A 288,358-nucleotide genomic window follows, 5' to 3' on the forward strand; every position below is an offset into this window, starting at 1 on the left:
AACTTGTTTGCTGCAAATAATCAATGAAATCAGGAAAAACAATGAAAAAGTCACATCTTCCTTCATCATTACAATGCCAGTGACCATACACGAAATGAAATGATAATGGAGGAAAAATAAATGTCTCATTGCCTGTATTCACCTGGTTTATCATCGAATGACTTTTCCCCCCCTTATTTCAAACAAAGAGTGTGTCGCCAGTGATATTCATTTACAGAGGCAGTATAAGCCTGATTATCAGTATGAAGCTGCACCCCATCTGGCCTGGTTGCATGCAATGGTTACCAGTATGAAGCTGCACCCCATCTGGCCTGGTTGTATGTATTGATTTGCTTTAGAGAAGTATAGTAAAGCTGTTGTATTCTCTCCTGAGGCAAGCTGGCCCACAACTATTGTAGCTGGTTCCTGATATCCTGGACAGAAGCACTGACAAAAATGATTTATGAGCTAGTCCCACACATGTTCCATTGGGGCAGATCTGGGAACATTGCTGGTCAAGGGGTACCTCAGCATTATGCAATCAGTTCATAGGCTTACTTGTCATATGTGAATGAGCATTGTCCTGTTGAAAAATGGCGTCACAATACTGGTGCATGAGAGATAACATGTGTGGATGCAGGATGTCTATGATGAGCCACTGTGTTGTCAGTGTTCCCTCTACAACTGCCAGCCATGACCTGAAGCCATATGCAATAGTTCCCTACATCATGACCCAAGGAGCTGTGTCACTGCAAAACCTTTGAATGAGACCTTTCCCCCCATAGTCATCATACTTGCCTTTTATGATCACCCAGAGTAGAGTAGAACTGCAATTCCTATCTGAACACAATGCGATGCCTTTCGTCAGCTGTCCATACTTCCCAACACAGAACCATTTCAAATGCAGCCATTTGTGCTGTGGCGTTAACAGCAGCCAAAGCAAAGGATGGTAATTCTCTAGTCTGGCAACTGCTAGTCTCCGATCGATGATACTGGATGACACAGAATGTAGGAAGGAGTCTATTACACGCCTTCGGATAGCATGCACTGGTGAGAATGGCTTACTATGTGATTGGTGGACAATATCATGATCCTCCCTTGTGGTGGTCAGACATGGTCGACCAGAACCTTGACGTTCCTATGCAGACGAAGATCGGGCAGTTGCCACATCTGAAGGACACTGAAATCTGGGTACTACGTGATCCAACCAGTAGGCCAAATTGTGGTTTCGCTGGCACACACGCATACACAGCATCTATGAGTCATTCACAGTGATCATTCAACATAGGACGCTTCAGCAAGCGTTTCATACGACATGTGTGAGTTGTAAGCAGTGTAAAAGTTGAACAAAGTGTCAGGAAATTACTGTAAACTTATCAACACAGAATATGATGTTAATGGTTTACTTCTATCTGTGGAAATTTTTAAAATCTTTAAGTATTGTCTAGAGAACAAAACAAACGAACAGTCCTAATAGAACGCGAAGACATTGTATCCCTGTATCCCCAGTTACTCATGCAAATGGAAGGGTCTCACAAAGCAGTCAAAAAATGTGCCCACATAGTTGAGTTTGCTACATGAAATGAATGTATACAGACTAGATATAGTCTAAATTTTTAATGTGATTTCATGAACTGAGAATAGCACACTGGACACTTTTGAGGGAGTATTTGTAATGTGTCCACTGGAATTCGTGTACTCCTATAGGAAATTCGCCCACATACCAAAACAGCGTTGCAGAAGCTTAGAGGAATTCCAAAGGAACCATCGTGGGGTTAGCCTTAAGTCATTAGGGAAATAATCGGAAACCTTAATCTTGGTGCCCTTCTGGGGATTTAAGCCACTGTCCTCCTGAAATCGAGTCCACATTTTCACCACAGCATCATCTTTCTTGGTCCTAGCAACTTAATATTCAAGTGATTGGTATTCCATACAATTTTGTGCTTGAGGCTATTGTCCTTGGTCAGCTGTCTGTGTGATAACGTTTTACTGCACTTGCACTCATTGAATGAAGTATACCTGTAGTTGTGAAGCCATTTTCAAATGTGCATACATGTGTAACCCATGAAAAAGAGCATACTGGGGTCCAAGGGCAAGAACTTTTACAATGACATATTGTATATTATGTCAGTCTTACGAGTTTCATCATATTAACAGATTTCACAATGAATGACGTGGTATCAAGTGTACTTAATATGGCATTAATCGAGTACACCACTTCTGAACAGCATACTAACCTAGAATTCTCCCGCACTCGCTCCACCCCCATTTGATGATGAACGAAATTGTCTCAGTCAGTACAGATACCTTTACCTAAGAATTGTATGTGTGATTAAATATTTCATATATCTGTATTATTTAATTCTAGAAAAAACCTGAAGGTAGAGTCCGTACAGAATACCATGGCTGCTAGATATGCAGTCGGCAGGGCATGTTTAGGGAGAGTGGTAGTGGTAGTGGTTATGGGCACGCACTGTAGGAGAAATGCCAAGGGCTGCAGGGGAAGTGTCGCTCTAAACTAAAGGCTACACTCAAATGTTTTGTAATTATTAAGTGCCCACACTTACATTATGACCATTGAAGAAACTCTACTCCCACCTCTGTTTTGATTAGTATCGAAAAAGAATTCAGATATTTATTTTCACTTGGCTTTTTAACCATTTGTAACTCTCAGAAAAGCGTCGTAAATTGTGAATTCTGAGTAAAACATGCACATTTCTCTTGTTGCCATGTTAAGATTTGCTTCTTTTGCAAAAACACAGCGGGTTTTACACAGTGTCACCTCTCTGAAATGTTTTCCAGATGCAACTGCGAGAGAAATCTGAAACAATGATTTATTAAGTGAGGAACTGAGGAAAAGTAAGGTCAGTAGCTTATTAAGAAAGCACATCCTCGGTGCAAAACCAACGTTTAATGTCTTCACTTACATTTTTCCAAAACCCAACGTATTTCTCCTTTCACTGGCCCTTAAAACTTAAAGTCTTTCTCCGAAAAAGTCTGTAATTAGTGAAATAACACAGTAGCTAGTGAAGTTTTATGTAATAACCATATGGTAAAATACTCTCCTCTTTGTGTGCAGCCATTCAGCAAAATCTCATTTCCATATATCAGACCATTTATGAAATATGAAGAATGTTGTGGATATCTCATTGCGGATTTATCGCTGGTGTAGCGCGATCGCAAACGCTACATCAGTTCAATTTTCTTGAGACTGGTAATAGATAGAGACCTCCACCCAAGTCTAAAGAAAAATTCGATATGTTAGCTAAATTTCAGAAGCAGCAATGTATTATGCAATTTGCACCAAACGCATAACTATAGAGACCCCCATTTTTCTTTGCAAACCATTTCGAATTTCGGACAGAGTGTTACTTCTCTGTAGGCATCACAGTAACTATTAAGGAAATGATGGGCGCATCATCATGAACCTGACATATAATGGTATAAGTGACATAAAAATGATTTTTTGATCATATAGTTTCTGGGAAATCGTTTGAGAAAGACTGTAGGGCGTGCGCATAGATTCTGTCATCGTCGACCAGCCAAAACATGGTAAAGAGTTCCAGCCTCCTCTTCTGAGCAATCGAGTGGACTCGCCTAGCACATTGGATGAAAATTGATCACTGCACATTGGTCACTGTATCCTGTATGGACTTTTAACTAGGATTACCTTATTATACTGCATCCCATACAAATCATACAAGTTGACTGAGGTTTTGAGAGGAACATCATACTTCAGTGATCTGGCACACTCAAAACTTTAACAGCAATGCTGTTAATTTTTTATATCTTACATCACTTTAATTCCGTTTAATAATTTAATTAGAAAGAGAGATCACAGGTAACCTTGAATACACTCACACATGAGGATCATATTCACATAAATCACGTTTCTTCAGTATTTAATGAAAATGTAAAGTCAATTCTATAACTGCTCATTTGCTCTGATTTTCTTATGTCTTTACTGACAGTAAACTTTGTAGCATACTTTTTCCCTGTATGTTGGCTCTAAAATACATATTTATGATTTGAAGATAAATTAAACAATAAACATTTTCTATTAATTTGCTGATTTTCGTAAATTTGTTAGTTACCAGTAACAACATGCTTACAAACTGATAAAAATTGTGTTTTATACTTTAATTAGGTTAGTTCGCACAATATTGTTTTATGTGAAGCTATATTTTGTTCTACACTTTAATTAGGCTAGTTTACATATATATTGTGTTAAATCTAGCTAATTTTGTAAGTCACTGTGCTTACATGCTATCTGGTTCTGTTACGTAAGCTGGACTCAAGAAATATGGGGCAATCCATCACTAAAAGAACAGAAGGTCATCTATGTGACATATGTGGTCAGGCTGATTTCTGCAATGTTAATGTGTTGGAAGTACCTAGATCACTGGGTATACCAGGCTTATGTAAGTGAAAGTCGAGATATTAAATTTTTGCTTATTACTTACATGCAAAATTCCTAAATGTTGAAATTAACTTAAAATAAAAATTTGGATAAAGCAGATTTTATTGCAGATCAAAAGGTTTTAGATGCAATGATATGCCTTTCTTAACTTCTTGCTAAATATAAGGCTGTCCTACAAATTTCAAAATATAAACATGAATGCTTTTTCTTATAGGCTAAGAACTGTTCATGGCATGTGTAAATGACCTGATAGATTGCTTTGGAAGCTCTACAAATCTACTGGCGGAAGGTCGGAAGGTAAGTTGCAACACTAGAAACATGTGTCTAACTACAGAAAGATGTGCTGAAAGCACTGGAAGCTAATTACCAAATATATCATTGTAAAATACACAGTAGCTGTACAAGGAGTTCCAAATCACTGGGTGTCACAGTTAAGAAATTGACAGAAACACTGCAATCTTCCATTTTTAACATATCTACCGTGATGTACACTGATCAGCCAGAACATTATGACCATAGACCTACTAATGATATAAACCCGCCCAGGCGATAGCAATGTCACCTGGTGAGAAGTGACTGCTAGTCATAAACATGAATGGTGCACATAGTATCACTAAATGTGGTGTTGGTGTGTACAATTCGGAAGACGCTTGATCTATCTGAGTTTGACTGAGAGCAGATTGTGAGGGCCCAGAGGCTTGGCATGAGCATTTCCGAAACTGCATGACTAGTCGGATATTCAAGGAGTGCTGTGGTGAATGTCTTCAACATGTGGTGAAACCACATCCAGACGTTATGAGGTTGGGCAGCCGCCCCTGATTGCAGACGTTAGATGTCATAGGCTGCACAGACTAGTAAAACAGAATAAGTGGCTAACTGTGTCTGAACTAGTATCAGACTTTAATGCTGGGCAGAGTACAAGTGTGTCTGAACACACTACAGACCAAATACTCCTAGCGATGGACATCTGCTGCTGACAATCCATGCATGTGTCAATGTTAACACCATGACATTGGCAACTACGACTGAAATGGGCATGTGACCATCTGCTGTGGATGTTGGTGCAGTGGCAGACCATTGCATGGTCTGATAATACCGATACCTTCCTCACCATGACGATGGAAGTGCGTGAATCCGTCGTCTTCCAGGGGAACAGTTCCTTGGCACCTGAACTGTGGGATGGAAACGAGCTGGCAGCGACACCATTATGCTCTGGGAAACATTCACATGCACATCCATGGGTCCAATGGAGCTCGGGCAAGGCACCATGATTCCCAAGGAATATCATACACTGGTTGCAGGCTACATACACCCCCTTCTGATGATCATGTTTCCCGACAGCAGTTGCATTTTTCACAAGCTCAGAAGCGTGATGGAGTGATTCCAAAAACACAGTGGCGTGTTCCAATTTATGTGCTGGCCCCAACTGAACCCGGATCAACACATTTGCGATGTGACTGAACTTGACATCAGAGCTCATCGCCTCCTTCCATTGGATTTATGTGAATTAGATGACTTGTGTGTACAGATGTTGTGCCACCTCACACTAGCGACCTACCAGGAGCTCATTGCTTCCATGCCATGGCGCATCCCCGGTGTTATGCCTGCCACAGGTGGACATGGTGGGCATATAGGTTATTAGGTAGGTGGTCATAATGTTCTACCTCATCAATGTATGATTTTTAATCAGAAGTAAAAGCGAACCACAGAGACTGGCATAGCGTAGTTCTCGAGACATCTACTATTTCTTCAAACTTTAAGTTACAGAAGTTCTCTACCACTGAAATGAGTAGGGTCCCTATGGCCACTCTATCAGTTTGCTTATAAAATCTGTTGTCCCATTCAAAGCAGGCTGATGTGAGGTAACGTTTAAAGAGATCTTCCATATTGTTTATGAAAATACCTTCCAACTGTGGCAGCCCTACAAGCTCCATACCACACGTCGGTGCAACTCCACAATTTTTAGCAGCATTGCAATCACATCATGGCCTGACTGTTGGCACAGAAACGTTCCTTGGCTCATGGCCTCATACACATAAAAAAAATTCACCAAGAACGTAAATATGGAGCCATTCCTAATGGAGATTTTTATCTTCAGAAAGGAGTATATGAACAGATTTTATTAGAGAGACAGACATAATGTCCATTCATGATTAGCCTAATATTGAGCTATAATATCAATACACCACTATCTTTTTGCAAGTATTTTTGGGATACACTAAAATGGAGGGGCAACACATTTAGAGTGGACTAAGCCTTGTGAGTGGTTGGACTCACACAAGATGTAAATGGAAGAGAATGGAAAATGACCTCACTATCAAATGGTAATATACTCACAGTAGATGGTATATCAACTCAGCACCACTTTCCTTAGTCAAGTACCAAACTCATGAGTGACTAAAATTAGGAAGAGCTATGTTGTGAGGCTGGCATGTGACAGAAGTTGGGACTTGCTTGCATAACATCACTCACTCACTAATTTTGTGATGCCTCATTATGTTCATCACATTTGGGTTCTTCTCATACTATAAATTGCATTTATGACACTGTACCATTACAAGGCAACGGCATGTTGAAGATTTGTCACAAGCACGTCACTTTAGGTACGATTTATTATACACTGAAGCACCAAAGAAACTGGTATAGGCATGCATATTCAAATACAGAGATATGTGAAAAGGCAGAATATGGCGCCACTGTCAGCAACGCCTATAGAAGACAACCACCGTCTGGCGCAGTTGTTAGGTCGTTTACTGCTGCTACAATGACCAGTTATCAAGATTGAACTGAGTTTGCACGTGGTATTATAGTCGACCCACGAGCGATGGGACACAGCATCTCTGAGGTAGAATATCAGGAATTCAGTCAAAAATCAGATCTCCAACATTGCTGCGGCCGTCAATAGATCCTGTAAGAACAGGACCAATGACGACTGAAGAGAATCGTTCAGTCTGCCAGAGGATAACAATTATGCAAATTGCTGCAGATTTCAATGCTGGCCCATCAACATGCGAACCATTCAACGTAACGTCATCAATTTGTGCTTTCAGAGCCGAAGGCCCACTTGTGTGCCCTTGATGACTGCATGATACAAAGCTTTACGGCTCACCTGGGCCCATCAACATAGAAATTCGACTGTTGATGGCTGGAAACATGTTTGGCTGGTTGGACAAGTCTTGTTTCAAATTGTATTGAGCAGATGGATGTGTACGGGTGTGGAGACAACCCCTGAATCTGTGGATCCTGGATGGCAGCAGAGGACTGTACAAGGTGGTGGAGGCTCCGTAATGGTGTGGGGTGTGTGCAGTTGGAGTGATATGGGACCCCTGGTATGTCTAGATATGACTCTGACAGGTGTCTGATCACCTGCATCCATTCATGTCCATTGTGCATTCCTACGGACTTGCGCAATTCCAGCAGGACAATGGGTCACCCCCCACGTCCAGAATTGAGACAGAGCGGCTCTAGAAACACTCTACTGCGTTTCAATGCTTCCCCTGCCCACAAAATTCCCCAGACATGAACAATGAGCATATACAGGATGCCTTGCAACATACTGTTCAGAAGAGATCTCCACCACCTCTCACTCTTACGAATTTATGGGCAGTGCTGTCGGATTCATGGTGTCAATTCCCTCATGCACTACTTCAGCCATTAATCGAGTCCATGCCACGTTGTGTTGCGGCACTTCTGCATGATCGCAAGGGTCCTACACCAAATTAGGCACGTGTACCAGTTTCTTTGGCTCTTCAGAGTAATTAAATGTTAGTGACACACTCATTACAACATTTTGAGCTGAACAGTAATAATGTTCAAAGTTGTGTGCGACTGTTATGTTCATGTGGTTAGAAATGTGCAAGTATGGGGTGGAAGGAAGTAGGTTCATGTCGAGGTATATACTAACATATCTTTTCATCTTCATATTTCTAACACATTCTATGGATTTCTTAATCATGTAATATGGGTATGTTCTGCAGGTTCTCGGTAATTGGTTCCTTCAATTTCGTGACATCAGTCTGATTAAAAAAAATTGGATGAATTTGCTCCAAGTGAAACAACCTGCAGTGACATATATATTCTTCCTTTCCAAAAATATTCTGCCATCTTTTCTGAATACATCATGATTACCGAAAGTCTGGTAAGACAGGAGACCTACAGGTTAAAATCCTGCGAGTGTCATGAGCAGCAATCATAGTCTTGCTTATCACCAATGTGTTTTGCTTTTTATTCATAATGGGTTGAGATTTTCGAGTGTGTGATTAGGCAGGAACCTAAGAGCACAGTATAAACTGCAGAAAAAGAAACGAGTAGCAATCGTATTTATAGTCTTGTACGTCACAAATATTTAGCTACAGCCGGGTCTTTAACAGCCCTTTCATAAATTTTGATGGTCAAGACAAAGATTGCACTACATAGCGAATGAGAGTCTTCATGTGACCGGTTTCTGATTTATGCTGAACGCATGGATGTCAAGTGACTGATTTCCGATTTCAGTAGACTATCAGACATGTTCTACAGTACTTCAGAATTTTAGTCACTTGTGTACCAAAGAGTGAAACTGATGTTATAAAATACCATTTATGACAGAAAAAGTGAGAAAAATTGACAAACTCTCTATGGTAAACTACTGAGAATAGGAACATTTCAAAACATCAACATTTATATGCTAGAGAAAATATATACTTAGAAACTCTTTAAGCAAGCAGTATACAGAAGGTAAAATATAGAACCTTGCCTCCTCAATGGTGTTGATACTTGAAAAACTTCAAACTAACAGTATAGAGAAAGTAAGATATAGAGATTTCCTACCTTACCTCATCAATTGTGCCGTTTTTTTCTTTCTAGGTAACAAATCACATCAACAACAACTATATTTTTCTTCTTGGCTAGAACTCACTTCTTCGATGTTATTTATTGAAAATGTTTCCTGAAGTCATTTCCTTTTTACTTATGGTGATGGTTTGTCTTTGCATAGGCAACAAAAAACTTAAATTTTTTCCCTCTCAGATATCTGGTCTCTTTTGAGGAAGAGAACTCTTGAAAAAATATCCCAGTTTTCATGTAAATTTACAATGTGTCACGTAAACAAAGCAAAAAATAAAATAAAGTTTTAAAAGGTACAAACCCACGAAGTCCACTAATGTACATAAGTATACACAGAGAGAATATGTTAACTTTCGATGTGGAAACATCTACATCTACATGACTACTCCACAATTCACACATAAGTGCCTGACACACAGTTCATCGAACCACCTTCCAACTATTTCTCTACCGTTTCGTTCTGTACCAGCATGTGCGAAAAGTGAACACATATCTTTCTGTGTAAGCTCTGATTTCTCTTGTTTTATTACAGTGATCATTTCTACCTATGTGCAGTGGCGACAATAACATATTTCCGCTTTCATAGGAGAAAGTTGGTAATCGAAATTTGTGAAAAGATCTCGCCACAAAAAAGTCTGTGTTTTAATGACTGTGCCTTACTCTATTATCTGTGACACTCCCTCTCCTATTTCGCGACAATACGAAACGAGCTGCTGTCCTTTGGACTTTTTCGATGTCCCCCATCAAATATCTCTGGTAAAGATCCTATACTGCACAGCAGTGTCCTAGAAGAAGACAGGCAAGTGTAATACAGACAGTCTCCTCAGTAGACCTATTGCATCTTCTAAGTGTTCTGCCAGTCAGACACAGTCTTTGGCTTTCTTCACTACAACGTTATCTATGTGGTCGTTCCTATTTGAGTTGTTCATAGTTCCAATTCCTAGGTATTTAGTTGAACTGTCAGCTTTTAAATTTTTGTGATTTATCGTGTGACCAAAATTTAACTGATTTCTTTTCTTTATTTGTTTATTAATTTGTGTTACATTGATCCAGTATACAAGAGAATTGCATGCATATAGAGCGAGTCATAATTTTTCATGACAACTGTACTTATAGACACTAATAGATACATATTATAATATGTGTACAGAAACAAAATATGCTAATAATTACAAGCTTAGCGGTTTCTGATAGTGAACAGAGGTATAAAAAATCAAATGATAATTTAGAGTTAGTCCACATTGCAAGTTACAAATTTTATAGAATTGAAGTACATCATTAACCTGAGCAAAAATTTCTTGCTAACAAGTAGGCTGTCTTGTTTCATTACAAAGTGGTAATAGTAAACATTACAAGTATAGTGTGTCATATATAAGTTACAATGAAAAATGTTTACATTAAGGAATTCATTAAGAGAGTAAAAAGCTCATGTAGATACATCACACTCTTTTCTGAATCAAGTCAGTTGTCACATTTTGCACCATCCAGATATCATGTCTGGGTCATTTGCAGCTGGTTTTGAGCCTCTGATGATTTTAGTAGATGGTAAAACACAGTATCATAAGAGTGATGCTCGGAGCTTCTCCTAAATCGTTCATATAAATTAGGATCAGCAGAGGGCCTATAACACTTCCTTGGGGAACGCCCATATCATTTCTGTTTTACTCTATGAGTTTCCATAATTTACTATGTACTTTGAGATTTCTGACAGAAAATCACGAATCCGGTCATATGACTGATGAAATACTCCATAGGTAAACAATTTGATTAGAAGTGTTTTGTGGCGAATGGAGTCAAAAGACTTCTGGAAACCTAGAAATATGGAATCGATTTGAGTTCACTTCCTGATAGCATCATAACTTCATGCGAATAGAGAGCTAGTAGTGTTTCACAAGAACGATATTTTTCTGAATCTATGCTATGTGTTAATAGCCCATTACCTTCAAGATAATTAACAATATGTGAACACAGTATATGATCCAAAATCCTACTAAAAATCCATGTCGGTCAAAGGGACCTGTAAGTCATTGAATTACTTCTATTTCATTTCTTGAGTACTGGTGTGATCTGTGCAACTTTCCAGTCTTATGGTATCAGTCTTTCATTGAGCGAGCAGTTGTGTATGATGGGTGATTATGGGGCTATTTTATCAGCTTACTCTGAAAGGCACCTAATTGGTATACTATATAGACCAGAAGACTTGACTTCATTAACTGATTTAATTTGCTTTGCTACACCAAAGATATCTGCTTCTAAGTTACTCATGTAGGAAGCTGCTGTTGGTTCGACTACTTGAATATTTACTTCATCTCTTCGCTTAAGAAATTTCGAAGACTAAATTCAATAACGTCGCTTTAGAGACCAGCAATATTACCATTGATGTAATTCATTGAAGGTATTGATAGTGTCTTGCTGCAGGTGTACTTTACATTGGACCAGAATACCTTTGGATTTCATGCCAGTTTTCGAGACAGAGGTTCGTTGTGGAAACTATTAAAGACATCTCACATTGAAATTCACACTAAATTTCGACCTTCTGTAGAAATTTGCCAGTCTTGGAGACTTTGCTTTCTTGTCAATTTGGCATGCTTTTTTCGTTGCTTCTGCAGAGTTCCTGTAAGTTAATATGGGTAGAGATTATGTTTGACAATCGAAATATATTAAAGTTTGGTTCCTTTTACTGACCTCCAACTCAGGTGATATGGCTGCTGTAAGGTTCAAGTAAAACCAGAGTCATGCCAAACAGGTATCCCACTCATACAGATGGTTGGTAGTGACTTCAATATACCACCAATATATTGAAAATACTTGCTCGTAGCTGTTAGCAGGTATGAAACATTGTCAAAAATTGTAATAAATGCTTTCTCTGAAAATCATTTTGAGCAGTTACTTCAGGAACCCTCTCGAAGTGTAAATGGTTGCAAAAGTACATTTGACCTCTTAGCAACAAATCCTGAACAAACAGGGGGCATCAGGAATTAGTGACCACAAGGTCGTTGTAGCAAGACTAAATACTGTAAAACCTAAATCCACAAATAATGCACACAAAATACTCCTGTATAAAAAAGTAGATGAAAATTCGCTTGACACCTAACTAAGAAACATTCTCTACTCCTGCCAACTAACTACGACAGTGTAGACCAGATGTGGCTGAAATTCAAAGAAAAATTCAAAGTAACAGTATCGACAGAAATTGAGAGATTTACACCTAACAAATTAATGAGAGACAGAACTGAACACCCATTAAACGCAAAACAAGTCTGAACTCTGTTGCAGAAGCCCCCACCAACGCCTGGTGTATGAATTGGATACCTGTTTGGAATGCTACTCAAGTTTTCTTTGATCTTTTCAGCAACTATGTCATGTGAGATGGGAGGTCGCTACAAGGAATCCATTATTAATTTATTATGGTTGTCAAGCATTACCTCTACCCATACAAACTCTTAGGAACTCTCTAACTCAGTTTTGAAACTAGAGAAACCACTTCTAACACTAACAAACATGCTGTCACCAATTGTATTTAATCCATCATTTCTGAACATCATTAGGTTATTTTTAAAAATTTCGGCTGAACATATCTCCAGCTTTAGCCAGCTTTTGTTACCTATAACGATTTGAGCTCCAGTGCTTTCTATTAGCACTTGAAGCGCTGATTCTTTCCCAGAAAGTTTATGAAACTTTACAACTACAATATTGATTGTTGCTATGTCTACCCTCTTCCTCTGTTTACTCTGCATTCTTTGATGTGTAAGTCCATTCTGTACCTTCCTGTGGACTTCTAACCCAAAAAAAACCCTGTCCATTACCCTGCTTCCTGTGTAACCATCTCCTGTATGTAGTGGACCTCTGACCTATGAAGCAGAACCCCAAAACTCCACCACCCTATGTGCATGTTGAGAAATCTGAACCTATTGGTTGTGGAACTGTCTGAGTCTCTGATTCATAATATTTGCTCAGTTCTGTACCAAATGTCTGCTATCAGTACTGTTGACAGTGCTACAGGTGGCGAGCTCTGCCTCCATGTCTCAATCGAAACTGGCAGGCTACGCAATTTGAGCTAGCTGCCTGAAATCAGAGAGACTTTTTTCTGATCAATAGCAACACACAATTGTTAGTAGAATGATGAGCCACCAGCTGTAGCTGGCTGCAGAAAGTGCACTTTGTGACAACTGGAAGCACCTGTTGCACATTTGGAGTGTCTCCTCCCAGTATGCACACTGAGTGCACACTGGATTTCTTTCCCTCGTTGGCAACCATATCCCTAATGGGCCCCATTACATCCCTGACATTGGAGCTCCCAACTACTAGTAATCCCATCCATTGTGATAGATTCTGATGTTGTTGCAGGCAGAGAAACTTCCTATGGAACAAGGCAAGCGACTCCACCTGGCTGAGGATCTTCCCCTGGAAAACTTTTCACTACCTTCCACACCTTGAAACGATCTCTGCGTCGAGGCGTCATCCTCATTGTGGACAGTAACTGGGGTGGTCACACTAATGGAAAATCAAGGAACATAAGGGGTATGTGCAGGACGTAGCTTCCATCCCCCGTCTGGCTCCTCATAGTGATAATTATTGGCAATAGCCTGAAGTTCTGTGATCAATTCCAAACCATCTTGAACTGTCATCAACTCAGCTTGCATCTTAATACAGCAATCACAGCTCCTATCCTATCGTCGCTGAACATGATGGAATGAATACTAAACAGTTGCTGAAGCTTGGAACTGTGAGTACAAATACCCTGCTGCTGCAGAGAGGTGAACAGCCATTCATATAAAGTGTTCTACAATTGTAATTGGCCTTAAGCCTATTCACATTTGCCCTCAAATCACATCATGTCATTTCATGTCACATCAGGTCACTTAGACCATTACTGAACCATAAAAGTGAGGTTATGAGTTACCATCTGTGATACAAAAAGTAGGAATATAGTACTGTAATTGAGAAATAAATGAATTGATTAATCAAGTTTAATTTGCAACTTTGATTAATTACTTAATTTATTAATGGCCAAAGAAAACTTCATAATATATGTTCTTGATCAGTTTTGTGTGGTAAATGCTAGGAAGTGAAACAACATTTAATTGCTAAGAAAATATATACTTACATACACATCATGCAGTATTTATTAGGAAATGAATAGAGCCTATTTACTTTATCCATTATGTTTGTCTCTTACATAACCAATAAAGTCAAAAGAATTATTTTTCTCTTACATTAGATATGACTTTTTCATTTAAATGTTTATTTAATGAAAATTGCTTCAACAACTTAGGTTTTTATTAATATACTACCCCACTGTCAGGTCTGTTTTGTTACTGTAAAATCTAAATATTTTTCACTTTTAGCTATCTGATCTCGCTTATGGAAGAACACGCTATAGAAAAAAATCCAAGTTGCCATAGAACATTTGTAATTTGTCACGAAGACAGAGCGTAATAATAAAAATGAAGATTAAGAATATACAAAAGCACAAAATCCACTAATGTGATACAAGTGTGCACAGCGAAATCAGGTGAAATTCCGATGTTAGCAGACGACGACACCGTCAGACGTGACGTGACGTATGATCCTTTGACGGCCTGCATGAATCCCACCATTTTAAATGCATTTGAAATATTTTGAAGAGACGTGACGTGAGTGCCAGTGAGAATTAGCCTTTATCAGACGCCAGCAACACAGATTCCCTGTCCCTACGCACATCTGAGCGTTATAGTTTGTTCCCGAGAACCCATGACGTTAACGTCGCGTTCCGTTCCAATTCTTTGATGGCTGTCTGACTCCCACCATTTGAAGTGCATTTTGTAATGTCTTGACGTTCTGTTCCATCAGGTGTGAATCGACCTCGGTGATGATCTATAAAAGTTGTAGGAGTTATTTATTTTTTGTCTACATCTACATCCATACTCCTCAAGCAACCTGACGGTGTGTGGCAGACGGTACGTTGAGTACCGCTATCGGTTCCCTTGTCAATGTATAAAGGCCAATTCACGTACACACACATAAAAAATGGTGCACTGAAAATGTCAAAACTATCTCAGATCTGCATTCAAATAATACAAGGGTTGAATGGAAAGTAATGCCACCACCTTCGTTAATTGGATTTGGAGGCGAATATTTTAATACATCAAATGCAGAAATAATCCTTCGAATGTGTTCTTTAATTACAAATATTCACTCTTCCACATAATCATCCGCCAACTGGATACATTTCTGCCAACGACGAACAAGTTTTCTAAAGCCTTCATGGAAGAAGTTGACAGTCTGTTCCCACAACCACAGTCTCACAGTTCTCTCAACATCTTCATCAGAAGCATAATGATGTCCCCACAGATCGTCTTTCATTATCAAGAACAAATGAAAGTCAGACAGTGCTAAATCTGGACTGTATGGAGAATGGGGTACGGTGGTGAGATTCAGCCTCTGAATTTCTGCTGGGGTGCCACGTGAAGTGTGTGGTTTGGCATTGTCATGCTGCAGGAAAACATTTCCCTTTTCCTTTCGGGACCTTGTTAGCCATCGTTTCAGAGTTCGCAGCATTGTGAAGTAACGCTCTGAATTTATTGGTATTCCACGATCAAGCAAATCAACATCGATAGAACCATCTGCGTCCCAGAACACTATGGCCATGATTTTTCCAGCTGAGGGCTGCGTCTTGAATTTATTTTTTGGGGCGAGTCTTTGTGTCGATTTTCCATACACAGACGTTTCGTCTTTGGGTCGTAATATTATAACCACGCTTCGCCTCCTGTCCAATAGAATTGATTAATTACATAAAAGATATTTTTCATGGATTACTTCGTCAAGATTTAAATTAAAAAACGCATTTAGGTGTAACACTTCTCTTCAAAATTTTAATTCGGATCATAGCAAATAGTTCCTGGCAAATTTCAGGTCTGTGCGCTTTCATTTCAGGAGTCAGCATCTGGGGTACCCATCGTGCACAGATCTCTGGATAGCCAAGCAAAGCAATAATGTAACTCACACGTTCTTGTGAAATGCCGATTGAGCAGTTTCTCTCTGTGTGATACGACGATCGTCAACATTTTGCTTGTGAAACTGGGTGGCTGCTGTCACAGGACGTCCAACTCCTTGTTTGACACGTTGGTCAGATGTCCCCACCTCAACATCTTTAAACTTATCGCCCAACGACGCACAGTACCCACATCAACACGATCACCATAAACTGCTTTCATTCTCTGATGCATCTCCTTTGGGGTGACACCTTCTGGAGTCAAGAATTCAATGACTGCACGTTGCTTAAATCGCATTGACCGACCATCTGCGCAGGGTTCGATATTTTACACTGTAACAACACAGCCGTTCAATGCTAAGGCTTCCTGTCAACTGGAGCTCTAGGGAAGAGGCTATGGAACAAGCCAGTACCTGCTGCGTACTAATGCTGCCAACTGTTGAAGAGTTACGAAGGTGGAGGCATTACTTTTCAATCCACCCTTGTACAAGAATGTGCAATGATATCGATGTAAAACGAATAAACAAGGCTATATCATAGAAACAGACAAACATTCAAGGTACAAAATTGTAGAATAATCTTCCAGTGCATATAACAGAAATGGGAAAAAAGTCTACATTTAACGAAACAATATTCATGTTTTTAATGACAAGGTGCTATTACAGTGTAAACAAATACCTTCAGCAACATAGAAGCAAGTTATTATATTCATGCTCTATGTCGATACTATGTGCCACAGTCAATGTCAGTAGCATTTTGAGTCAAATGTTTGCTATGATCCGAATTAATATTTTGAAGAGAAGTGTTACACGTAAATGTGTTTTTTATTTAAATCTTAATGAAGTAACCCATAAAAAAACTTTTATGTAATTAATCAACATTCAAAGTTTACAGTTTTTTAATGTAAGTTTGTGTGTGTTGGTGTACACCCTTTTGTTTTTAGGATACTGTTCATCCTTAAATGTCTAAGCATGTGTGTGTGTGTGTGTGTGTGTGTGTGTGTGTGTGTGTGTGTGTGTGTGTGTGTGTGTGTGTGTGTGTGTGTGTGTGTGTATTTATTTGTATACACTACGTATTTTAGTCTTGACTCTTCATGTATAAACTACTACTACTAATACTATTACTACTACTACTACTACTTGTCGTCATGTCATGCTACCTCTATGTCAATGTGTGTTCGTATTGTCCATCAAGCCACGTGACGTGCCATCAAGGCAATTCAAGTCACGTGATCTTAACTCACATGGCTGTCTTTAACTATGTTCAAACAATAAGGCTCGATTCACACGGTGGGCAACGTCACGTCAACGTCAGTGATGTCACACGCCATCAAAACTCCACTTGCATTCACACTTGACGGAACCGTCAAGCAACGGCAAAACTACAACCACGTTATGGCGCGTTGTTGGAAACTCGCAGAAGTGTTCACGAGAGAGGATGGTGGACACTAAATTTAGTCTTGATGAATTTGCTACGATTGCAATTGCTTTAGATGATGAGGAAAGAGAGCGGAAATTGGCAAGGCAATCAAAACGAACGTGGGTGAAGAAAGTGATTTTGAAGAGAATGTGTGAAGGCGAAAATCACATTGTGTATATTGAGCTGGAAGAAGAGGAGACATCATTTTATAAATATTTACAAATGTCGAGACAGGATTCTTTTAAATTTGCTGTCTTTGATAAGCAGCAGCATCAAGAAAGCTGTGCAATTTCTCCACGAGAAAAACTAATGGTTTGTTTGAGGTGAGTCTGATGTTTCAGCTTTACCAATTCCTTTGAGGGTTTCTGTTCTGTACCTTTACGTATTTTATAGAACAGAATATTTATTCTATTACTGCACACTATCAACAAATTGATCTATATGCTAAACATTCACAATTTATGGCCCCTTGTTATGTAGATCTAAATCTGCTACAGTTCGTCCTGCATAAACTCGTTTCTACTATAATGATACAGTTTCCAATAGTTTTCGAAGTTTGAGTTGCATCACTTACTTTTGCAGTACATGAGCATGTATGAAATCGAGTACTTTCAAGAACTTTATGATGGCCTATATGAGCAGGTTGACTGCATCATTTTACTTTAGTGTGGATCATATGCTAGTCACAGGAAGCAGACTTCAGGAAAAGTAGTGTCCCTTGGCTTAATATATTTTATTAGCGGATATACAAGGCTTGTGAACAATATTGACACTTCTTAGTCCCAGAGTTACTAAGATGCTTCTTTCTGTAGTGGAAATGCTTGGTAGTACTTTGTGTCACACTCGAAGTACTCATTTCACAATCTATTACAAAGTCTTATTTATGCTAAAACTAACAATATTTACAAATTATGCAGTAGCAAACTCTACAGTTTATTTATTGGCCTAAAATTTTGGTGTACAATTTGCAATTTTGTGCATTTTATTTTCAAAATAATTCAGAAACTGTGAGTGAATCTTACTAATGTATTGCTATCGGTTGTGTCAATGTATTTTACATGACATGAAATATAGTCAACACAAGAACAGCATCAAACACTGTATTAATCCTTCTTTTCAAGAAGACAGGCCAGTACACATGGTGCATCATGATATATTTGAGTTCTGTCCTACAGGCTTAAAATTAAAGCATGGATGTCACTTGTGTTAAACTTCTTTTTCTGTAAATAATATATGTCATTTATTACTTTTTGTTAATTTCCTTTTTTTCCTCCCAGGTTCTTGGCTTCAGGGGACTCCTTACAGACGACAGCATTCAGCTTTCGATTAGGACATTCCACAGTGCACAGTATTGTGTATGAAGTATGCCAGGCAATTATTGAAGTCATGCTCAATGTTCTAATGCCTCCACCTACAACAGAGCAGTGGCTCACAATTGCTGATGAATATTGGGAAGTGTGGAATTTTCCCCATTATGCAAATTATAAATTTGCAGCGGTGGATGTAGGAGCATATGGAAAAAACAGTGATGGTGGTATTTATGCTCAGTCCAATCTCACCAAAGCTTTGGAAAGCAACAATTTAAGTGTGCCCTCTGACTGAAACCTGCCTGGTACACACACACACACACACACACACACACACACACACACACACACACACACACACACACACACACACCTGTACCCTTTGTGATGGATGGACGATGAGGCTTTCCCGCTTAAGACATATTTAATGAGGCTGTATCCTCGAGTTCAACTGAGTGACGGCCCAAAGTTTTAGAAAGTGCATTTGGGCAGTTAGCACAGAAGTTTCGGATATATTTCAGGAAAGTAAATGCACTTCTTGAAAATGTAGATAGGATAATTTTAACTGCAAGTATCCTTCATAACTATATTTAAGACATACAGATGCACAAAGCAGAGAGTTAATATTGCATCAACTTGGAAGGCAGGGAGAAAATGCTTGTAATGCAGCATTTGGGGTATGTCAAGGATTCACAGATTTCTTTAATTCCCCAAATGCCTCAGTTCCATGAAAGTAATTCATAATTATTTTGTAATAACAAAGACAATAAAGCATGAAATAACGCAACATATTTTTAAATTCATTTATCTATCCAGTACAGCATACTTCCACCCTTCCTCCATATTTCTCTTCAGTCTGTATCATTGAATTTATGGTTAATTGCTCATTTCATTATATACTGCTATTGTGCCAAAAAAATTTGATGAAAGTGTAACGGATTTGTGTTGTACATGAAAAGTGGAGAACCATTTACTGCTGTTTCAACGTACAATCCGACAAATAATTTGAAATGAAATGTTCATGTAGCTTTCAATCATTTTGCAGACTAGCAGTCTGTTAGTTTCATGTTCCATGGATCATTTTGCATGATAAATCGAATGATGTGGAACAAGTCATTTAACATGAAAAGTAGTTTATAAATGCAGCTACATATTTAACATTTCAAAGTCTTTTTTAATGTTTTTCCCTTTTTTGGTGATGCTTTCTTTAATGACCCAAGAGATGAATTTCACATTGCTCAGCATTACCCATGTTCAGAATACCATTCCCCCCCCCCCCAAAAAAAATACTAAGTCTTCACAGCTAATTTTCGCCACATTTGCACACATTCAAATATAAGTAAAAACAGTAACAATCTTAACACTTTCAGTAGTAATATAAATTGGCTAATAGCCTATGACTAAATTTGAAAATGCCTCGAAGCACTGTAGCACAAATAATTTCCTGAAACCTTAGTGTGACAATGTGGAAATATATTTTATAAGAAACACACATTGAGAGATTATAATTAATTTACTTTAGCTGTGTAATAGTGATCGAAGTTATTAGACACATTTAGCTGTTCCCTCACTTCTTGTGTTTCCAGTTCACTTATTATTTGAAACACTATTTTTCGCTTCTATTTGTCACAAAGGTGAAAATTTTGCAGCTGTCTCTGCCATGCTAAAAAATTGTTTTATTCCACTGTTATCACTACCCTCCTTTTGTTTTATTAAATTCTGCATAAGCGTGTTTGATGCACTTTCGTCACATATGTCCACTTTTTTCCTATGAGTGGGAGTCTACACAACTGTCTCCACAGTGTTACAACTTGACTATTTCCTTCTATTATACAGATGTTGTCATCTTCTAAAGTCTCTGTTTCTTCCACAGATAGCACAATTAAATGTGACGCGCGCTCTCTGAAAAGTGGCTTCAGAAAGCTTATCTGTTTCTCGTACTGCCACTCCTTCGTTTAAGTAGCAGCCTGCACACTCTTCGTCTTATTCCGAATGACTTTTCGGAACTGGTCACGAAGTGACACCCAACGAAGTCTACAGTCGCTTCCTGTAACCACAAATAAAATGTAACTTCGATATAATTAAGCAGAATAGATGAACTTTCGTTTACAACCACTAATAGCAGAATAAAGGAACAGCTCATGCCTGTTACAAGATTCTACAGATGTATGTCATATAATATTGCTAAGCACAAGTTTTACATTTGTTTTCAAATAAGTAAGTCAAATTTTACTTTCATTAGAATACTCCTTTCATCTTCAGGCTAGGACATAATAAACAATTCAAGTAATTATTAAACTGGACAGACAGTGTTTCATATAGTGTTACATTACAACTGGAAAGCTATTTTTGCTTTAATATAGCTGGGCCACTAAGGTGAAAACTGGTGATAAACAAACAGTAGATATAATTTCTTATAGATGAAATAGACTAGCTGCGGTGGTAGCATTTGCACTACAAACTCTCTCGGCAAAGTACATGTAGCTTTTGCAGTGCAGAGAATCAACTGCACTCTGTATATGAATGTGGAACATCGAACTTTTTACTGCAATTCTACTTAAATAAGCTGTGTCCATACGAAATTTTGAGTGAGACTCAGTACCTGAAAGTATGTAAAGAAATACTATACATAAGTAAACTACTAGCAAAATGACTAGGTGGCGTAGAATACTCATATTTGCTTCGGAATGATAAGTATTACATATAAAAATGGTCGAAATAAACTTTCATGACTCGCAAATAATTGTGAATTTGGAACGCAGGAAGGCTCTAACCTCTGTTAAGCGTCTTCACCTCCTAATCATGAGTACATACATACATAAATACATGCAGGTGCGATGTTATACATCTAAATACATTACATACAAAATAAATATAATCTGCAGTAGGCCTACAATATTCGTACAGTTATTTACCTGGGCGACCGATAACCAATCCATTTTTCTTTCATATCTCTTCTTTAAACAAAGTGTCACTGTATTTTTTGCAGCTCATGTCATACAACTCCACATTTTGGCGAACAAGTTCGATTAACTTCTCGTCGTTCATGTTTATATTAAAACATTTTATAACTAAAAACAAAGTAGATATTTTCGATGTGGAGAACACTGCTAGCGGAATCAAACTCGTGCCATGTGAGCAGTGGCATAACAGAAGTAAAAGTAACAGCCAATCGTAAGCAGTTCGCCCACGTGACCCCCCCCCCCCCCCCCCCCCGTCAACGTCAAACTATTCAAAATATACCGGCCGGCATGCAAACTGACGTTGACGTGACGTTGCTCACCGAGCGAACCTCGCCATTTGAAAGCTTTGAACGAGTATTTTGACGTCACGTGACCCACGTTGACGTGTCGTTGCCCACCGTGTGAATGGAGCCTAACAAATCACAAAAAATAATAGAGAACGATTGACGAAGAACAAATAACAAAGAGGTAGATTAAGAACTGATATCAACCACGACAAAGAGGATCTAACGAAAGCATGACAAAATGAAGTATGGAAGAGGAGAGTATGGCTCTGTATCGAGAGGAAATGAGATATGGTGTAATGTAATCAAGTGAGATCGCTGACGTTAACTGTCAAAACTTTTGCTGCTGAGTAACATTGACGGTGGCGTGAATGCCACCATTTGAAATGCGTTGTGGAACGTTTGAACGTGCTGCGACGTTAAGGCTAGTGTGAGTTATCCTTAATTTACTCATCCGAAATTCCTGATAGTTCTTCTTGTTTTTCCTGAAAAGCAATATGAAACACATGAATGAATGGAAACCAAAGAAATGCAATATGCAATCAAACATTCAGGGTGAAGACAGCTTTAATTATTATTACTGCTCCACTAAGAATGCTGTTTGGACAAGTGTCTGGCGAGAAATAGAATCGAACTGACGGACGGATCGAGGTGGTGTTGGGTTGATTACGCTACATCGAAACGCGCAATCTTTGCAGTAACATCTTTGTTATAGCGTTGTTATGTTTTAGTTAAATTCTTTGGCGTACAGTGTGGCCGAGAAGTAGATGTACAGTAATTAGTTTTTTGTCACCTGTATGTTATTTATTATTCTGGTACACTCCTCTTGTAATTCTGAACTGGTTGATCCGTATTCAACAAATGCTACCTCTGAATTAACGAACAGCTTGCAGACATATTTTTTCAAAGTTCCGCGGAGAGTAACCACTCACTGTAATGTTTACTTGATATAGTCTGCTGTCACAGACGGGAATAGGAAAATTTTTCCTGCCTGTACGAGAGAAGTACAGGATTACCAAATGTCTGCTAAATGCCGTCAAATGATATTGCGTACCTGGTACAGGAGATCGCACCCTGTTACCTTCAAGGGTGTATAGCATACCTACTATGGGCTCATGCCTTTGTAAAGATCAAGATTCACGAACTGAAGAAAGAACACAGAATGGCTCAGCAGTTCAGTCCGCTCCCGTACATATTCCAGCTGGAGATTGCAGGGAATGCCATACATCAGAAGAAAATTGCGGATTTTCACAAAGGTTTCGTTCATCAGCGACAGTTGACAGACTTGTTTTGGAAACGCTCAGCGTCATTGGCTCTATGGTCGAGAAGTAAGTGAAAGTTTTATCTAACAGCCTTTATCGTTATTAACCGGTGACATAATTACAAAGTTATTTTGTCACCCTATTGGTCCACGAATGCTGATTTAAATTTGTAATGATATCCTTGTGTTGATTTGAAATCTGTTGTAATAAACATTGTCCACACAGCAAAAGCAAAGTTCATGATTAACCTGAGTGATAGGCACTTGCTTCACTCCTTCACGTATCCAAACAATATAAAATAATTTTCTTACACCGACCTTTCTCTCTCAACGGCTAAGGAAAGATTAAAGTTACAGACAGATCGATACTTTCATGTTGTTGGTTAGTTTAATTGTTGACAGTTACAATATGGAAAACCTTACTGTGCAACTGTGACATCCTTTCTCGGGAAAGTACTTATATTTTCAATTTATTAATGTTAAGCATGTAGTCATATTTACAAATTAATTTGCTTTGTGAATGTTAAATGACACGTTCCACATGATTACGATTTATTTGCCAAAGATCCGTGGATCTTGAGAGACTGACTAACCTGTTCGTTGTTTCCTAGCCAGTTCATGTTGTATGACGATATACCTAATGTTATTTCATGCCTCGTCATTGCCGGGAAGTTGACATCCAGAAATTGTAGGCACCATAGAAACTGTTCACGTTTACTTTCTCTAACAATGTGGCGTATATACACACCAGCAGTTTTATGTGCCTTCCCTGTCAAATTTCTAGCAGTTATGAATACTATGGTTTTTTCAAAAAGTCATTCAGAACACTCATACATTTGAAAATGCCAAATATAAAGAGTATAACTTGTTTTGGAATTACATTGACTGACTGCGGTCATGAAACAAAGCAGTGTAGTGACAGTTAGTCAACACTGTAAACGAACCCCTGCTGTATGACACAACCAAAGTGATCACAGAGGGTACCATTATTTTCCTTTGCGCATTGTAGAGTACTTGATTTCGATAAATTTTGTTTGAATGTTATGTTGGGAGTTAATAGTTTTATGAGTATTACAGTAATCTTTTTAAAATGGGACCCATATAAATGTAGATTCTTGATTGCAAAAATTGAGGAGTTAGGCCTATCCTGCACCTTTTTGTCTGTGATTTTTTGCATTCTTTTCTCCAGAATAAAATCAATACCTCAGTGTAAGTGACTGTCATATGAAGAATGTATTTATGATATTATTCAGTGTTATCAGTACTTGATGATACATCAGTCATAAATTGTATTATGAAACTAGATCATAGTGCTCATACATTATTATCTTTTGGTACCCAGAGCATCAGTTTATTTCATAAAGTTGTGTTTGATGTGGGTCTCTTGTTAAAACATTTTCTAGTTAAAGTGTGTGTCATTCTTGTATCCTCTTATAGGAAGGAAATGGTTACACAGTCATGAAAACCTTTGTTCACCTCTGTAGCAAAATAACAATGATAAACTGTCTTAAAATATTTTGAAGTCATACGAAGGGGCATTTTTACTTCGACAGAACAGTATATGAATAGAAGCTATAAGAAGGAGTTTATTTTGTCCTACATGCCTTATGAATGACTGGATTCACACAGGCTGTCATCCTCTCCCTTCAGGTTCTGAGATTCCCAGGTTGGTCTTCACTGATGCAAAAAGTTAGTTTTTACTGATTGTGCCCTGTCTTCCAGTTAAGAAAAATGCTACTTTCTTATCTGTATTCCGCAAACCACTCAGAATTGCATCGCAGAGGGTACTTCCTGTTGTGGCAATTATTAGGGCTTCTTTCTGTTCCATTCACATATGGAACAGGGGAAGATTGATTGGTTCAATACCTCTACGCATACTGAAATTAGTCTAATCTTGTCTTTTTGGTCTCTATGGAAGTTATATGTGGAAATCATAGTACATTGCCAGAGTTATTGTTTGAAGCTGGTGCTTGAAACTTTGTAAATAGACTTTCACTGATTAGTTTGCATCTATTTCCAAGTGTTTACCAGTTCAGTTTTTTCAGAAATTCTGAGACACACTCCCATTTGTCAGAGAAACCTGTGACCATTTGTGCTGCCATTCTTTGTAAGCACCTAATTTGGTACAGTACCACACACTTGAGAAATATTAGAGGATGAGTCATAGAGATGTTTTATAAGTGATCTCCTTTGTAGAACAATTGCATTTTCGTGGTATTCTACTGATGAAGCAATCTGTTTTACCTGCAACCAGACCTCGTTTAAAGTCAAAGTGACACAAGCCACCGCTCTGCTAGCACATTGGACTCACATTTGGGAGGACGTCGGTTCAATCCTGTCTCCAGCCATCTTGATTTAGGTTTTCCGTGATCTCCCTAAATCGTTTCAGGCAAATGCCGGGATGGTTCCTTTGAAAGGGCATGGCCGATTTCCTTCCCTAACCCGAGCTCGCGCTCGGTCTCTAATGACCTCATTGTTGACGGGACGTTAAACAACACTAACCTAACCTAACCCCACTGCTCTGCGCACCAGGCCAGATTTGAATACAGTTCGTATCACACTTAGTAACAAAAACTGGAACTGTTAAAGTGTACAAGGGAAAAGGAGAGGAGGGCAGTGAATTATTAGTCATTTGTGTAGCAAAATGTGCTCAGACCAGTCCGGTGCATGGCTAAACCTATGTCAGTGTTTCATTTTATTTACGTACACGTTGTTACACCAAAGCATTTGTATGAGTTGACCGTTCTCTTGGCGGGGGTGATAGCAGCCACACAGTTTCAGATGATAAGCTATGTCAATAATATGATCATGAAAGGGCTACATATTATTGTTAATTTGTCACTAAATATGTACTGTACCAGCTGCATCAATTGACTTGGCAGTGAAAGGAATTAGCCTCTATCACTCGTGCTAGGACCACACTCAAACATAACACAGTGTTTACAGATTCAATGAATTCTGCAGTCTTTTGAAGCGGCTGATCAATAAGGTTAGGTTGTTTAGTTATGCCATGACAAATACAAGCAACCTGTAAGTGATTGAGCAAAGAACACACTGGATAAATTGTGAAATCTTTACCAAAACGGTGTATAATAATTAAACAGGCATAACTAATTCTTGACACAAACAAGAAAAAGAAAAAAATGCTAGTGCTGTTGTTTGCAAATGAATCTGAAAATATGGCCCTCAGTTTTGCTTCTGAGTGTAGTTTCATTGTGCGGTCAGAATAGTAATACTTTGTGGTTGTGTGCATTGTTGGTTATGATGAAGCAGGTTAGTTGCAGCTTGATAAATACTGTTGCACACGTGCTTTCTCTGCGTTTTGTGGAATTATACCTGGTGTGTGGTGATTTGTACTTCCAACTAGAAACTGAATGCTATCCCTGTTGCAACACTCAGCAACGATCTTCCCTTATTTGGAGAAATAGTTTGAGGAGTATAAAATGCAACAGTATCAGTGAAGGTGGCACTCATAATTCCTCACTGCAGATGTAAACTAGTCTGAATAAAACAACAATGTCATGAAAAGGGTAGATTGCTACTCACCAGATACAGGAGGCATTGAGTAACAGATGGGCACAGAGAGAGAGAGAGAGAGAGAGAGAGAGAGAGAGAGAGAGAGAGAGAGTGTGTGTGTGTATATTGTTGATGAAGGCCTTAATAGCAGAAGGCCTTAATAGCAGAAAGCTTTATTTTGTGACAGTCTTTTTGTTGTGCCTATCTGCTACTCAGCATATGGTGAGTGCCAACTTTCCTTCTCATAATATTGTTAAATTATTAATACGTATGTACAATAACTGCAATTGAAGTCAGTAATGGGTGGGACTTGTGTGAAGTAGAATCTGAGTTTTAATTTAAAATTAATTGTATTACATCAATTATTTTTGAGTCAGTAGCTAACATAATGTAGATGGCACTTTCACTTTTAATAACCTTGTAGAACAGTTTTGTTGCCTATAAATAACATGAAATTTCAGTACAGTATAACTTTAAAGCCTTGCTACTGAGTACTTACTTATTTCACTTGAAAAATGTACCTCTTAGAAAAAATGTAACATTGATTTCCCAGCATGATTGACGTTTGGATTTGGGAGAATAGCAATAACTTGTTGAAACTCTATATAGGAGACATCCTTCTTCTTAACTCTGAATACCTTGTCAAGTTCTCTGCAGATCTCATACACATTATATGAATTTCCTCATTGTCTTCAACACTTCTCTGTGCAATCCGAGCATATCTGCATGTAGTAGATTTCTTTCTGGCAGTTTAGAAATCCACTGAAATAAATGTTTCTGCCCTTATTTTTTCCACAGTTGGTTCTGAACATGTAACTTCTTGGGAACTGTTTGTCAACAAGACATTCAGGATATGATTCATGATCACTCATCTCAGGATCTGTGTAGAGGAGAGAATATATGATAGATGACTGTAGAAAAACCTGCACTTTCTCTAAATCTAACTTTAGAAACCTTCTACCACATATTGGCTTACATATATTATAATCATTGAAGTAATGCTTGCTGTGAATATCTTTTACCTTTTTCACAGATTTCCAGCATCCATCCAGAGGGTCTCTGTTTTCATCACTATGATCTCTTGTCAGGAGAAGAAAGTTTATTCCCAGAACAACTGATTTAGCACACACTAAAAACTCCTGCACGTTGCTGATGACTTTTCTGTGCTTAACTTCGTTCCAAAACGCCCACTTTGTTACAGCTCTGATGCCATCCACTGAATCCTTCTCGTGAGATGTTGCAGAGAAAAACCATTCTCCAGACATTCCAAAGTCTTAAATTATGTAGCAGAGGTTAGAAATGGTAAATTTGTTTTTAAATTGATATGTGAAACCATCAGAAAAATTCTAATCAAGGTCAAGTTTGGAAGCTCTTGTTTGAGCTTACTTATTACCTACCATAAATTGAGTATGTGTCATGGCACAGTTCATTGCTCACAACTGCAAATTACTGTAATCTGTGTATGACTCCAGTAGGCACTTTGTACCGGTATCTCATCTTGTGTCTGTGCTACATAGTTTTTTGCAAAATCTGTCTGCAATATAACTTCATCTTCACTATCTGATGCTTTCGTAGTATTGAAAGCTGCAGATTGTATCGACAAAGGAGCACTCTTTGAATTTTTTTACATGAGACTGAAGTTCAGAGTGAGCTTCATCAAGACTTCTCCACTAGCAGTAATCTGTTTAGGGTGACACTCATGGTCAGTCCATTGTCTCCAAGATATTATTTCGCATTAAGCAAACTTTCTATCAATTAGTGTGTGTAAATTTATATGCCCTTCTTGCATTCACTTGTCATGCGTATTCCACTTTCTGTGTTGCAGCAAATAAGATTCAAAAGGTCAGTGTTAGTTGCAGGGAAAAAGTTAAGTATGCGTGATATTTGCATGCACATACGTTGTGAGACATTTCAGAAGTTAGAACAACGTTGTTAGGCCACAACTCATAAAATTTTGAAATCTTGATATCAGTATCTGTATTCTCTTGCTTAAAAAACACCTTCCATAAGTGTCGTATTCACATGATGTTTTTGTAAGCTAACTCTTTTCCCAATTTCATGGTCTCCCGTAGACATTGCATCCTTTTAGCAGGTGTTTGCCTGCTGATTTCATCCTTCATGAAAAAGATGTGTATTTTGAGCAGAGAATCACATGTAAGTTTGAGATGTTTTCTTCTCTATTGAGAAAATCTGCATTACTACCTTTTTAGGTAAACTTTCACTCACAAGATTTTTCGTTTTTGCTGATTTTTTGAGGGGCTTGAAATAAAGCGCCTTCTTTACTTGAGAAACAGTTTTGCTGAGGACACTTGTAAGATCTTAACTGGGTGGCACAGGTCTCTAGCTGATCTTAGATATGTACAGATTTTAATTGAAGTCTGTACTTCCTTTTTCTTTTAGCTTCCTCCTTGCAATGTTCCAATGAAGATTTTTCACCAGAGAATGCCTTCATCTTCCAATTTTCTTTTGTACCGCTCTTTTTCATTATGGGGTTGTAGACATCTTTCTTCAACTCTTCTTTTAAAGTTTTCTCATATGCTCTGCTGATGTTGTTTGCCCCATTTTCTGAATAAATAATAAGTTTTTATTTAGTGCAAACCATCAAGGCACTTGGTACACCAACCAACATAACTTAAAAATGACAAGAAGGGTTAATCAAACAATTGAAAATCCAGGATGGAATGTAACAATGTTATGAAAAGGAAAGTTGCCACTCACCAGATATAGCGGAGATGCTGAGTCACAGATGCACAACAAAAAGACTGTCACAAATAAAGCCTTTGTCACACACACTCTCATGCAAATGCAACTCACACACACACGACTGTAGTCTCAGGCAGCTGTAGCCACACTGTGAGCGCAGCACCAGTGCATGATCAATGGTCGATTAGCTCGAGCACTAAAGAAAGAAGTAGGATGAACACGTGGAGAAGATTTGAGAGGGAAGAATTTTCCAAATACAAAATTCCTGATGATGTTGTCAACATGGTAATGGACTATATTAAATGGTTCCCATCTTACGACAGTCACTACACTAGGGCGCACAACCCTAATAGAAAAGACTACATTGAGAAACAAGTTCCAGTGTAGTGAAGGAGTGTTTCTACAGATGTTTTCAATGAGAGATTCAACTTATCGTTCCATGCCCCAGTGAAGTAGTCTTGTGCTACATGTGATTCCTTGAAGTGGAAAATTTTGACTACAGAAGAACCACTAAGTCAGCATTAGTGCAAAAGCAGAATGAACATTGGAGAACAGAAGTAGTAGCATGGTAGTGTTTGGCTGAGGACACACAACTCGGTCAAAGGAATTTGAGTATCATAACTATAACTTTTGATGTTCAGAAAGCTTTGCCTTTCCCTAAGGTTTCAACCTCAAAAACTTATTATTTGAGGAGCTTGGATGTCTACATCTGTTGCATTTATGATCTCAAAATGGACATCCCCCTGTGAGTCTGGGTTTAGAATAGGCCCAAGGTATTCTTTCCTATCGCAAGAGGTGACTAAAAGGAGTCGCTCACATTTTTTCCTTTATGTGATGGTGCCCTATAGGGTTTGACATCCAATTTTCAAAATTTTCTCGAAGAGCGAGCCAATTGCAGAAGAGTGCAATACATAGTGCATCGTGTCAATTGTGCACTGAGGTCTTTAGCCCACTTTCTCATTGTCGCATTGCAGTCCCGCTCATTCTCCATCTCTTGGGCGAGGACACCTTCCTGGGCGCATTTTCCACCATGCTCTATGCAGTGTTGCTTTCTGCGCCGACGATGACCATGGGCTTATTAGCAACTCATATCCAGCATGGTAGCCAGTCCATTGTGGTGGGGCCACCATCTACCCTGTTGGTTGTAGCCCCCTGACAACACAGGGATTGCTCTGCTGATGCCTGCACTGTTAACTCCCCACATACACCATAGAGTAGATGCCCATTTCCTTGGGGCGTCGGGACTCCCGGCAATGGCCATCCTGCCAGGTGCCCCTTGCTGAGGCTAGGTGGTGCCCGTGGGGTGGGCCCCTGGTTGGAGTGGGTAGCATCAGGGCAGATGACACACCATGAAGAGTAGTACTTCTTCTCTTGGTGCTGCCATCAGTCTCTAAACGAACAAAGTCTAACTTCAATGCTAAGAAATATGACCCCAAGTCGTTGCCCTCCCTGGCCACACCATGGAAGGAACACCAGGCTAAGGATGGCAGTGAAGCTTATTCAACCCGGTACATCGTATGTATGAGAGTTGATGGGGAATCTTTCATAACCGTAGTTTTTTGTGGAGCATTTGGAGGACAAGTTTGGGGAGGTGGAGGGCTTGTCCAAAATGCGCTCTGGGTAAGTTTTGATAAAAACAGCATCGTCTGCCCAGTCACGGGCATTACTCGCTTGTGGCAATTTGGGGGATGTTGCTGTTACCATCGCGCCTCCTCATAAGAGCTTAAACATGGTCCAGGGTATTATAGTCCTCAGGGACCTTCTTTTGTAGTCTGACGATGAGCTGTGTGCCAGTTTAAAGTGGTGAAGTGTTCATTTCATCTGGCACATCCATTTGGGTCTGAGAGATAACCAGGTTGCCACCAGTGCCTTCATCTTAGCCTTCGAGGGTGACACGTTGCCTGAGAAGGTCAAGGTGATGGTCTACTACTGTGATGTCAAGCCTTATATCCCTACCCCGATGCAGTGCTTTAAGTGCTGCAAGTTTAGCCCTATGTCTTCCCACTGTACTTCCAGCCCCCACCTGTCGAGATTGTGGATGTCTACCGCATCCCAATACTCCATTTGCCCCACCTCCCATCTGTGTCAACTATGGAGAGCATCGTTCACCTTGTTCACCAGACTGAAGGATTTTACAGAAAGAGAGGAAAATCATGGAATATAAGACCCTGGACCGAGTGACCTACAATGAGGCTAAGAAAATTTGAGTGCCTACATCCTGTGGCTATGACCACCTCATATACCGCTGCTACAAGAACACTTGTTGCCCCATCAGTTCCTCAAATTCCTGTCGCCCCTCAGAACTAGGAGATTACACTTGCCCCCTTGATGGTGGGGTGCATATCCCTCCCTGTTGCTCCCGCACCACCTACTTCGGGAGCAACACTCCCCCTCCCAACTACCGTATTTACTTGAATCTAAGCTGCACTTTTTTTCGGTTTTTGTAATCCAAAAAACTGCCTGCGGCTTAGAATCGAGTGCAAAGTAAGCGGAAGTTCTGAAAAATGTTGGTGGGTGCCGTTACAACTACCTTCTGCCATCGAATATATGTAGTGCTACACAGGCACGCTTTGCAGGCACAAAGATAAATACTGGTGCCAATACCTCTCCGTCAGTAAATAAATAAAATAAAAAAAAGGTGGGTGATGAGCTTTTTTTCTCCGCCCGGGTTTCGATCACTGTATTTTCAGACATTATCCAACGAAGTAAATACAAATTCTGTATTGTTCATCTTCAAATGTAGCAGCATTTCAATGTACTACAAAAATCCGACTGGCAAGACTTTGGGATGTTTGTCAATATGGCCAACTCTACGTTCTGAATTTTTTCCTGCCTGTGAGAAGAGATGGTTGCTAATATGAACTTTTATGAATTGTGAATCACATGCAGTATTCTCTTCACCATAAGAATAATATGAATATAAACATTTTGCCATGTATTCTTTTGTGTTTGCTGCTGTCTCATTTAAATCCTTTCTGGCTAATAAACTACGAAACTAGAGTGAGACGACAGCAAACGCGGAAGAATATACATATAATGTCATGTTTATATTCGTATTATTCTTATGCCTAATAGTGATACAGTCACAAATGAAGCACAGCAATTAACTAGATTTTTAAATCTAAGATGACTAATTTCTGTGCAGAATGTAATGTACTAAAGAGGCGTCTGCAAAGATTTTCAAATGGAGAAAATTTTTCGCTAAACTCTCGTTCAGAACATCTTCTATCATATGCAGTCTATTATTTGGTTCTTGTTGATCATTATGAAAGAAAGCAGCAATGTAAGCAACAACAAACAGTAGTCTCTTGCCATTATGTCGCTTATGAGACAATTCCTCTCTTTTTTTAATAGTAAGCGGTGGTAGCGCGCACAAAAGCAAGCCATGCCGCGAGCGGCGACAGGCTGTTAACACTCATTATAAGAATGCGACAAACAATGCATGACACAGTACAGTAATGCATTTTCAGCTTAGAGTGACGTAAACACCTATAACAAAGAGAACAGCACTTATCAGATCAAAGAAAAATAAGCAATCTATTCAAACACGACGAAGCACATGGAAAAGGAAGGGTACCCGTATAAATACTGACAGAGCGCCTGACGCATAGCAATGGCTACCTGGTAAAGCTTAACTGCTAAGCTTACGACTGGAATCAAACCACTGTAGCTGTACCGCCATTCATTCGACCTAAATTGTGTCTCATATTACAATGGACCAACTTTGTTTCGGTTTGGAGGTGGTGGCCTAAAACTTTTTTCTCCCCTTGAATTTCGAGTCTCAAATTTCAGGTACGGCTGAGATTCGGGAAAATTTTTTTTCCTTGATTTCGAGTCTCATTTTTCAGGTGCGGCTTAGATTTGAGTAAATACGGTATTGGGAATTTCAGTCCCCACTTCTGAGCCAGAGAAGTGTAAGGCTTCTTTGGCTCCTCTCACTAGGAACAGGTCCCTTGCGTCACTCCCTTCCCAGGTTTCTGCTAGTGGGAAAGATGACACCCACCAGTGGCTGAAAAGCCCAAAAGCAGCTGGTTGTAGGGCTTCACACTCATCCTCAGTCCTGGAGACTGATTCAGTGAAGTCGTCCCAGCCAGGGAAACCCAAGGAACAGCACAAGAAATCGGAAAAGAAGACCCCCCCCAAGAACAAGGAACTTGCGGTGGCACCCACACCACCGTTACCTAAAAGCTCTGCCTCTGAGGATGGTGTGGAGATTCAGGCATCCGCTGAGGACCTGGATCTCGCTGGACCCTCCTTCACAATGGATATAGACTGCTTAGGCAAAAAGTCAGTGGCAGCAGGTGACTGAGGTGTGAACTGCCTCATTGAATGTTCCATGCCTTCCCAGTCTCACGATGATGTCATCCTCCAGTGGAATTGTGGCAGTTTTTTTCCACTGCCTGGCTGAGCTATGGCAACTGTAAAGCTTTACACATGTTTTCTGGATTGTCCTCCAGGAAACCTGGTTCCTGGCAATGCGGACAGGACAGGGCAGAAACCGTAGCGACTATAATCGAGTGTCAGGTGGAGTTTGCATTTATGTCCTAAACTCAGTCTGTAGTGAAACTGTGTCCCTTCAAACCCTTCTTGAAGCTGTGGCTGGCAGAATACAGGCGACGCAGGAAATAATTGTCTGCAGCGTATATCTTCCTCGAGATGTTGCAGTACCCCTGATTGTATTAGCTGCACTGATTGATCAACTCCCTAAACCTCTCCTACTTTTGGGAGATATTAATGGCCATAACCCCTCGTGGAGTGACACCGTGCTTACTGGCAAAGGCAGAGATGTTGAAACTTTACTGTCTCAGATCGACCTCTGCATCTTAAATACTGGGGCTGCCACACATTTCATTGGGACTGGAGGTAGTTGCTTGGCCATTGATTTATCAATTTACAGCCCAGGACTTCTCCCACATATCTACTGGAGGGCTCATGATGATCTCTGTGGTAGTGACCATTTCCCCATCGTCCTGCCACTGCCCTGGTGTCAGGCCCACGAATCCCTGCCCAGATCAGCTTTAAACAAGCCGGACTGGAAAACTTTCACCTCTGATGTCACTGTTGACTCTCCCCCACATGGTAACATCAATGTAAGGGTTGAGCAGGAGACTACCACAATCATTTCTGCGGCAGAAAACACAATCCCTTGCTTTTTAGGGTGCCCCTGGCAAAAGACAGTCCCTTGGTGGTTGCCGGAAGCTGCTGAGGCAATTACAGATCATATGTGAGCTCTACAGGGACATAAACGGCACCCTTCCCTAGAACATCTGATAGCCCTTTAAGTGGCTGTGTGTCTGTGTATGCCAGCTTATAAAATGACAGAAACAGGAGTGTTGGGAGAGGTACGTGTCAACCATTGGGTGCCATATGTCACCTTCCCAAGTCTGGACCAAGACCGGTCGTCTATGTGGATACCAGCCCCCAACAGGTGTCCCTGGCGTTACCATCAATGGCATGCTATGTACGAGTACCTACGCGAACACAATTGCCGAGCACTTTGCTGAGCACTATGCTCGAGTCTCTGCGTTGTAGAACTACCCCCAGCCTTTCGCACCCTCAAACAGCGGATGGAAAGGAAAGTCCTCTCGTTCACTACATGCCACAGTGAACCTTATAACCCCTTTTACAGAGTGGGAGCTCCTCAATGCACTTGCACATTGCCCTGACACAGCTCCTGGTCTAGATCAGATCCACAGTCAGATGATTAAACATCTCCTGTCTGACTACAAGTGCCACCTCCTCGTCATCTTCAGTCAGATCTGGTGCGATGGCATCTTTCATCCCAATGGCGGGAGAGCACCATCATTCCCATAAAAACCCACTTGATGTGGATAACTATCGGCCCATCAGCCTCGCCCACGTTGTTTGTAATGTATGGTGTGTCGGCATTTGGGTTGGGTCCTGGAGTCACGTGGCCTACTGGCTCCATGTCAGGGTGCCTTCCGCCAGGGGCGCTCTACCACTGATAATTTTGTGTCTCTTGAGTCTGCCATCCAAACAGCCTTTTCCTCTGGCAACAGCTTGTTGCCGTCTTTTTTGATCTACGCAAAGTGTATGACACCACCTGGCGATATCATATCTTTGCCACATTATATGGGTGGGGTCTCAGAGGCCTGCTCCAGATTTTTATCCAGAAGTTACTGTCACTCTATACTTTCAGTGTCAAAGTTGGTGCCTCCCATAGTTCCCCCATATCCAGGAGAATGGGGTCCCACAGGGCTATGTATTGAGTGTATAACTCTTTTTAGTGGCCATTAACAGTCTAGCAGCACCTATAGGGCCATCCGTCTCACCCTCTATGTATGCAGATGACTTACGCATTTCGTACTGCTCCACCAGTACTGGTATTGCTGAGCGGTGCCTACAGGGAGCCATCCACTAGGCGCATTCATGGGCTGTCGCCAACAGCTTCCAGTTTTCGGTCACTTAAGTTATGTGTCATGCACTTCTGCCTGCGTTGTACCGTTCATCAGGAACCAAAACTTTACCTTCCTGACTATCCATTCACTGTAGTGGAGACGTATGATTCTTAGGACTGCTTTTTAATGCCCCATTGACTTGGCCTCCCCACCTCTGTAAGCTTAAGCAGAAGCACTGGCATCACCGCAATGCCCTCTGCTGCCTGAGCAACACCAACTGGGGTACAGATTGCTCTACACTGCTGCAGCTTTACAAAGCCATTATTCAATCCTGCCTTGACTATGAGAGTCTGTTTTATGGTTCGGCAGTACCCTCAGTGTTGCGTGTACTCGACCCAGTGCACCACTGTGGTGTTCGCCTAGTGATGGGAGCTTTTAAAACGAGTCCGGTGACCAGTGTCCTGGTGGAGGCCAGAGTCCCTCCATTGCAGATCCAACATGCACAGCTGCTCGCCAGTTACGTTGCACACATTCGTAGTTCTCCTGAGCAACCAAATTACCGTCTCCTTTTTCCACGCGCAGCAGTTCATCTCCTGCATCGGCGGCCCAGGTCAGGGCTAATGATTGTGGTTCTCGTGCGATCCCTTCCATCTGAACTGGAGTCCTTCCCTTTACCACCTCCCATCCAGGTCCGTCCACATACACCTCCATGATGTACATCTAGGCCGCAGATTCGTCTGGACCTTTTGGATGACCCTAAGGACTCAGTTACTCCTGCTGCTCCCCGCTGTCACTTTCTCTGGATTCTTGACGTGTTCCAGGGCTCTGAAGTGGTTTGCACTGACGGCTCAATGACTGATAGTCATGTTGGCTCCGTCTACATCCACAGAGGCCATTTCGAACAGCATTCCTTGCCCTATGGCTGCAGTTTATTTACTGCAGAGCTGGTGGCCATCTCTTGTGCACATCAGTATATCCGGTCATGCCACAGAGAATCGTTTCTTCTGTGTACTGACTTCTTGGGCAGCCTACAAGCTATCAACCAGTGCTACCCTTGCCATCCTTTGATAGCGTCCATCCAAGAGTCCATCTATGCCCTGGACCGGTCCTGTCATTCAATGGTGTCTGTGTGGACCTGAGGACACGTTGGAATCCCAGGCAACGAACTTGCCGACAGGCTGGCTAACAGGTTACGCAGAAACCACTTCTGGAGAGTGGCATCTCTGAATCTGACCTGTGTTCTGACTTGTGCCATAGAGTTTTTCGGCTTTGGGGAACGGAATAGGCGTAATAGTACACTCAACAAACTGCATGTCATTAAGGAGACTACGAATGTGTGGAAGACTTCCATGCGGGCCTCTTGCAGGGAATCAGTTGTCCTCTGCCAGCTCCGCATTGGCCATGCTTGGGCAAACCATGGTTACCTCCTGGACTGTGAAGACCCGCCTGAGTGTCGGTGCGGCGCCTGGTTGTTAGTGGACCATATTCTGATGCACTGTCCCCCTTTGACTGCTCAGTGACAAAATCTTGGGTTACCGGACTCGTTGCTGCCAATTTTATCTGACAATGCCTCATTGGCTGATTTAGTTTTACATTTGTTTGTGATGGTGGGTTTTATCATTTGATCTAAGTTTTAGTGCATGTCCTTTGTCCCCTAGTGCTTCTATAGTGGAGGTTTTAATGTGATGCAGAGTGGCTGACTTCTCCTTTTTTATTCTCATGGTAAGCCAGCCATGGTAACCTGCTTTGTTGTTTTAATCACTTCATCCCATTTCTTGCATTTCTGTGATTTTCTTGTTCCCTTTTGTTCATTTACATGTTTGTTGCCCTTCATCGTTCTTGTGGTTATTCCTTTCACTCTGCTTTGTGTTGTCAGTCTCATTTGTTTCATTCTCACACTTGTGGCATTGTTTTATTCAGAACAAGGGACTGTTGACCTCGTAGTTTGGTCCCTTTCCCCCTCTTTTAATCCAACCAACCAAAATGGACGCTGGCTTTATGCACATTTGAAGTGACATTCTGGCATTAAAAGGCTCTTAAGAAGTGGGTTCTTGAAAGCTTATAGAACTCCATGCCCATGATGCTCATGATGTAATAGGATACAGTGATGTAGCATCTGGTCAAAATCAGAATTCAAAACTTACGCTAATTTGGATAGAAATGGTAAAGAACTCAATACATTCCATATGGCTGACTATAATTTATGTTATCGGAACACTCCTTTCTGCCAAACGATTGGAATTTCATAGTTATTAAGACAAAATCAAGAACTGCCCAAATTTTCTCTCTGGATGATTGGTGTAATGTCATTCAGAAGGCAAGGAGAAAACAACCTCGTACCACTTGTAAAATGGCCCATAACGATATTGTATCAACAAAGTATGTAGAGAAAAATGTGACATTTAGAAAGAATAACACACACAATGAAAAGTTCAGTTGGCTTCACATTTGATGGCTTTGTTTCCACAAAGACTGCGCACATCTTGTTTTATACAAAGAATCTCTTGATGTAGGAACCTCTTTCAAAATTTTGGATATTTCAACTTCACATCATACCATCTTCGGCAGTGTAGTGTTAAACTCATTCCTCTCAACAATGCTGTGAGAGCTGTCGCTGAGGCAAAAGGGAGAGACATGATGACACTTCTCCCATACATCCCTTTGGTGCACCATTCTCATTCTTTCTTCAACCAACTGACAACTGGAAGTTCAGTCAGGAATCTGCACCTGGACATGTTGACTCTTCAGGAGAGGAAGGTAAAATGGGCAGTGAAATAAAGTAAACAGACGTGTTCCATTATAAAGCCTCTTGAAGTATCAACGTGACGAGAATTACACTTAAACAAATCTCGACATTGAGAAACATTTATTTGGAATCCATAGATGAACACACTGGTGAGCTATTAGACTAGACTAACTCAGTAGGTAGCATTCTAGTAATTACAAATAATAATGCAATTATTTTAACTCAATTTGTGAGAGAAAAATACATAATAGGAGCTATAAGTGCAGACTCACATTTACTGTATCGCATTATGTTTATGTTTTATAAATAAATTGCAGTTATGGGGAGTAAAAGACAGCATATTCCTTCTCAGGTATTCAACTTCACTAAAATGTTTATAAGACGAGTGGTGCAACTCTTGATTTATACCCCTTTGTTTCACTGTGAGGAAATTGATGAGAGGAAAAGTGGTACTCCAACTTTTGAGGAACTATAAAAGGGAATTAAAGGTACAAATAACTAAAACATATGTAGAAAATATAATTACTGTCTAGTATTTCATTTTTACATTTCATCAAATGAATCACATATTATTGTGAAGCATGAATCTACAGCAAACAAAATGCAAAACCTTTAATTTCTCAGAATTAGAAAAAAATTGATATATATATATATATATATATATATATATATATATATATATATATATATATATATATATATATATATATATTTTAGAGGGAAACATTCCATGTGGGGAAAATATATCTAAAAACAAAGATGATGATTTGTGAAGTATACAGTACAGCTTTACTTAATCCACCTTACAGTTTTAATTATTTAGTATAAGAAGAGAAATAAATTTGGCTGAAACAGAGATGTTGTGTCCTCTACAGATGAAGTTTGTCTTGTCAAGTAGTAGGACTTGGATGCTTTAATAAAAAAGAAGCTACTGTGTTGACAGACTGATGACATTAATAAGGCAGTGATTAAGTCTCAAGGAATGATTTAAGTGTGAAGTTGGAAGCAGTACAATAACATAGCAAAACAAAAACTTACAAACTGACGACACCACTTTGGAAATATGGATGGATATTTTCTTCTTATTAACATTTGAAAATATCAGAGTACAATGGAAAAACAAAGGATGTAATTGTAACAATGGAATATGCACTCTATAACAAGATCTGTCATGACTCTTCCGTTGGGCTCACTAACTCACTGTCACCTTTCTGACTAACCTCAACTGCAGGCAACAGCATGTATCAATGTGTCACCACCCCCACCATTAAAAAAAAGAAAAAAAAATGCAAAGCAGAACAGCAGGAAGACAGTTTGCAATATCAATACAATTCCTATCTTCACTACACCTATTCGATCTGTATAGGTCTAGTGTACAGTCACTGTCAAGGTTACAACCTACAATAACTAAATGATGTAAAGAACATGAACGAAATTATGACTGGAAAATATATAGACGAAAACACCACAGATATCAACTGTGAAAGAACAATATAAACTGCATAAGAATGTCATTCTACTAAGGTGGCTTGTATTATTCACTAGATTTGCTTATCCTATCATATTTGGTTCATTGTATGTAATACTTCAGTAATGCTGTCTGTCTCTCTTTTCAAGCAACTAGACCACCACCAACAAACAGTGATGCTTAAGCTGCACAAATTCCAGTGTCTTCAGGAAGTCTGAGAATTTCTTGTCCCAATACCTTGAAACTTCCTTAAGGACGTAAAAAATTTTAGGGTGAAGAATACTTTTATCTTCTTTATGATCACTAACAAAATATTAAAATTTATATTCAGTTTCTTTGTGGGTGTCAGATTAAGAAGCAAGCTAATCGATGTGTAGCATGCCACAGGACTAAAAGCTGAATAGTCAAGTATTATCACCCACTCAGTAACTAGTCTTGCTTCATAATGTCTATTTTGCTTTTGATGCAGTATCCAGTGCCAAATTATAGGTGTTACTGTACATATTTTGGTAGTCATACAAGATTCAAGTTTTTAATTTTATTAGGGATTTGTATTCATTAGACATCGCTTTATGCTAGTTTTTATATTTCAGGCTTCTGAAATAAGTATCTTAAACTCCCATCACAACAAAGTTTGCATTATTGCTGTGTTGTAAAAATCAAATTCATAGTTTGTGACTGACTTATTGCTGTGTTGTAAAAATCAAATTCATAGTTTGTGACTGACAGTTTCATTAAGGTTTTTTTGATAAACATAGCTTTAGTTATGTAAAACACTCTCGCTTTTCTTGCTGCATCAATGTGAGATAAAATCTGAAGCTTTTGACGATAGTCCCCATCGTTGTCATCAGGAGCAACTATCTTCACTTCTGCTGTGGTGGCCTTATACAGCCCGCGAATGGCTTCTGATTGGTTGGCTTGTGATTGGTCAGCAATTAATTACTGCTGTTGCAGATGGCGTCAATGTCTGCACTGGCGGCACCACTGCTTCCATGCGAACGTAAACAATGCACTGAACGTCCATGCTGATTCTCTGCATCGGGCGCTTGTTTCCATACACTGCTCACATAATATCCGCTACCGTGGTTAAAATTATTCTCACAGAATCCCAGTATGTGGAGGCATGGGACAAAATTTTTGTTTCATCAGAAAGTATTTTATGTTTGTTAGTGATACTGTGCTCTGCAATTGCCAATTTCTCTAGTTCTCTATTTTTAATATGTCATTGGTGTTCTGCACAGCAGTCAAAAATGGTGCGAATGGTCTGACCTTTATAATTGCTTCCACACCCACAGGGGATATTATAAATTCCAGGGACCCTGAGGCCGAGACTGTCCTTAAGAGGGCGCAACATCTCCTTAATTTTCTTAGGAGGATGAAAAATCGGTCTTATACCCCTTCTACCGAAGTCTCGACCTATTTTACTGGAAAACCGAGAATGTTTTACATATCAGTGCCATCATGAAAGACTTCATTCTCATATAGTTTTAGTTGTGAGACTCTTGTTTTGAGTTATCAGTGCCTAATAAGACTATATGCTGCGATCTTCAGACACATTACGGAGTGAATCATTTGGCATCTGGTTTTTTCTTCACATACTCGAGTTAATTCTTCTTTTTCCCTCTTGCATTAAGTTGGTTGTTTTTCATCTGTGAGTTGTTTAATCAAAAATGGCGTGAGACGCAATGATTATTTCTTTCATCAGGTAGGATGAAGTCAATTCATATCCATCAAAGATTCCATTCATTGAGTTCTTTTCAAGCTTTCTTTGTTATCTTCAGTCAGAATATAACAATTATATCTAAAACTTCTCACATTAGTAAGGACTACTATTTTTTCTAACCACACTTCAGTGGAACTTTTTTTATGTACTTTGTTAGTTTTAGCAGAACACTTATTTACTTTCTCTGTGACATATGGGCGAACTCATGAATTCCAGGTGTTCATAGGAGTATGGAGATGACATGGCTCTGCTTCTTGTGTGATGAGGTGGTCTAAAATGATCCACTCTCTGTGGGAATTGTAATCAGCTCAGATGACAGCCCACTTTCCCCCTCCCCCCCCTTCTCCTGTGGTGTCAGGACTAGAATAGACCCCTGGCCTTTCCTTGCCTGTCATAAGAGGTGACTAATAGGAGTCTTATTTATTGGGTCAAGCTTTTTACCATGGTCTCGGGACTGTTCTGTGGACTTTTGAAGGTTTTTGCACTTTCCATTTTTGTTAGCACTTTTCCCTCATATATTTTGGCTTTTTAAATTCTGGTCCCCTTGTTGGGTTTGACCTCCAATTTTCAAATTTTACCAAAATGTAGGCCATTTGAGGAAGGCCACCTTACTGTAGTGCATTACCTCTCCACTGTGCATTGTTATCTTTTGCACCTAACAATCAATTTGATGTACCTCTGCACCCGATATCCAGTGTGGTAGCCAGCCTATCGTGGTGGGGTTGCTGTGTACCCTCTCAGTGGTAGCCCGCTGACAAAACAGGCATCGCATTGCTGATGCCTGAGCTGTAACCTCCCTATGTCAGCCAAAGAGTTGGTGCCTGTCCACTTTCCCTGTACTGGGACTCCGGACAATGGTGTCTGTACCAGGTGACCTTTGCCTTGGTGAAACGGTGCCCACGAGCAGAGCTTCCAATTGGAGTGACTGGCATCAGGGTGGATGATCCACAGTAAAATGGATCAAACTTACTGGTGGCTGTGTCAACACAGCCATTTTGTGTGTCGGGAACAGTGATTTTACTGCAGAAGTTTACAATCCTACAGCATTTTTGTCATTGGCAGTGTCTCAAGACGATAGCCAGTTAAGGAGAAATGGAAGTTCCCAGTTTGCTGAGTTCTTGGTGTGTTCCCGCACTGATGGCGGTGCCCCCAGCAGACGTGCCGTTCTTTGGCAAGTTCATGCTTGGCTAACTAGGGGCCCCAGCCTTTGCATCATCTTTTCCCTTCTGTGCTACATGTTGATCCTCTTGCTATTCATTTTCCCCTCCCTTGTGGAACATGGCTGGGATGTTGTTGGAAATGTGTTCTGCATATTCAGTCACTGATATCAGAACAGTCTCTCCACTGTCTTTCGTTCCTTCTTTCTTTTTTTGTTCCTCTTCTCCTATCCTTCCTCTGCTTTTGTGTTTGAAGTTCCTCTTTTTTCTTCTTCTTCTGAAGACCAGCACACATGTCTGATTTGTAAATGGTGACTGGGTAACGTGTAATTCCCAGCCCCAGATTGACAGGTAGGGTTGGTACATACCCAATGGTAAAGGCCAGGCCCAGGGAGGGATGATTACATGAGTTGCTACCTTCCTAAGTTGCTGATTGGTCCCTCTGTCAGGTGTTCGGGAGGTGTGACCTGAGGTGTGAACAGTCACCTAAGACAGGTGCCCCCTTCTGAGGATGGATCACAGTTAGGAGTAGTGCACCATTGGGGACACTGGCAGTCAAGGGGCATTTTCTTGCAATGAGCCAAACACCATTTCTCAGTCCACATCCGATAATTGTAAACGGAATGAGACTAATGATTGAAAGACCCTCCCAGCTGCACCATGGTTCCTCATGATTTCATATACTGAAGACGGTCAGTCCTTCTCTGCGTTAAATCTGTTTATTATTCAGAAAGGTGTTGATGCAGTTGCTGGCTCTGTGAAATCCTGTTTTTGTTTACGAAATGGCACTTTGCTTTTGGAGACTACTTCTGATTGTTGAGCCCAACTGTTAGCAGCTTTGCTCCTCCACAGCTATACTGTTCATGTCGAGGCATGTCAAATGCTGACTCCTTCCCATGGCGTTATTTACACTAGGCTGCTCAATGGTCTGGCTGAGGCAGAAATTCAAATGTACCTCTGATCAGGGTGTCAATGCAGTCCATCAGGTGATGAAAAAAGTAGAGGCATCCGTAGTGCCCAAATGCACCCTTTTTCTCACTTTTTGTAGAGTGGTTCTTCAGTCAAAGATCAAAGCAGGCTATGAAGTTATCCAGTACAATCGTACATTCCGAACCTGATGCACTGCTACCAGAGTCATCGTTACAACCACACTCATGAGTCCTGTCGACACCTGGCCGCATGTGTAACCTGTTACGATCACGAGGGCGATTATCCGCCTCCTCCTCCTCACTGTATCAACTGCAGTGGCGACCATGCTGCCTCCTCCTACGATTGTCCCAGGTATCCTAACGAGTGGGCTATCCAGGAGATCTGGGTGAAGAAAAAAGTGCCTTGCCTAGTCGCTCGCAAGTTGTTGGCTAGTCAGAAACCGTGTATTCTACAATCTGGCACTTACTGTACTGTTCATGCTACATCTCACTCCATGAAGGACATGGCCTTACAGACATGGGACTTCAAATTTAGCACCATGGTTGTGAAATCGCCCAGCATCATGGTTGTGTCCCTGTCTTCTTCTCCAGCTGTGCAAGAAGCCACCAAATTTTCACCTCAGGGGCAAAGTCACCTGCTAGACAACTGGCAGGCTGGAAAGGGCAGAAAGAATATTCCAGCCAACAAATATCTGAGTCTTCCTCTGTCAACCAGAAAGTCTCCAAGAAGTCAAACAAAGGGAAACAGTCTTCTCCTTCGCTGACTCGGAAATCCTCTTAGATGGTGCCGCCACATTATACCCTCGCCCGTTCGACCTATGTGTTGCCGGTCCGCACCAACAATTGTTTTTCTACCCTGGATTCTGCAGAATGATAGGAGGAGAGTGCTGACGCCTCTGTAGACCAGGATTCTCCTGCCTCTCTGCCCTGTATCAGCAAGTCTTTGAAGGTTGGCACTGTGCAGCTGCTGAGGTGACATCCCTTCACTTTTTCTTGGTCATGATTCTCCTGCAATGGAACATTCACAGTCTTTGATCTAACAAAGGCGGCTTCGGCTGCTCTTAGAATTGCAGCGTCCACTTGTACCTGCCTCCAGGAAACAAAATTGTGTCCTCACAACTGCTTCGAGCTCTCGCATTTCTTCCTGGTCTGCTTCAACCTGCCCCCTGAGGATGGCATTCCACCTCATGGGGGAGCCATGCTGCTCATCCAGGATTATGAGCATAGTCAACCGACCTCCTTGACTACCCAGTTCAAAGTTTTTGCCTCCTCACTTGACCCTTTTCCCTTTGTACCGTTTGCATCCCTCCATCATTCGGTATCTCCAGGGCAGACTTCTTCCAGCTTATTGGGCAATTCCCTCACCCCTTTCTGCTGCTCGGTGACTTTCATGTGCACCTCCCCTTTGGGGCTTTCTCAGAACCTATCAGAGAGGTGCCGTCTTTGCTGGTCTTCTCAGTGACCTTAACCTCATGTTCCTTAACACGGGAGCACCCATGTTCCTTTCAAACTCCACTCATACCATCCCATTTGGACCTCTCCTTCTGCACTGTCCAGCTTTCCCGTCCTCTCGAGTGGTCCGTTCCCTGTGACATGTACTCGAGCGACCATTTCCCATGTGCCATCCGATTGCTGACACCTACCCCACCTACATGCACACCCAAGTAGCAGCTTTCTAAGGCCAACTGGAGGCTTCACTGCTCCCTGGTGACCTTCGAAGAACATTTCCCCAGTTGCGATGACAGGAAGAGTATCTTACAAATATTATCCTTACCACTGCAGAACGTTCCATTTCTTCCACTTCTCTACCGTGCTGCTACACTGTTTGCGTGCAGAGACGTGCTCTCTGTGTTTTTGACCATCATCCTGTGATGGCACACTGCATTCATTATAAATGGTTGCGTGCATTGTGGTGTTGTATTCTTTGGGGTAGTAAAAAAGCCAGCTGGATTTCCTTTACTAGTTCTTTTAACAGTTCCAATCTCTCTTCTGTCTTGTGGTCCAACCTCCAATGACTCTCTGGGACCAAGGTCCATTCCTCATTTTCCGGCCTGACTGAAGCAGATGATGTTATAGTGGAATCTATAGCTGTCTCCAACACCTTGGGCTAATATTTTGCAGATATTTTGAGATCCTCCCACTATTGCCCTGCCTTCCTCCATTGGAAACGAGCAGAGGAGACCTGGGCAATACCCTTCTCTTCTCAGAATAGTGAGTGCTGCATTGCTGCTTGACTTGACCTGTAGAATGGATCGGTTGGTAGGACATTTCTGAGGCATCAAGGGATCACCAATTTAGTATTGGAGGGCAGCGTGGAGGGTAAAAATCGTAGAGGGAGACCAAGAGATGACTACACTAAGCAGATTCAGAAGGATGTAGGTTGCAGTAGATATTGGGAGATGAAGAAGCTTGCACAAGATAGAGTAGCATGGAGAGCTGCATCAAACCAGTCTCAGGACTGAAGACCACAACAACAACAACAACATTGCTGCCTTTACTATGAGGGAGGTAGATCATGCTCTCACTTCGTGATCCTCCTCCTCAGGGCCAGACAGTGTTAACATTCAGATGTTGCAGCATCTTTCTTTTGTGGGCAAGCACTTTGTCCTTCCTATGTACAATTGGGCAGAGAGCATGTTTCCCAGTCGCTGGCCTGAAGCCACTGTCATACCCATACCTAAGCCTGGTAAGGACAAACACCTTCCTTCTAGCTACTGCCCCATTTCTCTCACCACCTGTGTTTGCAAGGTGAGAGAATGTATGATTCATGCCCGACTCGCAATTTACTAACCACTGCACAGCGTAGATTTAGAGTGCACCATTCTGCAGTTGTCCATCTCATCAATTTGTCCAACCATGTCATGAATGGTTTTCTGCAGAAATTCCAGACTTTGGCCATGTTTATCAATTTGGAGAAAGCCTACGTTACTTGCTGGAGGACTGGTATCCTTCGTACTCCCCACATGTGGGGCTTCCGTGGACACATGCTCATTTCCTTCAGGAAGATTTAAAAGACTGAGTTGTCAAAGTACGTGTGGGTTCCGCCTTGTCGGACATCTTTATTCAGGAAAACTGTGTGCCTCAGGGTTCTGCCTTGAGCGTCATTAACCCTATAATGGCCTGTCTCCTGCTGGGCATCTCCGGCTCTCTTCTCGTTTATGGTTTTGCCGTTTATTGCATTTCTCCATGGACCTGTCTCATTGAACGGCATCTTCAGCGATGTCTTGATCGTCTTTACTCACGGAGCATCGATAATGGCTTTCATTTTTCCATTGACAAAACCATTTGTATTAATTTATGGCAGTGCAATTGGTTTCCTCCATCATCTTTACATCTTGGCATGTTGCTCTTCCATTTGTTGCGACTACAAAATTCCTGTGGCTCTTGTTCGACAGGAACCTTTCTTGGTCTTCCTACGTGTCTTACCTGGTGGCCCACTGTATGCGATCCCTCAGTGTCCTACTTGTCCTCAGTGGTACTTCCTCGGGAGCAGATCAAAGCACCCTCCTCTTTTTATACTGCTCCATTGCCCATTTGAAAGTAGACTGTGGGTGTTTCACTTACGCATCTGCACATCTGTCCGTCTTATGCCATCTCAATACTGTCAATCATCTTGGCATCTGTTTGGACACTGGCACCTTTTACACTAGTCCGGTTGAGTGTCTGTATGCAGAAGCTGCTGAACTGCTGCTGTCCTACCGCCGTGACTTTCTCCTCAACAACTATGCATGCCCTTGTGTGCCATGCTTGGCCACCTATCCTATGCCTTCTTCTTCGATGACTCCTTTGATTGCCAGTATGGAGCGCGTCCCTCTTCTCTGTTACCTCCTGGAGTTCGCTTTCAGCTCTTGCTCTGGCAGCAGGTTAGATTCACTTTACCTGCCACTTTGCTAATGGGTGTGAACCCTTCACTACATTGGCTTCATGCGGTGGCCTGTATTCACCTTGGCCTCTATTAGCTTCCTAAGGACATTGCTCTAGTATTGCTCTGCGTTATAAGTTTCATGGCCTTCACACACACTTTGTGATAGCACCTTTGTGTACACTGATAGCTCTCAGACTGTGGTGTTGGGTGTTAGCCTCCGGAAAACTGCTCAGTATTTACAGCAGAGCTCTTCGCCCTGTACAGGCCACACAATACATCCACCTACACAGGCTTTTTAATTGTCATGTGCTCTGACACACTCTCGGTGGCCTTCAAAGCCTCTGTGTGCTGTACACTGTCCATCCCTATTAGTGCAACGGGTCCACGAAAGCTGTCACTTGCTCACTCATGATGGAGCCACTGTGATGTTTATGTGGGTTCTTAGTCACATTGGTGTGATAGGAAACAAGGCTGCTGATGCTGCTGCCAAGGCTGCAGTCCTCGTACCTCAGCCCACTAGTTATTACATTCCCTTCGATGATATGTGTTACCTTCTGTCAACAGGTGATGTCTCTTTGGTGTCACCACTGGTGCTCCCTTCCTCGAAACAAGCTCTGTGTTATTAAGCCTCTTCCAGTCGTCTGGATGACCTCCTCTTGGCCTGAGATCATTTTAGCTAGGTTGCGTATTGGGCACTGTCTTTCTAGCCCCCGCCATTTGTTACATGGTGTCCCCCCACCACTTTGCGCTCATTGCCCTCGACCTTTGACGGTCCGCCGTTTCCTGACAGAATTCCCTCTTTGTAACCTCTTTACGTTCTCCTTTTGTGTTTGCCGTCTGAGTTACGGGCCATTTTAGCTAACGATGCCCAAAATGTCAACTGCGTTTTACTTTTTGTCCATTATAGCAACATGGCAAAGGACATATAATCACTAGTTCAGGACCTCTGTTTCTCTGTTGTGTACTTTATAAACCTTTCTCCGTGCCCGTTTTTGCCTGTCTCACTTCTGTCGATTGGTATTAATATGTAGTTGTTTTTAACTCCCCTCTTTGTCTTGGTGTTCTACAGTTTTGACATGGGTGCAAAAGCGTTCCAAAACAAAACAAAGACAAATTGATGGTACCTCTTTTGCTTGAACAAATTTAGTTTTTCATTGAAAATATTGAAGATCAGTTTGGAGACATTGCGGCAATAGAGGAGATCAGAAATGGATCTTTGCTCATCAGAACATCACATGCAAACTAATCACAGGCATTTCAAGCCTGCATCAAGATACAAGATATACTGGTCACCATTTCTCCTCATAACAATCTCAGTAGAATTAAAGGACCTAAAGCTACAAAGTGATGAAGAGCTGTGTACTAATCTGACACAACATGGGAGTCCATTTTATTTGCTGCAACCAGAAGTGACCTAACAATAATATAGTGTACATAGCCTTTGACAGCAACATTTTACCTGAAAAGATTAAGGTCTTGGTTTATAAGTGTGATGTCAGGCCTTACTTTTCTGATGAGGTGTTTGAAGTGCCAAAAGTGGGGACACACATTCTTCCACTGTTTTAATGAGGCTATCTGTAGGCCATGTTGAAGGGTGTCCCATGAGGACAGCCCTTGTAAACAACCCCCTTCATACTGTTGTCAACTGTCTGGAAACACACTGCCTATCCCCCCCTCCCCCCTCATTCAATGCGATGCCCAGTGGTCGAGAGGGAGAAGAAAATCCAAGAGTATAAAACAATTGATCGCTTGTCTTTCCAGGATGCAAAAAAGTTTGAAAGACTTCATCTGACTAAAATGGCCTCCAATTATCTGACTGTTACGTCAGTCCACACCTCACATGATAAGGTGGTCTTACACAACACCTTATGGGGCCTGCCTCAGAGTTTGGGGAGGGAACGTCAGTTCCCTCACCCCCTACACCTATAGCACTGGTGGCTCCCACACCACTGGTGCGGCCAGAGATGTCTAGTCATTCTCTGGCATCAGGAATGAGGAGATCTGTCAAGGTGCCCTCCTCTCAAAGCAAGAACCAACAGCTACAGGCTGTGGGGCTGAAGAAAAGTGCACTCCTCTTCCCTCCCATAAGACAAAATGGGGAAATCTTGACAAAAACTGAACCTCGGAAGGATAAGCAGAAAGATATGCTACTTTCTGAGGATGGATCACTCAGTCAGGTGAACCGTGACTTGGTAGCGAAGTAATCACACCTGTCTTTTCCATTCCCCACTTTGTAAGACCTTACTCAAATGCTCTTTCAATAGAACTGTAACATCTATTTGCCGAACTCCATCATTTAATGGCTCCTTCTTCGGTAATAGGCAAATCACTTCAGGAAACACAGATATGGCAACACACCTCCCTGCTGTGAAAGTTACCAACCCTACTGTACCAATCATGTTAATTTCGAGAGAGCGTCCAGTGGAGTCTGTACCCTCATACGCTCAGATATTTTCAATGAGCAGGTGCCCCTTACCACTGCACTATAGGCCTTGGCCATTAGTGTCTACCTGTCATTTCGGATCACAATATTTAATGTTTATCTACCCCTCACGTGGACCTTTCCATTATCATGAGCTGTTAGAGTTAGTGGCAAGTCTTCCTGCCCTCCCCTCCCTCCCCCCTTCCTATTACTGGGGGACTTCAGTGCCCATAGACCTCTGTTGTGTGGTGATATTATGTCTGAGAGGCCGAGTACTAGAACAACTCCTTTCAGAGTTGACATCTGCCTACTCAACACTGGAGCTACAGCCCATTTCGCAGTGGCCCATGGAAGGTGTTCAGTTGTTGATCTTGCAGTTTGCAGCTCAAATATCTTACCCCTGATTCAGTGGCGCATCCATGGTGACCGTTGCGACAGTGACCATTTTCCCATCATTCTCTCCCTCTCCACTCAGATATCTAGAGTGTGCTCTACGTTGGTCAGTCCGGAAACCAATTTGGCAGGCTTTCTCCTCTGTAGCCACTTTTTGCAGCCAGCCATGTGATGGATATTGACAAGTTGGTACAGGATACTGTTGATACTATTACTCATGCTGCAGCAGCAACAATACCTTACTTCTCCGGCTCATCCCAACGACTGCTGGTGCCATGGTGGTATGAAGATATAGGCATAGCTATCACGGAACACCACAGGGTGCTTCAACAGCACAAGTGCCATCCCTCTATGGGTATTTTAATAGCATCGGAAGTGCAATTTTTAATAAGAAAAGGAAGCAGGAGTGTTGGGAACAATATGTCTCAACTATGAAACCCAATAACATTTCATTCCAAGTATGGACTAAATTCCACCGCATTTGTGGCCTTCCATCACCCACAATTGTTCCTGGTAGTCTTGTCAATGGTAACATCTGAACTGACCGTGTGATACTTGCTGAATGTTTTGCAGCACAATTCACAGATGTCTGCTTGCAGTAATTACCATCCTCATTTCCTGACCCGGAAACACGCTGTTGAGTGACACCTCCTATCTTCCCAAGCACATGGCTCTCTGTCATACAACATCCCTTTTAGTGAATGGGAGCTTCACAATGCTTTGTCAATATGTCAGGATACGGTTTTTGGACCCGACAAAATCCACAACCAAATGTTCAAACATCTTTTTGCCAACTGCATGAAACATATCCTCAGGCTTTTTAATTGTATTTTGTGGGAATGGAGTATTTCTGTCTTGATGACGGGAACGTATTATTATTCCTCTCCTGAAACCAGGAGAGGACCCACTGGCCAGTCTCTCTGGTGAATGGGCTGTGTAAGCTATTCGAGCGAATGGTCAACTGCAGTCTTTGTTGGTGCCTTGAAGCCGGAGGGCATATACCACAATTCCAAAGTGGCTTTTGGGCTTTCCGGTCGACCACCATCACCTGGTTCATTTGGAATCTGCAGTGCACAATGCTTTGACCACAAGCTAACGTAGCTGCCGCATGTCCACCAGCTCATGGCAGTTTACATGGAGAAGCTGAATGCTCTCCATTTTCTTAATCACTCTTCGTGGTGCGTGGACCACAAAGTTCTGATGAGATTTTACAAAGCATTGTTTTTTATACCTCTTGGACTATGGTTGTGTTGCCTGTGGGTCGCCGGGTCAGTAGCACCATCTGTATTGAGCTTACTGGTCCCTGTAACCACACTGGTGTGTGGTTGACAATGAAGACCTTCAATATGAGCCTTGTTGACAGCTTCCTGGCAGAAGGCTGTGTTCCACTGTTGTGGGTTAGATGACAGCAGCTTGTAGCAAGTTACGCAGTCACAATCTGTCAAATGCCTACCCACTCATGTCACTCAACTCTGTCCCATAACAAGCAGTTCAGACTGTTTGTGCATCAGCCAAAACTGGGAAGACCAGCTGGGATCTGTGTTGATATAACACTGAAGGACCACCAACAGCCTCCGCTAGTCTGTGTTCCGAGAGCTCCCTCTCGACACCCACCTGTGGGCTGTATCCTGTCCTGTGATACGATGGACCTATTTCATGGCCCCAGGAACAATGCTGATCCTACCCTTCTCTGACAGCTGTTTCTTTCAGTCCTCCATGATCATTGTAATTCATTATGCATCTATACAGGTAGATCAAAAGTCAATAACAGGGTCAGTTACACTTTTGCATACGTGTGGTGACACAAGAAGCACTCTCTGTCAAGCACCTGCAGTGTATACACTACACAGTTGGTTGTCATCTCTCAGGCTTTGTGGTACATCGAATCCCAGGCTACAATGAACTTTTTGATCAGTAGCATTTCCATGTGTTGTTTAAAAGGCATAACCCTGTGCTGTTCCAAAAATCTTTTGGTTGCCAACATCCAGTACTTACTGGCTTACCTCTACAGCTCTGGAAAGACAGGGACCTTCATCTGGACACTGAGCCACATAGGCATTTCAGGAAATGAAATCGCCAACTGTCTAGCTAAAGACACAACTACAGGAGATCAACTTGACGTCAGGATACAGGGCACAGACTTAAGATTACAACTTTGACACAATATTTTGAGGCTCTGGATTTGGAATGGCAGGCTACTACAACTCAAAATAAGTTGAGAGCAATTAAAGGGTCCACTAAGGTGTCACATACATGCCTCCAGGCCTCTTGCAAGGATGCCATTCTGTTGTGCTGACAACACATCGCCCAGACAAGAGTCACTCATGAGTTCCTTCTGCATCAGGAGGCTCATTCTCACTGCATCTACGGCAGTCTACTGACAATAGCACATGTTCTTGTTGAGTGCACTTTGCTGGCCGACGTGCAGCGCACACTCTCAGCTCACGTACCTCACTAACTCAGATGCTTGTGGATGAGATGACAGCCACTACCGAAGTGTTGCATTTTCTGAGGGAGAGTGAATTTTCCTTTAACCTATTATACTCTTCACCTTCTAGTGTTTGAGGTGTTTGTAGGGGCGAGAGCTTCCCCCTGTGGTGGTTACCCCGGAAGCGACTGCAGGTTACTTTATTCCCCTCTCATCTTGTTGCGCCTATATACCCTCTTGTTCAAGGTGCTGCCTGGGTTATCTCTGTTTTCTTTTACCTATTGTTTTAAAACTACTGCCATGCCCTTTTAAACTCTTTGACTTGCTTACATAGTTTGAGCAACCAAGTCCCCCCCCGCCCCCCCTTTTTTTTTACATGTTTCTCTCATGATATGGAGGGACTAACGATACAGAAGTTTAGTCCTTTTAAACATTTAATAATAATAATAATAATAATAATAATAATAATAATCAGTTAGCAGCCAGATACACTGTTCCAGGATCACATCAGATTCATTACACCACAATCTGTCATCTGTGCCCTGGAGCTCCTATCTTGTTTGTCATATTTGGCTTGATGGACAGTACCCTGCCACTTGGAAGGAGGCTATATTAATTCCTTTAAGACAACCAGGCAAGGATTGTACCAACTCTTAATAGTTACTGGATTGTAGCCCTACCTGCTGTCGGGTAAAGCTCAAGCACACAGTCAACCACTGCCTCCACTGGCTTGTCGAATGACAGGTCCTGTGTGCCAGTCCCATTGTTCTTGGTTTCAGGCACTACTGTTCTGCCGTTGGTGACTACTTCCGTCAATTTTACTCATGCTTGTACTCCAGTTTGGTTTTACAAATTGGTTTTCTTCAGCTTTAAGTACAATCCTTGGTTTTATCATTGTGTGTACGGATGGCTTCCAGTAAGAGAAAGCATTTAGTTGTTCAGCTGTTTCTACTGATAGGATTTACCAAGTATACCTTTCGGAACATTTTACAAATGATGCAGAGTTATATGGCAGTATGATGGTGTTGGAGTGCATTCAAAGGTATCAAAATACAAAGTTTCTCAACTACTCTGACTTGCTAAGTGTGCTACAAGCATTCCATTGCATGTATCCAGTAGACAAACTGATTCAGATCATCCATGACACCTTACAGTGGATCTAAATCTGAGCCAAGTAGGTGGTGTTTTGTTGGGTACTTTGTACATCAGGATACAGAGAAATGCTACAGCTTTCAAAGCAGCCAAAGAGGTGTGCAGAAATGGTGGTGTGTATTGATGTGCCCTTCTCGTGTGTGCCATCATAGCGTGTTGTTGTTGTCTTCAGTCCTGAGACTGGTTTGATGCAGCTCTCCATGCTACTCTATCCTGTGCAACCTGCTTCATCTCCCAGTACCTACTGCAACCTACATCCTTCTGAATCTGCTTAGTGTACTCATCTCTCGGTCTCCCTCTACGATTTTTACCCTCCACCCTGCCCTCCAATGCTAAATTTGTGATCCCTTGATGCCTCAAAACATGTCCTACCAACCGATCCCTTCTTCTAGTCAAGTTGTGCCACAAACTTCTCTTCTCTCCAATCCTATTCAATACCTCCTCATTAGTTACGTGATCTATCCACCTTATCTTCAGTATTCTTCTGTAGCACCACATTTCGAAAGCTTCTATTCTCTTCTTGTCCAAACTAGTTATCGTCCATGTTTCACTTCCATACATGGCTACACTCCAAACAAATACTTTCAGAATCGACTTCCTGATACATAAATCTATATTCGATGTTAACAAATTTCTCTTCTTCAGAAACGCTTTCCTTGCCATTGCCAGTCTACATTTTATATCCTCTCTACTTCGACCATCATCAGTTATTTTACTTCCTAAATAGCAAAACTCCTTTACTACTTTAAGTGTCTCATTTCCTAATCTAATTCTCTCAGCATCACCCGATTTAATTTGACTACATTCCATTATCCTCGTTTTGCTTTTGTTAATGTTCATCTTATATCCTCCTTTCAAGACACTGTCCATTCCGTTCAACTGCTCTTCCAAGTCCTTTGCCGTCTCTGACAGAATTACAATGTCATCGGCGAACCTCAAAGTTTTTACTTCGTCTCCATGAATTTTAATACCTACTCCAAATTTTTCTTTTGTTTCCTTTACTGCTTGCTCAATATACAGATTGAATAACATCGGGGAGAGGCTACAACCCTGTCTCACTCCTTTCCCAACCACTGCTTCCCTTTCATGTCCCTCGACTCTTATGACTGCCATCTGGTTTCTGTACAAATTATAAATAGCCTTTCGCTCCCTGTATTTTACCCCTGCCACCTTTAGAATTTGAAAAAGAGTATTCCAGTCAGCATTGTCAAAAGCTTTCTCTAAGTCTACAAATGCTAGAAACGTAGGTTTGCCTTTTCTTAATGTTTCTTCTAAGATAAGTCGTAAGGTCAGTATTGCCTCATGTGTTCCAACATTTCGACGGAATCCAAACTGATCCTCCCCGAGGTCCGCATCTACCAGTTTTTCCATTCGTCTGTAAAGAATTCGCGTTAGTATTTTGCAGCCGTGGCTTATTAAACTGATAGTTCGGTAATTTTCACATCTGTCAGCACCTGCTTTCTTTGGGATTGGAATTATTATATTCTTCTTGAAGTCTGAGGGTATTTCGCCTGTCTCATACATCTTGCTTGCCAGGTGGTAGAGTTTTGTCAGGGATGGTTCTCCCAAGGCTGTCAGTAGTTCTAATGGAATGTTGTCTACTCCCGGGGCCTCATTTCTAGTTAGGTCTTTCAGTGCTCTGTCAAACTCTTCACACAGTATCATCTCCCATTTCATCTTCATCTAAATCCTCTTCCATTTCCATAATATTGCGCTCAAGTACATCACATCACCCTTCGATAGACCCTCTATATACTCCTTCCACCTTTCTGCTTTCTCTTCTTTGCTTAGAACTGGGTTTCCCTCTCAGCTCTTGATATTCATACAAGTGGTGCTCTTTTCTCCAAAGGTCTCTTTAATTTTCCTGTAAGCAGTATCTATCTTACCCCCTAGTGAGATATGCCTCTGCATCCTTACATTTGTCCTCTAGCCATCCCTGCTTAGCCATTTTGCACTTCCTGTCGATTTCGTTTTTGAGAAATTTGTATTTCTTTTTGTCTGCTTCATTTACTGCATTTTTATATTTTCTCCTTTAATAAGTTAAATTCAGTATATCTTCTGTTACCCAAGGATTTCTAGCAGCCCTCGTCTTTGTACCTACTTTATCCTCTGCTGCCTTCACTACTACATCCCTCAGAGCTACCCATTCTTCTTCTACTGTATTTCTTTCCCCTATTCCTGTCAATTGTTCCCTTATGCTCTCCCTGAAACTCTGTACAACCTCTGGTTCTTTCAGTTTATCCAGGTCCCATCTCCTTAATTTCCCACATTTTTGCAGTTTCTTCAGTTTTAATCTACAGGTCATAACCAATAGATTGTGGTCAGAGTCCACATCTGCCCCTGGAAATGTCTTACAACTTAAAACCTGGTTCCTAAATCTCTGTCTTACCATTATATAATCTATCTGATACCTTTTAGTATCTCCAGGGTTCTTCCACGTATACAACCTTCTTTCATGATTCTTAAACCAAGTGTTAGCTATGATTAAGTTGTGCTCTGTGCAAAATTCTACTAGGCGGCTTCCTCTTTCATTTCTTAGCCCCAATCCATATTCGCCTACTATGTTTCCTTCTCTCCCTTTTCCTACACTCGAATTCCAGTCACCCATTACTATTAAATTTTCGTCTCCCTTCACTATCTGAATAATTTCTTTTATTTCATCGTACATTTCTTCAATTTCTTCATCATCTGCAGAGCTAGTTGGCATATAAACTTGTACTACTGTAGTAGGTGTGGGCTTCGTATCTATCTTGGCCACAATAATGCGTTCACTATGCTGTTTGTAGTAGCTTACCCGCATTCCTATTTTCCTATTCATTATTAAACCTACTCCTGCATTACCCCTATTTGATTTTGTGTTTATAACCCTGTAGTCACCTGACCAGAAGTCTTGTTCCTCCTGCCACCGAACTTCACTAATTCCCACTATATCTAACTTTAACCTATCCATTTCCCTTTTTAAATTTTCTAACCTACCTGCCCGATTAAGGAATCTGACATTCCACGCTCCGATCTGTAGAACGCCAGTTTTCTTTCTCCTGATAATGACATCCTCCTGAGTAGTCCCTGCCCGGAGATCCGAATGGGGGACTATTTTACCTCCGGAATATTTTACCCAAGTGGATGCCATCATCATTTAATCATACAGTAAAGCTGCATGTCCTCGGGAAAAATTACGGCTGTAGTTTCCCCTTGCTTTCAGCCGTTCGCAGTACCAGCACAGCAAGGCCGTTTTGGTTAATGTTGCAAGGCCAGATCAGTCAATCATCCAGACTGTTGCCCCTGCAACTACTGAAAAGGCTGCTGCCCCTCTTCAGGAACCACACGTTTGTCTGGCCTCTCAACAGATACCCCTCCGTTGTGGTTGCACCTACGGTATGGCGATCTGTATTGCTGAGGCATGCAAGCCTCCCCACCAACGGCAAGGTCCATGGTTCATGGGGGGCATCATAGTGTCTGATAGGAAAATTGTGTATCAGTGGTAAACCGAATGGCTGGGAGTGGCAAACAGCAGCAATGACCATGCAAGTAAGGCGGACTTCATGCTAAACACACTGATTGAAGAACATGCTGCCCAGCAGACTGCAAATAGTGCCTACTAACATACAGTTTCCTCATCCTGCTTAAAGATCCATCACTCTCTGGAATTTCTGGTGTGCCACTTGAGGTTCAATATGTTTTGGCTATGTGTGTTTATATATAGACATAATGGCAATCCTTATTTTGGCTTGAGATCTATCCACAATTCTTGCAGACACTGGCACCATTGGAATAAAGAACATTAATTTTTAAATTTTGTGGACTGTTAAACTGTTGGTGAAGGGGAGATCAGCTTGCTCTGAATGGATAGCTTTTTGGGGCAGTTTTTTGTTAATCAATTTTATACTTCATAGTTTAGCGAATTATGACAGTGTTTTTAAGTGGTTGGTGGAATTTCATGTATTGTAAGCAACTCTGCCTGCTGGGACAGCCATCATTATGGCATGCTGATACTTTGTAAAGGTACTGATGACCATGCTGCTGGGCACCCCCCATATTGTCATCGTCAACTCGAGCAGGACCATAAAACACTGTGATGTTCTAACCAACCTTCTAATTGGTGATAGCTTTGCCTTTTTAGACTTGCTACAATTTTGGCGTATTCTTACATTTTCTGCTTTTTTTTTAAGAGTTATTGGCAGTAACAAATAGAAAATGAATGGATATGTAGTACAAAATTGAAAGCTATAATTCCAGTGTAGTTGATTGGTGTGAACACAAAATTTTAACTTCAAAATCCACAATTGTTAACCCAAAAGACTAAGAAGTAGTTGAAAGTTAGATTATTGCCTTTCTCATGAACCAGTTATTTCAGCAGACTGCGTAGGAATTGCTGAGAGTGAGAATCTCGTAACATTGCTTGTTAACTGCCAGTGTATTTGCAGTAACGTTCCAGATCTCTTGACTCTTCTAGAAAACAGTTGCCGCCACATCACACTAGGATCAATTCCTAGTATGATGATTGGGTGACTGCTTTTTACAAAGGACGTGAGCCCTGGCACTTTTCTTGACACCTGAAGTGCAAAGTAGGGCAATTTTCTACAACACATGGGATATGTATTAGACAGTTTAATTAAATTCTACACTAGGAAGAGTGTTTACAGTGACAAGCGGTATTCCGGATCCAGCAGTGTCTAAAATGAATCCCTGCAAAATATAGTAAAGAGTGTCAAGGATCAGTCTTGCCAGCAGATTTAGACACATCCATCATAGTCATTCGATAGTCGCTTAAACCTGGTAGCACAGAAAGACCTGGACTAGTAGTAGACGATGACTGCAGACTGCCCAGTATCAACTGAGAAAACTATCCTTATATTATTTGCAATAAAGGCGTACAGTATACTTTGTCTTACAACTGCCTTGAACAACTAGTCTGACAATTCGACTGTGAAAGAAATATTCTGGACCTTTTAGTTACAGAGACACCTAATCTTTTTCATTGTCACCAGTTGCGAGGGATTAGTGACCATGATGCTTTCTCACTGACAGCAATTGCCAAAGGCAACAAAAACGTTGACAGGAAAGTTAGGATAGTATTTGTTTTTGGTCAGTCTGTTAGTCATAGTCAACTTACTTTAAAAAATCAAATGCTAACATTTTGATCTGGCTTACAGTGAACAATTATAATTAAATCTGAAACATGTTATTAACTACCATCTGGATAAGTACATAACAAATCCATACTAATACTACAAATGCAGAAGTGACTATAAATAAAGGCCAAGAATAGACACTCAAATTTTCCAGTGTCCATTTGGAAAAATCGTATTTCTTGTAGGCAATTTTATGGTGCTCATGTGTGTTCACCTCATGAAATCCTTACATCCTTGCAAAAGAAGGGAAGAGCAAAAACATTATTTATGTCAATGTGTTAAGATGGTGTAATAAATAAATGATGAGGAAAAAAGTGTTTTTTTTTTTTTCATATTTGTAACTTTTAAGACCTAAGTCGAAACAAGGCCCCGGGGGTAGACAATATTCCATTAGAACTACTGACAGCCTTGGGAGAGCCAGTCCTGATAAAACTCTACCATTTGGTGAGCAAGATGTATGAGACAGGCGAAATACCCTCAGACTTCAAGAAGAATATAATAATTGCAATCCCAAAGAAAGCAGGTGTTGACAGATGTGAAACTTACTGAACTATCAGTTTAATAAGTCACAGCTGCAAAATACTAACGTGAATTCTTTACAGACAAATGGAAAAACTGGTAGAAGCGGGCCTTGGGGAAGATCAGTTTGGATTCCGTAGAAATGTTGGAACATGTGAGGCAATACTGACCCTATGACTTATCTTAGAAGAAAGATTAAGGAAAGGCAAACCTACATTTCTAGCATTTGTAGGCTTAGAGAAAGCTTTTGACAATGTCGACTGGAATACTCTCTTTCAAATTCTGAAGGTGGCAGGGGTAAAATACAGGAAGCGAAAGGCTGTTTACAATTTGTACAGAAACCAGATGGCAGTTACAAGAGTTGAGGGACATGAAAGGGAGGCAGTGGTTGGGAAGGGAGTGAGACAGGGTTGTAGCCTCTCCCCAATGCTATTCAATCTATATATTGAGCAAGCAGGAAAGGAGACAAATGAAAAGTTCGGAGTAGGTATTAAAATCCATGGAGAAGAAATCAAAACTTTGAGGTTTGCCGATGACATTGTAATTCTGTCAGAGACAGCAAAGGACTTGGAAGAGCAGATGAACGGAATGGACAGTGTCTTGAAATGAGGAGATAAGATGAACATCAACAAAAGCAAAACGGGGATCATGGAATGTAGTCGAATTAAGTCAGGTGATGCTGAGGGAATTAGATTAGGAAATGAGACACTTAAAGTAGTAAAGGGGTTTTGCTATTTGGGTAGCAAAATTACTTCGACCATCATCAGTTGAGAGGATATAAAATGTAGACTGGCAATGGCAAGGAAAGCGTTTCTGAAGAAGAGAAATTTGTTAATGCTGAGTATTTATTTAAGTGTCAGGAAGTCGTTTCTGAAAGTATTTGTATGGAGTGTAGCCATGTATGGAAGTGAAACATTGGACAATAAATAGTTTAGACAAGAAGAGAATAGAAGCTTTTGAAATGTGGTGCTACAGAAGAATGCTGAAGATTAGATGGATAGATCACATAAGTAATGAGGAAGTATTGAATAGGATTAGGGAGAAGAGAAGTTTGTGGCACAACTTGACTAGAAGAAGGGATCGGTTGGTAGGACATGTTCTGAGGCATCAAGGGATCACCAGTTTAGTATTGGAGGGCAACGTGGAGGGTAAAAATCGTAGAGGGAGACCAAGAGATGAATATACCAAGCCGATTCAGAAGGATGTAGGTTGCAGTGGGTACTGGGAGATGAAGCAGCTTGCACAGGATAGAGTAGCACTCCAGCTGCATCAAACCAGTCTCAGGACTGAAGACCACAACAACAACACAACTTTTAAGGTGGCACATGGCCTGTGTTTAATGTTTAACTGCCAGAAGTTTTATGGTTGTATGTCTGTGTAAGTTATTATTCAGTGCTGCATTGAGAAGAACATTGTTGCACAGTTTTGAATTTCGAGATTGCTGAGTTAGAGGAGCTTTGCTTTAAATTTTGTGTGAAACTCAAGAAAACCTTCACAGAGAAACACCAAATGATGCAGGAAGCCTTCGGTGATGAGTGCTCAAGCTGTACTTGGTGTTATGAATGTTTCACATGGTTTAAAAAGACCAAAAGGAAGTTAAAGGTGAACCTAATTCAGGACACCTTTTGACATCTACCAACGATGCTCATGTTAAGAATTGCGATGAAATTGTGCGTGCCAATCGAAGACTGACTTTCTGAGAGATTCCAGAAGAATGTAACATTTCAGCTGGATCATGTCATGAAATCCTGACACAGCGTCTCAGAATAAATAATGTTGCCACCAAATTTGTCCCATGGCTCATGAGTCAAGACAAGAAAAACCTTCACCTCATAATCTGTGAAGAGCTTCTGGATTGGACAAATGGCAACGAGATGTTCCTTAAGAGAAACATTACTGGTGACGAGTAGCCATGCTGATAGTTTTCTTTGACTTTGAATGATTAGTTCATCATGAATTCGTGCCATAGGGACAAACTGTTAATTGACTATCAGAATGTGTTGTGACGCCTGCAAGAAAATTTGAGAAGGAAATGTCCTGAAATGCTGCGAGACAATTCATGGCTCTTGCATCACGATAACATACTTGCACATCCATTCCTGTTGGTGTGTGACTATTGCACAAGAAGCAGTATCACTGTGCTTCCTCATCCTCTGTACTCTCCAGACCTGGCTCTTGTGGATTTTATTTCCAAAGTTTAAAACCCTGTTGAAAGGACAAAGCCTTGCAATGATGAGATGAAAGAAAGCTCGCTTCGCATGACCCAGCTAGAGGCATACAAAGACTGCTTCAGGAAGTGGTGTATCAGTTGTGGAGGAGAGTATTTCGGAGGAGACCATGCACAATAAGTAAAAGGTAAGCAAAAAAAAAAAATTGTGGACCAAGTTCCGAAATGTTTTATACAGACGTCATATTGACACCACTGTGTACTCAGATATTTATAGATTACTGGTTACTTACTCATAATCGCGTATCATAACAAAGCTTCTGATATGCACGTGTAACTGCTGGTAACAGATGGTCAAATTATAGAAGAGGGCGGAGACCCATGACAGTTTAGCAGTATATTAATATTAGAATGTTAGGAAAATGGAGACCACTGCAGGGATCCTGATAGAGAAAAGCAACTCGTGCATCACAAGAAGGGCTGAAGCTGACAATAAGGGGTGAAGTTGACAGCATGTTTTGCTGTTAGATCCTGATGAAAGATTTATAAGAGAATTCTGGGAAGTTCTGGCCATAATTAAAGTATATGAATGCATCTAAAATGTGCATTATGTCTTTTTGTGGATCTTTCTGTTGTCAAAACTGAAGGCAGGAGACAGAAAAAAGGAATTCTATGCTTTACATTTGAAAAGGACTTCATATAAGGGAATACTACTTTACCAATATTTAATGCCACAGACACACACATGAGATGCATCAATGTTAGCACCCCTGGTGCCAATGACCTGCCATGTTGATTTGAGCACGGACACATGGATTGATACATGGATGTAAGGAATGCGGGTCACAACAAGGTACTGGCTGCTAAACACACCATATTGTGCATTAAAGGTTATTCACTGTGCACATTGTCAGCCATATTATGTATCTTCAACATGTACTCACATTCTGTAATATGGCAACTGTTCTGTAAGACAAGAAATACGTTTTTTTAGCAATGACATTTCACGCAGACAGGTCAGATATATTGTAACATTTCAGTGTGCACTTCAGAATGGCTGTAAAGCTGAAGTCGTGATAATGTGAAATAAATGAACAGTAATTTACCGTCAAGTGGTGGATTTAAAAAGAAAAAAAGAAAAAAAAGAAAAGATAAAAGGCCCCAGGTCCTTCAGGAATTCCAGTTTGATGTTATGTTGAATACACCACAGAATTATGTCTTTCTAGCTTATTTACTGAGAAGGTCTTTTGTAGTGGCTGGGGAAGATTAGAGATCACTTCTGTTTACAGAAATGGTAATGTATTGGATGTGCAAAACTATGGAATTATATCGCCGATATCTGTCTCTTGCATTGTTCTAGAGTGTAATGGAGACTCAAACGTTATGGTGCTGCTGGAAAAAAAAGCATCTTCTGTTAAAAAATAAGCATGTGTTGTTGTGATCTTCACTCCAAAGACTGGTTTGATGCAGCTCCCCATGCTACTCAATCCTGTGCAAGCCTCGTCACCCAGTAACTACAGCAACCTAAGCATAGGTTCAGAAAAGAAGAGTGCTTGTGTGAAATGTGTTTCTTCACACACAGTGTCCTCCAAACAGTAGATGTGTGAATTGGTAATTCCATTTTCCTAACTTTGCAAGAGGCATTTGACGCTGTACCATGTCATTGACTACTAACCAGGGTGCTGTCATATGCATTATCGTTAAAAATATATATAGTTGACTCTAGGAATGTTTGACTAATATATCACATTGTATTATACTGGTTGACGAATATTCAACACAAATGAAAGAAATTGTAATAGGACCTCTGTGTTCAGTGCATGTGAATGACTAATCAGATAAGATCAGCAACACTGTAATATTGTTCACCAATAGTGCTGTTGTGTTTATGAAAGTGTCATCATCAGGTGATCGCATAAGGAATTGTAGGAAGATCCACACAGAACTTCCTTTTGGTGCAATGAATGGCCACTCTTGAAAAGGTGAATGGATGTATAACAGTGGCTGTGACAAAGAGGAAGAAGCACATAGTACTTGATTCCCAGATAAGCACTGACCATATTGGGCAGATTATATTGGATTAAGTCTTTAGGAGTAATGCTGAAACGGAACCCCTTGAGTGTGAGGTCACGAATTCAATCTTTAGTAAGCTTCATTTGAAAGCGTTGTGTTCCACCCGAACAGGTCGTGAAGGCCCAATGGTACTGACCAGCGCCGTGTCATCCTCAGCCCACAGGTGTCACATGGCCTGTGGAGGGACATGAGGTCAGCATACTGCTCTCTTGGCCATACGTCGTTTATGAGACCAGAGCTACTGCTTCTCAATCAAGTAGCTCCTTAGATTTCCTCAGAAAGGTGATAGAAAATGAGTTTGTGGGAGGTGCAGAGATTGTGCTGCCGTCGGTGTATATCTGACATGGGGACCGTGAGACGAACTAAAAGAGATTACGGCTTGAGGTCACAAGTTAAGTCTTTAGTAATGCTCAATTGAAAGTATTGCATTGACAATTGTGACAAGAAAAATATTAGCTGGTAATGACACATGATATGTGTCAGGAGGGCGACAGAAAATGAGTGTCTGGGAGATAAGAGATTGTGCCGCCATCATGGCATATCTGACATAGGGATCATGAGATGACAGTGAGTGAGTGAAATAAGAGATAAAATAAATCATGTTGGCACAAAGTACCATCTGCCTTAACTAATCTTCAGTGAAGGGTAATTTAGAGAGATCTGCTTCAGTTGTACAGCTGTAGCTGATTTAGATTTTCCGTGATAGATTTTCCGTGATTTACCTAAATTGCTTAAGGCGAATGCTGGGATGGCTCCTTTGTAAGGGCATGGCTACTTTCCTTCACCACCCTACCACCCTTCCCTAATACAAGCTTGTGTTCCATCTCTAGTACACCTGAAGCAGATCTCTCTTCATTAATTATCATGCCTCTCAATTGCGGATGTCCTATGTACCTAACCTTGTGTAATCTTCAGTATCTTAACATGTAAAAGACTGGACTGGAGTCATAGTTTACATATTCGCTCCAGTAAGCCTTGGAAAGAATTTCATGAGATGACAAGTGGTATCTTGCCATTTTACCAACAATCATAAGAAACTGTAATTTGTGTAAAGAAAGTTAGTCTACATCTGTATTAAATGTTTTGTGACAGTTACACTTGTAAAAATAACTATTTTCTGAAATTTATTTGCAAGTTGAGAAGGAAATCAAGGCGAAATTATGAATATTCATGGAAAAGAAGTTATAAATTTTAGATTTTTCAGTGGCATTAATTCCATCAGAGGTGGCAAAGAATTTGGAAGAGCAGTTGAAAGTTATGGGTTTGGTCTTGAAAAGAGGTTTTAAGATGAATGTTGACAAAAGTAAAACGAGGCTAATGGAACATAGTCAAATGAAATTAAATGATGTTGAGGGAATTAGATAAGTGATGATGGCAGAAGTGTGAGGAATATAAAATGCAGATTGCAAGTAGCCAGAAAAGCATTTGTGACCTAGAGAAATTTTTATTATTATATATAACTTTAAATGTTAAGACTTCGTTTTGGTAGGAATTTGTCTTATATGGCAGAGAGACTGACAATAAACTGTTCAGACAAGAAGAGGAGTAGGAGATTAATGTTTAACATCCTGTCGAAATGAGGTCACTTGAGATGGCGCACAAGCTCATATTAGGGAGGGGTGGTGAAGGAAAGCAGCCATGCCTTACAAAGGAACCATCCCAGCATTTGCCTTAAGCAATTTAGGTAAATTACAGAAAATCTAAATCAGGATGGCTGGATGTCGGTTTGAAGTGTTGTCCTCCCAAATGCAAGTCCAATGTGCGAACCACTGTGCTACCCTACTCAGTGGCAAGAAGATAACTGGAACTTTTGTAATGTGGTACTCCAGAAGAATGCTGATGATTAAATGGTTAAAATGAATAATTTATAAGGAGGAACTGAACTGAACTGTGGAAGAAAGAAATTTATGGCACTGCTTGATTAAAAGAAGGGCTTGGTTGATGGGACACATCCTGAGGCATTAAAAAATGGTCAGTTTGGTAGTGCAAGGAAATGGGTGGAGGGCTAAAAATTGTACCAAGAGACAAAGGTTTAACTATGGTAAGTGGGTTGAAATAGATGTAGGTTGAAGTAGTTGTGCAAAAATTGACACATGCCCAGGACAGATTAGTGTGGAGAGCTGCATCAAATTGGTTTTTAGACTGGAGTCAACATCATCATTCAATGTTATGTCACACATCTTTATGCCTTGTAACCATTTTTTTAGACACACTGAGACAAATGAAATTACAAGGATAGTATTTTTTGCTTGAAACGATAAAATTTTTCTGTCTGAATTGTTATTACATTCATTTATTTATGAGTACCGTTTTGGCCGTTATGTCTTTCTCATGTAATAGCTGTAACAATGTATAGTGGCTGAAGAGCCAGTTCAATTTTACTTGTGCTTTTTATGAAAGCCAGATTATGTCCTCATATTTCATGTCGTGCCCATAGAAAACAGGTTTCCTCATTATCTTTATAAAATGATGTAGGGCTTCATGAAAACAAAAACATTGCCAGCTAGGTGTTTAAGGTTGAAGTTAATTAATACAAACACTTTGTTTACTGTAGTAATTTTTATTGATTTTTATGTCAATACTTCACTTGTATTTATCCCAGTATGAGCACTGGATATGACATTTGACAGCTAAACCTCTGTAAAAGTATTTTGTACTGCTACCCAAAGATCATGCCTGTAGTGCAGATAAACATATTTACCCAAGTTCTACCATGTTTTATGCTATCTAATTTTAAAGCAGAAAATCCTTTAAAACTGTCCTATTTGTATGAGAGAGGAAGGAGAAGAATTTTAATTTATTTCAGAGTTTAGAAGAAATGTACACTGAAGGGCCAAAGAAACTGGTACACCTGTCTAATGTCATGTAGGGCCACCACGAGCATGCAGAAGTACCACAACACAACTTTGCATGGACTCAACTAATGTCAGAAGTAGTGCTGTAGGGAAGTGATACATGAAACCTGCAGGGCTGTCCATAGATCCGTAAGAGTATGAGGGGATTGAGATCTCTTCTGAACAGCATGTTGCAAGGTGTCCTAGATACGCTCAATGTTCACATCTGGGGAGTCTGGTGGCCAGCGGAAGTGTTTCAAATCAAGAAGAATGTTCCTTGAGCCACTCGGTGCAATTCTGGATGTGTGGAGTGTCGCAGTGTCGTGCTGGAATTGCCGAAGTCCGATTGACTGACTGACTCACTCACTCACTCACTCACTCACTCACTCACTCACTCCAACTCACTGTTGTTCTTTGTGTCTCATCTGTCATTGTCTCCTCTGTCTCACCCACAGTCCTCATTGTTCTGTCAGACTACTAGTCTCCTCTCACTGTTGCTGCTCTCTTCATGCTAAGATCTCCTTCCTTCCTTCCTTCCTTCCTCCTTCCTTCCTTCCTTCCTAACACTGCTCTTTTCTCAGCGTCACTGTCTCTCTCTTCCTTGTTGTCATTTTCATGTACACTGAGATGACAAAGGTTATGGGATACTTCCTAATATTGTGTCAGACCTCCTTTTGCACGTCATAGTGCAGCAACTCGACAAGGCATGGACTCAACAAGTTGTTGGAAGTGTCTTTCAGAAATATTGAGCCATGCTGTCTCATAACTTTCCACAGTTGTGAAAGTTTTGTCAGCACAGGATTTTGTGCACGAACTGATCTCTCGATTATGCCCCATAAATGTTTGATAGGATTTATGTCAGACAATCTGGGTGGCTAAATCATTCTCTCGAACTGTCCAGAATGTTCTTCAAACCAATCCCAAACAATTGTGATCCAGTAAAATGGCTCAAACATCCCATCGTTGTTTGGGAACATGGAGTCTATGAATAGCTGCAAATGGTCTCCAAGTAGCAAAACATAACCATTTTCAGTCAATCGTCAATGCAAACATAGCCCACATCACTATAAAGCCACCAACAGCTTGCTCTGTACCGTGTTGACAACCTTGGTCCACGGCTTCCTGAAGTCTGCTCCACATTTGAACCCCATCATTGGCATTTACCAATTGAAATTGGGATTCATCTGACCAGACCACGGTTTTTCAGTCATCTGGGGTCCAAGCAATATGGTCATGAGCTCAGGAGACACACTGTAGGCGATATCATGCTGTTAGTGAAGGCACTTGGATTGGTTGTCTGCTGCCATAGCACAGTAATGCCAAATTTCACAGCACTGCCATGATGGATACATTCGTCTTACATCCCACTTTCATTTCTGTTGTTATTTCACACAGTGTTACTTGTCTGTTAGCATTGACAGCTCTATGAAACCGCTGCTGCTCTGTCATTAAGTAAAGGCCATCGGCCACTGCATTGTCCGTGGTGAGAGGTAATTCTTGGTCCACTCGTGACACTGGGTCTCAGAATATTGAATTTCCAAATGATTTCCAAAATGAATGTCCCACGTGTCTAGCTACAACTATCATTCTGCATTCAAAGTCTGTTAATTCCTGATGTGTGGCCATAATGTGTGGAGTGTCGCACTGTCGTGCTGGAATTGCCGAAGTCCGTTGGATTGCACAATGGACATGAATGAATGCAGGTGATAGGACAGGATGCTTATGTGTGTTTTACCTGTCAGAGTCATATCTAAACTTATCAGTCGCCCCGATCACTCAAACTGCACATGCCCCACACCATTACAGAGCCTCCACCAGCTTGAACAGTCATCTGCTGACATACAGGGTCCATGGATTCATGAGGTTGTCTCCATACCTATCCACTTCCGTCCACTCGATACAATTTGAAACGAGACACACCCTATTGGGCAACATGTTTCCAGTCGTCAACAGTCCAATGTTGGTGTTGATGGGCCCATGGGAGGCAAACAGCTTTGTGTCATGCAGTCATCAAGGTTACACGAGTGGGCCTTCGGCTCTGAAAGCCCATATCGATGATGTTTCGTTGAATGGTTTACTCGCTGACACTTGCTGATTGCCCAGCTTTGAAATCTGCAGCAATTTATGGAAGGGTTGCACTTCTGTCATGTAAAATGATTGTCTTCAGTTGTTGTTGATCTTGTTCATGTAGGATCTTCTTCTGGCCTCAATGATGTCACTGATTTGGGATTTAACGGATTCCTGATATTGTTACCTTGGAGATGCTGTGTTCCATTGCTCCTGTGCCGTTTATAACACGACATTCAAACTCACTTAAATCTTGATAACCTGTCATTGTAGCGGCAGTAACAGATCTAACAACTGCACCAGATACTTTTTCTCTTACATAGGCGTTGCCGACTGTTGTGCTGTGTTCTGCTTCTTCACATATCTCTGTATTTGAATATGCATGCCTATACCAGTTTCTTTGGTGCTTCAGTGTAACCAAGAACACTAAATATGTTCACGATAGCAGCAGTATTTCACTTGTTCTTTATCTCTATCATGTCCCAACAACATGTTTGTCACTAAATTCTAACAGTCAAACCCAGATGATTCATTATTAAATAAAATCTGATATAGCATAATGAAACATTAATGGTAATGAGCTTTATATGGTGTACACTAAGGGTTTAGAAGAGCAGAGCGAATGCTGTAACTCCAACCCATCGGTTCACTCTGAAGATGGACGAGAAGTATATGGCCAAAGTATTAGGAGAAGAAATAGGGTGTTTCAAATTGCACATTCAAAGTTTAATGGATAAGTAACACTTACTTCTTCAGAATGGATGCGTGCAATGTAGCAGATTGTTTTTACACCAAAAAGTACGTTATACAACTGTGTGTTGTTATGTGGTTCAAATTTTCCTTTTTCAGTGAGCAGGAGCCACCACCTGCCATGTTGAGACTGCATTCTATAGCAGATAGAGAGGATGGCTGGATTCAGGTGGTGAGCTCAATGGTGCATGTGATTCCCATGAATGATCCTCTTGGACCAGCTGTTATCACATTGTTATTGGATGACTGTCCTCTTCCAACAAAGGTAAAATGCTGTGTAATATCAAAACTTCTAGATGCAAGCTAAAGATGACAGCACCATTTTGTATCTGTTGTTTTTTCAGCTGTACACTCGTCATCCTTTTATATTTAGATTGTTTTTGACATTTCTTTCAAAATTGGTTGTATTTTTGCAGTGTTTGTGACTCCTGTCTGTAACACCGTGTTATCTGGCCCCTGTTCTCATAACTGTCTCTTGTCACATTCCCCTACTTTCATTCAGTAAACTTGTATTATGGCAAATATTATACTTAGGGTTAGTAATCTTGGTCAATAATTTTTGTGAACTTAGTTATAAACAAATTATAGCTCTTATGCTTGATAACTTTCAACTAACTAAAAGGTACTTTAACACAGTCCATAATTTCTCTCTCTTTTACAAGTGCAATTCTTGATAAAACTGTCTATTGTGAATCTTATAAATCTAAAACAGTATCCATATTAAAGTAATTTGGTGAAAGACACTGCCACAATAAATCTGTCTTTCCAGCCTGAGGTTTCTAGCCCCAAATGCTAGAAAAATCTCCCCCCCCCCCCCCCCCCCGAACACACACACACACACACACACACACACACACACACACACACACACACACACACATTTCCACCTGAAAGGGGGGGGGGTTAGGTACTGAAACTTCATTCTGTCTATGTATAATTTAATAGTGTAATGGTGGTACATTAACTTAACATGTTTAAAGATGTAAATTAATTTTACAACTACTTGCTTTGCCTTTGTGTGCATTTAAAACTAGTTTCACTTCAGTATAATAAAAATCTTCTGTTCCAGGAGTCGGTGGTACGATTGTCAAACATGCTTTCACTGTCTGCAGCTGTTTCACATCGAGGGCGAGTGTCTCCAACAGAACAGAGGAATGTGTGTGTTGTATTAGGCTGCCTGGCAGAAAAACTTGCTGGCCCATCGAGTATTGCAATACTAACACCTGGCACTCTGGATTACCTCATTGCCAATTTGGTTAGATTTGTGTTTCTCTAAATATTCTTACAATTTTTATTATGCTGGACAATATCTTCATTTGTAGTGGAACCTTCAGATGTAAATAATGATCTCCCCCCCCCCCTCCTCCCTGTAAAAACTCCCGAGCAGGTGGAAATGTAGATCATCAACATGCTATATTAGATCAACAACATGCCATATATGAGAATGTGTTTTATTGCTGCATTCTTGGTTGTCTGCTCTGGTTTTTATAGACATCTCTCCTACCTGCAGACACCCTGAAAGTAGAATGCACGATTTAAAGAGATCATTGAAAAAAGCAAATAAATAAGTAATCTATAACTTAAGTTATAAAGGTAAAAAGTAACAGTGAAAAAATAAGGGAGAAAGGTTGGAGATGAATAACATTATAGGGAAAGGCTTTAACTTTTTAGTTATATCTTGCAACCTCAGGTCACACAATTGCTACAACATAATGTATAATGAAAAAATTTACAAAATTGTCATTGTGTTATGTGCTTGGTCAGAGTGGTTCAATTTGCGGAGCAAGAGAAACCAATTTGAACAGTGTTGACAAATGTACCAACAAACATCAGTTCTGCAATGTGTCCGTGTTTGTTTGCACATGTTTGTGCACATGTGTGAGCCTGTGTGCTCCACACAGAGCCACCGTTATGCTGGACCAGGTTTGATTGTCAGTTTCAAGTAATCGTTCATTGTAGACAAAGCATTAATTTTTTCAGTGTCTAAATTTATTACTTAACTGTTCTATAAGCAGTTAAACTATTTTACACAATTATTTGACTAATAACAGTATGCCACATAAGGATATTTCAGTAAGCTATGATATGGATCTTTTGTCCTGTGGCTTCCTGCTTTCACTTGCAGTAGCTACCCTTTCGTACTTCTGCACAGGAAAATCACATTCTACAACTGTTACATTCACAAGCAGCTCTTACCTCTGTGTGGGGAGGGGTTTTGTCGCTCAATGGTGTGTGAAACAGGTACCTCTCATGAGAATTCAGCCAGTTTGTGTGTCAACCTCAAGAGTGCAGTGGTAGTTCGAATCATGAAAGAAGCTAACTCTCTAATCAATTATTCCTACGTGAATACAATTAAAATATTTTAAGGACCCAGAAGGCCAAACGTCGTGGTACTTCAGCCTATCTGCCACATGTTGTCCATATTTCTGTGCCTTTCTTTGTTTTTCACCTCAGTTTTTCCCCTATTTGTCACACTGTTTTGTTTCACTTTCAGATGTATTTATTTTCTGCTATACATCTTCTTCTCCTACCATGTTCATGTCAGCACCACCTATCTTCAGCGGCCTTCAACTCTGCATGTCATCTTTTAACCACTGTTGGATACAATAGTGTGTTGTGGAGCTATGGCACTACAACTTAACCCAAACAGTGAGGATATTACAAACCGAAAAACATTTCCTCAAGATTGAGATGAAGAGCATGTCAATGAGATGAATGGAGCACGTAATACACCAAAGTTGTTTTAGGCTTGCCCAGACATTCAAAGCAGTTTTTGCATTTCGCGAGATGAACATGGATCCTAGTAATAAGACAGCTGAGCCCCAATGTTTTGCAAGAGCCTTCAAGAAGTTTTACTGCTAAAAATGCTCTCAGAATAGCTTAAGTGTGATAAAGCAGCACATCGGGACATTTGAAAAGGTGTCACCCTTTTATTCATGGGAAGGTTTAAGAGGACTGGCTGGAACTATAAAATCTGTAAATATTCTTTCTAATTGAAAACTTCTCATGAGAACTGCTAGCTTCAATCAAGCAACAAATTCTATGAAATGCAAATGTTTGAAACAGTACTAGATTACAGTGCACAAAACCATTTACAACCATAAGGGTTTTTTCACATACAGGAAATGTAAAACAGGAAAAAGTCTGTATATTATCATTATCATCAGCTTATGAATGTGGCAGATAGTCCATCTATTGTTTTTCCAGGAGCCCTCAATCACTGAAAACGAAATTGAGTCCATAATTTGAAGAGTTCCATTTTGGATGGTACAACCAGTGCTTGATTTGTGATGGTATGCGCTGATACCCCATAGCGGTACTTCGGAGGAAAAAAAAAATCAGAACTACAAACTTTGAAATGTGATATGATAGAACTTTATTTTTTACAACTACAGATGTTGCGTTCACACTTTTAAAATGCCCAGGAAAAGCATTAAAATAACGCTTTAAAAAGTCTAAATTTCAAAAACACCCCTCCAAGGTTACAGTGTTCGAACCTCGTTTTTTTCACATATCAAGCATTGGTTATACCCATTGCTTGTCTATTTAAAATGTGTGATATGAAATACTCAGTGTGATGAATTAGCTGTGGATGGTTTGTAGAACATAGTAATTGGGTGTAATATCAGTTTTATTCTGTTTATTTTATGGTAGTACTGGGGTTGCTACTCACCACATATTACAGATGCTGAGTCACAGATAGGCACAACAAAAAGACTGTCAGAAAATGAGCTTTAGGGCAACTAGGCCTTTGTCGGAGATAGCACGCACTTGAGCGTGCATGATAGAGCACGCCCGATTGTGTGTGGGTGTGCGCGCGCGCACACACACACACACACACACACACACACACACACACACACACATACACACACACACACACACACACACGGCCACATTCTGGCTGCTGAGGCCACACTGCGAGCAGCAGTGCATGATGAAAGACACAGCCGGGTGGTGGGGGTAAGGAGGATCTGCATTCATTCTCAGACATGTGGATAAGGCAAGCATATGGTGAAGATGTTAGTTTTTACGTGGTTCATAGAATTTTTAGTGTCAAGATTGGCTTAAAGTTTCAGCCTCTGAGATTTAATCAAACCTGAGCAACCTGTGGCTTTTGTTTGTATCATCCTGTTTAATTCTGAACGTAAGGCTGTGTGAATGGATTCGTGCAGTGAGTAACTACATTGCTCATATTATGGAGGGAATACTCATCACTAGTCAGCTGCATCATTCTGACACTAAGGAAGTCTATACACCACATTTTGAAATTGCTGTTGTCTTAAAAAAAAGTTATCAGTTGTGGTTTATCTGCAAGGAAGGTGCTGGTCTACCTTTGAATTCAAAGGAATGATTTACCAATATGCTTGTGTGGTTGTACTGTAATTTGTATTGGTCACACACATGAAGCATTTTACCAAGAAACAGGTTAGAAATAAATACACTGAATTAGATGGTGATTTCACTATGGTGTTGTATAACTTCACTATGGTGTTATATAAGTTCACCTTTCAAATTAAACTATTGAACATTACACAAAGGTAGTATAATCTGTGCGTGTGACTTCTGGCTCACAATCCAATTTTTTTCCCCTCTTCTTTAACTATCCTATGGCTGTCATTGGAGTAAAGTTATCGAGCACTTTTTGCCTGGCCCCCCCCCCCCCCCCCCCCCCCCCCTCTCTCTCTCTCTCTCTCTCTCTCTCTCTCTCTCTCTCTCTCTCTCTCTCTCTCTCTCTCTCTCAGAAATAACTGTTTCCATTTTTTCTTGAGGGATGAAATAATTAGATGTCATCCTAATGAAACATTAAAAGATATTAAAATGCAGAAAAATGTCAATTTTGGTCACCTTTTTTTTTTCAGAATGAAAATATCAACCCATCTGTAATACTATTTTCATTAATTGCACTGGAGAAGTTTGCACAAACAAGTGAGTATAAAAATTGATTGTTGTAAGATGTTCCATGTAAAATTTATTACAGAAAACTGATAAATTGGTTTTAGTATCTAACCATGTGATTTATCTCCAACAGGTGAAAACAAGGTGACTATAAAGAAACGTCTGAAGGCAGAAGTTAAAAATCCACTTACTTCTTTGGAAACTTGGGTAGGCTGTGAGCACTTTGTCAAGAGGCAAGTGGGCTTTTGTGCTCAGTGGTGTCTAGACAATCTTTGTAAGTTTTGTACCTAATCAAGTCACGTATAGCATGTTATACATAGACAGTAAGTCTTAAGTATCTTTTGTGCTGTACTGTCCAGAGAACATCATTGGAAGTGTGGTAGGTGGAGCAATGTAGCAGAAAAAATTATGTAAGCTCCTCCAATGTGTCCATCCTAAGTGTATATGCAGAAAACTTGTTAGTGTTGGACTTCAAGCATTTCAGCAGTGACTAATTAGATTTTGTGTGTGATATAATACAGGGTGTCCCACTCAAACCTCCCTGATTTCGAAAACCCGGGGGGGCAGGGGGGGGGGGGGGGGACAGAGTAGATACGACAATGAAAAATCTACCACACTGTAGAGCATCTCAAAGAATTTATTTATCATCAAGACACCTCTACATGTGAACCATTTGTAACACAAAGAATATTGAGTCTATATTCTATTTCTCGCTAAGTTCTTTTTAACATTTCCTGTGTTATTGTTGCAATCGCATTAGTGATACGATGTCACGGTGTAGGAATATCACCCACATACATGCAGTCCTTGACGACTCCCTACATGAAGAAATCGAGCGGCGTAATGTTGGGTGAACGTGGTGGCCAGACAATGGGTCCTCTGCGTCTGATCCAATGACTGGGAAATTTCCTATCTGGGAACTTGCGAACAGCTGTTGACCAATGTGGCTGAGCTCCATCTTGTTGAAAAATGATGTTGGATTGCAAGTCTTGTACCTGAGGGTACATAAACATGTCCATATACACTGACTCGTTCACTCTTTGTTCCCCAAAGAAGAATGGTCCAAAAATCCCGTCGTGCATTAGCGTGCCCCAGACATTTTGTTTAGGGCTATCACGAACACGTTCAATGACAATGTGCGGATTTTGCGAACCCCAAATCCGAACGTTATGCCTATTAACGTTATGCCTCATCTGAGAATAAACATCTTTCCAGGAAGCTGGCATCCATATCAATACACTGCAGCATATCTGCAGCAAATTGTTGTTGGTGTGGTTTGTCGTTCGGCGTCAGATGTTACAGAATTTGTACTTTGTAAGCACACACATGAAGACGCTGGTGAATTACACAATGCAATGTTGATAGAGGTACATCAGGTTGCCTAGATGCTTGACGAATGGACTTAAGTGGGCTTCTGAGAAACATTTGTCTGATGTCCTCCACTGTCTCTTCTGAAACTCTGTAACACGCCCCGGCAGAATGCTTCAGAACACTTCCTTGTGCCAGAAACTTAACTAACTTAATTGTTTTCACATCGGGTGGATCACATTTATACGCATGGCAGCAATTTCTTTGCCTAGTAATCGGCGATTTTGTTTCTGCAAACCACACTAGTGCTTGCGCGCGGTGCCGTGGACTTGCCACTTTCACTTCATGCAACCATGCTGCACTCTGGTGATGATACATGGCACTTCTGTCTTGGGAATATAAGTTGAGATCCTCTACAATGTGGTGCATTTTTCATTGTTGTATCTACTGTGGGTTTTCTCTCCTGGGTCCTTGAAATCAGGGAGGTTTGACTGGGACAACCTGTATTTTTATGAAAGCATCTTTCTTGTTTGGACTTTGACGCATCCTCTCTCCTTGGTATTAAAGTTCTATTCAGTTACAGAAAGCTATGGTTTTTATTTTACTGCATATCTTAATTATTTAACAGCATGAAAAATTATCTATTTTACTACATACATCAAAAAAAAGTTTTGCATCACCTCGGTTTAGAGAGTTCCGGAACCTGTACAGAAAACTGGAATAAAGATCAACATAAACATTATTCCTGCCCTTTCTATTGCTCATGGAAACCACACATTGCATGTTGTACCACCTTACAGTGAGACGTTCAGAGGTGGTGGTCCAGATTGCTGTGCACACCAGTACCTCTGATACCAATTAGCACATCGCCTTGCATTGGTGCATGCCTGTATTCATCATGGCATACTATCCACAAGTTCATCAAGGCACTGTTGGTGCAGATTGACCCACTTTTCAATGGCGATTTGCCGTAGATCCCTCAGAGTGGTTGGTGGGTCATGTCGTCCACAAACAGCCCTTTTCAATCTATACCAGGCATGTTCAATAGGGTTCTTGTATGGAGAACATGCTGGAGAGTCCAGTCGAGCGATGTCGTTATCCTGAAGGAAGTCATTCACAACATGTGCATGATGGGGATGTGAATTGTCATCCATGAAGATGAATGCCTTGCCAGTATGCTGCCGATATGGTTGCACTATAAGTCGGAGGATGCCATTCATGTATCGTACAGCCATTACGGTGTCTTCCATGACCACCAGCGGCGTATGTCGGCCCCACATAATTCTATCCCAAAACAGCAGCAAACTTCCACCTTGTTGCATTCGCTGGAAAGTATGTCTAAGGTGTTCAGCCTGACTGGGTTGCCTTCAAACACATCTCCAACAATTGTCTGGTTGAAGGCATATTCAACACTCATTGGTGAAGAGAACATGATGACTGACTGACTGACTGACTCACTCACTCACTCACTCGCTCACTCACTCACTCCAACTCACTGTTGTTCTTTGTGTCTCTCTGTCATTGTCTCCTCTGTCTCACCCACAGTCCTCATTGTTCTGTCAGACTACTAGTCTCCTCTCACTGTTGCTGCTCTCTTAATGCTAAGATCTCCTTCCTTCCTTCCTTCCTTCCTAACACTGCTCTTTTCTCAGCGTCACTGTCTCTCTCTTCCTTGTTGTCATTTTCATGTACACTGAGATGACAAAGGTTATGGGATACTTCCTAATATTGTGTCAGACCTCCTTTTGCACGTCATAGTGCAGCAACTCGACAAGGCATGGACTCAACAAGTTGTTGGAAGTGTCTTTCAGAAATATTGAGCCATGCTGTCTCATAACTTTCCACAGTTGTGAAAGTTTTGTCAGCACAGGATTTTGTGCACGAACTGATCTCTCGATTATGCCCCATAAATGTTTGATAGGATTTATGTCAGACAATCTGGGTGGCTAAATCATTCTCTCGAACTGTCCAGAATGTTCTTCAAACCAATCCCAAACAATTGTGATCCAGTAAAATGGCTCAAACATCCCATCGTTGTTTGGGAACATGGAGTCTATGAATAGCTGCAAATGGTCTCCAAGTAGCAAAACATAACCATTTTCAGTCAATCGTCAATGCAAACATAGCCCACATCACTATAAAGCCACCAACAGCTTGCTCTGTACCGTGTTGACAACCTTGGTCCACGGCTTCCTGAAGTCTGCTCCACATTTGAACCCCATCATTGGCATTTACCAATTGAAATTGGGATTCATCTGACCAGACCACGGTTTTTCAGTCATCTGGGGTCCAAGCAATGTGGTCATGAGCTCAGGAGACACACTGGGTCTCAGAATATTGAATTTCCAAATGATTTCCAAAATGAATGTCCCACGTGTCTAGCTACAACTATCCTTCTGCATTCCAAGTCTGTTAATTCTCGATGTGTGACCATAATTATGTCAGAAACCTTTTCAGATGAGTCACCTGAGTACAAATGACAGCTCTGCCAATTCACTGCCCTTATATACCTTGTATGCAATACTGCCAACATCCGTATATGTGCATATAACTGCCCCATGACTTGTCACATCAATGTTCTCTGTCTCATTATTGCTAGCTCTCGCCCACTTCCACTTTCTCATTCTCTTCATTCCTCCTCCCTGGCACAGCCACCTTCACTCTTTCCCTGGCACTGTCATGTTACTGTCAACTATGTTCCAGTGCCACTTGTGCGTCTCTTTATCTCACACTGCCATTGTTGTTTCTCTTTCTATAACACAAACACTGTCTCCTGTCTTCTAACGTATATTACTTTTCCGTCTCCCTCAGTGGAAAAACACAGGGATGTGTTTGAATGCCAAAATGTTTGGTAGAATTTTTAAAGGTGCTGAGGAAGGTAAAATGACGCAGTTGGTGCCCCCCCCCCCCCCCCCTTTTCAGTCAGTCTTTTAAGTAGACAGAAACAATTCACATTTTCTGGGCTCCAATAGTAGCATTTTTCTGCTGGTTTCCTTCTTTTCCCTGTTGCAGCAGGACATCTCGTATGAAAATAAATGTAGTAGTCAGTAAAATTTAGATAGGTTACTTATGTGAAACTGAAGTAACACAACACTAATGTTACACCTGGGACTAGATGTTATGTGCAAAATAAAAAATTTGATTCCCGAATGATAACGGAAACACTATAAAGTATATTTATCCATGCTAAATCACATTATAAACTACATTTTTGCCTGACACTGGATTTTACATGTACAAGTGGGGTAACTTTGAACCTCTGTAGCTCGGAAACAGATAAAGATATGAAGAAGAAAATTCTGAAAATTGTTCAAGATTGGGATCTTAGGAATGTATCGTAAAAATTATATGCATAGCCATCTTGGAATCTTCAGGTGGATTCTGGTCCATTGGTGATGGCGAAAATGTAGTAAAAGAAAAACACGTTTCTTGGAGTTTGCCAAGGCCTTGCCCTTGTGCCCTTGTGCCTCTGTAAGTCCCGTCAAGCCTACCATAGACCACGAGGAGGAAGTGTATAGTATTCACACTTTGACCCTGTACTGTAGGATAGAGACACTAAGATGATCCATCTGTTGGGTATACAAATGGTCTCTAGCCCAAGGGCTGTCCAAAACTTTTCACCCTACCTTTTTATCACCAGTAGAACCTGAGGTATGAGCACCAGAATATCCCACTTTTATATACAGCATTTTAGAACTTATTGGGTACACATGTTGTCGCGTGTATGCTGATTTCAATAATTCCATAATTAAGCCATCACTGAAATTACATGCTGCCACATTTGCTGCAAAGTCAACTATTTTTCCCACTATGAATGGTGTGTGAGATACTTTATCTCAAATTGCCTTTTCAGTTCGATAGTGGAGTTTCTGATGAACTTGGAATGACCACCACAATAAAGTAGACATCCCTGAGAAAATTTTAAGGAAAAAATGACTTCTTTAAATTTTCAAAGAGTACTAGGTCCCTTGAAAGTTTTGACACAGTAAGACAAGTACCACAGTTAGAAACAGTGTATGTATGTCTTGAGGCAGCATAACTCACCATGCACAAATACCTGGACTATATTCATCCAGTATTTGATTAGAGCATTGAGCAACTTCCACAGACTTTAAACATAATTTCAGTGCTTTACAAAATTTTTCTCACTTACACCGCCAGAACGTGATGAAAGGATAAACGTTTATCACTTACCACATTTTTCCCTGCTCGTACAGTAAAGTTGTTGGATTGGGCTTAAAGTTTTAGTTTATTATTTCTTGGCTACTAGTTGTATTAGAAACAGATTTTGCTGACACTGTCTACATATACGAATTTACCAGCAAAATATCATCGTATGACACATTGTTTAGGAGATATGATGCCATAAACATTGAAATGTGTGAAAAACTAGCTAGCTTTTGCTTAAAATGGGGTGCAAATTATCCAGACTATCACTTAGTGACTAATAACAAAAGTTTAAAGATAATTTCAAACCTTTTGTAAATTTATTTTCGATTACTTGCTTAACATCAAATATTTAATACATTGCATCATTTGTAAGTAATCAGAAGTTAGAATCCGTTTACTTAAGGAGATTTGATTCTTTAAGGATTCAGTGTTTACTGGGTGTACAGATTTCATATTCCTTCAAGACAACATAGATAGCTGAGACATGTTTTTCAGGCATTACTGTACTTTAAACTTATAAACTAAAAATAAAATATGCACTGCCTGACAAAAAAAAATAAAAAAAATTAATATGAAGCACCTACAAAAGAAAAAAAGAAAAAAAGCTTGATGAGTTGAGAGGGTGTATGATGTTATTTCAGTAATTGTAATATAGAGTCAAATTTACAGAGAACTCAGCAGTATGAAACCACTTAGAGTACAATGTTGCACCCCCCTGTGGTCTGGATGCATGTGCTGATTCACTGGGGAAGGATGTCATAAAGCTATGGTATCCTCCACCAAGGCATACTGTCCTATAACTGTTATAACTGGTCCTTGACACCCTAGATACTGGCATTGGGACATAATTGACATCTGAGCTGGTCCCACACAAGTTGTATTGGAGATGGGTCTAGGTGTCTTCCTGGCTATGTGATTGCCTCAGCTTCACATGATAGTTGCTCGAGACACATGCCTTATGTGGATGAGCATTGTCATATTGAAAAATGTCACCATGATGCTGTTGAATGAGATGGAACACATGTGGACGACAATCCCCCCCTCTGATCATCAGAGAAACTTTGGCAACATGTATGCTAGCCCAAATGTTCCCATGCTGTCCAACATCGGGCCACTGTAACATCTGTGTGCCCACAAATTTGGATATTGCACAATTTGACAAGCTAGACAAATGGAAACCTACAGTGTGACTCCTTTCAAACTCTGTCAGATGTTAACATGTTCTCACATGAGGACACAGCATCTCTGTATCCATGACAATGATCACTCCATATCTTAAACCGTTCACACACACACACACACACACACACACACACACACACACGTACACACAACTCTCATGCACATTATCACTGTCTCAGCCTGCCAAGGCTTTTTGGCAAAAAGCTTACTTGTTTAGTAGTCGTTTTGTTGTGCCTGTCTGTGACTCAATATTTCCACTGTATGGTGGATAGCAATATATCCTTTTCATAATATTGTTATTTTTCCATTCTGGATTTTCCATTGTTTGGTAGGTAAAAGGTTACAATGTGACAGGTGATACAATATGTGACAGACAAAGTAGCCAAGTTGTTGTTCTTTTCAGCTTATTGTGTTGACAAGTTAGTTTGGAAAACTGCTGACGGGCTGCCACTGACCCTGGTAGCTGAGACTGGCAGCGGTCCAGGTAGAGCAAGCATTTGGTGTGCTAGAGCTAGCCTCTTTGCCAGTTGGTAGTGAGTGTGCAAAGGGCTTTTCATGGCAAGTTTCATGAGACATCAACAGTTTGCAACAGTGTAGTGAAGTGAAATAAGAAATTCAAACAGGGTGGTTGTTTGTGCAACTCAAAACATTCAGGCCATCTGATTGTGTCTGAACAGACAGTGGAATATGTGAGGGAATTGATGTTGTGGAGTTGTACAAAGTGTGCTCATTGCACTAGTGCAGAGCTGAACATCCCTTTGCTGACAGTGGGAACAATTCTTATAAGTGATTAACAATGAAGCCATACAAATTGCAGCCCCTGAAAGACGTAAACCAATGCAGCAAATTGTGCCACCTGCAGTTGTGTATTGATATGCAGAACCATCCAGAAAATGACAACTTTGCAAGAAAATTAATCTTCAATGACAAAGCCACTTTTTTCAAGAAAGATCATCCATTACAACATACGCATATAGGAGACAGAGTGTGCAAATTTAACAGTCGAACACATCAGAGATAGATAACGAGTTGTACGCGGGATCAAGCAAGACAGTGTTTGGCTCCTCCGTGTTCGCTCAGAGAACTATCAGTGGTATCATCTGTTTCAACATGCTGCAGTTATGTGTCATGCCAAAAGTCTAAAGTGATAGCAGGGATTTCATTGTTACTGAGATGACACCCCTGAGTGAACCGTTGTCATTTCAATAGATAGGGCAAGTTGCGGCCACTGACCTGTTGCTATTGGAGTGACTACCATGGTCACTGGACTTAACATTTAGTGATTTTTTTTCTTGTAGGTTGATGTCAAGGATACCACTTGTGATCCTTCTACCACAGATCCTCAAAGACATGGAACACCACGTTGCAGCAGATTTTCTCAGAAACGACTGTCATTTTAAGTCAGATACAGGCAGAATTGGACTGACATTTAGATGTGTGCTGTGTGAAAAGGTGTACATGTAGGACATCTGTAAACATTATAGAAAGGCTTTGAGAGGTCTTTAAAGTACTGTACTGTTAGTTACACTGTTCTTGACCAGATGTCTGTACCAAGTTTTTCAAATGTTTCATGGACTATTTAATTACATTGTTTGGATTCCATCATATCACACAAAGCTATTACATTTCACTCTTTTGAACAGTTCTCTTTTTTCTGTGTGAATTCTTTTTCTTTCTGAGTCCCATTTGCCTCTGGTTTTACTGTGACTTTATTTCCCATCAGTACTTCCCATTCGCTAATTTTTTGTCTTTGAGTTTGTTGAAAGTATCTGGAGGACTGACATGAGTTTTTTTCTAAATCCAGTTTGATCTGCTGGAGACAGGATATGGTTTTGAGTTTTTCTATGTATGTCACCATTTTTTGAGTGAGCCTTGTTTTTGGGAGTCTGTGGATATGCCCATAAAATTTTAGTCTTTTTCTGATGTCCGCCGTGAGATTCAGTACTTTCTCAGTATCAGTATTGTCTACTATTGTAGGTGGTATCTATCTTCTGTTTTTTTTTTTCTCAAGTATCTTTTTTAACATATATTGGTATATGCCATCCTGGATTTTTCCATTGTTAGTTCATGTTGCATGGATCATTTGCATGATAAATCTTAGTAATACAGAAGGAGTCATTGAGGGGGATGGATAGCAGGGTGCAGTTAGGTGGAGACATACTCTTCTTTTCATAATAATGTCAGTATTCCAAACTGAACATTCCATTGCTTAAACTTCTTGAGGGAATGGATATACTATAAAGTGGTAGTCAGAAAGCCCAACTCCATAAACAGATGTCCACAAGGTCATCATGAGTGAACACCACTTGTTATTCTTACAGCATGTTTTCGAGCAGTGAAGAAATTATTTCTTAAAGACATGTAACTGCAGTACATTATTCATTATGAATGAAAAAAATGCAAAATATATTGACTTAACTGATTTGTCTCTCCCTAAGATCTACAATGATACTAATTGCAAATGTGACTGAAGTGGTTTTAAAAGTTCTAAAATGCACCTTTTCCTATTTCAGTTCTCATCAATATGGACATCTCAATATTCTGAAGCTTCCACCTGCTTATTATTTCATCTCCATGTGTTATTATTGGGGTAGTACCACTAGATGTGCAGAACTGAATGTCATGTCGTTTTAAAATTGAAAATGAGACCATTCACAGAAAACCAGTCAATGACACTGTTACGAACGTAGTTTACCATTTCTTCTGCTGCTGTATGTATGCTTGGATGAATTATAGTACTAGTGTCATCTGCAAAAGGAAATAATTCTGCTTCTTGTTTATTAGATGACAGTGTACATATATGAGAACCAAGTGTGGACCTAAAATTAATTCTTGGGGAACTTCATATGTTGTTTCTCCCCAGTCAGAGGTATAATTCCCTCTGCTTACACTGGTTGAATTACTCAGTACAACTTTGTGCATTATGTTGGTTAGGTATGACATTCACCATTAGTTGGGTTATGTCATCAGCTCCATAAAACCTCAATTTATCTAGGAGAATATTTTATTTCACACAATCAAATACCTTAGGCACATCACTGAAAATAAGAATTGGTGCTGCTTCATTATTTTATGGTTCTAGAATTTGGTTAGCAACTCTTCTGAAATCAAAACAGTGATTTACTGAGGGTGTTACTGTTGCTTAGGGGGAATACATGACTTCAAAAATTTTGGAACATGGTGTCAGTAGTGAAACAGGTTGGTAGCTATTGACATCACTCCTATCGGCTTTCTTATAGAAGTATAAAACAATGGCATGTTTCAATCTCTCTGGAAAAATGCCTTGAGAAGCAGTGCATTACAAATTCCAGATAAAACAGGGCTTATATGGGAACAAATATTTAGTATGTTAGAAACTCCGTCAAACCCATTTGAGCTTTTATTTTTGAGGGAATACATAATTTTATTAATCTCAGAGGGATAAGTTGGTGAGACATTCACATGATTGAATTTTAAAAGAGTTACTTTTTTGATTTTTTAGCATACTGCTCTGATTTTTCTCTTGAACTGTTTGCCCCTATATTTTCTAGTATATTTAAGAAAGGATTATTAAACACACTTGCTACCTGTAACTCACTATTTACATCCCTGCTATTTAAGTCAGCAGTGATCTTATCTTGTTCTTTGGCTAGTGTCCTCTCTCTTGTTTTGCTGCATTCCATGAAGCGTTAAGTCTGTTGTTGAAATTACTGATATCTGACGTACTATGCATGTTTCTTAATATTTGTAACAACTTTTCTCAGTAATTTTGGGTAGTTTGTTAGTGTGCAGCTACTGGTGAATCTTTACTTGTTCTTGCCAAAAGATATAATTCCCTTTGTAGACATGATAATTTCATACCTCTAATGATCCATGGTATTTTATGTGGCCATTCAATGTCCTTTTTGATTAACTTATATGGAAAGGTGTTTTCAAATAATAGGAGTTTATCATGGAATACATTAAATTTTATGTCAGCACTTTATTCGTTTCATCCCAGGTCATCTCTCGTAAACTCTCCTTAAAAACATTTGTTCTGGAGTCATTATTTATTCTAATTTCCACTGAGGAATATCTATACTGTAAGGCACTCTCTCAAAGAAAAAAAATATCTGTTAGGTTCCTAATGTCTTTATCAGGGTGTATGCGACCCGGGAGATCTGGGAAAACCAGGGAATTTTTTCATCTGGGAGAAAACCGGGAAAAATTTGGGAATTTTTTAGAATTCCGGGAATTTTTCATTGTTTTCAGTTAATTTTTTGTAATTTTGACTCGTAAGAACCGATACTCTAACAATAGATATTACTGTATCCCATTACTGCAGAATAATATTGCAGCAATAAAACATGAACTAGGGGGAAAAAAACTAAAATAAAACTTAAATTGCAAAGGAAATGCGCCTTACACAACAACAAAACACAATGTGCCTGTCAACAGCAAAATGTGTCAAAGGCTTTAGGGAAACTATGCAATGCTTCATAACAACAAATTGCCTCTGATGAGCATGACATCACAACTATTTACATTTAGATTCGTTTTAGCAGTTACGAACGGTCTCGTGATCATGTGCATGCGCAGTCGAGTCGCTGATGAGTAGTACCTTCTCCTGCTTCTGGCTACAGAAATTTGGTTGTTGGCTGTGTAAGCAGTTGCAGCAAGCAGCTAGATGCAACTGGGAAAAATTTTACTCCCACCCACAACCTGCCAGATTCATGCATGCGCATCAGGCCCGGATATATGGGATTAAGGGAAGGGGAGGGGCAGCGGCAGCAATTCATATTCTTGAGGGGGGGGGGGGGGGGGGGGGGACCTTGTTTCACAAAGCGCCTAGCATCCAGCGCACGTTATTCAATCGATTACTCATTATTTTGAAATTGCATCCCAGTTGGTTTGTGAATATATTCTAAGCTGATTACTGAATGAATCATAAGTTGATTTTTGAATGCGTGCATAGTGTACATGATATCTGTCAGGGGAATCCTCGTCGTATCTAGAAATAAACTTTCCTGCAGGCAAAAGGGGATGGGGCTACACGAGCTGAGTGGAGTAAAGCTGAATGGGTGGATGCCAATCGCTGTCTGATTACGTGGTTGATTGGGTTTGTGAATGACCAACGTTTTTATAATTACTAGTGAAATCCATAGATTCAGATTACCAGATTGGAAATATTCAACTAATATGAATAACAGGTAAGGATGATTACATATTATCTCCTCAGTGTATCCAAGAAAATGAAATTTTGACAGAAATTTTTGGTCAGATCGCTACACTAGGGCCAGTTGCACAGAGCCCGGTTAAGAGCCGCTTAAGTTCTATTCTGGAAGTAGCATGGAAGACGCGTTGTACGAACATGTAAAAACGCCTAACCTGAGAACAATCGCGCGATAACTAAACCAGTGATTCTGGCAGGGTTAGTGAAGTTATCTGATGTTTTGGAAATTAGTGATGACAAGATTGTTTGTTAGAATGAGGAAGGAGAAGAAACAGGTACATCACACAAGTTCTGGAAGAATTTGATGATTCCAAATTTATATAAGAATTTCATACTACTACGTTTCGATCTCGTGCTTGAGAAACTGGAGCGTATGAATGAAATGTGAAACTAACATAAAGCTTTTTGCTTGTAGTAGACCTAATAGGCATTTGATATTTGTACTTCGTGAATTATATTGTGTTGCGTTGTAAAAATGACCATTTGTTCAAAACAGCTTGGCTTATTTGGTGTGTGTTACATTTGGTGCAATATTAGAAAGACCCATTTTGCTTTATCTAGCAGATAGTGACAAAATAGAAGTAATCAGATTGGAAAGCCACACCAGTCTTGGGTACTATTTGTATTAACAGCTTCTGCAGTATTAGACAATGGCATTTCGATTTGTCATGTAGCAAAACGTTTGACGAATTTTGTTGAGGTAATAGATCCTTTCGCAGAAAGGAAAGCATGCCATGTAAAGCTGTAGCAAGATTAGAGAGAAAAAATGCTAGGAGTTAAGAATTGAAGAAAAGTGTACGGTCTTGCTTGTCTTTTGTCTTTACTGGTTTTATGTATCCTATATTTAGTTTTATGTCAAGCAAAAGAGAGTTATTGCCTAGTAGTCAATAAAGAGTGCATTTTCTCTGAGCTCTTGTTCTCCCGATTACAAATAACCCTATAAAGTATTAATTACAAGGTTTGCTAAGAGGTGCAGAATGTCAAATTGGCCGACTGGGAGCAGGAGAGGCACCACAGGACATTTCAATTTCCACTGTCCTGAATATAGTTTGATGGCATCCATTACAAAATACACACATTTCAATTCTGCAGAGCGAAATACAGTGACGTGCGATAGAATAATGCTGTATGGAGAGGCGTGACACTGCACTTTGGCACACTGAAGACCAAATAACATGTCCTACATTTCCTCGAGCACATATGTTTTATGTATCAGACTCTTCAAAATGAACATATTTTTGAAAACTTGATTTTTAAAATTTTTTTACATCCTATCTGAAATGCTTGATGGAGGCGGTGGGGCACTATCTAGTATTGCCCAGGTGTGGAAATACCGTAGATCCAGAGCTGATGCATAGAGCAGTCTGAGTTATAGTGGGGAAGTGTGTAATCTCCATGTGACCTGTGTTTACATTTAGCAATTTTGCTGTTTCCTCTTCTTTTACTGCTCTCTTGTCAAATGAAAACAAAACAGATTTCTGTGCCGGGAGCTGTCGAGTGAATTAAAATACATTCACATAATTACGGAAGGCAAAACTACATTATTAGTTTCCAGATTTTATTTTATTTCCACCTTTTCAACAATTGACCATTAATCTCCTCGCAGAACAATGAAGTTATTTTTGTCGGTTTTCTAAATAAATTTGGCTTTTATTGATCTTTCCCACTGAGGCAGTCAATGTATTTTAAATGAAGAATTGTTTAATTCCACACTATTGGCTAGTTTCAACTGCTCCCTGCTCAACTGCTCCCTGCTTTTCAAGTGCATGTTTTCATCTTCTAGCACATATGGCATTATGCCATAGTAAAGAACCAAACATGAGGCAATACAGTACTGGTACTCCAAGAAAATTTACATCCCGAAAACCACACTGAAAAGCTTAATGTTAGGTTGAGGCCTACTTCATTGGGAATCTGGACCTGCATCATCTTAGCTGCGCAAGCGCGGTGGCGCTTGTTATCTGGTGCTTTCTGGAAACTACTGAAATGAACCTGTTTCTAACATGTTGTGGGAAAATATTGCGGATGGTGGTTTGAAAAGCGTTAATTTCAAAGTAAATTTCCTTTTACAGAAGTTGGACAATGTGCGAGAATGTGCGATGAATTTCTTAAATCTCAGAACATTTGACTCTCATTTTAAATCAACTCTTTGGTGACGAGCCATTTAGTGGAATTTCGAGCCCAAAGATCAGACATCTGCGTCGTTATTATGAGCAAATTGATGTAGTACTACGGGAAGCCCTCTCTCCTCTCTGGTAACTAATTTATATGTGGAAAACTTTGAGGACAAGTTACTAGACTCAGCTAAAAATTTTGCTGGCACATTTGTGTGATATATCCTAAAGGGTAACATGCTCAAAAAGATCAGCATTATATATGAAAGCTTAATTTCTCTTGCAGTATGTGAAATCTTTGCTATTCTAGTTACAACACTTCGTATATTAGTTTAAAACATTAACCTTTCCAGTTTGTGTATTCGCACTACTTAACAGTAATGTTGCTATTGGCGGAGTTTATTGCATGCCCTAAGGTCTGAATATCTGCTGTCATCGGTTGGTGATATCACGTGACATGAGCTGTGACTGGCTTACAAAAACACATCCCAATCTTGATTTCAGTGGTTTGGAAAGTAACTTGGTGTTTAGTGGAATTCAAATTTATAATTTCGTAATATGAAAATTTGCAGAGTACATGTTGCTGCCTATAAAATATCTTTCCGAAACATGTTTTTTTTTTCTTTTCTGGGTTTCATTTTCTAAAGTGCCAGGAAATCCTACGCCCATGTATAAAAATATAACCATTCAAGGGATTGATAAGTTTCACAATTCCGATGGAAAATTGAACGTCATTTAACATGGAAAAATGTGTTTTCACCTGGGAGAAACTGTAATTTTAACCAGGAAACCAGGAAAAATAGAGGAATTTTTTTTCCTTGTCTGTGTATACACCCTGTTAATGTACCCTTGTTGGAAACTTAATTACTGAGAGTAAATTGTAGGATCCAAGTAAGGATTCTAGATCATTTTTCCTATCGCAGTCTTTTAGAAAAGCTGCACTGAAATCATCATAGACTATTAACCGCATCCTGCTGTATCTATTCTTCTTTTAGGACATCAGCCAGAATAACTGTTCTGTAGAGTGATAAGGGATCTTTCTTTCTATGTATTCGCAGCACATTGCACTTCACTACATTGAGATTCAATTGCCATTCCATGCACCATGCGTAAATTCACTGAACCTCTTGATATACCACAGCATCATCCGCAAAAAGCCTCAGTGAACTTTGGATGTCATCCACAAGGTCATTTATATATACTGTGAATAGCAACGGTCCTACGACACTCCCCTGTGGCACACCTGTAATCACTCTTACTTTGGAAGACTTCTCTCCATTGAGAATGACAAGCTGCATTCTGTTATCTAGGAACTCTTCAATCCAATCACACAATTGGTCTGATAGTCCATATGCTCTTACTCTGTTCATTAAACGACTGTGGGGAACTGTATCGAACGCATAGTGGAAGTGAAGAAACACGGCACCTACCTGACCTACCTGGGAACCCGTGTTTATGGCCCTCTGAGTCCTGTGAACGAATAGCGCAAGCTGGGTTTCACACGATCGTCTTTTTTGAAACCTATGCCGATTCCTACAGAATAAATTTCTAGTCTCCAGAAAAGTCATTATACTCAAACATAATACGTGTTCCAAAATTCTACAACTGATAGACATTAGAGATATAGGTCTATAGTCCTGCACATCTGTTCGATGTCCCTTCTTGAAACTGGGGATGATCTGTGCCCTTTTCCAATCCTTTGGAACGCTATGCTCTTCTAGATACCTGCGGTACACCGCTGGAAGAAGGGGGGGCAAGTTCCTTCGCGTACTCTGTGTAAAATCGAACTGGTATCCCATCAGGTCCAGCGCCCTTTCCTCTTTTGAGTGATTTTAATTGTTTCTCTATCCTTCTGTCGTCTATTTCGATATCTACCATTTTGTCATCTGTGCGACAACCTAGAGAAGGAACTACACTGCAGTCTTCCTCTGTGAAACAGCTTTGGAAAAGGACATTTAGTATTTCGGCCTTTAGTCTGTCATCCTCTGTTTCAGTACCATATTGGTCACAGTGTGTCTGGACATTTTGTTTTGATCCACCTGCCGCTTTGACATAAGACCAAAATTTCTTAGGATTTTCTGCCAAGCCATTACATAGAACTTTGCTTCGGAATTCATTGAACGCCTCTCACATAGCCCTCCTCACACTACATTTCACTTCACGCAATTTTTGTTGGTCTGCAAGGCTTTGGCTATGTTTATGTTTGCTGTGAAGTTCCCTTTCCTTACGCAGCAGTTTTCTAACTCGGTTGTTTTACCACGGTGGCTCTTTTCCTTCTCTTACGATCTTGCTTGGCACATAATCGTTGTTGTTGTTGTTGTTGTTGTGGTCTTCAGTCCTAAGACTGGTTTGATGCAGCTCTCAATGCTACTCTATCCTGTGCAAGCTTCTTCATCTCCCAGTACCTACTGCAACCTACATTTTTCTGAATCTGCTTGGTGTATTCATCTCTTGGTCTCCACCTATGATTTTTACCCCCCCCCCCCCCCCCCCCCCCACACTGCCCTCCAATTCTAAATTGGTGATCCCTTGATGCCTCGGAACATGGCCTACCAATCGATCCCTGCTTCTAGTCAAGTTGTGCCACAAACTCCTCTTCTCCCCAATTCTATTCAATACCTCCTAATTAGTTATGTGATCTACCCACCTAATTTTCAACATTCTTCTGTAGCACCACATTTCGAAAGCTTCTATTCTCTTGTCCAAACTATTTATTGTCCATGTTTCACTTCCATACATTGTTACACTCAACACAAATACAGGGTGATTCAAAAAGAATACTACAACTTTAAAAATGTGTATTTAATGAAAGAAACATAATATAACCTTCTGTTATACATCATTACAAAGAGTATTTAAAAAGTTTTTTTTTTCACTCAAAAACAAGTTCAGAGATGTTCAATATGACCCCCTCCAGACACTCGAGCAATATCAACCTGATACTCCAACTCGTTCCACACACTCTGTAGCATATCAGGTGTAACAGTTTGGATAGCTGCTGTTATTTCTTGTTTCAAATCATCAGTGGTGGCTGGGAGAGGTGGCCGAAACACCATATCCTTAACATACCCCCATAAGAAAAAATCGCAGGGGGTAAGATAAGGGCTTCTTGGAGGCCAGTGATGAAGTGCTCTGTCACAGGCTGCCTGGCGGCCGATCCATCGCCTCGGGTAGTTGACGTTCAGGTAGTTACGGACAGATAAGTGCCAATGTGGTGGCGTTCCATTGTGCTGAAATATGAATTGTTGTGCTTCTTGTTCGAGCTGAGGAAACAGCCAATTCTCTAACATCTCCAGATACTGTAGTCCAGTTACAGTAGCACCTTCGAAGAAAAAGGGACCAAAAACTTTATTGGCTGAAATGGCACAGAAAACGTTCACCTTAGGCGAGTCACGTTCATACTGAGTTGTTTCCCGCGGATTCTCAGTGCCCCATATACAGACATTGTGACGGTTGGCTTTCCCGTTAGTGTGGAAAGTTGCTTCATCACTAAACACAATCTTTGAAACGAAAGATTCATCTGTTTCCATTTGAGCAACGATAAAATCACAGAAATCGATTCTTTTAATCTTATCAGCTGCAGACAGTGCTTGAACCAATTTCAGACGATAAGGTTTCATAACTAACCTTTTTTGTAGGACTCTCCATACAGTTGATTGTGGAATTTGCAGCTCTCTGCGAGTCGATTTTCCTGGGCTGCGAACAAATGCTTTCTGGATGCTTGCTACATTTTCATCACTCATTCTCGGCCGTCCAGAACTTTTCCCTTTGCACAAACATCCATTCTCTGTAAACTGTTTGTACCAACGTTTAATACACCACCTATCAGGAGGTTTAACACCATACTTCGTTCGAAATGCACGCTCAACAACTGTCGTCGATTCACTTCTTCTGTACTCAATAACACAAAAAGCTTTCTGTTGAGCAGTCGCCATCTTAGCATCAACTGACACTGACGCCTAGTCAACAGCGCCTCAAGCGAACAAATGTACAACTAAATGAAACTTTATAGCTCCCTTAATTCACCGACAGATAGTGCTTAGCTCTGCCTTTTGTCGTTGCAGAGTTTTAAATTCCTAGAGTTGTGGTATTCTTTTTGAATCAACCTGTACTTTCAGAAATGACTTCCTGACACTTAATTCTATACTCGATGTTAACAAATTTCTGTTCTTCAGAAACGCTTTCCTTGCTATTGCCAGTCTAAATTTTATATCCTCTGTACTTTGACCACCATCAGTTATTTTGTTCCCCAAATAGCAATACTCCTTGTCTCATTTCCTAATCTAATACCCTCGGCATCTCCCGACTTAGTTCGACTACATTCCATTATCCTCGTTTTGCTTTTGTTGATGTTCATCTTATATCCTCCTTTCAAGACGCTGTCCATTCTGTTCTGCTGCTCTTCCAAGTCCTTTGCTGTCTCTGACAGAATTACAGTGTCATCGGTGAACCTCAAGGTTTTTATTTCTTCTCCATGGATTTTACTACCTACTCCAAATTATTTCTTTGTTTCCTTCACTGTTTGCTCAATATACAGATTGAATAACACCGGGGAGAGGCTACAACCCTGTCTCACTCCCTTCCCAACCACTGCTTCCCTTTCATGCCCCTCAACTCTTAGAACTGCCATCTGGTTTCTGTACAAATTGTAAATAGCCTTTCGCTCTCTGTATTTTACCCCTGCCACCTTCAGAACCTGAAAGAGAGTATTCCAGTCAACATTGTCAAAAGCTTTCTCTAAGTCTACAAATGCTAGAAATATAGGTTTGCCCTTCCTTAACCTTTCTTCTAAGATAAGTCTTAAGGTCAGTATTTCCTCAAGTGTTCCAATATTTCTATGGAATCCAAACTGATCTTCCCCGAAGTCGGCTTCTACCAGTTTTTCCATTCATCTGTAACAAGAATTCACATTAGTATTTAGCTAGCGTGACTTACACTAATAGTTCGGTAATTTTCATATCTGTCAACACCTGCTTTCTTTGGGATTGGAATTATTATATTCTTCTTGAAGTCTGATGGTATTTCGCCTGTCTCATACATCTTTCTCAACAGGTGGTAGAGTTTTGTCAGGACTGGCACCCCCAAGGCTGCCAGTAGTTCTAATAGAATGTTATCTACTCCCGGGGCCTTGTTTCGACTCAGGTCTTTCAGTGCTCTGTCAAACTCCCCACGCAGTATCATATCTCCCATTTCATCTTCATCTACATCCTCTTCCGTTTCCGTAATATTGTCCTCAAGTACATCACCCTTGTATAGACCCTTTTCTATACTCCCTCCACTATTCTGCTTTCCCTTCTTTGCTTAGAATTGGGTTTCCATCTGAGCTCTTGATATTCATACAACTGGTTCTCTTTTCTCCAAAGGTCTCATTAATTTTTATGTAGGCAGTATCTATCTTACCCCTAGTGAGATAAGCCTCTACATCCTCACATTTGTCCTCTAACCATCCCTGCTTAACCATTTTGCACTTCCTGTCGATCTCATTTTTGAGACGTTTGTATTCCTTATTGCCTGCTTCATTTACTGCATTTTTATATTTTCTCCTTTCATCAGTTAAAATCAATATTTCTTCTGTAACCGAAGGATTTCTACTAGCCCTTGTCTTTTTACCTACTTGATCCTCTGCTGCCTTCACTACTTCATCCCTCAAAGCTACGCATTCCTCTTCTACTGTATTTCTTTCCCCCATTCTTGTCAATTTTTCCTTACGCTCTCCCTGAAACTCTGTACAACCTCTGGTTTAGTCAGTTTATCCAGATCCCATCTCCTTCAATTCCCACTTTTTGCAGTTTCTTCATTTTTAATCTACAGGTCATAACCAACAGATTGTGGTCAGAGTCCACATCTGCCCTTGGAAATGTCTTACAATTTAAAACCTGGTTCCTAAATCTCTGTCTTGCCGTTATATAATCTATCTGATTTCTTTTAGTATCTCCAGGGTTCTTCCATGTATACAACCTTCTTTTATGATTCTTGAACCAAGTGTTAGCTATGATTAAGTTGTGCTCTGTGCAAAATTCTACGAGGCAGCTTCCTCTTTCATTTCTTCCCCCCCAATCCATATTCACCTACTATGTTTCCGTGTCTCCCTTCCTACTACCGAATTCCAGTCACCCGTGACTATTAAATTTTCATCTCCCTGCACTATCTGAATAATTTATTTTATTTCATCATACATTTCTTCAATACTCATCTAACGCGTATTGCATGATCCTCAACATTATCTGTACTCGAGACAAAACTTTTGTGTTGAGCCATCAGGTACTCTGAAATCTGCTTTTTGTCACTTTTGCTAAACAGAAAAATCTTCCTACCTTTTTTAATATTTCTATTTACGGCTGAAATCGATGCAATGACCGCTTTGATTGCTGATTCCCTGTTCTGCATTAACTGTTTCAAATAGTTCGGGTCTGTTTGTCACCAGAAGGTCTAATATGTTATTGCCACGAATTGGTTCTCGGTTTAACTGCTCAAGGTAGTTCTCAGATAAAGCACTTAAAAAAATTTCACTGGATTCTTTGTCCCTGCCACCCGTTATGAATGTTTGAGTCTCCCAGTCTATATCCGGCAAATTAAAATCTCCACTCAGAAATATAACCCTTCAGGTGCTGAGCCAGGGGGGAGGGGGGGGGGGGGGGCTATAGAGACATCCAATTACCTTGTCTGAACCTGCTTTAACCACGACCTTCACCCAAATTATTTCACATTTCGGATCTCCGTCAATTTCTTTTGATACTATTGCACTTCTTATCACTATAAACCCGCCTCCCCCTTCACTGCCCAGCCTGTCTCTGCGGTATACATTCCAATCTGAGTTTAGAATTTCATTAATGTTTACATCTGATTTCAGCCAACTTTCTGTCCTTAGTACTATGTGGGCATTGTGACCGTTTATTAATGAGAGCAGTTCTGGGACCTTTCTATAGAAGCTCCTGCAGTTTACTATTACCAGATTAATATTGTTATTCCCTGTTTCATTTTCCCTACTCCTACCTTGCCGCACCACAGGAGGCGTCTTGTCGGGCCTAGGGAGAGAATTCTCTAACCTAAAAAACCCACATGTGCACTCCACACGTACTCCACTACCATTGTAGCCACTTTCTGCGTGCAGCGCACGCCTGACCTATTCAGGGGGACCGTACATTTCTCCACCCAATAGCGGAGGTCGAGAAATTTGCACCCCAGATCTGCGCAGAATCGTCTGAGCCTTTGGTTTAAGCCTTCCACTTGGCTCCAAATTAGAGGACCGTGTTCGTTTCTGGGAACAATACTACAAATAGTTAGCTCAGATTCCACCCCACGAGCGAGGCTTTCCGCTTTCACCAACTCCGCCAACCGCCTGTATGAATTGAGGATGACCTCTGAACCCAGGTGGCAGGAGTCATTGGTGCCGACATGAGCAACAATATGCAGTCGGGTGCACCCAGTGCTCTCTATTGCCGCTGGCAGGTCCACCTCCACATCTCGGATGAGACCCCCCTGGCAAGCAGACAGAGTGAACCCTGGCCTTCTTCCCCGACCGCTATTTCCCTAACGGGCTCCATCACCCACCTAACGTTGGAGCTCCCAATCACTAATAAACCCCTCCCCCCATGTGCCTGCTCGGACCTTGCTGAAGGAGCGGCCACATGTCCACTCACAAGCAGAGCGGGCGATGCCACACGGCCAGCCTCCACATTGACCCTCCGCCTCATGCGCCACGATCGCTGCTGAACCCGCCACTTCCCGTGGGGAGAGGGTGGCCCAACCAGGCCCGGCACCCGCGAAGATGTCTCGACAACAGGGACAGTGGGTGAAGCATGTAACACCTGGGGTGTACCATGCGAGACTTCCCACTGCCGCTACACTCCGAGGCAGCAGCCTGACGACGACTGACTGCGGCCATCAACACGTTCAGCTGTTCGCGAACATTGGCCAGCTCCTTCTGCGTCCGTACACAGCAGTCACATATCCTATCCATCCTAAGAACTCAATTTACTGTAGAGAGTTAATCAACTTTTAACTAGACTGCTAATTCACTAAATGCGGCTGATAGTTGACTAAACTGTGGTTACTAGACACTACTTGAAGAAAAAAATGAAAATAGCACTACCTGTCTCTGGACTGTATTCAAAACAAACACTAGCACTACTGGCACTATGGCTGACTAAAGGGACTCTCTCTGACGATATTCAAAACAAACACAAAAAATGGGACAAACCTGAAATAAATGCAAGAATAGTTTTGCAAGAAGTGTTCAGTAAATTTGAAAGCAGAATCCTATCTACCAAATTCTCACAAAACTCTTAATTACTTTCATTTTGATATAAGCTCTACCAGTGCATGAAAATCAACCCAAGTTGTTATTTGTTCATGATACTGGTACTGAAGTAGAAAATAAAAAAGCTTTTCAAACGATTTGCCTGAAAGTTAGCAAAGTTTTTGCCCGCCCTTTTTTCCACTTTTACTCCTTTACTCCTAAATTATGTGTCATTAAATATGTTTGGTATTTTCTGCTGGTAACATAAGTTGTATATATTCATGTAGTTCTTTATTTTACAGTTCTGATAGAGGGACGTAAATTCTCTTATGAATGTGTTGATACTACTGGGATAAATGTCATGCTTAACACAAAGGATGTTAGTGAATACCTCAAGATCTCACCTGATGGACTGGAGGTAATAAAATCTTTCTCTAATTTATTGTCATACTATATTCACATAATGTTTTAACACCAAAGAATTTTACATGAAAGATAAAAATTTCAGTACAGTTGTATAAAACATGTGACATGTGACTTGAAAACTGGGTTGACATGACATTGGCTATTAAAGTGAAGAGTTCTGGATCAGAAACCAAGGTGGCAACAATTTTAATATGTAGAAAATAACAAAGGAAATGGTGCAGTATATTATGCATAGTTAAATAGCAAATTATTGTTCATGGATTCTTTAGTGTTGATTTTCTGTTGAAGTGAGCGTATTAAAAGCATAAGCATACAAGAGGAGGTCAGAGTAACAAACTTCCATTGTCTGCTTCTTTATAGGACATTCTTTCTTGATCACTTTAAATATAAAATCATTTGATATTGATTTGTAAATAAAACTGTCTTGTTCTTGCTGTACTATATGTAGCAATAAGGAGGAGGTTTTATTTACAAACTAAATATTATTGCTCTTGCTGGAGAGGATGACCATGCAAAAAAACTTGTCATTTAATATTGACTTAGCTGAATGTGATGGCTAAATGTTCATAGAAAAACTTAATAAAACATCTCATTTACTTACATTCATACAATAAAAGATGGCATTGCATGGTATAATGAAGAAAGCTGTAATGTTCTGAGAGTGTTTACAGGAAGAACTGTGGGAGTGGACCTGCGAAGTAAACAGAGTAAATGAGAATTTTTCCCCTATGGTGCTTTGAATTCTGTTTGGGGTGGAAGACTAAATTGAGCAGAAATATGGAGAAAAGGGAATACTATCTGGGATCAGATTACACTCATGAGAACACATCTACCTAGATGCATGTAGCACCCTCTTTCACCCTTATGCTGGTGTTGAAGCACTCTGAGGCATGACAACTGTTTTGGTGTAATCTTGATCCATGACGAATCTGTTGTGCACCGGATTGACCTCAGGTGGTGTGGGGGGAGGTACACGAGCCCTCTTGTCTGTGCATTGTTCCTCTGTCTGATATCACACAGTTTGTTAGCTATGGAGGTGGTGCAGTACCTTGCTGAAGGTACCAGTTATTTTTGCTGAGGGGAGCAGTAGACGAACAAATGGATGCATGTAATTGGGTAGTGGGCAAATATGTCATTCAGCGATGAGACATGATGGCAGGCACCTTGGGTTTTATTTCTTCTCTGTAAACATCCCTGTTACAGGAATACTGTACCTCCACCATCTGCCTCAATGTGCCTTATTAACAAGAAGGATCTATTGTCTCATGTGACTTACAAAATACTCATACTCTGTCATCAACTTGTATGAACATGTACCTTATCACACCAGTCCAGTGATTTCTAGTGTCCAACCTAATCTCTGTGCACTGTAACCTATGTTAGCTTCTTATGAAGCGAAGTCAACTCCATTTTCCACCCTATCTGTAGTTTCCATTGTTTGAACAATATGAAAATGATAGTTTGCTGCTCACCACAAAGGGGAGGCTTTGAGTTTGCAAACAGGCACAATAAAAAAGACTGCTAAATATATAAGCCTTCAGGCAAGAGACATCTTCACTGCCTCTCTTTTATGCTTCTGCAAAGGATTCTGACCATAAGACAAAAAATGGATTTTAAATATGTACCTTACTGGCAACTTCTCATATAAATTATCTGATTATATTACAGCACAAATGAAGTTCTGTCTGAAATAAACGATCAAGTCAGTGAGTTGTAACTGATTATTTCAGTTGCAGGTTGTATGATATGTAGTGTAAACTCCATAATCATAACATAGGACAGGAAAGCATGTTTATTTGTATCACTAATGTAGAAAGTAATTGGTTGTGTTGACAGTGCATGTATATATACACATGGCAACCATACTGCACACCAGCATCAGTTCTGTTCTGCCATCTGTTTTGACCCTTATTCTGGCTCTTTCTTAGACTGTCGTCTCAGCGTGGTACACGCTTACGGCTTGAATTTCCTCAGACATGAGATATCAAACCGCATTGAGTAACACGAAACTGATCTCCTCAGCCTCCATCTAGCAAGAGGAAATGAAATGAACCAAAGGAAATGGCAAGTCAGGTGCTTTTACCTCCCTACCTAATCGTTCACACATGGAAGGAGGTCAGAGTTTTAGTTAAGTAAATCCACTCGTCATTCAGCAAGGATTGAAAGAAACTTCCACATGGGAAAAATACATTAAAAACAGAGATTCCAAGACTTACCAAGCGGGAAAGCGCCGGTAGACCGGCACAATAAAACACACACACACACACACACACACACACACACACACACACACACACACAGAACTTCTAGCTATCGCAACCGACGGTTGCTTCTTCAGGAAAGAGGGAAGGAGAGGGAAAGACGAAAGGATGTGGATTTTAAGGGAGAGGGTACGGCTGTGGCTCCCCAGCAGGGATACGACTTCCTAAAATCCTGCCCCGAAAGGAGATCCATCCTTCATGAAATCTTCCCCACTCCACCAGGAGTGTCTTTCCGCCGTCCACCTAACCTTCGTAACCTCTTGGTTCATCCCTATGAAATCCCCAAACCACCTTCCCTAACCTCTGGCTCGTACCCTTGTAACTGCCCCCGGTGTAAAACCTGTCCTATGCACTCTCCCACCACCACCTACTCCAGTCCTGTAACCCGGAAGGTGTACACGATCAAAGGCAGAGCCACGTGTGAAAGCACCCACGTGATTTACCAACTGACCTGCCTACACTGTGACGCTTTCTATGTGGGAATGACCAGCAACAAACTGTCCATTCGCACGAATGGACACAGGCAGACAGTGTTTGTTAGTAATGAGGATCACTGTGTGGCTAAACATGCCTTGGTGCACGGCCAGCACATCTTGGCACAGTGTTACACCGTTCGGGTTATCTGGATACTTCCCACCAACACCAACTTATCCGAACTCCGGAGATGGATACTTGCCCTTCAGTATATCCTCTCTTCCTGTTATCCACCAGGCCTCAACCTCCACTAATTTCAAGTTGCCGCCACTCATACCTCACCTGTCATTCAACATCATCTTTGCCTCTGCACTTCCGCCTCGACTGGGGTCTCTGCCCAAACTCTTTGCCTTTAAATATGCCTGCTTGTGTCTGCATATGTATGGATGGGGGTGTGTGTGTGTGTGTGTGTGTGTGTGTGTGTGTGTGTGTGTGTGTGTGCGCGCATGCGAGTATACACCTATCCTTTTTCCCCCTAAGGTAAGTCTTTCCGCTCCCAGGATTGGAATGACTCCTTACCCTCTCCCTAAAAACCCACATCCTTTCATCTTTCCTTTTCCTTCCCTCTTTCCTGACGAAGCAACCGCCGGTTGCGAAACCTCGGAATTTTTTGTGTGTGTGTATATATATATAATGAAACCTTACCGTTTCAGCCACGAAAACGTAAAGTGTTATGCTCCTCCATGGACCCCCTATTCATGTAGAAGCCCATTACACACTGAATTGCTCTCATTGATTTATAACTGCTCAACTGCTTGCTGGTCTGACAAGAGGGAAATCCAAGCTAAGTTTTTCAATCAAGCTGTAGAAGCAGTCCATTAAGTTGTGAAGAAAACAGATAATGAATAAGCATCTACTTGTATTCTAATCCTTACATTTGATTGGATGGAGCTCCCATTGAAGTTCAGGGTGGACTGTGACTTCCATGTAAGAGACTACACACTGAACATGATGCATTACTCCCAGTGTCAACATTGTAATCATACCTGTATGTCCTGTAAAAATGCAGCAAAAAGCTTATCTTGTTCCAAAGACGTACAAGAGACTTCCACTGCCCCCCCCCCCCCCCCCCCAAATTCCTCCCCCACTACAACTATAATTGTACTGGCAACCATGCCTCTTAACCCCGAAAATTGTGTGTGTACCTCAGTTAGTAAGCTGTACATGAGATCTAGGTGAGGGAAAATGGTCTCACTGTTGCTTGGAAAATAGACTAACTGAAATGAAAAACATAAGTCTTGTGTAATTATACAGGGTGTTATGAAAAGGTACGGCCAAACTTTCAGGAAACATTCCTGACACACAAATAAAGAAAAGATGTTTTGTGGACATGTGTCAAGAAATGCTTAATTTCCATGTTAGAGCACATTTTAGTTTCATCAGTATGTACTGTACTTCCTCGATTCACCGCCAGTTGGCCCTATTGAAGGAAGGTAATGTTGACTTCGGTGCTTGTGTTGACATGCGACTCATTGCTCTACAGTACTAGCATCAAGCACATCAGTACGTAGCATCAACAGGTTAGTGTTCATCACGAATATGGTTTTGCAGTCAGTTTACAAATGCCGAGTTGGCAGATGCCCATTAGATGTATGGATTAGCACGGGGCAATAGCCGTGGCGCGGTACATTTGTATCAAGACAGATTTCCAGAACGAAGGTGTCCCAACAGGAAGACGTTCAAAGCAATTGATTGGCATCTTAGGGAGCACGGAACATTCCAGCCTATAACTCGCGACTGGGGAAGACCTAGAACGACGAGGACACCTGCAATGGACGAGGCAATTCTTCGTGCAGTTGACGATAACCGTAATGTCAGTGTCACAGAAGTTGCTGCTGTACAAGGTAACGTTGACCACGTCACTGTATGGAGAGTGCTACGGGAGAACCAGTTGTTTCCGTACCATATACAGCGTGTGCAGGCACTATCAGCAGCTGATTGGACTCCATGGGTACACTTCTGTGAATGGTTCACCCAACAATGTGTCAATCCTCATTTCAGTGCAAATGTTCTCTTTACGGATGAGGCTTCATTCCAACGTGATCAAATTGTAAATTTTTACAATCAACATGTGTGGGCTGACGAGAATCCGCACGCAATTGTGCAATCCCGTCATCAACACAGATTTTCTGTGAACGTTTGGGCAGGCATTGTTGGTGATGTCTTGATTGGGTCCCATGTTCTTCCACCTATGCTCAATGGAGCACGTTATCACGATTTCATAAGGGATACTCTACCTGTGCTGCTAGAACATGTGCCTTTGCAAGTACTACGCAACATGTGGCTCATGCACGATGGAGCTCCTACACATTTCAGTCGAAGTGTTCGTACGCTTCTCAACAACAGATTCGGTGACCGATGGATTGGTAGAGGCGGACCAATTCCATGGCCTTCACGCTCTCCTGACCTCAACCTTCTTGACTTTCATTTATGGGGGCATTTGATAGCTCTTGTCCATGCAACCCTGGTACCAAATGTAGAGACTCTTCGTACTTGTATTGTGGATGGCTGTGATACAATACGCCATTCTCCAGGGCTGCATCAGCACATCAGGGATTCCATGCAACAGAGGGTGGACGCATGTATCCTCGCTAATGGAGGACATTTTGAACATTTCCTGTAACAAAGTGTTTGAAGTCACACTGGTACGTTCTGTTGCTGTGTGTTTTCATTCCATGATTAATGTGATTTGAAGAGAAGTAATAAAATGAGCTCTAACATGGAAAGTAAGTGTTTCCGGACACATGTCCACATAACATATTTTCATTCTTTGTGTGTGAGGAATGTTTCCTGAAAGTTTGGCCATACCTTTTTATAACACCCTGCATATTTAATCAAAATGTAGCACTTTATCCTATATTTTTTATAGTTACTTTATTGGCATTGCTTTAAAAGCAAACAATGAAGCATGGAGAGTTTATTGTCCTTTCTCTGGATGTGAACAATAATAGTTTTCTACACTTTTGTAACACTTATTGTTGTATCTTGTACTGTTCTACTTTCAATGAAACTTGTTTATAGGAACTTCCTGTGATTATTGTACTCAGATTTCTGGAATAAACATGCTGTTAAGTCCTGAAGGTTCTGCAAAAGCTGTTGAGAACCATAAGAAACTGGAGGCTATGCAAGGAAACAGAGATCAAATCCTAGAAGAGCAATGGCAACAAGAGATGATCACTTCTTACAACTTAAAGTTCTCAGCAATCATCACACCATTGCCACGGAAGCATGAAATCAACTGTACAAAATTTGAGGGGTCACGGTTAGCATAAGTGTTAGTGAGAGAACCATCTGAAGAAGATTGGAAGAAAGCACTCTTCAATCCTTACAACCTGCTACAGGCCCAGAACTTGCCAGAGAACATTGCACAGCTGTGCTAAATTTCGCAAGTTAATATCATTGCTGGAGAGTGCAACAGTGAAAGCAAGTGTTGTTCACCAATAAGTAACGATTTGGCCTGTGATCATCTGATGGTAGAGAGGGCATCAGGAGCAGGCCAGGGGAAAGATATTTGCCTCGCACATACTCATCCAGGACATCTTTCCATGATGGTTCTCTGAAGGTTTGTGCATGAATCAGTGAGACTCCAAGTACAGATTGGATTTCCACGAAACATAGAGCCTTATATCACATCAATATGTGGAAGAGATCTTTTTGGAGAACGTGTTTTGCCTTTTTCTCCATTTATAGGTGATGGTTTTACACTGATGCATGACAGTGCACACCCACATGTTGTGAGAATTGCACAGAAGTTCTTATTTGGAATAGAAATTGATGCTTTGGCTTGGCCTACTCAAAGCCCTGATTTGTGTCCTGTTGAGTGTGTATAAGACAAGCAGGGGGAGAAAAGTATATCAGCACTATACAGAAATTCTGCAGGATATACAGGAGGCCATTCTGAAATAACGATAATTCCTCAAGAGGCTATTGCAACATTAATTAGGAGCATACCTGAAAGGTCACCCTATAAATGGTGAAGAGGAGATAACAAACTTTTTGAAAGTGCGTGGAATGGTCCGTGAAGTGAAGCGAAGTGTAGGAAAACGAAAACAAAGGTGCATTACCTTCATGAGCTTCCTCAAAAATTGCTTAAAGTGTGAATCTATTTGTGTTACTTCTGCAGCTTTTTTAAAAACATTTTTATAATCTTTCTTCATTTTCTTTTCATTGTTAGTCACATAGATGGAACTGTACCTGTACTATCATCTGGCTGTTGTTGCTATGCCAAAAGCATGAAGGATGTGTCCACATTTGCCATCCATCTCCAGTTTAGTGCCAGAATTGTAAAATCTCAGAAGGCTAAAGAAGTATCCTTGTCTATAGCTATTATGCTGTCTGCACAACATCCTATAAAACCTTCACCACTTCATTCACACGTTATTCTCTCATGTATCATACAGCAGAATGAAAATTTGAGGGGAATACTTGAGACTATTATTTGCTTACCTCTAGCCAGCAGATGTCCAGATCCTCATTCAACAAATGTAAAGGAAGTATGAAGATAAAAAATGTTATTTCTTTTTCTGAATGGATGGATGCTTCTCAACAGCAGCTGCACACAAAAGCATTACCTGGCCAGCCTCCATTTCATTAGTACAAATTGACAACCACTCTATTACCTTGAGAGACAGCTGATTGACCTGGAGAGGAAAACCATACCTCTCAAGAAATGTCGAAGTAAAATACTCCTGCTTCTGAACTCTGCGGTCTAAAGCACACAAGACCCGACCCTCCAAAGCAACTAATATAATAGAAATCTCCCTCTCTCTCTCTCTCTCCCTCTCCCCCTGGCATGCATCCACATCCTACTATGCCCTTCCCCAGGCGCTGTGGAGGTGTTTAAGCATGCCAGTTGGATTTTCCAACAGTGCTATGGGTGTCTGAATGTGTCCCGAGATGCAGACGTCTCACTGCTGTGGACAAGTTACTTCCATATCTTGATAAGTGAAAAACATATATGCCTCATTACATGCTATCATATGCGAGAAACTTAGTTTTAGTATCTTGAGTTGTTTCTGAGAAATGACTATTGTTATGACCACGTGATTCATGATGTGCAAGGATACAAAACCAAGTAACTCGAGACTGAAATATCAGTCTGCTCTTAATTTTAAATAAAATTTCGATGTCTGATCTACATTTCATTCACTGCAGTGTAAGAACTAAAACCAACCATATGCAAAGTTTATGCACCTCGTTTTTATCTCTGCGAGCTCTTTAAAATTTGTGCAATGTTTTACTTAACGGAATGTAATTGGAGAGATGAAAATCTATTCACGAAGCGGTGGCAGAAAGACACACACACATAAAAGGTTATACTAATTCAAGCTCTTGGAGCTAGTGGCTCCTCCTTCCATCATAAAGACTGAAAGGAAAGAAAGAGGAGTGAAGCTAAATGACTGGAAAAGTTTAGGAAATGAGGTAGATTCCGGAAAAGTCACACACAACTGTGGGTCAAGGGAGGCTTCCAGATGGGATGGGGGGGGAGAAGCCTGATTGTTGGGGACTGCACCGAACATGGTTTGAAAACCAGTATAATATTGCAGAGCGTGCTCTACAACATGAGTCATGACCTCAATACCTATTTTACCACTTGTGCCATCTGGATTATTCTCCCACTCATAAGTTTTTCGTAACTCCGCAGGTGAGAACTAACAGTACAGCATGTCCTTGGTTCTTGCCACCCACATGGCCTCAGTTTACATTAATTTCTTCCACCTCAGCATATCTTCACAGTAACTGCTCCTTTCTTCACTCCATTTTAGCTTTCTTTATCTTTCATTTTCTGACCTGTCTATTTTTTGCTGCCCTCCTCCCACCTCTGTTACGCACTTAGCTTTTCACTCTTATTACCTCGTGCATAACGGTTTTGCAGTAATCTCTTGTCTTGCGTATTATCCTGTCTCCCACCTTTAAGTTCTCAGGTTTTCAAATCTCATCTGGTGCAGTCTCCAACAATCAGTTTTCCACCTCATCCTGTCTGGTAAGCCTCCCCTGATCCACGGTTCTGTGTGACTTTTCCAAAGTGCACCCCATTTCCTAAACCTCTACAGTCCTTTTGCTTCAACCCACTTGCTTCCCCTTCAACCCTTCTGCAGGAAGGAAGAGCCACTGGCTCTGAAAGCTTGCAAAAGTATAACCTCCTTGTGTGTGTGTGTGTGTGTGTGTGTGTGTGTGTGTGTTTTCTGCTGTCAATTGGTGAGTAGATTTTTATCCATCTGATTACATTGTATTGTCAAAAATGTACTATTTTCATTTTTCTTAATTGGATGGAGTGCACTGAATGTGATGGATAATGAAAAGAAATTCAGTTCTTTATTAAATAAAGATATCAGACTGTAAGACGTACGAAATGCAAAGTTTTTCACCTAATAGTTGCCAAACGGTGCTTCGGGCGATTCTTATTTTCTGAATCCTTTGTGTACTCCAGGTTCCCTCAGTGCTCTCCAGAACACGTGCGTGTGGTACACATACCACTCTTTAGTACAGCAGATGCAGGATTGCCCCGATTGATGATGCTGGGACAAAAATGTTGCATGTATGGGTTCATTGGCAAGTCGTCATTTTGGAATGAGGCTGCTGATGTTGCTGCTAAGGCTGCAGTTCTTCTACCCAGACCTTTTAGCTATTTTGTCCTTTTAGATAATCTCAGTATTGCTATACATAGAAATATACTACTGTGCTGACATGAACAGCGTCATAGGAGCAAACTTATGGAGCGTAAACTTTGCCCTACAGCTTGGGCTAATAATTCTCATCAATCTCATCACAGAGAGAATTTTTGTTACACTGCATACGGGCACTGTCTTTTCAGGTAACATCCTCTGCTAAGCTATGACCCTGTGCCATTTTACGCTGATTGTAATGAAACACTGGTGGTATGCCACTTTCTAAACAGTTCTCCTCTGTTTGTTGGTTTTTAAGTAATGTATCAGCTTCACTGTCATAATCCTTACAATTTTACACACCTGCTAACATTGATCAGGCTCCTACGTGTTTCTTAATTTCAAGAACCATCAAGGGCTTTACTCAGAAGCAGATCCTTCTTAATTTATGGCTTGGGTGCTTAAGATTTCAGTCACTTCGCCTCCCCATCTGCCCCCCGGCTGGGTCTGTCTGTGTGTGGCATAATGCGGCGGATTTTCATGGTTTATCCATGGGCCCAGGACTGAGGTGCTCCTTGACAGGCCAGAGGCTATGGGAAATGGATTTCAGGAACTGCAACTGTCTCACTTCAAGTACATTGTAAAGTGCAGCATTTTATAGACGCTTTATTAATTCTAGTACATTTTGGCACTTCGATAGTAGTTTATATATTTGAAAGTATGGACAATAAGCAGAAGAAAATTGTGGCATCCCTTGTAAGGTGTCAGGCAAATCCAACACCTTCCATGAAAACCCTGACATGATAAGCAAATCCAGTAGTATGTCACATAGCTCCGAATAAATTGTGACATTAAATTAACCAAAGTAATACGAGTAACGAGTGAGAAAATGGAATACCACAGACTAAATGCATGTCATACCTTCCCACCGTGAGACAGACGCAGTTCCGAGGGGAGAAACGTGAACAGAAGCCGAGAGCAGAACCGTGTTAAGCTGTAAGGCCCTAATGGTAGGGCACAGACACCCACGTTGCCTGCTAACCGCTAGGACCACCCCAGCCGCAAGTTTTAGCGTGAGACTTTTTCGCGTCTGTTACACTGCAAAAAAAAAAAAAAAAAAAATAAAATAAAATTTTGCCCCACCACGAAAAGTATAATGTTTCTCATTGGATAGACAAAATTTTTGTAGGCGGAGCTTAAGGTTAACATTGAGACCCTGATTGATCAGATGAAAACACAGCCAGATAGTTTTTTTAAACCAACTTTGGTAAATGGTAGTAAGGAGAAGTTAGGAGAGAGTTGCTTCCGAGACGGCGAGGTGAGCGGAGCTGTGCTGCCCGCCGCCCCCTGACGAACACTGCCAAGGTAATGAACACACGCGATGCCGCAGAACAGCGCATAAAGCTTCACTCAGAACTGCAGAAGTCTCATCTGTTACACCCCCTTTTTGCGTACTAGTGTCGATCGTCAATTAAAGCTCATGTGTGTTCACATTTGCCACTTGAAGTAAAAATCTGAAACGCGATGATTTTTCTGTTATATAGTTATTGAGAAGCCACTGTAATTTATGACAAGTTAGATAAGTAATTAAAGATAATTGAGGGTTACTGAAGACCATTTTGATAGTTTTCTCTTTTGTGAAACTTAATTTAAACCTAGATTATAGATGTGATATGGAATAGGTCATCCTTCGATCCATTGTAGAACTTGGAAACCCATTCAGGGAATATTCGTTCACGTTTTTGTTGAACGCAGTTGGTTTTTACCATCCTGTATTAAAACATTTCCTTTTGTCAATAGTGCAATTTATAAACAATGTTTTGTGAGTAGAATAAAATTTCCAATGGTAAACTTAACTGCTTTTTCGACATTATTTTACCAGCTAACTAAAAATAGGAAAGCCTTGAACCCCTTCCACTAAATTTAGTTAGTCTCGCTGAACTCTTCTGAATTCTACATGGCGTGTGTGGTCTGGTGTCTCCTTACCAGCAACAGGTCCCAGGTTCAAAGTCGTCAATTCCTTAAAAAAACACGCTCAGAGCGTCATTGCGCGAAAGTGGTTGGGAGACACGATATAGAACAGACAGACACCACGCAGAATGTTAGACACTGGCAGTTTGTACATTGTGTACTCGTGTATTTCTTGAAGGAAAAATCACACAATACCTGTAGAATAATATACATAAGACATTGGGTAATGACCGAGAATAACACATGTAGTGGAAGCAACATTTTATTGGTGGTCACCTATAGTGTTGGTTTACACAACTCTTCCTCACCTTATACGTTTCTTTTAAGAGGCCTACTTTTTTCTGAGGTTAATATCAGGGAATTTCACTTTGGCAAACGTGGCAACCCTGAAACACCATGTGACACTATTCAAAATCAGTTCATGCTTCCCAATCACAGCTCCACATCAAATGCATCATTTGTGTTGCTGTGTTAATGGTTTTCTTCAGGTCAGTAGAAGCCATAGTCCATTACTGCTAGTCTACGCTTAATGGTGCGGGACAACACAGAATGTTGCAGAGTGTCCATTTTGTTCCCAGATGGTGCGCACAGATGTGATGTTACAATATGCCTGATGCACAATGTGGTGATCCTCTATTGTGGCGATCAGATGTGGTAGACATGGACTGTAACAGAAAAGAATATTCCTGCCCACATGTTTCATTGCAATCCAGCTTCAGGGCACTGTCACATCTGAGTACCCCACAAATCTGGATAATTGCATGATTCAACCAGCCAATTGGAGATCCACAATGAGGCAGTTTTCAAATTGGCTGGTGCTGACTATGCTGTCTCACACTAGTAAGCACCATCTCTCAGTTTTTCATGGTGGTCAATCAGCATCAGATGCTGCTCATGTCCCATATATACCCCACAAGTTACAGACCCATTAGTGTGTGTGTGTGTGTGTGTGTGTGTGTGTGTGTTTTAGAAGTCACATTGGCATGTAATTATGTCTTATGGGTGCTTGGTTTTTTTTTTCTCTCCAGGCAGTGTATATTGTCATTTTTTTGATTAGATTTTCCTTAAGGTTTGGAGAAATCACAAATTTAAAAGATTGCAAATTCATTTTAGACAAAAATATAGTCAGATCATTTGAATGATGCTTTTTACAGTTCATAAGTCTAGAAAGAGTGTTAATTTATTGTCAATTTATGCAGATCTGCCAGGTTCAGTATCTTATCCAGTTATCTGACTTAAACTGTTAATGTGTTGCAAATGTTTCAACAGGATCTTGTGTATTAACTGTTGACTTTCATAGTTCTTACTTTTTTCTACTGCTAGGCACGATGCGATGCTTACTCATTTGAGAGTGTTCGCTGTACATTCCAAGTTGATGAAGGTGTCTGGTATTATGAGACACAGGTAATCACACCTGGTGTGATGCAGATAGGATGGGCTACCAAAGATTCTACATTCCTTAACCATGTAAGTCTGTAATACATCTGATTTCTTGTACATATTTTAATTCGCATTACAAATTGTTGTGTCATATGGATAATTTTGTGCATTTACTTTCTCTATTGTCAAATGCTTCAACAAAAGTAACACAAATATAATTTAAATTTTTTCAATAAACTCTTGTGATGTTGCTGTAATTGTGATAGGAATTTTGCGCCTGTTTGAATCTTTCAGTGACAAGTGGAAATTTAAATTTCTATAATGGTGTGTTTCACATAACTGAAATGAATCATTTGTTTTTAAATGTGAGCTTATGGTGTAGAGGAATAGTGATAACGAGGATTTGATTACATGCCAGACAGTTGCAGATCCCCTGGAAGCTGCCAAGTGTGAACAACTGCAATTAAAAACAATTGCCACCTGTAGGGGTGCAACAACACTGAGGTGTTGTCGTAGAAACATTTGCGAAATTGTGTTAAGTAATAAGGTAAATGCAGGAAGCAGCCAAGCCAAGATCATTGCACCAGCCAGCGTTCTTCTTTCGCTGACTTTACTTTAGTGAAACTTTGAGTTTGAGGAGAATTTTACTTACTTAGTATAATTTATAGGGACATCTTGACTTGACCAACACACAATGGTGCATACCACATACTCCCTTAAAGTATCAATGGTTGGTACAAATGAAAAAAAAATTCCGTAGCTGGTATGACTTAAGACGGGCAGAAAGTCTGTTGCACTAGTACGTTTGACAGGTACAGGACTCAATATTATAACATAACATGTGATCAGTTTTCTAGTAAACCCACTACTGCCACCCCCTGTGGGTTCGGGGGTAAGAATAGGCCCATGGTATTCCTGCCTGTCGTAAGAGGTGACTAAAAGGTGCATTGTGTCCATCGTGCATTGAGACCTTTAGCCAGCTTATTCGTGGTTGCATTGCAGTCCCGCTCGCTCTCCATGTTTTGGGCGAGGATACATTCCTGGGTGCGATTTCCGCCATGCACTCAGCAGTGTCGCTTTCTGCGCTGGTGACGACCATGGACCACTTGCCACCTAATATCCAGCACGATAGCCAGTCCATTGTGGTGGGGCAACCATGTACCCTGTTGATTGTAGGCCCTGACAACACAGGGATCGCTCTACTGATGCCTTTAACTCCCCATGTATGCCAAGGAGTAGATGCCTATCTCCTTGGGGTATTGGGACTCCCGGCAATGGCCATCCTGCCAAGTGGCCCTTGCTGTGGCTGGGTGGCGCCCGTGGGGACGACCCTTGGTCACAGTAGGTTGCATCAGGATGGATGACATGCAATGAAGCGTGGCACATCTTCTCCCACCAGCAGTCTCTAAGCATTTGAGGGCTCACTTTAATGCAAACATGTATGACACCAAATCGTTCCTTCCCTGGCCACACCATGGGAGGAACAAAAGGCTATGAATGACAGTGAGGCATATTGGCCACAATATCTAGTCTGTACGAGAGCTGATGGGGAATCCTGTGTGTCCATGAAGCCTAAGTTCTTCGTAGAGCATTTAGAGGACAAGTTTGGGGAGGTGGAGGGCTTGTCTAAAAATGTGGTCCGGGTCAGTCTTCATAAAAACAGCATCCTCTGCCCAGTCACGGGCATTAATCACTTGTAAGAAGCTGGGGGATATTTCTGTTACTATCACGCCCCATGAAAGCTCAAATCTGGTCCAGGGCATTGTCTTCCACAGGGACCTTCTTTTACAGTCTGATGATGAGCTGTGCACCAACGTAGAGTGACAAGGTGTCCATTTCATCCAGTGCATCCACCAGGGTCCAAGGGATAATCAGGTTGCCACCAGGGCCTTCATCTTGGCCTTCGAGGGTGACACATTACCCAAGGAGGTGAAGGTGATGGTCTACCCCTGTGATGACAAGCCATATATTCCTCCCCTGATGCGGTGCTTCAAGTGTTGGAAGTTCAGCTATATGTCTTCCCACTATGCTTCCAGCCTCATATGTCGCAATTGTGGTCGTCCATACCATCCCAATACTCCATGTCCCCCGCCTCCCATCTGTGTCAACTGCTGAGAGCACCATCCCCCTTGCTTGTCGGACTGTAAGATTCTACAGAAGGAACAGAAAATAATGGAATACAAGACCCTGGACTGACTGACGTACACTGTGGCTAAATGGAAATCTGAATGGCTTCATCCCATGTGTATGACGCCATCTTATGCTGCCACTGTCACTCCTGTTACAGCTCCATCCATTGCATCACATACAGTCTGCTCACAGAGCGGAAGGACCACACCTGCCCCCTTGATGCTGGGGGGGCACTTCCCTCCCTGTTGATCCTGCACCACCTACCTCGAGAGCAGCACTTCTAAGCCGGAGAAGCATAAGTCTTTCAGCTTCTCTCACTAGGAAGGGATCTCTTAGGTCACTCCCTGCCCAGGTTCCTACCAGTGGCAAACCAGACACCCACCAGGGACTGAAGAAGCCCCAGGTAGCTGGTCGTAGGGCTTCGCAGTCCTCTTCAGTCCTGGAGACTGAATCAAAGAAGCCCTCCCAGTAAGGGCAACCAAAGGAACAGTGTGAGAAGTCGAAAACGAAGACCCCTAAGACCAAGGAAATTGCACCCACTCCACCACTACCTACAAGCTCTGTGTCTGAGGATGCGTTGGATATTCTGGCTTCCTCTGAGGACCTAGATCTCGCCGGTCACTTAGACATGATGGATGTCGCTCCCATCAGTACTCAATCGGTGGCAGCAGGTGACCCAGCGATGTAATCTGCCTCTTCGGTCCCTTCCCGCCTTTCTTGGCAATGGACAATGTCATCCTCTAGTGGAACTGCAGCAGTTTTTTCCATCATCTTGCTGAGCTCCAACAACTTCTCAGCCTTCACCCTTTTCTCTGCATTGCTCTTCAGGAAACTTGGTTTCCGGCAATGCGCCGCCCTCCATGGCTATCGCGGTTATTATAAGAACCGGGCAGCTTATGAGAGGGTATCTCATCTGTCTGCATCTATGTCCTCCACTCTCTTTACAGCGAGTCTGTCCCTCTACAAACACCTTTAAAGGCTGTCACTATTCAGGTGTGGACGCCTCAGGCTGTTACTGTCTGCAGTCTCTATCTTCCACCAGATGGTGATGTCCCGCAGCATGTCCTGGCTGAGCTGATAGCCCAATTGCCATGCGCTGATAGCCCAATTGCCACCACCTTTTCTGTTACTGTGTGGCTTCACCTCCCATAACCCTCTGTGGGGTGGATCAGTGGCAACAGGCCGAGGCAGCATCGTTGAGCAAGTATTGGCACAGCTCGACCTTTCTCTTTTAAATACTGGTGTCTTCACACATTTCAGTGTGGTGCATGGCATGTGCTCAGCCATCGACCTTTCGATCTGCAGCCCTAGCCTATTACCATCTGTCCAATGGAGTGTGCATGACTACTTGTGTGTTAGTGACCACTTTTCGATATTTCTGTCACTGCTACAGTGTCATTCTCCTGGGTGCCCCTGCTGGTGGGCTATGAATAAAGTTGACTGGGACTTGTTCACCTCCATTGCCACTATTGAGCCTCTTTCCAATGATGCCATTGATGTTGTGGTTCACTTGGTCACCACCGGCATCGTTACTGACACAGAATCTGCCATTCCCTGTTCTTCTGGGTCCCCTTGGTGGAGGACTGTGCCTTGGTGGTTGCCAGAGATAGCTGAGGCAATTAAAGATTGCAGGCAGGCACTCCAGTGACACAAGCGGCATCCCTCATTGACACACATCACTTTTAAACGGCTCCGTGCACGCGCCCGCCGCCTCATTCGCCAATGCAAGCAGGAGTGCTGGGAAAGATGTCTCCACCATTGGCCTCCGTACCTCTCCACCGCAGATTTGGGCCAAGATTAGGTGACTCTATGGCTATCAGACCCCCGTCAGCATACCTGCGCTTTCACTGAATGGAGCAGTCTGTACTGACTCCGACAGAATTGAAAACCACTTAGCGGAGCATTTTGCTCAGAGTTCCACTTCTGCGAATTACCGATTGGCCTTCCGCTCCCTGAAAGAGCAGTTGGAATGTCAGAGCCTTTCATTTCACACGTGCCACCCTGAATTGTACAATGCTCTGTTCAGTGAGTGGGAATTCTGAAGTGCCCTAGCCGCTTGCCCTGATAAGGCTCCCGGGCCAGGTCGCATCCACTGTCAGATGCTCAAACACCTCTCGGTGGACTGCCAGCGATGCCTCCTAGACCTTTTCAACCGTATCTGGGTTGAGGGTGAGTTTCCATTGAATGGCGGGAAAGCATCGTAATTCCCATGTTGAAACCTGGCAAGAACCCACTGGAGGTGGACAGCTACCGTCCCATTAGCCTCACTAATGTTCTTTGCAAGTCGCTCGAACACATGGTGAGCCGGAGGTTGAGTTGGCTGCTTGAGTCTCGGGGCCTTCTGGCTCCATCTCGGGCTGGTTTCCGTAAGAACTGCTCTGCTGCCAATAATCTGGTGTGCCTGGAGACTGCCATCCGTATGGCCTTTGCCCGCTGTCAGCATCTGGTCACAGTTTTTTTTTTACATGCGGAAGGCACACAATACGACATGGTGACATCACACCCTCTCTGCATTTCATGGTTGGGGTCTTCAGGATCCGCTCCTGATTTTCATACAAAATTTTCTGTCGCTTCATTCCCTCCACTTGCAAGTTGCAGCCTCCCATAGCTCCTCCCAAGTTCAGGGGAATGGGGTACCCCAAGGATCTATCTTAAGTGTCTGCCTCATTTTAATTGCAATTAATGGACTCGCTGCAGCAGTGGGAATGTTGGTCTCAGCTTCCTTGTATGCTGACGACCTCTGCCTATACTTTAGCTCCACTGCCATTGCAGCTGCTGGGCACTATCCGCAAGGTGCAGTCTTGGGCTGTAGTGCATGGCTTCCAGTTTTCGGATGCCAAGACCTGTGTTATGCATTTCTGCTGGTGACACACTGTTCACCCTGAGCCACAGCTTTATCACGATGGTGAACCTCTTGCTGTGGTGGAGCCACATCAGTTTTTGGGAATGGTTTTTGATACCCGGTTGACTTGGCTCTCTCATATTCGGCAGCTTAAACAGACATGCTGGCGGCATCTTAATGCTCACCAGCTGGGGTGCTAATTGCTATGGACAATCAACAGGTGACTATTATGTGCTTTCCGTATTTCAGCAAAGCTTTTGACACTGTTGACTTTGAAATTCTACTTGCTTGACTCACAAATAAATTTTTTTCTTAGCGTGCCTTACAATAGTTCTGCTCATAGCTTACATCCCAACAATATCGTTTAATGATAGTAACTAAAAGGTCACAATCCAGAAGTCCCACAAGAACGAGTATTGGGTCCATTACTTACCTCATTATGTGTTAATGATATCAACTTCTCTATCCCACTGCAAATATCACCTATATGATGACGACTTTCAGTTATATCTAAGTGCATGTCCTACAAACTTGGGCACAGCCATCTATCATGTAAATGGTGATTTAGTTGCCTTAGGTAAGTGGGCACAGAACATAGGTTTGAAAGTTGACTTATCTTTTAATGCAAGCAATCGGAAGTCATTCACAGAAACCTTAGTACCCTTCAGTTCACAGAATTTCTTTCACTCTTAATCCTAAATAGCACAGAAATTATCTTTTCTTTTTTTGCAAAGAACTAGGGGATAATTCTAGACCATCACTTAGACTGGACTGAACACACAACTGCAGTCTGTAAGAAGGTGTAGTGTCACTTCATTCACTATAGAAATATAAAACAGTATTTCCTTTCAAGCTTAAAAAGAAGCTTGTAGAGTCACTAATACTCCCCATACTGGACTGTGGTGATTCTGTTTTCCAAGGATTTTAGTACACTCACACAGGCTGGGATTGGCAATGAATGCTTGTGTGCGATGCAATACATTTATGACACATGCTATTTTGACTATATCACTCCTGCCTGTGAAAAATTGTCAGGGCTACTTGCCTATAGGCATAGATACTGTCATATTTTATGTTGCGCTATTGTCTTCCCAATCTTTGTGCTCCCTCTTACTCTTCTTCAACTTTTACACTACTGTCTGAATGGCATGGGAGAAATACTTGTTCTCAACAAAGTAAAATCCTCTCTGTACCGTTACATAACACTGCCATGTTCTCTAAACCTGACTTTGGAACAATCTTCCTCAAAATATTGCAGAAAATAAATTCCTTCCAAACTTCAAAAGACAGCTAATGGAGTACCTTCCACCACAATAACCATCTTTCCCATATTCTAATTTACAGATCACTTTTGTCAATCACCCCTCCACTATAACTTTTACCTCCTCTGTGTTGTCAGAGTCCTTTAGTTAAATTCCATTCTTTCCTTACAGTCACTGTCACTATTGTTTCAGTATTCTCCATTTTCTTATCCCTTCCACTTCTTTAATACTAAACATGGATTCAAATGTGCTAAACTAAGCTGTATCATTCTCAATACTCTTTAATATTATTAGTACTAAGTGTCATTATTATTATTATTATTATTATTATTATTATTATTATTATTAGTAGTAGTAGTAGTAGTAGTAGTAGTATTCCTGTGATTGTTTTTATAATATCTTTGGTGTGTGTTGCTTCCAGTCAGAGGTAAGAGAAGGCCTTAAGGTCCTAATGTGGTCAGGCTTAATAAGCAGTAAATAAATTGCCTGGAGTTGGTATCAGCAACCAAACTAAAATATCATACATATACGTGGATTTCATTACACCCGCAAAAGTTATTGCAGAAATTAAAAATATGTGTAATACAAATGGAGAAAATCTACTTACCAATCAGTAGCAAATGGAATGGACAAAGCATGTAAAATTGTTAGATTTCTGACAGTGTGTCTCCTTTTTCTAGCAAGAGTGCAGAAAGAATAGCATGAAAAGAAATTAATAGATGTAAGAAATTCTGCGAACCAGAGCAACCATGTGGAAGATAGGGTACCCAACTCCAGGGTGGGCAAGAGTGAGAGAAGTGGCCCTCTGAAGAATAGGAGGTTGGTTTATGGACTGACAATCCATACCTGTGAAAAAGTCATATTACAAAATCTGAAGAAAATACAGCCAGACGGACCCTAAGGCAAAGATTATTGCAAAGTAAAAAGAATATGAGAACTGGATCGTGGAATGTACAGACGTTATATAGTCTTGGAGCCCTTGGAAGCATTATAGGAATAGTGAAAATTGTACAAGGTGGACGTCGTGGCCCTGCAAGAGATAAGATGAACTGTACAGGATATGGTCCAGAAACAGCACTGTACTGTGTACTACTGTGGCCACTATAGTGAACACATGTTTGGTATGGGATTAATAGTCAATCAAAGCACTGAATGAATAGTGATACTATTTAAAGCAAAAAGTCCAAGGATATGATACATGTTAATAAAGGGGAAATTCTTTAACTACAGTCTCCTAAATGCTCATGCTACTACTGAGGAGAAGACAGCATAAGTGAAGGAGACCTTCTATGAGGAAATTGAGCAAGCTTATCAAAAGTGTTCAAAAGAGACATGAAAATAGTGATAGGGGGATAAGAATGCTAAGATAGGGCAGGAGCAGCCTTGTCCCCTATCATCAGTAAATACAGCCTCCGCAAAGAGAGTAATAACAATGGACACAGCCTGATAAATTTTCCAGCATCACTTAACATGACAGTTTCTAGCACATGGTTCCAGAATAAGATTATACATAAAATGATGTGTGTGTCACAAACAACAATACTAGGAACTGAATTGATCACATATTAATAGAGATGATGCATGGCTCTGATGTACTAGACGGCTGTAGTTTCAGAGGTGCTAATACGGGCTCTTATCATTACCTCTTCATAGCAAAAATTAAAATATACAATACAATATAGAAACTCATCATATATTTGTTGACTTTAAAGCAGCATATGACATCATAAAAAGAAATAAGCTTGTTGAAGCCATGAATAAACTGGGCATACCACAGCATTTAGTACACCTCATAAGTTTGCCTGTGGGAAAAGTAGTATATAAAGTACGGATATAAAGAAATTTAACACCAAATTTTGAAACTAACTGTGGCCTGAAGCAAGGAGGTTCATTTTCATGTGTGCTTTTTAACATAGCACTATAGAAGGTAAATAAAATAGAAAGAAACTTCCACATGGGAAAAATATATTAAAAACAAAGATTCCAAGACTTACCAAGCGGGAAAGCGCCGGCAGACAGGCACATGAACAAAACACACAAACACACACACAGAATTACTAGCTTTCGCAACCGATGGTTGCTTCTTCAGGAAGGAGAGGGAAAGACGAAAGGATGTGGGTTTTAAGGGAGAGGGTAAGGAGTCATTCCAATTCCGGGAGCGGAAAGACTTCCCTTAGGGGAAAAAAAGACAGGTGTACACTCGCGCACACACACACACACACACACACACACACACACACACACACACACACACATCCATCCGCACATACACAGACACAAGCAGACATATGCCTCTGTACTTCCGCCTCGACTGACATCTCTGCCCTTACTCTTTGCCTTTAAATATGTCTGCTTGTGTCTGTGTATGTGCGGATGGGTGTGTGTGTGTGTGTGTGTGTGTGTGTGTGTGTGTGTGTGCGCGTGAGTGTACACCTGTCCTTTTTTTCCCCTAAGGGAAGTCTTCCCGCTCCCGGGATTGGAATGACTCCTTACCCTCTCCCTTAAAACCCACATCCTTTCGTCTTTCCCTCTCCTTCCTGAAGAAGCAACCATCGGTTGCGAAAGCTAGTAATTCTGTGTGTGTGTTTGTGTGTTTTGTTCATGTACCTGTCTGCCGGCGCTTTCCCGCTTGGTAAGTCTTGGAATCTTTGTTTTTAATATACTATAGAAGGTAATATGCACAGGCCAAACAACACAACATGTGCAGTATACAATAGAATGGTGCAGGTTCTGGCCTATGCAGGTGATATGGATATTATTGCAAGAACAGAACTAGCTGCTGAAGAAACACATAGGGCACTGTTGGCAGGAGGAATACAAAATGGGGCTGGAAGTGACCATCAATAAAGGTAAGTACATGTGAATAGTAACAACCAGAACTAAATACAGTTTTAGAAACTGACAAAGGTGCAAATAGAATCTGTTCGTGAATTTGTTTGTCTTGGAACATTGGTAACATCACAGAATGATATTAGTGTGGAAATAAAGTGGCACACCATATAGATAATAAATGCTATTATGGGCTGGCCCTGCAACTAAAGTCCAGAAGAACAAAGTATCAGCTGTATAAAACTTTAATACATCCAGTATTAATGTATGGATCAGAAACCTGGACACTGATGCAACAATGTGAAGAGCTAATAGAATGTTTTGAACAAAAAGTGTTGCACAAAATCTATGGCATGTAAGATCTTAAAATCATAAACTGCCTGAAATGGTCATCCATGTTTTTTGCATGGAGCATTAGAACCCAACAAAAATAGCACTGCTGCAAAACTGCGAAGGCCAAAGAAGCAGGGGAAGACAAAGACTTAAGTACTTGGATGACATAAAAAAAGGTTTAAAAATTATTGGTGTCTGTGGATAGAGACAAAAGACAGGGACAAATGGAATGATGTTCTAGAGCAGGCAAGGCCCTTCTAGGGCTGTAGGGCCAGGAAGAAGAAAAAGGATCATTCATATGTGCTAAACTCTTCTGTCAAACAATGAAAATTCGAGGCAGAAATTTTAACAAGATTGATTGCTACTTAATGTAAAGAAGACATGTCCGGTTGCAGACGGGCAAGATCATAAACTCAGCATGCGCGTGCTTGAGGTTTGCTTGCGTTGTGTCCTTCCCCCTCCCCGTCTCTACTGATAAAGGCTGAGGCTGAAAGCTACATATGAGTGTCTTTTAATTGTGCCTGTCTGCAGCTTGATGTTGCTAAACTAATTTGTATCATTCTTAAAGCTCTTTACTATTATTATTATTATTATTATTATTACTATTTTTGTTGCTTTAAGTTATTATTTTGATTATTATTACAGGTTTCATTATATCTGTAGAAGTTATCAAAAGAATTGAAAATATGTGTAATATAAAACTGTAGATTAAAACAGAAGAAACTGAAAAAAGGTGGGAATTTTAGGAGATGGGAGATAGGAATTGGATAAACTGAAAGAACCAGAGGTTGCAGAGTGTTTCAGAGAGAGCATTAGGGAACGATTGACAAGAACAGGGGAAAGAAATAAAGTAGGAAAAGACTGAGTAGATTTGAGAGATGAAATACTGAAGTAGGTGAAGATGAAATGGGGACTATACTGTGTTAAGAATTCGATAGAGCATTGAAAGACCTGAGTTGGAAGAAGGCCCCAGGAGGAGACAACATTCCATTAGAACTACTGTTAGCCTTGGCCTGACAAAACTCTACCGTCTGTTGAGCAAGGTGTACGAGACATGCAGAATACCCTCAGACTTCAAGAAGAATATAATAATTCCAATCCCAAAGAAAGCAGGTGTTGGCAGATGTGAAAATTACTGAACCATCAGTTTAATAAGTCATGGCTGCAAAATACTGACGCGAATTCTTTACAGACGAATGGAAAAACTGGTAGAAGCCATCTTGGGGAAGATCAGTTTGGATTCCGTAGAAATGTTGGAAAACATGAGGCAGTACTGACCATACAACTTATCTTGGAAGATAGATTAAGGAAAGGCAAACCTATGTTTCTAGTATTTGTGAACTCAGAGAAAGCTTTTGACAGTGTAGACTGGAATATTCTTTTTCAAATTCTGAAGGTGGCAGGAGTGAAATACAGGGAGCGAAAGGCTATTTACATTTTGTACAGAAACCAGATGGCAGTTCTAAGAGTTGAGGGGCATGGAAGGGAAGCAGTGGTTGGGAAGGGAGTGAGACAGGGTTGTAGAATATCCCCGATATTACTCAATCTGTATATTGAGCAAGCAGTAAAGGAAACAAAAGAAAAATTTGGAGCAGGAATTAAAATCCACGGATAAGAAATAAAAACTTTGAGATTCGCCGATGACATCGTAATTCTGCCACAGACAGCAAAGGACTTGGAAGAACAGTGTAGCGGAATGGACAGTGTCTTGAGAGGAGGATATAAGATGAACATCAACAAAAGCAAGACAAGGATATTGCAATGTAGTCTAACTAAATCAGGTGATACTAAAGCAATTAGATTAAGAAATGAGACACTGAAAGTAGTAAAGGAGTTTTGCTATTTTGGGAGCAAAATAACTGGCGATGGTCGAAGTAGGGAAGATATAAAATGTTGACTGGCAATGGCAAGGAAAGCGTTTCTGAGGAAGAGAAATTTGTTAACATAGAGTATAGATTTAAGTGTCAGGAAGTCATTTCTGAAAGTATTTGTATGGAGCAATCTAGAACTTCAAGCCAGGAGACTCAGTGCATCAGATGTGAGCAGAAATCGTAGATGATTTTTCCTTTTTTCTTAAGCCATACTATTTTGAAGTTTGGTGGCAGCATGAATAGACAACAGGGGATATATGATGTAGATACGTGTGTGTGTGTGTGTGTGTGTGTGTGTGTGTGTGTGTGTGTGTGTGTGTGTCAGCAAAAAAGGGGGGGGGGAGCAAATATTTTTGACGAAGGTTTCTGTCCAAAAACCACAAAACTTTCCATTTTTCAACATGCCTATGTACCTACTTCTTCTCAAATTTCACTATGATGGTATAATCAGTGATCTAGCGGTAAACATCCAGTTGTGTAAGAAAATGAACTCCCAAGTATAAAACATCTTTGAACTTCTTATCACTTTAAGAATGATGAGTTAATGTGTTAAGCATTTGGTGTCAGACACGTACACAAGAAAACTTTGGAAAAGGTTTGATATTATTTTTAAAATTTCCTGGAAGCTACTAAGTGCTTTCACTCTCAAATACTAGGCGAATATAGCTTGGGAAATTTGTGTGCGTTGAGTTATACTGCCTCATGACATTTATGCAATTTGTAACTGTAATATAGGGTACTTATCTTAATGTATTAAACATTTGACATAAGATTATAGCTCTTAATGAGTAAATTACAACAGCATATGAAATTCTTAAATTCGCTCAGTAATTATATGAAATTTTTAAAATCACATTTTTGTTGCCCCCTGGAAGCCATCAGATAGGCAACCTCCAACTGGCACCGTGCACAATGAACAATGAATGAGGTTAGCCATTTAGTAATATGGATCCTTGTTTTAGGTATAATGTTATCTTAGTGATATTCATATGCAGTGACTTTTTGAAGTTGTTCTTGTTTTTGGTGTTGGGAGTTTTGTTCTCTCTTTTCTTATACTTTTGCAAGTTCTCTGACATAATATGAAAATAAAAAAAATAAAATAAAAAATAAAAAAAAACTGCATGTAGTGCAATTTACACCATTGAATGTTGATTGGATGAGGTAAAATGTGTAGTGTCCTCTAGTACAGTTTCTTTGTCCTGATATGAATCAACTGTGTGAATTTTAAACGTGACCACCAAATTATGAATGATGATTCAGGCAGAATTTATTCTGTATGAGCTAAAAGTAGCCAAGACCTTTTCGTGTTGCTCACAGCACAATAGTATTATGTCAAGATCTCAATCGTTCTATTATGCACTTTCAGGAAGGTTACGGAATTGGAGACGATGCTTTTTCTGTCGCATATGATGGATGTCGACGACTTATATGGCATGATGCCCACAATCGAGCTCAAGGCCAGTCAGCTTGGAAAGCAGGTGACATCTTGGGGTGCCTTCTTGATTTGACTGTGCCCGAGGCCATCTTCTACCTCAATGGGGAGGCCCTCGCACCCTGTACTGATGTGTTTGGCATTGCAAGGTAATAGAGCTCTGTCATTCCTCTTCAGCTGATAACACACTTCAGTTTGAATATAGTAAGATAAGTGGAAATAGCTGAGTAGTACATTAGAGAAAGAGACCTGGTACTGCTCATTTCTGCATTATTTTTACTGTTGTTACTTTCATCTACATTTTATCTATTCCTTGATATACGTCACACATCCCTAATGCCCTCATTGCCACTTGTAACATCCAACATTTTGTGTTTCTTGTCTGTTGCCATCATTTCATTGCTGATTATTGCTTCCTTCACCCTGCATCCTGTTTCCCTTGACCTAGTGTTCTAGAACCTCCCTGCCTATGCTTGAGTAATACTGTTGTTGTGAAATAAAGGTATCATTGATTCTGAAAGAAAATTTAGCAGCTTTTTTTACCACCTGCCAAACAAAAGTTGTTTCTATATTTGTTTTGTATTGGAATCAGTATGGTAACTCAATTATGATGTTTTGCTTTCTGATTTCCCAGTATACAAGTATGCACTGAAAAGCTATTAAAGGAGATGACCAGAAATGAAAGTGTAGAGCTTTAGTCAGTGAAGTGTCATTCTCTTTTTACCGCACATTACACTAAGGTGGAAAAAGTCATGGGATAGTGTTATTCACATGTACAGATAGTGGTAGCATGACATGTGTGAGGTACAAAAGGGCAGTTCATTGGCAGAGCTGCCATTTGTAATCAGATGATTCATGTGGAAAGGTCTCTGATGTGAATATAGCTGCATGTGGAGAATTAACGTACTTTGAATGCAGGATGGTAGTTGGAGTTAGATGCATGGGCATTCCATTTCGGAATTCGATGGGGAATTCAGTATTCTGAGATCCACAGTGTCAAGAGTATGTCGATAATATCAAATTTCAGGTATTATCTCTCATCATAGACAATTCAGTGGCCAACGGCCTTCACTTAATGACTGAGAACAGTGGTGTTTGCGTAGAGATTGCTGTGCTAACAGACAAGCTACACTGTGTGAAATAAAGGCAGAAATCATGTGGGACATACAACGAATGTATCTGTTAGAGAGTGCAGCAAAATTTGGCATTAATGGGCATGGGCTATGGCAGCGTTTGCTAACAACACATCAGCTGCAGTGCGTCTCCTGAGCTCATGTCCATGTTGGTTGGACTATAAATGAATGGAAAATTGTGGCCTTGTCGGATGAGTCCCAGTTTCAGCAGATAAGAGCTGATGGTAGGGCTCTAGTATGGCACAGACCCCACAAAGCCATGGACCCAAGATATCAACAGGTCACTGTGCAAGCTGATGGTGGCTCCATAATGGTGTGGGCTGTGTTCACATGGAATGGACTGGGTCCTCTGGTCTAGTTGAACCAATTGTTGACTGGAAATGTTTATGTTTAGCTATTTGGAGACCATTTTCAGCCAGTCATGAACTTCATGGTCCCAAAGAAAGACGGAATTTTTATGAATGACAATGCGTGATGTCACCAAGCCACAATTGTTCATGATTGGTTTGAAGAACATTCTGTGCAATTCCAGTGAACGATATGGCCATCCAGATCACTTGACATGAATCCCACCAAACATTTATGGAACGTAATTGAGAGATCAGTTCGTGCGCAAAATCCTGCACCGGCAACACTTTCGTAGTTATCGACGGCTATAGAGAAAGCATGGCTCAGTATTTCTGCACAGGATGTGCATCGACTTGAGTCCAAACCACATTGAGTTTTGTTTCAAATATCTTGACAGCATAAGCAGAATTTTACAAATCTGCTTTCCGTGAGAAACAATATTTTTTTATCACAAGACATGTTTCATAATTTGTCTTGTACCTCCTCTAGGCTTCATGATATTTCATAATTTGTGTTGTTTATGTCTTAAATTTAAAGTATGCCATTCTTTGGTTAATTAAAGACTGGCAACATACAGTGTTTTTATCAGTGTAACTCCCCAAGAGGCTTTATATTTGTTCCTGGAGTAGAATGTAAATTGCCAGTTATACAATTTCTTGACTTCACAGATAACCTTGTTAATTTTTTATACCATTTGAAAAGGTCATGAGAAACGTATTGTACTTAGTTTTGGAGTATACAAGGAACTGTTTTTTTTTTTTTAATTTTAGTAAGAGTTCTGTATTCCTCCTTACTATTTTTTGCAGTGCTGTGTGGAAATGTTAGATAACAGTATTGCAAAGTATGAATAAAAACAATCCTTGTTAGTCACCATAGAGCAAAATATTTGTGTACTTTAAGCTGTAGAGTCTAGTTTTGTAATTAAAATGTGTAATTATAATAACTCCACTTCTCCCCTCTGAACAACATGTTGCTGAGCTGCACAGAGGCACATGATGCTCCAGTACACACGAAATCAGACAGACAGGTTACAGAAACCATATGAGCAGAGCAAATACCGAAAACAGGCTTCCACAGTCATTATAACTGCACATGTGCAGTAATGCTTGCTTCCTGACACTCTTTGGGAAAATATTGTAAATGATAGTTTGAGAAGCATTACTTTCAAAGTAAAATTAATTTTATGCAAGATGAATTATGTTTCATGTGAGAATATGTGGTGAATTTCTTAAATCGCAGAGCGTTTGACTCTGATTCAGAACTTAATACTTGAGGACCACCATTTACAAAAATTTTGGACCTGAAGACCAGCCATTTATGTCATTATTTAAAATTTTACTGGCAAACTTTCTGTTGATGTATTTGAAGAGTACATATGAAGAAAAGGACCAGTATTATTTGTGAAAGCTTAGCTTTACTTGTAGCAACACTATATGTAAAAAAATAAAAACTGAACTCCATCCAGACAGGCCATGAAGGCCCAGCAGTACTGACCAGCTGCTGTGTCATCTTCAGCCTAGAGGCGTCACTGGATGTGGATGGATGTGGATACGGAGGGGCATGCAGTCAGCACACCACTCTCCTGACCATATGTCAGTTTATGAGACCGGAACCACTACTTCTCAATCAAGTAGCTCCTCAGTTTGCCTCACAAGGGCCAAGTGCACCCCGCTTGCACTAGGCAGACCGGATGGTCACCCATCTAAGTGCTTGCCCACCCGACAGTGCTTAACTTCTGTGAACTGACGGGAACCGGTGTTACCACTGCGCTAAGGCCGTTGGCATACTATATGTATATTAATTTAAATAATTAACTTTCCCGATTTGTGTGTTTGTGCTGTTTAACAGAGATGTTGCTGTTGACTGACTACATCACTTGTCATATGCTTTGAATATCTGCTGTCATTGGCTGGCAAGATTGCACGACATCATGAGCTGTGATTGGCTGACAAAAGCATGCCACAGTCTTTATTTCAGTGGTTCAGATACTAATGCTGTATTTGGTGGAACTTGTATTTATACTTCTGTAATAAGGAAATACACGGTGCGGATGTTGCTGCGCATCAAACATCTTTCCAAAACACATTGCTTTTTTGCCATGTTTCATTTCCTGGGAAGTTCTATGCCAGTGTATAAAACCATTACCATTGAAAGGATTGATAAATTAACAGCTCTGAGGGAAAGTACACTGTCAGGCAACGCAGAAAAAGTGTATTTTTAACTGAAAAATGGGGGATAAATCTGGGATTTTTTCTTCTTGTCCAGGTATACACCCTGTTTATAGATACAATGTCCCAAAATGGGATTCCTATGAGGATTAGTTTACATTTTTCTCTTACATGAAAAAAAAATTTTACAGTTAAAGAATGAATGGTAAATTGTAGTATAGAACATCTTAAATAAAATTTCATGGTTTCACAAATTTTGGTGACATTTGTTATTACCTGAATAAATTAACTATTGAAAATGTTATGAAAAGGATAGATTGCTACTAACCATATAGTGGAGATGTTGAGTGACAGATGAGCACAGCAAAAAGACTGTCAAACAAATAAGCTTTCAGCCAAAAAGGCTTCGGCAGCCAGAGATTGTTGTCTCTCTCTCTCTCTCTCTCTCTCTCTCTCTCTCTCTCTCTCTCTCTCTCTCTCTCTCTCTCTGTGTTGTGTTGTGTTGTGTTGTGTGTGTGTGTGTGTATGTGTGTATGTGTGTGTGTGTGTGTGTGTGTGTGTGCGTGCGCGCGCGCAATGAAGACCTATTTGATGGAAAGCTTACTTGTTTGACAATCTCTTTGTTGTACGTATCTATTACTCAGCATCTCTGCTCTATGGTGAGTAGCAACTTCCCTTCCCTGCCATCCTGGATTCTCCATTTTGTTTTAAACTAAAAAAAAACAATACTGGAATGTTATAATGTTTTTGACAAACATTAATCTTCAAAATTATGTCCTCACCTATTGTTTCCTGTTTTAAAGGGACACTAATAGGATACCAAACTCTGGGAATTTTACTTTTATGTGTTAGGTGTGATGCAAATGTTGTTATTAATTGCAAACAGTAAGTGGAATTATTGTTGCTGTAAAAGCTCCACTGTATGATGTGCTTTATCAGAAAACATGTATTGTTAATTTTACAACTAAAATGGTACTAAAACTTCAGATCCAGAAGCGATATCTACATCTACATAGATACTCCTCAAGCCCTGTACCATTACTTGTCAGTTACTGATCTGTTCTACTCACAAATGGAATGAGGGAGAAACGACTGTCTATACGCCTCCGTATGAGCCCTAATTACTCATAGTTTATCTTTGTGGCCCTTATGTACAATGTATGTTAGCTGCAGTAGAATCGTTTGGCAGTCAGCTTCAAACAGTTCATTTTCTGAAACTGTCCTAAATCTTGGTCGTTTAACTCCCACTTCAGAATGGGAATCGTCAGATGACAGTAAATAACATGCTTGACTTTAGTATGTGAAAAATGACACCATGATCGCCTCCACCTATCAGTAAGCTATTGATGCAAATCCCAGTAAGGAATGTCTTTAATAGTGGGGTTATGGGCTCGTGTAGTCTCAGCATCCTCTATAAGTTTCACGTCGCATTTAATGATTTTCATATGGTTGTGGGATCTGCACATGAAATCCTAAAGGCTCTTTTTGAAATTGCTCTCTTGATTGCTGTTTTTTAACATCTGATTTCCTTATTCCAATCCCAGATTGCCACTTACTAACAATAATAATAAAATATTATTATTATTATTATTATTATTATTATTATTATTAAAGTATGTTGTTGAAATATATTGCAAAATCTAATAAATAAATTTTAATTTAAATGGCAGCAGACAAATACGTGATGAGTCCTCTTTCAAATTTAATTCATACACAATGAGTAGATCTGTGGAATAGATTCTTCAGGTACAGATTTCTTACATATTGTGAGAGGACAATAAATGAAGGAATGGTAAGAGTACCCTCCTGTGCCATCTGCAGTGTGAGAGTGAGATATTAGTCTTCTGCATTTCAAGCATCTTGTGAAAAGTGCTAATTCAATAACTCATAAAATATTTAGATCCCTCTTTTGTTGTTATTCATTGTTCATGAATTGAAACGTTATTACAGTGTGCTAGATTTGCTCGTAACAACATTCCCCCCTCCCATCCGTCACTCCCCTCCACATGTCTGCCAGTTGTTTCCCACATTTCAAAGGATTCTATTTTATATGTAGCCTCTTCATAAAAAATGTATTCAAAAAGTTCCCAGATTGAGGCAGTTTCAGAATCAGTCTTCCAAATACTGAATCAAATATAAGAGCTATATCTATATACGTACTCCACAAGCCACTGTGTCCCACATGCAGACAGAACAAGAGAAAAACGACTGTTTGTATGCCTTTGTACTCGACATAATTTCCCTCTTATTCATTATCCTTACACAGAATGTATGTTGATGGCAGAAAATCATTCTGTAGTCAGCTTCAAAAAGATCCATTTGATGAGATTCATTGTTCGACATAAGTTTTCATTTACTTACATATCCTTCTGAAATTTTCTTTGTTAAATATTGATGCCATTCTAGATCATCTTAGTTGAGTCTGCTCTTGAGCTCTTGTACAGTATTTTCAGTTTTGGTAAGAGGAATTAGTCAGGAGGAGACACATCCAGTGAATAACGGGAATGATGTGATGTTAAGATTTCCTTTTCAGTAGGAAACTGGTGTGACTCACTGGTCGAATGAGCTGAGATGTGCCGAAACTCTTGTTCATTTTCACTGAGAACAGCAATGACATCAGCGAAACGTATCATTGATGAGCTTTCTCGGCAAAATTTAATTCCCCTGTTGATCTCTTCTTTTCTTTTCATCATTGCTTCTTCAAAGTATAAATTGAACAGTAGGGGTTAAAGACTACAATCATATCTTGTACTCTTCGTAATCCAAGCAGTTCATTATTGTCTTCTAATCTCTTTGTTCTCTATTGGTTCTTGTACATATTGTCTGTTATATCTTTCCTTATAACTTACTCAGATTTTTCTCAGAATTTCAAACATCTTGCATCAATTAACATTGTCAGTCACTACTTACATACATTTACTTATTGTAGAAAGAAAAAAAAATATCTGAATGCATTTTTACTCCCCCTTACTGCATTATCATTGATTTTTGTTTAGAAATATGATTTTATTAACCATTTGGCCCTTTAGGCTGCTTCTTTGTTTATAAATGGTCTTGTCACTGGGAGCAGAAGCTGCAGGTATTGCCGGATACTGTTCTGCCATGACAGCTAGACCTGGGTAACAATTCTCATTTTTCATCCAGCATTGTGTAGGATTCTTCATACGTTGTAGATATGGTTCTTCCAAATATTGTTGAATGTCCAGGTCAGTACTACCGTGACTGCTTTTCATTAGGTTTTTATTGAAAATTTCTTCATTGAAAGATGCTCTGGCATTTGATTGGAAATGTTAGTCGTGCCTAGTGTCGTTAATGGGCGAATGAGTAGATCCTGAGGTATCTGTCGTGTGTGTGCTCTGGAATGAGGCTTAAAACAGCATTTATTGAATGAGTAGGATTCATAAATGATAACATTTTGATTCTTAGGTCGGGTACAGTAGTAACTGCATTTACTCAGTTTGTTTCTATTAATCCTAATGTAGTTGTTAGTGAGTGGTGCAGATATTTCTGTAACTTTTGTGCTGTTAAGGTAGCTCCCTTTCCTTTGCATAGGGTTAGGAATAGCTGTCAGAGTTCTGGAATAGCTTTTGAAAGAGAAATATAGTTTTAAAATGTTAATTGTTGGCAATTCAAATGGCTCCAGTACACATTTGTTCAAAATTTGCCATTCCTCAAGTGTGAGGTTGTGAACACCTGAACACTAAGGCGATACAGAGGTTGCAAAGCATTCCTTTTTCTCTATTACATGTTGTAGTGTATAAAATGGACTGTTTCCCCATCAGGTTTGTGTTCCCTAAGTTACTTTATTTAAAAGTTTTTCATTAGATCCAGGATTGTGTGGAGTTCTTCATTATCAGTGCAACTTGTATCAAAGTAACTGACCATTTTTCTTATCTTTTTGTGTAACACAGGGATCACTGTTGCTGTTACAAGAACTTCTCACTATTAAATTGATAGTGTGGGCTAAAGAAGACACCTGGTCTGCCACTTTGAATAAGCTATATGGTGATCATCCTTTTCCGCCTAAAACCACTTTGTCTAAAGCCTCTCTAATATTAGAGCTGTATGCTTTTCTGGGAAACTGTATGTCTCAAGAGCTAAAGCTTTCAGGCATCAGTTACCGTTAATGAAATGACCAGTTACTCAACATATGCCTTGCAGTTCAGTGAAGCCCAGATATTGGTCATTGACCCTTTCAGACCTGAATTTTTTCTAAAGAAAGGAAAATTTTTCTTTATATGGGAATGCCCATACGTAATTTTTTTATGATTTTAATGCAAGACTTAAACAAAAATATGTAACCATTCTCAAAACATACTTTGTAAATGTTGTTTCATTTTATTGACTAAAATAACTAATTACAAAATATTGTCTATTGTAATAAATAGTAAAACGATCATTCAACAATTACCATGCAAAAGAACAATGACAATTTTCAGTTATACAGTGGAATACAGCAAACCACGTATCCTGGTGGTTACAAGCAGCTGCCTACTGCCACGTTGACTTCTGATTTTTTCATGATAATGCTCCACAGTTGTCAGCGTTGGCACGTGATGAAGAGGTTGAACGTTTGCAGATTTGTACCTCAGGTTCCCATTGGGAAAAAATACTTCTATTGCAACTGCATGTACACAGTTGTAGCCAGAGGATCTGAAAGGGTTAAAGAAACACAGGTAGTCTGTCACTTCCAAGTTTACAGTCCCTTTCTCTTTACAGTCAATTTCTTCAATTATGTGACACATGTTTTTTTTAATCAAATATTTTCAGTCTAATAGTACAATAGGCTGTCAAAACAAGTGTCCTCTATCTCTGAGAGTTGTTGAAAATTGTCAGTTATTGTGGCCATCAGTGCTGCGTCTTGTTCTTGCTGCCATTTGCTTCCCATTTTATGAGAAACATTAATTTAGTTAGATCAGTGCTTCTGCAAGAAGGTAAATTTGGCTTGAGAACTAGTCCAGTAAAATTACATATCATAACATGCAAAAGCTTGGATAGTTTTGGCACAGGGATGTGTTATATGTTACTGGGTCCAATTTAAAACTCGAAGTTTTCTGACAATGGTGGATTGCTTAGGGCACTATCCGACCTTTTCCACAGCATTGGGTTTTGTGTATTTGAATGAACAACATACATACCTTTGTATTTTCTTTTGAACACATCCAAAAAAAGAGACACCACACAGCTAAAAGTATATTACCTTTACTCATTCCATTGTTTATATCCACCCAGAAATTTTCATTGTCATATCAATGTTACCTTCTCCTTTTTTTCTTTACATGATAAGAAGATGTTTTAGGTATTAATTTTTTGCTTGCTGCCAATCAGCAGGTTCTCTACACTTTTAAGTCTTTATACCTGTACTAGTTTTCATAAATCTTGGTAATTAAGAGGTGAGGGATCCATTTACTTTGATTTATTCTGATTGAAAATTTTACTGATTGTCAAGGGCCTTAACATGCTGTGCTGTGGTACTCAATAAACTAGTGTTGCCACAATTGATCAGCGTGATCAGATATTGCTCATAGTCATTTTGTTTTTCAGTAAACCTTATATATTTGTATGTTTACAGGTCAGGATTTTTTGCAGCAGCAAGTTTCATGTCATTCCAGCAATGCCGTTTCAATTTTGGTGCAACTCCATACCGCTTCCCACCAAAGGATCGCAACTTTCAGAGCTTTAACACGCATGCCACTCTTGATCCTGCAGACAAGGTTGTCCTGCCCAGGTATATTAAGCCATTAATGGTGTTATATAGAAAGTAAATAATTTATTTCAGTTATGATTCTTTTTCATAATGTCCAAATAAAGAGAAAAGAAGTTAGCATGCAAGTCAGCAGTGGATTGAAAGAAATGGCAAGTCCACTAGCTTTGGGGTTGCTGGGTATATATATTTATGTATATAGTTAGGCTAGTTAGGCTATAAATTGGCTGTGGTGGTGGTGGTGGTGGTGGTGGTGGTGGTGGTGGTAAGTAGTAGTAGTAGTAGTAGTAGTAGTAGTAGTAGTAGTAGTATTAGAAGAAGAAGACCAACTATAATATTTTAAGTGGCAGCAGGAAAACATACATATAAAAAATGTTCTACGTACACAAGCTTTTGGAGCCAGTGGCTCCAGGGTTGAAGGGGAAGAAAGAGGGGTGAAGGAAAAGGACTACAGATAGCTTTACAAAAACCTAAAAGTCCCCCAGAACCCCAGGTCATGGAAGACTTACCATCCGGTAAGTTTCCCCTGACTGAGGTTCTGGGCAAATTTCCTAAACTTACCCCTTTTAGAAGACTTCTCTAGTCTTTATCCTTTACCCCTCTTCCTTTCCCTTCAACACTTCTGCTGGAAGAAGTAGCCACTCCAAAAACTTGCATATGTAAAACCTTTTTTTTTATGTTTGTTATCCTGCTGCCACTTAGTGAGAAGATTTTTTTATATATCCAATTACATCATATTGTAAAAAATTTATTATTTTTGTTGTTATAATAGATATTTTATGTATAATATATTTCATGATATCTGAACAAAACAAAAATTTTTGTGAAATGGTGTGCCGAAAGTAAGAAATAAGGTAGTTTAAAGAAACATTTGATGCCCCTTATTTGCAGTACATGATTTTGAGCATAATTCAGAGGGATTTCAATTGTTTCTCTATTTTAGTTCATATTTTTAAATGAAGTAGTGCACTAAACATTATACCTTTTATAAAACGATGGAAAATCCAGGATGGAATGTAACAATATTACGAAAAGGATAGTTGCTACTCACCATATAGCAGAAATGCTGATTCGCAGATAAGCGCAACAAAAAACTGCTACAAAAATGAGTGTGGCTTCAGCGTGCGTGCATGCATGCGTGTGTGTGCGCGCCTGTTGTCTGTTTTTGACAAAGGCCTTGGTGGCCAAAAATGTTCCACCGACTGGGCTATAGAGGCCCTCGCCCAAGCATTATCATACAGCTGCATGGTGTGCGAGTGATGACAGTCTTTTTGTTGTGCCTATCTGTTACTCAATCACTTGCTAGGATTGCTGGATGGTGCACAGAAACATGTAGTAGAAAAAGTTAACTCTAGCTTTTGAACTCTTGATCTTTTTCTGGTAAGAGTACAATCATGCTCCCCCCCCCCCCCCCCTTCCCCACAGTTGGTCTCCACAATTGATAAGTAGTCATTATGTAGTGGTTACCTCAGCAGCCCCGACAATGGGTGTCAGATTATATAGAGGAACATTGCGGTCCTATCAGCTATTTCATTGATTGTATGTAGTCAGATCAGTCAGAGAGGGCTTAGTGACCATAATGCTGGTACAAGTAAATGGCCATCAATGGCATAAAGATAATCAAGAAAGCTGGGAGAGCATTGTGAAGTCAGAAAGATGATGTAAGCTGCAGTCCTGATAAGTACATTCCAAGTAAAATAACAAAAGATGACAAAGATTCATGCTGGTGTAATGGCACCATTTATGAATATTTTGAAAAAAATCGAGACCAGCATAATCTTGGTACAGAAGAGATTGCACACATAACTAATAGACAGTAGTTAATGATACCTCCCGCATCAGTAAGGAAGGGCCATAGATGAAGCTTGGAATAATTTTCAGTCAGGTCTTGGCAAAACATTTGTCAGAACTTTTAAACTCCGCATGCAAAAATATATTTACATGAACGAATATTACTGTGCAAATGTTCAACAGCCGCACTAAACCACAAATTAAATACACTAATGTTAGCACATCTAGTACTGAAAATCTATTAATGTACTTAAAGTGAACGTGGCACCAGACCCTGACAGTTTCCAATTAAACTTTACATTGAATATGTCATGGAATTAATTCCTTCTCTAGCACATGTTCATTGAGAATTGCTTACACGTTGAATGGTGCGATGTGACTAAAAGCAAGTGCAGGTCATTATTGTTTAGCAAAAGGGGTAATAGTTTAGATGCACAGCATGTTGTTGTCGTGGTCTTCAGTCCAGAGACTGGTTTGATGCAGCTCTCCATGCTATTCTATCCTGTGCAAGCTTCTTCATTTCCCAGTACCTACTGCAACTTACATCCTTCTGATTCTGCTTAGTGTATTCACCTCTTGGTCTCCCTCTACGATTTTTACCCTCCATGCTGCCCTCCAATGCTAAATTTGTGATCCCTTGATGCCTCAGAACATATCCTACCAACCGGTCCCTTCTTCTTGTCAAGTTGTTCCACAAACTCCTCTTCTCCCCAATTCTATTCAATACCTCCTCATTAGTTATGTGATCTACACATCTAATCTTCAGCATTCTTCTGTAGCACCACATTTTGAAAGTGTCTATTCTCTTCTTGTCCGAACTATTTATCGTCCACGTTTCACTTCCACACATGGCTACACTCCATACAAGTACTTTCAGGAAAGACTTTTTGACACTTAAATCTATACACGATGTTAACAAATTTCTCTTCTTCAGAAACGCTTTCCTTGCCATTGCCAGTCTACATTTTATATCCTCTCTACTTCGACCATCATCAGTTATTTTGCTCCCCAAATAGCAAAACTCATCTACTACTTTAAGTGTCTCATTTCCTAATCTAATTCCCTCAGCATCACCTAATTTAATTCAACGACATTCCATTATCCTCATTTTGCTTTTGTTGATGTTCATCTTATATCCTCCTTTCAAGACACTGTCAATTCCATTCAACAGCACTTCCAGGTCCTTTGTTGTCTCTGATAGATTTACAATGTCATCAGCAAACTGAAGTTTTTATTTCTCCATGGATTTTAGTACCTACTCCGAATTTTTCTTGTGTTTCCTTTACTGCTTGTTCAATATACAGATTGAATAACATCGGGGAGAGGCTACAACCCTGTCTCATTCCCTTCCCAACCACTGCTTCCCTTTCATGCCCCTTGACTCTTATAACTGCTATCTGGTTTCTGTACAAATTGTAAATAGCCTTTCGCTCCCTGTATTTTACCCTTGCCATCTTCAGAATTTGAAAGAGAGTTTTCCAGTCAGCATTGTCGAAAGCTTTCTCTAAGTCTACAAATGCTACAAGAGTAGGTTTGCCTTTCCTTAATCTATCTCCTAAGATAAGTTGTAGGGTCTGTACTGCCTCACGTGTTCCAGCATTTCTACGGAATCCAAACTGATCTTCCCCAAGGTCGGCTCCTACCAGTTTTTCCATTCTTCTTCTTCTGTAAAGAATCACGTTAGTATTTTGCAGCCATGACTTATTAAACTGCTAGTTCGGTAATTTTCACATCGGTCAACACCTGCTTTCATTGGGATTGGAATTACTACATTCTTCTTGAAGTCTGAGGATATTTCACCTGTCTCATACATCTTGCTTGCCAGGTGGTAGAGTTTTGTCAGGGATGGTTCTCCCAAGGCTGTCAGTAGTTCTAATGGAATGTTGTCTACTCCCGGGGCCTCATTTCTAGTTAGGTCTTTCAGTGCTCTGTCAAACTCTTCACACAGTATCATCTCCCATTTCATCTTCATCTAAATCCTCTTCCATTTCCATAATATTGCGCTCAAGTACATCACATCACCCTTCGATAGACCCTCTATATACTCCTTCCACCTTTCTGCTTTCTCTTCTTTGCTTAGAACTGGGTTTCCCTCTCAGCTCTTGATATTCATACAAGTGGTGCTCTTTTCTCCAAAGGTCTCTTTAATTTTCCTGTAAGCAGTATCTATCTTACCCCCTAGTGAGATATGCCTCTGCATCCTTACATTTGTCCTCTAGCCATCCCTGCTTAGCCATTTTGCACTTCCTGTCGATTTCGTTTTTGAGAAATTTGTCTTTCTTTTTGTCTGCTTCATTTACTGCATTTTTATATTTTCTCCTTTAATAAGTTAAATTCAGTATATCTTCTGTTACCCAAGGATTTCTACTAGCCCTCATCTTCTTACCTACATGATCCTCTGCTGCCTTCATTATTTCATCCCTCAAAGCTACCCATTCTTCTTCGACTGTATTTCTTTCCCCCATTCGTGTCAATTGTTCCCTCATGCTCTCCCTGAAACTCTCTACAACCTCTGGTTCTGTCGGTTTATCCAGGTCCCATCTCCTTAAATTCCCACCTTCTTGCAGTTTCTGCAGTTTCTTCAGTTTTAATCTAGAGTCCTTAACCAATAGGTTGTGGTCAGTGTCCAAATCTGCTCCTCGAAATGTCTTACAATTTGAGACCTGGTTTCTAAATCTGCCTTACCGTTATGTAATCTATCTGAAACCTTCCAGTATCTCCAGGCCTCTTTCATAATTCTTGAACCAAGTGTTAGCTATGATTAAGTTATGGTCTGTGCAAAATTTTACGAGGCGGCTTCCTCTTTTATTTCTTACCTCCATTCCATATTAACCTACTACATTTCCTTCTCTTACTATCGAATTCATCACCCATGACTATTAAATTTTCGTCTCCCTTCACTATCTGAATAATTTCTTTTATCTCACCATGCATTTCATCTGTCTCTTGGTCATCTGCAGAACTAGTGGGCATATAAACTTGTACTACAATGGCAGGCGTGGGCTTCGTGTCTATCTTGGCCACAATAATGCGTTCACTATGCTGTTTGTGGTAGCTTACCCACTCTCCTATTTTTTTTATTCATTATTAAACCTACTCCTGCATTACCCCTGTTTGATTTTGTATTTATAACCGTGTATTCACCTGACCAGAAGTCTTGTTCCTCCTGCCACCGAACTTCACTAATTCCTACTATATCTAACTGTAACCTAAACATCTCCCTTTTTAAATTTTCTAACATACCTGCTCGATTTAGGGATCTGACATTCCACGCTCTGATCCGTAGAACGCCAGTTTTCTTTCTTTCGACGACGAAATCGTCCTCATTAGCCCCGCCCCGGAGATCCAATTTTACCTCTGGAATATTTTACTCAAGAGGAGGCCATCATCAATTAACCATACAGTAAAGCTGCATGCCCTTGGGAAAAATTACGGTCGTAGTTTCCCCTTGCTTTTAGCCGTTCGCAATACCAACACAGCAAGGCTGTTTTGGTTAGTGTTACAAGGCTAGATCAGTCAGTCACCCAGACTGTTGCGCCTGCAACTACTGAAAAGGCTGCTGCCCCTCTTCAGGAACCACACGTTTGTTGGGCCTCTCAACAGAATACCCCTCCATTGTGGTTGCACCTACGGTATGGCTATCTGTATCGCTGAGGCACGCAGACCTCCCTACGAACGGCGAGGTCAATATCACTAAATTCTGCCCATTTCAGAATCCCAGAGGTTATTGTAAGCTCAGCGATTATGGTGTTCCTGAGGAAACCAAGCTTCTCTCAAAGAATCAGCATGGATTCACACACACAAAACTCGTGTGAAACACAGCTTGCTGTTCATTTATTCATGACATTGTGCAGTCAATAGATGCAGATGAGCAGGTAGGTAGATTCCCAAAGGTGTTCAAAACTGTATCACATAATCAACCATCAACCAAGTTACTGCCTTACAGAGTATCTTCGCAAATAGGTTGCCCTGAAGAGTAATTCATTAATAGAACTCAATATGTTATACTGGAGAGCAGATGTTCCACAAAAACGAAAATAACTTCAGGTGTGCCCCTAAAACGTGCAACAGGTCCTCTAATGTTCTTGGTGACCATAGATGATTTATTGAATTGGATTAGAAGTGCTATACAATCATTTGCTGATGATGCAATTTTTTACAGGAAAGTATTGTTGTCAGTTGACTGTAAGAAAATGCAGAAAGGCTTGGACAAAATTTCCACTTGGTGTCATGAGTGGCAGCTTTTTCAGATATGAATAAATGTAAGAAAATACTTCTAACCAGAAGGAACAACCAATAGTATTTTATTACAAGATTAATGGTGAACATACTAATCATGTTACATTGCTTAGGTATTTATTGGTAATAATAAGAAGCAGTGTAAAATGGGACAATCATGTGAACTCAGTATTGGAGAAAGTGAAGTCATAAATTTGTTAGAAGGGTTCTGAGAAAATGCAATGCATTTCTAAAGGAAATAGCATGTTTTTGAGTCATCACAGTCTTCTGACTGGTGTGATGCAGCCCGCCACGAATTCCTCTCCTGTGCCAGTCTCTCCATATCAGAGTAGCACTTGCAACCTACATCCTCAATTATTTTCTGGGTGTATTCCAGTGTCTGTTTTCCTTTACAGTTTTTATCCTCTACAGTTCGCTCGAGCACCCTTATCAGACCACTTCATTTCCAACATTCATCTGTAGGAGGAAATAGCATATAAGACATTAGTACAACTGATTGTTCCAGCACTTGGAGTGCTTATCAAGTAGACATGACAAAAAATTCAAAACCATGCTACTAGATCATAACAGCTTGATGTAGCCCATATGAAAGTATAATGGAAGTGGGACTCATTGTATCTCACAGAACCCTATTGGGCAGATTCAAATAACCTGCAATTGAAGAAGGCTGTGCAAACACTATGCTGCCACCACAGAATATTGCCAAAAAATGTGAAAATCACTTGGTGAAAGATCCGGGGTGTACGAGGATGTTGTAGTGTTTCCTGACCAAATCGCCAAAGCATAGTCTTCTCCAATAAGCAGTGTCGGCGCGGGAATTGTTGGCTACAGGATGATTCCTTCTGACAACAGTCCAGGGTGTTTTGATGATGCATCACAATTTCTGAAAAGTGTCTTCATAATGGTGCATATTGATTGTGGTTCCATAGTCACAGAACTCGATCAGCAGAGTCCCCCTGTAGTTGGGGGTCATCATGACCTTACTGGAATTTGTGTGCACGGTTTTGGATTTCTTTGGCGGAGGAGATGCATGATGTTTCCACTCTTGGGTTTGCGGTTTGCCCTCAGGCTCAAAAAAGTCAGAATACAAAGGAATGCTGTCGGACAGAATCATCCTGTTGCATGACAATGTCCTCCTCTCCACACTGCCAATCGGACAGAGGCTACACTTTAGCAATTTGGGATACACTTTAGCATCCTCCATACAGCCCGAGTAATTCATCATGTGATTTTCACTTCTTCTGTGATCTGAAGAAAAACACGTATCGACATTGGTCGCAGTCAGACAAGTGCTAGAGTCGGTGCAGTTATGGATCTCTCAGTAACTGACCACATTCTAAAAAACAGGAATAGAAAATCTTGTCTCTCAATGGGATAAATGTCTTAATGTGTGTGGTGATTACAATTTACTGGACTCATTCCATGGTCCTGCTGTGGCAGGTATTGAGTTTTCATTTGACTGCCCTTTATAAGGAAGAGGGAAGGAGTACACCTTTTGAAACTTGCTGGCAGCTTAACTGTGTGCTGGACTGAGACTCAAACTCGGGACCTTTACCTTTCACTGGTAAGTACTCTACCAACTGAGATACCCAAGCACAACTCATGACCTGTCCTCACAGTTTCAGTTCTGCGAGTACTTCGTCCTGTACCTTCCAAACCTCGAAGGAGCTCTCCTGTGAACCTTGCAGAACTAGCACTCCCGGAAGAAAGGATATTGCAGAGACATGGCTTAGCCACAGTGTGGGGGATGTTTACAGAATGAAATTTTCACTCAGCAGAGGAGTGTGCGCTGATGTGAAACTATCTGGCAAATTAAAAGTGTGTGTGGACCAGGACTGAAACTTGGGACCTTTGCCTTTTGTGGGCAAATGCTCTACTGACTGAGATACGCAAGCACGACTCTCCAGGAGAGCTTCTATGAAGCTTGGAAGGTAGGAGACAAGGTACTGGCAGAATTGAAGCTGTGAGGAGGGGTTGTGAGTCATGCCTGGGCAGCTCAGTCGGCAGTGCACTTGCCCATGAAAGGCAAAGATTCTAAGTTAGATTCTCGGTTTGTCACACAGTTTGTCTGACAGGAAGTTTCATATCAGTGCACACTCAGCTGTAGAGCAAAAATTTAATTGTACATATTTTGCTGCCAGTAGAGAAACAGTTAATGCACAATGTGTTTGCCATGAGAGCTCAGCATCTTCAACGAATGTGAACTAAATATAAACATTGATTAGTCACTGAATGTCACCTGAGTAACAGATACATTAGGGACATTTAAATCTTTCTAAAGCTGCCTAGGTTGGATGCTACTGATGTGATTGTGAAATGGAAATGGAAATGTGAAAGAAAAATCACAGCTACACAAAGAGCAGGCAGACCTCATGTACTTACATACAGGGACTTTGTAGCATTGTGGAAGATGGTTGTAAAAATTTTATCAAACCAGCGTAAGGAATCACTTGTGAGTTCCAAAGTGCTATCAGCAGTCCATGTAGCTCAATGACTGTGCAAAGAATAGGATCAGTGGTCGAACAGCTCCTCATAAGCCACACCTTTGTGTAGTCAGTACTAAGCAGTACTTAAAGTGGTGAAAAGAGCAATGCCCCTGGGAAATCAATGACTGGAAATGAATGAGTTGGTGTGATGAATCACATTGTACCATGTGGCAATCCAATGGAAGGGTTTGGATTTGGAGAACACTTGGAGAACATTACCTGTCATCAAGTGGATTGCCAACTGTGAAGTACTGAGGAGGTGTTACTACTGGCTGCGGTATTTTTTGTGGTTAGAATGTGGTCCCCTGATTTTATTTCAGAAAATGCTAAATGTGGGAGGGTATGAAGACATTTTACACCATTGTGTATTGTGTTCAGTAGAGCAACAGTTGCTGGCCGGTGTGGCCGAGCGGTTCTAGGCGCTTCAGTCTGAAACTGTGCGACCGCTACAGTCACAGGTTTGAATCCTGCCTTGGGCATGGATGTGTGTGATGTCCTTAGATTAGTTAGGTTTAAGTAGTTCTAAGCTCTAGGGGACTGATCTCAGATGTTAAAGTCCCATAGTGCTCAGAGCCATTTTTGAGAGCAACAGTTTGGACATCATGATTGTATCAGCATGACAGTGCAGACAGTCATAAAGCAGCATCTATGATGCATTGGTTTGTGGGCAATAACATTCCTGAAAGGGACCAACTTAACCGGAGTAACAGCCTGAACACAATGGAACACCTGTGGGATGAGTCAGAATATTGATTTCACCTCAGACCCCTGTGTGCAACACGACTACTTTGCCTGGTTTCAGCTTTTGAGGAAGTATGGGCCACTGTTCCTCCACAGATACTTGGATACCTAATTGGAAGTGCCCCCAGCAAAGTTTAAGCCATCATGAAGGTGAAGTGTGAACACACCCCATATTTATATCATTAAGAGGCATCAGGATACTTTTGACCAAATAGTCTTTTTCTGCTTGCTTGATACACAAATGGTGTAGGAAAGAATAGATAATATTGGTAAGATGTAACTTCAGCCAAACTGTACATAGTGGCTTGTGGAGTGTTTACGTAAATGCAGATTGCTGAAGATTAATCAATAAGAAGTCATTAACCTCGAAGCAAGTGACTTTAAGGAAAAGCTACAAATAGAAAACAATTACATGACAACAAACAAGTAAATTATTACTTTGTATCTCCCAAGGGAAAAATAAAAGTATGTTATTGTAACATGAACTGAGAGGGTTGCTTGTTCGGGGCAGAAGGTTTATTGTACATTAATATTCCATGTGGGCCTCTAAATGCAATTTTCACACACTACAAACATTTCTTTGAACAGCTATATCGGTTTCGCTCCCAGTGAAAGTCAGTCAGCAAATGATCATCAGTGGGTGATGATGCATGTAGCCGTATCAGACAATGTGCAGATCAGCCGTGAGTGACATCGCATAATAGCTTGTCTTATATTTTGACCCCACTGCCTAGTTAATTAATTAATTAGGATGAAATAAGACATGTTCCTGCCATGATGCATTGCTGTGTCAGGAATGCTAACAGTGCATTTTCTCCTTCGCAAATTGTTGCATGTGAAGGTCTACACTGACCAGCTCATAAAGAGTAGGACCAGTGCATCTGCAGGTTCCCCAATTCGCCGTTAAGAGGTTTACTTACTTCATGCATTGTAAAGTTGTCTTGCTGCCCCATTGGGTCTTCTTCTCTGCCCCCCATGGCTCAAAATGAGCATACAATTGAATGTGAATGATGAAATGGCAGGTGGGCAAATCTCAACAGTACTTAAATAAAAGTCTCAAAATAAGAAGAGGCCTTCTTGTTTTTTAATTAAATAAATGGGGGGGGGGGGGGGGGGGGAATACCTTTAGAGCCCATCTAATGGTAATGCTTGAACATAAGTTTATGAAGTCTAATCTTAATTACTGAGCACTATTGCAAGTTTGTAAAATTATTTCTACTTGACTTTAATATTGCTCACTCACATATTTGCATATAAATATTCTCTGAGACACTTTCAACTTACTAAATCACTTTTATGTGAAAACATATTCAGTCCACTGCACATATGTGGTGCCTTTGATAGTGGGCAAACTTCATTGTTTGGTGCCTGGCTACACAGGGTGTGTTTCTGATTAATCAGTTTAGTAACTCAATGACTGGCAGAATTAAATACAATTCTAATTAAAAGGTACGTGTGGTTTTGGAGTTACTGAAATAGTGGTTAAGAAGCTGTCAGTGTGGATATTGTCAACAGTTTAGTGGGATTTGTGTATAAACATGTGAACAGTTAATATCAATAAACAGTGTTATACATTTGCCACCAAGTCTCGGAATCACTGTATTTTTTATGCTCCAATACGACACGACTCTTGCTGGAACCTCCATTCTCTTGCTCTGTAGACTATCTGTCACTTTATGGAATGGGGATTGTTATCAATCCTAACTGCTTGCAGGCATACAGCAGTGTAAGCCTTTCTGCACTGTATGATGACATCTAATACAGTTGTATCGACATGGGGCATAAATGCCAGTGTCAGGTTATTTCTTGTGTGGGCAGTCTCTTTTAATTATTTGAGCCTCCATCTTCTGTATCTCCTGGTCTTACCAGTTTTCCACAGTTTTCTTACCAGTTTTGCACAGTTTTGAGTCTTTGTGCAAAAGTGAGACCTCGTGATGCCAGTGATCTAAACTTTTATTTCTGATCCAAATTTCTTACCTCCTTCCAGTTTATTAGTGATTCTGCACTTCCCCAACAGTTTGCTAGATTTCATCAGAAGATCTGAGATTTTCAGACGTCATGTATCATATGGTAAATAAAACTTGAGCTATGTTGAAGGCTGGGGTTGAATTGCATCCCAAGGCATCCTAGTGTCTTCACATTCTTTCATGCCATATGCAGTTTTAAAAGGCCAAGTAATGTATCAGACTGTCCCAGGCTCCTTAAAAAGTTGTGAGGATTGGTATGTTTCAAGAAAGGAACATTAGTGGACAGTGTTTCCTTGGCTGCCTCGTCAAAGGCAGATGTCATGACATCTGCTCACACTAAAAGTGGTTGTCAGAGGATGAAGAATGTTGGAAATGTTCAGACTGCTTGTATTTAGAAAATTGTGGAATTCACTGGGTAATGAGGAAGGACCATTTTTATATGCCTTGTTGAATGATTTATGGGGAGTTAATTTTGTGTCTCGCTTTTTAGCCACACTCAACAAGGCAACCATCACACTTATATTGGCAAATTCTTGTTTCTACCTTAATTCATTTAAAAAAGCGTATAAGGTGAAAATAGACATCCACCAAATCAAGTTGGAACCCGGTAAAGATTTTCACTACACTGCCTCATATGGCAGTGTTAGCCACACACAATGTTAACTAATATGTAGTGCCTGATCCGCTTCCCCCATCCACAGTCAGAATTCCTTATTTCCACTTAATGTCGAAGAACCTTCCCAGAACCAACTTGCACAGGGGTAATATGTTAGTTCTTTGTTCTAAAAATGCTACTCTAACTTAGATTTAATTAATGTAGTGGCACATAAATTACTTTTAGTGAGCATAAAACTTACAAGTTTTTGAAAATCCAATGAATCTTATGTTGCTTCAGACTGACAGTGTCTGTGAATCAGTGTTTTGAAGGTACAGATTATGGTTCACAGTGTACCTCTGCTTCATTTTTGACACCATTACCTTTTGTATCATCAGCAACTGTCTTTGTACGTCAAGAATCTGAGATGATGTAATGTTGATATTAACTGAAACATAGCCTGGATAATGCACATCTCCAACTTTTTCATGGCTTACCTGCCACTGAATAAGGTGACACAATGGTAATAGGGCAGTGATTCGAATCTCTGTCTGTCCGTACAGCTTTAGGTCTTCTGTGGTTTCTTTTAAATCTCTTAAGGCAGATGCCAGAATGATATCTTTTAAAAGGACATGGCTGATACCTTTCCCCATCCTTTCCCAATGTGAACTTCTACTTTGTCACTGATGGTCTCATCTCAAACCCAAAACATTCGTCCTTCTTTGAATATTGAAATTTGCCCTTCTCATGTCCATGAGCACAAATTTGTCCAGTCAGTTACATGCAATACAAAAACATTTACCCAAAAATTCCAACATATTGATAAACTCACATTAAAAACTGGCCTTTTTGAAAAGAATTTTTGAAGATTCGTGGTTCCACAGCACCTCACACTGTTAAAACAATTCACATTGAGGAGATTGTATAAGAAGTGTGATTTTCTTTGATAATTTTGTGATCAAACAGTTTTATCGATCTAACAAGTTTTACTCCTATTATCAAGGCTCATGGCTGAGTAATATACCCATTTGGAAGTTTACCAGTGTTCTTGAGCAATGGGGATTTGCAGCTTTATTGATGACGAGTAACTAAAGTTTGTGCATCACCCTGGCATTGATGTAAGCAAGAACTGTCAGTCTGTCATTGCTGAGCTTGGCATCAAAGCAAGTTTCGTGTTATGCAGTCAGTTTTGTCAGTCATGAGAATGGAAAACAATGATGTTACACTTTTCATACTGTGCTTTAGCTACTAGTCAACTTAGAGGCACTGACACAGTCCTATGCTTATGTATGAAGTTTTTTCCAGCACACACACACACACACACACTAACTAACTAACTAACTAACTAACTAAAAAATGAGGGCTCACTTGCTTAAAAGTAAGTAAATTTTCTAAGCTATTGTTTATGTCTGTGCACCTCTCATCAATCTGAAATCAGCGAATGGATGCTTTTCCTTATTTTTGTTGTTTTTTCCATTGTTATATGTTAATTTTCATTATCATTACACAGAGTCCGCCAAAAAAATCTATACACCCTCTGTGAGGCTCTGCCAAGATACCGATATTGTCGTTCGATTTGACTTACAAATGTGTTGCATTATGGTCTTTGACTCAGCAGATGTTAGTACTTTCATCTCGGTATTGAAAGAACAAGATGGTTGGAGCACACTTGACATTTAAGCAATGAAAATGTATTTTGAATTGGTTTTGGTAATGCTGTTGAAGTGCAACGTCATTGGAGGCTGGAGTTTGAAACAGAACCAGCAACCCACCTAACAATTACATGCACCATTGACAGGTTTGAATTGTATGAAATGATTTGTGATATCAAAAAAGGAAGATCAGGTAGACAGCGTACAGCTACAAGTCGTGCTTTGTCAGCTCTCGTTTTGGAAATGTTTGTTAACTCTCCACAGGTGTCTGCTATGCAATGTGCACATGAAGTGGGGGTTAGCAGTACAAGTGTACAAAGAATTCTGAAACCTGCAAAGTGGAAAGTTCACATTCCATGATTACTACACGTGATTAATGATGATGATCCTGATCGCTGAATGCAATTTTGTGAATGGTATCAGCAAATAGTCATGGGTGACTGGAATTCGAGAGTAGGAAAGGGCAGAGAAGGAAACATAGTAGGTGAATATGGATTGGGGCTAAGAAATGAAAGAGGAAGCCGCCTAGTAGAATTTTGCACAGAGCACAACTTAATCATAGCTAACACTTGGTTCAAGAATCATGAAAGAAGGTTGTACGCATGGAAGAATCCTGGAAATACTAAAAGGTATCAGATAGATTATATAATGGTAAGACAGAGATTTAGGAACCAGGTCTTAAATTGTAAGACATTTCCAGGGGCAGATGTGGACACTGACCACAATCTATTGGTTATGAACTGTAGATTAAAACTGAAGAAACTGGAAAAAGATGGGAATTTAAGGAGATGGGACCTGAATAAACTGACTAAACCAGAGGTTGTACAGAGTTTCAGGGAGAGCATAAGGGAACAATTGACAGGAATGGGGGAAAGTAGTGCAGTAGAAGAAGAATGGATAGCTCTGAGGGATGAAGTAGTGAAGGCAGCAGAGGATCAAGTAGGTAAAAAGACAAGGGCTAGTAGAAATCCTTGGGTTACAGAAGAAATATTGAATTTAATTGATGAAAGGAGAAAATATAAAAATGCAGTAAATGAAGCAGAGAAAAAGGAATACAGACGTCTCAAAAATGAGATCGACAGGAAGTGCAAAATGGCTAAGCAGGGATGGCTAGAGGACAGATGTAAGGATGTTGTTGTTGTTGTTGTTGTTGTTGTTGTTGTTGTTGTTGTCTTCAGTCCTGAGACTGGTTTGATGCAGCTCTCCATGCTACTCTATCCTGTGCAAGCTTTTTCATCTCCCAGTACCTACTGCAACCTACATCCATCTGAATCTGCTTAGTGTATTCATCTCTTGGTCTCCCTCTACGATTTTTACCCTCCACGCTGCCCTCCAATGCTAAATTTGTGATCCCTTGATGCCTCAAAACATGTCCTACCAACCGATCCCTTCTTCTAGTCAAGTTGTGCCACAAACTTCTCTTCTCCCCAATCCTATTCAATACCTCCTCATTAGTTACGTGATCTATCCACCTTATCTTCAGCATTCTTCTGTAGCACCACATTACGAAAGCTTCTATTCTCTTCTTGTCCAAACTAGTTATCGTCCATGTTTCACTTCCATACATGGCTACACTCCAAACAAATACTTTCAGAATCGACTTCCTGATACATAAATCTATATTCGATGTTAACAAATTTCTCTTCTTCAGAAACACTTTCCTTGCCATATGTAAGGATATAGAGGCTTATCTCACTAGGGGGTAAGATAGATACTGCCTACAGGAAAATTAGAGAGACCTTTGGAGAAAAGAGAACCAATTGTATGAATATCAAGAGCTCAGATGGAAACCCAGTTCTAAGCAAAGAAGGGAAAGCAGAAAGGTGGAAGGAGTGTATAGAGGGTCTCTACAAGGGCGATGTACTTGAGGACAACATTATGCAAATGGAAGTGGATGTAGATGAAGTTGAAGTGTGAGATATGATACTGCGTGAAGAGTTTGACAGAGCACTGAAAGACCTGAGTCGAAACAAGGCCGTTGGAGTAGACAACATTCCGTTAGAACTACTGAAGGCCTTGGGAGAGCCAGTCCTGATAAAACTCTACCATTTGGTGAGCAAGATGTATGAGACAGGCGAAATACCCTCAGACTTCAAGAAGAATATAATAATTCCAATCCCAAAGAAAGCAGGTGTTGACCGATGTGAAAATTACTGAACTATCAGTTTAATAAGTCACAGCTGCAAAATACTAAGTGAATTCTTTACAGACGAATGGAAAAACTGGTAGATGCCTACCTTGGGGAAGATCAGTTTGGATTCCATAGAAATATTGGAACACTTGAGGAAATACTGACCTTAAGACTTATCTTAGAAGAAAGGTTAAGGAAGGGCAAACCTATATTTCTAGCATTTGTAGACTTAGAGAAAGCTTTTGACAATGTTGACTGGAATACTCTCTTTCAAATTCTAAAGGTGGCAAGGGTAAAATACAGGAAGCAAAAGGTTATTTACAATTTGTACAGAAACCAGATGGCAGTTATAAGAGTCGAGGGACATGAAAGGGAAGCAGTGGTTGGAAAGGGAGTGAGACAGGCTTGTAGCCTCTCCCCGATGTTGTTTAATCTGTATATTGAACAAGCAGCAAAGGAAACACAAGAAAAATTCGGAGTAGGTACTAAAATCCATGGAGAAGAAATAAAATCTTTGAGGTTCGCCGATGACCTTGTAATACTGTCACAGACAGCAAAGGGCTTGGAAGAGCAGTTGAACTGAATGGACAGTATCTTGAAAGGTGGATATAAGATGAACATCAACCAAAGCAAAAACGAGGATAATGGAATGTAGTCAAATTAATTCGGGTGATGCTGAGGGAATTAGATTAGGAAATGAGACACTTAAAGTAGTAAAGGAGTTTTGCTATTTGGGGAACAAAATAAGTGATGATGGGCGAAGGAGAGAGGATATAAAATGTAGACTGGCAAGGGTAAGGAAAGCATTTCTGAAGAAGAGGAATTTGTTAACATCGAGTATAGCTTTAAGTGTCAGGAAGTTATTTCTGAAAGTATTTGTATGGAGTGTAGCCATGTATGGAAGTGAAACGCGGATGATAAATAGTTTGGACAAGAAGAGAATGATGCTTTCGAAATATGGTGCTACAGAAAAATGCTGGAGATTAGATGGGTAGATCACATAAGTAATGACGAAGTATTGAACAGAATTGGGGAGAAGAGGAGTTTGTGGCACAACTTGAGAAAAAGAAGGGACCGGTTAGTAGGACATGTTCTGAGGCATCAAAGGATCACAAATTTAGCATTGTAGGGCAGCGCGGAGGATAAAAATCATAGAGGGGGACCAAGAGATGAATATCCTAAGCAGATTCAGAAGGATGTATGTTTCAGTAAGTACTAGGAGATGAAGCAGCTTGCACAGGATAGGGTAGTATGGAGAGCTGCATCAAACGAGTCTCAGGACTGAAGACAACAACAACAACAACAACAACAACATCAAATGGTGACTGATTATGAACAATTTGTGACGAAGGTAGTGTGTGGAGTGACAAGACACAATTTAAACTTAATGGAACTGGGAATTGGCATAACATTGTGTACTGGGCACCTGAAAATCCACATGTTTATGTGGATAAAGTGGTCTGGCTACCATGGGTTCACATGTTGTTTGGACTGTCATCTAGGGACTTGCTTAGTAGTACCCTTTTTGTTTGATGCTACTGTCACTGTATAAGTGTACCTGGAAATGTTACGCACATCAATTTTGCCTGGTATACATGTGCTTTATGGAGCTGATGAAGAGGTTTTCTACCAACAGGACAGGGCGCCACCACACTACCACCTACCCATAAGAGCTTTCCCGGATGACAGTTTTCTGTGGTATTGGATTGGACAAAGAGGGCCCATTCAGTTCCCTCCGCGGTCACCAGATCTAACACCTATGGACTTTTACTTGTGGGGAACTGTGAAAGATAACGTCTACAGATGTAAGCCACACACGATGGAGGAACTTTGCCAGGAGATCACAGCGACGTGTGCAGCGATCTCCACTGTATCACTGACGGGCGTAGTTGGGGCGACCATTCGTCGTTCTCTTATGAGTATAGCCGCCAACAGTGACCATTTGGAACATTTAAAGTAACCATGTGCTAAACTGAAGGTTGTACAACATGTATGATCAATTATTGAATGTAAAATAAACACACAAGTAATACTATACATTTTTCTGGTTGACTCTGTATGTTAATGCCAGGGTATTGTTGATATGTATTGCACTATATATATTGTTGGATCTTGCCCACTTGTCGTTTATAAGGTGCCTAAGGAATGCAGCTTACTTGGAATGCTATATAACAGTTCAAGCAAATAACATTAATAGTTTTATTTCTATAAAGCAGATTTACAATACATAACTTCGGATTTAGAACAAGTGTCCCAAATGATGGGCGACATGCAAAGAGCAAAACAATCTTCGCTATAGATAAAGTTCAAGTAAGCACTTGATACAGATTGCTACAATCCGTTCTGCGAGTGCTGGTCTATACCAGTCCGCTAATGTCCATATTTTGTTATGGATAGGAAGGTAGGGCACAATGTGTGTTACTGTGAACAGTTCAGTGATAGGGTTGTTCTTATCAGAATCAGCAGCAAACCAACGACAACGATAATATTTGAGGTATGCATGCCGACGTTGCAAGCTGAAGATGAAGAGATGGAGAAAGTGTATGAGGATATTTAAAGGGTAATACAGTATGTAAAGTGCAACAGGAATCCCACTGTTAAATGCAAAGGAGAGAGTGGACAGGTGGAAATCATACATAGAAAGCCTCTATGAGGGGGAAGATTTGTCTGATGTGATAGAAGAAGAAACAGGAGTCGATTTAGAAGAGACGGGATCCAGTATTAGAATCAGATTTAAAAGATATTTGGAGGACTTCAGATCAAATAAGGCAGAAGGGATGCATAACGTTACATCAGAATTTCTAAAATAATTGGGGAAGTGGCAACAAAATGACTATTCACATTGGTGTGTAGAATGTATGAGTCTGGCGGCATACCATCTGACATCCGGAAAAGCGTCATCCACACAATTCCGAAGATGACAAGAGCGAGAATTATCGCACAATCAGCTTTACAGCTCATGCATACAAGTTGCTCACAAGAATAAGATAAAGGAGAATGGAAAATAAAATTGAGTATGTGTTGGATAACGATCAGTTTGGCTTTAGGAAAGGTAAAGGCATGAAAGAGGTAATTCTGACATTGCCGTTAATAATGGAAGCAGGACTAAAGAAAAATCAAAACACGTTCATACGATTTGTCAACCCAGAAAAAGAGTTCAACAATGTAAAATGATGCAAGATGTTCGAAATTCGAGAATGAGATTTTCACTCTGCAGTGGAGTGTGCGGTCGGGCACACAGTTTTAATCTACCAGGAAGTTTCATGTTCGAAATTCTGAAAAAAAGTGGGGGTAAGCTATAGGGAGAGATGGGTTACATACAATATGTACAACAGCCAAGAGGGAATAATAGCCGGCCGCGGTGGTCTCGTGGTTCTAGGCGCGCAGTCCGGAACCGTGCGACTGCTACGGTCGCAGGTTCGAATCCTGCCTCGGGCATGGATGTGTGTGATGTCCTTAGGTTAGTTAGGTTTAAGTAGTTCTAAGTTCTAGGGGACTACTGACCACAGCAGTTGAGTCCCACAGTGCTCAGAGCCATTTGAACCATTTTTTTTTTTTTTTTTTTTTTTTTTTTTTTTGAATAATAAGAATGGACGACCAAGAACGAATTGCTCATATTAAACAGGGTGCAAGACAAGCATCTAGCCTTTTGCCCCTACTGTTCAATCTGTACATCAAGGAACCCATGATGGAAATAAAAGAAAGTTTCAGGAGTGGAATTAAAATTCAAGATGAAAGGATATCAATGATACGATCTGGATGACATTGCTATCTTGAGTGAAAGTGAAGAAGAATTACATGATATGCTGAATGGAATCAAAAATCCAATGAGTACAGAGTATGCTTTGAGAGTAAATCGTAGAAAGACAAAGGTAATGAGGAGTAGCAGAAATAAGGACAGTGAGAAACTTATCAGGATTGATGGTCACAAAGTAGATGAAGTTAAGGAATTCTGCTAAGTAGGCAGTAAAATAACCAATGACAGATGGAGCAAGGAGAACATCAAAAGCAGACTATCAATGGCAAACAGGGCATTCTTGGCCAAGATAAGTCTACTAGTATCAAATATTGGCCTTAATTTAAGGAAGAAATTTCTGAGAATGTACATCTGGAGTACAGCATCGTATGGGAGTGAAACACGGTCTGTGGTAAAACCGGAACAGAAGAGAATTGAAGCATTAGAGATACGGTGTGACAGACAAATGTTGAAAATTAGATGGACTGATAAGGTAAGGAATGAGGAGTTTGTGCACAGAATCTGAGAGGAAAGGAATAAACGCTGATAAGGAGAAGGGATGGGATGATAGGACATTTGTTAATATATCAGAGAATGACACCCATGATACTAGAGGGAACTGTAGAGGGCTAAAACTGTAGAGATTGAAATACATCCAGCAAATAATTGAGGACGTAGGTTGCAAGTGCTACTCTGAGATGAAGAGGTTAGCATAGAAGAGGAATTCGTGGTGGGCTGCATCAGACCAGTCAGAAGACTGATGACAAAAAGAAAAGAAAGAAAAGAAATCTCAATATACTGAGCCAATCAGAGCACTAATGTCTGGCCGAGGCTTGCAGGAGCGGCGCTTATATTCACTTCTTCCAGAGGTCGCTCCTGGTGTGACGCCGTCCTTTTCAGCAGGCTATTGACTGACATTTCCTCACCGCCTTCTTTGGTCTTGTGTTTGTTCTCTTCGTTCCAGTGCTTTTGGTTACACCAGAGCACATATAATGTGAGTTATAAGCTATGAACAAATCCTGTACGCTCACAGGGGGAGATTGGCACTGGCACAATAAAAGGGAGGAGATGATCATCCTGCAGATGCTTTGGAACTTGAGGTGTTATCTTTCCCACTATCCACTCTGTGCTGTTCTGTCATCCGGTTTCTATTGCTGTTTGTGTTAATAATTCTGTTGATACTAGTTTGTTGTATTAATCAGGTTGCACCTTGAAAAGAATGGATAAGCCATATGAAAGCATTTGTGTTTGAGGACAAACAAGTTCAACAAAAATGTTTCTACAGCTTATATTTCTATATAGGAGGATCTAAGTAACATATGCCATTACAGGATGAGCACAGGAAAATCAGTTGCTGCATCCTACAAAGTTTATCACTTGTTTATTCCTGTTTTCGATAAACACAAATGAAAAGTGAGACTTGTTACATCTTTTGAGCTGCAGTAATATTTGCTGATCTATACAGACAAAAATTACTGATAAAAGTCCTGAACTTATCTGTAGCAACTGCAGCCAAGGTAACTGTCAGCCTACATTAAACTTTTTTTCTATTAAAATGAAATTCCTCCAGATATGCTTAAGATTTTTTATTTACTTTGCTACTAGTTTTGGCGTTGCGTCAACACCATCATCAGGCCTGTACACTTTGATGAAATCAGTTGTGTGTGGCTCAGTCTAGAGGTCCACGGTGAGATCAACATGTGCTCCACATGGATGGCGGGCAGTAAGGTGAATTACGGCCCGCCACCCATGTGGAGCATGTGTTGATCTCACCTTTAGACTGAGCCACACACAAATGATTCCATCAAAGTGTACAGGCCTGTAGATGGTATTGATGCAACGCCAAAACTAGTAGTGAAGTAAATAAAAAAAATCTTTAGTACAGCTGGAGGAATTTCATTTTAATAAAAATTATACCAGCTGTGTCCCACCTTCATCCAGTTTAAATATGGATGTACGAAGATTACATTAAACTTGTTTAATTAGTAACAGCTTATTTCCTAATTTGATAGAAATCAGTATTACACAACTCCACATCAATAACTTGATTTGCAGGTCATTAATTAATAACTTAAAAAATGAAATTTTGTACATAAGTTTTCATGATTTTAGTAAGTGAGGTGGCATGATGATTACCATACTGGGCCCTTAACTCAGGTAGATCGTGTTCCCAATCCCCATCCAGTCAACTTGATTTAAATTTTCAGTGTTTCCCTAAATTGATTCAAACAATTCCATAATAAAGCTTTCATTCTGCATTGAAGTGCGCAATGTTTTAAAATTCCTGGCAGATTAAAATCGTGTGCTGAAGCAGGATTTGAATGCGGAATCTTTTAATTTCCCAGGAAGTTTCAGATCAGCACACACCACATCGTTGAAAGAGTTGTTCTGGAAACCATCCCCTAGTCTGTTTCCAAGCCTTGTAGTGGCTGTGGCTTCCAACTGAAATCTTGTATGAAACATCTGTAGTAGGAGTACATTCCCAGGAAACCTGTCAATCATGAATGTTCCAAATAGTTGGAAAATATGTTATGGCTTTTCATTTCTTGAACAGCAAAGAGGCACTTTGACTCAAAATACAAAAAATAATAAAATCAAGCAATCACTTAATTTGCATGGACAGTACATTATTTTTTTCTGATGAGGCAATTTCTTCGATTCAGGCGAAGACCTGCATCATTAATGCCTTTCAGCACAGTTGTCACATGACTTAGATGCTCTAGAAATGTCTTTGAGAAAATGACAATGTCACCTAGGTAGCAAAGACAAATTGTCCATTTAAGATGCTGAAACATTATGCCCATCATGCATTCAAAGGTGTCTCGGCACTATAGCCAAATGACATAACTTTGAAGTAAGAGGCCTCCAGGCATTATGAAAACAGCCTTTACTCTGTAGCTAGTCTGGGTATCCATAGTGGAGAAATACTGATGCTTCCAAAACAGTCCAAAGTGTCACCAGTTCATGGCAATGGGCATACATCTTTTTTGGCAATTTTGTTCCGTCACTGTAAATTTGGGCAGTTAATCTTCATGAAAGAGATGGGAGGATAAAGGAGCCTGATAGTGGGGTTTGTAGAATCTTTGGACATATTCTGAGCTCAAACATACTGAGGTATCACAAAGAGAATGACCTCAGCAATGCCGATTAGGATGGATTCCGAAAACATCGATCGTGTGCAACCCAACTTGCACTTTGCTCACATGACATCCTGGAAATGTTGGATTAAGGCAGTCGGGTGACGCAATATTACTCAACTTTTTGAAAAGTATCTGGTTACGTACCAGAACTATGCTTATTATTGAAAGTTTGGTTGCACATGGTTTAAAACAAAATTTGTGGCTGCACGAAGTGTTGACTGCTATTGGCAAGAGATTTCAAACTGATTCCGTGTTTCTGGATTTCCAGAAGGCTCTTGACACTGTACTAAACAAGTGGCTTGTAGCGAAATTGCGTGCCTATGGAATATCGTATCAGTTTTGTAACTGGATTCATGATTTCTTGTCAGAGAGGTCACAGTTCGTAGTAATTGGATGGAAAGTCATTGAGTAAAACAGAAGTGATTTCTGGTGCTCCCCAAGGTAGTGTTATAGGACCCCTGCTGTTCCTTATCTATATAAATGTTTGGGAGACAATCTGAGCAGCCGTCTTTTTTTTTTTTTTTTTTCCCCACAAATGATGCTGTTATTTATTGACTATTAGACATCAGAAGATCAAAACTAATTCCAAAATAATTTAGAAAAGATGTACAGGGTGTTACTAAAAGGTACGGCCAAACTTTCAGGAAACATTCCTCACACACACAAAGAAAAAAAATTTGTTATGTGGACATGTGTCTGGAAACACTTACTTTCCATGTTAAAGCTCATTTTATTACTTCTCTTCAAATCACATTAATCATGGAATGGACACACACAGCAACAGAACGTACCAACGTGACTTCAAACATTTTGTTACAGGAAGTGTTCAAAATGTCCTCCGTTAGCGAGGATACATGCATCCACCCTCCGTCGCATGGAATCCCTGATGCAGCCCTGGAGAATGGCATATTGTATCACAGCCGTCCACAATACAAGCACGAAGAGTCTCTACATTTGGTACCAGGGTTGCGTAGACAAGAGCTTTCAAATGCCCCCATAAATGAAAGTCAAGAGGATTGAGGCCAGGAGAGCGTGGAGGCCATGGAATTGTTCCGCCTCTACCAATCCATCGGTCACCGAATCTGTTGTTGAGAAGCGTACGAACACTTCGACTGAAATGTGCAGGAGCTCCATCGTGCATGAACCACATGTTGTGTCGTACTTGTAAAGGCACCACATGTTCTAGCAGCACAGGTTGAGTATCGCATATGACATCATGATAACGTGCTCCATTGAGCATAGGTGGAAGCGTAGGGGACGAAACTAAAATGAGCTCTAACATGAAAATTAAGCGTTTCCGGACACATGTCCACATAACACCTTTTCTTTATTTGTGTGTGAGGAATGTTTCCTGAAACTTTGGCCATACCTTTTTGTAGCACCCTGTATGTGTGGTGCAAAAATTGGCAATTGATCCAAATAACGAAAAGTGTGAGGTCATCCACTTGAGTGCTAAAAGGGATTGGTTAAACTTCGATAACCCGATAAATTAGTCAAATCTGAAGGCTGTAAATTCTACTAAATACCTAGGAATTACAATTACAATTACTAACAACTTAAATTGGAAGGAACACGCAGAAAATGCTGTGGGGGAAGGCTAACCAAAGACTGCATTTTATTGGCAGGACACTTAACAAATATAACAGATCTACTAAGGAGACCGTCTGCTCTACACTTGTCCATCCTCTTTAGAATACTGCTGCGTGGTGTGGGATCCTTACCAGATGAGATTGATGGAGTACATCGAAAAACTTCAAAGCAGGGCACCATGGTTTGTATTAGTGCGAAATATGGGAGAGAGTATCACTGAAATGATATAGGATGACGGATGGACATCATTTAAACAGAGGTGTTTTTTATTGCGGAGGAATCTTGTCACGAATTTCCAATCACCAACTTTCTCTTCTGAATGCAAAAATAATTTGTTGACGCCGTCCTACATAGGGAGAAATGATCTGCCAGCCACTTAAATGTAATTTGCAGAGTATCAATGTAGATTTAGATGGATTGAGAATTTCTTGTTAAGGTGGGCACAGCATGTTATTTCAAATTGTGAGTTATCGACAGTTGTAGAAGCAACTTCAAGTTTGCTCCAGGTGAGGGGTGTTGCAACCGCTGCTGTTCATATTGTATATTAATAATCTTGCTGACAATATTAATAGCAACCCCAGACTTTTTGCGTGTGTTGTGATTAGCTATAAGAAATTATTGTCTGGAAAAATCAGCACAGATACTTATTTGGATTTTGATAAGATTTCAAAGTGGTGCAAGGATTGTCTTGTTTTAAATATTCAGAAATGTAAAATTGTGCAGTTACAAAATGAAGACGTGCAGGTTTGTTTGAACCATGAGAATGTCATAGAGATGTTTGATAGATGTTTGAAGATCTACACAAACTATTCTGAGAGAACCTACTTCCAGAGTTAAAGAATCTGTATATTAAGATATGGTTCTGAGAATATACTTACAACCCCTATTTGTCGCTCCTATAGGGATCACAAGAACAGGTTTAGACTAATTACAGCGTGCACAGAGGTATTAAACAATTTCTGTGCCTGTGCCCCATACTTTAGAGAAGCAGGAAAAAGCCATAATGAACTCATACAATAGGAATTACATTCTGGCTTGCACTTCTTAATGGCCTGCGGAGTATGGCCATATATATATATAGGTATCACAGAAAATGGCACCCCAGAATCTGGGCTTTCTGACTTAATTTCTCAGAGTTGGTCTGCCTTGTGGTGACTAGTGCCATTAATCAGCAAAACTTTTCTTGAGTTGACTTTGCTTGACTGGCTTGACATTAAATACTTCTACTGCTAGCCATGTGGGTTTGACATTCAGAGAATTAATAAACCCTGATCTCTCTCTTATTATTATTCATCATATTCATGATGAAGGTTCCTGATGGTCTTCTAAGACATTTATATGTCATGACATACACTGATGGGGAAAGAAAAGAAAATGCCACAACACCAGCAAGGAGTTGTGCGACATAGTGCCACTATGAGGATGCAAATCAGGTTTGCTTTAACATTATGTAGTGGCCATGAACATTAGTTACCTTTGAGATTGGGTGTAGTGAGCTGATGTTAGTCAAGAATGTATTTAAGGTGACAAAGACATCGTTATCAACACCTCAGTGAGTTTGAACAAAATTTTCTAATAGGGGAATGAGAAGCTGGAAGTTCCTTTTGCAGTATTGCAGAAAGACTTGGCAGGAATGTAACCACTAATATGCAGTTGCAAGAAGACCAGGCTCTGGACAGCATCGCACTGCTGAGAGGGAAGACCATCATGTTCGGTGTATGGGTCTGATGCATCTTACTGAATCTGCAGCAACAATTAGAGCAGCAGTTGGTATTAGAATGCCACAACAAAGTGTTGCGAATCACCTACTCCAAGGACAGCTCCGAGCCAGCCTGCATTCCACTGACCCCAACCACCACCATGTGTGACTTTAGTGGTGTGAAGTGAGAGCAGTGTGGACGTCTGCTGTGTTTTCCGAGGAAAGCTGCTTCTGCCTCAGTGCCAGTGATGGCTGTGTTTTGGTTAGGAGGAAGCCAGTTGAGGGCTTGCAGTCTACCTCTGACGTTAAGGTCTGGGATGCGATTGCATATGACAGCAGGAGCACTCGTGTGTTTTTCTCACACACTCTGAGTGCAAATTTGGATGTCAGTCTGGTGATTTGACCTATTGTGCTGCCACTCATGAACAGCATTCCAGGGGGGTGTTTATCACATACAGCTGTTGTAACCCAACATGCTCTATGGAGTGTTGACATGTTGCCTTGGTCTTCTCAGTCACCAGTTCTGTCTCCAGTTAAGTACATATGGGAATCATCGGACAAAAACTCCAGCACCATCCACAAGCAGCATTAACTGACCCTATATTCACTGACCAAGTGCAACAGGCATGGAACTCCAGCCCACAAACTGACAACTGGCACCTGTATAACACAATGTATGCACATTTTCATGCTTGCATTCAACATTCTTTTGGTTACACCCATTATTAATGTACCGGCATTTCACATTTGCGTTGGCATATCTCGCTCTTACATTAATCTGTGATCTCGCAATGTTAGTCACATAAATATGTTACCTATACAAATTTATTTCCAAAAGTTCATTACTCTACTTTAATTAATTTTAGGTAGTGTAATTTTCTTTACCGTCAGTGTATTTACATCTCGTAAGTTTGTTGAAATTCTTTCAGCATATTCTTTCTAATGCACTGCCTCGGTGTTCTGGTACCATTTGATGAACTATTGCTTTGGGCAATCTTTCTAAAGAAGTGCTTGATAGATGTCTTCTGCCAGTCACTTCATCAGCTGATGTCCTGTTCAGGTTCACTATGCGATATAGCACCACAACAATCTATAAAACTGTGTATATATGACTCTGTTGCCTCCTCCTGGTGTTGGGCTATTCATTGTTATCAGTACCACTGCTGTGTTGTTCTGTGCAAATGAAAGTAGATGTTGGTAAAACATCCCACCTGTTGTATTTAGTGACACAGTTGAATCCCGTTAGCCATTTCATGGGATCCTGGCCAGGATCTCTCAAAAATACTGTGGATGCATGATATGCATCTGACCCACTGATGCTTTTGAATCCATTGGCACTTTGATAATGTGGATTGTAAACGGAATTTACTATTTGTATTCCGATTCTTGCCCATGAAGATAACAGCTTTTTGTAGTCTTACTGGAGGCATGGCATTGTTGATGTCAGAGATACCAAACATCACCACCAAATTTTGTCGTGAAATATCTGGTATCAAGCACCAATCATGAGAGAAAGGATGTCATCAAGAACTAACATTTTACTCAGAAATGACATTGGAATTCGATGGCTCTATAAATAGTACAATTCTCAAGGCTGTCAATTCAACTTAAGTACCTGGGTGTTAAAATTACGAACAACTTCAGTTGGAAGGACCACATAGATAATATTGTCGGGAAGGCGAGACAAAGGTTGCGTTTCATTGGCAGGACACTTAGAAGATGCAACAAGTCCACTAAAGAGACAGCTTACACTACACTCGTTCGTCCTCTGTTAAAATATTGCTGCGCGGTGTGGGATCCTTACCAGGTGGGATTGACGGAGGACATCGAAAGGGTGCAAAAAATGGCATCTCATTTTGTATTATCACATAATAGGGGAGAGAGTGTGGCAGATATGATACGCGAATTGGGATGGAAGTCATTACAGCAAAGACGTTTTTCGTCGCGGCGAGATCTTTTTACGAAATTTCAGTCACCAACTTTCTCTTCCGAATGCGAAAATATTTTGTTGAGCTCAACCTACATAGGTAGGAATGATCATCAAAATAAAATACGAGAAATCAGAGCTCGAACAGAAAGGTTTAGGTGTTCGTTTTTCCCGTATGCTGTTAGGGAGTGGAATGGTAGAGAGATAGTGGTTCGATGAATCCTCTGCCAAGCACTTAAAAGTGAATTGCAGAGTAGTCATGTACGAGGGTCAGTCAAAAAGTAATGCCTCCTATTTTTTTTTTTTCTACGTTTAATTGTCAGGAAATTTAAATGCAATTACATAGGTTGAAAACCACAACATTGAGGATCATTTTGTCATTTTTCAATGTAATCTCCACCCATCTCTACAGTTTTGGTCCATCTTTGAACAAGGGCATGTATCCCAGCACGGTAAAAATCACAGCTCTGCTTCCTAAGCCATTGACGCACGGATGTTTTGACGGCCTCCTCATCTTCAAAATGAATCCCACGATGAGCTTCTTTTAGTGGCCCGAACAGATGGAAGTCTGATGGTGCCAGGTCAGGGCTGTATGGGGGATGAGGCAAAACTTCCTATCCAATTTTGACAATCTCGTCAGAGGTGTGACGACTGGTGTGTGGTCTTGCATTGTCATGCAAAAGAAGAACATCTGCCATTGATTTTGTTGGGCGAACTCGCTGAAGACGTGCTTTAAGTTTTTTGAGGGTTGTGACGTATTGAACAGAATTTATTGTGCATCCCTGCTCCAAAAAATCAACCAGAATCACACCCTCTGTATCCCAGATAACTGTTGCCATAACTTTCCCTGCCGATCGCACAGGTTTGAATTTTTTCTTCCTCGGCGAGCTTGTGTGACGCCACTCCATTGACTGCCTCTTTGATTCGGGTTCAAAAAAATGCACCCATGTTTCGTCCCCGGTCACAATTTTTTTCAGAAACTCATCTCCCTCCAAACGGAAGCGCTGCAAGTGTTGGGAGGCTATTGTTTTCCTTGCCTCTTTATTCTGATCGGTTAACATTCTTGGAACCCACCGTGCACAAACTTTTGAGTACCCCAATTGTAATCGTGATCACACTGCCTTTACTAAGAGAAATAATGCGACACACTTCATCTGCAGTCACCCGACGGTCACCACGAATGATGTCATCAACTTGCTGAATGTTGTGTGGAGTCACTGCACTCACCGGCCTGCCGCTCCGCTTTTCCTCAGTCAACGGTGTTTGCCCTTCAGCTTCCTTACAACGACGAACCCATCGTCTAACAGTGCTGACATCCACTGTCACAACACCATACACCTTCTTCAGTCTTTCATGAATGCGTATGGGCGTTTCACCTTCTGCATTCAAGAATTCAATCACACAACGCTGTCTCAAACGAACATCGATGTCGGCCATCTTACAAACTTCTGCTGTGCTGCCACCTGTTGACACAGAAAGTTACTACTGCAGTGGATTGCAGAAGAAGGTTTGAGGAATGGCGCCAAATTCAAATTTTTCACTTAACTTAATTTTTTTAAGTAGAAAAAAAATGGGAGGCATTACTTTTTGACCGACCCTCGTAGATGTAAATGTAGATGAAAGTACTCATAGAGCTGGACTGCCTGTCTTATCAAAGTTTGCTTCTATTTATAGATACAAATAATGCTGTATGGAGGTTCAGTATCCAATAAATAAGTCAATCCTAGAACCTTCCAGTAATCACACATGTTCAATCATAAATAACTGAAGGAGGTGGGGATGAAACTGGTGACACGCGTGTCACAGGCCAGTATCTATAATCCCTACAGCACAGCACAGCAGATGACTCAAACATGTGATAAATATTATCACATCTCTGATGCTTAGGTGGCATCATAGTGTTGATGTTGCCTATGTTGCCTGTTCATGAAAAACCTCAACAGGTCACTAATAGTTATGGTGGACTGCTCACTGCTATGGTATGTAGAACAAGCACACTGACTTGAAAAATTATGAACACTGAAAGTGGAGTGAAGATGCTAAATAGTGGTCTTCACATATATTGGCCATGCTAGAAACACACTGAGTGCATTGTCAGATCGCGTATGTTGATGAAACTGTGTTCATTTTCCAGAATGAGATTTTTCACTATGCAGCGGAGTGTGCACTGATATGAAACTTCCTGGCAGATTAAAACTGTGTGCCAGACTGAGACTCTAACTCGGACCTTTGCCTTTTGCGAGCAAGTGCTCTACTGACCGAGCTACCCAAGCACGACTCACAACCTGTACTCACAGCTTCAGTTTTGCCACTACCTTGTCTCCTTCCTTCCAAACTTCACAGAAGCTCTTCTGTAAACCTTGCAGAATTAGCAGTCCTGGCAGCTTATTTGTAAAGGAAATTATCAGTTGTGTGTGTGTGGGGGGGAGGGGGGGCTGCGGGGGGGGGGGGGGGGGGGGGGGGATATGATCTCAATGACAACATTGTTTCAGAAAGGCAGCAATTTAAACAAAGACAAAGCTCTCTCTCTCTCTCTCTCTCTCTCCTTTTTTTTTTTTTTTTTTTTTTTTTTTTTTTTTTTTTTTTTTTTTTTTTAATGGTATTCACAATCGTGAATATTTACCACCATAAGTTGTATGATGGAATGCTAAACTCAAACCTCCATATGTCGTCAACCCTGTGACTACAGGATGGTTGATGACTTATAGAAGTTTGGGTCTGGCCATGAGTCATGGTTTGGTAGCTAAATGGTAAGGCAACTGCTCGATAAGCAAGAAATCTGCATCAGAGTCCTGGTCTTGCACAAATTTTCGTTGTCGTCATTTCATTATAGAGCTGATGGTAGTCCATGTTTGCAATTGTGAATACATTTAATGTATTTCGTAACAGCTATAGTCCCCACAGTGTCTGTTCCTTCAGACAAGTATGTAATTCCAAAGGAACTTTGCATCATAATTTGGAGTAACATGGGCAATGTGATATCATATAGTGGTTGATTAATTTGCTAATATACCATTTTGGTGGATATCTCCTTGTTAGAAGAGATTGCAGGTTAAGCATGTGTGGGCATCTTTTTTTAAAAACTGTGCTTTGGTGACCGGTAGTTCTTCAAAAAATCTCCTTTTCTTACCGATTTCATTATCTAATGGTAAAATAGCTTGGATTTTACTATATCAATGAGAATTATCTATTTTTGAAAATATAATTTAATTGGATAGGCAAGAAAAATCTACTCAACAATATCTGTACATTTCTGTTCTCCTGCTGTCGCTTGGTGGGTACTTTGTTTTACCTATCCAATTCCATTGGATTTTACTGTGTATTAATATTCATTAGTGCAGGAGTGTCACTTTTTAAGATTTATAAAAGCTTTCAAATTTCTCATTTTCTGTTCCCAGGCATGTACGTTTGGAAGAGCTTAGAAAGCTGTCAGTGAGAGAGGACTCGTGCTCCCTCTGCTTTGACAGACGTGCCTCTGTGCGCTTGGAGCCTTGTGGACATCAGGGCTTCTGCTCCAGCTGTTGTACGCAGTTGTCAGAGTGCCCCATGTGCAGGGCACCGATTGCTTCCACTGTTCCAGATAACCCTTCGTGATACTGTGCCATATAGAAGTAAGTGCCTTTTCTTAAACAAAAAAATCGGAAACTTATAATCCGTAGGATTTGATAGTGCATTGCACGATAAATTTTGAATAATATACTCAAATTTTGCATGGATGGATGGATGGATGGATGGATGGATGGATGGATGGATGTGTGTGTGTGTGTGTGTGTGTGTGTGTGTGTGTGTGTGTGTGTGTGTATGCGCGCACGCGAGTATATACCTATCCTTTTTTCCCCCTAAGGTAAGTCTTTCCGCTCCCGGGATTGAATGACTCCTTACCCTCTCCCTCAAAACCCACATCCTTTCATCTTTCCTTTTCCTTCCCTCTTTCCTGATGAAGCAGCCGCCGGTTGCAAAAGCTCGAAATTCTGTGTGTGTGTTTGTGTGTTTTATTTATTGTGCCTATCTACCGGCGCTTTCCCGCTTGGTACGTCTTGGAATCTTTGTTTTTAATATATTTTTGCCATGTGGAAGTTTCTTTCTATTTTATTTACAAATTTTGCTTTAGTAATATTTGTGACTTTTAAATTCACCAAGGGAAAACAAGTTATTTCATTTTTATATTTTGAAGAGTTTCAATTAATGTATATTTCAAGAACTTCTGAATGCTGCCTGCTGCTGAACTCACTATATAATAGGGCCTACTCCATAGGGGTCCTCCAAAATGGAAAACGTATTCATAGCCAACTGTTGCAGGTCAACCCACTGATAAAATCCCACCGTATACTCTGTGACCTGCTTTAGGCTCAAATAAAAGGTGTGTAGAGGTCAAGCTCTAAAACTTCAAATAGATAACATACACAGATTAAGCTTCTCTATCACATTTTATCTATCACACTACTTGGATTGAGGAGAGAGGCATGCTAGGGTAGTCTGTGCAGTTTTGCACAGCCACTGTGCCAAGGTGGTTTAGAGGTTAGCACATATGCCTTGTGAGCAGAAGACCTGGGTTTGAATCCCAGCCTTGCTACAAATTTTCATTTGTCATTTGTCTGCATAGAAGTTTGAGACATGAAAAGTCTCAGGAACCATATAATTTCATTTCATTAGAGCACCTAAGGCTGGGTGTTAGGCAGGATCCCCCATTTTGTTCGATGTTGAGGTGCTACTCCAATACAATTTGAGCACTTCGGTAATGCTGTTAGAGTTCATTGGCCATACCAAGTCAGCTGAGGCACGAATGGGAATTTGGACTGAGGAGAGAGACATGCTAGGGTAGTCCATGTAGTTGTATAAAGCTACTGTGCCAGGGTGCTGTAGTGGTTAGCACATCTTCCTAGTGAGCAGTAGACCCGGGTTTGAAACACACCCTTGTTACAAATTTTTGTTTGTCACTTCAGTATATACACACACTTCCCTTTTTGTCCATGTGTAATATATTATGTCTTTTGACACATCCATCTGTGCGCAGAGTTTCTCAGACAGAAGTTAGAAGTTGAGCAATCATTCCACAGCTCACAGTGATACTGTTATCTGCACACATGGCCACTGGCAAAATACTACATTTCTGTAAAAATTCTGCCTCCAAAATCTTAATACATCACTGTTACAGAGACAATGCTCTCTCTGTAGCCATGCTTATCGTTACATTTGTCTTTTTGGTTTCTGTGCAATGTTAACAAGTTCAATTGATTGGTAATTTGTTAGAGTGGCTATTGGTCATGTACTTTCTTACAGAGAATCAAAAGAGTTTGTTTTCTTAAACAGTTCTCATTTGCTTTAAAACTTTCTATCTGTGTACTTTCAGTATTTTCATTAGTAACTTATTCCTAAAATTAACATTACTTCCACATACAAAAAATATCCTGCAAGATACCAGGACAAATTGTTCACTGACATACTCTTAATTCTGTATCACAATCAGAAAGAAACGGAACCCTAAAGGGATGATCTGTCTGTCTGTCTGTCTGTCTGTCTTTCTTTCTGTCCAACTGTTAAAAACACTCTTTCTGAAGAACACACAAATGTATCAAGTAGAAATTTATGTCACATATTTAGGTCTATAGCCCCTTGGTGATGCAAACAAAGTGAAGCTTCTGCGTCAATGCAGTGAAAAGACATGGTCATTTATGTTACATATTTTGATACTTGCAACTCAATTGTCAAAACTGATAGAGTTCTTCCTGTTGGCCTAGAATCATTAAATTTGGCAAGAAGCAAGGATTCATAGTACAAGTAAAGGAAAAAATCAGAACATTGTTAATTTGTAGTTATATTGTACAAAAAATTATTTTTTCATTTGTTATGCAACTTCAAATTTGAAGTTAAAACATTCTCGAAATCCTTGGAAACCCTGGGACTGATACCTTCCCAGTATCAGTATTGATAAGAGGCAAAAACCATTAAGATCCTCAATTCGTGAAATGGCTGAACTGTCTATATACATGATTAAGTTGATGTGGAACCTTCACTGTCTTTGGAGTCCTACTCACATCTGGTCAATTATTTTTCTCTCCTCAGTTATACATTTTTTTGCAATATATTGTGGTTTCCAGACATGCCATTACACTGCATTCCCCCACCACTCTCATGTCCATCATCCCTCAACCATACACAGATTCTAACCTGCCAGTTACATCCCCTTGTTCCTCAAATTCCAAGTTTTGCAATCAGTTATTTACTTATTAGTCCAGTCAAATTGCAGATATACCTTGCAAGGGGGGGGGGGGGGGGTAGAAGATTTTATTTTTTTTAACTCGTTCATATTGTTGGAAAGGTTACGAAACCAAGTTTTGCCAACAAAATTTCTCTTGGGAAAACTTTCTGCAGTCAAAAAACTTCGAAAATTTCGGACTTTTCAGTTTTTTCAAAATATCTCAGTTTCATTTGCTCCTATCGCTTTAACGTCTATTTTCTTTTTTCAAGAGCACAAAATTCTCTACAAATTTGATTCTTACCATTTTTTTCTACTCCCAGTATCTAAGGCGCTACAGCAAGTCAAAAATACCAATTTTTCAAATTTTGAGCATAGCGGCAAGGTACCTTATTTTTGAACACTATTTTTTCAGTTTCTGTTTGTGTAGTATAAATACATTATATATACATCATGCTATATGTTGGAATTAACCACCTCACTTTCAGGTGTTCAGTGTCTCAGTATGCAACATGAGGATTGCTGGGCACCCAACTATTGTGATGCTTACATCACTACCTGACGTTCACTATGGGCCACCTCAGCCCTCGTATTTGTAAAACTGTACATATAAAAATACATCATTAAAACACACACACACACACACACACACACACACACACACACACACACACACACACACACACAAAATAAATTGTCTCAGTAAACTGAACTATTATTAGTGCAACAGGCAACCTAATTAGGTATAAAGGCCGTAATATCGCACTTAGCGCACTTGAGACAGGTATGAGCATCACTTCCAACATTTTGATGGGCCAGGTTCCTCAGTGTAACCAGAAATACCTTGAGTTACGGATTCAGGGTCTGTACATAGAGTTGATCCCAGATTGACCTCTTCTTTAAACAGCGAGTCAGTCTCAGAAAGTTCGTTGATTTCGTCAGTGGTTTCCTCAACATCCTCCATAACATCTTCTTCACTGTCTCCATATAAAAATTTTGGCACGTTTTCGCAGTTGACCCCAATACATTTCTTGCAAATTGAAGAACATTTCAAACCCGCTTTTCTGCAGGAGCACGCTCCGCCACAGTTCAGCTTGCATGAGCATGAAACAATGTGAAGAAGTGCCTCAGGTGCTGGATCTTGGCTCCTTATAACGAATATTGGACCATGGTCACTGTGATTCCAGACCCATTTCTCAGGTGGTTTCCAGCTTCCCATCCAACTTTGGAATTGTTGGTAAGTCCGCAACGAATGATGTTGTGCAGCATCTTGTGTAGGTGGCAACGGTGCAAGATTCAGTTTGCTTTTTGTGGCAAACTTGGCGAATAGCTGGTACCGCAAATGGTCTAGTGTGTGGGAACTGCTGACACTTCCACTGTGCAATGCGATGGTAACCTGTTCTCCTGCTGTTATTATTTCTTCACGGGTAGCATGTGGTTTATTGAATGTGCAAAGCGCTGACGTTAGGTGTTCATTTTTTGCGACAATATTGCAGAACTTAATTTTTCCTTGACCAAAAAAAGCGGATGTTTCTTCACATCTGCTAAAGACGTGAGTGAGCGGAATATATTCACTTTCAAACTTGTAAGATGCAGTGGAAAACCATTTGTCTTCTGCATTTCCTCTTCCTGGCTTTAAGAAAAATAAGTTTTCAATGCCTAGCCCCAAACCGGTCATGAGCAAAAGCAGGTCAACATCTTCTCCTACAATGACACACTTCCAAAATCTTTGGTTCTTGAAATGGCAGATGTTACAATCATAATGTCAGCATCTTCTTGTGCCTGGCTTTGAAGCTGTTTCAGCTATCACCACATCGTCACCATATTTATGGAAAAGGTGAGCCTTGACAGTTCGAATATTAGGACAAGGTGATGTGGGTATTTTCTCTAACAGATCGTCCATAGAAAACTGACATTCTTCCGTATTGGTTTCCCGCTAGGCAGATATAGCCTCCATGCCTTCATCTACTTGTGTTGCAGGTCAGTAACCTGGATTCTGTCCAGTAGCTGAAACCGGGTGAAAGAACTTTCTGTAGCAAAATCTGTGGTATCACCCATCTGGAGCAAACAAATCATTTACATTTTGAATCTGCTCTATCACTTGACCAAATTCATCACCACGTCGTTTAGCCTGTTCTAATACTGTCGATTGCACTTCCAATTTCATTACTTGGTAAACAAAATTTCGTTTGGCATATGGCAATCATAACTGCTTGGTTAAAAAGTCATCAGAATTCCCTTTTGCAAATAAGAAGCATTTCTCTTTGAAATTGAACTGACCTTTTTCCGCGACCGACGTAGCACGCCTGTTGGTTCCTGAGAATGTCGAAGGCTAGCTGCTATCATTCTCTCATTAATGTACTTCCTGTAGCATGTTCATGCAACATCACTTCACTGAGCGTTTTCAAAAAACAGGTGTAGGCAGACTCCCTGCATTTAGCACTACAATCAATAAGTGTGCTCAGTCCTTTCTTTTTCACAAATGGTTCAAATGGCTCTGAGCACTATGGGACTTAACATCTATGGTCATCAGTCCCCTAGAACTTAGAACTACCTAAACCTAACTAACATAAGGACATTACACACATCCATGCCCGAGGCAGGATTCGAACCTGCGACCGTAGCGGTCACGCTGTTCCAGACTGAAGCGCCTAGAACCACATGGCTACACCGGCCGTCTTCTTTTCCACATTGCTTCCACCACTCACCACAGTTTTTTTCGCAAATAAAACACAATTTCATGTCAGACATACTCATTTTCAGCATCACAAGATATACTGAATGGAAGCGACCCCAAACTGTAGGACCCATATTGTTGTGCGCTAATAGCTGTCAGCGCGCTGTGTACAATCACCAGAGATAATCGCCTTCCGCCCACCAAGAATAAATACGCTTTGGTCCACTAAAGAACAATTCCTACATTATTTTTCTTATAACTGATCATTAACGTCAATCAACTGTACAAAATGTATGGCACCTGCATGCAATCGTATTACATGTTGTAACATAATTATACTTTGCGCAATCTGATGTGCATGTGTTCATAGTTACTGAATATGATGCTGTTTGTCCTGGCCCTGCAGCAAAGTGAGATAGTAAATTCCAGTGAATAAGATGATGAGTAATATGTTTATACTACACAAATAGAAACTGAAATAACAGTGTTCAAAAATTAGGTAACTTGCCACTTTGCTCGAAATTTGAAAAATTGGTATTTTTTGACGTGCTGTAGTGCCTTAGATACTGGGAGTAGAAAAAAATGGTAAGAATCAAATTTGTAGAGAATTTTGTGCTCTTTAAAAAAGAAAATAGACGTTAAAGTGATAGGAGCAAAAGAAACTGAGATATTTTTAAAAACCGAAAAAAGTCCGAAAGTTTCGAAGTTTTTTGACTGCAGAAAGTTTTTCCAAGAGAAATTTTGTTGGCAAAACTTGCTTTTGTAACCTTTCCAACAATATGACCGAGTTAAAAAAATAAAATCTTCTACCCCACCTTTTGCAAAGGCTTCTTTTCCGACAGTTTCACTGGACTATATGTCTTTCTTATCTAACTAGAAATGTCTCTCTTAATTGAAGATCCTGGATGACAGTCTTGTCTGAGCCTTTCAAAAGGTTCATATCGTCCATGTACCATTAAGTTCTCCATCTACATTGGTAGTTCACAAGCCACTGTATGCATGGTGGAGAGTACATCGTACCAATATTATGAATTTCTTTTCCTGTTCAATTTGCTTATTGAGTGACGAGAAAATGAACGGTGTGCCTTTGAATGCATCCTAATCTTTTCCTCATGATCTCTATAAGAGATATACATTGGTGGCAGCATAATTTTCATGCACTCTTCTTCAGTATAAACTTTCTAAATTTGCCCAGAAAGGTTTCACAAGAACTTAGTTGCCTTTCTTCCAAGGATTCCCACCTCTGTGTGGGATATACCTTCCTCTTGTGAATCTAACAGCATACCCCTGTATTCATTTCCTGAAAGTTTGTGGTGTTTTTTTTGTTTTTTTTTTTCATGTTTCTGTGTTGTGATGCCTATACACTGTTCAAAATTTGTTGGAGGCTGACAACAAAGACAGAAGTAGTGGGGAGGCACATTGGAAGAACAGCAAGCATTCAGCCAGTCATCTAATAACTGTTGCAGCAGCAACCATCCATAGTTACCAAAATTTAACCCTCAGTAGCACAACCTTTCATGCTTGCTGCTCTGTGGGATCATTTGTTGTGCTCTATTATTTCTTCATTTCATACAGCTTTATGGTTAGTATTGCTGTGTGTTGCGTGATATTGAAAAATGTCATGAGCAAATTCACCAAATGTTATTCATTGGCAACGTTTGCTGTTGGCACTCTTGGGTCAGTGTATGAGGTCAGTCTTTTGAGTTAGGAGAACTTTATGGTGACTAACTTCTCTCTTTTAATGTGTTGATCAAAAGTAACTGCTGCAGGTCTGAATGTATATGAAAACACTGCTGTGAAGACTGATAAGAAAATGTGCAGAAAAGAAGAGGAATATGGGAAATCGGGGAAAAAGTAGTGTGCATAAGGGAATTGGTATGATAGATGAGGACATGATATTTTGTCATGTTTGTGGTAAGGATCACAGAAATGAACATCTGACACACGGCAAATTATTGGTGATCACTAAGGAAGAGGTGTTTTCCAGGAATTTGCTTATCCCTATGTACACTGATGTGTAACATGGATTTTCACCATGGATGTTTCTGTAACCGTAAGCTGTTGGAGGGAGAAGCTATAGCTGAAAGAGGATGCTAATAAAATTCGTATTGGGCCCAAATTAAGGATTATGTCCCTAAAAATAGTAAGAACTACGCTCTCTGCAATCTAAGCATTTGCCAGCAAAGCTGTTAGAAGTGTTACAATGGGTACCTTTGAAGACTTGAAGAAAGCTGCTAACCATATGTAGCACATAATGGGAAAAGCAAGGCAGAATGAAGATATTTCAGAAGATTCAGTTGAGAAAATTCTCTTTATTAGAACTCGACAGGGCTGTGCCATTTAAAGCATCTGCGATAGAGAAGATATTAATGACAGTTTTTCTCTCATCAGCACGAAAATGATGCGTGGGCGAACTCGGCTGAATATTTAAAGTGTCAGGATAATTGACTGCATAGCACAATTACATTTCATTAGTTATAAATATTAATACGAAGGCTGTTATCAACAACAGAGTCCGAATGAAGTTCATCTCAGGGACACAATCCTTATACGTACAAGAAATTTCTCAGTAGTTATGCAGTACAGAGAGTATCAGAAGGGACCATCTGATTTGACACATCTATGTTTCTGAAAGTAATAAACATATACAATGAATTCTGTTTTTTGATGAATGGGAAACTCAGTTTTTTTTCATACCTTTTCATAAGTGTTCAGTATTCTTCTCTTGAGATGCATGGCACATGTCAGTGCAGTATTCAAATTGTTCTCACAATGCAGTGAGCGTGTCTTGAGTTACACCTTCCACAGCTGCTGTTACACGATGTCTCAGTTTCTCAGAATTGTTTGTGCCATCGTCTAATAGAACTGAAGTGGACACACACTGCTGCTTCCTGGTAGGAACCATGTAAAACTCCCGAGTTTTCTCTTTCCAACAGCATGTTGTTCACGCACATATCTCAAATAACATAATAGTTATGATTTTTAAAAAAATCAGATGATTCTTTTTGATAACCCTGTATAATGGCTGAAATATTGGGAGGGCATATTTTGTATTGTAATGTCTTTCTTCCACATGTATAAAATAAGTATCCTCATCTCAGTTAACATGGATAAATTTTGTAATGTTAAAAATAAGTAAATGGGTGACCGATTAGTTTTTGAAAAATTAAGCATTGCAGATAGAGTTCAAGTTTGGAGCAGATGAAAATACAGTGCATTGTAAAGTTCAGTTTCCTTACTCTATTACCTACATGTAGAAAAGTTTCCTCATTAGGAAATACCCTTTTTTAGACTTTCCATATATCATATTAACAATCTGTTACTGTAAATAAAACTAAAATAAAAACATGGTGCAGCTCTTCCAGAGCACACTAATTCCAGTTCCATTTTTTGCCATTTGAGTGAGTTAAATTAAATGTAATATTATGCATGTACTCTGTGCAGGAAGTGGCAACTCTGTTTCCCATCTCCACATGCTCCTGCCAAAGTATCATTTCTAGAGTAGTTTTGAACAGAGTTAAGTAACTAGACAGTCTTTTCTTTCTGTACATGTGATCTCTCTTTACCTACAAATGGAGTTGTTTGAGAATAAACCTACTTTTGAGACAGCTGTTGTTTCTAGAGAATGTCATTAAAGTGATGCTTTTATATAGTTGTCAAATAAAATATAGAATATCTTTGCCTTTTATAATGAAAAAGCAGAATATATGTGCAAGAAGTAATAATACCTTTCGTTTGTTACAGTTAGCCAAGACTGTCAAGATTATGGCAACATCTTCCATTCAAGGAAGAACAGCATTAAGTCTGAGTGATGTCGTGTGTTGTGACAATATGGCTGAAGCCTGCAGTTTTCAGTACAGATGTCCTACTTAATTTTGCATTATGCATACTGGTCAATTTTTGTGAGGAGGACTACTACTATATTTATTTGATATGTATAGTTGTTACAGTGAAAGTGATTTTGTATTGTTTAATTATTAAAAGAGTTCTTATAACATGTGCCTGTCTCATATGTTCATTGTCTGTGATATTAAAGTGAAAACCGAGATAATTTAAATATGAATTTTAAAGTATTAAGTCCTAAAAATATTTCCTGATATTTTATTAATAAGGCTGAATGGATCTATGTCAAAGACATAATATACCGTGTGGCATATTATTGAATATCCTATGCTGCTTGAAGTTATTTTTTGCCTAGGTGGAGATACTCGTTTCTCTGATAGAGCATGTGGGTAGATGGAACCATAGAGTGTGTCTCATCTTCTGTTTCTTCTACCTTCAGGGGTGTGAAATGATTTAAGATATGCATTACCAGGAGAGATACGACTTCAAGAAACTTGTTCTGTAAAGTGTGTTAAAAATAAACTGTCACTGTACTACAAAATGCTATTTGTGCTTCCAGTAACCAAATTTAACCTAGTAAATTAGAAGGAAAGTTGATATTGAGAAATAGCTTCTGCTGTCTTTTATGGATGTCTTCATATTTGCTCGATTGCATTGCTACATGAAGAAAAAGACACCAATGCTACTCGGGATGCTGCTTTACAATGGAACACTGCTCACTGCAATGTGGCTAATATAAATTTCCAAACTTTCAATATAGACAATGATAAAAGTTACAGAAGGTGCAGCTACTGAAGTGTTTTCATTTCCGTTGAAACTGGAAAGAATACTCAGTTTCTTGCTTTATGTTAGGCTGTAACTTGTTGAATATTTTTTGCATCTGAGTAACAAAACTTGATTCTAAGACCTAGATATGGATGCAGAATGTACATGGAGATTATTTTTTGTGTCTTGTATTGCAATATTGCAAATCACAGTTCAGTTGAAACATTTTAAAAATCTTAAACATGGCTGTGAAACAGCAATAGTGTAATTCAGAATAGATTGAAAAATCAGCTAACCAGTTGCAAATAAATGTTTACTACCTCTTGACCATGGTTTTGATGTTTGTAAAAATATCTTCTTCAGAAGTTCCAAAATATTTTTTTTACAAACATAATAAAATATGAACAGAAAAATATTTGTAAAGTGTACACATTCACTTATTACATCACATGATGCAATAGGCATCACAAGATGAAATATTTGTGTAAGTTACATATACCTTATGTTAGAGACTAAGACCAACTGCTACAAATATACATACTCAAGCTACCAGGAAAAATTGGGCTACAGAGGGCACTAAATACTAAATACATGCTTGTAAGAACTGCACCTTGGTTGTGTTAAACAACAGCATTTTATAATAAAGTCAGTATGAAATCTGTCTACAAGTCTATTAAAAATAATAAAATGTACAGTTGTACATTCTATATAAAATTATTAATACATTTACTGATGTAAATGAAATAGAAAGAAACTTCAACATGGGGAAAAATATATTAAAAACAAAGATTCTAAGACTTACCAAGTGGGAAAGCGCCGGTAGACAGGCACAATAAATAAAACACACAAACAGAATTTCTAGCTTTTGCAACCGACGGCTGCTTCTTCAGGAAAGAGGGAAGGAGAGGGAAAGACGAAAGGATGTGGGTTTTAAGGGAGAGGGTAAGGAGTCATTCCAATCCCGGGAGCGGAAAGACTTACCTTAGGGGGAAAAAAGGACAGGTGTACACTTGCACACGCGCGCACACACACACACACACACACACACACACCACACACACACACACACACACACACACACACACCCATCCATCCGCACATACACCAGTCGATGTATAGGTGAAGGATTAGGCGGGTGAGGGCTATGGATTGTGCAGTTTGGAACTGGTATAAGGACTGATGGAAAGGAGGATTGTAGTCAGAGATGGGAACTTTAAGTGTGAGGCCTTTGGGGGTAATGCCAAATGTCAGACAAGCCTGAGTAAATAAAATATGGGATCGTAATCTGGCTAGGGTGAAGGCATGTTTGCGGAGGGAATGTAAATAAAATTTAATGGGGTCGTTGTGGGGATGTTGTGAGGTTGACATGGTATTAGAGGGTGGAAAGGGTAACATGAGGTTAAAGCGAAAATTATGAGATAAAGGTGTGAAAAAAGTCGAAAAAGTGTTGGTTTGAGATGAGCTACGTTGATCCTGTGCTGAACTTAGGTTGATGAACAACAATGGGTGCAAAGGTTAGGTAGTTGTGTTGTCTCCAAAACACATTAAGGGGTGGGGAAATACAGGAAAATTTCGAAAAAACTGCATGTAAATGCATTCAAAGGATTGGTTATGTACTGACAGATTATGAAAATGAGGCTAACAATTGTCTGACGAAGAAATAATAACGTTTAAACCTGTGGGAAGCTGCTAAAAAATTATCGGTTATGTGGGAAAAACAGGAATGGAATTAAAAACGAAAGTTGTTGGAAATAGCCGAGATGGTTGTTTAATGGGTGAAAGGAACTGAAGCTGTGAAATAGTATACACGAGTTTATACGAAATGTTTGTAAACTTGGAACAGTGGATTTTATAGCTGCGGTAATGTTGAAAGCGTTAAAAATTTTTATGTTATGGTTTGGAAGTAAATTACGTATTATTGAGTATAATTAGGCAGGATAAAATGTATGGTAGATTACGGAAAAAGGGAAGATGAATACAAAGTGAAACTACTTGTACACACAAAAAAAAGGGAAAGTAAGATGACAGAAAAGATTTCAAAATGCAACAGAGACAATAAAAAACGTAATTGTTGGGTTCAAATTAATGATGTAAATAAAATAGAAAGAAACTTCCACATGGGAAAAATATATTAAAAACAAAGATTCCAAGACTTAACATGCGGGAAAGCGCCGGTAGACAGGCACAATAAATAAAACACACAAACACACACAAAGAATGTCTAGCTTTCGCAACCGGCGGCTGCTTCTTCAGGAAAGAGGGAAGGAGAGGGAAAGACGAAAGGATGTGGGTTTTAAGGGAGAGGGTAAGGAGTCATTCCAATCCCGGGTGCGGAAAGACTTCCCTTAGGGGGAAAATAAGGACAGGTGTACACTCGCGCTCGCGCGCGCCCACACACACACACACACACACACACACACACACACACACACACACACACACACACTGCGCCCACATCCTTTTGTCTTTCCCTCTCCTTCCCTCTTTCCTGAAGAAGCAGCCGTCGGTTGCAAAAGCTAGAAATTCTGTGTGTGTGTGTGTGTGTGTGTGTGTGTGTGTGTGTGTGTGTGTGTGTGTGTGTGTGTTTTATTTATTGTGCCTGTCTACCGGCGCTTTCCTGCTTGGTAAGTCTTGGAATCTTTGTTTTTAAAATATTAATACATTTACTGACGGAATGGTGATGTACATAAACCCAGTGTGCAGAAGATGGAGTTCTGTTTACAAAAGATCACTGTTACAAATCCAGTGGGAAAAGAAAAGCAAATATAAGCTAAAACAACCTCAGTATAGGAAAAAACTTCCGCTTAACACTACGGAAGCTTAAGCGATAAGGAAATTAGGGAAAGCAGTGGACACTATATACATGCATGTAAGCACTGCATGTTGCTGGTGTTAAGTAGCATAATTTTACATTAAAGCAATATGACAATTTCTTATAGAAGGCCACTAACAAATGCTACAATTTTAGAGGTTTACATTAAATATAAAATCTGTAATACATTTATGTAGCACAGTGATATTGTACATAGCTTTAGTGTGCAGAAGATAACAGAATCTGTTACTTAACAATCACTTAGCATTAATAAATTGCTATTCTCAGACTTATGTCTTCACACATGAATGGGAAAAATGGCAAATTCATAAAAACTACTGATTTCACATTATGTCACTAAAAACTTCAGATTTCACGTTATTTCTTGCTTTATTCTTTACACGAAATTTTCCTATCCATACTGATAAGTTATTCATTACAAAGATAAGTGTTAAAATGCTTTCCTTTGTCAGTCACATTCCAGGCAATCTTTACAGTCAGATCAGTGCCTGCAAAGAAAATTGTGTGCCTGTCAGTGAGAATAACACTATGGCTTCTTGTACTTTGTAGATGCACCTTATTGTGTTCTCAAAACAATTAAAAAATTGAATGATAAGCATAACCAGTAACTTAACAATCCATTTTCCTCCTCAGAAATGAAGTATAAAAGAGTAAGGGACAAAGGACCGCAGAGCTGAGAGCATCCCAGTGCATTGCCAAGGTTCAGTATTAAGGTCACTTGCTAGTAATAGGAGCAACTGTCATACGCACCTGCCACAGTAGTTAAAATGGAAGCAACTTGGATGTCAAAATGACTTTTTAGAGGTAGGGGAGACACTGTACTGCATACCGCTTCTGCCAAAGTAGGTACAGCGTAAGATTTGAAGTGTCAAACAATGTGGTCTTGGAACTGTTGCTCTGCATTCATATTTAGTGAAATTGTGGACAAAGTAAGTACTATAAAATCTTGCTTGTGCTCTGTGCCTTTGCTGTTCTATTCCTCTGTCAGGGTGAAATATCTCGAAGAAAGATTCCAGACTACTAACAAATGACAACAGTGTGCACTGGTAAACTTGTGATACCACTTACTCGATACAAATACTCGGTCAGTTTGAGAACTACTGCATTTCAGAAACACCACTCACCTGAACAATTAAAAAGTTTTTGATTCTCAGTACCTCAGAGTGTCTTTCCTTGGAATGAGGATAGAATGCCTCATGAGGAAAACTGAGCAGCTACTTGAACAAGAGGTAGTGGCTGCAGCTTAGAGGAGCCGCACTAACAGCCTAGAGAGGTCGGGGCTTGCCAGAGGCCCCTTCATGCGGATGTCCATATGACACCATAGGAGAATGAATAGCTGACATAGTGGTTGGTCGGCATTTAGAGTTTGGTTTTGGATTAAGAACCAGTGGTGACTCCTTTTTGCAGCTAGAATGAACCCCTTCTAAAGTTGTGTAACAGTCATTAATAAAATGCATATGGCCTGCCGGTCAAGTGTCCTAAAAACATATTCTACAACTACACATCACAATAGATCCATAACAAGCTAATTGCTCTAGATGTTAGGAATGGGAAGAGTGAGTGCTTGTCTTCAGAACTTTATGCTTTTCTCACAAACTGTGATAACAGTTAAGCTATGTGTGATCCAAAGATTGGCTTGAATACTGAAGTGCTTTACTAGGCATATCTCCTTTTGTTCCTCCTCCTTTTGTGAACTGAATTCCTCAGAAAGTTGTAGGGGGACCTACAGCTTAATGTAGACTCTGAACCAAGGTTCAAACAGACATTTTTAAACAAATACAAATCATTGGCAGAGGTGAATGAAGTGATACATGATAGATAGTCCTAGGGCCAACTGAAAATTGCAAACTGAGCCTTTATATTGGTATACAACACTACCAAGCTAGTCATCGAATCGTCTTGTAACTCAGTTCTGTGAATCTCGGGAATATAAGCAAATAAGTTTCAAAGTTGTTTTGTGTGAGCTTTCTGTACATGGTTACATAGCTCACACAAAACATCTTTGAAACTTTTGAGTGCTTGCTGTTTAGTTTCCAATGGATAGTATACTAACAAGTTTACAGGATTGCACCACAACAAAAAAAGGAAAAAAATACCAATTTCCTTCAAGTGTGATAACAACTGATTATGACAGGGGAGATAACAACTGTCAAATAACAGCATTTTTATGCTAGTGGTTGCTACAACTGCCCACTAATGTAGGAGCCCTGATTTCTATTCTTGTGAGGCCTAGCTTTTACATTACATACTTGTTATCATGGGATTGGGCCTTTTCCATCTGCAGTCGACAAGATGGTACGATTTTGGGTGATGTTATCAGCATATTCCCAATATCCCTCCAGCCATTTGCCTGTAAATAAATCCTGGTGATATTGCTGCTTTTTTATTCTAGCAGCTTCTCTTTTGGCTTCTCAAGGCTGAGTGGAACCTGTTCCCAGCCTCCCTTTGGGACATGAACCTGGATCCTTCCACACAGAAGGTGGTGTGATGCAGGCCATTCAGCTACATATGTACTCCTTGAAAATATTTTTCAGTTGACTCAGGTAATAACGTGCATTTTTGTAATAACTAATCCATCCCCTCTGTTGCACAAAAGAGCTATTACTGTTGTAGTCATACATTGTTTTCTCTTTGTGTTTCCCTAGTAATCCCCATTTTCCGTAAAGAATCAATCTTTAATGTATATAACTACTTCGGACTTCCGATTACTTTACAGATGGGCTACTGTGTTAAGTAGTGACATTAATCATGTAGGCGAGAAAAATTTTAGAAAAGGTTTGAAATTATGTATGAAGTTTGTTGGAGGTTGCTAAGTGCTCTCATTCTCAACTCCTACATGAATGTAGTCTGGGTATTTGCAAGTGGTAAGTTACTCTGCCTCAAGACGTTTACATAGTTTCAAACTGTACCCTCCTTTTCATTCCTGCATGATATCCACTTTCGTATCCATTTGCACTTCCTTTTCTTTGCAGTTAACTCTTTGCTCAATTGTAGTTTCACAGTCTGCACTAATACATTAACGTCCGCCCGAATTACCTCAGCTGAGACTGACAACACTGTTTTGCAAACTGCACAACTACACAGCAGAATTTATGGTGTTCTGTATGAATGTTAGCTTACGGTGCCACTGCAGAATTTATATGAAATAGAAGGTGGGGTAAGAAAGGGAAAGGATGTGTGGGTATTCGTGACTTCTAGCTGCACACGTCATTGTGTAATGCAATGGCAAAAGTTGAAAATTTGTGTCGGATCAGGTGTCGAACTTGGATGCTCCCCTTCTAAAGAATGGTTGCCTTTAGCGGCCATCTGGGCACACTTTCCTTCTGACCCAAGTTATCAAGGTACTGCAAGCTGCAATGCAGCATCCCTCATCCATTAATCCCTTACTTGCAAATTATTGATTCTTGTAGCAGTTCAGATGATACTAGTGCATCCACTCTGAAACAAAAGTCAAGGAGCCATTGTGCTCTTAAGAAAAGTATGTATTTAAGTGGTGTCTGTCTGTTGGACGTGTCGAACAGGACACCACTAAAAATATATTCACCACTGAAGAATGCTACAAGTTGTGGCGACTCTTGTTGCATGTGTAAACCCAGCTTAATACTTGTTAAACCATTAACATGTGATTATAACTGTTAATGGGGAGTCTATTAACAGCATTTCAAATTCGATTACTGTTTTGTAATGATTCACAGCTTCTGTAGATTAAAAACAATTAAATTCGCTCAATCATTATATGAAATACTGAAAATAAAATTTTTCTTGCTCCTGGAAGCTGTAGATTGCTAACATGCAACTGGAATGAGTCCCACGAACTGGGTTAGCCATTTAATAGTATGAGGTGACAAAAGTCACGGTGCAGCGATATGCGCATATACAGAGGGCGGTAGTATAGCGAAGACAAGCTATAAAGTGGCAGCGCAATTGTGGAGCTGTCATTTGTACTCCCAATGATTCATGAGAAAAGCTGTCCAATGTGATTATGGCTGCATGTCGGGAATTAACACGAATTTGAACACAGAATGGTAGCTGGAGGTAAGTGCATGGGACATTGAATTCAGAAATCATTAGGGAATTCAATATTTCGCTTTCCAAAGTGTCGAGTGTGCCAGGAATACTAAATTTCAGGCTTTCCTCTCTCAACGGACAATGCAGTGGCTGACTGTCTTCACTTAATGACCGTGAGCAGCGGCGTTTGCCTAGAGTTGTCAGTGCTAACAGACAAGCAACACTGCACAAAATAACTGCAGAAATGAATGAGGGGTGCAGCACGAGAGGATCTGTTAGGACAGTGCAGCAAAATTTGACACAACATTGCCTGCAGCGCCTCTCCTGGGCTCGTGACCATGTCCGTCGGACCCTAGAGTATTGGAAAACCGTGCACTGGTCAGACGAGTTCCAATGTGTGTCTCTAAGAGCTGACAGTAGGGTTCGAGTGTGGTGCACGCCCCACGAAGCCCAAGTTGTCAGCAAGGCACTGTGCAAGCTGGCGGTGACTCCATAATGGTAATGGCTGTCTTTACACGGAATGGACTGGGTTCGCTTGGTCCCATTGAACTAATCACTGGCTGGAAACAGTTATGTTTGGCTACTTGGAGATTATTTGCAGCCATTCGTGAACTTCATGTTCCCAAACAATGATGTAATTTTTGTGGGTGACTTTGCACCATGTCAGATCAATCTGGACAAATCGAGCGAATGATTTGGCCACCCAGATCCCTCGACATGAATGGGGCATAATTGTGCACAAAATCCTGCACTGGAAACACTTCTGGAATTATGGACGGCTATAGGGATAACAGGGGACTTTCAAAGACTTTGTAAGTCCATTCCACGTCAAGCTGCTGCATTATGCACGGTATCAGGTGGTGTAATTTCCATCTTTTTTTTCTTAATATAACATTGTAAATACGAAGATAAATAGAAAATAAGTAATACGTAATTCAACAATAAGGAAGGACAACTTTTTTTAGTGGAACATACTAAACTGCACTGCTTATGAAGATCGTCTAAAGTAGATATTTTTTTTAATCATTCCCTGTTCTATGCGAGCATTTTCGCTCTTGTTGGCGCAGAGCGAAAGCAAATCACATTTTTAATGCTCCATTCAAGGGAATTCTTGAGAAGCTTTTCGAGACCCTCGAAAATTCGGCTATTTTTCTTCTCGAAGGAATGAAATGCTCGTCACTAGTACAAGCCACGTACCGGTAATATTTGTTGACAGAAAAAAAAAAATTGTTGTACGGTCGAGGGATCCGACTTCACCCAGCGCTACAGGGCAGCTGCTGGGGGGCGACTGTGGGGGTGGGGCACGGGGGGGGCGCGGGCCGCGCGAAGTCAGCAAGCCCTCCGCCACACTCACTCAGCGGCACAGGCCTGGTGACGCTGGCGACTGCCGGGGCGCTGAGCGACCGCTGCCCGATACCCACACCGCGGACCGCCATCGCCGCATCTCGCACTCGCCGGCAATGCTTCTGACGGCGCATACTAGGCCGCATCTCTCCAGGGCAGGCCGAGCGCCCGCCCGATGCAGCACATGGGGTGAATCCAGAGCCGCGGACGCCCTGGGGCCCTCAGGACAGTCCTAACTGCGCCATGGACACAGTCATCTCCCGCACAACGGCTTCCGAGACGCATCGGATTACAGGAGGCGCCAATCTCCCAGCCAGTGCAACGTAAATAAACAAGATTACTTGTAGCACACGGTGTAGGTCTTACGATGATTTTTTTAAAACTGTTTTTGTTTTGTTTTGGAATATCTGAATAAAGTCGACATTTATGGGGCTGAACAGGAATCAGAGGAATGGGCGTAATCCGACCACATTTTGTAAATGACTCAAACTTAACAATTAGTTTCAGTGAAAATCATGACGAAAACCACCTTATTACTTCGTAAAAATCGAAATAATCTGTAACGTTTCAAAGCAAGTATTATAACTACAATTTTTAATGGTTTTGTAACTGTTCATGTTAATCACGCAGTTTGCGAGCGGTAGTCCTGTAGCGCTACCAGCTTCCTACAGAAATCAAAATAATCTGCATTATTGTAAAGAAAATATTGCCTGTGCCATTTTTAGTGTTTTTACAACTATTGTATGTTAATCACGGACCTGATTAGCGAGAATCCTGTAGCGCTGCCAGCTTTCCTCACCCGATTGAGACCAATGAAGTGAGATAATAAAAAAGATAAAGCGTATACTGACTGGTACCCCATTTTAAGGATGAATAAATCTTGTTGCCATCTGTATACATTTCTCATGAAAAGGTACAAAATTACTGATTGTCGTCGCCTTTTCTTTCCTATTCAATAATTTGGACAGCTACCCAGAGAGAAATTGAATGAACTCCACGGATGAAATCGACATGTCGAAAGAGTACCTGAGTCTGAGGATAGGTGGCGCGCAGGACGTTCTTGATGTAGCTGCCATCTACTGCGTGCTTCGAGCAATGCATGCCAGCTGAGCACAATACTTTTCGTACTCCCATCTCACTAGAGATGGGCCAAATGGTTATTCTGGACTAATGGTTATCGCGGTTCCAGATATTTTTATAGCCGCCATTTTTAACGGTTATAAATAACTGTCAAGTTTCGTTCACTACCAAATACTCTGACGGGGTTACAGTTAAATAACGACAAAGGTGGTATCCATCAGTTTAGTTATCAATAGAACTGCGAGTAGTGCGAAATGGCACGAATGTTGCATGAATCGTGACATAATCTTAGTTTTATTTGAGATTTGGAAAACTGCTCGATCTCTGTAGCTACAGCATGTATATAACATATGAGGACATGCAGATCGAAAAGGTTACAACTCGATAATAAATTCAGTTGGGAAGGGCATACCTCAGTATTGCTGAAGCGCCTATCGCAAGTCTGCATTTGCAGTGAGAATGATGTCAGATGTAGGAGACATAAATATAAAAAAGTGTGCTTACTTCCATTCTATCACCGGTTTGTCACAATAGATTATATTCTGGGGTAATTCATCAAACCGATCAAGAGTTTTTAGCACGTAAAAGCATGTAATAAAAATCATTTCTGATATAAATTTAAGAAAATCTTGTGGAAACCTCTTCAAGGAACATCGCATTCTAACCACTGCTTCCTAGTATATTTATTCCTTAATGAAATTTGTTGCAAGTATTTCCAACCAATAGCTCAATAGATAATATCAATACTAGGAATAAGAACAAGAATATACATACAGACCTAAAATCACTTACCTTGATCCAGAAATGGTTCTAATATTTAGGAACACACATTTTCGATAAATTGCCAGAAAGTCAGCAACCATTAATAACTTGGTTTCAGATAAAGCATGGTTTACAGAGAGTTTGAAAGACTTTTTGATAGGGAACTCCTTCCACTCTATAGAGGACTGTTAGACCAGCTTAAGTAAAATTTCTGCTAAATTTCAGTTTTGACAACACTTCGTCACAACAGTCAAATTCAAGTATTCTGTGTATGATAAAGTTATTAAAAGTACATAACTATGTTTTATTCTGGCAGCGTAAATCTGTAAATATTAGCAGCTCCAATTTACTGTAATATATTCACATATTTTGACAATCCCCTGACAGATGATGATGATGTTGTTGTTGATGTGGTCTTCAGTCCTGAGACTGGTTTGATGCAGCTCTCCATGCTACTCTATCCTGTGCAAGCTTCTTCATCTCCCAGTACCTACTGTAACCTACATCCTTCTGAATCTGCTTAGTGTATTCATCTCTTGGTCTCCCTGTACGATTTTTACCCTCCACGCTGCCCTCCAATACTAAACTGGAGATCCCTTGATGCCCCAGAACATGTCGTACCAACCGATCCCTTCTTCTGGTCAAGTTGTGCCATGAAGATGATAATAAGTATTATATTCAAATGTTTAATGTTATACTTCCTGAAATGTTATTTGTCATCCCCCCTTTCCCGATGACCAGCAGCATTTCCGTAGCAGTACGAAAATATTTGTTCACTCCAGTAACTAGCCTCTCTGGAAATATCACCGGAATCTACGACCTTTAACTGGAGTCAGCAACACAGTTACAAATTTCCAGGTTACCTGTAGTGGTAGCCCGTTAACTGCCAGAGAACGAGAACTGCGAGCGAATGACAATTAGAGAAAAATACCATCATCTAACAGTTATTTCCATAGTCGCTCGAAGTCCTTATTGTAACTCTATTTGTATTACCAACCAAAACTAAATTGAGAAATAAGGTGGTGGCTCAAGGGAACGACCTTACATGTCAATGACTATGCTGCAGCTCCTTTCAGCCACCGCTATGACATTAACTTTATTTCATTGTTTGTGATGAAAGGAGCGAAGGCGTACGAAATATTATACAGTTGTATCAACAGATGGCGCGCAGTCTCACAGCTATTTCCCCGACCTATAGAACGCCCTCTTAATGGTTAATCCCTCTTCTTCGTAGCGAGCTCTCCGATGAGTTGACGCGAAAACATAGTACGATCTACGGTCAACAGATGGCACGAGGCACCGTTGGCAGTTATTGAAATAGCTGTCAGTATCAGATGAGCGGTTATCACGGTAACCGTTACTTATCAGTAACCAATTATTTCTAATAGTTGCGTTATTTTTTGCCACCTTTATGTGGTACGAAATTCCAGATCTCTCGTACACGACGGAAGGCAGACACAATTTTTGCGATGCGCCCTATTGAATTTGTTTTGAAATTATGTAATAAAGAAATATGGCGCCCAATATGAAATGGCGAGTGCATTAGTCTGCAAATACAAACGTGAAGTGTGCAAAACAGTGTGATATGCGAAAAATTCCGGATCTACTGTGGTCCTAAGTACACTGTGTGTCACTTAGGAGTAAAAAAAAGAATGGTTCCTGTACAAATTGTGCGCGACGTTCTTCCGTACGAAAATACAGCCATTGAAGATAAAAATAGCATTTACGAAATGTGTAGATGATACTGAGTGTCTGAAAGAATGTATTGTAAATATGCAATCGGTAGTTAAGTCTTCAAAGAGTGATGTAACGAAATATCGAAAAAAAGTACTGAACTGTTAAGTTACCTGAAACCCGAAACAAAACCTACGAAAAATATAAATAGTGGAAAAGAAATGCAGAATGTAGGGTTCAGAGACCAAGATATACCACAGCGATGGACTCAAGTGTGTGTAATGTAGGGTCTTGACAGGAACAATATAAATCCAGGCGACCATTATAAAACAAGGGACAGGCCAGAACACAAGTACAATACAAATGGAAACTTCAGAATCCAAAGAAAAATTGTAATTCTCGCTGACGGTCACGGACGAAAAACAGCAGTAATGTTGACAGACCTACAAGCTGACGCAGCAGGTTTAGTTAAGCCAGGTACTCCAATGAATGAAGCCACACGGGACTGCAAAAACTAGCAGGGCCACTAACCACAACAGACGTTGGTTCAGTGTAGGGTGGAGCAGATAAAAGTGGACCAGAGAACAGAGGTCCAGGGAATTAAGAAATACAGCAGAGGAAAGGAAATACAGCACTAACCCGACTATCGCAGATGTTGAAAGCGACCATCATTCATCTTTTGGCACTTTTGGGCCCTGGTCATCTAGTTCATGAAGACAGATCGAAACAGGACTGCTGGAATTGCTGCAATCTCATTCGAAATGTTCCGCTGCAATTCTTGAATTCTTTGACGGTTGTTGCGATAAACCTTAGACTTGCGGTCTCCCCACACAAAGTAGTCGGATACTGACAGATCAAGTGATCCGGGTGGCCAGCTAGGGAAGCGACCAACTGGCCTCTGCTAACAACTCTGTCAGACGTGAAAACTGTATATATATTAAAAAAAAAGTGTTCCAAGGTTCGGCCGCCTGTGTGGGCAGTTGCTCCATCCTGTTGGAAGTAACTATAGGTCTTTTCCTCCTCGGTTAATGCTACCACAAATTCGCGCCCGATCGCGTCCACTCGTCCAGGCCACTCTGTATTTGACGGAGCAAATGGTGTCTCAATGACAAAGAAGCTATCAGATCTGCTACAAGGGCCCTAAATAATTTTAAAAAACGTAAATGTAGTGTTATTAAGCATATAATTCAGGAGAGATCTAGTTCCGAGCTCGTGTGTAAACAAGGAAATTGAAATCACGAACAAAAAACTGGAAAAAATTACCAATGCCTTACCAAATACATTGTTTTCAGTACTTAATAGCTGAGGAAGAATGCATTGTACCAGACATGGTATGCATTTGAATAATGTTGGAAAATAATATGTTTGTAAACAAATACGGAAACCTCCTTTGGAAATTTACTGAGAAGAAAGCTGATGATCCTACTGCATTACAAATGGAAGCAGAAGATTCAACAAGGCGCTCTCGAGGGGCGTTTGAAAAGTCTGTGTAAAGTCCAAGAGATGGCACCACCCGCGTGTATCGAGGTCATTTTTAGTTAGTAGCATCTTTGGAAAGAACACACACCATGTTTCAGCCATATTGGTCTATTTCTTTGTGTTTGGCATTCGTATGCATCAAGGAAGTCGAGTGATCGTCAAAAAATGGACGAAAAAGAATTCTGTGTGGTGATTAAACATTAGTTTATGAAAGGCAAAACACCTCAGGAGACTAAAGAGAAGCTTGATAAACATTACGGTGACTCTGCACCTTCGCTTAGAACAATTTATAAGTGGTTTCAAAATTTTCGGGTGTGGCCATATGGGCACAAGTGATGCTGAACGTTCTGGACGCCTGTGGAGGTTACGACTCCAGAAGTCATTAATAAAATCCATGATATGGTAATGGATGGCAGAAGAGTTAAGGTGCGTGAGATTGCTAGTCCTGTGGTCATCTCGAATAAACGGGTACATAATATTTTGCATAAACATTTGGACATGAAAAGCTATCCACAAGATGGGTTCCGCGATTGCTCACGCTTAACCAAAAACGGAATCGTGTGAAGTGTTGCAAAAATGGTTTGCAGCTGTTCAGGAAGAATACGCAGGACTTTAAGCGTCGTTTCGTCACTGTGGATGAAACATGGATACATTACTATACTCCTGAGACCAAACAGCAAATTAAACAATGGATTACCAAGGGAGAATCTGCACCAAAAAAGGCGAAGACCATTCCTTTGGCCAGAAAGGTTATGGCGACTGTCTTTTGAGATTCTCAAAGGATAATCCTCATCGACTATCTGGAAAAGGTTAAAACTATTATAAGCCCATATTACTTATCGTTACTGGACCGTTTGAAAACCGATCTGCAAGTAAAACGCCAGCGATTGGACCGCAAAAAAGTCCTTTTCCATCACGACAATGCACCAGCACACACCTCAGCAGCTGTGTCGCAAAATTATTGGGAATAGGATTCCAACTCGTTTCACATCCTCCCTATTCTCCAGACTTGGCTCCCCCAGACTACTGTTTGTTCCCCAATTTGAAGAAATGGCTGGCGGGAGAAAGATTTTTGTTCAAACGAGGAGGTGATTGCAGCAACTAATAGCTATTTTGCACACTTGGACAGTGCCTATTATTCGGAAGAGATCAACAAATTAGAACTGCGTTGGACGTAGTGTATAAGTCTAAAAGGAGACTATGTCGAAAAATGAAAAGGGTTTACCCCAGACACATAAGTAGTATTTATTTTTGCACGGACTTTTCGAACGCCCCTCGTATGTGTACAGAAATGAAAGTAACATCCATAGCATCTTGTCTAACTTGAAAGTTGTACCTACAGTACAAGACAAATTGTGTACTCCAAGAGCTTCAAGAAACAATGGAATAACACATGCAGTACGGCCTATGTCTGCTGGGACATGCACACAGAAGTCTGAAAGCAAGAACAATATTTCAAGTAGATGCAAGAATAATGAAAACGCAAGATCGGTGCAACCTATAGGACAACCAACACACCAAATAATGGACAAAAGAGCTTAAGACCAAACCGACCTTCAAGAACGAACTGGGATTTTTTTCTAAGCCAGGACAGCAAAAGTTGCATCATCCTACATTCAACAAATGTGCAGACAACCAACCCCTCTACGACCAACTTGACAAAACAAATTGTGAGCGTAACTAAATCTAGGCTTACTCCGAATTCTTTTCAACTTATGAATCTAAATATTCAGTGTCTAAGGAATAAATACCTTAAACTGGAAGTTGCCTTAGATCATTTTGACATTCAATTCTTGTGTCTTTCAGAGCACTGGAGTAGGGAATATGAGTTAAACTACATCATTTTACATCCTTTTAGACTAGATAACTTTTAATGTAGGGAAAATGCCTTAACTGTGTACGGACTTTTCGAACGCCCCTCGTATGTGTACAGAAATGAAAGTAACATCCATAGCATCTTGTCTAACTTGAAAGTTGTACCTACAGTACAAAGAGATGTGATGTTGAAAACATAGTTGTAGAAAAGCATCTTGAAACAGCTGCTATTGAGTTCTATGGCAGGCAAAAGGAAACAGTAATAATGACTTGTATAGGTCACCATGAGGAGACGTGGAGAAATTTATTTCAAAACTAGAAATGATGTCAAACATTGCGTACAATGAAAAAGCTACCTTGCTTCGTAGTGGGGATTTTCACAAAAGTCTTCTGTACTATGACACAGTTAAAGATAATTTTCTGAATATTTTACAGAGTTTTAACATGTTACTCCATATTACAGTTCCTACTCGAATAAATCACACATCACAGACTCTCATCGGTAATATGTTCTGAAACTTAGATTCCAATGAAGTGGAGGTAATTAACACTGATCTTCATCTACATCTACATGACTACTCTGCAATTCACATTTAAGTGCTTGGCAGAGGGTTCATCGAACCACAATCATACTATCTCTCCACTATTCCACTCCCGAACAGCGCGCGGGAAAAACGAACACCTAAACCTTTCTGTTCGAGCTCTGATTTCTCTTATTTTGTTTTGATGATCATTCCTACCTATGTAGGTTGGGCTCAACAAAATATTTTCGCGTTCGGAAGAAAAAGTTGGTGACTGAAATTTCGTAAAAAGGTCTCGCCGCGACGAAAAACGTCTTTGCTGCAATGACTTCCATCCCAACTCGTGTATCATATCTGCCACACTCTCTCCCCTATTACGTGATAATACAAAACGAGCTGCCCTTTTTTGCACCCTTTCGATGTCCTCCGTCAATCCCACCTGGTAAGGATCCCACAGCGCGCAGCAATATTCTAACAGAGGACGAACGAGTGTAGTGTAAGCTGTCTCTTTAGTGGACTTATTGCATCTTCTAAGTGTCCTGCCAATGAAACGCAACCTTTGGCTCGCCTTCCCCACAATATTAGCTATGTGGTCCTTCCAACTGAAGTTGTTCGTAATTTTAACACCCAGGTACTTAGTTGAATTGACAGCCTTGAGAATTGTACTATTTATCGAGTAATCGAATTCCAACGGATTTCTTTTGGAACTCATGTGGATCAGTCTCACACTTTTCGTTATTTAGCGTCAACTGCCACCTGACACACCATACAGCAATCTTTTCTAAATCGCTTTGCAACTGATACTGGTCTTCGGATGACCTTACTAGACGGTAAATTACAGCATCATCTGCGAACAATCTAAGAGAACTGCTCAGATTGTCACCCAGGTCATTTATATAGATCAGGAACAGCAGAGGTCCCAAGACGCTTCGCTGGAGAACACCTGATATCACTTCAGTTTTACTCGATGATTTGCCGTCTATTACTACGAACTGCGACCTTCCTGACAGGAAATCACGAATCCAGTCGCACAACTGAGACGATACCCCATAGCTCCGCAGCTTGGTTAGAAGTCGCTTGTGAGGAACGGTGTCAAAAGCTTTCCGGAAATCTAGAAATACGGAATCAACTTGAGATCCCCTGTCGATAGCGGCCATTACTTCGTGCGAATAAAGAGCTAGCTGCGTTGCACAAAAGCGATGTTTTCTGAAGCCATGCTGATTACGTGTCAATAGATCGTTCCCTTCGAGGTGATTCATAATGTTTGAATACAGTATATGCTCCAAAACCCTACTGCAAACCGACGTCAATGATATAGGTCTGCAGTTAAATGGATTACTCCTACTACCCTTCTTGAACACTGGTGCGACCTGCGCAATTTTCCAATCTGTAGGTACAGATCTATCGGTGAGCGAGCGGTTGTAAATGAGTGCTAAGTAGGGAGCTATAGTATCAGCGTAATCTGAAAGGAACCTAATCGGTATACAATCTGGACCTGAAGACTTGCCCGTATCAAGCGATTTGAGTTGCTTCGCAACCCCTAAGGTATCTACTTCTAAGAAACTCATGCTAGCAAATGTTCGTGTTTCAAATTCTGGAATATTCCATTCGTCTTCCCTGGTGAAGGAATTTCGGAAAACTGCGTTCAATAACTCCGCTTTAGCGGCACAGTCGTCGGTAACAGTACCATCGGCACTGCGCAGCGAAGGTATTGACTGCGTCTTGCCGCTTGTGTACTTTACATACGACCAGAATTTCTTCGGATTTTCTACCAAATTTCGAGACAATGTTTCGTTGTGGAATCTATTAAAGGCATCTCGCATCGAAGTCCGTGCCAAATTTCGCGCGTCTGTAAAATTTAGCCCATCTTCGGGATTTCGCGTTCTTCTGAACTTCTCATGCTTTTTCCGTTGCCTCTGCAACAGCGTTCGGACCTTTTTTGTGTACCACGGGGGATCCGTTCCATCTCTTACCAATTTATGAGGTATGAATCTCTCAATTGCTGTTGCTACTATATCTTTGAATTTGAGCCACATCTCGTCTACATTTGCATAGTCAGTTCGGAAGGAATGGAAATTGTCTTTTAGGAAGGCTTCTAGTGACACTTTATCCGCTTTTTTAAATAAAATTATTTTGCGTTTGTTTCTGATGGATTTGGAAGAAACTGTATTGAACCTAGCTACAACGACCTTGTGATCACTAATCCCTGTATCTTCGTTATCCGATCACAGTGCTTACAGTTTCCCCTATGGTTTATGGTAGAAAGTCCATAAGAGACAAGAAGCGATGTATTTATACGTGTAGCGAACCCTCAAAACATTGTAGATGTGAATAAGGTCAGAGGTCAAAGATGATAACAGTTTTTAAGTAATAAGAAGGTAAACAAAGTTCAGACATATAATTTACAAATATTAACTCTGGAGTCAGCCACAGACTCCCTCTGCAGTGACAGTGTCCATGTATTTTCGATGGAAGCTGACCTGTTGACCTGATCTGGTGATCCGTGGTGAAGGTGCACTGGCTTGATTGCTGTCTGTTGTCTCTGAAGGTTGACAGTCTTTGGAACGGAATGTGATGGAATTCCAAAGTGGTGGCGCCTGCTGTGTCTTCCATGTTGTCCGATGAATAGTCTGTCAGAAGGAATGCCGGTTTCAATCGGTCAGTGCTAATAGTTTGTTATCTAGTTGACACCTCCACCTTCAAGCGTTTGTCATCGCGAGACAGGACTGGATATAGCCTGTCATGTGTTGGCTGAAGTGGTGTGGCTGAAGTGGGTGAATAAGGATCTTCTTGAGATCGTGATGTTCTGTTGGAACTGGTCTTAGGCTCCTCATTTGTTCTTTCAATTGAAGACGAAGTTTGGGATGTCAGTTACTAATTTCTGTTCATTGAGAAATGCTCCTCGTATATAGATACATGAAGAAAAGCCCCAACAAGCTACGACAAAAGTTTAAAACCAGTGATAATAAGTATTGGCGCGGCCGCTGCTAGCGTCGATAAAGATATATTTTGATACGCCGGAAGGCGGATAATAAATAATAAAAAATTCCATTCAAGTTGTTTTGTTAATAGAGAGACTCGGTCTTTAGTTTTCGAGTGGAGAAGACGTACTTTTGTAAGATGCGTGTGGTAGCCATTTGTGTTGTTTGAATAATAATTATTTTTTGTGCAAAACCATGAAAGCTTTCTTTTCTTCCGCGCATCATCTTAACGTCAGGTCCATAAGAGGCCTGCATTCGGAAGAAGAAGCTCGATTAAGAACTGTTATAGACTCGGTCAACAGATAAATATTTATGGCGGAAGAAGCTGATTATAACCAAGGACATCAGCAGTAAGTTGACATTAATACTGACTCAAAGGAAAGAAACTACAAAGATCCAAATTAATTGAAAATAAATGATTTCTATTAATCTCTATTAGCTCAACCGTAAGCCATTTCCATTGGCGAGATATTGACTTGCGGGGTTATGAAGGAGCAAAGCCCTAACAGGACCAGAGGAAGCTTCGAAACCCAATCATCAGACATCTGTGCTTTTAAAGCAGATTCGAACTGACGATGCCATCGTTCAATTTTTCCATTTGCTGCAGGATGATTTACTGTAGTTTTAATGTGGAGCCGGCCGCTGTGGCCGAGCGGTTCTAGGCGCTTCATTTCGGAACGGCGCTGTTGCTAAGGTCGCAGGTTCAAATGGTTCAAATGGTTCTGAGCACTATGGGACTTAACTTCTGAGGTCATCAGTCCCCTAGAACTTAGAACTACTTAAACCTAACTAACCTAAGGACATCACACACATCCATGCCCGAGGCAGGATTCGAACCTGCGACCGTAGCGGTCGCGTGGTTCCAGACTGTAGCGCCTAAAACCGCTCGGCCACTCCGGCCGGTGGTCGCATGTTCGAATCCTGCCTCGGGCATGGGTGTGTGTGATGTACTTAGGTTAGTTAGGTTTAAGTAGTTCTAAGTCTAGGGGACTGATGACCTCAGATGTTGAGTCCTACAGTGCTCAGAGCCATTTGAACCATTTTTTGGGAGACATTTGAAAAGTTGACATTCAAACTGCCTTCCGCGATCAGTAGTTACGATATGAGGCACTCCAAAACGAGATAGCCATGTTGAGACTATGACAAATTAAACTGCTTTTGCTGTGATGACAGATAATGGAACTGCTTCTGGTCTTCGGGAAAAACGATCAGTAATTATTAGCAAATAGCGATATCCTTGTGATGGAGATAGGGGCCCAACTATGTCTACGTTAATGTGACTGAATCTTGTTGTCGTTTGAGGATAATGTCCCACTGCGCTGTAAGTGCTTTCTCACTAAATTAATGGTTGCTTGAACACCAGGGTAAGCTAAATTGTGAAGCGAGTAGAAAATTGCTTGCCGTAATCGTTGAGGGACATATGGGCGAATCATATTTCCAGCTGTGTCACAAACAAGTTGTTTACCATTTGGCAAAATTAATGTTTGAAGTGAGGGACGTCGTATTCTTGATGTGTGAAAGCTCTTGGTCACATCGATGGCTTTCCGCAATTCGTTCCATGGTAACAGTTGGAGGTATAGTGATTGAAGCAATTTGTGAACAAGCGTCGGCGACGAGGTTCTTCTCCGTAGAGTAACGTACGTCTGTGGTGAAATATCCGATGGAACTAATGTGTCTGATCTGACTGGAGAAGCTTTCTACAAATGTTGCTTGAACATGAATGTAAGTGGCTTGTGGTCGGAGTAAATTGGAAAATCACGTCCTTCAAGCATATGCTCAAAGTGCTTCATTGCTGAGAAGGCAGCGAGGAGTTCTCTGTCATAGGTTGAGTAATTCCTCTCTGAATTTGTCCGTTTATTGGAGAAGAATGCTAATGGTTGCAGATTATTGTCTTTGATTTGTTTTAAAGATGCACCAGTAGCATGATCTGAGGCGTCAATAATTGAAATTAGAGGTAAATTTGAAGCCAGAAGTGCTGAATCGGCCAACCTATTTTTTAGGTTATTAAAGGCTTGTTGAAGATTTACTGTCCAATTAATTTTCCTGTTATCATTTTTCTTAGTCCCTTGTTTACTGGCTGAATTTGGCAGTGCTCTTCGGTAAAAATTAATGGAGCCAAGAAATCGGCGCAGTTCTTTTATTGTTGTAGGTAGCGGATAGTCAACGATGGTTTGGACTCAATCTGGTAGCGGTCTGATTCCCTCTGCAGTTACCACATGTCCTAGGGAAGGAACTTCTATTGACCCGAAAATGCATTTGTTCAGACTGACCCTGATGTTGAATTTACTGAGGCACTCGAATAGCAATTGAATATGCTTCTTGTGCTCTTCTTCATCTTGTGATTCCACTAGAACGTCATCTATAAATCAGTACACGAAATCGAGGTCTCTCAGTACATTGTCGATATACCTTTAAAAAGTTTGTGCTGCGTTTCGGACAAATCAAACGGAGTTATCACTGCGGCCTTAGATACATCGTCTGGATGTACAGGGATGTGATGAAAAGCTCTGACCAGATCTATCTTAGAAAATATTTGTTTTCCATGCAGTTGGCTGTTAAAATCTTGAAGGTTAGGAATAGGACACCTGTCAGCCTTAGTGATTCTGTTGAGGGCACGGTAGTCTCAGAAAGGCTTCCAGGACCCGTCTTTCTTGGGAAGTAAGTGGAGGGGGCTTGCCCAGGCGCTCTTTGACGGCTGGCAGATTTTCATATTAATCATCTGTTGGAACTCTGCTTTAGCCGTTTTATCTGGTCGTAGTCGTTGCGCCTTTGCTGTCACAGGATATCCTTCTGTGACAATACACTACTAGCAACTGAAATTGCTTCACCACGAATAAATTTAACCGACAGGAAGAAGATGCTGTAATATGCAAATGATTGGCTTTTCAGAGCATCCACACAAAGTTTTGCGCCGGTGGCGACATCTACAACGTGCTGACATGAGGAAAGTTTCCAACCGATTTCTCATACACAAACAGCAGTTGACCGGCGTTGCCTGATGAAACGTTGTTGTGATGCTTCATGCAAGGAGGAGAAATGCGTACCATCACGTTCCCGACTTTGATAAAGGTCGAATTCTAGCCTATGGCGATTGCGGTTTATCGTATCGCGACATGGCTGCTCGCGTTGGTCGAGATCCAATGACTGTTAGCAGAATATGGAGTCGGTGGATTCAGGAGCGTAATGCGGAACCCCGTGCTGGATCCCAACGGCCTCGTATCACTAGCAGTCGAAATGACAGGCATCTTATCCGCATGGCTGTAACGGATCGTGCAGGTACGTCTAGATCGCTGAGTTAACAGATGGGGACGTTTGCAAGACAACAACCATCTGCAGGAACAGTTCGACGATGTTTGCAGCAGCATGGACTATCAGCTCAGAGACCATGGCTGCGGTTACCCTTGACACTGTATCACAGACAGGAGCGCCTGCGTTGGTGTACTCAACGACGAACCTGGTTCACGAATGTCAAAACGTCATTTTTTCGGATGAATCCAGGTTCTGTTTACAGCATCATGATGGTCGCATTCGTGTTTGGCGACATCGCGGTGAACGCACATTGGAAGCGTGTGTTCGTCATCGCCGTACTGGCGTATCACCCGGCGTGATGGGTTGGGGTGCCATTGGTTACACGTCTCGGTCACCTCTTGTTTGCACTGACGGCACTTTGAACAGTGGACGTTACATTTCAAATGTGTTACGACACGTGGCCTTCATTCGATCCTTGCGAAACCCTACACTTCAGTAGGATAACGCATGACCGCATTTTGCAGGTCCTGTACGGGCCTTTCTGGATACTGAAAATGTTCGACTGCTGCCCTAGCCAGCACATTCTCCAGATCTCTCACCAATTGAAAACGTCTGGTCAATGGTGGCCGAGCAACAGGCTCGTCATAAGACCCCAGTCACTACTGTTGATGAACTGTGGTATCGTGTTGAAGCTGCATGGGCAGCTGTACCTGTACACGCCATCCAAACTCTGTTTGACTCAATATCCAGGCGTATCAGGGCCGTTATTACGGCCAGAGGTGATTGTTTTGGGTACTGATTTCTCAGGATCTATGCATCCAATTTGCTTGAAAATGTAATCACGTGTCAGTTCCAGTAATATATATTTGTCCAATGAGTACCTGTTAATCATCTGCATTTCTTCTTGGTGTAGCAATTTTAATGGCCAGTAGTGTAGTATGAAAAACAGTGGTATCTGGGATGTCAAAATAGATGTTTTCTTGGAGCAAGTTGGGAAATTTTCTTTAGAATGGCAGCATATTTTTGATCTGGTGGCACTATATGAACTGTTTCTATGCCCGAGACCTTAATCAATGTGCCAGATGTTGCTGCTGACGTTACCCGGTCAATGAGTCGTCTGTTCTTGAGGACTATTAAAAGATTATAATGGTGAATGAAGTCAGCTCCAACAATCGGCGATTGCACTTCTGCAATTACGAAATTCCATGTGAAGTTGCGCCGTAAACCAAAACTGAGTAATAATAGACGCTCTCCGTAAATATTAATACCAGTGCCATTTGCAGCACAAAGTTTACGATCTATTTTCTTTCGGCGATCACTATTCGAAGGCGGAATCACAGCTATGTCAGCTCCAGTGTGAATTAGGTTACGACTTTCGCTACTCCTGTCTGTGTGAATAGACGGCGTGAAAGATGGCTCCGATCATCTGCCGTCGCTAGTGTGTGGAGCGTTTGAGTTTGACTGTATCTTGGAATTTTGGGTTGGAGATGGTCGAAACGAGCATGGGCTCTGACATTTCTTTGCCCTGTGGCGATACTTAAAGTGATACCAACATAGCGCTCCATTAGGATCAAAACGCCCGGTTGATCGTGACCTGTATCGCGATCTTCTTGAACGTCACAGTGCTTTCAATTCATCGATTGTCAGCGTTAATTTAGCAATCTGCGTTTCTCGTTTTGAGATTCTATCGCCACTGGTATCATTTACTTTACGGACTGCAATAGTGGATGATGCCTGCAAGGTTCGGGCACATTTTCGACGCCGTTTGTAAAAATTCGACAGTTTTGTCAGCCATAGTGGCTATGGTGTCAAGATCACTTTTACTTGTAGCTACTATAGAGCGTGCGGTGAGAGGAAGTCGCTGCATAAATATGGTTTTCAAAAAATCGTCCTTGACTTGCGTACCACCTAAAGTTCGCATCTCACGTTAAGACATGGGTTGGCTTCTTATCACCTAATTCCACTTCTGTTAATAATTTCGTTACTTTTCTATTTTCTGACTCATCAGATTCCTGAATTATCTTGGTTTAAGCTCTGTGAATGCAGTAGTAGATAATGGTCGAGTAAAAAGTTGGAAATACCAGTGACGCAACAACATGATTGAATTTCGTGATTTAGTTAGTGATACCCAACGTGGTAAACTGTGCTGCAACTTGATAGAGCCATACCGTTATGTTTTTCGGGCGGAATCTTCAGTGAAACACGAGCAATAACCGCTTTGTTCCGTACTGATGCGGGCGTTGGATTTGCGTCGTTGCTGTCGCCGATCATTTTTACACTTCACTAACCACAAACGCATTCCGCTTCTTATTAATCACGATGGGGTTACCATTATAGTTGATGGTAGAAATTCCATAAAATACAAGAAATTATGTATTTATACGTTTAATGAATACTCAAAACATTGTAGATGTGAACAAGAACAGAGATGATAACAGTATTTAAGTAATAAGAATGTAAACAATGTTCAGAGATATATCCAGAATGAAATTTTCATTCTGCAGCGAAGTGTGCGCTGATATGAAGCTTCCTGGCAGAACAGAACTGTGTGCCGGACCGAGACTCAAACTCGGGACCTTTGTCTTCCACGGGCCAGTGCTCTACCATCCTTCTTTGTTGTTGTTCTCATTTTGTTCGTTAGCATTCTTTGTATTTGTTCAGAGCGGACGTTACATGTTTCTTGTTCGAGTTCATCGTTCATCCATGAACTCAGTTTTTTTTTATTATTACAGAGGGCAGCTACCCCTCTGACCGAACACGCTGAGCTACTGTGCCGGCATTTTAAAATGGTTCAATGGGCTCTAATCACTATGGGACTTAACATCCGAGGTCATCAGTCCCCTACTTAAACCTAACTAGCCTAAGGACAACCCACACATCCATGCCCGAGGCAGGATTCGAACCTGCGACCCTAATAGCACCGCGGCTCTGGACTGAAGCGACAAGAACCTCTCGGCCACAGCGGCCGGCAGTATCTGAGCTACCCAAGCACGACCCACGACCGCTCCTCACAGCTGTACTTCAGCCAGTACCTCGTCTCCTACTTTCCAGACTTCACAGAAGCTCTCCTACGAAAAACTTGCAGAACTAGCACTCCTAGAAGAAAGTATATTGCGGAGACATGGATTTGCCACAGCCTGGGGGATGTTTCCAGTACGAAATTTTCACTCTGCAGCGGAGTGTGCGCTGATGTGAAACTTCCTGGCAGATTAAAACTATGGCAAAGGTCCCGAGTTCGAGTCTCGGTCCGGCACAAATTTTAATCACCCAGGAAGTTTCAAAGTTCAGAAATATAATTTACAAATATTAACACTCGAGTCTGCCGCACCCCAGTGTCTGTGAGGAAAACAGCTTCACACCACACACATAAAAGAATTTTTTCTGAAGAAAACTGCACACATTGTGTTAACTGCTTAACCCATGAATGCTGGGCAGATGTGCCGTCAGAACCAAGTCAAAAAAATGTATATCATATAACGAAATAGTGCCGCGTGGGATTAGCCGAGAGGTCTGAAGCGCTGCAGTCATACACTGTGCGGCTGGTCCCGGCGGAGGTTCGAGTCCTCCCTCGGGAATGGTTGTGTGTGTTTGTCCGTAGGATAATTTAGGTTAAGTAGTGTGTAAGCTTAGGGACTGATGACTTTAGCAGTTAAGTCTCATAAGATTTCACACACATTTGAACATAACGAAATAATAAACGACAACTTGCATAAAGGAAATCTAATTTCTTTACCGGTTTCAGGCGCTTAGTGCCCTTCTTCAGAAGTTTATCCCTATATCATTATTTACGATTGTCAACAGGAATGACTGTTAGATTTTGTGACATCAGTCTGGTTCAAAACAGAAAAAGTACATTGTTGCATGTGAGACGGGCAGCAATGACGTTTGTATTCTTCCTTGTCATATATATTGGCAGTTTATTTCCGAGTGTGCATAAGTGCATAATGTGCATCAAAACACTCGTTTTATACTTGTCCATTGTCTAATATAGGATCTCTAAATTTACCTTACAATTATAATTTTTATGACGAAAGAGTCGTCACTAATGTAATGACAAATTGTGCTGAATATTGAACAAACATTAGGTTACGATATAGGTCAATCAATTATCCAAACCTTTATTTAGCGTTCGCATTCTTTGCTCCCACCAACTCATAACCAAAATATCGCCTTCCAACATAACCTAGAACTCAGGCTGTGTTACAGATCAGTCTGTCGCCACAACCAAGATTTCAGGGAGAGAGATCATGTGCCACATGCTAGCCCCATTTCATTCCAACGCAAAGGTAACAATGTTTTGCAGATTAATTAAAACATTAGCTCATGAAAACAGTTTAGGCCGTTCATATTTCCAACACATGTCTTTTTCGTGGAATATATATGCTTATGGTTTGAAAATGCACTCGGAAAGCTCACAACATCATGTGAATGCCATTACTGAAAATAATGCACTAAAATGGGATTGTATCTGCCATAGTTTACTGGTTCATTTTCGGCGTTGTATGCACTTAAAATGTTTCTGTCGATAGCTGTTAGATTCTGTAATGTTCTTTCTTGCACGGAAAATATCTTTGTTCTTTGGAGTCTTCATAAAAATCTAACAATCTCTGGCGGCTCCCATGGTTAACATCAAGGTGTGAACTGCATAAGGAAAAGTTTTTTATATTTCCTCGGTTTGAAGCATCTGAGGACACAGAAAAATAAGACGCTTTACGAAGCTCGCCTATGACTACATTTTATCTGTATGGCTAAGAACGTTTACTGAAATAGCCGTTGCCTTAGCACTGCTACACGAAATTTTAGATGCTTTATTACTGTCTGGAAACAAGAAACGATGCAGTGTCTTTTAGCACTCCAGTGATCTGTAGCTAAGACTGTGTTTTACACTGTGATAAACAAATGTAACTTCAGCACGTATCATTGCTTATTCTGCAGATGTATGTTTCTACACAAAGAAGGTCGTAATTGTTTTATTTTAATGACAGTGCTGTTGTACCATAATGCGTTTTTATGCCTTCTGATAAACCACAACAGCTTTTCTTCCTTCAAATGTTACTTAAAATGTGACATAGCGAATCTCACACTTTCTGTAAAGTCGTTTTCCTCCATGAACCATTTGGGAAAAACTTTGTTTCCTAACCAGTCGTTGTTGAAAGCCGTATATCTTTTAATTTTTTTTTTCAGAACGCCGAGCTTTGGTGAACAGTCTTCACCATTAGAAGAAAGACGAAACATCGTTTCCGATAACCAATCCTTTCCGATTCTAAAATGTTCAGACTGGACGTGAAACGTAGTGACAACATAAATACCCAATAATGTCTCATTTAATCGACAAATTTGTATATTGATCTATGTATAGTGATTGGGGGAAGAAATTCACACAACATTCCTTCTCTTCGTTCGCATGATTCGCAAATTCGGCACTTGGGAAGATAAAAGTGAGTCCTGAGTCCCTTTACCCGGGATCCTGGACAGTACTTACAATTCTGGGATAATCCCGCCGAAATCTGAACCGGTGGCAACCCTGCACCGGTCCGTGCAGTGTACACAGTGCGTTTCACTGGTTTTGTGAAGCCAGGTTTTTCCTGTGGCTTCAGTTTCACGTTTCAAGTGTTCAGTACTATATTGTTCCTATTGATTTGCTTGTTTTGCGTTCCCAGGTAAGAAATGGCAGCCAGTTCGTTTCAGCTGAGGTGGACAGTAGCTGTCGAAAAACATCTGTGTTTGTGTGATTCCACAGCAACAAGGAAACATTTCAAAGGGCATGGGGAAAAGTGGCGTAATAAGTGGAAAGTTGAGGTTTGATCAAAGTATTTATGCATTTAGTATATTGTAGCAATTAAAAATAGCATATATAATTAGTTATAAAACTGAAATATTTAACATTTAAATGAAGCAGGTGAACGTAATATCAACTGTAAGAACATGTATGGAAATGTATAGAAAAAGTGAACTCAAGTACAGTATTAATGCCTAGGTATGTAATAAGTTCCTAGCCAATCATCATATTATTATTTCCAACGTCCAAGACAATTGCACATAAAATGAAAAAAAAGTGAACGAATATATAAAAATGAAATAAAGTACTATTCACTATTTTCAGTAATCTTCTACCATTGTGAAGGAACTGCTATGCTTTCAGTCAAGAAATATTTTTTAAGATATTCCCTGGTAGCCTTTGCTGAACTTAAATTTGTGTACATATCAATTCTCAAATCTTGACTATCATGACTGGCTTCACGGGCGAAGTGAGGGGTTTTAGGTATATATGGAGCACCTTCTGATTTCTGGATGTAATTGTGCAACATGCAGACAGTTGTGATTATGACTTGAGCATTCCAAATAAGCATCCTAATGTCTTGCGACCTATATATTCAATTGAAGATTGAAAATTCATTTGTCATCTATTGGAATAGCTCTCGGGTATGGCCATATGAGAGAGGTTTTCAGAGGGAAAGCCTCGTTATCAACGGAGAAATATCAGACAGGAACCTAATTTGCGTCTGATAGTAGCGGCTGTTGTGGTATTAAATTCGAATCCCTTCCTCCAACCAGCGACTTAAAAAGCCATGAACGCACTACACACACCGCCCCCCCCCCCCCAAATTATTGTTTCTTCCAAGATCTCCCACATCAATGGCTGTAAAACAGCCATCTCCACCAGCCCAATCATAAGCTGAACCTGCTTTTATTCTTATTTTGAAACGCTTGTCATCTATTGAACTGATGCAGTGGGATGTGTGTTATACTTTCACACAGTCTTTCCAGGAACTACCATGTACAATGGTTGCAAACAGATCCATATTACATTCGTTTTCTCGGGTCCTACGAAATCAATAGTTCGCTCCCTTCTAATGAAATAGTGAGTCAAAAATTTGAAAGAGTTGCCAGAAGCCAGATATCGGAAAAATAATAAATTTGGTAAATAAAGTGAAACGAAATAAATAAAGGCCAACGGCCTTGCTGCAGTGGCAACACCAGTTCCCGTCAGATCGTCGAAGTTAAGCGTTGTTGGGCTGGGCTAGCACTTGGAGGAGTGAACGTCCGATCTGCCGAGCGCTGTCGCAAGCGGAGTGCACTCAGCCCTTGTGAGGTAAACTGAGGAGCTAATTGACTGAGAAGTAGCAGCTCCGTTCACGAAAACTGATAACGGCATGGAGCGCGGTCTGCTGACCACAAGCCCCTCTGTATCTGCATCTGGTGATGCCCCTGGCTGAGAGGATGACACGGTGGCCGGTCGGTGCCGTTGGGCCTTCCAAGGCCTGTTGGGATGGTGTTTAGTTTTTGTTGGGAAATAAATACTTTTTCAGTAACTAAGTTTCTTGGGAGTATGTCCCATTGCCTAGTTTCCTCTTAACTTGGATTTATTGTCTCATTTTCTCTTCTCAGAGCACCATCTACCTCTGAATGAGAATTAATTGTTTCATTTAAGGCCACGTCAGCGTTCTCTTCTTCCTGAGTTTCTTGATAACTGATGAGTCATCAGCCCCTGATGATACAGAAGGTGGAAGTGGAATATTTATGGGTAGAATTTTCCTTTAGCAGTCACTCTTCATTTCAGGAATATCATGGTTTGCAACAGAGGCCCTGTTATATCCTTTATTAGGTTTTGTGTGATTTACTGAAGCTGCTAAACAGTTAATTGTTATGAATATATGACTGTGTAGTTAATGGATGAAAGGCCATCGGTTTTCCATGGTTTCAGGGCTATCTATTCCCAAATAGAAGTGTTTAGTAAAGTCCTGATGGCAAAGTATCTCTGCATTGCATAGGGTTTCTTTAATCTCCTCAAATTCCTCTTGATATTCCTCATTCTAGTGCCATGACATCTTCGACTTAGTCAGTTTTCTCAAATTTGGTGCATTTGGTATTGGCTCTGTTATGAATTTCCTGCAGAATTCTCAGACTCCAAAAAATGCTCTCAATTGTTTCTTACTACTTGGCAGTGGAAACTGCCTAATTGCCTCCAATTTGCTTGGGTCAGGGTCGATACCATCCTCTGAAAGTATGTAGTCTAAAATTTTTTTGTGCGATTTGCCAAACTCTGACTTATCTAGGTTTGCTGTCACTCCTGCTGCCTCAAATGCTTCTAATATGGCATCTAATTTGTCCCATTGCTCTTCCCATGTTTCACTCACACTCAATACATCATCCACATAGACAGTGACTTTCTTAAACAGCTCCTCACCTAAAATTTTATTCAGTGCTCGAATAAATTCCGAAACAGATACATTAAGCCTGAATGGCAAAACCCTAAACTGGTAACTCCTACCAGCATATGTAGAAGCTGTATACTGGCAAGACTCAGGGGCCAACGGTATCTGCCAGTAACCGTCAGTCAAGTCAATACTACTGAGCATCTTTGCCTCTCAAAATTTTTGGATTAGCTCCTCTATCATGTCCAGTTTGTCTCGCTCTGGGTCAATGATCCTGTTAACCATGCTTGCATCCAAAACTATTCTTAACTTCCCATCCTTTTTATCTGCTACAAATAGAGGACTATTGTATTGAGTATTCGCTCTCTCTATGGCGCCAAGGTCCACCATGCTCTGAATATCTTCTTCCATTGCCCTCCTTCTTGCTTGAGGTATGGGGTGTTGATTGATATTGACTGGTTTGTGATCCTTTATCTTTAATTTGTACTCTATCCCTCTCATAATGCCAGGATGTTGAGAGAAGACTTTCCAATGTTTATGCAGTATTGCAACCAATTTACTCTGAATCTTTTCTTCAAGTGTGTCATCTTTTCCAGTTTCTTCCCTATCATATCTTCCTGGTGTTTATCCTCTTGTACTAATCCTTCATAGAATATCAGCGTACATTCTTTCTCTGGTTCCTTGTCTCGCTGTTCTGCTGCCGGCTCCTCCTCACAACATAAGTCCATCCATTTAAATTCTTCCTCATCCACTGCTTCACACCTTTCTGTATATGTCAACTTCTTCCTTTCTCCTCCTTTTCCTTTTACCTCCTTGATGCTTTTGTCAACGCTGACTATTGCTTCCACCTCATTCAACCAGCCTATCCCTAAAATGATTGGCAGGTTCAACCCTGATGCCACTACGAACGTCTTCTCCATCTACTTTAAAGCTAACTAACACTTGCTCTTTAATGGGCTTGCTTTTGGCAGCAACAGCATTCGCAACTCTCACATCAATCACTGGAAAATTTGGTAAACTGAATTTGGCATTTAATACTTGTTCATATAGTTTTTGGGATACAGCGTAAGCTTCACTTCCTGTGTCTACTATGGCATCAACATCCAGACTGCACAATCTGACTCTAACCATGGGTAACACAGGTTCTTGGGAAATTTGCTGACTTTCATCCATTAATCTCCTTCCAAGTCGCCTCCCTCATCGTGTCTAATAAGATTAATATTTCTCCTAGTAGGTCTGACTCCCGACTGGACCACATCCAGAGCGCCTTTTAGTTTACTGGGTCTCTTATTTCTTCAATTCATACCTCTTGATCCCTTCGTCTATCTTCTCCCCTCTCATAATTCCTGTCATCATCATCTCCCCTATGACTGTGGTAGAACTGTCGACCATTTCCATGATTCCTATGTCCATTATCCCCACCTCTACCTCTGCAATTTAGTGAGCTATTAAATTGACTTTGATAGTAATTATTTCCACCTTGGTTCTGATCATGCATCTGCTTGTTTCCTTTGCATGAATAGTTTCTAATTGCTCCAATACTTCCATTAAAATATCTTTATCTTTAATCAGGCATCCAGATAAGTTTTCTTGCATCCTGTGACTGAATGTCCTTTTAATAGCTGATATCATTATGTCGTCATTCAGATGCTGCTCTAATGTTTCATTCAGTTTCCATAGATGCTCAGCAAATTCTCTCAAGGTACCTCTCCACATATTTAGGGACTTGCGATGCAGTAAATATTCAGGTGTTGCTCACTGGTAACTTTGGACCAGTATTTCTTTAGAAACTCTTCCTCAAATAGACTGTAGCTGGTAACTTCTTCTTTCTTCCTAACTCCCCTGTCTATTGCGACCTGAATTTTATCTGTATTTCGTAAGTGTGCTGGAAAAACTCCCTGTAACCACTTAGTAAATAGCAGTGGATGCAACGCCCCTTTGGGTTTATATTTTTGCTCCATGTGGGCCTGGGTGTAACTATTATCAGCGTTCACTGATGTGATGACATTGCCCTCCCTTGCTGTTAAGGTGGCACAACTTATCTTCCTATCTATCTCTTCAGTTTTAATTTCTAGCTGTTGGACTACCTCCTGTAACTGTTTGATCTCATCTGTGACTATATGTTCCACAGCCTCCTCCAATTTCACTTACCTATTTCTCAATTTACCAATATTAACTTGGCGTTACTGTTGTATTTGTAACATGTCTTTAATCTGTTGATGTTGATATGTTTCAATTTTTTACATTCTCCCTTTCAATTCAGTTTTGACTCCCTTGACATCTCTCTCAGATTTTCCAATTATCTCTGCTTTCATATTGTTCATCTGTTCTTGGAGTCAATCTACCTTCACCTGCAGCTTGTCATCTCTCTCCTTAAGAGTTATACTCATTTGTTCCTGGAATTCCTGCAGTTCTTTCCTTAAGTTTTCTTGGTTTTCGTGGGACATCTCTGCTATACTTTTCTTGATTTCTTTGTTCTCTTTCTTGATTTCTTCATTTCCTTTTTCGAGTTCGTCATTTCCTTTGGACATCTCTTCTATATGCTTGTTGATTCCTTGGAGCATCTTGAATATTATTAACTGCAATTCTCCATACTCTAGACTCAGTTCCTTTCTAATTGGTTTTACCGGTGTCTCAGGAAAACTGGTTGAATGACCCAATGGGCTGTACACTGACATTCCACTTCTACCAATTCCTGACCCATCCTTGTCCTCCTGCACTATTTCCATTTTTCTGACTACCTCCTCCACGACCATTTCTTTCAGTTCAGGATCCATTCTCAACTATTCACTATGCAGACAAGAAAAATAAAATAGCCTCCTAGTAACCCAAACACTCACTAATTAGCTAATAATTAAATAATCGTTCACTCTATTGCGTTAATCCAGATTGGCAAGACAGACCTCCTCATTGAACACCATAAATTACTGAAGCCTACCCAGATCAAATATCAATGAGCGTATTTATACGCAAAATCTATAAGTAATATACACACAACAACTTAGAAGACACAAACATGCAATTTACAATAAATAATGCAAATGAGGCACTATTCTGTGCTGTACACCCTGAAAGCACACGCATATAAGCGTACCATGCTTCAGAGCAAAATGTTAAAAAATATTGTTTTTATAATTTCTGCAATTGCCAAGTATAATTTGAAGTTCCTTCTGCTCTCTGAAGATAGTGGAATATTGTTTAATATCGTGCCAGCAGATCGTCTTCACTCAACCCTCGGCGCTCGTCAAACTCGCGATGTTTTGACGTATGAAGTCACACTGCATACTGATCGTGTTGGCGCTGGCTCCTCCAGCGCAGCGTCTGTCAGGCGATGCGTTGCTGTAGCTGAGTGTGGTGCCGTGTGCACTGCCAAGTCCGCGGCGAATGGCGCTGACGCAGTCTCGTAGTTCGACGGTTGGCGACGGAATGGAGCTGCTGTCACATATTTCGCTGATCGGCGGGTAGGTGGCGCAGGCGTCATATGCGTCTGAGGTTCACCACAAGATGTCAGACTCACCGTCGTCGTTGTTTCTATTTAGCCACTTGGCTCCGCTGTAGTCACCGTCCAGTGTGGTGCACCTCCGCTACCAAAATCCTTGCTGTCGTGACGTGTGGAACTGGTTCACTGCTTCAAATGCTTTGGCTAGCCGCTCACAGAGTCTGGGTGACGTCATCCAAGAGTTACGCCACAGTCAACACTCTCAAATGCTGTAACAGTTTATGGGTTCACATCAAATTGAGCGATTTACGCTGTTCAAAAGATAAGTTTGGATACAAAGTCACCTGAGAACATGCTCCTGATACTTTCGTAACGGAATTTTGGCTGGTTCACTTGCAATTATGCACAAACGCGCCTTTTCTTAGAGTATGAATTTTACAGTAATTCACGCGGGTTTTCGTGTCCATACTTCAATACATTGTTTATTAACACTGCTCTTGTCACTTAAACTTGTAAAAACAAATTGTTTACTGTATCTCAGTCACTTTTGCACTCTACTGTCTAAATAATGTGCTTCGTTCCCGCGATTTCTAATTTCGCCATAAATACGTTATATTACACTGTTTCTAATTGAAATTCTCTAATTTTAGTCACGGTAACGACAATATCGAATTATTCTTGTTCTAAAATCGTCCTATAACTGCAAATTTCTTTCCACTGACACCAAAAATGGTGCTTAATAAACCATTATTTGGATCCGATGATTGCAACTGTCCTTGGCACAGTCGCCAAGCTTAAACACCCCCGTTATATCCTTTATTGGGTTTTGTGTGATTTACCAAAGCCAACAAACAGTTAATTATTATGAATATATGACCATATGCTTAATGGATGAAAGGCCATCGGTTTTTCTGCTGTGGTTTTGGGGGTATTTCAACAGAGTGCGCTTCTTCTGAGACAGAATAGCTAATGATTGAAAGTTTTTCTATTATTAAAGACCACAAAGGTTGCCATATACAAACTGATATGTATTTTCTATTAACACACAAATTATGAGTCAGTGGAAAAACCCACAGTGATTTAAAATTGCAAAAAACTAGTGCTAAGCTAAAACCAGCAAAACATAAAGAAGACCCAGGAAGCTATCGCCCATTCGCCCCACTAAGTATTTGGTACAAGATGTTGGAAAGACTTCTGTATAACCGAATATATATACAATAACTAATGTTATAACCCCCTACATCGAGTAGGATTTCGTGCGAATCGAAGCTGCTGCGAGCAAATACCCTCCATGACATAGTTTGTAGAAGCGGACTTCCAAAAGAGAAAGAAAACCTTAGTGGCATTTATTGACATTACATCAGCATATGACACTGTGTGGCTAGATCGATTAATGTATAAGTTAAATCGAAGTGTTGCATATTAGAAGACCACAGCAGTAGTGAAAGCATGTCTAAAACCGCTCTTTTAAACTTAACCTTGGAGAAACTGCAAGTAGATCCTACACCATACAGAATGGTCTCCCATAGGGCTCGGTTCTGGGCCCGCTTTTATTTAATTTGTATTCCAGTTACATACTCACTACTGATTCTGTAATGTTGAGCTACCCCAAAGACCTAGCGGTAGCAACTCAAAGCTCGACCAGTATTGCAAAAAGTGGAAATTTTGTCTGAGCCCTAGTAAAACAGGAGTCGTCTCATTTCATCTAACCAACAGAATAGAAAACAAAGAATTGAATGTAATGTTCTGTAACGAAAAATTACTACATAATAGACACCCTGAATATCTGAGCGTGAGTCTCGACAGGTTCGTCAAATTTAAGAAACAAAAATAAAAATGGCTTTAAAATAGCTGGTTGGTCGCGAAATAATAGTCACAGGATGTTGCCGAAATCTTTTTTTTTTTTTTTACTCATTACGCGTTTCGGGACTCTGCCCATCTTCAGATGACCTAGTGACAAATATATTTTGTTAAAAACTTACAAAATCACACACGTGTGTAAATGGAGCCCCCATAGTAAACCACTACACAGCAACAAGACATTTGAGACGTAATACGTACCCTTCGATACAAAGTGAAATACAACATCGACAAAGTTGTTTGTTTGTGCACCTTTTAAAATATTTATATTCCTACGAAGGTGGACAAGCAAATAGTAAGCGTTAAAAACGTAGTCCTTCATACTTCTCTTTCCTACGTCGGCTCATGCTCCTAAAAAAACTGCTGACGCTTTTCAGAAAATCTAATATGCAAGTAGGTTTCCGAACAAACAATACACTGGGACAAATTTTGCGGCACAACATTGAGGATGATACAGACAAATACAGTAACACAGGCGTTTATAAAATAAAGTGCGTGTCTAGTGATAGTTTTTATACTGGTCACACGGGCAGAGAATTTAAGACAATTTCTACATATACCAGCAATAACAGCGTCCTTGGTTGTCACTTTAGAGATCAAAGCATTGTCGGCAATCAATCGAAAATAGCCTAAGCATTTTGCATTTGGAACGGGAAGGTAGAACGCTGGATGTCCTTGAAGAGATTTAAAGTTACACGAATGGTCGTTTAACCCCAGATTCAATAATTAACGAACAGGTTAACAGCAGCAGACAATGGTTCTTTAGCATTTTTGACTAGTTGTTGCTGAACAAACAGAAGTTTTAACTATGCACAAAAATATACATTTTCATACATCTCTCGGTTAGTTTGTGGTCACCGGTACGCTTTATGGTTCACTTTGTATTTTTTATCTCATGAGACAGGTTTTAGTTTGATAGTTCTTTTTGTTATACAATTTCTTCGTAAATATGCTTAATGAAAAAGCATGTCGCTTTAAAGTCGTCTCCGTCTTACAGAGCCATTAACTCGAGTTGTCCTTAACTCTTACAGCGTAGGAAAAATCTGTGTACTTTTTGTGCTAAACACAGTACGATGTTCGGAGGTTATCAGCTGGCATTACATGTATTACACGTATCTGCTTAATTCGTCTTTACCAAAGATCAGCTTAAACAAAGTTAACTGTTCAGTACACCAAAAACAAGGGCTTGTTCCATACCCAATGCGGGTGGATTGAGATTCTCCTATATATTTGTCGGTTTACCTAGCAACTTTTAACATACGATACTAGTTTTACCCTAAGTTCTGAAAACAAGTATTTTAGTACAAAATCCCGTATATACCGTAAATGAGTTATTGATTCAAATAGAGGGTACATATGAAAAAAAATAACTGTAACTCCGTGTTTCACTCGGTTAGGCGTTGCTCTTCTGTGTGCGTTATGGTGCATGTAAAAGCTTTTACATACCGAGATAGTCTCTGTCTTTCATTTTTATTGTATATTTTTTAAAAATAGCTTTATTGCAAATATCTGTAAATCGTTTGTAACTGCCTATTCTCACGTTGGCATAGCCTAGTGTGTATAACGTAAGACGGGGAGGGAAAGAAAAGTTCATGTACAGTCTGTTGTTCAATCTAACTTGTTTATAAATTTCAAATTGTAATTACGTGTACATCGTACTCGATAGCATCTTGACGATTACTCTAGCCAGCGTTAATAGGCACACTTTGTGAAATAAAAACCGCATATGACTTAAGTTTGTCTTCGCCGAAGGTTGGCATAAAAAAATTACTGTTTGCGTAAAATTGGTACACATTTTCTTATTGATAATATTATTTCTATTTGTAATGACGTATCAGCCACGTCGACAACGTCAATGGGCGTACGCCACCTAGCGCCAACTAGTTCTCTTAAGCCTGGACGGCCGCCAGCCACATAGACTCGGTCGTTAGCACCACATAAGTTTACCTGAAATCTCATCTTTCTGTGTGGAACTGTAAACCTTATGTCGCATTTGACGTTACTTGACAACTTTGTCAAAGTTGTATGTTCACTTAGTGTCAAAGGGTGTGTATTACGTCTCAAATGTCTTGTTGCTGTATGGTGGTTTAGTATAGGGGCTCCATTTAAACACGTGGGTAATTGTGAAAGATTGTGACATAATATATTTGTCAACAGGTCATCTGAAGATGAGCAGATCCTGAAAAGCGTAATGAATTAAAAAAAAGGTTCAGAAATATCGTGTTATTATTATTTCGCGACCAACCAGCTACTTTAAAGCCATTTTCATTTTTGTGATTCTATCACGATTTTCAGTCACGTCTCCTATAATTAGGAAACACGACAGAAGCTAAAATAAAGAAATAAAATATCAAGGAGACTGTCTGGTGCTAACTGGGGATCTAATGCAAACACCTTAAGAACTGAAGCACAAGCAATTGCGTATCCTGTTACCGAATACTGTTTTCCTGTTTGGAGTAAAAGTAGTCATGTCAGAAAACTAAATATCCATCTAAATGACGCGATGAGGATCTTAAAAACATATCCTGCTTCAGAAACTGCTGCCACAGGTGACAAATTACCTAACCCAGTGATTTCATCGGTAGACGGCCATCGAAATCCTTCAATAGATAGGGTTGCATGGCATGCACATATACTGTAGATTGTTGACATCAAGGTGCATGATGTAACTCGAATTCCCAGATTTATTGAACTTTTCACTCATTCTTGGGTTATTCGTGTCTGCATGACCCTGGACTCTTTTGCTGAGTCCACGATGAATCTGCATTAGAAAATCGGCTGCATGTTGACATTGGTTAGAGGTTGCACATAGACTTCTGTACAATTGAGCTTGGCATCCCACGAAAGCCCTGGTGGAATGTAGTAGAATGCAAGATCCAGTGTGCATGTCTCCATGCATGAACTTTGGACTTGTTGTGGACGAGGGGTTCTAGGCCGCGCTTCAGTCCGGAACCGCTCTGATGCGACGGTCGCAGGTTCGAATCCTGCCTCGGGCATGGATGTGTGTGATATCTTTAGGTAAGTTAGGTTTAAGTAGTTCTAATTCTAGGGGCCTGATGATCTCAGATGTAAAGTCCCATAGTGCTTAGAGCCATTTCAACCGTTTTTGGAGTTGTTCGAAAACGTTTGCAAGCTAGTGTACATCTGTGTCCACATAAGGACTTGCTTACTCCCCTATGACGTTAAACTCCTGCTAAAAACACACCATGTGCCCGTATTCCTTATTCCTTATGGCTTTTCCTGAAGAATGTGGTTACGTCACGCAATGTGATTTCATTGAGTTTCTCCATCGAATCCACATATTCCCACGAGAATACGTCTTTGTTTGTTATATAAGCTGTAACTTGGTATCATCGAGATAGATAACTTGAGTGAGATGCATATCCTCCTGATACATACTTTCAGAAAGTTTCTGAAGTGGTAAATGCTGAAAAAGTGGTAAAACCTGAAGTGGGAAACATTGAAAATTGCTTTAGGGAAATAGTAAAACTTGCACCACGTTTCCTGCAGGTGAAATATGCAGCTTATCAGTCTCGGAGAATAAAGATATCCCTTAGGGATATGGCAACAAGGGTTGGGAAGCAAACCATGAAAACTCAATGTGTATGCCAGAAGGCCTCATTTAGCGTGTTGGAGAGGCTATACCGACAGGCATTGAGGGAACAGTATGAAACCAGCTACAGGTTGTGACACATTGGAACAAATGGTATCCGTTGCCTAGGCTCCAAGGGCGTTCTTGGATGATTCCAGCGACGAGCAGAGAGGGTTGAGGATACCAGCCTTGTTCATAGAGTTTTAGCGAAGCTCCGATTCTGCAGCATTGACCCGAGAACACACTATGCCCCCTGGTTCTTAGCCGAGTGGAAGACACTTCGAGGGTTCTGCGACAAGCTAGGCTACGGCCTCCTAGACTTTCGTTATAAGGTTGAGAACTGTAGCGTCCCCCTAACTATATGCTGGCCGGTGTGGCCGAGCGGTTCTAGGCGCTACAGTCTGGAACCGCGCGACCGCTACGGTCGTAGGTTCGCATCCTGCCTCGGGCATGGATGTGTGTGATGTCCTTAGGTTAGTTAGGTTTAAGTAGTTAGAGGTTCTAGGAGACTGATGACCGCAGCACTTAAGTCCTATAGTGCTCACAGCCATTTGAGCGTAACTATATCTTGTATGCACTAACCATCAGAAGCAACTACCCAAGTAGCTGACTGTGTGGGGGGTGCACACAAGGTTTTTTACATTAGGCGATTTCCAATCCCGGTAACGGTAGCAGTGGGAAACACGGAAATATCAATGTAAGATTCAAAGAAATGCCTCCCACAGAGGAGAGTATCGAAAGCCAAGTGGTTAACTACAGAAGCATTCATAGCGAAGGGCTAGAGTTCGAGGCGCTCTTAAAAAGCACTGAAACTCACATAATATTAGGCACATGTTGTTGTTGTTGTGGTCTTCAGTCCTGAGACTGGTTTGATGCAGCTCTCCATGGTACTCTATCCTGTGCAAGCTTCTTCATCTCCCAGTACCTACTGCAACCTACATCCTTCTGAATCTGCTTAGTGTAGTCATCTCTTGGTCTCCCTCTACGATTTTTACCCTCCACGCTGCCCTGCAATACTAAATTGGTGATCCCTTGATGCCTCAGAACATGTCCTACCAACCGATCCCTTCTTCTGGTCAAGTTGTGCCACAAACGTCTCTTCTCCCCAATCCTATTGAATACTTCCTCATTCGTTATGTGATCTACCCATCTAATCTTCAGCATTCTTCTGTAGCACCACATTTTGAAAGCTTCTATTCTCTTCTTGTCCAAACTATTTATCATCCATGTTTCACTTCCATACATGGCTACACTCCATACAAATACTTTCTGATATGTCTTCCTGACACTTGAGTCTATACTCGATGTTAACAAATTTCTCTTCTTCAGAAACGCTTTCCTTGCCATTGCCATTCAACATTTTATATCCTCTCTACTTCGACAAACATCAGTTAATTTGCTCCCCAGATAGCAAAACTTCTTTACCACTTTAAGTGTCTCATTTCCTAACCTAATTCCCTCAGCATCACCCGACTTAATTCGGCTACATTCCATTATCCTCGTTTTGCTTTTGTTGATGTTCATCTTATATCCTCCTTTGAAGACACTATCCATTCCGTTCAACTGCTTTTCCAAGTCCTTTGCTGCCTCTGAGAGAATTACGATGTCATCGGTGAACCTCAAAGTTTTTAATTTCTTCTCCATGGATTTTAATACCTACTTCAAATTTTTCTTTTGTTTCCTTTACTGCTTGCTCAATATACAGATTGAATAACATCGGGGAGACATTACAACCCTGTCTCACTCCCTTCGCAACTACTGCTTCCCTTTCGTCTCCCTCGACTCTTATAACTGTCATCTGGTTTCTGTACAAATTGTAAATAGCCTTTCGCTCCCTGTATTTTAGCCCTGCACCTTCAGAATTTGAAAGAGAGTATTCCAGTCAACATTGTCAAAAGCTTTCTCTAAATCTACAAATGCTAGAAACGTAGGTTTGCCCTTCCTTAATCTAGCTTCTAAGATAAGTCGTAGGGTCAGTATTGCCTCACGTGTTCCAACATTTCTACGGAATCCAAACTGATCTTCCCCGAGGTCGGCTTCTACCAGTTTTTCTATTCGTCTGTAAAGAATTCGCGTTAGTATTTTGCAGCTGTGACTTATTAAACTGATAGTTCGATAATTTTCACATCTGTCAGCAGCTGCTTTCTTTGGGATTTGAATTATTATATTCTTCTTGAAGTCTGAGGGTATTTCGCCTGTCTCATACATCTTGCTCACCAGATGGTAGAGTTTTGTCAGGACTGGCTCTCGCAAGGCCGTCAGTAGTTCCAATGGAATGTTGTCTGTTCCGGGGGCCTTGTTTCGGCTCAGGTCTCTCAGTGCTCTGTCACTCTTCACGCAGTATCGTATCTCCCATTTCATCTTCATCTACATCTACATCTACATCTACATCTACATTAGGCACATAAAGCTGGGTAAATCTGAAGTTAACAGTAGTGTCATGTTTGAGGAAAGTTTGAGGGTTATTTATTTATTAACTTATTCAGTATTTACAAAGGGATTCATCACATAATGTATGCACTAAATGTTCTAAAAGCTCTATATTGAGTAACATTATTCTTTACATATGCTCTTACAACACTACGCACTATTAAAAATATTCTTGAGCCACTCTATGACTGAGTTGGAGAACCTGTGTATGTCCTTCAGATCACCCTCATAGCCATGCACTTCACACACACCATTATATCGTTCATTGATTGGATTTCCCTACACTCACATTCAGGGCTGTCCGATAAGTCCCATTTGTTCCTTAGTTGCTTACACTACCAACAATCGTTCTGACACGGTCCAAGGTTGTCCACAATTTCCTCGGGGCGTTGAATCCATCGATCGTCTTGTTGGGGTAGTCTACCATGTTTCGGTTCTGATGTCCACTTACAACCCATAGCTCTTTCCAGGACGTCTTCGAGTCGAAGCCTCGCAGCTCTTCGCGGATTTTCGATAAAGGTGACCTGGATTTAAGTCTGTTTAGAGATGCTAGATCCTGGTATTTAGGGCGTTCTTGGTTGTCTAGGATTTTTCTTTGTGATATTTTGGCTAACTGTGATGGCATAATTTCAGGGTATTCCATGTTTGCTAGGACGGGGAGCCAGGCACGAGGGTCGGCCCCTGGGCTCCGAATGTTCCAGAGATTGTCCGTGGGCTCACTCCTTCAGTCGCTCGTTCCCACTAGCTGCGCGTCCACTTCTCACCCAGACTGGCTAACAGTATTCAGCCACGTTGTAGACAAGGACTAGTGCTGGAGTCCTCGACGTGCTCACTCCACAAACCCACCTCGTTCCACACGCAGGCAAAGGGAGCAAATAAGCGATCATAAAACGAATTTAAGCGCATACTGGAAGGTGAAACGGGAAGTGAAAGTGGTGTATTTGTTGCAGAAGACAAGAATATAAAATACACCGAGTTAGAAGTTGAAGCTACATGTGAGATCGTTTGGGCAAGGCTCGGTATCAAGGGGCTGAAACATTGTAATAGACTCCTTCTACCGACCACCTTATTCTCCTTTTGATGAAACCCAAAGCTCTACAGAAAACTTCAGTTCACTTTTAAGTGCGTTCGCTAATGATGCTCTAATCACTGGAGAAGATTTCAATCATCTAACAGTCAAATGGAATTGTTAGTGGTGGGCGTGGCATTACATCCTGTAAGACGTTGCTAAATGCCTTCTCTGAAAACTACTTACAGTAGATAGTTTAGAAATCCACCCATTGTGGAAATACACTCCTGGAAATGGAAAAAAGAACACATGACACCGGTGTGTCAGACCCACCATACTTGCTCCGGACACTGCGAGAGGGCTCTACAAGCAATGATCACACGCACGGCACAGCGGACACACCAGGAACCGCGGTGTTGGCCGTCGAATGGCGCTAGCTGCGCAGCATTTGTGCGCCGCCGCCGTCAGTGTCAGCCAGTTTGCCGTGGCATACGGAGCTCCATCGCAGTCTTTAACACTGGTAGCATGCCGCGACAGCGTGGACGTGAACCGTATGTGCAGTTGACGGACTTTGAGCGAGGGCGTATAGTGGACATGCGGGAGGCCGGGTGGACGTACCGCCGAATTGCTCAACACGTGGGGCGTGAGGTCTCCACAGTACATCGATGTTGTCGGCAGTGGTCGGCGGAAGGTGCACGTGCCCGTCGACCTGGGACCGGACCGCAGCGACGCACGGATGCACGCCAAGACCGTAGGATCCTACGCAGTGCCGTAGGGGACCGCACCGCCACTTCCCAGCAAATTAGGGACACTGTTGCTCCTGGGGTATCGGCGAGGACCATTCGCAACCGTCTCCATGAAGCTGGGCTACGGCCCCGCACACCGTTAGGCCGTCTTCCGCTCACGCCCCAACACCGTGCAGCCCGCCTCCAGTGGTGTCACGACAGGCGTGAATGGAGGGACGAATGGAGACGTGTCGTCTTCAGCGATGAGAGTCGCTTCTGCTTTGGTGCCAATGATGGTCGTATGCGTGTTTGGCGCCGTGCAGGTGAGCGCCACAATCAGGACAGCATACGACTGAGGCACACAGGGCCAACACCCGGCATCATGGTGTGGGGAGCGATCTCCTACACTGGCCGTACACCTCTGTGATCGTCGAGGGGACACTGAATAGTGCACGGTACATCCAAACCGTCATCGAACCCATCGTTCTACCATTCCTAGATCGGCAAGGGAACTTGCTGTTCCAACAGGACAATGCACGTCCGCATGTATCCTGTGCCACCCAACGTGCTCTAGAAGGTGTAAGTCAACTACCCTGGCCAGCAAGATCTCCGGATCTGTCCCCCAATGAGCATGTTTGGGACTGGATGAAGCGTCGTCTCACGCGGTCTGCACGTCCAGCACGAACGCTGGTCCAACTGAGGCGCCAGGTGGAAATGGTATGGCAAGCCGTTCCAAGGACTACATCCAGCATCTCTACGATCGTCTCCATGGGAGAATAGCAGCCTGCATTGCTGCGAAAGGTGGATATACACTGTACTAGTGCCGACATTGTGCATGCTCTGTTGCCTGTGTCTATGTGCCTGTGGTTCTGTCAGTGTGATCATGTGATGTATCTGTCCCCAGGAATGTGTCAATAAAGTTTCCCCTTCCTGGGACAATGAATTCACGGTGTTCTTATTTCAATTTCCAGGAGTGTAATAGATTTTCGTGTTGCAGTGTGGGTAACATCTGGAAAAAAGTGTAGGGTCAATGTCCTCCAACTAGTTTGTGATCTACTGTTTGAATTTACCACTACATCTTCACTACTCAACCAATTGCAACATACTGACGACACATTTTTAAGGAATGCTGTTATTGCACAACTGTGATTCGAATTTCTTTATTCACTCATTGACATCCATCAGTTTCGAATTTTGTTTTCTTTCATTAGTGTATCAGAAGGTTGTGCCATTCAAAACATATACATTAATTTATTATTTGATGAATTACCTTGCGTAGACTCCAACCAAATCTATCCATTGTGTATTCGTGTGTGGCATTTCCTCTGGTGTTACGGCAGATATTTGTATGCAATTTCGTTTTTGCGAAGTGTAACCAGTCAGCCTGAACGAACACTGGTTATCATGTCTTTTCGTGTGACACTGAGTCTATAGAATGCGTTGTTATGTTCCCCATTACACATAAAATGATTTTTAAAACGAAAAATTACATGCACGTCCGATAGAATGGTCGCAAAGTAGTCAAATGCGATATTCGTTTTATCGACATATGTTAACAGGGACAGTAAAAACACGAAAAATAACCAGTGCTCTAGTAGCTAAAGGATCGCCCCAGCGCGCTCAGATTGCTATAGTCACATTGCAGTGCTACTCAGTTTCTGCTGGAGTACTGGTTATTGTTCGTGTTTTTTGTAATCAAAAAACAAATGTCGCACTAGGCTAATTTCAGACCGCTCTATCGAATGGATGCGTAAAGTTCTGTCTGCTTTAAAAATCATTTTGCTTGTAATGTGACACTTTCTGTCGTTGTTGGGCTTCGTATAAAGAATGTAATGAGCAGCATACGTTTGGGCTGACTAGAGGTACATTTTGCAAAAATAAAATAGCACATATCTGCCGAAGCACCAGATTAAATGCCCCTTATGATTCTTAGGGGAGACATCCTGCATATACATAAACACGGAAAAAAGCCTGAGATGTGGAAAGTAAATCTTCACATTCCTGGTGAGTGAATTTTTGTGGAGAGAACTGTCTTCATTCACTTCTAACTACAGACTTATATTACAGTACTGGGAAAGTAGGCCAGACGGTGGACTATTAATAGCATGGTGAAGCAAATATGTTTGTGCACTGCTAAATTCTTTCCTATGTCAGAATGACACATTCCTGGCTATTGGACAATATGTTTGTTTGCTATAAACAGCAACTCTGCTAAGTGCTTTTTCTTGTTGGCAAAGGTAGATCAGCTATGACTACTGATCGTACTAAGTTTGGAAAGTGCTGCAGGTAAAATCTACTCAGTTTTCAGTCTGCAGGGTAAGTTTGCAGGCGAAGACATGTTTGGTAGCCGAAATGGATTCCTGTGTTGGCTATAAAGACTAGATTAGACGTACATTTCATTCCAATTGAACCATAGTGAGAAGATCCTCTGGGATGTGGAACATGTCAGAAAACAAGAATACAAAATATATATTTACAAAATAGAACAGATATGCTCATGTACGTTCCACAGATCCCAAATGAGATTGCCATTGAGGATGAAGAATCGGTAAAAAAAAACATTTAAACATATTTACATTTAAAAGGATATAAAATTTGTCAACAAATATCAAATGATCAATACACTTAGATCCATGCAGAAGTCAGCTCGTATGCAATATTTAAATTATTAGATATTTTTAGTAGCATACATGCATTAATCGGTTCTGCTAAGAAATTCAGCAATGAAATACAAGGAGTTGGCCACCAATAAATCCCTTAGACTCTTCTCAAACTGTACTTTATCATTAAAATTAAATATCTTATGGCTGCTGGCATGTTATTAAAAATGGGCATTGTTTAACAGTGGCCACCTCTCTGAACCAAAGTAAGTGACTTTAAATCTTGGTGTAAGTTATTCTTATTTCTTATACTGATTCCATGAACTGAGCTGTTGGTTGGAAAAAAAGATATATTTCTATCGGCGAATTTCACTATGGAGTAAAGATATTGGGAAGCAGTAGTTTGTATCCAAAGTTTCATAAATAATCCTCTGTAGAACATTCTTGAGTTCACACCACAAATAATTTTGTATTACACGTTTTTTGGGCTTGGAAAACGTTAACTTAGATTGATGAGTTACCACAGAAAATAATCGCATGTGACATTATTTAATTAAAGTAAGCATAGTATGGTGGCTTTGTCATTTTATATCACCTATGTCTGACAGTATTCACACAGCAAATAGAGATTTGTTTAGGAACTTCAGCAGTTCTGTGCAAATAAGGAAATAATCATACAGGTTCAGATACACTAGACTAGGATCGCTCCAGCCTGTCAGCTGGTGTACACAAATACTGACATTTTGCGTCATGCAGCTGCAGTGGTTGGTGTGTGGTGATTTAACGACACACGGCTGGGGCACCACATTTGTGGGAGGGGTCGGGGGGGGGGGGGGGCAGTGCATGGACTACTTTCTGGTGTGTCACTCACGCATCAGTCACCACCACGTGTGGTGATGCAGCACAGCGCTAGCTCTGTGGCTGTCAGTGGCACAGTGCAGTGAGTTGTGTAGCCTAGACAGCCAGTGACACAGTGCTTGTGGATGGTGCAGCACCCTGTGGTAGATGTTTGCTAACAGGCTTGGCCCTAGTGGCACATGAACCAGAACAGGGGTGGTGATGGGATCTTTCCCCAGTCCATACCCCAGTGGTGGTGACAATTGTTTAAATAGCACAAGTGGGTTGGCGACTGGTGTGGGGCAAATTGTTAATATAATATGGATTTAATTCCAGACAAGTGGATTTTTGAATTTCCCATTATTTTAAACTTAGCGCAAGTGACACCATACGTCTTCAATGTGGTCAGCCACCTTGGATTGATTATCATGCAAACTGTACTAAGTTACCCATCTTGGACTGCATTGTCATAGGGCTAGGGAAAACTCAGGAAATATGACAGCAGTGCATTCTGCACTAAGGCCAGCCATCTTGGAGTATGACATCAATTGCTGCACTAAAGTCAACAGGTTGGTTTTTTGAATTTCCTGCGGTTCTGGATTGTGATGTTGTATGGCTGCATTAAGGTCCTCCATCTTGGTTTGCATGACTGAGATAGGTCCGTTATCTAGGACTCTGACATCATAGGACTGGAGTAAGGTCCGACATCTTGGATTTTTGAATTTCCCACAAATGGACACTGGGGACAATTGGGTTATTTTGCATTTCCCGCATTTTTTCGAATTTCCTGCCACTTTATACATAAGGCAATCGAACTGCCTCTGCTGTGTCGTCAGAGGGGAAAGACAGTGGGAGAGGGGTGGTGGAGGACTGGAGAAGTCTGGCAACAATGCTTTGTAACATCCTTGAAGACATCATTAGAAATGTGGCAACAATGCAGACTACACTTGCCACTCGATGTAGTGGCTGTCGATTCCTGTCTAGATTCTCATTGTGGAGGTGATCCGCTCGTTCAGGGAACCCATAGAGATTCACAAGCATGAAAAACAGTTTTCACAAGAATGAATAAAGCCTCAAGGTAAATTGATCCTGGATTACCATGGTGTGGCGAACGTCCATTGCAGGTAAGAAGGGGAGAACCACAACGGTATTGACATGGGAAAAGCCCTCAGTTATTGGTGCAACAGGTACATAATAATCTCCAGCAATGGGAGGGGGAAGGGTGAACTTTTGATAAAGGCAGTCATTCACGCGAGTGAAACGTCAGGAAAATCGTTTAAGTAACACCAGTTAAAGTTCCTAAGACCAAAGCCAATACGTCACTTATGTGTAACGTATTACAGATCTATGCACTCAGCCTTGATAATTTAACAAATGATGTTACTGTACAAAAATCAACCCAACACTGATGTGCCAGCAGGATCTTGGCTGAGTAACAATTGTTCATCTCTGTTCAACTTGTTTGTATTTCTGACGTAGAACATTTGTTCGCTCATCTTAATCTATGTTTGGGAATAGCTGTTTCACGTTATAAACGTTAACTGTTTTACGTAACTGAAATATGCTAATGTTTTCATGTTATTGTAGGACACAAAATAAATCAATAGAATTTTCACGAAGTTTCTATCTTTAAAAGTTATTAGTTCTTTGTAATAATTATCAGTCAGTACCGTTATCCCTTTCCTACGTTAGCATCGTCAACACTTGCTTTCACACCTCCAGGTATGCCTCACACCATATGTTACCGAACTGCGCTCCACTAGCGGGTGAAAGATGTGAGAGATTGTTACTTAACATTGCGCAGAACTGCAGAGGTTGTAAGACGCGTTGTTTAGGGCAAGGAATCTATCTCGATAACAAGTCACCAAGACGTATGCGCGCCTATGTCCTTGTCAAAGGTACCAGAGGTGAATGATGGTTTCTTTATTAATCACACATGGTGGATTTAGTTCTGTTTAATGTACATTGTGGTTATAATTAAACATTCAGTACTTTAGACGGCCACCATGAAAAACTTAATAGAAAAGTCTGTAAGAACATGTGGAAGAGTTATAATGAATAAACTATTGAAAGAAATACATGTTTAATTTTCACTGCGTACCTTGTCTGCGTTCCACAATACAAACATTGCTCAGTGTGAGGACAATCCACATTTAAGACAGCCTAAATCACATTACAGATCGCTCTGCTGCTGCCCTGAACATCTCAGACAGGATTTTGACTTCCTCCCTTGCTACGATGATCTTCGACATCTAGCATTTGTCACTGTGCCGTTGATAAACTCTGCCCTTCAGATAGCCTCACAGCCAGAAATTACATGGATTCACATCTAATAAACTTGGTGGCCACGCAGTCAGTAACGTTCGGCCAGTGACCCGGTTTCTTCAAGAAGTGTTGCGGTGTGACTTAGTGACATCACGAAGAGAAGAAGCACTACTGCTGTTGTTTTGATAAAACAGCTTTACGAGTAATTTCTTGCTTATCTTGTCCAGACCCACGGGGTGGAGGGTGGACAACATAGAGAGGGAGAATGGAGGAGATGGACAAAGAGAGGAGGGAGGAGGGGTTAGAGAGAGATAAAAGGGATGAGATGGTTAGAAAGTGGGATGAGGAGGTGATGACAGAGACAGGGAGAGGAGGAGGAGATGGACATTGAGAGATGAAAAAGGAAGTGAGGACGTATATCCAATTCCCACACAGAGAAGAGCTACTTTTGTACGATGTTCAAATAAACGTTTGACCGGACAAAGGCTACTTATTTTATATATATATAAAAAATAAGTGGCTTTTGTCTGTCCAAACATTCATTAGAACATCTTACAAAAGTTTCATGTAAATACATATAAAGTTTACATATTAGCCAAAGTGTTGAAAAGATTTTTACCGATTTACCTCAGAATTTTAAACGATACTGTAATAAAAGTTTGGGCAGACATACCATACTATGTTTTTTAATATGTATTGTTGATAAATGTATACATAATAGCACAAAAGAGAAAACATCATTAGCAAACGTTTCGAGAAGTTCTTGGGCCATTTACTTCAGATTTTTACTCTATACTCTTATAAACATCGAATGGGCATAGACTATATATTTTTTAAATATATTTCGTGTAGAAGTAGATATATACTCTATGCAAGGGAAACGTTGTTTGCACAAATCTCGAAAAGTTCTTTACCGATTTACTTCAATTTCTTACACTATTTTCTAATAAATATTTGTACAGATATGTGCTATATATTTTTCAATGTATATGATATATAGATTTATGCAGTATATAATGGAGAAAATTGCTATCAAATATTTCGAAAAGCTCTTGACCGACTAACTTGGCATGTGCACACGATACCGATGCTCTCCGAAACATTCAGACGTAACTACTCTATATATGTATTTAAAGAACAATATCCAGGTTTCCTGTAAAACCCAGCTCCGAGGAAGAAAATACACTGCTGTGCTGTGCTGGGAAAACAGCAGTACATTTACACCATTAGACAAATTTTTCTCCCATATACACTCCTGGAAATGGAAAAAAGAACACATTGACACCGGTGTGTCAGACCCACCATACTTGCTCCAGACACTGCGAGAGGGTTGTACAAGCAATGATCACACGCACGGCACAGCGGACACACCAGGCCGTCGAATGGCGCTAGCTGCGCAGCATTTGTGCACCGCCGCCGTCAGTGTCAGCCAGTTTGCCGTGGCATACGGAGCTCCATCGCAGTCTTTAACACTGGTAGCATGCCGCGACAGCGTGGACGTGAACCGTATGTGCAGTTGACGGACTTTCAGCGAGGGCGTATAGCGGCCTGCGGGAGGCCGGGTGGACGTACCGCCGAATTGCTCAACACGTGGGGCGTGTGGTCTCCACAGTACATCGATGTTGTCGGCAGTGGTCGGCGGAAGATGCACGTGCCCTTCGACCTGGGACCGGACCGCAGCGACGCACGGATGCACGCCAAGACCGTAGGATCCTACGCAGTGTCGTAGGGGACCGCACCGGCACTTCCCAGCAAATTAGGGACACTGTTGCTCCTGGGGTATCGGCGAGGACCATTCGCAACCATCTCCATGAAGCTGGGCTACGGTCCTGCACACCGTTAGGCCGTCTTCCGCTCACGCCCCAACATCGTGCAGCCCGCCTCCAGTGGTGTCGCGACAGGCGTGAACGGAGGGACGAATGGAGACGTGTCGTCTTCAGCGATGAGAGTCGCTTCTGCCTTGGTGCCAATGATGGTCGTATGCGTGTTTGGCGCCGTGCAGGTTAGCGCCACAATCAGGACTGCATACGACTGAGGCACACAGGGCCAACACCCGGCATCATGGTGTGGGGAGCGATCTCCTACACTGGCCGTACACCTCTGGTGATCGTCGAGGGGACACTGAATAGTGCACGGTACATCCAAACCGTCATGGAACCCATCGTTCTACCATTCCTAGACCGGCAAGGGAACTTGCTGTTCCAACAGGACAATGCACGTTCGCAAGTATCCGTGACACCCAACGTGCTCTAGAAGGTGTAAGTCAACTACCCTGGCCAGCAAGATCTCCGGATCTGTCCCCCATTGAGCATGTTTGGGACTGGATGAAGCGTCGTCTCACGCGGTCTGCACGTCCAGCACGAACGCTGTTCCAACTGAGGCGCCAGGTGGAAATGGCATGGCAAGCCGTTCCACAGGACAACATCCAGCATCTCTACTATCATCTCCATGGGAGAATAGCAGCCTGCATTGCTGCGAAAGGTGGATATACACTGTACTAGTGCCGAGATTGTGCATGCTCTGTTGCCTGTGTCTATGTGCCTGTGGTTCTGTCAGTGTGATCATGTGATGTATCTGACCCCAGGAATGTGTCAATAAAGTTTCCCCTTCCTGGGACAATGAATTCACGGTGTTCTTATTTCAATTTCCAGGAGTGTATATTTCTTCTCCTTAAAAATTATTTTAAACAACAATTTTATACACAACTGTTTGCTGTTTTGTTTTCTTCCTTGCAGTCAGATTTTACAGGAAACAGAAAGTTGTATTTGTGGCTTACAGATTTATGATTAAAATACTACTATGGAATCTGAATCGTCTGAAACTTTGTAATCCTATCCGTTTGTACACTAGAACTGTACGAAATACCGTCGTTGAAGCTTCCATTTTGACAGATCCAGTAGCTAGAGAGCTCTCTCATACTCCGTGTACCAATGGTCCCAAACGTTTTACCCACTTATTTTAGGCGATTTCAGTTTCTAGTCAAGGTTTCGTTGATTACAATAATAAGCAAGGCTCAGGGTTGGTGAGAGGGGAAAGGAGAAATAGACAGAGATGGGCGGGTGGGGGGTGGGGTGGGGAATGGGGATGGACAACATAGAGAGGGAGAAAGGAAGAGATGGGAAGAGGGAGAAGGGAGGAGGGGTTAGAGACAGATAGAGGGGGAGGAGATGGTTTGAAAGTGGGATTAGGAGGTGATGGACAGAGACTGGGAGCGAACGAGGAGATAAACAAAGATAGAGGGACGAGGAGATGGACGTTGAGAGAGGAAAAAGGAGGTGAGGACCTATATCCAATTCCCATACATGTTTAGCAATTGCAAAGCATCGCCAGGTTCGCTAGTAACATTGTATTTACTGGTCGCAAGGTGTCTTATTAGAATTTTTTATTCAGCGGTCCGAAATGAGTAAAGTAGTGTAAATATACTAGCTGATAAGGGAGATGTCACAAGTGGTTTACATGTGTGCAAAAATAGACATGTAAACAGGTAAACTACTGTAACGCTCTGAGGATGAATGTGGGGACCCCGAAACGTATTGCGGAGCTTCAACAAAAAAAAAGTGACTGATATTAATAACAGTTTTAATATATAAAAACCAGACCAGTTAAAAGAGTGGAAGGACATAAATAAAGATAGGCAGTAATCGAGAAGGAAATGAGACAGAGCTGTAGCCTAATCTGTTATTCAGTCTCCACAACAAGCAAGCAATGATGGGAACTAAAGATATATTTGGATGGGGAATTAAAATGTATGGAAAAGAAAAGTTTAGGGTTTGCTGATAACGTAAGTATCTCAGCGATGGCATAGGAATTGCAATGTCAGCTGAAGAGAATGGACAGTTCCTTGAAAATAGGTTAAGATGAACAACAGTTAAAAAAATATAATGGAGTGTTGTAGAATTGAGTCAGGTGATGTTGAGGGGATTAGGTTAGGAAATGAGATGCTATAAGCAGTAGAGGAGTTCTGCAATTTGGGCAACAAAATAAACGACAGTGGCACAAGTAAAGAAGATACGAACGCATACTGATAACGTCAAGAAAATATTTTATGAAAAAGAGAAATATACAGGGTGCATCAAAAAATGTATACACACTTTGAACTGTCATAGACAATTTATTTCCAGTTCTACAAAGTTAAATATCTGTGAGAAAGTAATGTTATGTTTCTTCAACAGGTGGCAGCAGTGGCAAGGTAGTAACTGCAACATGGCGGACGTGCGTTTGAGCTTTGAAGCGCGGAAGCAGATAATTAAGTGGTACTGGAAGTTTGAGAATGTAGCTGCGGTTCGAAGACGGTGAAGAAGTGAGTATGGTACAGAACCACCTTCAAGGTTAACAATTACACGTCTACGGGAGAAATTCGAAATTCATGGAACAGAGTGTGATGTGCATAAAGTCGATCAGGGCGATCTCGTACAGCTACAAGTGATGATTCCACAACTGCGGTCTTGGAACTGTTTCAGCGTTCGCCTCAAAAATCATCAAGGCAAGCGGCAGTGAAAGTAATGTAAGTGCTAGTAGTGTGCTACGCATTCTGAAGAAAGGCAAGTTTCGTGTGTACATTACAAGGCTGGAGCAACAGCCAAGTGACGACGATTCAGATCGAAAGTTAGAATTTTGTGAATGGGTTCAGGAGAAGGTGAGACGTGAACCGGGATTTATGGGTAGCATAATTTGGTCGGATGAAGCCCAATTGAAACTCAATGGAACTGTCAATAGGCACGATTGTGTTTACTGGGCTGAAGATAATTCTCACATTACAGTTGAAAAGGTTGCGAATTTGCCTGGTGTAAATGTGTGGTGTGGTTTGTCTGCAAGGGGACTCATTGGGGCTTTCTGCTTTGAAGGTACTGTTGCTGTAGAAACGTACCTAACAGTGCTTGCTGACTCCATATTCCCTGCCATTCGTGCATTATACGGTAATGATGAGTTTTATTTCCAACAAGATGGCGCTATGCCGCAGTATCATAGGGAGGTACGAGCATACCTGGATCACAATGTGCCAGTCCAGTGGATAGGACGCAGGGCAGCAATCGAGTTCCGTGCACGCTCTCCAGACCTCACGCCCCTTGATTTCTTCTTATGGGGCACAGTAAAACATGAGGTGTACAAACGTAAACCACGTAACCTGGACACACTTTGGAATGATATTCAGGCGGTGTGCGCAGAAATCTCATTGGACACTTTGGTACGATGTACGCAATCAATTTTGACCCGTACTCAGAAATGTATTGATGCTGAAGGCCACCAGTTTGAACATTAATCACATTTGCAAAGTACATTTTTTTTCAATTGGACTTTTAAGCTTTCCATTTCCAGAAATTTAACATTGTAGAACGGGAAATAAATTTTCTATGACGCTTCAAAGCGTGTATGCATTTTTTGATGCACCCTGTATTAACATTTTTTCTGAAAATATTTGTCTGGAGTGTATGTAAAGTGACACGCGGGCCCAAACACTACAGATAAGAAGATGTAGAATCTTTCTAAATGCGGTGTTATAAATGAATGTCGAAGATTAAACGGGATCGTCCGCCTCCGGAGCAGCCGGGTTCGATTCCAGATACTGCCAAGGATTTTCTCCTGGTGGGAAGACTGGTACGGGGTGTACTCAGCCTCGTGATGCCAGTTGAGAAGCTGCTTGACTGAACAGTAGCGGCTCCAGGGTCTGGAAAGTCGGCAGAATGTCCGGGAGAGCTGTGTACTGACCAGATGTCCCTCCACACCGCACCAGCCTGACGCCGACAGTAGATGACAAGGCGGCCGGTCGACATCTCTTGGTCCTTCAGGGTCTCGACGAGAAACTCAAACTTAATCGATTGGAAATAATAGAGCTTTCTAGCCCAACTTGATTAAAAATTGGGTGATTCTGAGGCAACGAGGACTAGAGAATTGCGGTGGGCTAAAATTACAGAAGGAGACAAGAGTTGGATGCAATAAGTAAATTAAAAGTATTTAGGATGCAGTAGAGTGCTGCCACAGGATATGCTACATCGGACCACTATTAATTTAAGGGCCGTTTGAACTACACTCCTGCACAGTAAGCTTTAACTACTAAAGTTAGTTTGCAAGAGTAGTGGATGCTAGCTTCGAAAACGCCGGGGCTGATTTGCTGCCTCAACCTGATTTAGCTAACCCATCCGACCTACAACTATAGGTTGCTGGATGCGTTTCTTGTTCCTCGTGTGCTTCTAAATTAAGAGTGTCGTTCCGATAGTCGGAAAAATTCTCCGCTGCGCCATCAATCAATTTATCTGTTGACAAAGGAGCTTCGCTTGTTTCGTAACGTGTACAGATGCAGCTTCCGATAGCGGCATTGACACCAATTAATCTAGTGCTCGTTCTGGAAAGTTCCGCTGAGAATGTAGCGGCCTTTGTCCCTCTCAGAAAAGAAAGCAATAAATTGATTGCTCGTGACAAATACTCAAAATATCCACCCTGTCATAATCTAAAGAACCCATGCAAAAACGAGTATAGAGTGGTAATAGTAAATTCTCGTTGTTCACTAAACGATCATTACGATTATATTGTACTGTCAAAATCTCGAAATCGTTACACATTATTCCGAGCAAAATAAATATCTTCCTTACAGAAATCACTAGAAAACAGAACTTTGAAGCTGCAGCCTTATCCAACAAACTTCGTCGTCCCCGAAACATGATAATAAACACTAGAAAAGTTTCCTATTCGAAGGGTTAAGCTTAGGTCTACATTTAGACTATTTAGCAAATGTAGTGTCCACTCCAAGGCGAGAATTTCTTTTTGAGTAGACCGAGTTATAGGTTGGATTGCATTTATTTTTCTACTTAGTCTATTTTAAGTCAGTGCACCTTACAAAACGTTCTTTCTGTGAGTAGATTCGATGGCTCTAGTTTGATTCTGTTGAGTCTGCTAAATACCCATATATGACTACCATGAGCTCTTCATTACACTCTAGCCACAGATTCATTGATATTTGAGGAGAGACGGAAGTCATAAGCGGTCTAAACGAATCTGTAGGGTGGGAAAGGGGACAATAAGACCCATTTCATAAATTTTAAGTGCAATGTATACTTTGAAATGCTGACAGTGGCTACGTTTCTTACTCGTATTTTCCCTGCCACATCAACACTTAGCACCTGGCAAAGAAGAATGCGTCTGTATTTATTTTCCCTTATGCAGTTGCAGTTCGTCCCTTCAAACCCCTATCCTGTGCGTGTGTGTGTGTATGTATGTGTGTGTGTGTGTGTGTGTGTGTGTGTTTGTGTGTAAATGGGGTGGTACGAGTAATTTTGAAATCCTCTCTAGTATATCCAGAATCTTTTGTAGAGCTTTAGCTTCGTAGTACCAAACTAACCTTTAGATAGCTGGGACTAAAACCAGAGACAGAAGGGACAGAAGGTGGTCCTTTTCGCGCGTACAGTTGCCTGTAACTGTTGCCAATGGTTCATTCCCCCACCACCAGTGTGAGATGAACGCGCCTCCGAAGAAGAAAACCAGACGAACTTGCCGGCGGGACCTGATAAGTAATGAACATGCTTCTCTAAAAAGCATTTGCTTAGAATAATTAGGTTTGAATTTAGAGTTAATCAGGTAATAATGCTATGTTTTCCCGATTCCTTATTATTCAAAATTTTTCTTTGATAAATTTAGGCGTTGACTGCAGTACCATGCATCTTACTTTGCTCGAGACAGTGATCGTTAATCTTCAAATCTTATGATGACAATATTATTATAAAATGGGTGACTTTACATGAATATATTTCCGTGTTCTTGCTATTTGGTTGCTGCATACTATCTGTTGGATATTTCCTATTTTAGTGCGGTTTTCCTTTGAAAGGGTACAGTACCTCCCGACACTGAAAATAGGTACAACATTCTTCGTTATTCTTGTCAGAACAACATATTTTTTGTAATAATAACTCATTTTCACTTAGTACACCGAAGCCGGATACCAGTGTAGGGAAAAAGGACAATTTATTTATTTAATTGATCACATGTACACTCCCACAAAATAAATCACTACATCCAATTTGGTGAGATCTGTGAAATGAATGAATGTATGTTCGTCTGCTAACCGCAGATAGTGAATGTGCAATATATGATCATCTTTGAGATGGTCCTTTGGTCACCTTTGGTGGAACCAAAGAGATGAAATTTACCTGAGCGTTGAGCGCCTCAAATGTGGCTGACCAGTACGGTAGCATGGTACTCCCCCACCTCAGCGGAGATGCGAGATGACCTGAAGAACGGCCATGTTGCAGCACTATGGCGGTAAGACCTGTCTTAGGTGTGCTCCGTAAAGACTAGAGTGGAGAGAATGGTTTGCATGTGAAATTCTTAATAGTAGTTTGGAATAATTATTTCTCTATTTCAGGAACTTTTGGGGGGAGAATTAAATGACATGCAGGTAATATTAAGGGGATCGTAGTAATCTTCGGAAGTGACCAGCGGTGTTAATGAAACCACGTGTAGCAATACGTTGAAATACTTGCGAGTGCTAGTACTAAATTTATCTGTGTACGAGGCAAAGGATAAAGAGAAGTACTCGTGGAAGGTATCAGTTGAGGACTCGCGTGTGTGATGAATATGATCTTAATGTTACTTTGCGTGTTACGTTTCCGTGTGACGCTAGATTCAAACTCTAATACTCTGAGAGAGACGCTAGGTGAGTCAGCCGTCTATCCAGCAGCGCCACTTGGCTTGCATTGTAGAGGAAGACGTGCATATATCCTCCAGAGTTCGTAGTAGGAAAGAAAAGTTACTAAGTGGGGCAGTGTCGTGTGAAACTGGGATGAATACTAATTGAAGTGGGGAAGCTGAAAGTGAAGTGATTCTAACGTTGTGACTATTCTTTGTGACTGTATTCTATGTTGCCAGTGTGATGTATTTCACGTAATTTAATTGTGGGTGTTTTACATGGGAGAGTAGCAACATAGGTTCAGAGGCAGTGGGTTATGCATGTTCCTTTTTGTACCGCTCGGCCTGGAGGAAATTTTCGTGATGATGGGTGTGAGAGTCGAAGTGTGAGATATAGCAAAAGATCCACCATCCTATCCAGAAAGTGCACTGTAGCGTTAGATAATAACGAGACCATAAGATAGAGAATCACCAATGTAAAGCCATGCCCTCTGGGCGGAGTTTCTCATGTGTAATTGTAGTAAAAAATGTAATGGTGTGTTACGTTATCTTTGAATCATAACAGAATTTATCGGAATAAGAAAGATAGTGAAAAGAAAATGATTGGTGACCCTGTTCTTCGAATAGCGTTTAATCATGATATCCAGAATTTATAATGTGTGCGCCATCCATATTCAGTGCGATGCCCACGTGTCGATCAAAGCCGTTGGGTAAGAAAAAAAAAAGTGGTATTGCCCGTGCGTAGTGAACAATCAGAGTTGTGTAAATTACTAATAGTCAGATGTGCGTTATCCGTTTCCGTAGCGTAATATTCAAACAGGAAAATAATTTGTAGCTTAATCGTGAGTACTAGAGCTCGTAATCAGTGTTTTGATGTTAGTCGTGAAATAAGAATAAATGCACTCGCTTGGCTGACTACTTGATGCCACAGTGTGAGCAAGACTTGTGGGTGCCTATCACTTTGTGACGATACATTAGATTCAGGACATCATCCAACCACTTACCTCTCATTCAAAATCATGAACCCTTCGCTATCCTTGAACGTTAGATGTCAGTCTCCTGAGTCTAATGACTACTCATGCAATGTTTAATTCCCGGATTATGAATTTATAAAAGGTAGAGTGAATTCTGTCCATGAGCTAAACATGTGCCTTGTAATTCAAGATCATCAACCGATGGGTATGCTTAAACCTGTGGCGCATAGTGTCCACTACAGTGGACAGCTGTTAATGGGCGTTTCTTTGACATTTTCAATCAGTCCTGAGGCTGCAAATGCACACTTTTCACTGCAGTGGGCACTCCATACCGGTGTTGTGTCCTGCACGTATTTTCAGCCTCATGACTGACTGAAAACGCCAGAGAATTGACCATTAAAAGTTGTCGACTACAATGAAATTCGTGCACCACAGGGGTAAACGAAAGATCTTAACCTCCTGAATTTATCGAGTATCCACAAACATGTGACTCTATTATTTCTTTCACGTTTGTGAGTTAATGAAAGATAGACAGAATTCTTTGCCCATCACGAATAAGTGCTCTGTCAACTGATTTTGTGGGTTTTAGTCGCCGCATGGAGTGGCAGCGCCATGTTACGGATTGCGCGGCCACTCCCGCCGGAGGTTTGAGTCCTCCCTTGGGCATGGGTGTGTGTGTTGTTCTTAGCATAAGATCGTTTAAGTAGTGTCTAAGTCTAGAGACCGATGACCTCAGCAGTTTGGTCCCTAAGGAATTCATATAAATTTGAACATTGTTTTGGGTTTTAGTCTCAGTCTGCACAGAGATTTAATCTGCCAGGAAGTGTCACATCAGTGCACATTCCGGTGCAGAGTGAATATTCGTTCATAGCTTACGTCTCTGCAATATTGTTTCTTCCAGGAATGCTAGTCCAGATAATTTTGCAGGAGATGAGGTGCTGGTGGAAGTACAGCAGCGAGGATGGATCATGAATCGAGCTATGGGAGAACATTTGCTCATTAAAGACGAAGGCCCTGGCACAGTTTTAATCTGCCAGGAAGTTTTATATCAGTGCACACTCCAATACAGATTGAAAATTCATCCTAGAAAGAAGAATGGAATTATAACTAATCAAGGAGTTAAACAAGTTTGCGATCTTTCGCTAATTTTATTAAATTTATATATAAATGACATGATGAAAAAGTGGAATGAGGAAACAAAAAACAACAAATCAATAAAACTAGATAAGGACCATTACATAAAAATATCTATGCTTACGACCAGACTACAATAGCTGCCTCAGAAAAATAATTGGTCATATTTATAATTTCACAGTAGCTGTAGATAAGACAGAACTAATGGTATTCCAAAGCAGAGAAGAGAAGCAATCAATAATTGTGACAGAAAACAAAATATTGAAGTAAGTAAGTTATTGATCTGTGACATTTCTCTTAATCACTACAAAGATATAAAGAAAAATCAATGGATTTTTAGGTGTCTGTGGAACAATAAAGACAACATTAAACAAAAAGACAACTACAGAAACGCAACTGAAATTCATTAGACACTTTCTGTTCCATTACTACTTTATGGATGCGCAGCTTGGGTAGCAACCAAAAAAAAAAAAGGGCTAAAATCGAACAGTGACGTTATAAATGCAATTCCTCAGATAAGTTAAGGTATGTAAACTAGAAGACAGAGTAAGGAACGAAGATATTAGAAATGAGCTTAAAATATCTGCAATAACTGAACGAAATCGACACATCTACTCAGAAATGGAGGGAACGTGTAATAAACAGAATGCAGCATGCCAGACGTCCTACAAAAAAGACAAAGGGGTCAGGGGTTTTGGTCGGTCCCGGCTAGAGACGGTGGTGCTAGAAGCACGAACAGGTTTCTCGAACATAATCCATGAATGTGATAACGATGAGGGTGCTGATGTCGATGACGACGATGCATCAGAGATTCCTCACAGTCACGTACTGACTTAGAATGGACTGAACAATCCGAATCCTTCGTCCATTCTGGTATTGATGGCAGTCTCTTGTATACAAATTGGTTCTCTACTTCTAAAGAAAGCCCTTTTAAATAATAAAACATGACCTATACAAGGAATCTGATTATCCCTGTTAGTCATGAACGAAAAAAATGGGTAATTCAGTACAATTATTATATAGATGCGATAAATCACTTTAACGGGGGCCAAATGATCAACTGAAGTCAATATAATTCCAGTAAACCTGCAAAAGTAGACTAAAACAAATTATTGTAGGGGCCTACATAGACATCGCACATCTGTTAAATACGTAATTTTGTTTTGAAGCTGACAGCCAATGAGAAAATAGGTGCAGTTTTCAAGCAGTAATGGCGGGCGGCATCAGCTAGTAATATACGTAATTTTATAGTGACTAATTTTATTACACAAAAAATAAAATGTGTACTCCCTCCAAAAGAAGTTACAAACAAACATTAAAATAAAATTATAGTGAGCAGCAAAATGTCTGAGAAGAATTCTGAAAGAAAATTATTAATTGCACTTTAATTTGGCGGGTTTTGAACGCTGTCAACAAGACGAAATAATGGAAAGAATATTTATTGGAACTAAACAAAGTTGAGATATTGTGACAGTATTTTTAAAATAGGTAATTTAACTGCAATTGCCTTTAATTTTGAAATGAGAGGGAACATAATAATTTTCTTTTAATGTCTTTTAACTGTTGCTGCAGGCAGTGCTATGACGTCAGCGATGGTCCGCGCGGACGATGTGTGAAGTGAATCCTGGTTCGTGGCGTGAAGATAATGATGGATCCTCCTGTTTCATTAATATTCCAGTTACGGCGGTGGTCCACGTCTCCGTTGTAATCTTATCAGCTGGCAGCACTGGCGCGATAATAGTAGTTCCATTGTGTGCGTTGTCGTTACGCGCGCGACGTTTTATCATTAAAAGTTTATTAATCACGCGGTGCGGATAGGTCGGAATTATGCAATGTCTTTAGTATTTACGACATATATCCGGTTAATGCCAATACTTCGCACAGTTCTTTCACCGTGTTGCCACAGGAAAACAGTCACATGTGTTTATCACTATAACAGTCCGTTAAACATCAGTTCAATTTTCGTCGTCGTCTTTAAGACAGTTTGGACGATATAATAAATGTTTCCTGATCAAATCACAGCACTGTTCTTTTACTTAACATTTTGGTTTGTTCCACTTTCACGCAATTCTAACAGTTAGTGTCTCACACGACAATGGTGTCTGATTCATGGCTAATTGTCACAAGTTCACACAGTTTGTAAAATCGTCACCGCAAACACTCGATATACTTTTCAGGATTTATTGTTCACTTACTAACGCACGATCTCCTATTAACACAGCGGACGCACTGTAATTAATTGTTCCTCCGCGTATCAACGTCTTTCACGCAGAACTTTGTCACGTTTTTCCACCCGCGAACCGGCCACGGTACCACACCAACTCGCACGCTCTCTATTGTTAGTCGTTCACTCTCTCTCTGACACAGTACTTCTCCTAGCCTAACCAAAGATTTACAAAGCATATAGAAGCAGAACATTCATATTTGTACAATATAATATATAAAACAGTAGCAAAATGAATGACACAACAATGTGACGTATTAACAAATAAAGAATAGTTGAAATAAATGATACTTACGTACTATGACAAGGTAATGCACAAAAGAAAAAAAAAAATTATCGACTTTCGGGGAAAGCAATGTCTTTACAAACTGTACCTTCTCGTGGACTCTCCGTAGCTGCAGTCAGTCACGAAAGCCGTTGTGCAGTATCGCCGCATGACGACCCGTGTCTCACCGTCTTTCGAATTCCTTGGATACACTACTAGAGGTGGAGCACATTCCCTCAAAAGATACGGCTCCCAAGCCTTTCTGGATACTGCATTAACAATGCTGTTTGATCATGCAAGGCTGCAAAAGCTCCATAACGTCCAGTGTTTCATGCTGAGTCCGTTGCTGTACCCGTGTATGTACAGAACGCATTATCATGGTCTGGAGTGCCATTAGTTCTGCAGGCGCGTTTGTTTGTTTGTTCTGTAGGTACGTTAGTTTGTTTCTTACCTTCTGTTTCGGCCCAAGTACGTGTTATACGGACCGTGGCCCGCCAGAATGTGGTCAGCCCTTTGTAGGGGGTCTGGCACTGCAAACGAGGCATTTGAAGGGGAAAGGTATTGGATCCCTCCCTTCTAACATACTTGTGCCCTGGTTCGACAGTACAGGGGTGCTTTAATAAGTCTGGTAAATTTCCACAAAAGAATGCAACATTTTTGTTGCGCCTTCATGGTTGGTGTTACTGCGTAAATTCAAGCGCGGGCACGCCAGTCGGGAATGATAGGGAAGGGAAGGCTTTGAGAAGTGAGCCAATAGACGGCGCGCGGGGTAGCAGCGCGATCTAGGGGTTCTGTCACATTCCGCGTGGCTGTGCCCCGTCGGAGGTTCGAGTCCTCCCTCGGGCATGGGTGTGTGTGTTGTCTTTACCGTAAGTTAGCTTAAGTTATAGTAGGTAGTGAGTAAGCTTACGGACCGATGACCTCAGCAGTTTTGTCCCACAAGACTTTACCACAAATTCCCAATTTTCAATAGCACGCTGACCGACTTCCCTTCCAGGACGACAACGCGACAGCAACGGCCCTACGTGAAAGGACATACGCTCCGTGCCTGACTGGTCCAGCCAACTTGGATATGATGTTAGGAACTTCAATAGCAGCATCAAAATTAGCGACTTGGATGGCGGCGTCAACGTTAGCGACTTCGTTAGAAATCTCTATGTTCCACAGACTTGTGTTTCTCCATTACGAAGAATACTGATTGTTTTGCATATTGGCCCTTGCTTGTGACCCATCTAGCGAAGTTAAATATTGTAATTTTCTTGTTCTAATAACACTCATTAATACGAGTTGTTTGTTTGGCTGTCTGGCGAACCTAGTAGGCAGGATTCCTAGACACAAGCAGTTGGTAAGCTGCATTATTCCAGGGATCGTATAAAGAATTTGAACTCTGTACAATTCATTGTTGACAGCCGTCTGGATTGGTCACTGTGTCGACTGCAGTTGAAAATGGAGGACACCAAGTTCCGTGCTGTTATTAAACATTTTCATTTGAAGGGTTGAACTACCGCACAGATCGAAACAGAATTGGGTGAAGTTTACGTGGACTATGCACTGTCATTGAACTCCGTTTATTTTTGAATTAATGAGTTTAAACGTGATCGTACAAGCACTGGAAGACGAAGCGCGCTCCGGCCATCCAATTGACGTCACCACAAAGAAAATTATTGATCCATGATACGGTAATGTAACACCGCCAAGTAAAAGTTCGCGAGATTACTGAGACTGTAGGCATCTCAACTGAGTGCATACTATCGTGCACAGAGAATTGTCTATGAAGAAGCTATCTGTGAGTTGGGTGCCGCGATAGTTAGCGGCCCAAAAGAGCATCCGACACAACATTTCGACACAAAGTCTGGTGATGTTTAATCGCAATCCTCAAGTCTTTTTGCGCAGATTTGTGACTTTTGATGAACCCTGAATTCATCGTTACACCCCCAGAGTCAAAATTGCAATCAAAACAACGGACAAATTTTTACAAAGGCACAGACGGTGTTTAGGAAGGATAGATTGCATGCAATCGGTGGTGGCGTGTTTGTCGCTGTTAGTAGTAGTTTATCCTGTAGTGAAGTGGAAGTGGATAGTTTCTGTGAATTATTATGGGTAGAGGTTACGCTCAGCAACCGAGCTAGGTTAATAATTGGCTCTTTTTACCGACCTCCCGACTCAGCAGCATTAGTGGTAGAACAACTGAGAGAAAATCTGGAATACAATTTACATAAATTTTCTCAGCATGTTATAGTCTTAGGTGGAGGTTTCAATTTACCAGATACAGACTGGGACATTCAGATGTTTAGGACGGGTGGTAGGGACAGAGCATCGAGTGACATTATACTGAGTGCACTATCCGAAAATTACCTCGAGCAATTAAACAGAGAACCGACTCGTGGAGATAACATCTTGGACCTACTGATAACAAACAGACCCGAACTTTTCGACTCGTGTAAGCGCGGAACAGGGAATCAGTGATCATAAGGCCGATGCAGCATCTCTGAATATGGAAGTAAATAGGAATATAAAAATAGGGAGGAAGGTTTATATGTTTAGCAAGCGTAATAGAAGGCAAATTTCAGACTACCGAACAGATCAAAACCAAAATTTCTGTTTCGATACTGACAATGTTTAGTGTTTATGGAAAAAGTTCAAGGCAATTGTAAATTGCGTTTTAGATAGGTACGTGCCTAGTAAAACTGTGAGAGACGGGAAAAACCCACCGTGGTTCAACAACAAAGTTAGGAAACTACTGCGAAAGCAAAGAGAGCTTCACCTGCAAGTTTAAACCCAGCCAAAACCTCTCAGACAAACAGAAGCTAAACGATGTCAAAGCTAGCGTAAGGAGGGTTATGCGCGAAGCGTTCAGTGAATTCGAAAGTAAAATGCTATGTACCGACTTGACAGAAAATCCTAGGAAGTTCTGGTCTTACGTTAAATCAGTAAGTGGCACGAAATAGCATATTCAGACACTCCGGAATGATGATGGCATTGAAACAGAGGATGACACGCGTAGAGATGAAATGCTAAACACGTTTTTCCAAAGCTGTTTCACAGAGGAAGACCGCACTGCAGATCCTTCTCTAAATCCTCGCACAAACGAAAAAATAATTGACATGGAAATAAGTGTCGAAAGAACAGAAAAGCAACTGGAATCACTTAACAGAGGAAAGTCCACTGGACCTGGCGGGATACCAATTCGATTCTACACAGAGTACGCGAAAGAACTTTCCCCCTTCTAACAGCCGTGTACCCCAAGTCTCTAGAGGAAGAGAAGGTTCCAAATGATTGGAAAAGAGCACAGTTAGTCCCAGTCTTCAAGAAGGGTCGTCTGGCAGATGCGCAAAACTATACACCTATGTCTCTGACGTCGATCTGTTGTAGAATTTTAGAACATGTTTTTTGCTCGAGTATCATGTCGTTTCTGGAAACCCAGAATCTACTCTGTAGGAATCAGCATGGATTCCGGAAACAGCGATCGTGTGAGACCCAACTCGCTTTATTTGTTCATGAGACCCAGAAAATATTAGATACAGGCTCCCAGGTAGATGCCATTTTCCTTGACTTCCGGAAGGTGTTCGATGCAGTTCCGCACTGTCGCCTGATAAACAAAGTAAGAGTTTACGGAATATCAGACCAGCTGTGTGGCTGGATTGAAGAGTTTTTAGCAAACAGTACACAGCATGTTGTCCTCAATGGAGAGACGTCTACAGACGTTAAAGTAACCTCCGGCGTGCCACTGGGAAGTGTTATGGGACCATTGCTTTTCACAATATATATAAATGACCTAGTAGATAGTGTCGGAAGTTCCATGCGGCTTTTCGCGGATGATGCTGTAGTATACAGAGAAGTTGCAGCATTGGAAAATTGCAGCGAAATGCAGGAAGATCTGCAGCGGATAGGCACTTGGTGCAGGGAGCGGCAACTGACCCGTAACATAGACAAATGTAATGTGTTGCGAATGCATAGAAAGAAGGATCCTTTATTGTATGACTATCTGTTAGCGGAACAAACACTGGTAGCAGTTACTTCTGTAACGTATCTGGGAGTATGCGTACGGAACGATTTGAAGTGGAATGATCATATCAAATTAATTGTTGGTAAGGCGGGTACCAGGTTCAATGGCTCTGAGCACTATGGGACTTAAATGCTGAGGTCATCAGTCCCCTAGAACTTAGAACTACTTAAACCTAATTAACCTAAGGACATCACACACATCCATACCCGAGGCAGGATTCGAACCTGCGACCGTAGCGGTCACGCGGTTCCAGACAGTAGCGCCTATAATCGCTCGGCCACAGCGGCCGGCGTACCAGGTTCAGATTAATTGAGAGAGTCCTTAGAAAATGTAGTCCATCAACAAAGGAGGTGCCTTACAAAACACTCGTTCGACCTATACTTGAGTATTGCTCATCAGTGTGAGATCCGCACCAGGTCGGGTTGACGGAGGAGATAAAGAAGATCCAGAGAAGAGAGGCGTGTTTCGTCACAGGGTTATTTGGTAAGCGTGATAGCGTTACGGAGATGTTTAGCAAACTCAAGTGGCTGACTCTGCAACAGAGGCGCTCTGCATCACGGTGTAGCTTGCTGTCCAGGTTTAGAGAGGGTGCGTTTCTGGATGAGGTATCGATATATTGCCTCCCCCTACTTATACCTCCCGAGGAGATCACGAATGTAAAATTAGAGAGATTCGAGCGCGCACGGAGGCTTTCTCCTAGTCGTTCTTCCCGCGAACCATACGCGACTGGAACAGGAAAGGGAGGTAATAACAGTGGCACGTAAAGTGCCCTCCGCCACACACCGTTGGGTGGCTTGCGTAGTATAAATGTAGATGGAGATGTAGATGAAAGTGCACCAAAGGAGGCAAAGATCATTTTGTCAGCTGTCTAGGTGATGATCACTAATTTTTGGGTTTCCCAAGAAATAATCCTCATAGCTTATTTGGAAAAACTGGACCCTGTTATGGTTCGTTTTTGGATCGTCAGAAACTCATGTTGGCTGAAAAAGACCAGCGTTGGCACACAAAAAAGTGCTCTTTCACCAGGATATTGCGCCATTCCACATATCAGCGATAACAATGGCAAGTGGGCTATGAATTGGTTCTCGATCCACCTTATTCACCAGACGTAGCCGCAGATGGCTTATTACTGTTCCGCAAACTTGAAACTTTGGCTTGCTGCGAAGAAACGTGTATCACATGAGGAAGTGATAGTTGCAGTCAACGAGTATTTTGCAGCGTTTGACATAACCTGTTTTTCCGATGCGATAAGAAAACTGGAGGATCGCTGGACCTGTTGCATCAACGGTGACTATGTGAGAAGTAAGGTTAGTTGTTTAGGAAACAAACAATTTTTGATGCTTTTTAGCAGACTTATTAAATCACCCTCGTATCTGAGGTGAATTAACTAAAACTTACGATTACCGAAACGAGATTTTAGGCAAATGATAGTTGGCAGAGGGGCACGTTATTCTGTAATACTCTTGGCTCTTGCATCATCCGATATATTGAAACCATTATGTTTTTTCAATGGATCGATGTCATTGTTTTAATGACACTTGAAAGCTCTTCAGAACAAGAGAACAATGATATAACCTTATTAACATTGGCGTTGAAGATTTTAGCACAAATGTGAGAAAATGAGCTAAAACTGATGGAGAAGATGGAAGCAGCCAGAATTGGCTTTGAAACGCTGTACACACGTCACCAGCTTGGGCTCTCATGCCACGCCCCACTGTCGTATCAAAACTTTCGATTCTTTTATTTGTTTCCACAAAAGTTGTTCGTTTAAACAATAGAAGTACATAATTTCAAACAATTTTTCTAAGCCCCTTCTCATACGCTACAAGTTAGCAGACACTAATAGTTCCAGTTTCCAATAATCAATGCTGAAACTGTATCTGTGTCGCATAAAGCAGGAGAAGGAGAAATACTTTTCATCCTTGTAGTGTCGGTCTGTCTTACTCCTGCCCATAACGCCGCGGCCTGGATGAAAGCCCCACTAAGAGGATAGTTCACCGCAATAACCGATTCAGAACAGCCTTGCCTTTCAACTTAAGCACACTACAACACCTATACTAACGAGCGTTAAACACTGTGTCAGACTTTACATGAGCTTTCGAATGCCGCTTGACAAAAAAGTGTGAAGCACCCAGAAGAGGAGTAGGAAACACAATGAAACTTCTTCATTTGAGAGGTATGACACGTTAATTCAGTTGTTGTGGTCTTCAATCTAGAGACTGGTTTGATGCAGCTCTCCATGCTACTCTATCCTGTACAAGCCTCTTCATCTCCGAAAAACTACTGCATCCTACATCCTTCTGAATCTGCTTAGTGTATTCATCTCTTGGTCTCCCTCTACGATTTTTACCCTCCACGCTTCCCTCCAATACTAAATAGTTAATCCCTTGATACCACAGAACGTGTCCTACCAACCGACCCCTTCTTCTAGTCAAGCTGTGCCACAAATTCCTCTTCTCCCCAGTTCTATTCAGAACCTCCTTATTAGTTACGTGAGCTGCCCATCTAATCTTCAGCATTCCGTTGTAGCAATAGTAATTACAATATCGAGTTTAATTTACAATGATCTCGGCAGTACCTGCCCACTTACCAGTATGACCTTGTATCCCTCTGGCTTGAATGCAGGCAAGGGTTCGGTTAGGAAGGGTATCTTAGAAGCGTTGTATCCCCTCCTGAGGCAAGCTGCCCCACAACGTAACTGGTCGTTGATATCCTGGCCGCTGGCACATGCTCTTTCAGAGACAGATATGGAGACCATGCTGGTCACGGGAACACTTGGACATCACGCAGACGGTCCATAGAGACATGTGCCATATGTGTCCGAGCGGTGTCACGTCGTAAAATGACACCCTGATGCTGTCGTATGAGAGGTAACACATAGCGGCGAAAAATATACCTATTCAAAAAAGCAGCTAAAAAATTACTTTACGACTTCCTAAGAGACAATCACCACTCATTCCAAATTAATAATATAAGTGTAGATCAGATATGGCTTGAATTCAAAGAAACAGAATCGGCAGCAATTGAGAGATTTATACCAAATAAATTAACAAACGACGGAGCTGATTCTCCTTGGTACACAAAACGGGCTAGAACACTGTTGCAGAAACAACGAAACAAACATGCCAAATTTAAACAGAAGCAAAATCCCCAAGATTGGCGATATTTTACAGAAGCTCGAAATTTAGCGCGGACTTCAATGCGAAATGTCTATAACAGTTTCCACAACGAAACTTTGTTTCGGAACCTGGTAGAAAATACAAAGACATTCTGGTCGTATGTGAAATATGTTAGCGGCAAGAAACAACAATACCTTCTCTGTGCGATAGCAATGGAGAAGCTATCGAAGACAGTGCTGCCAAAGCAGAGTTACTAAACACAGCCTTACGAAATGTCTTCACAAAAGAAGACGAAGTAAATATTCCAGAATTCGAATGGAGAACAGCTGCCAACATCAGTAACGTAGAAGTAAATAACCTCGGAGTAGTGAAGCAACTTAAATCAATACAAGCAAGTCTTCTGGTCCAGACTGTATACAAATTAGTTTCCTTTCGGAGGATGCTGATGCATTAGCTTCACACTTAACAATCATACACAACCGTTCGCTCGACAAAGGACCCTTGCCCAAAGACTGGAAAGCTGCACAAGTCACACCAATATTCAAGAAAGGTAGTAGGAGTAATCCACTAAATTACAGGTCCATGTCGTTAACGTCGATATGCTGCAGGATTTTAGAACACATACTGTGTTCGAACAGCTGGTCCCGGCGGAGGTTCGAGCCCTCCCTCGGGCATGGGTGTGTGTGTTTGTACTTAGGATCATTTAGGTTAAGTAGAGTGTAAGCTTAGGGACTGATGACCTTAGCAGTTAAGTCCCATAAGATTTCACACACATTTTAGTTCTGTGTTCGAACATTACGAATTACCTCGAAGAAACATGGGTTTAGAAAACATCGTTCCTGTGAAACGCAACTAGATCTTAATTCACATGAAGTGTTGAGTGCTATTGACAAGGGATTTCAGATCGATTCCGTTTTTATGGATTTCCGGAAGGCTTTTGACACTGTCCCACACAAGCGGCTCGTAGTGAAATTACGTGGATATGGAATATCATCTCGGTTATGTGACTGGATTTGTGATTTCCTGTCAGAGAGGTCACAGTTCGTAGCAACTGACAAAAAGCAGATTACAGAGTACCTGACGGCTCAACACAAAAGTTTTGTCTCAAGTGCAGATAGTGTTGAGGATCAGTGGACAAAGTTCAAAACCATGGTACAATATGCGTTAGATGAGTATGTGCCAAGCAAGATCGTAAGAGATGGAAAAGAGCCACCGTGGTACAACAACCGAGTTAGAAAACTGCTGCGGAAGCAAAGGGAACTTCACAGCAAACATAAACATAGCCAAAGCCTTGCAGACAAACAAAAATTACGCGAAGCGAAATGTAGTGTGAGGAGGGCTATGCGAGAGGCTTTCAATGAATTCGAAAGTAACGTTCTATGTACTGACTTGGCAGAAAATCCTAAGAAATTGTGGTCCTATGTCAAAGCGGTAGGTGGATCAAAACAAAATGTCCAGACACTCTGTGACCAAAATGGTACTGAAACAGAGGATGACAGACTAAAGGCCGAATTACTAAATGTCTTCTTCCAAAGCTGTTTCACAGAGGAAGACTGCACTGTGCTTCCTTCTCTAGATTGTCGCACAGTTGACAAAATGGTAGATATCGAAGTAGACGACAGAGGGATAGAGAAACAATTAAAATCGCCCAAAAGAGGAAAGGCCGCTGGTCCTGATGGGATACCAGTTCGATTTTACACAGAGTACGCGAAGGAACTTGCCCCCCTTCTTGCAGCGGTGTACCGTAGGTCTCTAGAAGAGCGAAGCGTTCCAAAGGATTGGAAAAGGGCACAGGTCATCCCCGTTCTCAAGAAGGGACGTCGAACAGATGTGCAGAACTATAGACCTATATCTCTAACGTCGATCAGTTGTAGAATTTTGGAACACGTATTATGTTCGAGTATAATGTCTTTTCTGGAGACTAGAAATCTACTCTGTAGGAATCAGCATGGGTTTCGAAAAAGACGATCGTGTGAAACCCAGCTCGCGCTATTCGTCCACGAGACTCAGAGGGCCTTAGACACGGGTTCACAGGTAGATGCCGTGTTTCTTGACTTCCGCAAGGCGTTTGACACAGTTCCCCATAGTCGTTTAATGAACAAAGTAAGAGCATACGGACTATCAGATCAATTGTGTGATTGGATTGAGGAGTTCCTAGATAACAGAACGCAGCACGTCATTCTCAATGGAGAGAAGTCTTCCGAAGTAAGAGTGATTTCAGGTGTGCCGCAGGGGAGTGTCATAGGACCGTTGCTATTCACAGTATACATAAATGACCTGGTGGATGACATCGGAAGTTCACTGAGGATTTTTGCAGATGATGCTGTGGTGTATCGAGAGGTTGCAACAATGGAAAATTGTACTGAAATGCAGGAGGATCTGCAGCGAATTGACGCATGGTGCACGGAATGGCAATTGAATCTCAATGTAGCGAAGTGTAATGTGATGCTGAAGCAAAGCAAGCGCTGTATCATGTATAAGATACAGAGGCGAGCGAGTGCACGGGACTTACCCTAGTTCACTGCTAGTAGCGTCACGTCATCGTAACGCGCCTGCATATAGTATTGCACCACATTTAACATAAAAGTAAAAATTAAGATTTGTGTGTAAAACTTTGTTAAAGTATAGTTCTATGTAATAATGTTTCAGGTAACAAATCTTAATGTTATAAAATTAGTAGTTTACGTAAAATTCACGTTTTGAAAGAAAAATAGGAGGCGCTAAATAATGACGCTAGGAAGCCAAAATTGGTGAGAAGGTGCAGTAACAAGTCATTAATGAGTGGTGCTGGTTTCCAAAACCATAAAACTAAAATTGACTCCAGAATCCGCGTTTTTCGGAAAAATCAGAGGCGCGAAATAATAGAGCTACAATATTGAAAATTGGTAGGATGCTTCAGTTCACCCTAATAATAATAATGGAAATACCACAATCAGTTACCTCTTCTAGTTTTTTAGTAATTTAGTAAAAACTACTTTTGTGAGTAAAATGTACATAAGCATTATAGATTAAGTACTTTAAATTTTAATGATAAAACAAATTCTTTAAGACCAATGATCAGATAGGACAATTAACAAAGCTACACCAAGTTCTAGTCTTGTAGCATAATTAACAGCTGATACAAGTCTTAATAAAGCTATGGTTCAGAGGTAACAATCTACCGTTAGTTCCATTGTAAAAATTCTAGAGAGTAAAGTTTTAATTTTAGCGGGCTGAGATTTTCTACGTGCTTCTGTACTGCTCAGATGTATGTATACAAAAATTGAGAAGTTTGTAAAGCTATTATTAAATGTGATATTTAAGATTATGTGCCTGAGATAGCGATCATTTGGAGGCTGCAGGCATCTACATAGGAACGAAAAGAACAGATGCTCTCTTGGCGGTACGCGCCGGAGCTATATAAAAAGAGCGGCAGAGGCAGTAGTAAGCTCACTCCGCATTAGACCAACGCCTAGTCCACGCGAGCTTAACATCCGATCGCGCCTCGCCTCGGGTGACGTCATAGCGGGCTGTGACATGCGCGTACTTAGCAATGTAAACGGACATTGAAAATCGCGAGGACTGTACACCGTCCTGGATCGTTTAGACTTCGGTAACAAACTGTTATTGTGCCGTCCGTGTGAAGTATAATTCCGCGTGGCAAGTGGTGACTAACTCCACTTTTAAGGCGAGCATTAATCTTTTTTTTTAACATTATTGCGAACTATTAATAGAGCACCGTTAGTTAGAGTATTGAACTATTCGGGAGGAACTTGCTGTAGAAGTCGCCTCTGAACTATTAAACGATTGGCTGAATTAACAATATTTAATGTCTTTAGCATTTTCAGAAGTTTCGAGTAATTTGTGTGACCCTTTAAGATAATAAAATCTTGTTTGGAACTTTAAATTTTATTGAAGCAGCCCTAATCCCGTGAAGAACTATGGATATTTTTCGTTTAGCTGGGCTGTACAGGAATGTGGCCGTGCAGACTGGGAACTAAGGTCAGTAAGTTTCCCTTCGCTTTCTGACTGGCCACCAAATTAGTTGCCAGGCTCGCGTGATTTAAGGTGGCAATGTTCAACTTTCATTCAACATTAAACAACGACTTCTTCGCCGTCCCACATATGTTGCATCGGCAATAGTCTGTTACGTGAAAAGAACATTCAAACAACTCATTCGAAAACTTCTTCGCCGCCCCACATATGGTGCTTATCGGCCGGGAAAACTGAATTAAAAGCAAATAAAAGTGCTCGATGTGTGAAAGCGATTGGTATAAATTAACGAACTCGGTAGGCAATAACAGGACACTGAATTGAACTAGTGTGGGAACAGTGTTACCAGTAAAGGCAGGTGTAGTGTATAAACAATAAGTGTCTACCGCTGTACGTTGGTTAGTGACGATGGTGAGGAAGGCGACGATGCTGGATCGCGGCTGCCGACGGCGCTGAGACTAAAGGAAGACGGTGCGTCATCGCGGAGCTGCGCTGATCTGCGAGACAGCTGCCGGCTGCGCCGAGCGGTCAACGGTGCCTTGCTGCCCCCCCCTGGAGCTATTGCAGTAGGCGATTCCTGTGGCGGTACTCGACGCTACGGCTGCTGCTGCTGCCTTCAATACGTCGCGACGCGTCGCATCACGATTGCTGGTACACCGCGACGACATCATTCGTCGAAATCAAGCATTTAAGTTAAGTCAAAGACTTTTAAAATATTTATTAACTGCTGCTAACAAACTAAAAGATATGGAAAGTAGTGTACATTTCAGAAGGGAACCGGTCTCTGACCAAGAATCCTCACGATCAGGAATTGAGTTTAATGAAGATGGTTCCATTAATCCCTCAAATATTGAACTAGAACGTAATTTGTCACCAGTAAATTATGACTTTAATTTAAATGAGAGTGCAGGGATGCAATCAATAAGTGAAATAGAAGTCAAAAGGGAGCCAGTAGAGTTGCTAACTTTGTCAGGTAGTGAAACTGAGCTCAATATATCTCCAGCTCAGTCAAGTCAAGAGATACAAAGTATCAAGGTAGAAGCTCCGGATTGGATGCAAATACTGTTTGCCAAACTCGAATCAAACCAAAATAAAATTGAGGCTAAAATTGAAAATAGTAATAAAGAGTTGGAGAATAAAATTGAGGTTAGTAATAAAGGGTTGGAAAATAAAATTGAGGATAGTAATAAAGAACTAAAAGAAGAACTGCAATCAAAATGGAATAGTTTGAATTATAAGATAGATGCTATTCATCATGACATTCAAGTAAAAGTAGGGCAACAATTAACTAAAATGCATAGTACTTTCAAATGTGAAATAGATCAAATTAAAAAAAATTATCAAGAGGCAGATGAACTTTTGGAAGTGAGGTTGTCCGAAAGATTGAGCAACGAGTCCAAACTTTGCTCTGACAAAGTTAAAGAGGTACAAATTAAAGTAGATACTTGTCAGAAAAACATTGAGAAAGTAAAAGAAACCTGTACCGAAATTCGTGGTGCAGTGGAACAAAGATGTTCTGCCAGGATAGAAGCAGTAGAGTCACAAATAGAGGAATTAAATACTAACATTGCTAACCTAGAAAATAGAGTAACCTCTGTTAATTCTAGTCATTCTACTGTACAGCATGTGACTTCAGTTGACGCCGCTTTTATAGGGTGTCGACAGTTTTTGCGCTTTGATCCTGATAAGTACATTCACCCTCTTGAATTTTGGAATGACTTTGAGGATGTTCTCCCCAACACTTGGTCAGAAAGAGAAAAAATTTCATTTATAAGAAGTCATTTGTCAGGTGATGCTTTGCGATGGTCAGCGGATGTAATGATCAAATGTAAAACTTTATCTGAATTTAAGTCTGCATTTCTCAACGAATACTGGTCACATAACAAACAAAATGATGTGTTAAGGGAATTCTGGAGTGGTAAGAAGTTTTTCCCAGGGCGTGAATCAGTAAAGGATTTCGCTAGGAAGTGGGTTTCAAGACTGTCACATTTGACAGAAAAGATGAAGCCAGATATGATCATTATGGGTTTAGAAGGTAAGCTGCCGTGGTACTGGCAGAAGAGGATCATTTCCGCCCCTAGAGATAATACAGACAAATTTATTGAATATCTGGAAAGAGTGGAAAGAGTAGCTGCTGCTGAGGAGCAGGTGCAGCAGAATAACAAATCTTCTAACAATCACGTACAAAATAATGGAAACGTGAACGTTAGAAATATGGAAGTTAGGCACACCAAAACAAACTATCGAAACCAAAGCCGTGGCAGAGGAAGAGGGGGTAGATACTCACCACGCTTTCGTAACAACTACTATGACGAAAGTGGAGAAGTAAATACTATGCCATTAAGACAAGAAGGGAGTCATGATGCTACTATATCTAGTGGTGTCACAGATGAACACAACAGGCCGCGTGTGGGAAACTAAATCCCGTCTATGAGGAAACTGGCGCTCACCAGGCGGTAACAGTAACACAGCCAGTAACGGAAACACAGACAATCAGCCAACATACACAGACAGACAACATGGATGACGAAATAAATACAGATAATACCAGTGATGTGTTAAGCCACTCTCACAAAATAGTGGATAGTATTTTGGATACACTAGAAAAATGGGTCAAGGAAGAACAGGAACTCAAGGTAGATAATGGGTTTGAGTCTGATGGGAATAATGATGAAGTAAAAGCTTACATCTTCGATGAAAATGGCAATCTAAAAGCTGAAGTAGAAGTAGCAGAAGTAGAATCAGTACTGCAAAACTTTAGAGAGGAGGAAATGATGAATGAAGGGGGTAGAAATAGTAACGAGGTGAAAGAATCTAGTAGCTGTGTAAACGTGCCACAAAGGGTTGAAGGTGACGACATTCTTATGAACAGCAATATTGCGCAGGGACGCAGTTGCTCAGAGGTAGAGGATAGTTTGGCTGATGTGCAGCAAACAAAAGTAGAAAAAGTCGTCAGATGCTTCGATTTAAAGTTAGTGGACAGATTAGAGAAAGCAGCTAATATTATAGAGCATGATGAGCCCCAGGATGTAAATGTAAATGTAATTGCAACTGATCAGAATTACTTTAGCTGGAAGAACATAGAACGAGATTTATTAGACGAGGTGTGTGAGCAACCTGTTCAATGTAAAATAACTCACCCTGTTATCAAAGTAAACATATCAGGAGTCACTGTGCGTTGTCTGCTTGACAGTGGCAGTGAAGCAAGTGCTTTATCACAAACATTTTTTGACACCATACCCAATAAAGAGAAGTTAACAGTTATGAAAGTAAGTGGCTTAAAGATTATAGGTGCTACTGGAAAAGTCTCTAGACCAGTTCAACACGAAGCTTTGATACCCATTGGTATAAATGACGTAGTAATAGATCATCCTTGTTTGATTGTGCTAGGCTTAAGTGTTGATATGTTGATTGGTACTGATTTCTTATCAAAGTACCAGGGAAAGATCAATTTTGATCAGAACAACTTAATTTTAACTTTACCTGACTCTAAAGTGATAAGAGAGTCTTTTATAGGAAGTCATATAGGCGGTAGTAATGAAACTTGGGAACTGCCTATTAGAGTAATAAAGAATAAAGGATACTTGCAGGAAAATTTGGTTTTCAGTGAGAATGAGGAAAGTACATTGGATGAGAAGAAAGCACAGGCCAGGGCAAATCTACGCAAAAGAGCTTTAGATAGGAAAAAGAGGCATGATGCAAGGGCTTCCCCCACTAGTTTTAAAATTGGTGAGCTAGTGCTGGTCAAAACAAAAGAAAAATCAAAGAAAATTTCTGCAGAAACTAAAAAGTTTATGCATGTATATCATGGACCATTTAGAATAGTAAGTAAACCTCATGCAAATGCCTATCGTTTGGAATATCCAAAGAGTAAGAGAGAACTAGGTCTAATAAATATTGTGGATCTAAAGGAATTTAAAATTAACAGTAATTAATTACTGTAGGGAGTCTGCCACTCTTTGGCGGATACACGGTTTGGCGTACCGTGCAGTCCCAGCTGGGTGAAACTTTATTTCCTTTTCAAGTTTCATTCCCTTCTTCTGGTCTATCATAACAGGTAAGAATCACATATGTCTTCATGTTGTATATATGCTATTAGGTTTTAAGTATTCTTAGTAAGGATCTACCTAGTGAATGGCAAAACAAAAGTCTTAGTACCAATAAGAGGCAAACATGGCTAAAATAAATAAATTAAAATATTTCATGTAATTGTAAAGGGTTAGAAACTACAACTAAGAAAGACACTTTGCAGTATACGAAGTACGGTATGAATATGAATAATCCATGAGATTATGCAGAAGGTAGTATGTTGCTAGAAATAAGGTTGTCTGAAGGAAAACAGCGTAAGAAGGTAATGCTCATAAAGGCAAGCAATGGCGTTTTAGAATTAAATAAATGGAGATGTGTGGAAGTGGTGTGAGGATCGCACCAAATATATAGAAACAGGACGTCAATAGGCTGACAAAAGGAAAAGGGAGAAAGAAGTGGAGAAATGAAGTATTTTGAATCTGGAAGAAAAGGGAGAAAATGAATAAGGTGAAGAAGTGAAGTAAGTAAATTGAAGTAAATGATGTAGTATTAAAGAATAATTCCCTCACGTCTCGTGAAATGGTAAAAAACGCTAAATCTTGCTTGAGGCAAATAAATAGTTAAACAGACAACAGAAACACACAAATATTGGAAAATGCAGAAATTTGGAATCGGTATACTGAAAATAACTAATTTCTTTAGTAATTCATACAATAAAGCAAAGTGCTGGTCAGCAAATGACTTCTTTGATGAACTAATCCATACGATAATTAAGCCAGAGTACATTAAAACTAAAAGGTTACTCAATTTTCTAAGTTGAAGCAAGATCTTAATATATTAATTTGCTAAAAGAATTTTCACTATTTAGGAACCTAAAAGATTATTTATGAAAGAAGAAAGTAGGAGCTATTGTATCAGATACGACTTAGTGCTAAATGTCTTTCTGACAACTTCACAATTAGTAAAATAGTGCCAGAATATAAACTATAAAATGTACTTTGTCCTACCTTAGATATAAGTTGAAAACAGAAACTTAGACTGTATTGTCTGTTTCTCAGGGACATGCAGGCTGCATGAATGACTGACAACAAGCGGTAGGGAGATTGGAAGTAGAGACGCAAACCACAGTGAATACAATTTCCTCCCACAATTTTGTCAATCAGTGAAATTAAATGAGTGTTACAATAGGACACCCACCACAGTGCCGAGTATTATAGTAAAGGAAAAATGTGAGTGCGTTGCAGTGATAAAAGTCGTGTGTATTTTCTTTTTCAGGAAGAGACTGATTTTAAAGAAAAAAAATAACTATTTTGTAACCATTGAAAAATTTATATTTCCATGTAAATGTATGTAAATAATTTGTGAATGTCTTCTGTACTAGGTTTTCTATGTGTATATGAGTATGGTTATTTTGTGTATGTAGTAATAAGGAATTTCCTAAGAAGAAGCAACTTAAGTTGAAAGAGGTATACTAAAGTAATCCATCGCTTGTTTGTTCTTTTAGAAATTTAATTTTGTTCAAAAATAGATTTTCACGAAAATTAAAAAGGGGGTGATGAAGCAAAGCAAGCGCTGTATCATGTATAAGATACAGAGGCGAGCGAGTGCACGGGACTTACCCTAGTTCACTGCTAGTAGCGTCACGTCATCGTAACGCGCCTGCATATAGTATTGCACCACATTTAACATAAAAGTAAAAATTAAGATTTGTGTGTAAAACTTTGTTAAAGTATAGTTCTATGTAATAATGTTTCAGGTAACAAATCTTAATGTTATAAAATTAGTAGTTTACGTAAAATTCACGTTTTGAAAGAAAAATAGGAGGCGCTAAATAATGACGCTAGGAAGCCAAAATTTGGTGAGAAGGTGCAGTAAGAAGTCATTAATGAGTGGTGCTGGTTTCCAAAACCATAAAACTAAAATTGACTCCAGAATCCGCGTTTTTCGGAAAAATCAGAGGCGCGAAATAATAGAGCTACAATATTGAAAATTGGTAGGATGCTTCAGTTCACCCTAATAATAATAATGGAAATACCACAATCAGTTACCTCTTCTAGTTTTTTAGTAATTTAGTAAAAACTACTTTTGTGAGTAAAATGTACATAAGCATTATAGATTAAGTACTTTAAATTTTAATGATAAAACAAATTCTTTAAGACCAATGATCAGATAGGACAATTAACAAAGCTACACCAAGTTCTAGTCTTGTAGCATAATTAACAGCTGATACAAGTCTTAATAAAGCTATGGTTCAGAGGTAACAATCTACCGTTAGTTCCATTGTAAAAATTCTAGAGAGTAAAGTTTTAATTTTAGCGGGCTGAGATTTTCTACGTGCTTCTGTACTGCTCAGATGTATGTATACAAAAATTGAGAAGTTTGTAAAGCTATTATTAAATGTGATATTTAAGATTATGTGCCTGAGATAGCGATCATTTGGAGGCTGCAGGCATCTACATAGGAACGAAAAGAACAGATGCTCTCTTGGCGGTACGCGCCGGAGCTATATAAAAAGAGCGGCAGAGGCAGTAGTAAGCTCACTCCGCATTAGACCAACGCCTAGTCCACGCGAGCTTAACATCCGATCGCGCCTCGCCTCGGGTGACGTCATAGCGGGCTGTGACATGCGCGTACTTAGCAATGTAAACGGACATTGAAAATCGCGAGGACTGTACACCGTCCTGGATCGTTTAGACTTCGGTAACAAACTGTTATTGTGCCGTCCGTGTGAAGTATAATTCCGCGTGGCAAGTGGTGACTAACTCCACTTTTAAGGCGAGCATTAATCTTTTTTTTTAACATTATTGCGAACTATTAATAGAGCACCGTTAGTTAGAGTATTGAACTATTCGGGAGGAACTTGCTGTAGAAGTCGCCTCTGAACTATTAAACGATTGGCTGAATTAACAATATTTAATGTCTTTAGCATTTTCAGAAGTTTCGAGTAATTTGTGTGAGCCTTTAAGATAATAAAATCTTGTTTGGAACTTTAAATTTTATTGAAGCAGCCCTAATCCCGTGAAGAACTGTGGATATTTTTCGTTTAGCTGGGCTGTACAGGAATGTGGCCGTGCAGACTGGGAACTAAGGTCAGTAAGTTTCCCTTCGCTTTCTGACTGGCCACCAAATTAGTTGCCAGGCTCGCGTGATTTAAGGTGGCAATGTTCAACTTTCATTCAACATTAAACAACGACTTCTTCGCCGTCCCACATATGTTGCATCGGCAATAGTCTGTTACGTGAAATGAACATTCAAACAACTCATTCGACGACTTCTTCGCCGCCCCACAATGCGAATACATAGAAAGATAGGTCCCTTATCATTTAGCTACAAAATAGCAGGTCAGCAACTGGAAGCAGTTAATTTCATAAATTATCTGGGAGTATGCATTAGGAGTGATTTGAAATGGAATGATCATATAAAGTTGATCGTCGGTAAAGCAGATGCCAGACTGAGATTCATTGGAAGAATCCTAAGGAAATGCAATCCGACAACAAAGGAAGTAGGTTACAGTACGCTTGTTCGCCCAATGCTTGAATACTGCTCAGCAGTGTGGGATCCGCACCAGGTAGGGTTGATAGAAGAGATAGAGAAGATCCAACGGAGAGCAGCGCGCTTCGTTACATGATCATTTAGTAATTGCGAAAGCGTTACGGAGATGATAGATAAACTCCAGTGGAAGACTCTGCAGGAGAGACGCTCAGTAGCTCGGTACGGGCTTTTGTTGAAGTTTCGAGAACATACCTTCACCGAAGAGTCAAGCAGTATATTGCTCCCTCCTACGTATATCTCGCGAAGAGACCATGAGGATAAAATCAGAGAGATTAGAGCCCACACAGAAGCATACCGACAATCCTTCTTTCCACGTACAATACGAGACTGGAATAGAAGGGAGAACCGATAGAGGTACTCAGGGTACCCTCCGCCACACACCGTCAGGTGGCTTGCGGAGTACGGATGTAGATGTAGAAAGTCATCGTGTAAAAGAGAAGTGATTTCTGGCGTTCCCCAAGGTAGTGTTATAGGCCCTTTGCTGTTCCTTATCTATATAAACGAGTTTGGAGACAATCTGAGCAGGCGTCTTCGGTTGTTTGAAGATGACGCTGTCGTTTATCTATTAATAAAGTCATCAGAAGATCAAAAAGAACTGCAAAACGATTTAGAAAAGATATCTGAATGGTGCGAAAAGTGGCAGTTGACTCTAAATAACGAAAAGTTTGAGGTAATCCGCATGAGTGCTAAAAGGAACTCGTTAAACTTCGATTACACGATAAATCAGTCTAATCTAAAAGCCGTAAAGTCAACTAAATACCTAGGTGTTACAATTACGAACAACTTAAATTGGAAGGAACACATAGAAAATGTTGTGGGAAAAGCTAACCAAAGTCTGCGTTTCATTGGCAGGACACTTAGAAAATGTAACAGACCCAGTAGGGAGACTGCCTACACTACGCTTGTCCGTCCTCTTGTAGAATACTGCTGCGCGGTGTGGGATCCTTACCAGATAGGGCTGACGGAGTACACCGAAAAAGTTCAAAGAAAGGCAGCACGTTTTGTATTATCGTGAAACACGGGAGAGAGTGTCACTGAAATGACACAGGATTTGGGCTAGAGATCATTAAAAGAAAGGTGTTATCCGCTGCGAAGGAATCTTCTCACGAAATTCCAATTACCAACTTTCTCCTCCGACTGCGAGAATATTTTTTTGACACCGACCTACATAGGGAGGAACGATCACCACGATAAAATAAGGGAAATCAGAGCTCGTACGGAAAGATATAGGTGTTCATTCTTTACGAGATTTCAATAATAGAAAATCGTGAAGGTAGTTCGATGAACCCTCTGCCAGGTACTTGAATGTGATTTGCAGAGTATCCATGTAGATGTAGATGTAGATGTGGAGGCATGCCCGTGACGTACCGTTGTCCTGTTAGAATTTCCTCAATTACTATCACCCGTGACCCGGAGTCATTTCCGATGGCTATCCACACGTGACGTCAGCTGTAACACCGCAGTGCCTCCGCAGAACAGCAGTAGAATGGGACATTCCCCAGATCTCCGCCATACTCGTGGACGGGCCGGTGTAGGACCACAATTAATCGCAAAACACAGTGCGAGGCCATTCATCAGCAGTGCGCGCTCCCCGGTGACAGCGCCACTCCAAACGCAGCCGTTCGTCTTGTTGCGTCAATGGAAATTTACAGGAGGCAGGATAATCCGCTAGGCCAGCTGCTGCTGGTCTCTAGCCAATGGGGCGGGATGGCACAGACTCTTGTAAGGCGTGCGTTACTTGTTCTCGGAAGGCAGGCGGGGATGAATGTGAAGGCGTTACAATGTGCTTGGAGAGCAGTACGGTGATAGTCCGGACTTGGTCGAACTGAAAGTTGACGAGTCTCCTCATGCTCCCATGCAGTGCAACATTGGATCTGTGTCACATGCGAATGGTTTACGTTCCGGGTGTCCACAAATGTTTATATTCAGGAAAATCTGAGAGTTTGAAATTAATAGCATCTGCTGTATATCAGTTATGCTTATCAACAACTTTACACAACTAGAGCCACTGCCAATAATAATAATAAGATGCATAACTTGTCCGACAGAAGAAGGAATTGTTTTTGTGGAATTTTGCTGTTTTACACATAATTAAGTACGGTTTAAGGCAGTAACGGAGTAATTTGTAAGATTTCACAACACCCCATTTCGTATTTTTGTGTAACTGGGGGTTTTCGTGCATTTCATTTTTTCGGACAAATATATTACATCCCCAGCAGAAGCAATATTTCACGAATTTACTTCTGGGCTAAAAAATCAAGTATTCTTACGTTGCACACATACAACAACTTGTGCTAACTGTACACTTCCTTGTGAGATGTTCGCTTGCAGAATTACGCTTATGTGATTTCGTCACTCTCTCCATCAAGGAACCTGTTCTCGGGGAACCTAGTTCCTTTGCGGTTGACTTTTCCTCGTAATTTACTTTCCTATTCCCAGAATGAGATTTTTACTCTGCAGTGGTGTGTGCGCTGATATGAAACTTCCTGGCAGGTTAAAGATGTGTGCCGGACCGAGACTCGAACTCTGTCACAGCTTAATTTTTATGTTGGCATTTAAAACAGATTTAACATAGTTCATGTTTACACTGCACACGAAAGCCGACTCCCGCACACTAAACAACCAACCCGAAACACGAAGTGTCGTTTGTGGAAACCATTAAACTCAAGGAGCAATGTGTTCCAATATGGTCACTTGACTACAATACAAATGAGGCTCTGATATCCGTAAGGACCTAAAGCTCACAGCTGTCGATCACACATTTAAGTCATACAGCTTTTTATGAATTTTCATATACGAGAGTTGGAACTTTAATAGTGGCAACTATTTATTTACAGTGCGTACAAAATAGATACGTGTTTGAAAGTTTTATTGACCTTCAAAGTAGTAACCAGCATTGTGTATAACCCGTTGCCAGCAATGCGAAAGTCGTAGGATACTCTTAGCAGTGCCAATTGCGTTGACAGTTCGAGCGGCGCGGTCTATAGCCCGACGAATTTGTAGCGAATGCCGTGAAGTGTTTCCTTCAGTTTAGAAATCGAGTTGAACTCACGAGGGCTTAAGTCAGGGGAGTGCAGTAGGTGGTATAGCACTTAGCAGCCACATCAGTCAAACAAATCAGTAACAGCTTCCACTGTACATGCTTGAGCATTGTCCTGCAAAATGATGGTCAGGTCCTGCAGGAAGTGTCATTTCTTCTGCCTCTATGCTGTTCATTTTTGGAACACAACCAACGACCAGCTTAGAGACAGAAGTGCTGACAATTTCTGCAGGACCTGACCATCATTTTGCAGGACAATGCTAAAGCACGTACAATGCAAGCTGTTACTGATTTGTTTGACTGATAAGGCTGCTAAGTGCTATACCACCTACTGCACTTCCCTGACTTAAGCCCTCGTGAGTTCAACTCGATTTCCAAACCGAAGGAAACATCTCGTTTCGTCAGAAAGAGCCTGCTGTAACGGAGTTTCGAATCCGAAGAGTGCTTCCACACATGGAGTACCCTCTTTTTAGCATGACAATATCAGACCACACATGAGTGCTGAGTCATCTGCAACAATCCGACGCCTCCAGTGGCAACGATCATCCTCCATACAGTACTTACTTGCCTCCATCAGATTTTCATATGTTTCCAGAACTTAAAGATCACTTTTGAGGACTTGAGTTTGACGAAGCGGTGCGAACACAGGTGAGTTTGTGGCTCCGTCAACAATGTCATATGCATTCTACTGTGACGGTATCAACAAACTGGCCTCTCGTTGCATGGAAAGGGTCGTCACCAGGGTGACTACTTTAAGAAATAAATTTGTAGACATGAAGAATAAAGATGTAGAATTTTAATAACGTTTGTTTTATTTAAAAAAGCTCTGAGTTTAGCATAAAAAATACGGAGGCATTATTATTAAGCAGGCCCTCGTACATTAGGGCAACATCCAAAAGAGAGTGGTCTGAATGAATTCAAGCTCTGAAGTTACATGGAGGAGATTATGAGTAAACAGTAGCTAAGTCTCAAGGGAGATGGCAATTACTCTCGCTTGTATGTGAATGTCAGACGAAACTCAGATATTCTAGAGCCGTCTAACGAAGTGAAAATACTGGGGCAAGTTGAGTTACGACATACCGGCACAATGGAAGCAATATCAGTAAAAGAGTAAGTTGAAAGAGGACATAATTGTTACGTCACTGCTTTCCAGATCCGATTCCGTAATTCGTCAGAACGCTGCCTACCTCGTTCCGACGAAAGCCTATATTTATGCACTGAAGCGAAATCGGTTACGACACACCGGGCACTGCTACCTGCTGCCACAGCTGGAACTGTGTCGGCATAGCATGCTTCGAGGACCGGACCGTCACGATGGTGACCTGGATTACCCTTTGCCGGGGCTTTCCTCTGCTCTGCTTTTGTACACTATTGGCCATTAAATATGCTAAATCAAAAAGAAATGCAGATGATAAACGGGTATTCATTGGACAAATATACTAGAACTGACATGTGATTACATTTTTAAGCAATTTGGATGCATAGATCCTGATAAATCAGTACCCAGAACAACCACCTCTGGCCGTAATAACGGCCTTCATACACCTGGGCATGGAGTCAAACAGAGCTTGGATGGCGTGTACAGGTACAGCTTCCCATGCAGCTTCAACACGATACCACAGTTCATCAAGAGTAGTGACTGGCGTATTGTGACGAGCCAGTTGCTCGGCCACCATTGACCAGACGTTTTCAATTGGTGAGAGATCTGGGGAATGTGCTGGCCAGGGCAGCAGTCGAACATTTTCCGTATCCACAAAGGCTCATACAGGACCTGCAACATGCGGTCGTGCATTATCCTGCTGAAATGTACGGTTTCGCAGCGATCGAATGAAGGGTAGAGCCACGGGCCGTAACAAATCTGAAATGTAGCGTCCACTGTTCAAAGTGCCGTCAATGCGAAGAAAAGGTGACCGAGACGTGTAACCAATGGCACCCCATACCATCACGCCGCGTGATACGCCAGTATGGCGATGAGGAATACACGCTTCCGATGTGCGTTCACTGCTATGTCGCTAAACACGGATGCGACCATCATGATGCTGTAAACAGAATCTGCATTCATCCGAAAAGAATGACGTTTTGCCATTCGTGCACCCAGGTTCGTCGTTGAGTACACCATCGCAGGTGCTCCTGTCTATGCTGCAGCGTCAAGGGTAACCGCAGCCATGCTCTCCGAGCTGATAGTCAATGCTGCTGCAAACGTCGTCGAACTGTTCGTGCAGATGGTTGTTGTCTTGCAAACGTCCCCATCTGTTGACTCAGGGATCGAGACTTGGCTGCACGATCCGTTACAGCCATGCGGATAAGATGCCTGTCATCTCGACTGCTAGTGATACGAGGCCGTTGAGATCCAGCACGGCGTTCCGTATTACCCTCCTGAACCCACCGATTTCATATTCTGCTAAAAGTCATTGGATCTCGACCAACTCGAACAGCCATGTCGCGTTACGATAAACCGCAATCGCGATAGGCTACAATCCGACCTTTATCAAAGGACGAAACGTGATAGTATGCATTTCTCCTCCTTACAGGAGGCATCACAACAACGTTTCACCAGGCAACTTCGGTCAACTGCTGTTTGTGTATGAGAAATCGGTAAGAAACTTTCCTCATGTCAGCACGTTGCACGTGTCGCCACCGGCGCAAACCTTGTGCGAATGCTCGGAAAAGCTAAACATTTGCATATCACAGCATCTTCTTTCTGTCGGTTAAATTTCGCGTCTGTAGCACGTCATCTTCGTGGTGTAGCAGTTTTAATGATCAGTAGTGTAGTTTACGTGACCAAAAGTGGCACCCTGTTATAATAGAGCAGGGCCAAGTGGCCGTAAGTACCACCCGTTCCAGCCATGCTTGCATGGGGAAGTACTCCACTGTTGATCTGAAGCCGGGCATCTCGTTTCAACTACAGCTAGATGCCGCGTCCACACGTCGCTGGTCTGTGGGTAACGTTTGGACCAGGGAACCTTCAAGCTGGAGCCTACTGCTGGCTGACATGAACTGACTCCAGAGCGGCTTCCGCGAGTCCTTGGTTCGCACTTGGGTGCTGCCTGCACTGCGTCCACTGGAAGCTGCTGGCCAGCCTCTGCATTTGTGCCTTAAGGGCGTGTGGCCATCCTGCATCCCGGAATTGCTGTCGCTGCGTTCCTGATGCCTGCAGCCATGATGCAGCTCCACGCCCGCCGAGGCACTGACTCCACTTCTTCGGCAGCTATCTGTCTAGCCCGGCGACTTCATATAGGGTGGCTGTCTCCTGCTGCTGCACGAAGAGCCAAGACGCAAACACTGCCGTCCTCGGTCAACACGAGACACTGCGCCACTGACTGCTTCAGCAGTACGAATCCCGTCAAATAAAAAAGGTTTTTTTTTCACTGCCTTTATGGCTCCACAACGGCCGAGAGACTGGTTCTTCATATCTGCTGTCCTGTCTACCATCCAGTGGTGTCAACGTGAATTACACTAATGGCCATTAAAATTGCTACACCACGAAGATGACGTGCTACAGACGCGAAATTTGACCGACAGGAGGAAGATGCTCTGATATGCAAATGATTAGCTTTTCCAGACATTCACACAAGGTTGGCGCCGGTGGCGACACCTACAACGTGCTCACATGAGGAAAGTTTCCAACCGATTTCTCATACACAAACAGCAGTTGACCGGCGTTGCCTGGTGAAAAGTTGTTGTGACGCCTCGTATAAGGGGAAGAAATGCGTACCATCACGTTTCCAACTTTGATAAAGGTCGGATTGTAGCCTATCGCGATTACGGTTTATCGTAACGCGACATTGCTGCTCGCGTTGGTCGAGATCCAATGACTGTTTGCAGAATATGGAGTCGGTGGGTAACACGGAACTCCGTGCTGGATCCCAACGGCCTCGTATCACTAGCAGTCGAGATGACAGGCATCTTATCCGCATGGCTGTAACTGGTCGTGCAGCCTCGTCTCGATCCCTGAGTCAACATATGGGGACGTTTGCAAGACAAAAACCGTCTCCACCAACAGTTCGACTACGTTTGCAGCAGCATGGACTATCAGCTCGGAGACCATGGCTGCGGTTACCCTAGACGTGCATCACAGACAGGAGCGCCTCCGACGGTGTACTCAACGACGAACCTTGGTGCACGAATGTGATGAATCCAAGTTCTGTTTTCAGTATCATAATGGTCGCACCAGTGTTAGGCGACATCGCGGTGAACGCACATTGGAAGCGTGTATTCGTCATCGCCATACTGGCGTATCACCCGGCGTGATGGTATGGGGTCCCATTGGTTACACGTGTCGGTCACCTCTTGTTCGAATTGACGGCACTTTGAACAGTGGACGTTACATTTCAGATGTGTTACGGCCCGTGGCTCTACCCTTCATTCGATCCCTGCGAAACCGTACATTTCAGCAGGATAGTGCACGACCGTATGTTGCAATTCCTGTACGGGCCTTTCTGGATACAGAAAATGTTCGACTGCTGCCCTGGCCAGCACATTCTATAGATCTCTCACCAATTGAAAACGTCTGGTCAACGGCAGCCGAGCAACTGGCTCGTCACAATACGCCAGTCACTACTCTTGATGAACTGCGGTATCGTGTTGAAGCTGCATGGGCAGCTGTACCTGTACACGCCATCCAAGGTCTGTTTGACTCAAGGACCAGGCGTATCAAGGCCGTTATTACGGCCAGAGGTGGTTGTTCTGGGTACTGGTTTCTCAGGATCCATGCAACCAAATTGCGTGAAAATGCAATCACATGTCAGTTCTAGTATAATATATTTGTCCAGTGAATACCCGTTTATCATCTGCATTTCTTTTTGAAATTATCCGGTTGATAACACTTCGACTATCCTGATCCCAATATAACTCACTTGGCAAGTGACACTGAATAATGTCATGTGCCGGCATACGGTACCTTCAGCACATTGGTTTGAGGGAAGATGAACTATCTTTCGTGGCTGTGCATTCTTGAAGTAGCATTTCATCAGGACAATTGAATTTGTGAACTCATTTGAAAATTTTTCTTATAAAAATTAATGAAGGCATAAATGCGAAGGAGTTTAAAAGAAATGCGAGAGCATATTACACCCGTATGGGTCCTGTTAGGGTGCTCAGTGTAATTTGTTAGGTCATAGTGCCCCTGTATAGGGTCATCCCGAGTTACAAGTTTTAGTGTAGGAGATGCAGACATCCTGCCAGGTTGAGTGACGTGTGTGCACGGTTTAGGCGGGAAAAATTGTGTTACTATAGCGCTGGAATTAAGTGCCCTTATGTTGATCCCATTGCGGATTTCCTTTTATTTGTACTTGCTTATTAGATAAAGTCTTTACAACGAATGTGTCAAAAGCACAGCTGGTTACCACTCAGGAAATGGTTCAGTCTTTGTTAGATCAGGTACGTAACCTAGGTGCTGTGAAGGACAGAGCTTCGTCTAGTTTAGCTGTCCCAGTCCTTAACTCAGCTACAACTAGCGTAGTTGACTCTTTTTAAAGCAAAATAGGTGAAGAGAAATAAGCGTTTGTGGGTAAACTTCTGAAAGCTGTACAGCTTGGCTTGTGCTGTACCATGAGGACATGAGAAATGCTCACTCATGAACTGAGCAGAGGTCTAGTACAGCGATACATAAGACAGAATATCTGCAGATATTATTGCGAGTAGTTAAATGACGTATCACCGTGACTGTGAATCTGTCATGAATTTCGTGGATAGGGTATGGAAACTTAATTTTCGTATGGGGTTAACAGACAGCGATGGCACAACCAGGGCCCTTCTCCAAGAAGCAGAGAAGAGGTCATTATAAGTATTTTTACAGGGACTGCGAACCGATGTCGATGTGCTGCTCAAGGAATTTCTAAGGGACGTGACTGGAGCCGTAGGCACAGCAAATGCTTTGGAAAAAATAGATGCGGTAATTCAAGTTTGTGATTGAGGAAATGTCTTTTCCACTGACATTAAATAGTAGCATTGTAGTCTTTCAGGCCTCAGATGGATAGGTTTTTGTGAACCACAGTGCAAGAGATGTGGTAAAGTTGGACGATATACATACGGGAAATAGATAGTGGCTAAGTAGTCCCCGTTGGTTTTCGTAACTTTGGGACCGAAGACATAGATTTGTCTAACAGATTATTGGTGGCAAATTTAGATTTTTTAGAGCAGCATTGGCCAATATATTTTAGTTACCGTCCACTTTTCTGCCTCTGTAATAGCAATGTTTCCTAATCACTCACCGGTTCCACATCATAGTTGATTTATAAAGTAGGGAAGTAACTTCGCTTTTTAAAATTTATGAAGCAGAACTACAGCAAGTTAAAGCACAAAATAGTAATTACTTATCAAATTTTATGAAAACCTCTTAAAATTTTTTAAAAACCCCTACCACCTAAGGCCTACCATGAAAGCTTCAACGCCCACGTGTGGATTGTAGAGAACAGGTTGACTGCCTCTGTTATAGACTAGGATGATGTAAACAGGACGAATTTAAACTTTAGACATAAGAAAATCACCAGAGCAACTGCATTACAAGAGAAGATGGAGCATTCAAAGGGGAGCAAAGAATAGCGCTGGATGAATTATTGTTAGAATTTGAGGAACTCTTTAGGCCTTGTGGTCTCTAGTATCCCAACCCAGCGACTTTGAAAGCCCGACGGAAGGTATGGATCTTAATCTCGATGAAAGCTTCTTGGCACTGATGCGAGCTCGCTTACTACATACCAGGGCCTGCTGCCTGATGTGAGGGCTTTAACACTGTGGACGCAGCACTTGTCGAGGGCGGGACAGTGCAATGACGACGCGTGTTACACCCTGCCGGCCTAAGAGCAGGCTGCTTCTTTGGTTTACTTGACGAAAGACGTAATTCTGTTATAACAGAGCGGGGGCGAGTGGCCGTAAATATCACCCTCTCCAGCCACGCAGTATCCTTTGCTGACCGCAAGCTACAACAAAAAGTATTCCTCGCCAGCTGTTGACTAGAAGTGGGTCATTTCATCTCAACTACAACTAGACGCTGCGTCCGCCAGCCACGCGTCTATTTGCAGTGTCTAGTCCCGACGCTACCATTAACTTTCCAGCTGGGGAGCTACTGCTGGCTGTCACCCGTCGGCTCCAAAGCGCCTTCAGCGGATCCTATCCTGCAGTGTCAACGTGACCAAGACTACATCATCATAGAATGATCACTCTCTGTGAAATGGGTTTCTCTTACAGTGACATTTCAATTACGTCAGACAAGTTGCTATGACAGTGACGTGCTTTTTGTGTGTGTGTGTGTGTGTGTGTGTGTGTGTGTGTGTGTGTGTGTGTGTGTGTGTGTGTGCGTGTGTGTCTGTGTATGTGCGTATGTGTATGTGTGTGCATCGACAGTTTGGCCCCATCTGTTGTGCAAAAGAGCTGTACGTCTGTGCATACGTGGTTACGAGCCACAAGTGACATCAGCATGAAATATTTATTATTACTATTATTATTAGTAGTAGTACTAGTGACATTTGGCTATCGTCATACAGCCATCCATCACGTATATAAGGCGTCTTTCTTAATGATTAGTCAACTACCCACTTCGTGAATTTATATTTACAAAAATTTAGGGTATGTATGAAATATTATCCTAGTTTTTGAAATGTAAACTTATCGATTAAGTCCTCATACAGTTGGAATGTTGCTTGTAATACATCCTACATATACTCTTTCTCTCCCTCCCCTCACTCTCCCTCTCTCTCTCTTTGTGCATGTGTGTGTGTGTGTGTGTGTGGGGGGGGGGGGGGGGGTGTAATACAAAACCTTCAAAATAAATGTAAATAATATTTATATCCACTTCTGGCACACCAAAAGATGTGACTTAGTCATATTCTATCAACACAGAGTATACTTGGCAAAAAAATATGTATTTTAAAAAGGGCGAGGCCTATTAACTTGTATAAATCATGGATATTCAGCTCCTGGGATTATCGTCTCCGTAGAATTAGCATACTGCCATTAAAATACCGCAAACTCGTGATAGAAAATTCCAGGTAAATACAACGTAGCTGAGAAGGCAGAGAACATCTATACCACGTCCAGAAAACCCAGCAACGTTTCGAAATAGCAATGATTTCATCGCCGACGACACCGACCGCAAGATGCGGTAAAATTTTACTTCTTGATTATTTGCGTTCTGTTTGTTTGCCTGTCTACCCAGTCTGCAACTGAAACTCCTTATGTAACCTATACGTCACTATATTTACGATTATTGTAAGAACATATCTACACCACTTCTGCTCTCTCTATTACCTAGACTGTTAGCAATGACCAGCTCGAAACATTAGGCTTTTTTCAATTTCCCTGTTATTAAATATGGTAATGTTGCGCCAAACTTTCTCGTATTGCTTCTGAACACTGCGTGCAAAGCAGAAGATGAGACTTTCAATACCAGTGTGGCACAAGTTTTCATTCTTCGCGATGTATTTATCAGGTAATAGTTTCAGCATTTCTGAAGTGATTTGACTGTTTTGATTTCATGTAATTACGTCTTTATTGATGTCATCGCCATTACCTCTGTCCATTTAATTTCGGTGAATTCGATTAAACTGGTTACAAATGTAGGTTTGCGTCTTTGAATTCTTTCTCTCTCTTCTTTCATTCTGATATTGATCTTAAAAAAAGTCAGCAGCATTTTACATCTGTAGTTCGCAGTCCATCTTATGGTGTTTGGTGAAGGGTTCTTTCGGCACCACCATCATTTGCTGGGTTTCCTGTTTCATTAACTAACGGTGCATGGGAAGAGAGACCGTAGGTGAGATTCCGTATAAGCTCGAATTTATCCGATTTTCCCGTTATACGCATTTCGCGAAACGACTGTGCTAGGACGTTACGTGTTGCCTGAATCTACTTGCAACGTCCACTCTAGAAAATATAAGAGTAAGTCAGACGTCGAGTAGACGTTCTCCACATTTGCCACGTGAAATGTGCATGACGGCAGAATCACACAAATTCGAGCTTATACGTAATCTTACGTTGGGTCACATGCGCTATTCGTTAGTGGAACAGGAAAGATGGCAAATGATAGTGGTGGAAGTGACCATCACCAAACACCATAAGATAGGCTGCAGGCTTTAGTTGTAGAGTACTTCAGAAGTAATATGTTGCCTGAATCTACTTGGAACTATTATCCTACCAGAAACTGGTAAGGCTCTGACGCGAGATAAGTTTTTTCAGAAATTTTACGGAGTCAGAGTTCTGTCGTCCATTTGATTACAGGAAAAGTTTCTTGCACACTGGAATGTATCCGTCATGTCGAAAATATATTGCATTTTTGTGTTATGGCTCCTGTTATTTGTTTCGTAAGCTACTGCTCGGAATTTGGCTGCTTTTATTGGAGGTTTCGACAGTATTTTGCCTCTTGACTTAAGAGACAGGATTACAACCGATGTTGATGAAACGCTGATAGCATAAAGTAACTGGAAAAGCCATAAAGAGATGATGCGTAAATTATAGAGAGTTTTTGAAAATTTTTGACTTACATTCAATTTAGAAAAGTCAGAAATCGGGAGAAGATACGTCAGGCTTCAGAGACACATTGTGATCACATTAGAGATCCAACCTGACCCCGACAAAATTGAAGAGATCCAAGAGTTTCCTATTTCTACAACCAAACAAGTTTGTTAATTTTCATGCCTCTACATTTGTACGAACGTTTCACGAATCCCGCCGTGACAGCTACCCCACATCTCTGCGCACTGACAGGTAAAAACGTTCAGTTGGACTGGGATGACCAAGCACAAACCTAATTTGAAGGTGTGAGACAGATCTTTTTTCCCATCACACCCTGATCTAAGCAAGGAATTTTATCTTGGGGCTCATAGCTCAATGACAGGGATCGGGGCTGAACTCTTTCAGGAATTCAAGAAAGATGGTATTTTGTGTCGTAGAACAATTCCTTTCATGAGCCAAGTGCTAACGAAATATGAGTGTGACTGCTCCGTTATGGAGTTGGAAACTTTAGCTGTCATATCTCGATTCACAAATTTTCTATATTTTCTACTTAGTTAGGAGACCGAAGGATACATAGATCATATAGTTGGGCAGTTCTTGATGTGTACTGTACTAACACATGGACGCTTAGCCAAGTAGGAACAATGTTTACAACAAATTCAATTTCACTGTTATTTCCATTTCTGGGAAAGCATAGGATAAAGATCCCTTCTTTCAGGAAGTCAAATTGAATTCGAGAGACCACTCTAACACGGCTGTTAGGTAGTATTATGTGACCAAAAATAATATGTAATTTAATTGTGGGGATCTAGGTACGACAAAATAGATTGTGTGCTTACCAGATGATCTAATAAACAAGCTGATTTGATACACTTATCTCAGTTATGTTCCTTTTGGACCTAAGAATTGCTGTCGCAAACTTCATGATACTTGTTACTTCATTAAAATGAAAAGAGAACCCATTAAGTATTAGCTTCATGTGAATTGTGTCAAAAGAGAAAACCACCAACAATATCTCATCAGGCCATACTATGTCCTACAATTCCTTCGAAATTTAAGGAACTTGCTACTGATCGTCTTTTCAGTCCTGTGCCGAGAACTATAAAATATTTCTCATGTATTTTCTTGGCTGTGGAACTGACATCAAAATTACGGTCATTGTCACTTCTAAGGAAAACGCACTGATAAACCTATGTCATGAGCTATTTTGAAGAATTTTGTAAAGTTGGTTTGTCGCGTGCATAAGATCATCTCGGACAATGGTACACAATTTCATTCATAATATTGGAAAAGAACTCTGCAGAAAAAAAAGCAAACCTGTATTTATTCCAACGTATCATCGTGCTTCAAACTCATCATATAGCATAATGAAAGAATTTGAGAAGCTATGTAATCTTTATTGTCATCACCATATCATACATGGGACACTTACATGAGTAATTTTCAACAAATTATTAATAAGTTACCAGTCATACTTCCCTACCACCATTACTGGTACTGACGAATCAATATCCTTCAGTGAATATCCAGAAACTTTTATCTTTACCAACTTCCTCGAAGTTGCTATGTTCTGATGTGGTAAGGTTGCCAAGGACGAACATTCAGCAGGCTGCAGAGAAGCAGAAGAAGAACAACAAGGTTATTAGAGAAGCAATAACTGTTACTTGTAGGACAGAAGGTCTTGGTCACACAGGTTATCGAGTAAAATTCTTTTCTATCTATGTTGGTCCATTCAGGGTGAGACACACGACCTCTCTACACACACTGAAAGTAGAAATGCCCAAAATCAGGTGGTCATAGGGTCTATCTACATCATGCGTCCAATGTGAATGATTTTCATGAATAGTTCCATTGGTGACCTTTTCCAATTTCAATCTTTGGACTACGGTATGTGTGGTTGCCCCCCCCCCCCCCCCCTCTCCCCGTGATCCATGCCCCTTGCCGTTGGTGGGGAGGCTTGCTTGCCTAAGCGATACAGATGGCCGTACCGTAGGTGCAACCACAACGGAGGGTATCTGTTGAGAGGTCAGACAAACATGTGGTTCCTCAAGAGGGGCAGCAGCCTTTTCAGTAGTCGCAGGGGCAACGGTCTGGAGGATTGACTGATCTGACCCTGCAACAATAACCAAAACGGCCTATCTGTGCTGGTACTGCGAACGGCTGAAAGTAAGGGGAAACTACAGCAGTAATTTTTCCCGAGGACATGCAGCTTTACTGTATGGTTAAATGATGATGGCGTCCTCTTGGGTAAAATATCCCGGAGATAAAATAGTCCCCCATTCTGATCTCCGGGCGGGGCTACTCAAGAGGACGTCGTTATCAGGAGAAAGAAAACAGGTGTTCTACGGATCGGAGCGTGGAATGTCAGCTCCCTTAACCAAGCAGGTAGGTTAGAAAATTTAAAAAGGGAAATTGATAGGTTAGATTAGATATAGCGGGAATTAGTGAAGTTCGGTGGCACGAGGAACAAGACTTCTGTTCAGGTGACTACAGGATTATAAATACAAAAGCAAATACGGGTAATGAAGGAGTAGGTTTAATAATGAATACGAAAATAGGAATGTGGGTAAGCTACTACAAACAGCATAGTGAACGCATTATTGTGGCAAAGGCCCACGCCTACTACAGTAGTACACGTTTATTAACCAACTAGCTCTGCAGATGATGAAGAAATTGATGAAATGTATGATGAGATAAAAGAAATTATTCAGGTAGTGAAGAGAGACGAAAATTAAATAGTCATGGGTGACTGGAATTCGAGAGTAGGAAAAGGGAGAGAAGGGGAATATGTACTGGCGGTAAGAAATGAGAGAGGAAGCCGTCTGGTAGAATTTTGCACAGAGCATAACTTAATCATAGCTAACACTTGGTTCAAGAATCATAAAAGAAGATCGTATACATGGAAAAATCCCGGAGATACTAAACGGTATCGGATATATTATATAATGGTAAGACAGATATTTAGGAACCAGGTTTTAAATTGTAAGACATTTCCATGGACAGATGTGGATTCTGACCACAGTCTATTGGTTATGAACTATAGATTAAAACTGAAGAAACTGCAAAAAGATGGGAATTTAAGGAGATGGGACCTGGATAAACTGACTAAACCAGAGGTTATACAGAGTTTCAGGGAGAGCATAAGGGAACAATTGACAGCAATGGGGGAAAGAAGTACAGTAGAAGAAGAATGGGTAGCTCTGAGGGATGAAGTAGTGAAGGCAGCAGAGGATCAAGTAGGTAAAAAGACGAGTGCTAGTAGAACTCCTTGGGTAACAGAAGAAATATTGAATTTAATTGAAGAAAGGAGAAAATATAAAAATGCTGTAAATGAAGAAGGTAAAAAGGAATACAAACGTCTCAAAAATGAGATCGACAGGAAGTGCAAAATAGCTAAGCAGGGATGGCTAGAGGACAAATGTAAGGATGTAGAGGCTTATCTCACTAGGGGTAAGACAGGTACTGCCTACAGGAAAATTAAAGAGACCTTTGGAGAAAACAGAGCCAATTGTATGAATATCAAGAGCTCGGATGGAAACCCTGTTCTAACCAAAGAAGGGAAAGCAGAAAGGTGGAAGGAGTATATAGAGGGTCTATACAAGGGCAATGTACTTGAGGACAATATTATGGAAATGGAAGAGAATGTAGATGAAGATGAAATGGGAGATACGACACTGCGTGAAGAGTTTGACAGAGCACTGAAAAACCTAAGTCGAAACAAGGCCCCAGGAGTAGACAACATTCCATTAGAACTACTGATAGCCTTGGGAGAGCCAGTCCTGACAAAACTCTACCATCTGGTGAGCAAGATGTATGAGACTTCAAGAAGAATATAATAATTCCAATCCCAAAGAAAGCAGGTATTGACAGATCGGAAATTATCGAACTATCAGTTTAATAACTCACGGCTGCCAGAATACTAACATGAATTCTGTACAAACGAATGGAAAAACTGCTAGAAGCCGACCTCGGGATGATCAGTTTGGATTCTGTAGAAATATTGGAACACGTCAGGCAATACTGACCTTCCGAGTTATCTTAGAAGAAAGATTAAGGAAACGCAAACCTACGTTTCTAGCATTTGTCGAATTAGAGAAAGCTTTTGACAATGTTGACTGAAATACTTTCTTTCAAATTCTAAAGGTGGCAAGGGTAAAATACAGGGAGCGAAAGGCTATTTACAATCTGTACAGAAACCAGATGGCAGTCATAAGAGTCGAGGGGCAGGAAAGAGAAGCAGTGGTTGGGAAGGGAATGAGACAGGGTTGTAGCCTCTCCCCAATGTTATTCAATCTGTATATTGAGCAAGCAGTAAAGGAAACAAAAGAAAAATTCGAAGTAGGTATTAAAATCCATGGAGAAGAAATAAAAACTTTGAGGTTCACCGATGACATTGTAATTCTGTCAGAGACATCAAAGGACTTGGAAGAGCAGTTGAACGGAATGGACAGTGTCTTGAAAGGAGGATATAAGATGAACATCAAAAAAAGCAAAACGAGGATAATGAAATGTAGTCGAATTAAGTCGAGCGATGCTGGGGGAATTAGATTAGGAAATGAGACACTTAAAGCAGTAAAGGAGTTTTGCTATTTGGGGAGCAAAATAACTGATGATGGCCGAAGTATAGAAGATATAAAATGTAGACTGGCAATGGCAAGGAAAGCGTTTCTGACGAAGAGAAATTTGTTAACATCAAGTATAGATTTAAGTGTCAGGAAGTCGTTTCTGAAAGTATTCATACGGAGTATAGCCATGTATGGTAGTGAAACATGGACGATAAATAGTTTGGACAGGAAGAGAATAGAAGCTTTCGAAATGTGGTGTTACAGAACAATGATGAAGATTAGATGGGTAGATCACATAACTAATGAGGAGGTATTGAATAGAATTGGGGCGGAGTTTGTGGCACAACTTGACGAGAAGAAGGGACCGGTTGGTAGGACATGTTCTGAGGCATCAAGGGATCACAAATTTAGCACTGGAGGGCAGCGTGGAGGGTAAAAATCGTAGAGGGAGACCAAGAGATGAATACACTAAGCAGATTCAGAAGGATATAGGTTGCAGTAGGTAGTGGGAGATGAAAAAACTTCCACAGGATAGGGTAGCATGGAGAGCTGCATCAAACCAGTCTCAGGACTGAAGACCACAATAACAACAACATGTTTGGTTGATTTTAAATTGTTTGATGTCAATCTGTAACTTATTTTCAGCTAACCTGTGTGCAACAGAATTCTTCTCATTATTTTTGTGTCATTAGAGTCAGCAGACATAGGAATGTTTATTTTGTGAAGTTGAATGAAGCACGGCTGGAGGATTTGGTCAGTATGATTGAGAAACGAGCTATGTGTGTGTTCACATGATGAGAGAAGCAGAGAGTGTAATGAACAGTAGTGTACTTTGTGGTGTCATTTTGATTCAATGTATTTTGCTGCTCAACAAAGGTAAACCACCAATTGCTAAGCATTGTCATGGTGGAAATAATATTAATTTATCTTTCAATTGCTTCTGCACTTATTGCTGTGTCTTTCAGCTCACATTGTTTGTATTAATCCAAAAGTGTTATTCGAGGACTGGGATCTGTAATGTTAGGAATGCACTGGAGACATGTTTCAGAAGATGATGACGTTGCTGTCATAATGAAGATTGAAGATAATTGAAATCCTATATGTCATGTTGTTCAGCAGGTCATATTCTTACATACTTCTCTCTGTAGAAACCTTTGATAGAGATGTGCTGGAAATGTCACTGTGATTTCTATGAGAGATCAGCTAATGAATAATAATCCTATTTTTCTTCTTTTACAAGAGTATATCAATCAGTCGATTTTATATATGATCTAACTGTGAAATATTGTGACGTGACAGGTTTTGCAGGTGGATAATAGAACGTACTGCAGTTTGCTGTTTGGAACAGTGTAACTTAAGAAGTGATGTAGTAATTGCATGTATTCTCGGTAATTTTTTCCTCAGCAGATTGTCATCTAGTTGGTCAACCACCCAATGACAGACAAACTTTGTTTCTGCATAAAAGCTTGAACGCTAACTATTGAATCTACTGCTTGAAAGAACATGTGCACATCTTCGATGGACATGACAGTTGATCACACAGATCATCATCAATAATTCTCAGGCTCATAGGTGTAGCTGACAGTTTGAATAGTTATTTAGAGTATTATGGTATGACTGGAGTAGCAGAGAAGTGTTTGTGGTGGAAATAAATTAGATTTGAATGATAATTCTGAACGATAATGATAATAAACCTTGAAAGATGAGACAATCTATAAAATCCCTAGCATAGACATTTAAGCCACTCACAAATAACAACAATTTTTTTTAAATTTCGGCCCAGTTAAACATACTACTGCCTTAACGTGCCAATTGTATATATATATGTCTTTTTTTGTGCGTTTTGGTACAGTTAGTAGAAATGTCAGCCAGTGAATAGAATTTCAGCAATATAAAAGCTAATATTATTTTCTTTTTATATATGTATGAATATATATGAATGGATATAATCAATTGGATTAGATAACACCACAAGTAAACAAAGATCTAAGAAAATGTAATTAGCATACAAACTCATCCAAAACCGATATAATAACAGATCAATATCGTTCCAGGCAAACACTAAACATTACACAACAGTAATTAAACTGGAAGCACTGTATGTGTATGAATGCCTGTCACTGAATGAAAGAGGTGAACAAGAAGATCTGCAAAAGAAAGAAAGGAAAACACTCAGAAAAATTTTAGCACCACGAAAGTACAAAGATAAGAACTGGGGGATGAGGAGAAATGAAGATCAATATAGAGATACAGAAATAGTCACAGAAACAATAAGGACGAGGACATAAAAATTTTGAGGTCATATTTAGAGAATGAATGACAATAAGCTAAACGTAATTTCATCTCCTAATTGAAAAATACAACGGGATGGCTGGAAGAGATAAGGATGGATTTGAGAAAACTTAACGTCACGGAAGACGTTATAGAGGACAGGGAAACTTTCAGGCAACTAATCAATGCTGCAAAATTTCGTATCCAGTAACACAAATTACAAAGTAGGAGGGTAAAGTCAAACGAACAGAGACAGGCATTAGCTAAACAGTCTATAACTGTCCAGATTCTGTAATTTACAAAAAAAGAGAAGAAAGAGAGAGAGAGAGAGAGAGAGAGAGAGGTTTCATTCCCCTGCCCCATATGGGCAGGGGCGGGTTGTCAATCCGCCGCTCTTCAGCTGAGTGACATGACAACTAATACAAGAATAAAATGTTACATATAAGGCGATAAAAAAGGGGGACATAAAACAGAGTAAGGGGAGATAATGGAGGTAAAAATACACTGACATGAAGACGTTCATGGGAGTACAATTAAAAAATACAATGGGAGTACAATTAAAAAATAAACACAGTTGGCGATTCGTAGAATACAAAAAAAGTCACTGAAGTCACACGCACAGATTAAAAGTTGGCCACAGTATTAAAAACACCCCGGAACAACACACTTTAAGCCCACTTGGAGCACACACGATGAAGTATAAAACTGCCAGGTGGGACCTGCCAAGGGAGAGGCCGGAGAGGATGGAAAAGTAGGGGAGAGCAAGGGGCAGCAGGGGAGGCGGTGGGATGAAAAGAGGAGGGGCGTCAGTTGGTACACTAAGAGGTGAGGCAGGTGGGTCAGGAGAGGAAGAGGGAAGACAAGGCAGGAGGGAGTGCAGAGATACTGAAGGAGAGCACAAGAGAGGGAGGGAGAGTAGGAGGGGAAAGCCGCTCAGGAGAAGGGAGGAGGAGGAGAGGGAGCCCTGAGGAGGAGGCAGGAGGAAGATGGGGTTAGAATTGGTAGGAAGGGTAGATGTCAGGGCAAAGCTCATCATCTGGGAGGGGTGGAAATTGCACAAGCATTGCAAAAGTGAAGGATTCGTTTCTTATAATTTTGGTTGAGAATAATGAATTTTAATGCTGATCTGGCTGCCATATGAAATAGGAAGCATTTGCTCAATATACCATTATGCTCAGTATTGGTTGGCGTTCGAGTACAACATAAAACCGACAAACTACAGGAACGGATTCCTGACTGAAAATGGAGGAAACAAGGTCCTATGGATATGTCTCCGGAAATGTATCCTTGCCACAGTAGATGGCGCTGACAAATGAAAGTCCCTCTGACCACGTGCCGTGTTTGTAGCCCACAGAAAACGATTATGCAAATTAATGATGCCAGTCCTGGCAAAGGTTGCTTCGTCGATACAGAGGGCTGACGACAGAAATCCCATAATTGTGATAGTCTGGTCTAAAAACGATAGGCAAAATCTTTCCCGTAGAGGAAAACCCGCTGCTGATATTCCTTGCATTCGTTGCAGGTGATAGGTGTAGTAGCTTTTGTCGTGCATGATACCCATAATTGTACTTTGGCTTTCACCATGTTGGCAGGCCACTTGCTCGAAGCTTGTACTAGGGTTCGTCTCAATAACCTGTAGAACCAGGTCCTCCAAATCTGTTTTACGCACAGTCCGCTGCCTCCCTATAGGTTCGTCTGTCTGAAAGGTCCCATGATTCTACAAACGCCCAAAAAGGGCTTGAAATGTTGTGTAATGTGGCTGGTGTCTGTTAGGATACTTGTTTTGGTATAGCCGTGCTGCCCCTCGACCGTTTCCATCTGCTTGGCCATATACAAACATCATCTTGGCTTATTCTCGACATGAATACCGAACGAGCCTGCTCCTTACAGTAAGCTACGTCAATCACACAGTCTGCACCGCAAGGAACACGCAGCACGCGGCACGAGGAATTTTCATTCGTCAGTGCCATCTACCGTGGCAACGATACCTTTCTAGTTCCAGTCACGAAATCGTCGCTGCAGTTTGTCAGTTTTATTAATGTTCACCCTGTATACTGACGTGTTAAAATTGTTGTGAAAATTCCACAATGTTTCGTCGGCGTAACTGACCGACATCTTCAGATGCATCGAACACATTACTGAGTTTTTTTTTTTTCAGCGTTACCGTGGATGGCGGTCTTAATGTCTTACTTGTTCGTGTTAGGGTAAAAGTTTTCTGTCTTACGATAACATTGTTGGAGTGTGAACCGTGGATTTATTTTTCAAAGAATATTCTTAAGAATTTATTTTTTTACTTGCGATTCATCAAGAACATTAACACTTTTTATCACACTATGTAAGCGTGGAAACAGTTGCCAGGGAGTAACTGATGAAATCATAACCAAATTGCTTTTAACAAATGGGAATTTTACTCCTAAAACCATTTTTTTAAAGAAAGAGATTTAAAATTATAATCAGAAAGCACCCTCTAAATATCAAGTTACAATTTATTGAGAGGCAGAAAGAAACAGGTTTTGACTGTATGAGCTATCGGGCAGAGAACCTTGCCGCTCCCTTTTGACACGGCCGTAGTTACGACCGCTCACAACAGCCTCTGAAAGACTACACTGGTGCAAATCTGCAACACACTAGATTACTTTAAACTAAAAGTTTTAACAATTTACACAAGCACACAAACAATGCAGCCCTGTAGGAGGGATGGAAACGGTAAAAAACACTAAAATTAAAATATTAACTTCGCCGCCGAAGGTGCAACTTGATTTTAACTTCTAAGAAAGTCTTACGGTGAAAGGGTGGCAACTTTATATACTAAAATGATCATTTAAATAAAAGCCCATGAAATGCAATCTTATATAAAATTCTACAGGGTTGGCCAAACAAGTTAAGATGCTCTACAGTACACAGACACCGCCTCTCAAGATGATAGGCAAGATCAAAACATATTTCAGGAATTAGGCCGTTACACTCCAAGCAATAAATTCTTTAACGCACCAAATCCGACAAAAATGACAGAGGCAGCTCCGAACGACAGACAGACACTAACTGCCTAACAATTGCGGACGAGAGACAGACGAACAAGCAGGGGACGAGAGACTCACCAAGAAAACAAGTAGAATTTAACAAGAGTAAATCACATAACGTATCACCAATCACTTAACTTCTAATAACTGCGATTTCTCGAGAAGACCTGGCGCAGCACCCCCAAATCGCTCTCACGAACGCCAGCCGCTTCAACGGACGCAGGAAGGCGCGCCGATTTCCCGTCTCACGGCGTCGCAGCTCGCACCGGCCAGACTGATGTCGTGGGTTGACTCTTATTGCTATCGTGTCCACCGCAAAGTCACTAGCCCTCGCTATACGCCGCGGCCCACTGGACTCACGTGGCGACCTCACATGCGCCGACGCTCAAGACGGACAAGTCATCTCGTATCTCAGTGCGCGACCAACCAACCAATCGATCGAACCGCCAGTGACCATTGCCTGAGCAAACTCGAGCAGACTGGCGGCCTAACGCGCAGACTCAGATGCAGGAGCTAAGCTCCGACCGGGCGACAATCGCTGAGTTCTGTTACTGGCGGAGTGGAAAGACTCTCATTCTGCCGCCTTTAAAGGTTGATCCGAACGAAAGACATATGAGCACTCCGGACGACAGACCGACACTAACTGCCTCACAATTGCGTGCGAGAGGCAGACTAGCAAAGTGGTGACGAGAGACTGACCCCCAGATTTATTTTTCTTTATTAAATTTCGATTCCCCCCGAAGGGGGCGGTCTGGCAGCAGCTTAGTATGCCTCTCTTCAGCCTACAGTCTTTGTTTTAAAAACATGAAAAGAATAAATAATAAAAACAGGCGGTAAAATCGGAGACTTAAATAGTAACATGGCGAAAAAATTGTGGAACTTATAACATAGAACAAAGGGATGATGATGCTAACAAAATATGTACGAAGCAGACAGGTAAAATAATAGACAGACAATTAAAAAACACGGCAACAGTCTGGTTTCTGTTTGCAAAAGACATAAAATTCACACCCAGCGACATCATGGTTTCTGTTTGCAACACTAGAAAGATGAACAACACTGAACATTCACTGGAACATTGCACTAAAAAGCTGGCAAATGTGTCATACCACAGCCGAGAGCAGGTGGGGCTGGGGGGGGGGGGAACTGGACAGATGATGTGAAAATAAAAAAGGGTGGAAGGAGAGGAAAAGCGAAGGGGGGAGGGGTGAAAGGAGCCGATGGAGGATGAGGACCCATAAGAGGGGTGGGGGGGGGGGGGGGTGCTGCACAGATGCGACAGGGAGTGGAGAAGGCAGAGGAGGGTACTCAGGAGCGAGGGAGAAGAGAGGTAGGGAGAAGTTTGGTGGGGAGAAAACACGATGGAATGGGGGGGGAAGAGGGAGCCCAGGGAAAGGATAGAGGAAAGGAGGGGAGGGGTGAGGATCAGAGTTGATAGGAGGGATAGATGGAGGGAGAGAGGGCATCATCCAGGAGGGGGAGTTGATGGAAGCCACCTTGGGAAAGGAGAAGAAGGTTGTAGAGATGGAGGGTAGGGGGGACACAACAGTGAAGGCGTGGCAGGGGGCAGGGACAGGGGGAGGAGAGGAGCAACCAAGGGATGAGGGGGATCAAGGCGGTGGGAGGTGTAGAGTATGCAGATATGTTCGAGGAATAGGAGCAGATGGGGGAAAGGAATGAGGTCATAGAGGATCCGCGTGGGGGACGGGAGGCATATACGGAAGGCGGGGCAGAGTGCATGACGCTCAAGGATCTGGAGGGATTTATAGAATTTGGGGTGGGGGGCAGAGATCCAGGCGGGACTGGCTTAACAGAGGATGGGACGGATTAAAGGTTTGTAGGTGTGGAGGATGGTAGAGGGGTTCAACCCCCATGTCCGGCCAGAGAGGAGTTTGAGGAGTCGGAGGCAGTTGTGGGCTTTTGATTGGATGGAGCAGAGAAGAGGGATCCAGGTGAGGTGACGGTCAATGGTGAGGCCAAGGTAGGTGAAGGTGGGGGGAGGTGGTCAGGACGGGTGCAGACGGTAAGGGAGAAATCCAGGAGCGAGTTGACGATTGACTGGGTCTTGGAAGGATTGATTTTCAGGAGCCATTGGTTACACCATGCGGTAAAAAGGTCAAGGTGGTTCTGGAGCAGGCGTTGGGACTGTTCGAGGGTAGGAGCGAGGGTGAGGAATGTGGTGTCATCGGCATATTGCAAGAGGTGTACTGGAGGGGGGGGGGGGGTCGTTGGTGCATATCTGCTGTAGAGGTAGAGGAGAGAGGAGAGGGAGAGGACATAGCCCTGGGGCACACCTGCAGAGGGGTAGAAGGTGTGGGAATGGACATTATGGATGGTAACATAGGAGGGGCAGCGGGAGGGGAAGGAGGCCATCAGACGGATGTAGTTGACACGAAGGGCTTAGGTTTGGAGATTAAACAGGAGACTGGGATGCCAGACACGGTCGTAGGCCTTTTCGAGGTCGAGGATGACAAAAAGGCGGAGATTGACCCCATACTGAGTCCCCTTAAATGCACGTGAACAGGCAACCTTTCCCCTTTCCCCCCCAGAGGAAGACACCAAAGCTGCGATTGCCACAGCGGCCCCACCGCCAGAAACGGAGGGCGACTGCTTCACACTACGCGCTGCGGTGCGCTCTTCAAAAAACAGCAATTTTTACCACGGCTCAGAGTGCACGTTGAAGGTGTGGCAGTGGCTCTTGAAGTCCCGTACCACCATTTAACGATGGAAGTTCAAGGTTGCGAGCACGAGGGGACACAACTACATAGACAGTGATACAAGTGGTAGTACGAGTGGCAGTATCAAGACCGACAGGCCGTAACAGCTGAGGATGTGACAGAAGCCTCCTATTTATGACGGTCAGAGAAGAAACTGCGCTGGCGTAAACCCACCAAATTGCGGTGGCCGATAGCGCACATCTGCAGATGGCCAGCGAGTGAGACAACGTCATCATTTGTCGGGCGGTGAACCGACATCTTCGACGCACACGCAGAGGCTGCCAATCATACTGTGCGCTGCCGTCGACCGCCCCAGCGTCCTCTGTCGGGTTCCTGCGATGTGATCTCACTTTTCACTCGAGTGCCATTGCAGGACTGACTGTTGCTCATTGGCGAGAAGTTGGAAGGGAAACTTTATTGGTTTGTTTGAGCACGTGTTCATCTCGCCTTACTTTTTATTCAGTGACCAATATTTTGGAGAGACTGGCGGTGTCGCCACGGTCAGTCCCTTGTCACCCATTGTGCTCAGTCTTTTTACGGGAGATTTCTAGGAGGGAGCACTCTCGCCAGCGGAGTTGAAGCCTATCTGGTTTTGGAGATATGTGGATGACACCTGGATTCATTTTTGCAACATCTAAATTCTCGTCTTTCGAAGATCAGGTTTCCGATGGAGATGGAGAAAAAACGGCGGACTACCGTTTCTAGGCGTGTTGGTGCGGAGAAAAGAGGATGGCACCTTGGGTCACGCTGTCTACCGTAAAACTACACACACGGACTTTACAAGTCGGCAGTTGTCACCATCCTGCACAACGAAGTAGCATGCTTAGGACATTAGTCAACAGACAGCATGAGTCATACCGGATTCAGACAGCTTATCTTGAGAGGTACGCCACCTCCGTACCATATCCTTTGAGAATGGAAATTCTGAACGGGAGATTCGCGGTGCCTTACGCCCGGCGCGTGCTAGACAAAGTGAGGAGCTGGAAGAAAGTGAAGAACAAAGTGCATACGTCGGCGGTGTTTCTTCTAAAATAGAAAGATTATTAGAGAAACATAAAGTTAAATGCGTCTTTCGTCCTCCAACGAAACTCAAAACCTTTCAGGATCAGTAAAAGATGATCTTGGTTTAAGAAGACCAGGCATCTATAAGATTCCCTGTAGCTGCGGGACGTCATACAATAGACAAACTTATCGCACCGTAGAGGATATATGTGTCGAAGATAGACGACACACATGTCTGCACCAGCAAGAGAAATCTGCAGTGGCCGAGCCTTGTCTCGGTACAAAGTACTGTATGGGATACAGAAAACTTCAAACTTTTGTCATCGTACTGCAGCAGCGTTATTAAGGAAGCAGTGGAAATTAGTAACTCAACTAATTTGAAATAGCGACACAGGATACTAACCTAGCACAGCGTGGGATTCAGTGACAAAAAGGAGAACTGCTGGACGTCCAAGGGATGACGCTGCGATGGCGACACATATATTCGGTTGACAACGGCGAGGACGGGAACACGCCAGCGCGGTCACGTACACTACTGGCCATTAAAACTGATACACCACGATGACGACGTGCTACAGACGCGAAATTTAACCGACAGGAAGAAGATGCTGTGATATGCAAATGATTAGCTTTTCAAGACGTTCACACAAGGTTGGCGCCGGTGGCGACACTTACAACGTGCCGACATGAGGAAAGTTTCCAACCGATTTCTCATACACAAACAGCAAATGACCGGCGGTGCCTGGTGAAACGTTGATGTGAGGCCTCATGTAAGGAGGATAAATGCGTACCATCACGTTTCCGACTTTGATAAAGGTCGGATTGTAGCCTATCGCGCTTGCGGTTTATCGTATCGCGACATTGCTGGTCACGTTCGTCGAGATTCAATGACTTTTAGCATTATATGGAATCGGTGGGTTCAGGAGGGTAGTACGGAACGCCGTGCTGCATCCCAACGGCCTCGTATCACTGTCACTCGAGATGACAGGCATTTTATCCGCATGGCTGTAACGGATCGTGCAGCCGCGTCTCGATCCCTGAGTGAACAGATGGGGACGTTTGCAAGACAACAACCATCTGCACTAATAGTTCGACTACGTTTGCAACAGCATGGACTATCAGCTCGGAGACCATGGCTGCGGTTACCCCTGATGCTGCATCACAGACAGGAGTGCCTGCGATGGTGTACTCAAGGACGAGCCTAGGTGCACGAATGTCAAAATGTCATTTTTTCGGATGAATCCAGGTTCTGTTTACAGCATCATGATGGTCGCATCTATGTTTGGCGACATCGCGGTGAACGCACATTGGAAGCGTGTATTCGTCTTCGCCATACTGGCGTATCACCCGGCGTGATGGTATGGGGTGCCATTGGTTACACGTGTCGGTCACCTCTTGTTCGCATTGATGGCACTTTGAGCAGTGGGCGTTACATTTCAGATTTGTTACGACCTGTGGCTCCACCCTTCGTTCGATCCCTGCGAAACCCTACATTTCAGCAGGATAATGCACAACCGCATGTTGCAGGTCCTGTACGGGCCTTTCTGGATGCAGAAAATGTTCGACTGCTGCCCTGGCCAGCACATTCTCCAGATCTCTCACTAATTAAAAACGTCTGGTCAATGGTGACCGAGCAACTGGCTCGTCACAATACACCAGTCACTGCTCTTGATGAACTGTTTAATTTAATGCCCAGGCGTATCAAGGCCGTTATTGCGGCCAGAGGTGGTTGTTGTGGGTACTGATTTCTCAGGATCTATGCACCCAAATTGCATGAAAATGTAATCACATGTCAGTTCTAGTATAATATATTTGTCCAATGAGTACCCGTTTATCATCTGCATTTCTTCTTGGTGTAACAATTTTAGTGGCCAGTAGTCTATTTCGACAGCGTGGTTGACAAGCTTTGCGCTCGCTTTGAACGCGAAACAGGTGGCGTAGCCGCCTCTCCCGCTACTGATCTGCAGGTTTGCGCTATTGGTCATCAAATTTGGCTCATTCACGTTTCTTCTCTGACTGCCATAAACAGGAGGCTTCGGTAACAGGCTCATGAGCGTGTTCCTCGCACCTGAAGATGTTGGTCAGTTGCGCCAACGAAATGTTGTGGAATTGTCACGACAACCGACATCTCACCTGAGAACCATATTTGCTACTAGTCCGTCAGGATTGTACATAGCGTTCAATTTTTAATTCGATCAACTTCGTTGGTGTTGGATCATTAATTGTTTTAAGAGGAGTTTAATAACCTTGAGCTACTGTTGATTTGAATAATTATCATGTTTCAGCACAATAATTTGTTATTATGAGTTGTTTGGTGATGAAATACAATTGTCCTACGGAACACACAACTGTAACTTGCTAAAGTGTCAAATTTTTAAAATAAATCTGTTTATGTAATATATCTGTCACTTAACAATCATTCCCACCCTTTCCTAATCTGTGGGTCCCAATGCTTCTGTAGATATGCTAGCAGACCATGGTTCATTGACTGTCTGTTGATATTTTCTGTATTTACGATAAATTCTTACTTGTACACTGATACTCTTCTAATTTCTTCAAAGTGTCCACTGTTGTAAGGACTCCAGCTTTTCTGAGGAGGAACGAACTGGTTTATGAGTTACAGAGACGAAAGGTAGAGCCCAGAGGTACCATTCATGAATTAATTGAGCAGCTTCGTCAGAACAGTCACTTGCCGATGTATCAGACTGCAGCTACTGCTGCTGCGCTGGAAGAAATGGGTACATCGCAGGCTCAGTTCAGTCCCTATCTTGGCAGGATGAATGGTTTGGTGGGCACGGACAAGGTACAGGCACAACAGCTAGTAACATATAGTAATATCATTCGGGGATAGTTACAGTCTCATAACAGCAGTGGCATTGAAACTGGTGGTAGCAGAAAAACAATTAGACACAAACGCTGGTATAGGGCGACGGTCCCAGAAATTTTGTTTTCAGAGCTACAGAACCCGTTGAAAGGCAGTTTAAATGAGCGTCCCCATGTGTTGCTGGATTCAGTCGATGAGATAGTGGAATTTTTAAACTTTATAATGGAGTTTCAGCCCTGAACGCTAGCTACGCATGTGAGTAGTGTGGACGCATTAGGATTAATAGCTGTTAGTGTAAAAGGTAGATTAAGCGAGCAAGTAGTGCCATCCATGCAGCAGTACAATACGTGGACAAGACTGAGATAGAGCTTGATCCCGTCAGGGTCCTTTCAGAAATTAGTTGGTCATCGGTATTGGCGAGGGCAGGGTATTGTTGAACTGTGAGTGGAGTATGTCGAATGAATTAAAAGAAGTGTTATTGCCTTCGAACTGCGATTAACTGAAGAATAAGTGTTGATGCATATTTTAGGGGGATTAAATTTGGAAACCAGACAGAGAGCTATACTCGGTCCAACGTGAACGACTTTTGCTCAGTCAGATGAACTAGTCAGTTAAAAGATTTTCGTATTAGCAAAGGTAGTCAAGCATGCTGTATGAAAGATAGCAATCAGATAAAATAGAGATGGAGGCATCTATGGGTAAGACAATGTACGTAGGAGGTAGAAATTTACAAGGGCAGATGGAAATACAGATATTGAGGGTAATTGTTGCAATTGTGGCTAAAATGGACATGTAAGAAGAGAGTACACTGACTTAATGAACACAGAACAGCAGTTATGACAAATATAGCAGGATACAGGGAAGTTAATAATGCATCTGTCTGCACTTTGACTGATTCTGCGAGTTTAGTTTCGGCCGTTAATTGCAGATGGTTTTTGGAACATAAGAGTTTATGTAGGTCGGGGAAGTTAATGGGTGATATTGGTAAATATCTCGTGCCAGGTAGGTCAGGTCTGGGCGTCAAAGGGATTTTACAAGTTAAAATTTCGATTGGGGAATATTCGTGGAAACTCAAGTTTTGAATGCTGATTGTATTTTGCGCTCGGTTTTAATTGGGTAGACCAACAGGTTTATTTTAAGTTTATACTTCAAGCCAAATTTCATTTCTATCAATATGGACAGATTGGGATAATGAATGTAGCCTGTGATAAACACTATATTGAAGTAGATAGCGAGAGCAAATCCAATTCAGTTTGAGGGAGAGAAAATTAAGGACATATTGAAGAATTTCGTAACATCTTAACGGAAGAACTGGGGGTGACAAATTTAATACAGTACCATATCGAGTTAACGGGCAAGGTTCTGGTGACAATGGAGCTGTATAGGCTGTCACCGCGCAAAATGAAGGAATTAACAGAACATGTAAACAAATTTTGTAACGGAGTGTGATACGACCGTCTAATTCAGCATAAGCAGCACCGACATTCTTGGTTCTGAAGTCTAGCGGGAGTAACATCGTCCCGTGGTGGGCTATAGAGACTTGAATGAGAAAATAATTTTACGATCGATACCCATTCCGAACTTCCATTTATGTCTGGGTTGTTTCAAGGGAGCCAAGATGTTTAGCATGTTAGATGTTAATCAGGTATACAATCAAATGCGGTTAAATGACAGACTGGAATCTACGAACTTCCAGCACGCTGCTGTAGCTATGGGTCAGCAAGTTCCGTTAATCAGTACAACGAAAATCAAACCAAACTCGTAAATTTCACTATTTTTATTCGCTCGATGACTAGTTTCAGGCCGAGACCTATTTTCAAATCAACGTAACGTAGTAAAACATGGTGTTTCCGAAGATGTGGAAACCATGTCAAAAATGTGCAAAGTTATCTCTGTGCGCTGTAACTGTTCGTTGCACATTTTTACATGGTTTTCACATCTTCGGAAATACTATTTTTGATTACGTTACGATGGTTTGAAAATGGGACTCGGTCCCGAACTAGTCATCGAGTGAATAAAAAAAGTAAAATTTGCAAATTTGGGCTGGTTTTTCGTTGTGGAGATTGCAATCTGTTTGAATTTAATCGTGAGCCATTCGGATTGGCTGCAGGTGCAGCTGTGCTGTCTCAGTTGACGGACGCAATCTTTTACGATATGAGATTTCATTATGTGTATCATTATCTTGACGATCTCGCCATTTATAGTAAGTCGATTCATGAGCATGTTCAACAAGTAAGAGAGTTTTTCGTGAGTTAAGGGAGGCAGGACGTATCGTCAATCCTCAAAAGGTTGTCCTACTATGGAGTTTTTAGGCCTTGGTTTCTGGTGAAGGAATTTCCATTAATCCGGAAATGGTAGAAGCAATAAGATAGTATTTCAACCGCGAAGTGTGAAGCAAGTGGCCAGATTCGTTGGGATGGCTAATTTCTTTCGAAAATTTATTTGTGGGTTTGCGGAGAAGGCAGCACCCCTCTATCAACTTGGGAAGAAGAACTATAAGTTTGAGTGGGGTCCGACCAAGGACGCTTCGTCTGTCGCATCAAAGAAAGTCTTGCAGTCAGCACCAGTATTAGCCTTGACGGATTCCAGTAAGGAGTCTGTCTTGCAGACTGATGCATCAGCTCTGGGGGAGGGAGCCGTCCTGCTGCTTGGACAAGAAGAGGGGAACAAGGTAAGTGCCTGTCCTGTCCAGAGGTTTGAATGATTTAGAGAAACGTTATACGATCTATGAGTTAGAAGCGCTGGCGGTATTATTGAGGATGGAGAAATTTAGGTACTATCTGGAGCATAGAAAATTGACCTTGGGGACGGACAACTAGGCTCTTAGCTGGGAATTGACGAGGTCTCGAAAGACAGGTCTTATAGCCCGACGGGCGACGCTATAATTAACATTAAAGGTTTAATGTTGATGCATTAATTTCTTCTGATTGCAGACAATAAAAGCTGGTTAAAAGCTGTGAGCTATCTGGAGAAGTTAACATTGCATTACTGAGCAACTGTTTCACTAGGTATCCAGTCTAGCTTACCAAATTCCCAACCAGACTAACATTAATTATAATCTTTCAGTAGTCATCTTACGATAACCGGTGATATATATATATATATATATATATATATATATATATATATATATATATATATATATATATATATAAAGACAATTTAAACGAAAAGAAATAAATCAGTTTATATTTGGACATTTATTATAACGTTGATCATTGTTCCGTTAAAATTTCAGCAGATTAAACTTGATTCATAACTAAATTGGTGCCTTATTTAGGATTGTGAAAATGTGAGTTTGTAATCTTACGGAACACATCAAATATGGAGCCAAGATTGGAAGACTGCATACAAACTGCATTCATAAAATAACACACAAAGAACGTTGAAACATATGCAAGAGGACATTAACCACAACCAACCGATTCAATTTTCACCCAAAGAAGTTACGTTCGTAGCGCCATCCTGTCCATCATGAAATTACCACACACTGGTATACTAAATTCATACTAACTCTCTGTGAAATCTTCCCGAAAAGAATAGCTGAGGGCTACTTTGATGATTACACTACATGCTTCACGTGGTCAACTTGGTTTTCACAAAGAGTGTAACGCCACAATAATTTTGATAATTAAAATAAATTACATCGAAACACAAATTACAAAAGAAAAATCTCGAACTGGTTCCTGTCGCTTTACTATTGACCTGATGGGTCAAACAACTGTATAAGCACGTGGTACTGGTCTCACAAAGTACACACCACGTGGGTCTAACATAAAGAAAAGTTGCTATATTGAAAAATATTGTCTAGACGAGACGTTATAATCTCACGCACATTCGCATTTAAGATTAATAATGTGAGTTAGAGTTACTGATCAACATGTGGTTTCACTTTCCTCACAAAGTAGTGACAAAGCAACTACCGGAAGATATTCTGAACTTCACACTCGAATTACACTGCGTTGCAATTTAAGATAACATTAGATATTTTAGATCTAAACTTGAAATAAAGGTGATTAAATTTTCGGTTAGGATGAACTTAAGAAATCCATTCTCCTATGGACTTAGCAGAGACGCGCTTAACCGGAGATCTTACCACTTCAGACTTTTGCCGCGGACAGACCGCCTGGACCCCTACCGAGGGTGCTTAACAGATACAAACGGAAGTGACCAGAGAGGCAGCTTCCTATACCAACATGACAAGGGACGGACAGGACCATACTAAGAATAGAAACCTCTCTGCTTTTAGAAAGCGTAGCTACCTGTTCCGACGTTGGTCCTACTGTTCTCTAGCAGACAGGCTTGTCTGCTGCCATCAAGCATGTAACTAGAAATACATTTGCTCATTCATCCTCTCACACAGAAGGGAAGGGGGATGACAGTATCTCATCATATTCAGTATATAAAAGAAAGCGGATGTAGGTTCCGTATGAGACTGTGTGACATGAATTACATACAAACTGTGTTTTAAAGTGTAGTAGTGTGACACATCGTTCTTGTTTATGTGTAAAAGTAACACGTTCCACTGCTCAGTCTCCTCCCAGATAGTCAAAAACACCACAGAAAATTTAGAAGAGGAATTTATGCCGTAAATGACAACAGATTTAAGAAATTAACATGAAAGGATTCCAACAGAGACCTTTCAAAGGTTAAAGTGAATAGAATATGTACTAATGCCAGAAATGTTGTTCAGGGAAGAGGAAAGGCAGCAAAGAAACAAAGAACAGGAGGAGGGTCTGAAGGTCTGCCTTTACAGCTTATGATAGTGAGGACCAAGATGAATGGGATCGCTCGCTTCCTTGTCTATCTCTGGCATTCAACACCAAGCGCCAAGAGAGCAAGAGAGTCATCAGTCCGCAGCCGCTAGCTTGCCCGTGGGTTACCGAATCGCCACTCCACTGTGTATTTTATGTTCAATTGAGGACTTGTTTCCTGAAAGACAAACTGTTCAGCAGGTGACTGCACAATGGAGGAGAGCGAAGAGGAATGTCAGAAGGCACATAGGAGGGAAGCTACATGGTATAAAGATGGGGGCGGTCAAACAACTATCGGACTGGGAACGTGCTATTGGTCCAGAATTTCCAAGGCCTCGGAACGAATAACCAAAAATTTTTGTCCATATTGCGTAGGTCTTTTGAAATTTAAAAACTTGTGACGCCAGTCACCGTCCGTTTGAAGGAGCATACGACAGTGAAGGAAACCGGTCGCACCTGACTCATATAAAACCTGGTCCTCGGGACTGTTTAGGTAGATTACCTAATACCAGGAGGTGGGGGAGTCTGTGCCGTGTGTTAGACACTAAGGTTACATTGGCTTCACTCTCTATCGACGCTGAGGTGACCTCACTGACTGAAGTGCGGCTTTATCTCTGCCAGCATAGCAGTAGAAGGGCAAGTGACTTGGGACAGCGACGGCGAGTAAGCAGCAAGTGCGCGTCTCGATGTATGCACGATCGCGCAGTCAACTTGTTTACTTGGCCATAGACGGAAGGCGCCGTGCTCTGTATTGCTGGATGTTGTCATCGTGTCTATTGTCACGAGCGTACTGAGTACTGAAGTTTGCGAACGATAAGACGTGTAGAAATTGTGTATCTTAAACGGCGTTGTAGGAGCAGTGCTTTCAGGTACTATATAATGATCACTGTG

The 288,358-nt window shown here is 41.0% G+C and overlaps 1 protein-coding gene across 1 annotated transcript; it reads left to right on the forward strand.

Moving 5' to 3' along the window:
- Positions 1-22,185: 22,185 nt before the first annotated feature.
- On the forward strand, positions 22,186-173,607 carry LOC126266683 (RING finger and SPRY domain-containing protein 1-like). The gene is made up of 11 exons (XM_049971108.1): positions 22,186-23,497; positions 69,933-70,098; positions 70,903-71,088; positions 74,696-74,762; positions 74,866-75,006; positions 97,239-97,354; positions 109,997-110,140; positions 122,687-122,901; positions 131,974-132,129; positions 163,198-163,410; positions 172,417-173,607. Exons 1-10 carry the CDS (start codon positions 23,277-23,279, stop codon positions 163,391-163,393), a joined length of 1,608 nt encoding a protein of 535 aa, XP_049827065.1. The 5' UTR covers positions 22,186-23,276; the 3' UTR covers positions 163,394-163,410; positions 172,417-173,607.
- Positions 173,608-288,358: the final 114,751 nt, after the last annotated feature.

The sequence above is a fragment of the Schistocerca gregaria genome, chromosome 4 (assembly GCF_023897955.1).
Source record: "Schistocerca gregaria isolate iqSchGreg1 chromosome 4, iqSchGreg1.2, whole genome shotgun sequence".
Classification (NCBI taxonomy): domain Eukaryota; kingdom Metazoa; phylum Arthropoda; class Insecta; order Orthoptera; family Acrididae; genus Schistocerca; species Schistocerca gregaria.

Bases quoted from the DNA above. Each gene is read 5' to 3' on its own strand.
- LOC126266683 (XM_049971108.1), top strand. From the start codon at position 23,277: ATGGGCTCATGCCTTTGTAAAGATCAAGATTCACGAACTGAAGAAAGA. The intron at 97,355-109,996 runs GTAATAAAATCT...TTCTACTGCTAG, and splicing joins TCTCACCTGATGGACTGGAG to GCACGATGCGATGCTTACTC. The intron at 110,141-122,686 runs GTAAGTCTGTAA...ATGCACTTTCAG, and splicing joins ATTCTACATTCCTTAACCAT to GAAGGTTACGGAATTGGAGA.